General features: G+C 42.7%; 9 protein-coding genes across 15 annotated transcripts; 5 read left to right on the top strand and 4 right to left on the bottom strand.

Moving 5' to 3' along the window:
- Positions 1–5,713: 5,713 nt before the first annotated feature.
- Positions 5,714–101,061, bottom strand: LOC148833679 (uncharacterized). 5 transcript variants are annotated; one of them, XM_088917353.1, is made up of 25 exons: positions 100,975–101,061; positions 99,677–99,781; positions 98,856–98,966; positions 96,851–96,976; positions 96,602–96,727; positions 95,881–96,006; positions 94,756–94,881; positions 94,483–94,608; positions 94,043–94,168; positions 92,122–92,247; positions 91,454–91,579; positions 91,181–91,306; positions 90,741–90,866; positions 89,761–89,886; positions 34,979–35,104; positions 34,709–34,834; positions 34,270–34,395; positions 33,295–33,420; positions 32,635–32,760; positions 30,512–30,637; positions 29,804–29,926; positions 29,176–29,202; positions 7,395–7,421; positions 6,602–6,628; positions 5,714–6,420 (listed from the first exon to the last, which is right to left on the bottom strand). In XM_088917353.1, exons 1-25 carry the CDS (start codon positions 101,054–101,056, stop codon positions 5,879–5,881), a joined length of 3,186 nt encoding a protein of 1,061 aa, XP_088773479.1. In that variant the 5' UTR covers positions 101,057–101,061; the 3' UTR covers positions 5,714–5,878. The 5 variants fall into 5 exon arrangements, with proteins under 5 accessions (XP_088773479.1, XP_088773480.1, XP_088773483.1 ...); XM_088917354.1 differs by lacking the exons at positions 33,295–33,420; positions 34,270–34,395; XM_088917357.1 differs by lacking the exons at positions 5,714–6,420; positions 6,602–6,628; positions 7,395–7,421; ... (6 more) ...; positions 34,709–34,834; positions 34,979–35,104 and adding exons at positions 26,415–27,637; positions 27,809–27,835; positions 48,445–48,471; ... (2 more) ...; positions 89,099–89,224; positions 89,379–89,504.
- On the bottom strand, positions 23,692–25,360 carry LOC148833680 (zinc-binding protein A33-like). The gene is made up of 2 exons (XM_088917772.1): positions 25,285–25,360; positions 23,692–24,215 (listed from the first exon to the last, which is right to left on the bottom strand). Exons 1-2 carry the CDS (start codon positions 25,358–25,360, stop codon positions 23,692–23,694), a joined length of 600 nt encoding a protein of 199 aa, XP_088773898.1.
- Positions 64,311–75,750, bottom strand: LOC148833681 (erythroid membrane-associated protein-like). Its single transcript, XM_088917358.1, has 9 exons — positions 75,649–75,750; positions 74,584–74,688; positions 73,819–73,908; positions 72,249–72,374; positions 70,704–70,826; positions 70,380–70,406; positions 68,931–68,957; positions 68,213–68,239; positions 64,311–65,282 (listed from the first exon to the last, which is right to left on the bottom strand). Exons 1-9 carry the CDS (start codon positions 75,743–75,745, stop codon positions 64,741–64,743), a joined length of 1,164 nt encoding a protein of 387 aa, XP_088773484.1. The 5' UTR covers positions 75,746–75,750; the 3' UTR covers positions 64,311–64,740.
- Positions 101,062–109,176: 8,115 nt separating the features above from the next.
- Positions 109,177–121,755, top strand: pex19 (peroxisomal biogenesis factor 19). Its single transcript, XM_088917562.1, has 8 exons — positions 109,177–109,276; positions 111,730–111,833; positions 113,226–113,391; positions 114,711–114,796; positions 115,362–115,535; positions 116,558–116,713; positions 117,754–117,798; positions 119,353–121,755. Exons 1-8 carry the CDS (start codon positions 109,225–109,227, stop codon positions 119,431–119,433), a joined length of 864 nt encoding a protein of 287 aa, XP_088773688.1. The 5' UTR covers positions 109,177–109,224; the 3' UTR covers positions 119,434–121,755.
- Positions 121,756–122,364: 609 nt separating this feature from the next.
- Positions 122,365–144,970, bottom strand: copa (coat protein complex I subunit alpha). The gene is made up of 31 exons (XM_088917563.1): positions 144,890–144,970; positions 144,706–144,795; positions 143,940–144,053; positions 143,429–143,502; positions 143,016–143,096; positions 142,589–142,665; positions 141,930–142,039; positions 139,614–139,723; positions 139,384–139,483; positions 138,554–138,772; positions 137,735–137,885; positions 137,352–137,418; positions 137,085–137,160; positions 136,741–136,823; positions 136,078–136,303; positions 135,381–135,519; positions 134,313–134,475; positions 133,678–133,824; positions 132,797–132,986; positions 131,970–132,065; positions 131,263–131,351; positions 130,487–130,610; positions 129,867–129,956; positions 128,942–129,045; positions 128,657–128,803; positions 127,502–127,638; positions 126,682–126,868; positions 125,967–126,077; positions 124,031–124,192; positions 123,003–123,197; positions 122,365–122,675 (listed from the first exon to the last, which is right to left on the bottom strand). The coding sequence occupies exons 2-31, from the start codon at positions 144,743–144,745 to the stop codon at positions 122,616–122,618; spliced, it is 3,669 nt and encodes a 1,222-aa protein (XP_088773689.1). The 5' UTR covers positions 144,746–144,795; positions 144,890–144,970; the 3' UTR covers positions 122,365–122,615.
- Positions 144,971–148,442: 3,472 nt separating this feature from the next.
- Positions 148,443–167,874, top strand: ncstn (nicastrin). 2 transcript variants are annotated; one of them, XM_088915634.1, is made up of 17 exons: positions 148,443–148,584; positions 150,709–150,813; positions 152,138–152,261; positions 153,121–153,239; positions 153,346–153,491; positions 153,933–154,083; positions 156,461–156,570; positions 157,363–157,521; positions 157,933–158,037; positions 159,262–159,339; positions 159,957–160,126; positions 160,928–161,030; positions 161,715–161,813; positions 162,564–162,654; positions 163,695–163,849; positions 165,126–165,338; positions 165,719–167,874. In XM_088915634.1, exons 1-17 carry the CDS (start codon positions 148,491–148,493, stop codon positions 165,839–165,841), a joined length of 2,145 nt encoding a protein of 714 aa, XP_088771760.1. In that variant the 5' UTR covers positions 148,443–148,490; the 3' UTR covers positions 165,842–167,874. The 2 variants fall into 2 exon arrangements, with proteins under 2 accessions (XP_088771760.1, XP_088771761.1); XM_088915635.1 differs by lacking the exon at positions 150,709–150,813 and having other exon boundaries at positions 148,479–148,584.
- A 31,834-nt stretch (positions 167,875–199,708) lies between these two features.
- On the top strand, positions 199,709–212,935 carry vangl2 (VANGL planar cell polarity protein 2). The gene is made up of 7 exons (XM_088915636.1): positions 199,709–200,084; positions 201,917–202,037; positions 203,082–203,689; positions 204,988–205,124; positions 205,953–206,088; positions 207,504–207,735; positions 208,490–212,935. Exons 1-7 carry the CDS (start codon positions 200,014–200,016, stop codon positions 208,748–208,750), a joined length of 1,566 nt encoding a protein of 521 aa, XP_088771762.1. The 5' UTR covers positions 199,709–200,013; the 3' UTR covers positions 208,751–212,935.
- Positions 212,936–213,056: 121 nt separating this feature from the next.
- LOC148833686 (SLAM family member 5-like) lies at positions 213,057–222,209 on the top strand. 2 transcript variants are annotated; one of them, XM_088915637.1, is made up of 6 exons: positions 213,060–213,165; positions 217,813–218,130; positions 218,363–218,629; positions 218,969–219,100; positions 220,164–220,213; positions 220,838–222,209. In XM_088915637.1, exons 1-6 carry the CDS (start codon positions 213,126–213,128, stop codon positions 221,030–221,032), a joined length of 1,002 nt encoding a protein of 333 aa, XP_088771763.1. In that variant the 5' UTR covers positions 213,060–213,125; the 3' UTR covers positions 221,033–222,209. The 2 variants fall into 2 exon arrangements, with proteins under 2 accessions (XP_088771764.1, XP_088771763.1); XM_088915638.1 differs by lacking the exon at positions 218,969–219,100 and having other exon boundaries at positions 213,057–213,165.
- Positions 222,210–279,446: 57,237 nt separating this feature from the next.
- Positions 279,447–286,091, top strand: LOC148833687 (CD48 antigen-like). Its single transcript, XM_088916490.1, has 5 exons — positions 279,447–279,807; positions 280,619–280,957; positions 283,292–283,558; positions 284,182–284,296; positions 284,908–286,091. The coding sequence occupies exons 1-5, from the start codon at positions 279,744–279,746 to the stop codon at positions 284,972–284,974; spliced, it is 852 nt and encodes a 283-aa protein (XP_088772616.1). The 5' UTR covers positions 279,447–279,743; the 3' UTR covers positions 284,975–286,091.
- The last annotated feature ends 2,267 nt before the right edge of the window (positions 286,092–288,358 follow it).

Here is a 288,358-nt window from a genome sequence, read left to right on the forward strand (position 1 = left end):
CCTTTTTAATCAGAATTTCCAATGCTAAATATCCCAGTGCAATTGTTCAACAGGAAATATGTATACCTAAAGGAGAGTGTAAATTGGTTAATTTGCAGCTGATTTTAAAGACAGCTAATTGAGGCTGATGAGCTGCTACACCACATGTCTGTGTTGGTCAAATACTTACAAATTATCTCTGCAATTAGTTGTGATCCGTAAAAGGCCGAAGATAAAGCTCTGTTCAGATTTTCAATAACCACAGTTACTTCCTTGATTTTTCTTTGCAAAACCATTTCTTTTCGATGTCTTTGTGATATTTGTTTTTATCATCAACACCTTACCATTGTCTATATTTATTTGTACAAACTGCCACACATTTACGCAGAACCTCCCTGGCACAGTCCATTGTCCCCACCTGCTTCACTCCCCAAAAAGGCAAAAGTGACGTGCCTGAACGATTACCGCCCACTAGCGTTAACATCTGTGGTGATGAAATACCTGGAGAAGCTGGTGTTGTCACACATCAACTCCTCCATTACAGACTCCCTGGACCGTTTGCAGTTCGCCTATCAACAGATCAGTGGATGATGCTGTCTCCCTGGCTCTGCATACAGCCTTGGAACACCTGGATACTAAGAACTCATATGTGAGAATGCTGTTTGTGGAATACAGTTCAGCATTCAATTCCATCATACCAAGTCAACTGGTGACAAAGCTCAGGGGACTAGGACTGTGGAACTCTGTCTGCAACTGGCTGCTGGATTTCCTAAACAAGAAACCACAGGTGGTGAGGATAGGTAATAACACATCAACACCACTCACCCTGAGCACTGGCACCCCACAAGGCTGCTGTCTGAGGATATGTCTAGGATATAGCTATTTGTCTTCATGTAATATCCCCTCTGGCCAATTTGAAAATCTAGTACTAAACCCTACAGAAAGGCTTCTTGGGTTAAATGGAGAGTTACCGAAGGTAAAAACTGCACCTTAACTTTGCTCCATAATTAATGCCCTCCATAATTTTATTCAACTATTATTTATTATCTACACAGAGAAAAAAGATGTATAATGGTTATAGAATAAAGATTATTCTATTCAACAATAGTTGCTGGAATTTGCTATCGATACAGAAAGAGCACAGATGAGACATACATACAACATATACCGTACAAATTTAAATAGGACAGAAGACAGACAAACATCGTCACAAACATATGTAAACAACTTTCCGTGTAGCAGCATAAATTATACAATGGAATTCAGAGTTCAGCGTGAATTCAGAGTTCATATGGCAGTGGGAAATAAGCTGAGGTTGGGCAGTCCTTTGACTTGAAACATATTCCAGAAGGGAGAAGCTGGAGGAGATTATGAGCTGGGCGAGAGGGGTCTGAGATGATTTTCTTGGCACGACTGGAGGTGCAGCTTGAGTAGAGAGATGAGATAGAATAGAGTTCAAAGCCAACAATTTTTGCAGCTTTGGACACAATCTTCTCCAGTTTGCCTTTGGAGTAGTTCTCGAACCTCCCAGACCAGACTATGTTAGAAGCTGTCAGGACACTTTGGATTATGGCTGTGTAGAATTGAAGGAGGAGTTGCTGGTTCACTCTGTGTTTTTTGTGTTGCCTTAGAAAAAACATCCTCTGCTGTTCTTTCTTGACTATGTGGTCAGTGTTGGTACCCCATTTAAGGTCACTGTTTATATACTGTATGTACCCAGATATTTAAAGGAGTTTGTGGTCTCTATAGGAAGGTCATTAATGAAGACTGGAAGTTTTGTGTTCTGGAAGCGTTGGAAGTCAATGATGATTTCCCTGGTTTTAGAAGCATTGGGTAGAAGGTCGTTGTCCAAACACCAGGCTGTTCCCAAGTCAGTCTGCTTTCTCTAAAAAGTCTCATCATTATTCGAGATGAGGCCAACAATGGTAGCATTGTCTGCATATTTGAAAATCTTGACAGAGTTATCCCGAGAGGTGAGGTTGCTTGTGAAAAAGGAAAAGAGCCATGGAGATAGGACACAGCCTTAGGGAGAACCTGTGCTGAGAGTCAGAGGGCAAGATGTCCTGTTATTCACCCTGACAGTCTGTTGGCAATGTGTTAAAAGATCCTGAATCCAAAGACACATAGCAAGGTTGATGTTCAAGTCCATCTGTTTACTGAATAATTCATGTGGATTAATGGTATTGAATGCTGAGCTGCAATCCAAAAAAAGGATGTGGGCATAGGAATTTGGCTTCTCCAAATGCTGGAGTATACAATGGAGAGCCTGGTTAACAGCGTCTTCAACTGACCTGTTGGCCTTGTAGGCAAACTGGTGAGGATCCAGCAGGGAAGATGTACAGTGCTGGAGGTGCTTAAGCACTAGACACTCAAAGGCTTTCATAGTCACCGATGTCAGAGCAACTGGACTATAGTCGTTGAGGCAGGATATTTTTGAAGATTTAGGAACAGGTATTATAGTGGATATTTTAAAACTGTGAGAGACTTTCTGCTGAAGAAGTGGTGTTATAAATGTTGGTAAACACAGGAGCCAGTTGATCAGCACAATAGCTGAGGGCTGCAGCTGATAAACTGTCTGGGCCTGTGAATTTCTTCAGAATTTACAAATTTTTGTCATGTCTTTCATTCTCTCAGGAAACGGTCTTCCAAATGCAGCTACAAAAATCACTGTGTGAAGGTTCTGTAATTAATTGAGAACATCTGGCCAATCACCCTTTATCTAATACAGGGTGAAAGGGGATGCTGGAGCCTAACTTGTGGTACCCATGTGGTCTGCCATTGAACTTTTTTAATACTAACTGATGAAGCCCAGTCCAGCAATCAGAGTGATGATCCACACACAAGCAAACGCCACTGAAGTCCTCTTGTAGAAAGACACTGTTTTTCAGCACTGCTTTCCTCAGATGCTGGAAATAAACACGGGTTGTGGGTCGTCAGAAATTCCCACCAGTTGGGTTTCTCTGTGTGTGGCAGACTGGATTTCTCATTCCTCAACTGGGAAAAGCAGTATGTGAGAGAATTTCATTTTTATTAATTAAATGGTAAAGAGATTAGCACTTTAAATTATGGATACAGTATTTACAAAATAGACTTTGTTTATTGCATGGTAGTATCTGTTCCGCATTCTGCACGCACTGTCACACATTCCACACGCTCTCACAAACGCCGTCACATTCCCACGCGCACTCTCTTAAACAGACGCTCACGCCGCAAGTAATCTTCCTATCGCCTTTCAGTCCCGTCACTACTTTAACCCTCCTCTTTTCCCATACTTTCGCTCACTATTTCGGATTCTCCCTGGAGCTCCCTAGTGCTCCCCTTCTATAGCTTGTTCTAGTCTTTACTTCCTGACTCTCGCTAGATTCTGACCACGTTTCTGCCTTTGCGGTTTTTGGATTGGCTGCCTCCCTGTATTGTATTGTTTTGACTGTCGCCTGCCCTTTGGATTTCAGGAACTAGGACTTGTTTCTTTTTTGGCAGCCTTTTCTATTTGGATTTCCTATTACTCCTCGGGAAATAAGCCTACTTGAGACCTGCACAGGGTCCTTATTTTCAGCATTCAAAATGGCTAACAGTATCATAAGGAACATTGCTTACAGCTATACATTAGGAAATGTATCCGCTACAATGTAGAGGTAGAATTTGGCAGTACACTTTCTTAAATTGAAATGTTCAACAGATGTTAACTTTGTGAGTTTGTCTTGATGTAGTTTTAAAGCTGTGAATTGAGGAGGTCAGGCCAGATATCTATAGACGTAGAATCAACTCAAGACAACAGGAAATTTGAAAACCACTGAACAGTGAATAATGTTGTATTTTTAGTGGTCAAAAAAAGGAACTAACTCTACATGTGCCTGGTAGCCCAAAATACTAGCATTTTGTTCTTAAGACAGATAAATCATGTTTACAAATAAAAATAATAAACAGTGGACAAATAATACAAAAACAAAACCTTTAAAAGCCTTACATATAACATGAGACTTAATTCATCCAGGAAATTAAACAGAGTCACTTAGAATGAAGTATGTACAACATATGAGACACCTAAGGTATTACAAGTCAATAAAAATATTTTGAGGAACAAACTCGACAGTTTTCGCTCTCATTTACGTTGTGTTTCACATTGTGACACCATTAATGTTCAAACAGAATTTCTAAGTCAGTATTTTTCAATTTTTTTTTAAGTTTTAACTAGGCTTAGAGCAATTTTTACTTTTGTTCATTAATCACATGTCATAGATGAAACAGATTTAAGAAGAGTCTACGGCCTCAAAGATGTGTTGTATCGGCACAGCTCTAGACTGTCCCTGCTGAATTCCTTTGACTTTGTATGGCACCTGTAGGCTGAGGGCATGATGACAAATCCACAGCTGATTTCATTATCACATTCTCATAAATGTTGTCCATCTTCATGGTGATTAAACTCCCCTGATCTAGAAAGTGCTAAAAAGGACCTTTTCTTCTTTATTTCCAAGTAGATTTACAGTGGAGTCTTATGATGTTTATAAGGTACTGTTGTTGATAGAAGACTCGAATGTAAAATAGAATAAAAAAACTCATGCACACTGAAATTTGCACAACTATTGTCTTACTGTAATAATCTACAAAGCACATTTTATAATATTTTTCTATATTTAATTTATATTCATATTTTTGAAGACCAGAAGGAGAAACAGAGAAATGGCCATAGCGTGACTATAAACAGTTCTAAAGAAGGGAAACAAGTGCTTCCTGACAACATATTAACATTTAAAAACTCGAATATATAAGAGAAAGAACAGAGCCCTCATGCACTGTAAATTCTGTATTACCTTAAAGAAACTCTAAACCATCCAAAATAACTTCTTCTGTTGCATTTTGTTATTTACAGTATACCAGTTCATTGGAATGAACAACAACCACAAACTAAGTGTGCTGAATTTGTTTATTGTTTTAGTCAGTTTCAGTCAATTTGGGTTAACCTGCTTTACAGAGGTTCAGCCCCCAGTCATGGGAGGAGGAGGCTGGGACCTCCTGCAGAGTGAGGAGTGACCAAGGGGCAGCTGGAGATGGGCTGGAGGAAGGCAGCAGAAGATAGTCACACGTTAAGGAGAAAGAAAAACTTCTGAGTAATATTTATAGATTTTTTAAACTGAGGAAAATACTATCAGAAATGATCCCAATTTAGGATAGCTGAGGCTGATTGAAATTGGCAGTCATCCCTCCTGAACTTTCCTTGTAAATTCTATAGGAGTAAGAATGCTTGATAAATACAGTGAACACAAACTTAAAAGAGGTTTATTGCAAAGTTGTTACATATGTTTTATGTACATTTCACACTGACACTTTTAAAGGCTTCAGAACATTCAGAAATGAAAGTACAGAGGTGCTTGGATTCTCATGCCAGAATCATCCACAGGAACAAGCACCATATTCACATCAATGGGCAAAGACAGCTTGGATTTTTATATAGAAGAAATATATATATATACACATTCAATGTGTGGGACTCTCAGAAAGAGGTGATCAGTTGGGTGGAGATTGGTCCTTATTGAGACCAGGACAAAAGAATGGATGTAGTTTCTCAGCGAAGGTATCAGCGACAGTGTGGAAGTGATTCCTGATCTCACATTGTGAAAGGAGATCTGTCACTCTTCATAATCCACAGACACCCCCACCTTCTGAGGCTTTGAGCTGTGTGAAAGTAGGACAGATCAAAGGGCTTGTACACCTCATCCCTCAGCCACACACCACAAACCACATCTGGGGCTTCGTTTATCATCTTTCCTACAAAGCAGTCTAATAATTATAAATGATTCCACATTACAATTCCAAATTACAGCAGTGAAGCATTCATTTCATAAAAGCAGTTAATTCGTATTAATGCAAATATCATTCTTTTAAGATACCAATTTCATACTTATTCTGCGTGACTGACAGGAGAGATGATCAGTGGATCTGTGTTTTTACCACCATCCGTGAGACCAGGGCAAAATAATGGGTAGAGTTTCTCAGTGAAGGTGTCAGTGAAAGTGTAGATGTGATTCCGGGTCTCCACATTGTAAAAGGAGACCTGTCCCTCCTCATAATCCACATAGATCCCCACCTTTTGGGGCTTCAGGCTCAGGGGGAGGAGGACAGTATTGTCCTCAAGTGCCTTGTACGCATCATCCCTCATCCACACTGTCCAGTAGCCATTCTTAGGGGAGAGCATAATCTTCCCCTTCCTGTTGATGGACTCTTTGGCAACACCTATATCCCAGGCAATCTTCTTTCCCACCTTCACCTCCCAGTAGTGTCTCCCAGAGGAGAATCCCTCTCTTCCCAGGACATTGATAACTGGATCAAATCTCTGTGGAGAATCAGGCAGAGTCTGTCTTCGATCACCCAGCCTCACTTGTTTCCCATCCTCAGACAGGATGAGACTGGGATGCGCTGAATTGGGATCCAGCGACACATCAACTGTTTAGGAAAGAAACAACAATGACCAATGAGAACTGTACATATACTGTACTGTATGATTTGACATATATTTATGACTCTATTTTTACTTCTTCTATAAAGCTTCTGTTCAGAGTTGAGTGTGACCTGGTGTGGTGGTGCCAGGAAACACTATTAAAGAGAGATGATGGGAAAACAGTACCTGAGGCCTCACGAATCCACTTCCACACTGGGGAAAAAAGAAGAGTTTAGTTATTTGTGTGCTGCGAAGTCAGGTCCATTAACACAATCCACACTGCTGCGTTCCTAAAGCATTTTCTGACAAGTAAAGTTTATGACAAATTTGTTTTTGTTATCAGAAAAACAAACTTTATTTTTCTTTAAAGGTTTGCAGTAGTTCCAAAGTCTATCAGCTTGAGAGATAATGAAGTGCCCTACAGGTTGAATACTGTACTTTGCTAAGGCTGATAGAAAAAGAAAATAGTTTAATGACAAATGTTCTAAGTAATACTACTATAAACAAAACAGCAAATGAGAGTTTAGCCCTTGTCTTCTAAATTTCATATTAAAATATGTATTTTTTATATTATTTTTCTAGTCAAATCCATCTTGTATAACTGTTCATATATTTGCAGTCATTTCATTTATAATATTTATATATTCTGTTCATTTATAGTCATTCAATCATACTCTATGATTTGTATTTCAGAATCATAACTAGACCTTCCTAGAACAGTAAATGTAAGTAGGGAAGGTTGATTGTAAATTTTAATCATATTTATATATATAACTAAATTATACTATATATATATTCGTATATATATATATCATTAAATATATTTAAAATATTAATACAAACTGTCTTTATGAAATGCAGTTATTTAATCAATCAATTATCAATGTATTTAAATCCATTCAATCACATGCTATGATCTTTATTCAAAATAATATATTTACTAGACCGTTCAAGAGAAAATGAAAAGACAAATTGTTACCTGGTATGGGGGTAACTCCTTCCTTTCCTGTTGTGAAGAAAATCGGCACTTATTGAATATATTAATAATACTTTTTCATTATTTTACTATCTGTGTTTGTACTTACGGGTCACTGTAAGGAAACACCGACAAAGTATCTTAATAGGGTGTTGGGCCAACAACGAGCAGCTACACAACTTGACATAGATTCTGCAAGTGAATAGAACTGTACTGGACACCATTTTTTCAAGAGAAAACCATCATTTGTGTTCACATGAAAGAATGAGATTAATGTTTTTGTTGATGGTGGTGGAAAACGCTGTCTCACTCCAGATTCTCCCATAAGCGTTCAATGGGGTTGAGATCAGGTGACTGGGGTGGCCGTGGCATCATTTTCATGCTCATCCAACCATTCAGTGTCCACCCATGCCCTGTGGATAGGGGCATTGTCTTCTTGGAAGATTCCTCTCCTATCAGAGATGCTTCACCCAGGAAGAAGCTGATCACTCAGAATCGTTTGTTGGCATTCACTGTGCCTTCTTAAGGGCTGAGTGGGCCCAAACCATGCCAGGAAAATGTACCACACACCATCTCAGTTGATCATTGCCTGTGTTCTTTGCACCATTACACTGGTGTATATGGGGTTTATGCATCACAATATGACCATCGTATCCCTCTCTGTGAAGTTCTTGATGGACTGTACTTGTTGAAACTCCCTGCTCATGCCTCATTGCCATTTACAGTCTAATGATTCAGAGTTATTCACCCATACTTCCTCTCATCTCAAACCCATGAATAGACATCACTGTTGAGGATTATGCACATTTGTCCACAGTTGCCCCAGAGTGATCATGTCAGCATCACCTTAGGCACTGTTCCTCATGAAACATCAACAAGTTGATTAGCCTTCATCACTAAATCTCTTGCCAAAAGAGCCTCAACAATCACCCCTCTCTTTCCCAATTCACTGAGAACACATTTAATCCTAATACTACTCATTCAATATTTAAAGCACCATGTTTTTTCTCTCCCCAGATAGTATGTACAATGTTTCTATTGGGAGGTTACTAACATTTTCCACATGGCTGTGATCTGGAAAAATGTCCTAACCCTATTTTTACTGTTTCTGTTTTATGATGTGCTTTTGGTTAAGACCTCATACTAATATAAAAGCTGTGTTACAACTACAACTGAAATTAAAATAAGTATTTCAAATAAAACCTACTTACTTGAATATTCAGAAAACACACGTCTGACTGAAATAAAAGAACATTGACAGTAAGTGAGCATAAAGTCTGCCTTTTCAGAATTCCAAAAATACAATAAAATCACTTCAGTTTTTGTGGTGTTGACTGTTCATTCTGTGGTTTTTCAGGAGACACACATATTTGTCCCACAAAGGTGTCGCATTTGAATTAATCACACAAAGCTTTAAAGCTTTACTATGCTTGGTTGTGAGGAACAATAGCCTGGCCATACTGACCACCCAGTCAGAATCCTCCTAAAATAGACTATGGGTAAACCTACTTACCCATTGGTGGTAAAAATGGGATTGATCAGAAGGGTGCTTGATTAAAGATTGGAGCAATGAGAAATCTAAATTCTTTAGATGCTTTATGACACTTGTCTTGAGAGATGGCTAATGAGCTGGTGAATTGGTGTCTTGTTTTACTCCTATGCATTCATTATGAGCTCTAGAAACGCAAATCATCCAATACAGTAGTGATTTACCAGTCTTGTTGGTGTCATTGGGGAAGCACATCTCTATGGGGAGATAACTGGCCTTCATGCTGCTGTAGAGACGCTGCAGTCTGGAGTTCTCAGCCTCCTCATCCTCCACTTTCTTCTGCAGCTCTGGGTGACACCGAGCACATTTGTGTTCAGGGTAAGGCATGTTTTGTCTCATTAAATAGTGCTGAAAAGTGCTTGTTTAAGGCTTATTTGTGTAACGATAGGAAAACTATTTCTTCATATGGAAATAAAGTTGACAGTGTGTAAATGAAATCTGGATTAATGGAGATCAGAAGCACATCCTTATTGTAAAAGGAGGACAAAATAAGATAGTAAGAAAAACAATTATATTTTTTCATATTTTAGCAAGATTACAGTATAATAACTTATATCATGAACAAAGAAAGGTAGATTAATTAAAACACCACTGTAGAGTGTGATGATATGGGGTAAAGTTACAGAGCTATGATACTGTTTCAAATGGTTGATTATGAAAATGGAAAAAAATCAGAAATAAGATGAGTGGATTAATCGGAAAGTAAAATAAATCTTCATAACCCCCAACTTGTAAAGATTGTGCAAGAATATACCTGAGTGGTTCATATCAAGGCCCATGAATTCTTTATTCTCTGGCCCATCTTTGGTGAAAAGAGTAATAACTCAGGCGCTTTGTGTTAAACATTGTTACACAATGTAGAAATTTACAAATAAGGCATCCCAGAGATGTACGTTCTAACCTCACAGGAAAAAAAACCCTACAAAAGAAGCTGATGGGTTTGCCATAATGATGGTAAAATGCTCTTAGCAGGAGCTGGCATGATCAAATAACTCTTGGACAGGAAGAGTGAAGACTTGTCTTCTGATTGGTAGAAGTTGCTATATTGTTTTCCCCCTGTGCTTTCATGATGAACTCCAAAAAATAATTTCAAATCTCTTGGAAAATGAATTACAATTCAAATACATACAGTAGTTGTTTTCCAGTCATTTGGAAAACACATCTCTTTGGGGAGAAGGTTGACAGACTGGAGTTCTCAGCCTCCTCTTTCTCCAATTTCTTCTGCAGTTCAGGGTGACTCCGAACACACATGCAACATGAATATGGAGACACTGTTACTCACCAGCCTTGGAGCTCTGTGTAAGCTGACAGCTTCTGCTCATGTTTCTGTAGTTTGTCTGTAGATCTGAATGGTCTCTCTGAAGGTCTGAGTGTTCTCTTTGCAGTGTCTCCAGATTATTCTGTAGCTCTGGATAATCAACAGATGAAACATAGGAATATACAGTATGTTAGATGAACATGGAAGTGAACATCAGACAACTCAAATTTGTCAATAAAAATATAAAGGATGAACTGTGAAGCTCAGTGTGATGTAAAGATCATTTTTAAAGAAGCAACACATAGACATAAATGTGTATGGATAAACATGGCAACCCAGGGCTCTATGTTTTAACCAGTGAAGTGGAAATCTAATAAGTAAATTGATTCTTAAAAATGTAGAGAGCTTTGAAAAAAAATATATTGGTGCTTTTAGATAATATATTTCAAGGATGCAACTGCTGTGCTACAGTACGTGCAGAATTTTAGAAAACAGTTCGTCAACAAAGTACACTGTTTAGGTTAGTTTAGAAGACAATGTACCAAAACAATATATGCTGTCTGGGTCATTAGAATTAGCTGAAAGTAACTGATAAGCTTTGAATAACAAATCTAGTTTTTCTTCTCTCGCTCTATGATGTAATCTGTTTTCTCTTAGAGAAAGGGGAAGTTTTAGAAGGGACCAAGTCCTGAACTTTTTTACAGCGCAACGTCTTATAAAAACCCTGTACTGCTTGTAAGAAATTGAGTCTCTGGTTGCACTTTGCGAAGTGGCAGCAGGGCTCCCAATATTGCAATATTGAAATAAAGACCTTACTCAGGTGAGAACTCTCTCTTGTGGCTTCCTTGATAGTTATATTTCCATGACACCACCCAGAATAAAAAACGCAGACTGTTACTTAGTATTTCACTCTTAAATAGCACAAAGGCCAAGAAGAGATAGGTTGCATTCTAAAACAAATAGAATACAACCTACAGTTAAATCTCCCACCAGATGAATGGGAACGTATCTCCTTATCCTAAAAATGCAGTCGCCAACCAGAAGAGGTTTTTAACCAAGGGAATTTTACACAGGAAATCAGAGCTCCCTAACAACTACAGGGAGCTACACGTATAGCAGCTTCTCTTAACAAGGTTCAAATACGTAACCCCAATCTGGTCTTTCCAGATGATCTGAAACAAGTAGCTCTCACCTTCAACACCTCTTCCTATTCCTTTCTCTCTGCTTCACCATCCTTTTAAATGGTGTCTTTCTGGAGTGGGGATTGACACTTAATCATTTACCCAGAACATAATTAACTAAGATAAACTAAGATGGACCTTATGGTTGGTTTGATCAATGAATCTGAACCTCCTACATCTCAGCCAAACATCCCTTTGCTTTGAAGCTGGAAATGTTAACAATAGCCAGGTGTTACCCTTTGTATCTAGATTTTAGAGACACTTCAACAGTCACCTATAGGTGTAACAATATATAAAGGATATAGATATTTTTCTTCATGTAATCCTCACTATCCTCTGGCCAATAAGGAAATCTAGTACTGGATCTTGAGTTATATGAAAATGGTGTGTTACAGAAGGTAAAAACTGCATCTTACCTTTGCTCCATAATTATAATATGATTTTATTTAACTATTATTTATTAACTTTATCCAGCAAAAAGACATACAGTTCAATGATAAACCCAGAAAAGTACTTGCCAGTGATGTGTGAGGAGCTGTTCATCTTCAAGTCCAACAAATCATTCTGAAGCTCAGAGACACATCTGTTTTCCATTGAACTGCGGTAAACTGAAAAGATGCAATTGAAGCTCAACCTCTTGAAAACTTACAACTTTTTGTCATGCCTTTCATGGAGAAAGTCTTCCAAAATGCAGCTTCACAAATCACTGTGTGAAGGTTCTGTAATTAACTGAGGACTTCTGGCCAACCACCCATGCATTTCCTAACCCCTTCATCTAATTCAGGGTCACAGGGGATGCTGGAGCCCAAGGTGGCGAGATAAGAACACATGGTGGGATACACCCTGGATAGGACACCAATTCTTCGAAGGGCACAGACACAAACACACACATACACCAGCGCCAATTTTCCCTGAAGCCAATTAACCTGCCAGCATGTCTTTGGACTGTCAGAGGAAATCCATGCAAATATGGGGAGCACACAGCAGTGTGTGCATCCCAGAGCTGCAAGTCAGCAGTGCTAATGACTGCACAACCATGACGCGCAACTGAAAACACAAGCTGCCCGAAATGTTTGTGTTGTGAAATCTCTGTATAGCTCACTGACTAACAGTTCCTTGATTGAAAAGGTACACACAGCACTCTGACCAGAACACAAGGCACTTGTGTTCCATCCATTTTCTAAATACTTTATCCAAATCAGGGTCACAGGGGAGCTGGAGCCTATCCCAGCAAGCAGTGGGCACAAGGCGGGGTACATCCTGGACAGGATGCCACTCCATTGCAGGAAACACACAAGTATGTGTGTTTCACATACTTTGCACATGTCTTCGGACTGTGGAGGAAACCCACGTAGACACAGGGAGAACATACTGTAACAATGTGTTGGTCAGGACCCTGTGCAGACGGTATAATCCGGAAGTAAGTGGAAACAGACACGGGGAGGAGACGACGAGGAACTGGGCAGGTTGACAAACGGGGGCATGACGACTGTGCACTGGTGCTCGGGGAGGGGGAGAGCGTGGCCATGGCGAACAAGTCCAGAGGAGTCCAGGGGGTAATCCAGGGAGAAGTCCAAAAGCCCAGAACCGGGTGATCCATCCAAGACAAAACAAGACGAGGTTAAAAACCGGAACGGGATCCGGTGCAGGGAGAGGGAATAAAAATGGGATGACGAGGCCAGGAACTCTGAGCCCCAGACTCAGCTGGGTCAGGAACCCTATAGGAGGCCTATGCCCTCAAGCCGCGGACATAAGGCGACTTGATGGTAGGCGGGCCTGCGGGCATTCGTCTTCCAATGCTGAGCCTGGAGTAGCGAGAGCACCCGGCTTAAACAAGGAGGGGCAGGATTGGCAGCATGTGCACATGATCAACTAAAATGTGAAAGAGCTGGAGCGCGCTTAAGAGGAGGGATTACGATCGTGACACATACAAACAGCACACAGATAGCACCCTAGATCCAGAATTGAACCCAGGGCCCTGGAGCTGAATTCTAACTGCTGCTCCACCATGCCACCCAACTGAAAATATGAGCTGTCTTAAATGTTTGCGTTGTAAAGTCTCTTGTAGGTCACTGACAGTTCCTTGATTGAAAAGATGCTCAAATCAGTCTAACCAAAACACAAGGCACTGGTGAAATGCTGTATGTGTATTGACAAATTATTGTAGACAGAAATGACATCAGCCACTGTGTGAAAAAACTAAAAATAAACTAAAATTTAATCCAGTAATTAAGATTTTATACATGCGGCCTAACACTTTTTTAATACTCACTGATAAAGCCCAGCCCAGCAATCAGAGTGAAGATCCACACACAAGCAAAGGCCACTGTAATCCTCTTGTAGAAAGATACTTTTCCAGCACGTCTTTCCTCAGATGCTGCAAATAAACATACAGTAGGTTGTGTACTCTCAGAAACCAGCAGCAACAGTAGGCTATACTGTGTTTGGCTGACTGCATTACTATAGCAGTTTAAGGACATTCCTCATTTCCCAGCTGGGAAAAGCAGAAAGTTGGTGGCATTTATTTCAATTTAGAAGATTTGCACTTTAAATTGAGGACATTGTATTTACAGAATAAGCTTTGTGCACTGCATGTTATCACAACCAGTTGTGCTAATAGTTTTACACTAGGAAACTCATTTGGCATAATGTAATTAAAAAACTTCTCTTAGACTAGAAATGTGAAGTACACTCAATTCAGGGGTGTGAAAGACAACAGCTAATTTAAAAAGCACACAACAGTGAATATTGAATGATGTGCTGTTAGTGGTTGAAATGAGGAACTAACTGCGCATCTGCCTAAAACATGAAAAACTAGCATTTTCTCTTTAGAAAAGAGAAACCAAATTTGCAAATAAAACGTTAAATAATTGACAAAGATCACTACAAAAAAAGAACCTTTGAAAACCTTCTACATACAGTATATAGTGGAACCCAAATTCTCTTAAATTCAGTCATCAAAATAAAGATAGGTAAAATAAATAAAGTCATAAATAAATCACTCTAAAAGTATGTACATAATATGAAAAAGTGGATTTTTATTTATGACACAGATATGAAACAACAAAAACTATTTGTTGTGTAATAAGAAAAATGAATGGAACTTGAAATTGTTTTCTCATTGATTTCTGTGTGTGTCTTACTTTAACGTCGTACAAGGTTCGCTTTTGCAAGAAGATCAGAACATCACTGAGGATTATGCACAGTATGCGACACCATTAATGATCAATCAGATTTTCAAAGTCAGTATTTTTCAAACACAATTGCCTTTAAAGCACTTTAAAACACTTTTTGCTTTAATCTTTAATCTCAATTTGTACATGAAACAGGTATTAGCAGAGTCTACAGCCTCACAGATGTTTTAAATTGGCATGGCCCTGGACAGTACCTGCTGAACTCCCTTGACTCCGTACAGCAGCTGTAGGTTGAGAGCATGATGAATAATCCAGAGCCGATTTCATCTCCACGTTCTCATAAATGTTCTCCATCTTCATGGCATCCCAACCACAGTGATATAGAAAGTGCAACAGAAAGAGGAACTTTTCTTTATTTATAAGTTTACAGTAAAGCCTTATGATGCAGATAAGATATTTTCATTAAAGAAGAGATTCATTAAAGAAGATTCTTATGTAAAATATGATGTTTTGCATCTCCCTTGTATGGACAGGACAACTTCTTCAGCACTTTCATTGGTTAAATCCTAGAACTGTTGAATCAAACCTTTTAATCAGAGCTACCAGTGCTGAGACGGTTAAACATCCCAGTGCAATTTTACAACAGGAAATATGTATTCCTAAAGGAGAGTATAAATAGGTTAGTTTGCAGATCTGAGGCAGATGAGTTACTACACCACGTCTGTGTTAGTCAGATACTTACAAGTTATCTCTGCATTTAGTTGTGAACTGTAAAAGGCCGATGATAAAGCTCAATTTATTAATTTAAATGACAAATTAACCTATAGAAATATAATTTTAAAAACCTTATATATAGTATGAAGTGAAATAGTCTTAACTTCAGCCATCAAAATAGACAACAAATAATTCACTCTAAATAAAATATGTCCATGAAATGAAAAAGTAATTCTGTATATTTTGTTCCAAATACAGATATAAAAGACCAATAGTGAAACAGGAAAATTGAATTGGACTTGACTATTTCTTTGTTTTGCTTACTTACTGACCAAGTACAGGGTTCACTTTTGCAAGAATATATCTAAATCAGAACATATCTGAATTTTGCACAGTATACATGACACCATTAATGATCAAGAGTAAATAATGATTAAAACATTTTCTAAGTCAATATTTTTTAAACATATTTGTTTTAGATGCAACGTTAAAATATATATTTTTAGATGATCTCATAGCAGCCATATCACCCTGCAGCTCCCAGCTGGCAGCCCCACTGGAGCTCAGCAGGTGTGAGTCTGGTCAGTACCTGGATGGGAGACTCCTGGTAAAGCTAAGGTTGTTGCTGGAAGAGGTGTTAGAGGGGCCAGTAGGGGGCGCTCACACTGAGGTCTGTGTGGGTCCTAATGCCCCAGTATAGTGATGGGACACTATACTGTCACAATGATCCGTGGAAAGAGAAGGGCATGACAAGACACAGAAAGGCGTCATGGCCATCCACTGCAACCAAGGAAGTCTCCAGTCGGGAGGACTACTCGTACCACTGGACCCAGGCTTCTGAGGGCAAGAGAGTGGGACTGCCCCAGTGCAACGGCTTTCCCACTTCAAAAACCTCTCCTGCACAGGTTTCTTCGTGCAGCTCGTCTTCCAAACAGGTGAGCTGCACAAAGTACAGCCATCATCATCGGGACACGACCGACAACCATCAGATTATCTCATGAAATGCACATTTCTCAATGGAAATAGGTGAAGGCTCGGGGGAAGAAGCTAGGGGGCGCTCCTCCCCTTCCTATAATTCAATGTTCTGATTAAGCCCTAACCACACCAACACTCACGTCTAAAGTTCTGAGTTCCCTCCACCTTCCTCCCCCTCCTCTTTCTTTCATGTTGCCTTTGCATCCAGGTTCCCTCTGGGGGTCAGTGAAACTAACTTCCCTGACCTCAGGTGGGCAGCACCACCTTGACCCCTCCTGTGGAGGTCCTCACAGCATGAGTCTGGACCCCTGGCCACACTGTTCTCAAGCAGCTCTAACCTACGGATTCTCCTCCTCTCAGTCACGAGACAGCGCCTCCAAAACAACTCTCAGTGAGTCAGGGGGTTTATTTCCTCTTTTCTATCCCCTGAGGGCCTAGCCCAGTCGTGAGGCAGCGACTGTGAAAGCCACATTCAGCGAGTCAGGGGGCTTCTTTCACTTCCTTCTCAAGCAACACCTCTCAAAGTGATTCCTCCAGTCAAGGGGTTCTTTCTCTTTCTCTTTGAGGGATTTGTTTCCTGTCAAGTGGCAGTGCCTCAGAGTGACTCTCAGTGAGTCAAGGGGTCTATCTCCTCCTTTCTATCCACTGAGGGTCTAGCCCAGTTGTGAGGCAGCGCCTCAGAGTGACTCTCAGTGAGTCAAGGGGTCTATCTCCTCCTTTCTATCCCCCGAGGGTCTAGCCCAGTCGTGAGGCAGTGCCTCAAAGTGACTCCCAGTAAGTCAAGGGGTCTATCTCCTCCTTTCTAACCCCTGAGGGTCTAGCCCAGTCGTGAGGTTGCCCCTTCCAATTTGACTCTCAGGGAGTCAGGGAAATCTTTCTCTTTCTTCTCCATTCCTGAGGGCTCAATTTTCTGCCGTGGCTCTCAAAGCGACTCACAGCGAGTCAGAGGGGTCTGTCTTTCTTCCTTCCCTACTTCTGAGGGATTCTCTCCCAGTCGTGAGGCAGCGCCTCTCAAAGTGATTCTCAGCAGGTCAGGGGTGTTTATGTTTTCAGGCCCCGGAGGCTGCTGAACCAGTCAACCCATTAGGACCAGATGACCTTCAAGAAAGCTATTTCAGGCTATCCATATCTGGATAAGTAGCCCACTATTCTATATGGCTGTCTCGAGAATTCAATTGTGATCTCAACACAGGTTGATATCAATTAAATTCGTATGAGTAACGCATTTACTTATGAGTATCTAATGTAGAATTTGTATTCGTGAGACACGATTTGGTATAGCAAATGGTATACAGAATGCATATTCTTTGTTTTGTATCTCTTCGTGTTTTGTATTTTTTGTAATATATTCTATATCTTGGTAACCCTCACAGTAAGATCTGCCATATGTATCCAGGCAGACTGTTATATGTTTTTATATGCACAATTTGATGTTTAAATAAATGTATCTCAATTGAGTGGAGTTTGGTCCTTTTTGAGATGAGGAGATCTGTCTCTCTTCATAATCCACACACACACCCCACCTTCTGAGGCTTTGGGCTGTGTGAAAGTAAGACAGATCAAAGGCCTTGTACACTTCATCCCTCAGCTACAAATACCACAAACCGCATCTGGGGCTTTTTTTACCCACTCCTTTCTTCAAAGCAGCAGAATAATTCTAAATGAATGCACATTACAATTCCAAATTACAGCAGTGAATCATTCATTTCAAAAAAGCAGTTAATTCGTATTTATGCAAATATAATTCTCTTAAAATACCAATTTCATGTTCACTCTGTGTGACTGACAAGAGAGATGATGTTTTTAACACCATCCGTGAGACCAGGGCAAAAGAATGGGTGGAGTTTCTCAGTGAAGATGTCAGTGACATAATCCACATTGATCCCCACCTTCTGTGGTTTTGGGTTTTGAAAGGAGGACACAGACACCACCGAATGCCTTGTACGCATTACCTATCAGCCACACACACCACAAACCACACTTGGGGCTTCTTTTAACCTCCCCCTTAATATAATATAATTTAATTAATACAATAATTAAACCTTTTACTTGGTTAACATTTCCACACAGAGCACAATAGCGAATTAGGTAGTATCCTAGTAGGTTTTTTTGTATTAATGCAAAAATAATTAAATTAAAACAGAAATGTTATATTCAGTCTATCTGGCTGACAGGAGAGATGATCTGTAATCCCTATTTTCTCCACCATGTGTGAGACCAGGGCAATAAAATGATTTTTCAGTGAAGGTGTCATGAAAGTGTAGATGTGATTTCTGGTCTCCACTTATAAAAGGAGACCTGTCCCTCCTCATAATCTGCATATATCTCCCTCAGAGGGAGGTGGAGAGAGGGGACAGCCAGAGCTTTAATCTCATTCCCATTTCACAGCCATATAGTCTAGTAGCCATTCTTAAGGGTCAGTATAACCTTCTCATTTCTGTTGGTCTCTTTGGCAACACCTAAATCCCAGTCAATCTTCCCCCCCACCTCCACTTCCCCAGTGTCTCCCAGAGGAGAATCCCTCTCTTCCCAGGACACAAACGAAAGGATCAAGTCTCTGTGGATTGCTGGGGAGATTCTGCCTTTTGTGGCCAATGTCACTTGTTTTCACATCATTGAACAGGATGAAATGGGATCCAGAGTCATATTAAGTATTTCGGAACAAATATGTTACACTTGACAAGTGAGAACTGAACCAATTTTTATTAACATAAATTTATTGGTCCATTTTAATTTCCTACTGCGATGCTTCTGCTCAGAGTTGAGGGTGACTTGGAGTGGTGGTGATGGCAAAAAATACAAAAGAAAGATAACTTTAGCAATTTTCTAGTCCATACTGTAGATATCATCCCTAACTTCAGTAGCTGTTCAAAGGGGTTTGTCAACAGCCTGGAAATCATGTCTTCCGTTTCCTTCAATGTAACTGATAGAAGACCATCATTGTACCTTAACTGTTTCTTGTATTGGTAAAGTTTGGTGCTGATCTTTCCCTTGGTAAACACCTGAGTGAAATATACATTGAATGAATCACATATTGTCAAGATGTTTTTCATTATAAACATTCTACAAAAACATTCCCAAAAACATTCTACCTTATCCTTCACCAAGTGAGATAAAAAAAACACAATAATCACCTGCTGAAGACCGGGTCAGGGTTGTAGCTTGTGAATTTCCTTTGTGTGGGGCATCAGGTCCAAGCTGAGAGAGTGTTGAATAGACATCAGTTGAATTCAACTCTGAATGCTCATAAATGCTGTCCATCTTCAGAAGCGATGTTCTACAGACAGTCACAGTTTCTCTGGGGTATAAGTCATGCTCTTATACAAATTTGGATTTCACTGAACTGTAGTGTGGTCTGTGGTCTGTTTTCGTGTAGCTTTCTTGTTAGTGGCAACACGTAAGGTTCTATGAATGTGGTTTTCATTCAGCTGTGTTTATTTATAGAGATCTCTACAAGTAGTCCATCTAATTGTGCCCTGTTTCTACAGTAAAAGAATATCAATTTAGTTAATACTTTATGTAGAATAAAATAGACATTTTTCCAAATTGCTTATTTAATGATGACTTATAAGACATGGTGAATCCTACCAAACCAGGCAACCAGTCTTCCCCGTTCTGCAGATAGATAGACATGATTGTATTGACATTATTTCCTTTGGAGTCATTTAATCTATAAAGTGTGAGCATTATGTGCTTTGATAGCAATTAAGTCATGTGCTATGAATTTAATTTGAAATAATTAACTAGACATTTTTAGAAAAAAGGACTGCAAAATAGTTGAGTAGGTCATTTTAATTGCGGTCATGTAGGTAGCTGTGTCAGCATGCGTAGGCTGTGAAAGAATAAGTAAAGGTTTATTCCCTGTTGAAAGAAGAAAAGAAAAGACACAGCATTTAAGCCTTCTTCAGGTTTGATTATTTTTATGTTAGTCAGAAACGTATAAGTTATCTGTGCATTTATTTGTAAGATAACGATAAAGCTCAATTCAAATTCTCGTTAACCAGTCACAGTTTCTTCCTCGATGTTGATTAACAAAATAAACTTTTTAAATCCAGTGTGATTAGTTTATACCATAAAAGCCTTACCAGATTCATATACTCCAATCAGTTTTTCTTCCAGAGGATCATGAAGTAGGGACTCACAAAGGATTCAAGTTCAATCTGTTGCTGTCTCCTTTCTGTCGTGTGGTCTGATCTTCTTTTTCCCTTTCTTTCTCCTTCTCCTGATCTGATCTTATATGGTGTGTTTCTGGACTGTTGATTGACATGTAATCTTAACCCAGAACTTAATTAACCAAGGTAAACTTTGTGACTGCTTTGATCACAGACTCACATCTCAGCAAACAACCCCTCTGCTTTGAAGCTGGAAATATTTACACTGCCAGATGTTACACGTTTTATTTAGTTTTAGTTTTCTCCATTGTCACCTACCTCAGCCTGTAACAATATCTTTAACAGATCATCCCATTAGATGCAAATTTGTAACTGGTTTTAGAGCAATTTCATTCTCTAATTGCATTCTGTAGATGAAAGTCTACAATCTCAAAGATCTTTTATATTGGCGTGGCTCTGGACTGTACCTGCTAAATTCCCTTGACTTTGCACATCTGTAGGCCGAGAACATGATGACAAAACCAGAACTGATTTCAACTCCACGTTCTCATACATGTTGTCCATCTTTATGACATTTAAACCGCACTGATATAGAAAGTGCAACAGAAAGAGGAAATGTTCTTTTTTCTTTACAAGCCGGATGCAAATAAGCTACTGTTGCTGACAGGACAAGAAGAGTCTGATATAAAATTTGGTCTGTTTTACACTTGCCTTTTGTGAACAGGACTATTTCTCTTGCACTTTCATTGTTGGATCCCTGGATCCCTAAATGTCACGTTCGTAACACCTCCTCTTAAGGATGCTCCAACCCTTCCTTGTTTTTTATTCATCTCCTGCACCTGCTCCCTTTTCCAGCCCCCTTTTCAGTTCACCTTAAAAGCCAGACGCTCACTCTGTTCCAGGCTCTGCATTGGTTCCCGTACCAGGCGAGTCCGGGACCTGTAAGCGCCTGGTCCCGTCAAGTTTTTAGTTCCTGTTCCCGACCCGGATCCTGTTTTTAATCCCGTTTGTCTTGGATGGATCGCCTGGCTTTGGAATTTTGCCTTCTCTCGGATTCCCCTTTGGACTCACTTCTGGACAGTTTGCCTCGGCCACACCTCCCCCGAACACCAGTGCACCATGGACACGCCCCCTGTTTTCACTCCCGACTCCTGCATGCTTTTTCCCCCGTGTTTTCCTCACTCTACCCCGGATTGTGTCATCTGCATAGGGTTCTGAAAGAACACTTTCATTACACTGAACCTTTTGTAATACTTTTTAATTAGAATTACCAATGTGTGATACTTAAATACCTCAGTGCAATTTTATGAAGGGAGATACAGTGTGTACCTAAAGGAGAATGAAAATTGCTTTATTTTCAGATCTAAAGATAGTCGTTGAGACTGATGATACTTAAAATTACCTCTGCATGTAGGTGTGAGCTTGAAAAGGCTCACAATAAAGTTCAATTCAAATTCTCAATAACCAGTCACAGATTCTTCCTTGTCTTTCATTAACAAAACAACACCAACTTTTAACTTCCCTGTGAATTTTATTTGATTTTGCCATAAATACCTTACCAGTGACTAAATGTAGATTATTACGTTATACACAAACTGACACACATTTATGTATAAACTCTAAATATTTTAAATGTAATAGTGTGTAATTTTGCACAAAAGACAAGCTTAAAGGGTGATGCAACTATAGGCTGTACACATATTAAGGAACAAGTAATAGGTTTATTCCATGCTAAAAAGAGAAGAGAGAAAACACAACGTTTCTACACCATACAAAATAATTTATTCTGTTGCTTTTTTGGTATGTGTAACAGTTCATGGTGTAGCAGAGCTAGATTGGACACGGTGACCTCATCGCCCTCCCTGTGCATAGCAGGGACCTCAGCCGCCTGGGCTGGGGGAGGTCTCCTTTAGCTCACTCGGCTGGTTCCCTATTGCGTTACGCTGGAAACCCAGGTTCGTGCCCCAGGTGCTGCGGGATGAACCAGTGGGGTGCAGCAGTGGAGGGCAAGAGCCCGCGCGGAACTGCGGTGGTCATTCCAATTGGGAACCCCAAAACTAACTTGTTTATTGAAAGTTTCAGTCATAGTAAATTTGGATTAACTTGATTAACTGAGGTTCCGACCGTCCAGTCATGGGAGGCGGAGGCTGGGACCTCCTGCAGAATGAGGAGTGACCAAGGGGCAGCTGGACAGCTGGAGATGGGCTGGAGGAAGGCAGCAGAAGACAGTCACATGCAAAGCAGAAAAAAAACTGCTGAATAATATTTTTTAAACTGAGGAAATACTGTCAGAAATGATCCCAGTTTAGGATAGCTGAGGCCGTTTGAACTTGGCTGCTGTCATCCCTCCCAAACTTTCATATGACACTCAGCGAAACTTATAGCAGTTATATTTTGAGTACAATTTCATACTGATACTTTCAAAGGCTGGTAGAGTACATTCTATGGTAGGATACATTCTGAACTGAAATCACCGAGGTTATTGGTTTCTCATGCCAGATTCATGTATGGGAGCAAAGCACAATATTCACATCATGGGCAAACACAGCTTTTTATTTTCATAAAAGAAAAAATATATTCAATGTGTGGGACTCTCAAAAGGAGATGGTCATTTGGGTGGAGTTTGGTCCTTATTGAGATCAGGACAATAGAACGGAAGGAGCTTCTCAATAAAGAAGTTATAAAACATGATTATGATATGATATGATTCCTGGTCTCCACATTGTAAAAGGAGACCTCTCCCTCTTCGTAATCCACATCCACCTACTGGATCTTCAGGCTCAGGGGGAGGAGGACAGGTCAAAGGTCTTGTATAGTAAATCTCATCCCTCAGCCACACATACCACAAACCACATTTGTGTCAGCAATACTGAAAGGGATGAGTAGTTGGACCGCTGTGTGAAGCCGTGAGGAAGAGAAATCGAGTAAAAGTAAATCCAAGATTCTAAATCCAAGTCGTTAGGCAAGACAGAAGTCAAATGTAGAAGAACCAGGTTGAGTAATCAAGGAGTCAGGTCGAGAATAGTAGCACGCACAAGAGAAAGCTGTGGAAGACTTCTCAATAGTGGACGTACTGTAGGTAAGCCGGTGAAGAGTGTTTAAATATTGGAGAGAGAGAGACGTGGTTGGATAATTTGTTCCTGGATGAGGGTGTGTGGAGTTTAGTACGCATGGGAACGCCAGGGCGCTTACGGGAGAAGGTACGCATCATGACAATTTGGGGCTTCATTTAACCTCTACTTTTGTACAAAGCAGTCAAATAATTATAAATGATTCCACATTACAATTCCAAATTACAGCAGTGAAGCATTAATTTGATGAAAGCAGTTAATTTGTATTCATGCAGATATAATTATTCTAAAATCCCAATTTCATGTTCAGTCCGTGTGACTGACAGGAGAGATGATCAGTGGATCTTTGTTTTTACCACCATCCATGACACCAGGGTAATAGAATGGGTAGAGTTTCTCAGTGAAGGTGTCAGTGAAAGTGTAGATGTGATTCCTGGACTCCACATTGTAAAAGGAGACCTGTCCCTCCTCATAATCCAAGTATATCCCCACCTTCTGGGGCTTCAGGCTCAGAGGGAGGACAGAAGGGTCAGCAAGAGTTTTTAACTCATTCCCATTTCTCAGCCATATTGTCCAGTAACCATTTTTGGGACTCAGTATAATTTCCCCCTTCCTCTTGATGGACTCTTTTGCAATTCCTAAAGTCCATTCGGTTTTCTCCCCCACCTCCACCTCCCAGTAGTGTCTCCCAGAGGAGAATCCCTCTCTGCCCAGGACAGAAACAACAGGATCAAATCTCTGTGGAGTGTCAGGGACGTTCTGATTTTTGTCTCCATCTTTCACTTGTTTCCCATCCACAGACAGACTTGTTTCTTTTTTGGCAGCCTTTTCTATTTGGATTATCTTATTACTCCTCGGGAAATAAGCCTACTTGAGACCTGCACAGGGTCCTTATTTTCAGCATTCAAAATGGCTAACAGTATCATAAGGAACATTGCTTACAGCTATACATTAGGAAATGTATCTGCTACAATGTAGAGGTAGAATTTGGCAGTTCACTTTCTTAAATTGAAATGTTCAACAGATGTTAACTTTGTGAGTTTGTCTTGATGTAATTTTAAAGCTGTGAATTGAGGAGGTCAGGCCAGATATCTATAGATGTAGAATCAACTCAAGACAACAGGAAATTTTAAAGGAACAAGTAATAGGTTTATTCCATGCTGAAAAAAAGAAGAAAGAGAACACAACGTTTCGGCTGTGGAGCCTTCTTCAGGTGTTCACCTGAAGAAGGCTCCACGGCCGAAACGTTGTGTTCTCTTTCTTCTTTTTTTCAGCATGGAATAAACCTATTACTTGTTCCTTTGCAGCCTACGCATGCTGACGCAGCTACCCACAGGAAATTTTGAAACCACTGAACAGTGAATAATGTTGTATTTTTAGTGGTCAAAAAAGGAACTAACTCTACCTGTGCCTGATAGCCCAAAATACTAGCATTTTGTTCTTAAGACAGATAAATCATGTTTACAAATAAAAATAATAAACAGTGGACAAATACCAATAGAAAAATAGAACCTTTAAAAGCCTTACATATAACATGAGACTTAATTCATCCAGGAAATTAAACAGTCACTTAGAATGAAGTATGTACAACATATGAGACACCTAAGGTATTACAAATCAATAAAAATATTTTGAGGAACAAACTTGACAGTTTTCTCTCTCATTTATATTGTGTTTCACATTATGTGACACCATTAATGTTCAAACAGAATTTCTAAGTCAGTATTTTTCAAACTTTTTTTTGAAGTTTTAACTAGGTTTAGAGCAATTTTTACTTTTGTTCATTAACCACATGTCATAGATGAAACAGATTTAAGAAGAGTCTACGGCCTCAAAGATGTGTTGTATCGGCACAGCTCTGGACTGTCCCTGCTGAGTTCCCTTGACTTTACACGGCACCTGTAGGCTGAGGGCATGATGACAAATCCACAGCTGATTTCATTATCACATTCTCATAAATGTTGTCCATCTTCATGGTGATTAAACTGCCCTGATCTAGAAAGTGCTAAAGAGGACCTTTTCTTCTTTATTTCCAAATAAATGTACAGTAAAGTCTTGTGATGTCAATAAGGTACTGTTGTTGATAGAAGACTCGAATGTAAAATAAAATAAAAAAATGAACTCAGACACACTGAAATTTGCAAAACTATTTTGTCTTACTATGATAATCTACAAAGCACATTTTATAATATTTTTCTATGTTTAATTTATATTCATATTTTTAAAGACCAGAAGGAGAAACATAGAAATTGTCATAGCGTGACTATAAACAGTTCTAAAGAAGGGAAACAACTGCTTCCTGACAACATATTAAGATTTAAAAACTCGAATATATAAGAGAAAGAACAGAGCCCTCATGCACTGTAAATTCTGTATTACCTTAAAGAAACTCTAAACCATTCAAAATAACTTCTTCTGTTGCATTTTGTTATTTACAGTATACCAGTTCATTGGAATGAACAACAACCACAAACTAAGTGTGCTGAATTTGTTTATTGTTTCAGTCAGTTTCAGTCAATTTGGATTAACCTCCTTTACTGAGGCTCAGCCCCCCCCCCCCCCCCCCCAGTCATGGGAGGAGGAGGCTGGGACCTCCTGCAGAGTGAGGAGTGACCAAGGGGCAGCTGGAGATGGGCTGGAGGAAGGCAGCAGAAGATAGTCACACGTTACGGAGAAAAAAAAACTTCTGAGTAATATTTATAGATTTTTTAAACTGAGGAAAATACTATCAGAAATGATCCCAATTTAGGATAGCTGAGGCCGTTTGAACTTGGCTGCTGTCATCCCTCCCAAACTTTCATATGACACTCAGCGAAACTTATAGCAGTTATATTTTGAGTACAATTTCATACTGATACTTTCAAAGGCTGGTAGAGTACATTCTATGGTAGGATACATTCTGAACTGAAATCACCGAGGTTATTGGTTTCTCATGCCAGATTCATGTATGGGAGCAAAGCACAATATTCACATCATGGGCAAACACAGCTTTTTATTTTCATAAAAGAAAAAAATACTATCAGAAATGATCCCAATTTAGGATAGCTGAGGCTGATTGAAATTGGCAGTCATCCCTCCTGAACTTTCCTTGTAAATTCTGTTACATATGTTTTATGTACATTTCATACTGACACTTTTAAAGGCTTCAGAAACTTCAGAACTGAAAGTACAGAGGTGCTTGGATTCTCATGCCAGAATCATCCACAGGAACAAGCACCATATTCACATCAATGGGCAAAGACAGCTTGGATTTTTATATAGAAGAAATATATATATATACACATTCAATGTGTGGGACTCTCAGAAAGAGGTGATCAGTTGGGTGGAGATTGGTCCTTATTGAGACCAGGACAAAAGAATGGATGTAGTTTCTCAGCGAAGGTATCAGCGACAGTGTGGATGTGATTCCTGATCTCACATTGTGAAAGGAGATCTGTCACTCTTCATAATCCACAGACACCCCCACCTTCTAAGGCTTTGAGCTGTGTGAAAGTAGGACAGATCAAAGGGCTTGTACACCTCATCCCTCAGCCACACACACCACAAACCACATCTGGGGCTTCGTTTATCATCTTTCCTACAAAGCAGTCTAATAATTATAAATGATTCCACATTACAATTCCAAATTACAGCAGTGAAGCATTCATTTCATAAAAGCAGTTAATTCGTATTAATGCAAATATAATTATTTTAAAATACCAATTTCATACTTATTCTGCGTGACTGACAGGAGAGATGATCAGTGGATCTGTGTTTTTACCACCATCTATGAGACCAGGGCTAAAGTAGGGGTAGAGTTTCTCAGTGAAGGTGTCAGTGAAAGTGTAGATGTGATTCCTGGTCTCCACATTGTAAAAGGAGACCTGTCCCTCCTCATAATCCACATAGATCCCCACCTTCTGGGGCTTCAGGCTCAGGGGCAGGAGGACAGTAGTGTCAGCAAGTGCCTTGTACGCATCATCCCTCAGCCACACTGTCCAGTAGCCATTCTTAGGGGAGAGCACAATCTTCCCCTTCCTGTTGATGGACTCTTTGGCGACACCTAAATCCCAGGCAATCTTCTCTCCCACTTCAACCTCCCAGTAGTGTCTCCCAGAGGAGAATCCCTCCCTGCCCAGAACACAAATTACAGGATCAAATCTCTGTGGAAAATCAGGTAGAGTCTGTCTTCGATCACCCATCCTCACTTGTTTCCCATCCTTAGACAGGATGAGACTGGATTGCGCTGAATTGGGATCCAGTGACACATCAACTGTTTAGGAAAGAAACAACAATGACCAATGAGAACTGTACATATACTGTATGATTTGACATAAATGTATGACTATTTTTACTTTTAAAATGTTTCTGTTCAGAGCTGAGTGTGACCTGGTGTGGTGGTGACAGGAAACACTATTGAAGAAAGATGATGGGAAAACCGTACCTGAGGCCTCACGAATCCACTTCCACACTGGGGAAAAAAGGAGTTTAGTTATTTGTGTGCTGCGAAGTCAGGTCCATTAACACAATCCACACTTCTGTGTTTCTAAAGCATTTTCTGGCATGTAAGGTTTTTGACAATTTTGTTTTTGTTTTCAGAAACAAAACTCTCTTTTTCTTTAAAGGTGTGCAGTAGTTCCAAAGTCTAGCAATTTGACAGATAATGAAATGCCATACAACTTGAATACTGTACTGTGCTAAGGCTGTTAGAAAATGAAATATAGTTTAATGACAAGTGTTCTAAGTAATACTACTATAAACAAAACAGCAAATGAGAGTTTAGCCCTTGACATCTAAATTTTTTTCTATTTAAATCCATCTTGTATGAATGTTCTTATGTTTGCAGTTATTTAACTGATAATATTTATATATTATGGTCATTTATAGCCACTCAATCATATTCTATGATAATTATTATTAATTTGACCTTCCTAGAACAGGAAATGTAAGTAGGTAAGGTTGATTGTAAATTTTAATCACATTTATATATAATTAAATGATATATATATATTTGTATATTGTATTACATATATTTAAAATATTAATACAAACTGTATCTTCATGATTTTGCAGGTATTTAATCAATCAATTCTATATAATGGATTTAAATCGATTCAAAATAATTATTCAAAATAATATATTACTAGACCTTTCAAGAGAAAATGAAAAGACAAATTGTTACCTGTTATGGGGGTAACTCCTTCCTTTCCTGTTGTGAAGAAAATCGGCACTTACTGAATATATTAATAATACTTCTTCATTATTTTATTGTCTGTGTTTTTACTTACAGGTCACTGTCGAAATAAAGGAAACACCGACAAAGTGTCTTAATAGGGTGTTGGGCCAACAATGAGCAGCTACGCAACTTGACATAGATTCTACAAGTGAATGGAACTGTACTGGACACCATTTTTTCAAGAGAAAACCATCGTGTTCTCATGAAAGAATGAGATGAATGTTTTTGTTGATGGTGGTGGAAAACGCTGTCTCACTCCAGAATCTCCCATAAGTGTTTAATGGGGTTGAGGTCAGGTGACTGGGGTGGCCTTGGCATCGTTTTCATGCTCATCCAACCATTTCCTTTCCCTTTCCCTCAGACCTTCATGCCAATATCATATGCACAATGTTTCTATTGAGAGATTACTAACATTTTCCACATGGCTGTGATCTGGAAAAATGTCCTAACCCTAACCCTAGTTTTACTGTTTCTGTTTTATTATGTGCTTTTGGTTATGGCCTAATATTAATATAAAAGTTGTGTTAAAACTATAACTGAAATTAAAATAAGTATTTCGAATAAAACCAACTTACTTGAATACTCAGAAAACACACGTCTGACTGAAATAAAAGAACATTGACAGTAAGTGGGCATAAAGTCTGTCTTTTCAGAATTACAAAAATACAAAAAAAATCACTTCAGTTTTTGTGGTGTTGACTGTTCATCCTGTGGTTTTTCAGGAAAAGGTGTAACATTTGAATTATTCACACAAAGCTTTAAGGCTTTACTATGCTTGGCTTGAGGAACAATAGCTTAGCCATGTTACTTATCCAGTCAGAACTCTCCTACAAATTAACAATGGGACAGACACATCGGTGGTCTAGTGGGATTGGTAGAAGGATGCTTGGCTGAAGACTGGTGTCAAGAAAGGTCTGATTTCTCCGTGTATATACCCAATTGGCTTTAACCCACTTGTCTTGAAAGATTGCAACTTGGCCATGTGGAGCAAGTGCTCATAACTCTCCTATAAAATGAACTGATTAGTTTTTCATATTGGTGGAGGGATGTTATTGCTGGAAGGGTTCCTGTGCAAAGAATTTTGGGAAGAGAAGACTGAAGCCTAGTATTGATACTTTAGTGAGCTGGTGGGAGTTGGGGTATTCTCTTTCTCACAAAAATACACGGAGTAGTACAGATCAAATTAATAACGTAGTGATTTACCGGTCTTGTTGGTGTCACTGGGGAAGCACATCTCTATGGGGAGATAGTTGGCCTTCATGCTGCTGTAGAGACGCTGCAGTTTGGAGTTCTCAGCCTCTTCATCCTCCAATTTCTTCTGTAGCTCTGGGTGACACAAACCACATTTTAGTGCAAGATAAGACATATTTTCAATTTAATCCTTTATTCAAGCAGAGAGCATGATTGAAACTTTGGAAAGAGTAAAGTAGCACCTAAATGCTTGTTAGGGTGTGTTCATGAAAAGTAAATTATTTCTCCATATGGAAATAAATTTAATGTGTATGTACTGTATGAGGCATATTAATCGCTGCTAAAATATACAAGGTGAATATTGAGAAACTGTTACTCACCAGGGGCAGCCCAGTGGCAAATGGTGACCAATGCTGTCTCGCAGCACTGAGGTCCTGAATTCAAATGTGCATTTTGTGTGTTCTCCCCATGTTCGCGTGGGTATCCTCCGGGTGCTCCAGATTCCTCCCACAGTCCAAAGACATAGGGGTAGGTTAACTGACTTCTGGGAAGATTGGCCTAGGTGTGAAATGTGTTTGTATTTGTATCTGTCTTCCCTGTGATGGGCTGGTGTCCCTTACAGAGTGTATCCTGGGGCCTATTGCTTGCTGAAATAGGATCCAGCTTCCCTGCAATCCGGAATTGGATGAGGTGGTTAGAAAAAGGATGGATGTGGCTCACCCGCCTTGGAGCTCTGTGTAAGTCGACAGCTTCTGGTTACATTGCTATAGTTTTTCTGCAGGTCTGAATGGTCTCTCTGAAGGTCAGAGTGTCCTCTTTGTAGTGTCTCCAGTTTCTTCTGTAGCTCTGGATAATCAACAGATGAAACGCAGGAATATATTTTAGATAAACATTGAAGTGACCATCAGGCATTTCAAAGTTGTCAATAAAAAACATAAAAGATTGAAGTGTGAAGCTCAGTGGGATGTGAAGTTCATTATTGAAGAAGCAACATTTAGTCATAAATGTTTACCAGTCTTGGTTTTCTGAATAAGCTGACAACTTCCAGTCACATTGCCATAGTTTCTCTGCAGGTCTGTGTAGTGTTTCATAGCCGTTCAGGGACGCCAAATATGTAATCATAGTGGCTCTCTGAAGGCACCAGTTCTGTAGGGTTTGGGCATTTACTGAGACAATTATTAATTGTAGCAGTAAATCACAAAATTGATTCTTTTGATGGCTTTAGAATCCAACCATGCGACATAACTCAAACAACGCACACACACAGGTACTAATACACGAGGATACATTTATTAATACATAGAATATGCATGTAAACCTAACAGATCTTATCGAGAGGGTTATCAGAATACAAAAGGTATATATTCAATCAGTTACGAAGTGTTACACATCAAGAGGACATACGTTCAGTATATCATTCATTAAGACCGTTTCGTAAAGTGAACTTGGTTACAACTTCTACATTAGATACTCAAAACAAGTACATAACTCTTAGGAATTAAATTGATATCAACTGGTTGGGATAACAATTGAATTCTCGAGCTGTAATGCATTGAAGTTGAATACTCATCCAATTTCTGGGGATTCAGATCTCCTGCAGGCACAAACAATCAGCTGCAGGCTTGTTGCTGTCCAATCCGCGCTCTCTGGCTCCGTGCCAGGCTGTGCTGTGCGGCTTGCGACGGTGCGCTGCTGATGCTCACTGACCGGCTAGTTAGTGTTGGCTTTAACTAGCAAAGTTTGTGCACAGGAGAAAAGATGACTGTGGATCCCAGCAAGTCAGGAAGAGGACCGGTTCGTTCCTGATGAAGAGCTAGTTCTGAATAGTGATTCAGCTGTCCACAGTTCTGACCTGTCCACGAGGCCTGCTGCTGGTTACTCTCTGGCAACCTCCACTCTAGACTCTTAGAACAAAGGAAAGTTCTGGCACTCGGACACACTGGCCGTTCCGTGGTTGTCCGGGCTGAGTCTCGGGATGGTCAGGAGGCGCGCTGCGAGAATGTCCTGCCCTTGGGAGCCTTCTGCTCCTGGGCCGTCCTGCCCTGGAATTCTCCTTTGAATTCCCTTTAGAACAGTCCACAGAATCCTCTCCAGAATCTTACTGAATCTCCCGAATCTGAATCTTGTTGAATCTGGAGTCTTGTTGAATCTCTGAATCTCCAGGCCTGTGTTGCCTGTTTTTACCTGGAGGAACTTCAGCTCGTTGATTGGCTGAAAGTTCCATGGGCATCAGAGTCCCACGTGGGTTACTCAGCCCTACCAGTCCCTGATTGGTTGATCAAGGTGAGATATGAGTCACTTAGTCCTGACACTTAAGAATGCAGTCCAGATGTCCATCCGGCACTCCCTAGACTGATAGGCGCCAGTGGATGACCATTGATCATGATAGCCAGACTTAGCTAAGTGCATCCCCCTTTGGGAGCTGTCCTAGGAAACCTTAAATCACCCTGCACTAATGGTCTCTCTGTGGCTGCACCACAGAGATGAACAGAGAAATGGGGCCTCATTTGGGAAGCTCAGAAACACTTAATTCTGCCTTATTATTAAGCCTCGCCGCTACATCTGAATGGTCTCTCTGAAGGTCTTAGTGCTCTCTTCGAAGAGTCTGCAGCTTCTTCTGTAGCTCTGCCCAATGGAGAGAAGGTAAATGACTTTTTCTTACCAGGTCAACTTTGTCATGAGGAGAGGGTAATGAGGTATATTTTAAAAGTTAGAAAAGTTAGCAAGGAAGAAACTCAGCCATTGTTAGAGTAGAACTTTTAGTTGATGATCAACAGAAGTTAAGAGAGGAACATTAAAAAAATCTCCTTGTATTGTTTTGTAGAGCACAAAAAGTGACTCACCAGTCTTTGTCTGCTGTGTGAGCTGACAGTTTCTTGTCACATTGGTACAGTTTCTCTGTAGATCCAAACAGTCTCTCTGGAGGTCACTGTGGTCTGTTTGAAGGGTTTGCACTTTCTTCTCCAGCTCTGGATGTTCCAGAAAAGACATATTTGAATTTGTTTTAGCTAAACATTACGATGTAATCCAGTCCTTAAAAAATCAGTAATAAAAAGCCATAAGATATAAAGAGTATAGCTCAGCGTGACGTAAAAGTCATTATTAATGAAGCAACTGATAATTAAACATTTGCCTGTCTTGGATTTGTGCACAAGCTCACAAGTGCCAGAGACATTGTGGTAATTCCTCTCTAGACCCGAAAGGTCTCTTTGAAGGTCAGAGTGAACTCTTCGCAGAGTCTGCAGATTATTCTGCAGCTCTGCCCAATGGAGAGAAGGTAAATGACTTTGTCTTACCAGGTCAACTTTGTCATGAGGGATATTTTAAAAGTTATAAAATATGATTACTATATTTTCTTGCCAGTTCAGGTACAAAAAAGAAATTGTGAGAATTGGATTCCTGCAACCTGTCATGGGCTGTGACCAGAAATTGGTCAATGAACTGTTGGAGAGAAGGTTTGTTGATCACTAGAGAGGTAGGAATATCAAAACATGATGTTTTACCAGTGTTGGATCTCTGCATGAGAAGATGGCTCTCTGTCACATTCCTGTAGTTTCTCTGTAGATCTGAAAGTTCTCTCTGAAGACTAGAATGTTGTCTTTGAAGAGACTCCAGAGTCTTCTGCAGTTCTGGACAAAGAACACAAGTGAGTTATTTCTCCTAATCTTGGAGTCGTTGTTAGAGTAAAACTTTAAATTGATGATCAACTGAAGTAAAGAAAGGAGGAACTATAAAAAAAAACTCATTGTATTGTCATATTTCATCATATTGGTCCTATTTGAATTTGTTTTAGCTAAACATTATTATATATTAGCCCACAGCTATATAACCCTGCAATTCATAGCTGGCAGCCCCACTGAAGCTCAGTAGGTGTGAGTCTGGTCAGTACCTGGATGAGAGACCTCTTGTTAAAGCTAAGGTTGCTGCTGGAAGAGCTGTTAGTGGAACCAGTCGTGGGGGCTCACCCTGCGATCTGCGTGGGTCCTGATATCTCAGTATAGTGACGAGGACACTATATTGTAAGATAAGCATTGTCCTTTAAATGAGACATAAAACTGAGGTCTTGACTCTATGTGGTCATTAAAAAACCCAGAGCATTTCTCGAGAAGTGTGGGGATGTTAATCCCAATGTCCTGGCCAAATTTTCCCCTGGCCTTTACCAATCATGGCCTCTTAATAACACTCATTTATTAAATGGCTTGATCACTCTGTTCTCCTCCGTACTGAGAGCTGATGTGTGGTAAGAGCACTGGAGCATCATCCAGGTGGGGCTGCACACTGGTGGTGGAGAGGATCCCTATTACCTGTAAAACGCTTTGAGTGAAGTGTCCAGAAAAGCACTATTTAACAGTAAGGAATTATGATATAATACAATATTTAAGATAATTATCTATGAAAAGCTATAAAGTGTCACGAATAAAGGCCAATTTGATGTGAGGTCTTTAGAAAGGAAGCAACATTTAATTCTAAAAGTTTACCAGTCTTGGATTTGTGCAGCACCTCACAAGTGCCAGTGACATTGCTGTATCTTCTCTGCAGGTTTGAATGGTCTCTCTGAAGGTCAGAGTTCTCTCTTTGCAGAGCCTGCAGCTTCTTCTGTTGCTCTGCACAATGGAGAGACATTAAATGCCATGTTTCACCAAGAGAAATCTGTCTTGAGGAAATGGTGAATCTGTCAAAGCCTTGAAAGAGTATGACACTGTGAAGTCATTTGACAATGGATATTTAACAGTTGTCAGGATAATAATACAGTAAATGCATTTTCCTTCCAATGTAACTACAAACAAGACATATTTTGTTGAGGTTATAACCATAAACATCTGGCATGGGCTGTGACCAGAAATTGGTCAATGAACTGTTGGAGAGAAGGTTTGTTGATCACTAGAGAGGTAGGAATATCAAAACATGATGTTTCACCAGTGTTGGTTCTCTGTGTGAGAAGATGGCTTTCTGACACATTTCTGTAGCTTCTCTGTAGATCTGAAAGGCTTCTCTGAAGGTTAGAATGTTGCTTTTGAAGGGTCTCCAGGCTCTTCTGCAGTTCTGGATATAGAACACAAGGAACGTATTTCACCTAATCTTGGAGCCATTGTTAGAGTAGAACTTTTAGTTGATGATCAACAGAAGTAAAGAGAGGAACATTAAAATCTCCTTGTATTGTTTTGTAGAGCACAAAAAGTAACTCACCAGTCTTTGTCTGCTGTGTGAGCTGACAGTTTCTTGTCACATTGGTACAGTTTCTCTGTAGATCCAAACAGTCTCTCTGGAGGTCACTGTGGTCTGTTTGAAGGGCTTGCAGTTTCTTCTCCAGCTCTGGATGTTCCAGAAAAGACATATTTGAATTTGTTTTAGCTAAACATTATGATGTTATCCAGTCCTTAAAGAATCAGCAATAAAAAGCCATAAGATATAAAATAGATCATCGTGACGTAAAAGTCATCATTAAAGAAGCAACTGATAATAAAACATTTGCCAGTCTTGGATTTGTGCACAAGCTCACAAGTGTCAGAAACATTATGGTAATTTCTCTGTAGACCCGAAAGGTCTCTCTGAAGGTTAGAATGTTCCTTTTGAAGAGTCTCCGGTTTCTTCTGCAGTCCTGAAGAAATGAATATGCAGTGCTTATTTAAACTGATTTTGGAGTCTCTGTAAGTCAAAATCTTTTAGTCAATAACAATTTCTCAGTAGATAAAGAGGATGAGATGTGATCTAGACCATCACAAAGGTCTACACCTGTCTTGGCTTGTTGTGTAAGCTGACTGTGTTCCGTCACATTGCTGTAGTCTCTCTGTAGGTCGGAAAGACGTCCCTGAAGGTCAAAGTTGTCTCTTTGAAGGTTCTTCAGTGAATTCTGTAGTTCTGGAGGCCAAACACAAGAACTTTCATGTACTTCTGTAAACTGTGTTGGCGTACATCTTCAGGATGATCATTAAAAAGCCATGGTGGAAAAAGTTCAGAACCTATTACGTTGTAGGTCATCACTGAATGATCTTGGTGAAAATCAACATTTTACCTTTGATGGGTCTGAAGATTTTTGCAAAATTTGGATATACAGAAATGGAAATAATAATTGTCACATTTGGCTTCATCCTTATTCGCTTCTGAAGTTAAGGAGAATGAAAGCCAGCAGTGCTGCTAACATCTCCTTTTGTCCACAAATGAAGAACTAAAACATCTGCAAGATGTCTGATGTCATAATCTGATCATTCATATCACTATTTACAGATACAAGTAAACAATCATAATGTCTATTTATATAAGACTCTATTGCTAGAGTCCCAGAATGCTCTATATACTTCAGTATTATACAAACACATATTATGCTCAGTGCAATGCACTCCTGCTCCTATTCCACTTTTAGCTGAGAAATTATTTGATTAATAGATTTTTGTTTACATTATTTCATTAGTTAATAGAAACTCTAGAGAATAAATTATAATTTACCAGTGCTGTATCTCTGGGTAAGCAATTGGCCGTTTGACACATTCCTGTAACTTTCCTGTAGATCGGAGTGGTCTTTCTGAAGGGTAGAGTGCTCTTTTTGAAGGCTCTCCAGAGACATCAGAAGTTCTGGGTGAAGCACATAAGGGATATTTTCACTTGGTCTTGAAACCTGGGGTTATGTACAGTAATTCCTCAAAATGATTGTTTAAAAAGCCACACAAGAAAGAGGTTTGTAACTGTAAACTTCACCTGTCTTGGAGTTCAGTGTAATCTGACAAGTTTCAGTCACATTTCTGAAGTTTCTCTCTGCATCGGCATGGTCTTTTTGAAGGTCAGAATATTCTTGCTGAAGGATTTGAAGCTTGTTCTGTAGTTCTGCAGAATTATCAAAAGAATAGTTTTTTTCATTGATCTTGTTACTACTGGGTAGGTAAAGCTGATCAGTCAAAATGTCAAATGATGTTTAATGTTTTAAAAACATGAAACCTGGTGATATGAACCAGTCAATTGTACAGCAGTGTAATACACTTTATTGCGTTAGGTAGCATGGTAGGAAAATCTGAACATGTGTTATTCCTTAGTAGGTGTCGAGTTAAGATTGAGAACATGCCAAAAGAGATGCCAATCTCCCCAGTAAATTGCCAGTCCCAAAGAAGACTCGATCCTACATGAACCCACTAATAAGAGTGGAAAGACTCTCACCTAGTTGAACCTATTTGGCCTGACTATCTTCTTCTAGTTACTAGCAGCAGACACAGCTATGACCGAGGCTATTACTCAGAATACAATTTGTTTCTTTTTACGCACTTATAATTCTCAACCTGAGATTCTCTGAATTGACTCTTCTAAGGAATCATATGGGTTTATTCAGACATCCTCTTGAGCCTCTGCATAGCTTTTGAAGGAGAGGCTGTGCATAGGTGCAGCTAATTTAGAGAAGCGTGACTCTCTGATATCCTTGGAGATATAGTTCCAGAGCTTTGGGGCATAATAGGAGAAGGCCCTGTCACCCATAGTGTACATGGGCTTGGGGGACTGATAGGAGACCAGATTTAGAAGAGTGAAGGTTGCGAGGTGGGGAGTAGGACGATAGTAGCTCAGACAGGTACTGAGGTGTCAAGCCATGCAGAGCCTTGTAGGTGAGCATGAAGTCATCACAAAACTTGACAGGAAGCCAGTGCAAGGACTCCAGGACAGGAGTAATGAGATCACTTGCACTAGACCTGGTCAGGATTCAGGATTTGGATATTCTGGAGTTTGTTCAATGTGAATTTAGAAAGCCCAGCAAGTAGACTGTTACAGTAGTCAATTCGGGAGAAGACACATGTGTTGATCAGCTTTTCAGCCACAGTTAGTGATAACATAGGACATAGTCTTGTAATAGGTAGACTGGTTTCTGATCAGACTGAGGTGAAAGAAAGATTTTCTGACAATATGTTGCACATCTGGATCGAATGTCATGCCTGAATCAAATATCACCCCCAAGTTTTTCAATTTAGTCTGAAGTTCAAGTACAGTGCCATCTGCAGATAGGGTTACAGCACAGGCTTTACAAAGTTGATGGGGGGTGCCAATAAGCTTGCATATATGTATTTTGGGAATATTACTTACTCATACCACAACATTGACAGAGGTAGAACCATCAGAAGAGAATTCTACTTCTGACTTTTTAGTAAATAAAGTCAGTATTATCAGCAACGGATAGCTGTTTTGCCCATCAGTGTGGTAGATCTGATTTTGATCAGAGAAACGACTGACATGGAGTCACTGTGTAATGTATATTAATTCTAGGTTTAGTTCCAGATTTAGAAGAGTGAAAGTTCTTCACTTCTAAAATAAGTAGGTTTCTGATGAGGAACTGAGGTTTTTCGCCTTTTCAAACCAACTACTGAATTCTACCGTTCGCGATTCAAGTTTTTGAACCAGTCAGCTACGTCGACATTGACCCTCGATAAAAAAAAAAAGAATACAAGTCTCAATTTTAAATGCAAAGCTTTTAAAAATGCAACCCTTACCAGTTATGAGGTTAGACGTGTTCATTCGGAAATCCTCCAGTTGGTTCTGCAGTGTTAGTGGATGTTCAGAAAGGCCACTTGCTTCAGAATGTTCCATTGACCTGTGGTAAACTGAATGGGCAAAAACAGGCAGGAGAAAACCAGCAACTCACTGACAACTCAGCAGAACTTCTCCTTGAATTGGTGAGTATTTGTTTTTTGCAAAAGCATCTTAGAACTGATAAGTAGTTCAGGTGGGGAGCTGCGTCAGCATGCATAGGCTGCAAAGGAACAAGTAATAGGTTTATTCAATACTGAAAAAATAAAGAAAGGAAACACAACGTTTCGGCAGTGGAGCCTTCTTCAGGTGTGAGTGTCAGCACTGAACTGCTCCCTGCTGGTACTCACAGTAGAGACCCACTCCAGCACTGAGAGTGCTGATCCACAGAATGGCAAAGACCAGCGCAAGGCTCCTGTAGGATGACACTCTCCTCTCTGAGCTCGGTTGAGTCCCTGGGAATGAGAATAAGTGGCTTGGTGATCTTTGATGACTTCAGTGCCAGTATAGTACTTGAAAACACCAGAGCTGTCCTTTTGCCATTGTTATCTTTTTATAACAGGTCATCAACTTAAAGATTACTTTCAGAATTAAACAAAGGAACAGCACTGCGCTCATTCAGCAAATTGGGTTCTGTATTCTGTGCAACTGGGGCTGACAGGTAAGTAGAAAGTGCTCATATCTGATATTGTGAAATATAAAAAAAACTCCTGCACGCTGCAATGTGCCAATCTCTATTAAGTATGGATTTTCTGAGATGTGGATTGTTTTTTCAAATGATGATTCACATTATTTTTATGTACCAGTAATGGAATCAAAGGTTTTGCACGTGTGTAGTTCCTCTGTGTATAATATGACAATATAAAATCACAGTTCTCTTCACTTCATTTGCAATGTTTCCAGTTTTCAAGCACTTTACTTGAGATGACTGAATCACACTTTAGCCTTTTCTTTTTGTTATAATATTTGTGTTTCTATACAGCAGCAAAAAATAATGCTTCACAAAATACATTAATCCAGTTGTTCTCTTGTTAATACTAAGGCAAACATTTGCCTCAGAATTTTGACCTGTGGTAAACTGAATGGATAGATACAGGCATGAGAACTCACCGAAACTGAAACTGAATACGGTATATTCAGAAGAGTATATTTCATAGCTAGGAGCTTTATTGTTGATGGAAAAGAGACTTTGTTAATCCAAAAATTCAACTGTATTCAGTCTATGAAATATTGTAATCAATGAGATACAGCTAACAGAAATTCTGCCCTGGCTGAACCTAATCATATATTTCCAATCAAGGACTGTTGGACACTAAACTGTTGGCATTTCTATGTGAGATGAACAATTTTATTACTATTAATATATAGAAAATAAAGAGCATTTACAACTCTCATGAGGAAAATGGACTGAAAACAGATGAATGATAGTTTATTAACATGGGAAACATAGGCATTGGGTAACTGAAAGTAAAAGCCCCCCCTGCCTTTGTTGAAAAAAAAAATTCTTGTGAAGTGAATAATATTGTAAGAATTATTTTTTAACATAAGTGTTGAATCAGTTAAAAACAAAAGGAGGCAATTTGGCCCATGAAAGGTGCTATATAAAATGCAGGTTATGAACAGTGTTACTTGTCCTCAGAGATTAGTTCATGAATTCAGAAATTAAGGCTATTTTTCAGATTGATGTCTGGACTGTACCTTCAAGTTTCCCAGCGTGTGACGGCCCTTCTGTCAGCTTCCTCATGGTTTTAAGCTCCACGTCTTTCTCAGGATTCCCCATCTCTGATGATCGCCAGCTCTGCGGGCTGTCTCAAGAGGGACTTCTCTTTTATCCCTGAAGGGCTGGGTCAGGGGGAGGGGAGGACTGTTGTGTGGAAATGTACCCGATTCCTTGGCCTGCTATTGCATCATGTCTGCCTGTGTGCTCAGTATTGCACAGACCTTCTCAGCCCTGCTGAGCTCTGCCATGCTCAGCTCTGCTCAGCTTAGCTCAGTTTAGTTCAGTTTAGCTCAACTCTGGTCAGCTTAGCCCTGCTCAGCCCTGCCCTGCTCAGCTCAGCTCAGCCCAGCTCAGCCCTTCTCAGCCCTTCTCAGCGCTGCTCTGCTCAGCTCAGTCCTGTGTCACAAATCGCACACAAGCATGGAGGCAGCACCACGTACCCACGCACACTCTGCTCCGCTCATGCACTATTTGACACCACGTTCCTTTCTATTTAAACCCTCTCTCCTCAATCCATCCTCACTCACCTTTGAGACTTTCTCAGCAAGAGCTACCCTCCTCTTAGATCTCGACTTCTACAGTAGTTCTCTCTCGACCTTCTGATAACCACCTTTTGTTTCACGACCTAGACTCCTCTCTGGGTTAACGATTCGGATCCCGTCGCCTTCTTCGGATCCCTATTTTCAATCAGCCATCCGCCCACGCACAGGATCCACCTAATTAATCTTAGTTTAGGCTTTCCTGAAAACCTACTCAGCTCAGCTCTGCTAAGCTGTTTCCTAATTCCCTGCAGCTCCCCTGCTTCATCTGGTCCATCGCTCATCTTAAGCAGCAGATTATTACACCTTTCCCACTTTTTGGGCATATGGTTGGCAGGGAACCATTTTGAAAATGGGCGACTGCCCCCCTAGATGAGTACCCAGTGAATTGTAACCAATCCTTGCAATATTTATGAGGCACCATAAGAGTACCTGGTACTCTTAGTAGATGTGACAACAGCCAGTAAACAAGAGCTGATCTGATGCAATACATTGCTTAATTATAGAATTAATAAGATCCATTTATTTATTTCAAATGTTTTTAACTTCCTTTGAGGGTTTATATTAGGAGCACTCAGAGGTCATTAAACAAAAATGACTCGTTAAAAGAAGGCCGCTTCTTAAGAGGATTCCATATAATAATAATTCCTTACTATTTAGCACTTTTCTGGACACTCCACTCAAAGTGTTTTACAGGTAATGGGGATCCCCTCCACCACTACCTGTGTGCAGCCCCACCTGGATGATGCTCCAGTTCTCTCACCACACACCAGCTCTCAGTGGGGAGGAGAACAGAGTGGTGAAGACAGTTCAGAGACGGGGATTATTAGGAGGCTATGATTGGTAAGGGTCAATGGGAAATTTGGCCAGCACAATAGGGTAACACCACTACACTTTTCGAGAAACAACCTGGGATTTTAATAACCACAGAGAGTCAGGACCTCAGTTTAATGTCTCATCCAAAAGAGCTGCCTTTTTACAGTATAGTGTCCCATCACTATACTGGGGCATTAGGACCCACACAGACCGCAGGATGAGCGCCCCCCTACTGGCCCCACTAACACCTCTTCCAGCAGCAACCTTAGCTTTCCCAAGATCTCCCATCAAGGTACTGACCAGACTCACACCTGTTTAGCTGCAGTGGGTTGCCATTTGTGAGCTGCAGGGTGATACGGCTGGCAAGTACAAACTAACGTTATATCAATTGGGCTTCAAAATGAAATGATGGGGTTTACTATAGGATTTATTTCCAATAGGATTCATTTCACAGGATGGAGGTGCAGAGATTACAGTCAGGCAGTCAGGCAGGAAGGTCGTCGTTGTCGCACTGCCAGAGGTGAGGAATCAAGGACTCTGGCTCGTTGATAAGCTCATTACTACAGTAAGCCTCAGTATGGCACTTTGTGTTAGCGCAGTGCATGCTGGGTATCAGTTCTGCCCATTTTTCCAGAGACGCTCATCTCCAAGAAAAACAGCAGGGCAGGGATGCGTGGCTGTTTGGACCTAGAAAGATGCCAACCTTACTCAGTCTGCTTTGTGAGAGTTTCTCAGAGAGTCCAGGCGCCTACCTGGTTTGTGTCTGCTGAAGACCAGTGCTGGCTAGAGCACAGGGAAATATGGACGAGGAGGATGAATTGAACTTCTGTCCTATTTCGCTTTTATCCTAACTTTCGGAATTTGGTCACAAAGGTCCTACTGGTCCAAGGGTCCTTCCGTGTGGCTCAAAGGGTAAAGACATTTCTCCTCCTGCGATCAAGCGTTTGAGCCTGGATTACTTCACTAGCCACTTATAGGTCAGGATTCTAGTGACAAGTTCCAAAATAATTTAAAAGAGAATCCAAGTTTGCAGGGAAAAATTTAAACAATTGACAAAGACCTCTTCAACAATTTAACCTTACAAACCTTATACAGTAATATATATAGTGTGCAACCAAATAGTCTTAACTTCAGCCATCAAAGTAAACACAGACTCACTCTAAATGAATGATGTACCTAATGTAAAAAGGTGATTTTGTATCTTTTGTTCATGACACAGATATAAAAGAAGAATCATAAAATATTTTGAGTGTAACAGGAATCTTATTTCTTTTTTTCTCTTTCTTTGACCAAGTACTGGGTTCTCTTTGCAAGAACACCAGAACGTAATTGAGGTTTGCACAGTTTGTTTGTTTTCAAAACAAAGTCAACATCTTTATTAGATTATCCCTTTAGATACAATTTGTAATTTGTTTTAGAGCAATTTTTACTTTCATCCTCTAATTGCATCCTGTAGATAAAGTAAAGTCTACAGCCTCAAAGATGTGTTGTATCGGCACAGCTCTGGACTTTCCCTGCTGAATTCCCTTGACTTTGCACGGCAGCTGTGCTCTGAGGAAAAGATGACAAATCCAGAGCTGATCCCATTTTCACATTCTCATAAATGTTGTATATCTTTAAACTGCACTGATATAGAATGTGCAACCGAAAGAGGAACCTGCCTTCATTTACAAGTCTGATTCAAATAAGCTGCTATCATTGACAGGACAAGAATACTCTCATATAAAATTTGGTGTGTTTTACGCCTGCCTTTTGTGGGCTGGACAATTTCTTTAGCACTTTCATAGTTAGAAACTGCTAAAACTACTATATCGTATTTTTTAATTCGATATACCAATGCTGAGACACTCCAATAAGTTCTAATTCAATGATGTATTATTAAATTATTGTTAAAAATTATTGATAGATTTGTTAATAAATTATTGGATAATAATATTTCATACAGTTAATAATTAAATAAGTAATAATGTTTTTTTGTTGTTAATTATTTGCACACAGGCCATGCTGTGTCATTTCCATCAGAAGAAATGAAACTGAAAATTTTGAGGATTGACGGTAAGTTTCCATTTCCTAAGGCTGACATCAGCAGTACCTGAGGGTTTATATCGGCTGCAGTCCCTCGCAAGTCGCACAGCCTCACGGCCTGGAGAAAGAGCAGAAGCAGCAAGAAAGAGCAGTGGCTCACCTTGACGAACTCTGAGGGATTCGCTACTGACTTCATAAAATCTCCTCATGAAGATCAAGATCTTGCCGCTATTCAGCCATTTGGTTAAGATCAAATATGTGTGGCCTGACCACAGTTCTTGGCCTTCCTGAGGTCTAGACGGAGATCGAAGGCTCCTGAAGTGTGCCTGAGCCAGTGTCACCTTGGGTTGAGCCCATCAGTTTAAGGCTAGGCAGCAGCTGAGCTGTGTGGGAACCAGTATTTTCTCCCCTTCTTTTCTCCTCACCTTTCCTTTTAGCTCTGCCTCCTTGACCTCCTGGCTAGGGTTGAGTGTGCGTGGCCTAACCACAATGCTCTCTCCCCCCCTTGAGACCTGGAAGCTTCTCTTCCTCTCTCTTCCTGCTCTTTCTCTCTACCTCCTTTGCCTCTAGGCTGAAAGTGTGCGTGGCCTGCGGACGCACTCTTCTTTCTCACTTTCTCTGTGTCCTCTGGCAGAATGGCAGAAACAAGGATGACTGGAAGAAGGTGGAAGAAGAAACGCCATGGCATCCTTCCTCGAGGGACTGCTGCGCCTTGCGGTGGAGGAAATCTTTTGCCTCCAGACAAGTCAGTCCGGTGCTTACATAGAGATTTGGGGGGTGGGAACTAAACCCCCCTCTCTCTAATTTTCCGGTGGAACCGATGAGGAAAGGAAACCAGAGGACCATCACAATGCACATGGTTAACCCCAACCTGCCAACGGAGCTGGTAACCACTTTCTTGGAGAGACACAAGTGAACATGATATCCCAGCCCCGGGACTTGAGGGACTGGAGTTCGCTGTCCGGACTGGCCAGCGCCAGTATCAAGTCCTCCTGAGGAAAGACCTAGACACCAGGGACTGGGGGAAGCAGAGTAAGACCTCAACATCATCATCCCTACACTCTACCCTACTCTACCCTACTCTAGTGGACTCAGAGACAAACAGGTTGGGGGGCGGGTGGGGACATCTGGGACAATTTTATTCAGGAAGCCAAGGCAGCAGAGGATAGAACTACAGGACTCCATTATTTTGGGACATTTGTTGGGTAATGGGGGCACACTGGGGTATGTGGCATTACGCGGGGGCATGTTCAGTGTGGAGGCGGAGACCTGGATTAAGTGTGATGTGTTGCCTTAGCAACCACAGGTGACCAGGCTAATTTAGGACAAGCCGTAGCTGTGGAGGCCCCTTAAGAGCTCACTGAGCACCTCCCCGGAGGGACAGACAAGCAGGATTCCAGTCCCGATACCCCACAAGGGGATAACATTCCAGTGACAGTCCCAGACGGGATTGAGTGAGAGAGTGTTGAGGCCTCATTTTTGCTTCCGTTGATCTTTTTTTTATTTTCTTCTGCTGTGAGGATTCAGCGGGGCACATTGATTTCTCTTTTGTTTTTGGCCCTGCTCTTTTTCTTTCAGTCTGGACCCCGATAAATAGGGATAGTCCAGACTAGAAACGACTGTTCCAAGTGGTCTTTCTGTGCTCCCTGGACTGGACCCAATAAATAGGGACAGTCCAGTGTGGCTGTCGCTGTGCCAAACAGTGAGCTTTTTCCTTTTTTTTAATGGTTTTTGCTAACCACACTCCGGTGCCTCCACCCCCTCAAATGGGGCATCGACTTTTACCGGTGTACTCTGGGTGTTGAGTGGACGCCAAGGAATGTTGTTAACCACTGGGAAATAAAAGGGCACTTTAGCCATATTAGTATTTGTTGCTGGTCTCTGCATGCACTGCTGATTCTGGGAGATGAAAACAACCTGAGGACAAGGACAAGGACGTAAGGATATTAGCTAGGTGCTTAGCCAAGTACAAGGCAGGAATAATTCCTGTTTAAGGGGTCACCTCTCCCCTTTTTCTTTAGGCACAGTAAAAACAAAATTAGGTGTGACTTCAACAGCTGTTGGAAGAGCTTTGTTAAAAGCCTGGAAATATCTCTGTTTTCCTTCAGTAATTGATAGGATATCATCATACCCATGAAATTAATCTTGAGTGCTTCTAGAATCTGTAACATGTCTTGCCTCTTCTATACAAATGCTATTTCATTTGGAACATTGTCTTTCCTAAGCCTCAGGCATGTTGCTGAATTCTTCCCTGATAAACATCTGAGTGAAATATCCACTGAATTTGTCAGACATTTTTGTCTCATTGTTGAGACATTTCCTGTTGTTATCCCAGAGATATTCTATTTCATCCTCCACCGAGTAAGATAAAAACACACAATAATCACCTGGTGAAGACCGGGTCAAGGTTGTAGCTTGTGAATTTTTCTTTGTGTGGGACACCAGGTCCAAGTTGGGAGCTGATGTTGAATAGACTCTGATTAATGTTGTTCATTTTCAGAAGTGGTGCTCTATGGACAGCTTGAGTCTTACCTGGGGTATCTGGGTATACAGAGGCCTTTATCTGACTAAATTGGATTCCAGTATACCATGGAATACTACTCTCATCAAGCCTGCTTTTCAGTTCTGTTCAATTCAGCTGTATCTGTTTATTATAGAGGTCTTTACATCTAATAGACCCTCTTATTGTATGCTGTTTCTAAAATGTTAGCATTAAATATAATGTTAATTTAGCTCTCATTGTATTTAGAATAAAATGGACACCTTTCATTTATGGTACAGACTGAAAATTACCAGTCTTACAAGGAAATTTATTTGCCACTGTAATTTAATTTTGGCAGTATGGTTGTTGTTTTTTGTCCTTATTAGAATTACTGTAAGGCAGGGATTGGTCATCCTAGGAGTTGGATCAGGTTTCACAGATCACTCTTAAAATCAGCAATTTCTAAACACTCTGAACAATTTCAGTTTGAGCATTAAAGCTTTTAATTTGATCATTGAATTGAAAGATCATAAGGAATGAAAATGCAAGCAGCTTGTAGTTCTAAGATACTGCATTTGGCTTGGTTGACTTAATTGAACCTAAGAGCCAACTAAAGTATTAAATGTGTTGTGTTCCAGTCTTTCCAAATTGCCTATTTAATGGTAACTTATAAGAACTTCTAGATTCAAGCAGGCAACCCATCCTGATACTGTAGTTATGCCTTTGAAAGGAATTGTTATTATTTACAGTATATGCCTAGCAGGAACACTTCTGGGGGTGAATACCTAATATACAATATTAGCTAAAGAAATCACAACAAAGTCATTCAAAAACAGTTAAAAATATGAAATGTGAAAAACCTAAACTGTGAGTTTCAGATTAGATTAGCATGAATGAGTATGAACTATAAAATATGTTCTTTAGGTTTAAACATTATATATATATCCCATTTGTAACCTTTCTTTCAGCACGAACATTTCATTGTGTCCATTTTTATTTACCTATATTATTTTAACTCAAACTAAAAACAAAATCTGCAAATGTTACAATGAATCATCAAAATGAAGAATAAAACTAAGCAGTCTATATGTAGTACTACAAGAAACCTGAACTTGATGTTTAGTCTGTTATCTTAGTGGGAGAGATGATCAGTGGGGCAGAGTTTTTGCCATCATCATTGATGTTGGGATTGAAGTATGGATACAGTTTCTCAGTGAAGGTGTCAGTGAAAGTGTAGATGTGATTCCCGGTCTCCACATTGTAAAAGGAGACCTGTCCCTCCTCATAATCCAAGTATATCCCCACTTTCTTGAGTTTTGTACTCAGTGATAGGAGAACAGAGGTGTCTTCAAGTGCCCTATATTCATTATTCCTTAACCACATAGTCCAGTAGCCATTCTTGGGACTCAGTGTAATATCCCCCTTCCTTTTGATGGACTCTCTCGCAATTCCTAAACTCCATTTAGTCTTCTCCCCCACCTCCACCTCCCAGTAGTGTCTCCCAGAGGAGAATTCCTCCCTGCAAAGCACAGAAACAACAGGATCAAATCTCTGTGGAGAATCAGGCAGAGTCTGTCTTCGATCACCCAGCCTCACTTGTTTCCCATCCGCGGACAGGATGAGACTGGGATGCGCTGAATTGGGATCCAGTGTCACATCAACTGTTTAGGAAAGAAACAACAATGACCAATGAGAACTGTACATATACTGTATGATTTAACATAAATGTATGACTCTATTTTTACTTTTACAATGTTTCTGTTCAGAGTTGAGTGTGACCTGGTGTGGTGATGACAGGAAACACTATTGAAGAGAGATGATGGGAAAACCGTACCTGAGGCCTCACGAATCCACTTCCACACTGGGGAAAAAAGGAGTTTAGTTATTTGTGTGCTGCGAAGTCAGGTCCATTGACACAATCCACACTGGTGTATTCGTAAAGCATTTTCTGGCATGTAAGGTTTTTGACAATTTTGTTTTTGTTATCAGAAAAAAAACTCTCTTTGTGTGTGCAGTAGTTCCAAAGTCTAGCAATTTGACAGATAATGAAATGCCATACAACTTGAATACTGTACTGTACTAAGGCTGTTAGAAAATGAAATATAGTTTAATGACAAATGTTCTAAGTAATACTACTATAAACAAAATAGCAAATGAGAGTTTAGCCCTTGACATCTAAATTTTTTTCTATTTAAATCCATCTTGTATGAATGTTCTTATGTTTGCAGTTATTTAACTGATAATATTTATATATTATGGTCATTTATAGCCACTCAATCATATTCTATGATAATTATTATTAATTTGACCTTCCTAGAACAGGAAATGTAAGTAGGTAAGGTTGATTGTAAATTTTAATCACATTTATATATAATTAAATGATATATATATATTTGTATACAGTATTAAATATATTTAAAATATGAATACAAACTGTATCTTCATGATTTTGCAGGTATTTAATCAATCAATTCTATATAATGGATTTAAATCGATTCAATCATGTGCTAGGATTTTTATTCAAAATTATATATTACTAGACCTTTCAAGAGAAAATGAAAAGACAAATTGTTACCTGGTATGGGGGTAACTCCTTCCTTTCCTGTTGTGAAGAAAATCGGCACTTACTGAATATATTAATAATACTACTTCATTATTTAACTGTCTGTGTTTTTACTTACAGGTCACTGTCGAAATAAAGGAAACACCGACAAAGTGTCTTAATAGGGTGTTGGGCCAACAACGAGCAGCTACGCAACTTGACATAGATTCTACAAGTGAATGGAACTGTACTGGACACCATTTTTCAAGAGAAAACCATCGTGTTCTCATGAAAGAATGAGATGAATGTTTTTGTTGATGGTGGTGGAAAACACTGTCTCACTCCAGAATCTCCCATAAGCGTTCAATGGGGTTGAGATCGGGTGACTGGGATGGCAGTGGCATGCTCATCCAACCATTTCCTTTCCCTTTCCCTCAGACCTTCATGCAAATATCATATGTACAATGTTTCTATTGAGAGATTACTAACATTTTCCACATGGCTGTGATCTGGAAAAATGTCCTAACCCTAACCCTAGTTTTTCTGTTTCTGTTTTATAATGTGCTTTTGGTTATGACCTAATATTAATATAAAAGCTGTGTTAAAACTATAACTGAAATTAAAATAAGTATTTCAAATAAAACCAACTTACTTGAATACTCAGAAAACACACGTCTGACTGAAATAAAAGAACATTGACAGTGAGTGGGCATAAAGTCTGTCTTTTCAGAATTACAAAAATACAAATAAAATCACTTCAGTTTTTGTGGTGTTGACTGTGCATCCTGTGGTTTTTCAGGAAAAGGTGTCACATTTGAATTATTCACACAAAGCTTTAAGGCTTTACTATGCTTGGCTTGAGGAACAATAGCTTAGCCATGTTACTTATCCAGTCAGAACTCTCCTACAAATTAACAATGGAACAGACACATCGGAGGTCTAGTGGGATTGGTAGAAGGATGCTTGGCTGAAGACTGGTGTCAAGAAAGGTCTGATTTCTCCGTGTATATACCCAATTGGCTTTAACCCACTTGTCTTGAAAGATTGCAACTTGGCCATGTGGAGCAAGTGCTCATAACTCTCCTATAAAATGAACTGATTGGTGAGATGTTATTGCTGGAAGGGTTCCTGTGCAAAGAATTTTGGGAAGAGAAGACTGAAGCCTAGTATTGATACTTTAGTGAGCTGGTGGGAGTTGGGGTATTCTCTTTCTCACAAAAATACACGGAGTAGTACAGATCAAATTAATAACGTAGTGATTTACCGGTCTTGTTGGTGTCACTGAGGAAGCACATCTCTATGGGGAGATAGTTGGCCTTCATGCTGCTGTAGAGATGCTGTAGTCTGGAGTTCTCAGCCTCTTCATCCTCCAATTTCTTCTGTAGCTCTGGGTGACAAAAAACACATTTTAGTGCAAGATAAGACATATTTTCAATGTAATCCTTTATTCAAGCAGAGAGCATGATTGTAACTTTGGCAACAGTGAAATAGCACCTAAATGCTTGTTTAGGGTGTGTTCATGAAAAGTAAATTATTTCTCCATATGGAAATAAATTTAATGTGTATGTACCGTATGAGGCATATTAATCACTGCCGAAATATACTAGGTGAATATTGAGAAACTGTTACTCACCAGGGGCAGCCCAGTGGCAAATGGTGACCAATGCTGTCTCGCAGCGCTGAGGTCCTGAATTCAAATGTGCAGTTTGTGTGTTCTCCCCATGTTCTCGTGGGTATCCTCCGGGTGCTCCAGATTCCTCCCACAGTCCAAAGACATAGGGGTAGGTTAACTGAATTCTGGGAAGATTGGCCTAGGTGTGAAATGTGTTTTGTATTTGTATCTGTCTTCCCTGTGATGGGCTGGTGTCCCTTACAGAGTGTATCCTGGGGTCTATTGCTTGCTGAAATAGGATCCAGCTTCCCTGCAATCCGGAATTGGATGAGGTGGTTAGAAAAAGGATGGATGTGGCTCACCCGCCTTGGAGCTCTGTGTAAGTCGACAGCTTCTGGTTACATTGCTGTAGTTTTTCTGTAGGTCTGAATGGTCTCTCTGAAGGTCAGAATGTCCTCTTTGTAGTGTCTCCAGTTTCTTCTGTAGCTCTGGATAATCAACAGATGAAACGCAGGAATATATTTTAGATAAACATTGAAGTGACCATCAGGCATTTCAAAGTTGTCAATAAAAAACATACAGTAAAAGATTGAAGTGTGAAGCTCAGTGGGATGTGAAGTTCATTATTGAAGAAGCAACATTTAGTCATAAATGTTTACCAGTCTTGGTTTTCTGAATAAGCTGACAACTTCCAGTCACATTGCCATAGTTTCTCTGCAGGTCTGAATGGTCTCTCTGAAGGTCAGAGTGCTCTCTTCGAAGAGTCTGCAGCTTCTTCTGTAGCTCTGCCCAATGGAGAGAAGGTAAATTACTTTTTCTTACCAGGTCAACTTTGTCATGAAGAGAGGGTAATGAGATATATTTTAAAAGTTACAAAATATGATTACTATATTTTCTTGCCAGTTCAGGTACAAAGAAGAAATTGTGTGAATTGGGTTCCTGCAACCAGTCATGGGCTGAGACCTGAAATTGGTCAATAAACAGTTGGAAGAAGGTTTGTTGGTCACCAGTGAGATATGAATGGATAAACATAAAGCTCACCAGTGTTGGATCCCTGCGTGAGGAGACGGCTCTCTGTCACATTCCTGTAGTTTCTCTGTAGATCTGAAAGTTCTCTCTGAAGACTAGAATGTTGTCTTTGAAGAGACTCCAGAGTCTTCTGCAGTTCTGGACAAAGAACACAAGGGACTTATTTCTCCTAATCTTGGAGTCATTGTTAGAGTAAAACTTTAAATTGATGATCAACTGAAGTAAAGAAAACAGGAACCGTAAAAAAAACTCATTGTATTGTCATATTTCATCATATTGGTCCTATTTGAATTTGTTTTAGCTTAACAATATTATATTTTAGCCCACAGCTATATCACCCTGCAATTCACAGCTGGCAGCCCCACTGAAGCTCAGTAGGTGTGAGTCTGGTCAGTACCCGGATGAGAGACCACTTGTTAAAGCTAAGGTTGCTGCTGGAAGAGCTGTTAGTGGAACCAGTAGAGGGGGCTCACCCTGCGTTCTGCATGGGTCCTAATATCTCAGTATAGTGATGAGAACACTATATTGTAAGATAAGCATTGTCCTTTAAATGAGACATAAAACTGAGGTTCTGACTCTATGTGGTCATTAAAAAACCCAGAGCATATCTTGAGAACTGTGGGGATGTTAATCCCAATGCCCTGGCCAAATTCTCCCCTGGCCTTTACCAATCATGGCCTCTAAATAACACTCATTTATTAAATGGCTTGATTACTCTGCTCTCCTCACCACTGAGAGCTGGTGTGTGGGGAGAGTACTGGAGCATCATCCAGGTGGGGCTGCACACAGGTGGTGCTGGAAGGGGTCCCCATTACCTGTAAAATGCTTTGAGTGGAGTGTCCAACAAAGCACTATTTAACAGTAAGGAATTATTATATAATCCAATCTTCAAGATAATTATCTATGAAAAGCTATAAAGTGTCACGAATAAAGGCCAATTTGATGTGAGGTCTTTAGCAAGGAAGCAACATATAATTACAAAAGTTTACCAGTCTTGGATTTGTTCAGCTGTTCACAAGTGCCATTGACATTGCTGTATCTTCTCTGCAGGTTAGAATGGTCTCTCTGAAGGTCAGAGTGCTCTCTTTGCAGAGCCTGCAGCTTCTTCTGTTGCTCTGCACAATGGAGAGACATTAAATGCCATGTTTCACCAAGAGAAATCTGTCTTGAGGAAATGGTGAATCTGTCAAAGCCTTGAAAGAGGATGACACTGTGAAGTCATTTGACAATGGATATTTAACAGTTGTCAGGATAATAATACAGTAAATGCATTTTCCTTCCAATGTAACTACAAACAAGACATATTTTGCTGAGGATATAACCATAAACATCTGGCATGGGCTGTGACCAGAAATTGGTCAATGAACTGTTGGAGAGAAGGTTTGTTGATCACTAGAGAGGTAGGAATATCAAAACATGATGTTTTACCAGTGTTGGTTCTCTGTGTGATAAGATGGCTCTTTGACACATTTCTGTAGCTTCTCTGTAGATCTGAAAGGCTTCTCTGAAGGTTAGAATGTTGCTTTTGAAGGGTCTCCAGGCTCTTCTGCAGTTCTGGATATAGAACACAAGGAACGTATTTCACCTAATCTTGGAGCCATTGTTAGAGTAGAACTTTTAGTTGATGATCAACAGAAGTAAAGAGAGGAACATTAAAAAAATCTCCTTGTATTGTTTTGTAGAGCACAAAAAGTAATTCACCAGTCTTTGACTGCTGTGTGAGCCGACAGTTTCTTGTCACATTGGTACAGTTTCTCTGTAGATCCTAACAGTTTCTCTGGAGGTCACTGTGGTCTGTTTGAAGGGTTTGCACTTTCTTCTCCAGCTCTGGATGTTCCAGAAAAGACATATTTGAATTTGTTTTAGCTAAACATTACGATGTAATCCAGTCCTTAAAAAATCAGCAATAAAAAGCCATAAGATATGAAGAGTATAGCTCAGCGTGATAAGTCATTATTAATGAAGCAACTGATAATTAAACATTTGCCTGTCTTGGATTTGTGCACAAGCTCACAAGTGCCAGAGACATTGTGGTAATTTCTCTGTAGACCCGAAAGGTCTCTTTGAAGGTCAGAGTGAACTCTTCACAGAGTCTGCAGATTATTCTGTAGCTCTGCCCAATGGAGAGAAGGTAAATGACTTTGTCTTACCAGGTCAACTTTGTCATGAGGGATATTTTAAAAGTTATAAAATATATTTTATATTTATACTATACTATATATAAATATACTATATTTTCTTGCCAGTTCAGGTACAAAGAAGAAATTGTGTGAATTGGGTTCCTGTAATCTGTCATGGGCTGAGACCTGAAATTGGTCAATAAACAGTTGGAAGAAAGTTTGTTGGTCACCAGTGAGATATGAATGGATAAACATAAAGCTCACCAGTGTTGGATCTCTGCGTGAGAAGATGGCTGTCTGTCACATTCCTGTAGTTTCTCTGTAGATCTGAAAGTTCTCTCTGAAGACTAGAATGTTGTCTTTGAAGAGACTCCAGAGTCTTCTGCAGTTCTGGACAAAGAACACAAGGGACTTATTTCTCCTAATCTTGGAGTCATTGTTAGAGTAAAACTTTAAATTGATGATCAACTGAAGTAAAGAAAGCAGGAACCGTAAAAAAAAAACTCATTGTATTGTCATATTTCATCATATTTGTCCTATTTGAATTTGTTTTAGCTAAACATTATTATATATTAGCCCACAGCTATATCACCCTGCAATTCACAGCTGGCAGCCCCACTGAAGCTCAGTAGGTGTGAGTCTGGTCAGTACCTGGATGAGACACCTCTTGTTAAAGCTAAGGTTGCTGCAGCTCTGGATGTTCCAGAAAAGACATATTTGAATTTGTTTTAGCTAAACATTATGATGTTATCCAGTCCTTAAAGAATCAGCAATAAAAAGCCATAAGATATAAAATAGCTCATCGTGACATAAAAGTCATCATTAAAGAAGCAACTGATAATCAAACATTTGCCAGTCTTGGATTTGTGCACAAGCTCACAAGTGTCAGAAACATTATGGTAATTTCTCTGTAGACCCAAAAGGTCTCTCTGAAGGTTAGAATGTTCCTTTTGAAGAGTCTCCGGTTTCTTCTGCAGTCATGAAGAAATGAACATGCAGTGCTTATTTAAACTGATTTTGGAGTCTCTGTAAGTCAAGATCTTTTAGTCAATAACAATTTCTCAGTAGATAAAGAGGATGAGATGTGATCTAGACCATCACAAAGGTCTACACCTGTCTTGGCTTGTTGTGTAAGTTGACTGTGTTCCGTGACATTGCTGTAGTCTCTCTGTAGGTCGGAAAGGCGTCCCTGAAGGTCAAAGTTGTCTCTTTGAAGGGTCTTCAGTGAATTCAGTAGTTCTGGAGGCCAAACACAAGAAATTTCATGTACTTTTGTAAACTGTGTTGGCGTACATCTTCAGGATGATCATTGAAAAGCCATGGTGGAAAACGTTCAGAACCTATTAAGTTGTAGGTCATCACTGAATGATCTCAGTGAAAATCAACATTTTACCTTTGATGGGTCTCAAGAATTTTGAAAAATTTGGATATACAGTAATGGAAACAATAATTGTCACATTTGGCTTCATCCTTATTCGCTTCTGAAGTTATGGAGAATGAAAGCCAGCAGAACTGCTCACTTCTCCTTTTGTCCACAAATGAAGAACTAAAACATCTGCAAGATGTCTGATGTCATAATCTGATCATTCATATCACTATTTACAGATACAAGTAAACAATCATAATGTCCATTTATATTAGACTCTATTGCTAGAGTCCCAGAATGCTCTGTATACTTCAGTATTATACAAACACAAAATATTCTCAGTGCAATGCACTCCTGCTCCTATTCCACTTTTAGCTGAGAAATTATTTGATTAATACATTTTTGTTTATATTATTTCATTAGTTAATAGAACCTCTAGAGAATAAATGATAATTTACCAGTGCTGTATCTCTGTGAAAGCAATTGGCCGTTTGACACATTCCTGTAACTTTCCTGTAGATCGGAGTGGTCTTTCTGAAGGGTAGAGTGCTCTTTTTGAAGGCTCTCCAGAGACATCAGAAGTTCTGGGTGAAGCACATAAGAGATATTTTCAGTTGATCTTGAAACCTGGGATTATGAACAGTAAGTCCTCAAAATAGCCAGCAGCCATATCACCCTGCAACTCACAACTGGCAGCCCCACTGAAGCTCAGCAGGTGTGAGCCTGGTCAGTACCTGGATGGGAGACCTCCTGGGAAAAACTAAGGTTGCTGCTGGAAGAGGTGTTAGTGGGGCCAGCAGGGGGTGCTCACCCTGCAGTTGATGTGGGTCCTAATGCCCCAGTATAGTGATGAGGTCACTATACTGTAAACAGGCACCGTCCTTCGGATGAGACTTAAAACCAAGGTCCTGACTCTCTGTGATCATTAAAAATCCCTGGGTGTTTCTTGAAAAGAGTAGGGGTGTTACCCTGGTGTCTTAGGAATTTAGCATAGTAGGTACAGGTTTGTGTCCTGGACAAATTTCCCATTGGCCCTTACCAATCATGGACTCCTAATAATCCCCCTCTATGAATTGGCTTCATTACTCTGCTTTCCTCCCCACTGATTGCTGATGTGTGGTGAGCGTTCTGGTGCACTATGGCTGCCGTCACATCATCCAGGTGGATGCTGCACATTGGAGGTGGTGGAGGGGAGTCCCCATTACCTGTAAAGCGCTTTGAGTGGAGTGTCCAGAAAAGCGCTATGTAAGTGTAAGCAAGTATTATTATTATTATTATATGATTGTTTAAAGAGCCACACAAGAAAGAGGCTTATAACTGTAAACATCACCTGTCTTGGAGTTCAGTGTAAGTTGTGTAAGATGTTTAATGTTTTAAAAACATGAAACCTGGTGATATGAACCAGTCAATGGTACAGCAGAATAATACACTTTATTGCCTTAGCATGGTAGGAAAATCTGTACCTACTATGCTAAATTCCGAAGTAGGTGTCGAGTTAAGATTGAGAACATGCCAATAGAGATGCCTATCTCCCCAGTAAAATGCCAGTCCCAAAGAAGACTTGACTTGGATCCTACATGAATCCCACTAATGAGCGTGGAAAGACTCTCACCTAGTTGAACCTATTTGGCCTGACTATATTCTTCTAGTTACTAGCAGCAGACACAGCTATGACCGAGGCTATTACTCAGAATACAATTTGTTTCTTTTTACACACTTATAAATCTGAACATGAGATTCTCTGAATTGACTCTTCTAAGGAATCATATGGGTTTATTCTGACATCCTCCTGCGACTCTGCATAGCTTTTTAAGGAGAGGCTGTGTATAGGTGCAGCTAAGTTCCCTGATTGCCTTACACGGATGTAGTGTAAAACGTATATTTTCCATGCCCTGGTGGCTCTGCCCTCTTTGAAATTCTTAAACCTGGCTGACCTCTTACATTAGCTAAACATTATTTTAGACATTAGACAAATAGTTTATATGCTCAAAATACTGTATGTCTTACACTACATCTAGATATTTTTCAGGTTTTTAATAAACTTTATTTTATTTAGCACCTTTAAAGGTGCCTTTACAGAAAAAAATACAAGATATGCACAATTAGAATACACAATGAGAGGAGACAGTAGATGGGGATGCTGAATACAGTAGGAACAGAGGGGTAAAGAACAGAACCAGTTAAGTAAAGGCTCTTCTAAAGAAGAAGGAGTTTTTTTATTTTAGGAGTTTAGAGAAGTGTGACTCTCTGATATCCTTGGAGATATAGGTCCAGAGCTTTGGGGCATAATAGGAGAAGGCCCTGTCACCTACAGAGTGTAAAAGGGGGGACTGTTAGGAGACCAGATTTAAATGAGCAAAGGTTGCGAGGTGGGGAGTAGGACAATAGTAGCTCAGGCAGGTACTGAGGTGCCAAGCCATGCAGAGCCTTATAGGTGAGTCAGCACAAAACTTGACAGGAAGCCAGTGCAAGGACTCCAGGACAGGAGTAATGAGATCACTTGCACTAGACCTGGTCAGGATTCAGGATTTGGATATTCTGTAGTTTGTTCAATGTGAATTTAGAAAGCCCAGAAAGTAGACTGTTACAGTAGATCAGCTTTTCAGCCACAGTTAGTGATAACATACGACATAGTCTGATAATTGGTAGACTGGTTTTTGACCAGACCGAGGTGATAGAAAGATTTTCTGACAATATGTTGCACATCTGGGTCGAATATCACGCCTGAATCAAATATCTCCCCCACGTTTTTCAATTTAGTCTGAAGTTCAAGTACAGTGCCATCCACAGATAGGGTTACAGCACAGGCTTTACAAAGTTGATGGGGGGTGCCAATAAGCTTGCATACCACAACATTGACAGAGATAGAACAATCTGAAGAGAATTCTACTTCTGACTTTTTAGTAAATAAAGTCAGTCTTATCAGCAATGGATAGCTGTTTTGCCCATCAGTGTGGTAGATCTGATTTTGATCAGAGAAACGACTGACATGGAGTCACTGTGTAATGTATGTTAATTCCTGGTAATCTCAATTTTAAATGCAAAGCTTTTAAAAATGCAATCTTTACCAGTTATGAGGTTAGACGTGTTCATTCGGAAATGCTCCTGTTGGTTCTGCAGTGTTAGTGGATGTTCAGGAAGGCCACTTGCTTCAGAATGTTCCATTGACCTGTGGAAAACTGAATGGGCAAAAACAGGCAGGAGAAAACCAGCAACTCACTGACAACTCAGCAGAACTTCTCCTTGAATTGGTGAGTATTTGTTTTTTGCAAAAGCATCTTAGAACTGATAAGCAAACTTCAGTCTGCTCTACCAAATAAGCCATTTAGATAGAACAACATGTAATAAGACAAACATTGAAAGATTTACTTAGTAAATCTGTAAATCAGTATTTTTCTGTAATGTGATGTTATCACAGCAAATCCGTTTTCCATTATTGGTCATTTCTGTTTTCAACTCCAGGCAGTGTCACCAGTGTCCTGTTGGTCTCAGGTCTGGATTCAGGTGGTTAGAGAATTTGCTCTGCCTGTGTCTGTGACGGTTTCCACAACACGCTTTTGTTTCCTCCCCCCTCCCAGACATAAAGGTCAGGTTAGATTAGATTCAGTTAGCTACTAAGTACCAACAGGACTAGATGGCCCAAGGACCTCCTCTCCTTTGTAATCTGTCTCATGTTCTTATCTGTCTCATGTTCTTGTTCTGTCTCATGTTCTTATCTGTCTCATATTCTTATGTTTGATTGGCAGTCCTTGTCATGCCCTCTACAGCTAGAGGGCACTCCTACTCTGTCCTGTCCCTAGTTTCCTGTGCTTTGCTTGCCCTTCCAGTGTGTCTCTGTCTGGGGCTATATATTTCTGGGTCACGCTTTCCTCCTCGCTCAGCATTGATGTTCGGATGTCCTGAGACCCACCTAGCACTAGGTCGCCCCACATCCATGGCCTGAGGGCATAGGTTTCTATACGGCATTTCCTGACCAGCTGAGCCCGGGCTAACCCCCGTCTCATCGCTACGCATAGGGTCTATTTTGCTCTCCTGCCATTCTACGGTTCTTCCCTTCCGACATCCATGACAGTCCTAGATTGCTCTCTGGGGCTTGCTCTCTGGTCCATGTTGGCTGAACAAATGTCCCATCCCCTGTTGATTCATGATACATTCTTAAAAACTATAGGTTTCTCTAGATTTATGGTACAAGACTTAGCCCACACTGCCAGACCCTCCAGCACTACATTGGTGTTTAGATTGGGATTGGGAAGCCTGTGGTTGGATCAGTTGTGTACATGCAGCCCATCAAAAGGCGTAACCTTTGGAAGCTGGTGAGGTAGTGCCTCACACAGTTTCATATTTACACAAAGAAACTGCTCCCCACCCCACTACAGAGTCCAGGCCTGTTGGAGATGCATAGAAAAGCTTGCCTGCAGCAATAGGAACCTGGGTTCAATCCCTACACAGTCTTCAGTACTGTTCCTGATATGAGGAGTTCAATGACTATACCAGAGACTAGATTATCAACATCATTCAGATGGAGCATCATCATAATTCTATAGCTCTCCCATATTATATTGTACCCATCAAAAACAGCATTTGCCACACGTCTGATTTTACATTTTGTATAGCAATATCAAATTAAATGTACATATGTAGTTCAGTAGTTCAAGTGGGTAGCTGCGTCAGCATGCATAGGCTGCAAAGGAGCAAGTAAGGTTTATTCCACGCTGAGAAGAGAAGAAAAGAAGCACAACGTTTTGGCTGTGACACCCCTGTGACCCGAAGAAGGCTCCACAACCGAAACATTTGGTGTGACACACTCTTTTCAGCATGGAATAAACCTTTACATGTTGCTTTGCAGCCTAGGCATGCTGACACAGCTACTGTACCCACCTGAACTGCTTCAGTCTGCTTCTGCTGCGACCCACTATGCCTTCCACGAAATCTTTTTCTAGATCTCTCCGTCGGTCCTCCTCCTCCTCCCTGAGCTACTTGCCCCCTTTTCTCACCAAACCAGCATTCCGTCTCTTCACAGGGACTGATCTGTTCCAAGACCAGGCTTTCTTACCAGCTCCTATTCCTTTACAGGATACCCGAAGAAGGCTCCATAGCCGAAACATTGTGTTTCTTTTCTCCTCTTTTCAGCATGGAATAAACCTTTACTTGCTCCTTAAATGTACATATACATTGCTCTATACATCCACCAATATACAGCAGAGTACATTCAATACAAAACTTTCCACTGTCAGCACTGAACTGCTCCCTGCTGGTACTCACAGTAGAGACCCACTCCAGCACTGAGTGTGCTGATCCACAGAATGGCAAAGACCAGTGCAAGGCTCCTGTAGGATGACACTCTCCTCTCTGAGCTCGGCTGAGTCCCTGGGAATGGGAATAAGAGACTTGGTGATGTTTGATGACTTCAGTGCCAGTACAGTACTTGAAACCACCAGAGCTGTCCTTTTGCCATTGTTATCTTTTTATAACAGGTCATCAACTTAAAGATTACTTTCAGAATTAAACAAAGGAACAGCACTGCGCTCATTCAGCAAATTGGGTTCTGTATTCTGTGCAACTGGGGCTGACAAAAAGGGAAGTAGAAAGTGCTCATATCTGATATTGTCTAATATAAAAGAAACTCCTGCACGCTGCAATGTGCCAATCTCTATTACTGTAAGTATGGATTTTCTGAGATGTGGATTGTTTTTTCAAATGATGATTCACATTATTTTTATGTACCAGTAATGGAATCAAAGGTTTTGCACGTGTGTAGTTCCTCTGTGTATAATATGACAATATAAAATCACAGTTCTCTTCACTTCATTTGCAATGTTTCCAGTTTTCAAGCACTTTACTTGAGATGACTGAATCACACTTTAGCCTTTTCTTTTTGTTATAATATTTGTGTTTCTATACAGCAACAAAAAATAATGCTTCACAAAATACATGAATCCAGTTGTTCTCTTGTTAATACTAAGGCAAACATTTGCCTCAGAATTTTGACCTGTGGTAAACTGAATGGATAGATACAGGCATGAGAACTCACCGAATCTGAAACTGAATACGGTATATTCAGAAGAGTATATTTCAGAGCTAGGAGCTTTATTGTTGATGGAAAAGAGACTTTCTCAATCCAAAAATTCAACTTTATTCAGTCTTTGAAATATTGTAATCAATGAGATACACCTAACAGAAATTCTGCCCTGGCTGAACCTAATCATATATTTCCAATCAAGGACTGTTGGACACTAAACTGTTGGCATTTCTATGTGAGATGAACAATTTTATTACTATTAATATATAGAAAATAAAGAGCATTTACAACTCTCATGAGGAAAATGGACTGAAAATGGATGAATGATAGTTTATTAATATGGGAAACATAGGCATTGGGTAACTGTAAGTAAAAGCCCCCCCTGCCTTTGCTGAAAAAAAAAATTCTTGTGAAGTGAATAATATTGTAAGAATTATTCTTTAACATAAGTGTTGAATCAGTTAAAAACAAAAGGAGGCAATTTGGCCCATGAAAGGTGCTATATAAAATGCAGGTTATGAACAGTGTTACTTGTCCTCAGAGATTAGTTCATGAATTCAGAAATTAAGGCTATTTTTCAGATTGACGTCTGGACTGTACCTTCAAGTTTCCCAGTGTGTGACGGCCCTTCTGTCAGCTTCCTCATGGTTTTAAGCTCCACGTCTTTCTCAGGATTCCCCATCTCTGATGATCGCCAGCTCTGCGGGCTGTCTCAAGAGGGACTTCTCTTTTATCCCTGAAGGGCTGGGTCAGGGGGAGGGGAGGACTGTTGTGTGGAAATGCACCCGATTCCTTGGCCTGCTATCGCATCATGTCTGCCTGTGTGCTCAGTACTGCGCAGACCTTCTCAGCTCTGCTCAGCTTAGCTCAGTTTAGTTCAGTTTAGCTCAACTCTGGTCAGCTTAGCCCTGCTCAGCCCTGCCCTGCTCAGCTCAGCTCAGCCCTGCTCAGCCCTTCTCAGTGCTGCTCTGCTCAGCTCAGCCCTGTGTCACAAATCGCACACAAGCATGCAGGCAGCACCACGTACCCACGCACACTCTGCTCCGCTCATGCACTAATTGACACCTCGTTCCTTTCTATTTAAACCCTCTCTCCTCAATCCATCCTCACTCACCTTTGAGACTTTTTCAGCAAGAGCTACCCTCCTCTTAGATCTCGACTTCTACAGTAGTTCTCTCTCGACCTTCTGATAACGACCTTTTGTTTCACGACCTAGACTCCTCTCTGGGTTAACGATTCGGATCCCGTCGCCTTCTTCGGATCCCTATTTTCAATCAGCCCACGCACAGGATCCACCTAATTAATCTTAGTTTAGGCTTTCCTGAAAACCTACTCAGCTCAGCTCTGCTAAGCTGTTTCCTAATTGCCTGCAGCTCCCCTGCTTCATCTGGTCCATCGCTCATCTTAAGCAGCAGATTATTACACCTTTCCCACTTTTTGGGCATATGGTTGGCAGGGAACCATTTTGAAAATGGGCGACTGCCCCCCTAGATGAGTACCCAGTGAATTGTAACCAATACTTGCAATATTTATGAGGCACCATAAGAGTACCTGGTGCTCTTAGTAGATGTGACAACAGCCAGTAAACAAGAGCTGATCTGATGCAATACATTGCTTAATTATAGAATTAATAAGATCCATTCATTTATTTCAAATGTTTTTAACTTCCTTTGAGGGTTTATATTAGGAGCACTCAGAGGTCATTAAACAAAAATGACTCGTTAAAAGAAGGCCGCTTCTTAAGAGGATTCCATATAATAATAATTCCTTACTATTTAGCACTTTTCTGGACACTCCACTCAAAGTGTTTTACAGGTAATGGGGATCCCCTCCACCACTACCTGTGTGCAGCCCCACCTGGATGATGCTCCAGTTCTCTCACCACACACCAGCTCTCAGTGGGGAGGAGAACAGAGTGGTGAAGACAGTTCAGAGACGGGGATTATTAGGAGGCTATGATTGGTAAGGGTCAATGGGAAATTTGGCCAGGACAATAGGGTAACACCACTACACTTTTCGAGAAACAACCTGGGATTTTAATAACCACAGAGAGTCGGGACCTCAGTTTAATGTGTCATCCAAAAGACGCTGCCTTTTTACAGCATACGGACACTTACCACCAGATTCCTCAATAGCTTCTATCCACAAGCAGTGCGATTGGCGAACACATTTAGCCATGCCCCTCGGACCACACCTACACCATCTACCTCATTATGATTTCTTATTGATTGCACATCTGCAGTCATTGTTTACACGTCTGCATTGTTTACATTCAAACTGTTTACTTGTTTACTTGTACATTGTCTACTGTTTGTTTGTATATTGTCTTGATGCACTGTCTGCACTTTGTGTTTTTATACTTGTTTTAACAATCGAGAGACTTTCTGTAAGTAAGAATTCCATTGGACCAGTACATGTACCGGTTACGTATGGCAATAAAGTTCAAGTTCATTAGTATCTGTTGCTGGTCTGTGCATGCACTGCTGATTCTGGGAGATGAAAACAACCTGAGGACAAGGACAAGGACGTAAGGATATTAGCTAGGTGCTTAGCCACGTACAAGGCAGGAATAATTCCTGTTTAAGGGGTCACCTCTCCCCTTTTTCTTTAGGCACTGTAAAAACGAAATTAGGTGTGACTTCAACAAGCTGTTGGAAGAGGTTTGTTAAAAGCCTGGGAATATCATCATACCCAGGAAATTAATCTTGAGTGCTTCTAGAATCTGTAACATGTCTGCCTCTTCTATACAAATGCTATTTCATTTGGAACATTGTCTTTCCTAAGCCTCAGGCATGTTGCTGATTTCTTCCCTGATAAACATCTGAGTGAAATATCCACTGAATTTGTCAGACATTTTCGTCTCATTGTTGAGACATTTCCTGTTGTTATCCCAGAGATATTCTATTTCATCCTCCACTGAGAAAGATAAAAACACACAATAATCACCTGGTGAAGACCGGGTCAGGGTTGAAGCTTGTGAATTTTTATTTGTGTGGGACACCAGGTCCAAGTTGGGAGTTGATGTTGAATAGACTCTGATTAATGTTGTTCATTTTCAGAAGTGGTGCTCTATGGACAGCTTGAATCTTATCTGGGGTATCTGGGTATACAGAGGCCTTTATCTGACTAAATTGGATTCCAGTATACCATGGAATACTACTCTCATCAAGCCTGCTTTTCAGTTCTGTTCAATTCAGCTGTATCTGTTTATTATAGAGGTCTTTACATCTAATAGACCCTCTTATTGTATGCTGTTTCTAAAATGTTAGCATTAAAGATAATGTTAATTTAGCTCTCATTGTATTTAGAATAAAATGGACACTTTTCATTTATGGTACAGACTGAAAGTACCAGTCTTACAAGGAAATTTATTTGCCATTGTACCCATTAATTTTGGCAGTATGGTTGTTTTTTTTTTGTCCTTATTAGAATTACTGTAAGGCAGGGATTGGTCATCCTAGGAGTTGGATCAGGTTTCACAGATCACTCTTAAAATCGGCAATTTCTAAACACTCTGAACAATTTCAGTTTGAGCATTAAAGCTTTTAATTTGATCATTGAATTGAAAGATCATAAGGAATGAAAATGCAAGCAGCTTGTAGTTCCAAGATACTGCATTTGGCTTGGTTGACTTAATTGAACCTAAGAACCAACTAAAGTATTAAATGTGTTGTGTTCCAGTCTTTTCAAATTGCCTATTTAATGGTAACTTATAAGAACTTCTAGATTCAAGCAGGCAACCCATCCTGATACTGTAGTTATGCCTTTGAAAGGAATTGTTATTATTTACAGTATATGCCTAGCAGGAACACTTCTGGGGGTGAATACCTAATATACAATATTAGCTAAAGAAATCACAACAAAGTCATTCAAAAACAGTTAAAAATATGAAATGTGAAAAACCTAAACTGTGAGTTTGGTACAGAGGTACAATGCCTTTTCAGATTAGATTAGCAGGAATGAGTATGAACTATAACATATGTCCTTTAAGTTCATACATTATATATATATCCCATTTTTAACATTTCTTTCAGCAAGAACATTTCATTGTGTCCATTTTTATTTACCTATATTATTTTACCAAACTAAAAACAAAATCTGCAAATGTTACAATGAATCATCAAAATGAAGAATAAAACGAAGCAGTCTATATGTAGTACTACAAGAAACCTGAACTTGATGTTTAGTCTGTTATCTTAGTGGGAGAGATGATCAGTGGGGCAGAGTTTTTGCCATCATCATTGATGTTGGGATTGAAGTATGGATACAGTTTCTCAGTGAAGGTGTCAGTGAAAGTGTAGATGTGATTCCTGGTCTCCACATTGTAAAAGGAGACCTGTCCCTCCTCATAATTCAAGTATATCCCCACTTTCTTGAGTTTTGTACTCAGTGATAGGAGAACAGAGGTGTCTTCAAGTGCCCTATATTTATTATTCCTGAACCACATAGTCCAGTAGCCATTCTCAGGACCGAGGTTAATATCCCCCTTCCTGTTGATGGACTCTCTCGCAATTCCTAAAGTCCAACTAGTCTTCTCCCCCACCTCCACCTCCCAGTAGAGTCTCCCAGAGGAGAATCCCTCCCTGCCCAGCACAGAAACAACAGGATCAAATCTCTGTGGAGAATCAGGTAGAGTCTGTCTTCGATCACCCAGCCTCACTTGTTTCCCATCCGCGGACAGGATGAGACTGGGATGCGCTGAATTGGGATCCAGTGTCACATCAACTGTTTAGGGAAGAAACAACAATGACTTAACAGGAACTGAATATACATGACTTAAATGTTTTCTACTTACTAGTTTTCTATTTTTTATCCGTATATGTGTATTTTTTCTTTTTTTCACCACTACCACTAAATGTTTACTTTCATCGCCGAATTAATTAATCGCTTATCTTTGCAATCGATCTACAACCGCTCATCTAAATTTCAACTGCTGACAGCCCACCTGCTGTGCTTCTGCTTCAACTTGATCTTTAAACCTAGCTGCAATCTCCGGTGTCGTACCAAATTCAGTATGCTGTGGAAATCTGTATCCCATTTCAAAGTGTGCAAGTGCACTGGAAATCAGAGGTATGATTTGTCTGACTGCTCGTGCACACATTTCATATTGTCTGTAGGAAATGCGCAATTCTGAATTTCAGGTTTACATAAGTATTACAATTATTTGCATGTGCCGAACAAAAACAAAACACTCACACAAGCATTGTTTGCGCGTAGTAAAAGCGCAATTCTGAATTTCAGGTTTACTTAAGTATTACAGTTATGAGAACTGAGGTGTTAATCAGCAATTACATCTTCCTATGAATTTTGTCTTGTTTCGCATTACACAAACTAACTCTTTGCCCGAAATATTTTATCAGGAGGCAGAAAAATTCACCTTAGCCATGTTATCTGCACACAATAGTATCCCCTTACATACTGTACGTCTGTCTCCCCAGAAGCCATACTCACTCTTGTGATACCCCAGGGATACCCTTCTCCACAGTGTGAGAGTGTGGAATGTGGTATCCCCTGCAAATTTCGTGGCTGCTGCCCCCCAAAAAAACGCAGCTCACACAGCCAGCAGACCTCTGCTTCCCACACCCTCACAGCACCTCTGGGCCAGATCGGGCCAGCTGGTCCCGAGACACACAGGGATACCGTTCTCTGTAGTGTGCGCATGTGGAATCTGATATCCCCTGCAAATTTCACCATCTTCAGTACTATTGAAACGTATTGTTACAGCTTTAGGTGACTTAGAAGTGTCTTTTAGATTTTAGATCAAGTTTGTGACGCTGGGAAGAGTCAACACTTCTAACTTCTAACTTCAAAGCAGAGAGGATGTTTGCTGAAGTCATGGTAGTAAGGTTTATCTTAGTAAGATAAGATCACTCACACGATTCACGTGCCTCTACTTATACCAGCCGCTTAAGAATATAGTTAGAAATCCCATACAAGTTGGGGGTCATGAATAATTATTTCACTTATTGACTAAACCGCTTGGTCAATTCCTGATTTTCACCAGTTTCGTAACCCCCCATTAAGATAAATAGATTCTTTATTAATCCCGTGAGGGAAATTGCAGTGCAACAGTAGCCAGGCACAGTCAACACAGTACAGTGTAATGTACTAATACAATAATACAACAATACAATACAGTAAGCACAGCCAGTGAGAAGTGCAATAAAAATGGATTATAGAGAATTGCTCACAGTACAGAATATACAAAAACAAACCAGAACGTACAGTACTCAAGAACATGTATTGCACAGTATAACTATATTGCACATTATCTACAAGCATATATTGCACACCAGTTGTAAACAGAAAAGCAGCTGTAAACAGAATTCATGTTTAGTCCCAAAACAGGTCAATGTTGCCCCTGCCCAGACACACAGTGGATGAGTTGTAAAGTCTTATGGCAGAAGGCAAGAATGACCTCCTGTAGCGCTCCCTGTCGCACCGTGGTTGGATCACTCTATTGCTGAACGTGCTCTTCATTCTCACAAGCATGTCATAGAGGGGATGGGAGACGTTGTCCATGATGGGCATTAATTTGGACACAATTCTCCTCTCAACCACTACCTCCAGGTGGTCCAGGCCAGACCCAATGACAGAACTTGCTGTTTTGATGAGCTTGTTCAGCCTGTTAGCATCCCCAATTGTAATATATTTGTATATATTTGCAAAATATATTTGCATTCGTAACAATATATAATGATTAATTTACTAGAAATTTGCCATTTTGTACGGTCAATTTAGATAAAGTTGGGGGTTTTGATAAAAGTGTGAGTTGGGAGGCAGCAGCCACGGAATTTGCAGGGGATACCAGATTCCACACATGCACACTACAGAGAAGGGTATCCCTGTGTGTCTCGGGACCCGCTGGCCCAATCCGGCCCAGAGGTGCTGTGAGGGTGTGGGAAGCAGAGGTCTGCTGGCTGTGTGAGTTGTGTTTTTTTGGGAGGCAGGAGCCAGAAAATTTGCAGGGGATACCAGATTCCACACTCGAGTGTGTATTCTGTGGGAGACAGACATATGGAAGGGGATACTATTGTGTGCAGACAACATGGCATAATTGCTGATGTAACACCTAATTTCTCATAATTGTAATACTTAAGTAAACCTGAAATTCAGAATTGTGCGTCATACCTCCGATTTCCAGTGCACATGCACACTTTGAAAGGGGATACAGATTTCCACGGCATACTGAATTCGGAACGACACCGGTCTCTCATGCTTTACCAGAATGCTTGTAAGTTACATCTCGTCACAATTACTGCATCTGAAATGGAATGACTTCCTGGAAAAAATGACCTTCGTCTACTGCTTGTGTCATATAGAATTCGGTATACCGTGGAAATCTGTATCCCCTTTCAAAGTGGGCAGTGTTAGGGTGTTTTTCGGTACCTCTGCATTGTACTCCTTCTTTGGAGTGCCTCGTTTTTAATATCTCACTCTACGATCTTAAAGTTTACATAACCCCAAGCATAACGATGCATTTTTAGGTAACTTTGAGGATTTCCTTTCACTGTTATGCTTCAGAATTAATTCTCAAATAATGACTGAAAAATTTCCTTCTTCACTCTGAAGGCTTCTGTAGAGAGTTCGGTGTAATTTATTGTGGTGGTGACAGGAAACTATCAAAGCAAAGAAAGATAACAGGAAAACAGTACCTGAGGCTTCAAGAATCCAGTTCCACACTAGGAAAGAAAGAGTTTAGTTAATTGTCTTCTATGAAGTCAGATAAAACAATCCACAATGCTGTATTCCTAAAACATTTTCTGGCATGCAAGGTTTATGTTTTTGTTATCGGAAAAACAAACTTTCTATTTCATTAAAGGTTTGCAGTAGTTCCAAAGTCTAGAAACATGAAATATAAGGAAATGGCCTACAGGTTTAATACTTTGCCAAGGCTGCTGGAAAAAGAAATATAGTTTAATGACAAAAGTTCAAAGTTATGCATCTATAAAAAAAACAGCAAATGAGAGTTCAGCCCTTGACTTCTTAATTCCACATTCTTGAAATGTATATTTTTAATACATTTTTCTAGTCGAATCCGTCTTCTATAAGTGATATTATCTTTGCATATTGCAATATTTATATATTATGGTCATTTATAGCAATTCAATCATATTCTACGATTTTTATTTCAAAATAATATTTGACATGACCTTCTTAGAACAGTAAATGAAAGTAGGGAAAGCTGATTTTAATCACATTTATATATAATTATAGATTTTATTAAATATATTAATACATATTGTATATTTCTGATTTAGCAGTTATTTAATAATTCAATTCTATGTAATATATTTAAATCCATTCAATCATGTGCTATGATTTTTATTAAAAATAATATATTACTAGACCTTTCAAGAAAAAAACAATTACCTGATATGGGGGCAACTCCTTCCTTTCCTGTTGTGAAGAAAATGTGCACTTACTGTATTGAACGATATATTAAAAATGCCTTTGCATTATTTTACTGTGTTTTTAGTTAGAGGTCACTATGGAAATAAAGGAAACACCAACATAAAGCAACTTGACATAGTGTAGATTCTACAAGTGTATGGAACTGTACTGGACACCATTTTTTCAAGAGAGCACCATGTGTTTTTGTTGATGGTGGTGGAAAACGCTGTCTCACTCCAGAATCTCCCATAAGCGTTCAATGGGGTTGAGATCGGGTGACTGGGGTGGCCTTGGCATCATTTTCATGCTCATCCAACCATTCCGTGACCACCTGTGCCCTGTGGATAGGGGCATTGTCTTCATGGAAGATTCCTCTCCTATCAGAGATGCTTCACCCAGGAAGAACCTGATCACTCAGAATGACTTACATTTGTTGCCTTCTAAAGGTTGAGTGGACCTATACCATGCCAGGAAAATATACCACAAACCATCTCAGTTGACCATTGCCTGTGTTCTTTGCACCATTACACTGGTGTAATAAGGGGTTTATACATCACAATCTGACCACCGTATCCCTCTCTGTGAAGTTCTTGATGGACTGTACTTGATGAAACTGCCTGCTCATGCCTCATTGCCATTTACAGTCTAATGATTCAGAATTATTCTCCCATATTGCCTCACATCTCAAACCAATGAATGGACATCACTGTTGAGGATTATGCACGTTTGTCCACAGTTGCCCCAGAGTGATGATGTCTTTCCCTCGGACCTTCATGCCAACATCACCTTAGGCACTGATCCTCATGAAACATCAACAAGCTGAGCAGCCTTCATCACTAAATCTCTTGCCTAAAGAGCCTAAAGAGCCCCAACAATCACCCCTCTCTGATCTCTTTCTCAAGACCTGGCAGCCAAAACAATGGACAACCAGGTCAGCCTTACACTTTTATACATGATCCTGCATGATCCTAATCCTGATGGGCTGTTACTGGCTTGATTAACTCAGGGATCCACACTTTCCATGTACTTTGTCTAATCTCTCATGTACTCAAGTGTTTCCTTTATTTTGGCAGTTACATGCAGCTTTACTTTATTTCAATTTAAGTATGAATACATGAGAATTGAAAATGCGTTTTTGCCTAATTCCGAGTATTAAATCTCACAATCTTCCCTAATTCACTGAGGACATAATACTACTCATTCAACATGTAAAGCAGCACCTTTTTTTCTCCCAGATAGTATGTACAATGTTTCTATTGAGAGGTTACTAACATTTTCCACATGGCTGTGATCGGAAAAATGTCCTAACCCTAGTTTTACTGTTTCTGTTTTATGATGTGCTTTTGGTTAAGACCTCATACAAATATAAAAGCTGTGTTACAACTATAACTGAAATTAAAATAAGAATTTCAAATAAAACCAACTTACTTGAATACTCAGAAAACACACGTCTGACTGAAATAAAAGAACATTGACAGTAAGTGAGCATAAAATCTCTTTTAAGACTTACAAAAATAGAAATAAAATCACTTCAGTATTTTTGGTGTTGACTGTTCATCCTGTGCTTTTTCAGGAGACACACATATTTCTCCCGAAAAGGTGTCGAAAAGGTGTTTCTGTGCAAAGAATTTTGGGAAGAGAAGACTGAAGCCTAGTGTTGATACTTTAGTGAGCTGGTGGGAGTTGGGGTATTCTCTTTCTCACAAAAATACATGGAGTAGTATAGATCAAATTAATAACATAGTGATTTACCGGTCTTGTTGGTGTCATTGGGGAAGCACATCTCTATGGGGAGATAACTGGCCTTCATGCTGCTGTAGAGACGCTGTAGTCTGGAGTTCTCAGCCTCCACAGCCTTCACTTTCTTCTGCAGATCTGGGTGACACGGAGCACATTTGTGTTCAGGGTCTGGCATGTTTTGTCTCATCAAATAGTGCTGAAAAGTGCTTGTTTAAGGCTTATTTGTGTAAAGATGGGAAAACCTATTTCTTCATATGGAAATAAAGTTGACAGTGTGTAAAAGAATTCTGGATTAATGGAGATCAGAAGCACACCCTTATTGTAAAATGAGGACAAAAATAAGTATGAGTACAATTATATTTTTTTCCATATTTTAGCAGGATTGCAGTGTAATAACTTATATCATGTACAAAGAAAGGTAGATTAATTAAAACACCACTGCATAGTGTGATATATGGGGTAAAGTTACAGAGCTATGATACTGTTACAAATGGTTGATTATGAAAATGGAAAAAGATCAGAAATAAGATGAGTGGATTAATCGGAAAGTAAAATAAATCTTCATAACCCCCAACTTGTAAAGATAGTGCAAGAATATACCCGAGTGGTAGATATAAAGGCACATTAATTCTTTGTTCTCTGCCACAACCTTGGTGAAAAGAGTAATAACTCAGGCGGTTTGTGTTAAACAAATATTTACTAACAGTTACAATACACATTTGTCACGGATGTCAGAAAGGGCAAGCCGTGGAATGGCAGGAGAGCAAAAAAGACCCTATGCATAGCGGCAAAACGGGTGTTAGCCCGGGCTCAGGAGGTCACACGATGTCGGGTAGAAACCTATGCCCTCAGGCCGCGGAGCAGACAACCTGGTGCTCGAGGGGTCTCAAGACATCCAATCCCTCAATGCTGAGCGAGGAGGAAAGGGTGACCTGGAAATATAAAGCCCAAAACAAAGACACACCGGAAGGACAAGCAAAGCACAGGGAAACTAGGAACAGGACAGAGTAGGAGCGCCCTCTAGCTGTAGAGGGCGTGACAACATTAAACAACACACAACATAGGTTGTTACACTATGTAGAAATTTACAAATAAGGCATCCCAGAGGTCTATGTTCTAACCTCCCAGAAATAAAACCCTACAAAAGAAGCTGATGGGTTTGCCATAATGATGGTAAAATGCTCTTAGCAGGAGCTTGCATGATCAAATAACTCTTGCATAGGAAGAGTGAAGTCTTGTCTTCTGACTGGTAGAAGTTGCTACAGTATATTGTTTTCCTCCTGTGCTTTCATGATGAACTCCAGAAAACAATTCCAAATCTCTCCAGACAGGAAATTTAGGAAAATGAATTACAATTCAAATCAATACAGTAGTCATTTGCCAGTCATTTCGGTGCCATTTGGAAAACACATCTCTTTGGGGAGAAGGTTGGCTTTCATGCTCCTGTAGATACACTGCAGACTGGAGTTCTCAGCCTCCTCTTTCTCCAATTTCTTCTGCAGTTCAGGGTGACGCCGAACACACATGCAACATGAATATGGAGACACTGTTACTCACCAGCCTTGAAGCTCTGTTTAAGCTGGCAGCTTCTGCTTATGTATCTGTAGTCTGTCTGTAGATCTGAATGGTCTTTCTGAAGGTCAGAGTGTTCTCTTTGCAGTGTCTCCAGATTATTCTGTAGCTCTGGAAAATCAACAGATAAAACATAGGAATATACAGTATGTTAGATGAACATGGAAGTGTTGTAACAAACAAATAAGTTCTGGACCCCGAGATGAAGCTGAGCAAGTGAGTTTTATTGCATACAAGAAACAATATAATCAAAGAATTGTTCAAAATTATAGGTGCAGAGCTTCGGTTTATATAGCAAACTTCAGCCGTTTCTGACGCAAATTCTTACCATGGTAATGGAGGAAGGTCACCTGTATTTGGACATTCTTGAGACCTTGAACACTTTGAATGGCCGGTCTCATCTTCCCATAGTTGGGGAGTCTCCAGCTTGCACTTGGAATCTCTAATCAGTTAACTCCTGTCCCTGCCATAACTCAAAAGTGCTTAAGGAATGTTTTGTACCAAAAGAGGTCTTTGTGCAGAAAGAAATCAGTTAACCCTTTTTCACATCTCATATCTTTCTTCAGAACTGACCATCAGACAACTCATACTGTATTTGACAATAAAAATATAAAGGATGAAGTGTGAAGCTCAGTGTGATGTAAAGATCATTCAAGATCATTAAAGAAGCAACAAATAGACATAAATGTTTCTTGACAAACACGGTATCCCAGAGGTCGATGTTCTAACCAGCCAGAAAAAAACCCAGACTGCTGCTTAGTATTTCACTCTTAAATAGCACTTACAAAGGCCAAGAAGAAATAGGTTGCATCCTAAAATAAAGAGAATACAACCTACAGTTAAATCTCCCACCAGATGAATGGGAACATATCTCCTTATTCTAAAAATGCAGTCACCAACCAGAAGAGGTTTTTAACCAAGGGAATTTTACACAGGAAATCAGAGCTCTCTAAAAACTACAGGGAGCTACATGTATAGCAGGGTCTCTTAACAAGGTTCAAATACGTAACCCCAATCTGGTCTTTCCAGGTGATCTGAAACAAGTAGCTCTCACCTTATATACTTTCCTTTTCCTCTTCCTGTCCCTCTGCTTCACCATCCTTTTAAATGGTGTCTTTCTGGAGTGGGGATTGACACTTAATCATTTACCCAGAACATAATTAACTAAGATGGACCTTATGGTTGGTTTGATCAATGAATCTGAACCTCCTACATCTCAGCCAAACATCCCTTTGCTTTGAAGCTGGAAATGTTAACAATAGCCAGGTGTTACCCTTTGTATCTAGATTTTAGAGACACTTCAACAGTCACCTATAGGTGTAACAATATATAAAGGATATAGATATTTTTCTTCATGTTATCCTCACTATCCTCTGGCCAATAAGGAAATCTAGTAGTGGATCTTGAGTTATATGAAAATGGGGCATTACAGAAGGTAAAAACTGCATCTTAACTTTGCTCCATAATTATAATATGATTTTATTTAACTATTATTTATTAACTTTATCCAGCAAAAAGACATACAGTTCAATGATAAACCCAGAAAAGTACTTGCCAGTGATGTGTGAGGAGCTGTTCATCTTCAAGTCCAACAAATCATTCTGAAGCTCAGAGACATGTCTATTTTCCATTGAACTGCGATAAACTGAAAAGATGCAATTGAAGCTCAACCTCTTGAAAACTTACAACTTTTTGTCATGCCTTTCATGGAGAAAGTCTTCCAAAATGCAGCTTCACAAATCACTGTGTGAAGGTTCTGTAATTAACTGAGGACTTCTGGCCAACCACCCATGCATTTCCTAACCCCTTCATCTAATTCGGGGTCACAGGGGATGCTGGAGCCCAAGGTGGCGAGATAAGAACACATGGCGGGATACACCCTGGATAGGACACCGATCCTTCGAAGGGCACAGACACAAACACACACATACACCAGTGACAATTTTCCCTGAAGCCAATTAACCTGCCAGCATGTCTTTGGACTGTCAGAGGAAATCCATGCAAATATGGGGAACACACAGCAGTGTGTGCATCCCAGAGCTGCAAGTCAGCAGTGCTAATGACTGCACAACCATGACGCGCAACTGAAAACACAAGCTGCCCGAAATGTTTGTGTTGTGAAATCTCTGTATAGCTCACTGACTAACAGTTCCTTGATTGAAACGGCACACACAGCACTCTGACCAGAACACAAGGCACTGGTGAAATGCTGTATGTGTATGTGACATCAGCCACTGTGTGAAAAACCAAAAAATAAACTAAAATTTAATCCAGTAATTAAGATTTTACACATGCGGTCTTACACTTTTTTAATACTCACTGATAAAGCCCAGCCCAGCAATCAGAGTGAAGATCCACACACAAGCAAAGGCCACTGAAGTCCTCTTGTAGAAAGATACTTTTCCAGCACGTCTTTCCTCAGATGCTGCAAATAAACATACAGTAGGTTGTGTACTCTCACAAACCAGCAGCTACAGTAGGCTTCACTGTGTTTGGCTGACTGCATTACTATAGCAGTTTAAGGACATTCCTCATTTCCCAGCTGGGAAAAGCAGAAAGTTGGTGGCATTTATTTCAATTTAGAAGATTTGCACTTTAAATTGAGGACATTGTATTTACAGAATAAGCTTTGTGCACTGCATGTTATCACAAACAGTTGTGCTAATAGTTTTACACTAGAAAACTCATCTGGCATAATGTAATTAAAAAACCTCTCTTAGACTAGAAATGTGAAGTACACTCAATTCAGGGGCGTGAAAGACAGCTAATTTAAAAATGAGGAACTAACTGCGCATCTGCCTAAAACATGAAAGACTAGCATTTTCTCTTTAGAAAAGAGAAACCAAATTTGCAAATAAAACGTTAAATAATTGACAAAGATCACTACAAAAAAAGAACCTTTGAAAACCTTCTACATACAGTATATAGTGGAACCCAAATACTCTTAAATTCAGTCATCAAAATAAAGATAGGTAAAATAAATAAAGTCATAAATAAATCACTCTAAAAGTATGTACATAATATGAAAAAGTGGATTTTTATTTATGACAGATATGAAAAAACAAAAACTATTTGTTGTGTAATAAGAAAAATGAATGGAACTTGAAATTGTTTTCTCATTGATCTCTGTGTGTCTTACTTTAACGTCATACAAGGTTCGCTTTTGCAAGAAGATCAGAACATAACTGAGGATTACGCACAGTATGCAACACCATTAATGATCAATCAGATTTTCAAAGTCAGTATTTTTCAAACACAATTGCCTTTAAAGCACTTTAAAACACTTTTTGCTTTTGTCCTTTAATCTCAATTTGTACATGAAACAGGTATTAGCAGAGTCTACAGCCTCACAGATGTTTTAAATTGGCATGGCCCTGGACAGTACCTGCTGAACTCCCTTGACTCCGTACGGCAGCAGAGCATGATGAATAATCCAGAGCCGATTTCATCTCCACGTTCTCATAAATGTTCTCCATCTTCATGGCATCGCAACACAGTGATAAAGAAAGTGCAACAGAAAGAGGAACTTTTCTTTATTTATAAGTTTACAGTAAAGCCTTATGATGCAGATAAGATACTTTCATTAATAGGATAAGAAGATTCTTATGTAAAATATGATGTTTTGCATCTCCCTTGTATGGACAGGACAACTTCTTCAGCACTTTCATTGTTTGAATCCTAGAGCTGTTGAATCAAACCTTTTAATCAGAGTTACCAGTGCTGAGACGGTTAAACATCCCAGTGCAATTTTACAACAGGAAATATGTATTCCTAAAGGAGAGTATAAATAGGTTAATTTGCAGATTTGAGGCAGATGAGTTACTACACCACGTCTGTGTTAGTCAGATACTTACAAGTTATCTCTGCATTTAGTTGTGAACTGTAAAAGGCTGATGATAAAGCTCAATTTATTAATTTAAATGACAAATTGCCCTATAGAAATAGAATTTTAAAAACCTTATATATAGTATGAAGTGAAATAGTCTTAACTTCAGCCATCAAAATAGACAACAAATAATTCACTCTAAATAAAATTTGTCCATGAAATGAAAAAGTAATTCTGTATATTTTGTTCCAAATACAGATATAAAAGACCAATAGTGAAACAGGAAAATTGAATTGGACTTGACTATTTCTTTGTTTTGCTTACTTACTGACCAAGTACAGGGTTCACTTTTGCAAGAATATATCTAAATCAGAACATATCTGAGTTTTGCACAGCATACATGACACCATTAATGATCAAGAGTAAATAATGATTAAAACATTTTCTAAGTCAATATTTTTTAAACGTATTTGTTTTAGATGCAACGTTAAAATATATATTTTTAGATGATCTCATAGCAGCCATATCACCCTGCAGCTCACAAATGACAGCCCCACTGGAGCTAAGCAGGTGTGAGTCTGGTCAGAACCTGGATGGGAGACTCCTGGTAAAGCTAAGGTTGTTGCTGGAAGAGGTGTTAGTGGGGCCAGTAGGGGGCGCTCACACTGAGGTCTGTGTGGGTCCAAATGCCCCAGTATAGTGATGGGACACTATACTGTCACAATGCTCCGTGGAAAGAGAAGGGCATGACAAGACACAGAAAGGCGTCATGGCCATCCACTGCAACCAAGGAAGTCTCCAGTCGGGAGGACTACTCGTACCACTGGACCCAGGCTTCTGAGGGCGAGAGAGTGGGACTGCCCCAGTGCAACGGCTTTCCCACTTCAAAAACCTCTCCTGCACAGGTTTCTTCGTGCAGCTCGTCTTACAAACAGGTGAGCTGCACAAAGTACACCCATCATCGTCGGGACACAACGGACAACCATCAGATTATCTCATGAAATGCACATTTCTCAATGGAAATAGGTGAAGGCTCGGGGGAAGAAGCTAGGGGGCGCTCCTCCCCTTCCTATCATTCAATTTTCTGTTTAAACCCTAACCACACCAACACTCACGTCTAAAGTTCTGAGTTCCCTCCACCTTCCTCCCCCTCCTCTTTCTTTCATGTTGCCTTTGCATCCAGGTTCCCTCTGGGGGTCAGTGAAACTAACTTCCCTGACCTCAGGTGGGCAGCACCACCTTGAGCCCTCCTGTGGAGGTCCTCACAGCGTGAGTCTGGACCCCTGGCCACACTGTTCTCAAGCAGCTCTAACCTACTGATTCTCCTCCTCTCGGTCACGAGACAGTGCCTCCAAAACAACTCTCAGTGAGTCAGGGGGTTTATTTCCTCTTTTCTATCCCCTGAGGGCCTAGCCCAGTCGTGAGGCAGCGCCTGTGAAAGCCACATTCAGCGAGTCAGGGGGCTTCTTTCACTTCCTTCTCAAGCAACACCTCTCAAAGTGATTCCTCCAGTCAAGGGTTCTTTCTCTTTCTCTTTGAGGGATTTGTTTCCTGTCAAGTGGCAGTGCCTCAGAGTGACTCTCAGTGAGTCAAGGGGTCTATCTCCTCCTTTCTATCCCCTGAAGGTCTAGCCCAGGCATGAGGCAGTGCCTCAAAGTGACTCCCAGTGAGTCAAGGGGTCTATCTCCTCCTTTCTAACCCCTAAGGGGCTAGCCCAGTCGTGAGGTAGCCCCTCCCAATGTGACTCTCAGGGAGTCAGGGAAATCTTTCTCTTTCTTCTCCATTCCTGAGGGCTCAATTTTCTGCCGTGGCTCTCAAAGCGACTCACAGCGAGTCAGAGGGGTCTGTCTTTCTTCCTTCCCTACTTCTGAGGGATTCTCTCCCAGTCGTGAGGCAGCGCCTCTCAAAGTGACTCTCAGCAGGTTAGGGGTGTTTATGTTTTCAGGCCCCGGAGGCTGCTGAACCAGTCAACCCATTAGGACCAGATGACCTTCAAGAAAGCTATTTCAGGCTATCCATATCTGGATAAGTAGCCCACTATTCTATATGGCTGTCTCGAGAATTCAATTGTGATCTCAACACAGGTTGATATCAATTCAATTCGTATGAGTAACGCATTTACTTATGAGTATCTAATGTAGAATTTGTATTCGTGAGACACGATTTGGTATAGCAAATGGTATACAGAATGCATATTCTTTGTTTTGTATCTCTTCGTGTTTTGTATTTTTTGTAATATATTCTATATCTTGGTAACCCTCACAGTAAGATCTGCCATATGTATCCAGGCAGACTGTTATATGTTTTTATATGCACAATTTTATGTTTAAATAAATGTATCTCAATTGAGTGGAGTTTGGTGCTTTTTGAGACGAGGAGATCTGTCTCTCTTCATAATCCACACACACACCCCACCTTCTGAGGTTTTGGGCTGTGTGAAAGTAAGACAGATCAAAGGCCTTGTACACTTCATCCCTCAGCTACAAATACCACAAACCGCATCTGGGGCTTTTTTTACCCCCTCCTTTCTTCAAAGCAGCAGAATAATTCTAAATGACTGCACATTACAATTCCAAATTACAGCAGTGAATCATTCATTTAAAAAAAGCAGTTAATTTGTATTTATGCAAATATAATTCTCTTAAAATACCAATTTCATGTTCACTCTGTGTGACTGACAAGAGAGATGATGTTTTTAACACCATCCGTGAGACCAGGGCAAAAGAATGGGTGGAGTTTCTCAGTGAAGATGTCAGTGACATAATCCACATTGATCCCCACCTTCTGTGGTTTTGGGTTTTGAAAGGAGGACACAGACGCCACCGAATGCCTTGTACGCATTACCTCTCAGCCACACACACCACAAACCACACTTGGGGCTTATTTTAACCTCTCCCTTCCTACTAAAAAATTACAATAATTAAACCTTTTACTTGGTTAACATTTCCACACAGAGCACAATAGCAAATTAGGTAGTATCCTAGTAGTTTTTTTTGTATTAATGCAAAAATAATTAAATTAAAACAGAAATGTTATATTCAGTCTATCTGGCTGACAGGAGAGATGATCTGTAATCCCTATTTTCTCCACCATGTGTGAGACCAGGGCAATAAAATGATTTTTCAGTGAAGGTGTCAGTGAAAGTGTAGATGTGATTTCTGGTCTCCACTTATAAAAGGAGACCTGTCGCTCCTCATAATCTGCATATATCTCCCTCAGAGGGAGGTGGAGAGAGGGGACAGCCAGAGCTTTAATCTCATTCCCATTTCACAGCCATATAGTCTAGTAGCCATTCTTAAGGGTCAGTATAACCTTCTCATTTCTGTTGGTCTCTTTGGCAACACCTAAATCCCAGTCAATCTTCCCCCCCACCTCCACTTCCCCAGTGTCTCCCAGAGGAGAATCCCTCTCTTCCCAGGACACAAACGAAAGGATCAAGTCTCTGTGGATTGCTGGGGAGATTCTGCCTTTTGTGGCCAATGTCACTTGTTTTCACATCCTTGAACAGGATGAAATGGGATCCAGAGTCATATTAAGTATTTCGGAACAAATATGTTACACTTGACAAGTGAGAACTGAACCAATTTTTATTAACATAAATTTATTGGTCCATTTTAATTTCCTACTGCGATGCTTCTGCTCAGAGTTGAGGGTGACTTGGAGTGGTGGTGATGGCAAAAAATACAAAAGAAAGATAACTTAAGCAATTTTCTAGTCCATACTGTAGATATCATCCCTAACTTCAGTAGCTGTTCAAAGGGGTTTGTCAACAGCCTGGAAATCATGTCTTCCGTTTCCTTCAATGTAATTGATAGAAGACCATCATTGTACCTTAACTGTTTCTTGTATTGGTAAAATTTGGTGCTGATCTTTTTCTTGGTAAACACCTGAGTGAAATATACATTGAATGAATCACATATTGTCAAGATGTTTTTCATTATAAACATTCTACAAAAACATTCCCAAAAACATTCTACCTTATCCTTCACCAAGTGAGATAAAAAAACACAATAATCACCTGCTGAAGACCGGGTCAGGGTTGTAGCTTGTGAATTTCCTTTGTGTGGGGCATCAGGTCCAAGCTGGGAGAGTGTTGAATAGACATCAGTTGATTTCAACTCTGAATGCTCATAAATGCTGTCCATCTTCAGAAGTGATGTTCTGCAGACAGTCACAGTTTCTCTGGGGTATAAATAGTCATGCTCTTATACAAATTTGGATTTCACTGAATTGTAGTGTGGTCTGTGGTCTGTGGTCTGTTCTCGTGTAGCTTTCTTGTTAGTGGCAACACATAAGGTTCTATGAATGTGGTTTTCGTTCAGCTGTGTTTATTTATAGAGATCTCTACAGGTAGTCCATCTAATTGTGCCCTGTTTCTACAGTAAAAGAATATGAATTTAGCTACTACTTTATATAGAATAAAATAGACGTTTTTCCAAATTGCTTATTCAATGATGACTTATAAGACATGGTAAATCCTACCAAACCAAGTAACCAGTCTTTCCCATTCTAAATAGACATTATTGTATCGACATTTCCTTTGGAGTCCTTTAATCTATAAAGTGTGTGCATCATGTGCTTTGATAGCAATTAAGTCATGTGCTATGAATTTAATTTGAAATAATTAACTAGACATTTTTAGAAAAAAGGACTGCAAAATAGTAGAGTAGGTCATTTTAATTGCGGTCATGTAGGTAGCTGTGTCAGCATGCGTAGGCTGCGAAAGAACAAGTAAAGGTTTATTCCCTGTTGAAAGAAGAAAAGAAGAGACACAGCATTTCAGCTGTGGAGCCTTCTTCAGGTTTAATTATTTTTGTACAGGGACAGCTTCTCCCTTTCCTGTTGATAAGAAAATCTGCACTCAATAAACAATATTTTTATAAAACATTTTCATTGTTTTTCTAGATTTTTGGCTTGCTTTACTGGTAGAAATGTTCTACTTCTACTGTTTCTGTGAATGTATCATAATTTGCTTTGGATCAAAACTAATACTTATGTAAAAGCTGTGTCAAGACTTCAAGAAACTTATGGGAGCATTCAGCAAACACTGGATTAACTGAAATAAAAGAACATTAAGAGAAAGTGAGCATAAAGTCTGTCTGCTCAGAGGTACAAAATTCAGCAAATCATGTTCTGTACTCTGTGCAACGAACAAAGAGCGATGTAGAAAGTGCTTATTTTTATATTTTATAGTATAAAAATTAAACATCTGCACACTGCTGTTTACAAAACTCTATTTTGTCTTACTATATTAATCTGCAAAACCAAATTTTCTTAGATTTTTATATGTTTAATTTATTTTATTTATTTTTGACCAGAAGGAAAAACACAGAAATTGCCACAATGTAACTGTAAATTATGTGTATGAAATTTCACATTGTACTGTAATAATGGATTTTAGAGATGTGGTTTGTTTTTCTAATTTTGTTTTTCATTATTTTATGTATTGGCAAATGAACCTAAGGTTTTCAGTATGTGTAGTTATACTTTGTATAATACTACAGTAAAAAAACACACTTTTCTTCACATCATTTCTAATGCTCGCATTTTTCAAAATCTTTATGTGGGGTGTCTGAATAAAACACTATATTTTTCTTTTGTTATGATTTACAGCAGCAAAAATGAATGCTTTGCAAAGTACCTGAATTTAGTAGCTCTTGTTCATACTGCTAGAAATTAAATATGGTACAGTATATGCAGAAGAGTATATTTCAGAGCTAAATGCTTAAATTCTTCTTGTTTTGAAGTAAAAGAGACTTTTAGAAAAGTAGAAAGTCTGTGCCTCTCTCCTGCTTAGCTCAAATACATTTTTGTAAGTAAGCTTTTAAGTTGAGTAAATGTTAATATTACATTAAAATGTTTACTAAATATGTAAGCTCTCTCCCCCATCACTCTAAGAATTTGATATCAGCTCTCTTAAACAACAACACAATTTTTCCACTTTTACAGTTTAGTTTAAAGAAACACACATAGAACAAACCTTATTATTTTACTGATTCTTATTAGTATTATCCTACAATCATCCAACCTTATTGTTGAATCTCGAATCTCACATTTTCTAGAAGAAAAATCTACTTTTTCTGCAAGTTTTCTTTTCCGAGAGACATTGGTTCTTGAGTACATTCAAAACTCTTTGAAATATTGTTATATAAATGAGATACAGCTAACATAAATCAGAAATGATCCCATTTTAGGGTCATTTAAAGCCTGATTGAAATTGGCTTTCCTCATGAACTTTCCTTGTAAACTCCATTAAATTCTGTAGGAGTAAGAATGCTTAATAAATACAGTGAACACAAACTTAAAAGAGGTTTATTGCAAAGCTGTTACATGTGTTGTATGTAAATTTCATACTGACACTTTTAAAGGCTTCAGAACACTCAGAACTGAAAGTACAGAGGTGCTTGGATTCTCATGCCAGAATCATCCACAGGAACAAGCATCATATTCACATCAATGGGCAAAGACAGCTTGGATTTTTATATAGAAGAAATAAATAAATATATATACATACATTCAATGTGTGGGACTCTCAGAAAGAGGTGATCAGTTGGGTGGAGATTGGTCCTTATTGAGACCAGGACAAAAGAATGGATGTAGTTTCTCAGTGAAGGTATCAGCGACAGTGTGGATGTGATTCCTGATCTCACATTGTGAAAGGAGATCTGTCCCTCTTCATAATCCACATACACACCCACCTTCTGAGGCTTTGGGCTGTGTGAAAGTAGGACAGATCAAAGGGCTTGTACACCTCATCCCTCAGCCACACACACCACAAACCACATCTGGGGCTTCGTTTATCATCTTTCCTACAAAGCAGTCAAATAATTATAAATGATTCCATATTACAATGCCAAATTACAGCAGTGAAGCATTCATTTCATAAAAGCAGTTAATTCGTATTAATGCAAATATAATTATTTTAAAATACCAATTTCATGTTCAGTCCGTGTGACTGACAGGAGAGATGATCAGTGGATCTTTGTTTTTACCACCATCCATGACACCAGGGTAATAGAATGGGTAGAGTTTCTCAGTGAAGGTGTCAGTGAAAGTGTAGATGTGATTCCTGGACTCCACATTGTAAAAGGAGACCTGTCCCTCCTCATAATCCAAGTATATCCCCACCTTCTGGGGCTTCAGGCTCAGGGGCAGGAGGACAGGAGGGTTAGCTACAGCTTTAAACTCATTTGCATTTGTCAGCCATATTGTCCAGTAACCGTTACTGGGACTCAGTATAATCTTCCCCTTCCTGTTGATGGACTCTTTGGCAACACCTAAATCCCAGGCAGTCTTCTCTCCCACCTCCACCTCCCAGTAGTGTCTCCCAGAGGAGAATCCCTCTCTTCCCAGGACACAAGAAACAGGATCAAATCTCTTTGGAAAATCAGGCAGAGTCTGTCTTCGATCACCCTTCCTCACTTGTTTCCCATCCTCAGACAGGATGAGACTAGGATGCGCTGAATTGGGATCCAGTGTCACATCAACTGTTTAGGAAAGAAACAACAATGACCAATGAGAACTGTACATATACTGTACTGTATGATTTGACATATTTATGACTCTATTTTTACTTCTTCTATAAAGCTTCTGTTCAGGTGTGACCTGGTGTGGTGGTGACAGGAAACACTATTAAAGAGAGATGATGGGAAAACAGTACCTGAGGCCTCACGAATCCACTTCCACACTGGGGAAGAAAAGAAGGGTTTAGTTATTTGTGTGCTGCAAAGTCAGGTCCATTAACACAATCCACACTGCTGTATTCCTAAAGCATTTTCTGGCATGTAAGGTTTTTGACAATTTTGTTTTTGTTATCAGAAAAACAAACTTTCTTTTTCTTTAAAGGTGTGCAGTAGTTCCAAAGTCTAGCAACTTGACAGATAATGAAATGCCATACAACTTGAATACTGTACTTTGCTAAGGCTGTTAGAAAATGAAATATAGTTTAATAACAAATGTTCTAAGTAATACTACTATAAACAAAACAGCAAATGAGAGTTTAGCCCCTGACTTCTAAATTTCATATTAAAATATGTATTTTTACATTCTTTTTCTAGTCAAATCCATCTTGTATAAGTGTTCATATGTTTGCAGTCATTTCATTTGTAATACTTATATATTAGATAGATAATACTTTATTAATCCCGTAGGGAAATTGATGTAAACAATGGATATACAGGAGTCCTTGAGTCTGGCACCTTAGACCACTCGGCCATCCTGACGAGCTACAAATTATTATGTTCATTTATAGTCATTCAATCATATTCTATGATTTGTATTTCAGAATCATAACTAGACCTTCCTAGAACAGTAAATGTTAGTAGGGAAGGTTGATTGTAAATTTTAATCATATTTATATATATAACTAAATTATACTGTATATACTGTATATATATTCGTATATATATCATTAAATATATTTAAAATATTAATACAAACTATCTTTATGAAATGCAGTTATTTAATCAATCAATTATTATCAATGTATTTAAATCCATTCAATCACATGCTATGATTTTTATTCACAATAATATATTTACTAAACCTTTCAAGAGGAAATGAAAAGACAAATATTTACCTGGTATGTGGGTAACTCCTTCCTTTCCTGTTGTAAAGACAATCGGCACTTACTGTCTGTGTTTTTACTTACAGGTCACTTTTGAAATAAAGGAAACACTGACAAAGTATCTTAATAGGGTGTTGGGCCAACAATGAGCAGCTACGCAACTTGACATAGATTCTACAAGTGAATGGAACTGTACTGGACACCATATTTTCAAGAGAAAACCATCGTGTTCTCATGAAAGAATGAGATGAATGTTTTTGTTGATGGTGGTGGAAAACGCTGTCTCATTCCAGAATCTCCCATAAGCGTTCAATGGGGTTGAGGTCAGGTGACTGGGGTGGCCTTGGCATCGTTTTCATGCTCATCCAACCATTCAGTGACCACCCGAGCCCTGTAGATTCCTCTCCCATCAAGACAGAAATGCTTCACCCTGGATGAACCTGATCACTCAGGATGGTTTGTTGGCTTTCACTGTGCCTTCTAAAGGGCTGAGTGGGCCTAAACCATGCCAGGAAAATGTACCACAAACCATCTCAGTTGATCATGCCTGTGTTCTTTGCGTCATTACACTTGTGTAATAAGGGGTTTATGCATCACAATCTGACCACCGTATCCCTCTCTGTGAAGTTCTTGATGGACTGTACTTGATGAAACTGCCTGCTCATGCCTCATTGCCATTTACAGTCTAATGATTCAGAATTATTCTCCCATATTGCCTCACATCTCAAACCAATGAATGGACATCACTGTTGAGGATTATGCACGTTTGTCCACAGTTGCCCCAGAGTAATGATGTCTTTCCCTCAGACCTTCATGCCAACATCACCTTAGGCACTGTTCCTCATGAAACATCAACAAGCTGAGCAGCCTTCATCACCCCTCTCTCATAGAGACTGAGATCTCTTTCTCAAGACCTGGCAGCCAAAACAATGGACAACCAGGTCAGCCTTACATTTTTATACATGACCCTGATCCCGATGGGCTGTTACTGGCTTGATTAACTCAGGGATCCACACCCATGTGGAAACACTTGCTTTCCATGTACTTTGTCTAATCTCTCACTTACTCAAGTGTTTCCTTTATTTTGGCAGTTACATGCAGCTTTACTTTATTTCAATTTAAGTATGAATACATGAGAATTGAAGATGTGTTTTTTCCTAATTCTGAGTATTAAATCTCACAATCTTTCCTAATTCACTGAGAACAAATTTAATCCTAATACTACTCATTCATCATTTAAAGCACCATGTTTTTTTTCTCCCCAGTCAGTATGTACAGTATGTAACGCAACGGGGGCTCAGGCGGGCGCCCTTGCCGCATCTGGTCGGCCCCATCCCGACTGAGGCTCGAACCCGGGACTTCCGCGTCTCTCTGCAGCGACCTAGCCCCGTGAGCTAAAGAGAGATCTCTCCACAGCCCAGAAGCTGTAGTCCTGCTATCACAGGGAAGCGCGGTGACGTCACCTGCTCTGGTACGCCGGCTCTTACACAGTACCTGTCGGCCGTAAGCGTTACAAGTACAATGTTTCTATTGAGAGGTTACTAATGTAGCGGCAATGCTTGTTAATAAGACAGAATTAGGTGTTGGTATGCTGTCCTAAAGGAGGCCCCATCTCACCCTCCATCTCTGTTGTGCAGCCACAGAGAAAGTATTCATGCAGGCTGATTTAAGATGTTTTCTTGTGATAAGGAACAAGCTCCCAGACGGGGATGCACTTAGCTAAGCCTGGCTATCATGATCAATGGTCATCCATTGGTGCCTATCAGTCTAGGGAGTGCCGAATGGACATCTGGACTGCATTCCTAAGTGTCAAGAGTAAGTGACTTATATCTCATCTTGACCAACCAATCAGGGACTGGCAGGGCGTGGTAATACCACGTGGGTCTCCAATGCCCGCCAAACTCTCAACCAATCAGCACACATCTGTGTCTTGGTCAAAAAGGGAGCGCAAGCTCAGATCGGGGCTCTCCTTGGCCATTTTCGCGCATCCTCAGAGACAATCACGTGACAACTGCTGTTGTCTGCACTGGGACTTGGACTTTGTTCTAAGCGCGAGGCCGAGGATCCCGTACGTACTCTACCAATTCTACCAACGTGAATGCTCCGCTTGATCAACGGCAGCCTACAGTTGGACCCTCGTCGACAACCTGAATAGCTTATTCAGAAGCAGCGCTGGACCGGGAACGAACCAGCTTCTTCCCAGGCAAAAGAGTGACTTGTGAGGACTCGCGGTCACACTCTGTGCATAGAGACTTTCTACTAGCCAGCCGGACTGCTGGTAGATCCCCTCGGAGCAACGACTGCCCTGCGCGCCGCAGTCAGATTCCTCCGCCCGTCCTACTCCGAGCTGCACCTCGACTGGTTGGCCGGTAGCCAGAGGACGCCGACACAACGCCCATTGGACAACCGCTGGAACAGAGGCTGTAACAGAGCCTGTCAGCTGGCTTGGTGTTCGTGCCGGGAGATTCCAAATCCATACACAGTGGATAAGTAAACCCCATGTTCTACATTGCATCTCGAGAATTCAATTGTACCTCAACACAAGTTGTTATCAATTTAATTCATGAGTAATGTATTTACTTCCGAGTTTAGAGTAACAGTGGGTAATAACACTGATTAGTGATTTGGTAACCGAACGACATATATTGACATATATTCTCTGTTGTGTATCTCATTGTGTTTGCATCTCTTCGAGATTATATACCTTGTATATTGATAACCCTCACAGTAAGGTCTGCCGCTCGTATCCAGGCAGACTAGTATCTTTGGTGCACAATTTATATTAATAAATGTATCCCGTGTATTGAACCCATGTGTGTGCGTTGTTAGTTGTTCTGACGATTGATTTTCTAAAAGCTACAACGAACAACCTCGTGATTACTGTTACAATTAATAATTGTCTCAGTAAATTCATCAAACCACTACACTAACATATTCCACATGGCTGTGATCTGGAAAAATGTCCTAACCCTAGTTTCACTGAATTTGTTTTATTATGTGCTTTTGGTAAAGACCTAATACTAATATAAAAGCTGTATTACAACAATAATTGAAATTAAAATAAGTATTTCAAATAAAACCAACTTACTTGAATACTCAGAAAACACACGTCTGACTGAAATAAAAGAACATTAACAATAAGTGAGCATAAAGTCTGTCTTTTCAGAATTACAAAAATACAAATAAAATCACTTCAGTTTTTGTGGTGTTGACTGTTCATCCTGTGTTTTTTCAGGAGACACACATATTTGTCCCGCAAAGGTCTTGCATTTGAATTAATCACACAAAGCTTTAAGGCTTTACTACAGTATGTTTGGCTTGAGGAACAATAGCTTGGCCATGATACTTATACAGTCAGAACTCTCCTACAAATTAACAATGGGACAGACACATTGGTGGTCTAGTGGGATAGGCAGAAGGATGCCTGGCTGAAGACTGGTGTCAAGAAAGGTCTGATTTCTCCGATTTATACCCAATTGGCTTTAACCCACTTGTCTTGAAAGATTGCAACTTGGCCACGTGGAGCAAGTGCTCATAACTCTCCTATTAAATGAACTGATTAGTTTTTCATATTGGTGGAGGGATGTTATTGCTGGAAGGGTTCCTGTGCAAAGAATTTTGGGAAGAGAAGACTGAAGCCTAGTATTTAAACTTTAGTGAGCTGGTGGGAGTTGGGGTATTCTCTTTCTCACAAAAATACATGGAGTAGTACAGATCAAATCAATAACATAGTGATTTACCGGTCTTGTTGGTGTCACTGGGGAAGCACATCTCTATGGGGAGATAACTGGCCTTCATGCTGCTGTAGAGACGCTGCAGTCTTGAGTTTTCAGCCTCCTCATTCTTCACTTTTTTCTGTAGCTCTGGGTGACACAAACCACATTTTAGTGAAGATAAGACATATTTTCAGTTTAATCCTTTATTCAAGCAGAGAGTATGATTGTAACTTTGGCAAGAGTGAAGTAGCACCTAAATGCTTGTTTAGGGTGTGTTCATGAAAAGTATTTCTTCATATGGAAATAGATGTAATGTGTATGTACCGTATGAAGCATATTAATCACTGCCGAAATATACAAGGTGAATATTGAGAAACTGTTACTCACCAGGGGCAGCCCAGTGGCAAATGGTGACCAATGCTGTCTCGCAGCACTGAGGTCCTGAATTCAAATGTGCAGTTTGTGTGTTCTCCCCATGTTCGCGTGGGTATCCTCCGGGTGCTCCAGATTCCTCCCACAGTCCAAAGACATAGGGGTAGGTTAACTGACTTCTGGGAAGATTGGCCTAGGTGTGAAATGTGTTTGTATTTGTATCTGTCTTCCCTGTGATGGACTGGTGTCCCTTAAAGAGTGTATCCTGGGGTCTATTGCTTGCTGAAATAGGATCCGGCGTCCCTGCAATCCGGAATTGGATGAGGTGGTTAGAAAAAAGATGAATGTGGCTCACCCGCCTTGGAGCTCTGTGTAAGTCGACAGCTTCTGGTTACATTGCTGTAGTTTTTCTTTAGGAGTGAATGGTCTCTCTGAAGGTCAGAGTGTCCTCTTTGTAGTGTCTCCAGTTTCTTCTGTAGCTCTGGATAATCAACATATGGAACACAGGAATATACTGTATTTTAGATAAATATTGAAGTGACCATCAGGCATCTCAAAGTTGTCAATAAAAACATAAAGGATTGAAATGTGAAGCTCAGTGGGATGTGAACTAACATTTAGTCATAAATGTTTACCAGTCTTGGTTTTCTGCATAAGCTGACAACTTCCAGTCACATTGCCATAGTTTCTCTGCAGGTCTGAATGGTCTCTCTGAAGGTCAGAGTGCTCTCTTTGAAGAGTCTGCAGCTTCTTCTGTTGCTCTGCCCAATGGAGAGAAGGTAAATTACTTTTTCTTACCAGGTCAACTTTGTCATGAGGAGAGGGTAATGAGGGATATTTTAAAAATTACAAAATATGATTACTATATTTTCTTGCTAGTTCAGGTACAAAGGAGAAATTGTGTGAATTGGGTTCCTGCAACCAGTCTTAAGCTGAGACCTGAAAATGGTCAATAAACAGTTGGAAGAAGGATTGTCGGACACCAGTGAGATATGAATGGATAAACATGAAGCTCACCAGTGTTGGATCTCTGCATGAGAAGATGTCTGTCTGTCACATTCCTGTAGTTTCTCTGTAGATCTAAAAGTTCTCTCTGAAGACTAGAATGTTGTCTTTGAAGAGACTCCAGAGTCTTCTGCAGTTCTGGACAAAGAACACAAGGGACTTATTTCTCCTAATCTTGGAGTCATTGTTAGAGTAAAATTTAAATTGATGATCAACTGAAGTAAAGAATGGAGGAACCGTAAAAAACTCGTTGTATTGTCATATTTTATCATATTTGTCCTAATTGAGTTTGTTTAAGCTAAACATTATTATATATTAGCCCACAAGTATATCACCCTGCAATTCACAGCTGGCAGCCCCACTGAAGCTCAGTAGGTGTGAGTCTGGTCAGTACCTGGATGAGAGACCTCTTGTTAAAGCTAAGGTTGCTGCTGGAAGAGCTGTTAGTGGAACCAGCAGAGGGGGCTCACCCTGCGGTCTGCGTGGGTCCTAATATCTCAGTATAGTTACTGTATGAGGACACTATATTGTAATATAAGCATTGTCCTTTAAATGAGACATAAAACTGAGGTCTTGACTCTATGTGGTCATTAAAAAACTCAGAGCATTTCTCGAGAAGTGTGGGAATGTTAACCCCAGTGTCCTGGCCAAATTTTCCCCTGGCCTTTACCAATCATGGCCTCTAAATAACACTCATTTATTAAATGGCTTGATCACTCTGTTCTCCTCCCCACTGAGAGCTGGTGTGTGGTAAGAGCACTGGAGCATCATCCAGGTGTGGCTGCACACAGGTGGTGGTGGAGGAGAGTCCCCATTATCTGTAAAACGCTTTGAGTGGAGTGTCCAGAAAAGCACTATTTAACAGTAAGGAATTATAATATAATCCGATATTTAAGATAATTATCTATGAAAAGCCATAAAGTGTCACGAATAAATGCCAATTTGATGTGAGGTTTTTAGAAAGGAAGCAACATTTAATAATAAAAGTTTACCAGTCTTGGATTTGTGCAGCAGCTCACAAGTGCCGGTGACATTGCTGTATCTTCTCTGCAGGTTAGAATGGTCTCTCTGAAGGTCAGAGTGTTCTCTTTGCAGAGCCCGCAGCTTCTTCTGTAGATCTGCACAATGCAGAGACATTAAATGCCATGTTTCACCAAGAGAAATCTGTCTTGAGGAAATGGTGAAATCTGTCAAAGCCTTGAAAGAGGATGACACTGTAAAGTCGTTTGACAATGGATATTTAACAGTTGTCAGGATAATAATACAGTAAATGCATTTTCCTTCCAATGTAACTACAAACAAGACATATTTTGCTGAGATTATAACTATAAACATCTGGCATGGGCTGAGACCAGAAATTGGTCAATAAACTGTTGGAGAGAAGGATTGTTGACCATTATAGAGGTAAGAATTTCAAAACATGATGTTTCACCAGTGTTGGTTCTCTGTGTTTGAAGTCGACTCTCTGACACATTTCTGTAGTTTCTCTTTAGATCTGAAAGGCTTCTCTGAAGGTTAGAATGTTGCTTTTGAATGGTCTCCAGGCTCTTCTGCAGTTCTGGATATAGAACACAAGGAACAAATTTCACCTAATCTTGGAGTCATTGGTAGAGTAGAACTTTTAGTTGATGATCAACAGAAGTAAAGAGAGGAACATTAAAAAAATCTCCTTGTATTGTTTTGTAGAGCACAAAAAGTAACTCACCAGTCTTTGACTGCTGTGTGAGCTGACAGTTTCTTGTCACAGTGGTACAGTTTCTCTGTAGATCCAAGCAGTCTCTCTGGAGGTCACTGTGGTCTGTTTGAAGGGTTTGCAGTTTCTTCTCCAGCTCTGGATGTTCCAGAAAAGACATATTTGAATTTGTTTTAGCTAAACATTATGATGTAATCCAGTCCTTAAAAAATCAGCAATAAAAAGCCATAAGATATAAAATAGCTCAATGTGACGTTAAAGTCATTATTAAAGTAACAACTGATAATCAAACATTTGCCAGTCTTGGATTTGTGCACAAGCTCACAAGTGCCAGAGACATTGTGGTAATTTCTCTCTAGACCCGAATGGTCTATCTGAAGGTCAGAGTTTTCTCTTCGAAGAGTCTTCAGCTACTTCTGTAGCTCTGCCCAATGGAGAGAAGGTGAATGACTTTTTCTTACCAGGTCAACTTTGTCATGAGGAGAGGGTAACGAGGGATATTTTAAAAGCTACAAAATATGATTACTTTATTTGCTTGGCAGTTCAGGTACAAAGAAGAAATTGTGTGAATTGGGTTCCTGCAACCAGTCATGGGCTGAGACTTGAAATTGGTCAATGAACAGTTGAAAGAAGGTTTGTTGGTCACCAGTGAGATATGAATGGATAAACATGAAGCTCACCAGTGTTGGATCTCTGTGTGAGAAGACGGCTCTCTGTCACATTCCTGTAGTTTCTCTGTAGATCTGAAAGTTCTCTCTGAAGACTTGAATGTTTTGTTTGAAGAGACTCCAGAGTCTTCTGCAGTTCTGGACAAAGAACACAAGGGACTTATTTCTCCTACGACTTGGGGTTATAACATTATTGGGGGCTCGTCTGGGATATGAACCCAGGACTTCTCACACCCCAAGCGAGAATCATACCCCTAGACTAGTCTAGGGGATCAGAAGTCAACTCAGATATTGAGGGATACTGGAGATAATGTTACTACCCCAAGTGTGTAGGGGTAAAGGGGTGTAACATTTAGGATAATTTTTGAAAGCATGTGGGTTCTGGTGAGGGACTAGGAAGCGTGATAACAAGGGTAAGGAACTAGAGTGGTGCCAAAGAAAAGAAAATACACAAAAATGGAGCTGGCTAAGTGAGGGGAAGCTAACCTAACTGCAAAAGAAAACCTGAAACACACGGTCTTCGGCGTCTTCAACACCCTAGCTAACCTCCACTGACTACCAAAAACCATACAAGACAAACGGCACTCACCCGTACTAAACTAGTGTGACTAATAAAAAATCAACTAAGTGTGTAATGTGTACCCAACAACCTAAACTAACCTTATACACAAAAGTTCACACAAAAACACAAGTGAACTAGGAATACAAATAAGGGAAAATGAGAGTAATTAACAGGACCAGGGTACAAAAAGAACACAAAGGTTGAACATATAACACGTTAGGGTAAGGTAATGGCAAAACAAGGATAAACACACAAACAAATGAAAGTACAAAGAAACGAAAAGAAACCAACAAAGCCGTAGCTAAATCAGAAGCGAAGCGAAGCGAAGCGATAACCAAAGCCAAGCAGGACCAAAGTCAAACAAAAGGCATCTTCCTTCTGAAAGCCCCCATGTTTTATACTGAACAAGATGAGTTCTGATTGGCTGAGAGCTGATTGATGATGATGTCATATGGAAACAGTGGTTTAATGGTGGGCCAATGGGGAAGGGAGAACAATCAAGGTCAACAGTGTGGAAAATAACAAAACACACATAGATCACACACTGGGACGTAACAATGATCAACTGAAGTAAAGAAAGGAGGAACTGTAAAAAACTTGTTGTATTGTCATATTTCATCATATTTTTCCTATTTGAATTTGCTTTAGCTAAACATTATTATATATTAGCCCACAGCTATATCACCCTGCAATTCACAGCTGGCAGCCCCACTGAAGCTCAATAGGTGTGAGTCTGGTCAGTACCTGGATGAGAGACCTCTTGTTAAAGCTAAGGTTGCTGCTGGAAGAGCTGTTAGTGGAACCAGCAGAGGGGGCTCACCCTGCGGTCTGCGTGGGTCCTAATATCTCAGTATAGTTACTGTACGAGGACACTATATTGTAAGATAAGCATTGTCCTTTAAATGAGACATAAAACTGAGGTCTTGACTCTATGTGGTCATTAAAAAACTCAGAGCATTTCTCGAAAAGTATGGAGATGTTAACCCCAATGTCCTGGCCAAATTTTCCCCTGGCCTTTACCAATCATGGCCTCTTAATAACTCATTTATGAAATGGCTTGATCACTCTGTTCTCATCCCCACTGAGAGCTGATGTGTGGTGAAAGTACTTGAGCATTATCCAGCTGGGGCTGCACACAGGTGGTGGTGGAGGAGAGTCTCCATTATCTGTAAAATGCTTTGAGTGGAGTGTCCAGGAAAGCACTATTTAACAGTAAGGAATTATGATATAGTGCTATAGTGATATAGTGATATATAATTATGATATATCTTCAAGATAATTATCTATGAAAAGCCATAAAGTGTCAAGAATAAATGCCAATTTGATGTGAGGTTTTTAGAAAGGAAGCAACATTTAATAATAAAAGTTTACCAGTCTTGGATTTGTGCAGCAGCTCACAAGTGCCGGTGACATTGCTGTATCTTCTCTGCAGGTCTGAATGGTCTCTCTGAAGGTCAGAGTGCTCTCTTTGCTGAGCCTGCAGCTTCTTCTGTAGATCTGCACAATGCAGAGACATTAAATGCCATGTTTCACCAAGAGAAATCTGTCTTGAGGAAATGGTGAAATCTGTCAAAGCCTTGAAAGAGGATGACACTGTGAAGTCATTTGACAATGGATATTTAACAGTTGTCAGGATAATAATACAGTAAATGCATTTTCCTTCCAATGTAACTACAAACAAGACATATTTTGCTGAGATTATAACTATAAACATCTGGCATGGGCTGAGACCAGAAATTGGTCAATAAACTGTTGGAGAGAAGGTTTGTTGACAACTATAGAGGTAAGAATTTCAAAACATGATATTTCACCAGTGTTGGTTCTCTGTGTGAGAAGACAGCTCTCTGACACATTTCTGTAGCTTCTCTGTAGATCTGAAAGGCTTCTCTGAAGGTTAGAATGTTGCTTTTGAAGGGTCTCCAGGCTCTTCTGCAGTTCTGGATATAGAACACAAGGAATGAATTTCACCTAATCTTGGAGTCATTGATAGAGTAGAACTTTTAGTTGATGATCAACAGAAGAAAAGAGAGGAACATTAAAAAAATCTCCTTGTATTGTTTTGTAGAGCACAAAAAGTGACTCACCAGTCTTTGACTGCTGTGTGAGCTGACAGTTTCTTGTCACAGTGGTACAGTTTCTCTGTAGATCCAAGCAGTCTCTCTGGAGGTCACTGTGGTCTGTTTGAAGGGTTTGCAGTTTCTTCTCTAGCTCTGGATGTTCCAGAAAAGACATATTTGAATTTGTTTTAGCTAAACATTATGATGTAATGCAGTCCTTAAAAGATCAGCAATAAAAAGCCATAAGACATAAAATAGCTCAATGTGACGTAAAAGTCATTATTAAAGAAGCAACTGATAATCAAACATTTGCCAGTCTTGGATTTGTGCACAAGCTCACAAGTGCCAGAGACATTGTGGTAATTCCTCTCTAGACCCGAAAGGTCTCCCTAAAGGTCAGAGTGCTCTCTTTGCAGAGTCTGCAGCCTTTTCTGTAGTTCTGCACAAGCGTGTGACATTACATGTCAATTTTCACTAAGAGAACTTTGTCTTGTGGAGAGTGCCATATCTGGCAAAGCCTGTAAAAATGTATGGCAGTGTGAAGTCATTTGATATGGGATATTTCACGGTTACCAGAAAAATAGTATTCATCCCTCTAGTGTCACTACAAAGAAGATATCTTTTTTTGAGGTTATAATCATAAATATCTGCTAAAAATATACCAAGGCATAGATTTTCCCCACTTTGTTGAAGAGGAATTTTCTATTACATTTGATGTTTTAAATGTGATATCTTCAATGTAGCTGCAGTTCCATTTCTGTATTGGTTTCCCTTTAACCAGTCAACCAGTCAACCAGTTAACCTGGGCTGAGATGTGAAATTGTCAATAGACTGCTGGAAAGCAGGTTTCGTGACCACTAGAGAGGTATGAATATCAAAACTTGACGTTTCACCAGTGTTGGATTTCTGTGTGAGAAGATGGCTCTCGGTCACATTCCTGTAGTTTCTCTGTAGATCTGAATGGTCTTTCTGAAGGCTAGAATGTTCCCTTTGAAGAGTCTCCAGTTTCTTCTGCAGTCATGAAGAAATGAACATGCAGTGCTTATTTAAACTGATTTTGGAGTCTCTGTAAGTCAAAATGTTTTAGTCAATAACAATTTCTCAGAGATAAAGAGGATGAGATGTGATCTAGACCATCACAAAGGTCTACACCTGTCTTGGCTTGTTGTGTAAGCTGACTGTGTTCCGTCACATTGCTGTAGTCTCTCTGTAGGTCAGAAAGGCGTCCTTGAAGGTCAAAGTTGTCTCTTTGAAGGTTCTTCAATGAATTCTGTAGTTCTGGAGGCCAAATACAAGAACTTTCATGTACTTTTGTAAACTGTGTTGGCGTACATCTTCAGGATGATCATTGATAAAGCCATGGTGGAAAAAGTTCAGAACCTATTACGTTGTAGGTCATCACTGAATGATCTTGGTGAAAATCAACATTTTACCTTTGATGGGTCTGAAGATTTTTGCAAAATTTGGATATACAGTAATGGAAACAATAATTGTCACATTTGGCTTCATCCTTATTCGCTTCTGAAGTTAAGGAGAATGAAAGCCAGCAGAACTACTAACATCTCCTTTTGTCCACAAATGAAGAACTAAAACATCTGAAAGATGTCTGATGTCGTAATCTGATCATTCATATCACTATTTACAGATACAAGTAAACAATGATAATGTCTATTTATATAAGACTCTATTGCTAGAGTCCCAGAAGGCTCTGTATACTTCAGTATTATACAAACACATAATATTCTCAGTGCAATGCACTCATGCTCCTCTTCCACTCTCAGTATTTGTAGCTGAGAAATGTTTTGATTAATAGATTTTTGTTTACATTATTTCATTAGTTAATAGAAACTCTAGAGAATATATTATAATTTACCAGTGCTGTATCTCTGGGAAAGCAATTGGCCGTTTGACACATTCCTGTAACTTTCCTGTAGATCGGAGTGGTCTTTCTGAAGGGTAGAGTGCTCTTTTTGAAGGCTCTCCACAGACATCAGAAGTTCTGGGTGAAGCACATAAGAGATATTTTCAGTTGATCTTGAAACCTGGGGTTATGTACAGTAATTCCTCAAAATGATTGTTTAAAAAGCCACACAAGAAAGAGGCTTATAACTGTAAACCTCACCTGTCTTGGAGTTCAGTGTAATCTGACAAGTTTCAGTCACATTTCTGAAGTTTCTCTCTGCATCGGCATGGTCTTTTTGAAGGTCAGAATATTCTTGCTGAAGGATTTGAAGCTTGTTCTGTAGTTCTGCAGAATTATCAAAAGAATAGTTTTTTTCATTGATCTTGTTACTACTGGGTAGGTAAAGCTGATCAGTCAAAATGTCAAATGATGTTTAATGTTTTAAAAACATGAAACCTGGTGATATGAACCAGTCAATTGTACAGCAGTGTAATACACTTTATTGCGTTAGGTAGCATGGTAGGAAAATCTGAACATGTGTTATTCCTTAGTAGGTGTCGAGTTAAGATTGAGAACATGCCAAAAGAGATGCCAATCTCCCCAGTAAATTGCCAGTCCCAAAGAAGACTCGATCCTACATGAATCCCACTAATAAGAGTGGAAAGACTCTCACCTAGTTGAACCTATTTGGCCTGACTATCTTCTTCTAGTTACTAGCAGCAGACACAGCTATGACCGAGGCTATTACTCAGAATACAATTTGTTTCTTTTTACGCAATTATAATTCTCAACCTGAGATTCTCTGAATTGACTCTTCTAAGGAATCATATGGGTTTATTCAGACATCCTCCTGTGACTCTGCATAGCTTTTTAAGGAGAGGCTGTGTATAGGTGCAGCTAAGTTCCCCGATAAACGTATATTTTCCATGTCCTGGTGGCTCCTCCCTCTTTAAAATTCTTAAACCTGGCTGACCTCTTACATTAGCTAAACATTATTTTAGACATTAGACAAATACTTTATATGCTGAAAATATTGTATGTCTTACACTACATCTAGATGTTTCTAGGGTTTATAATACATTTTATTTTATATAGCACCTTTAAAGGTGGCTTTACAGAATGACAACAAAAACAATAAAGAAATACACAAGATATGCATAATGAGAATACACAATGAGAGGAGACAGTAGATGGGGATGCTGAATACAGTAGGAGCAGAGGGGTAAAGAACAGAACCAGTTAAGTAAAGGCTCTTCTAAAGAAGAAGGTTTTGAGTCAAGATTTGAGGAGTTTAGAGAAGCGTGACTCTCTGATATCCTTGGAGATATAGTTCCAGAGCTTTGGAGCATAACAGGAGAAGGCCCTGTCACCCACAGTGTACATGGGCTTGGGGGACTGATAGGAGACCAGATTTAGAAGAGTGAAGGTTGCGAGGTGGGGAGTAGGACGATAGTAGCTCAGACAGGTACTGAGGTGTCAAGCCATGCAGAGCCTTATAGGCGAGCATGAAGTCATCACAAAACTTGACAGGAAGCCAGTGCAAGGACTCCAGGACAGGAGTAATGAGATCACTTGTACTAGACCTGGTCAGGATTCAGGATTTGGATATTCTGGAGGTTGTTCAATGTGAATTTAGAAAGCCCAGCAAGTAGACCGTTACAGTAGTAAATTTGGGAGAAGACAAATGTGTTGATCAGATTTTCAGCCACAGTTAGTGTTAACATAGGACATAGTCTGGTAATTGGAAGACTGGTTTCTGATCAGACTGAGGTGAAAGAAAGATTTTCTGACAATATGTTGCACATCTGGGTCGAATATCACGCCTGAATCAAATATCTCCCCCAAGTTTTTCAATTTAGTCTGAAGTTCAAGTACTGTGCCATCCGCAGATAGGGTTACAGCACAGGCTTTACAAAGTTGATGGGGGGTGCCAATAAGCCTGCATATTGGCACTGTGTATTTTGGGAATATTACTTACTCACACCACAACATTGACAGAGTGGTATAGCTGATTTTGATCAGAGAAACGACTGACATGGAGTCACTGTGTAATGTATGTTAATTCTAGGTTTAGTTCCAGATTTAGAAGCTTCTAAAATAAAACTCTGCGGGTTTCTGAAGAGGAACTGAGGTTTTTCGCCTTTTCAAGCCGACTACTGAATTCTATCGTTCGCGAATCAAGTCTCAATTTTAAATGCAAAGCTTTTAAAAATGTAATCTTTACCAGTTATGAGGTTAGACGTGTTCATTCGGAAATCCTCCAGTTGGTTCTGCAGTGTTAGTGGATGTTCAGGAAGGCCACTTGCCTCAGAATGTTCCATTGACCTGTGGAAAACTGAATGGGCAAAAACAGGCAGGAGAAAACCAGCAACTCACTGACAACTCAGCAGAACTTCTCCTTGGCTTGGTGAGTATTTGTTTTTTGCAAAAGCATCTTAGAACTGATAAGCAGTTCAGGTGGGTTGCTGCGTCAGAATGCGTAGGCTGTAAAGGAACAAGTAATAGGTTTATTCAATACTGAAAAAAAGAAGAAAGAAAACACAACGTTTCGGCCGTGGAGCCTTCTTCAGATGTGAGCTGAAGAAGGCTCCACGGCTGAAACATTGTGTTTTCTTTCTTTTTTTTTCTTTGCAGCCTTGGCATGCTGAAACAGCTACCCACCTGAACTGCTTCAGCCTACTTCTGCTGCGACCCACTATGCCTTCCGCTAAATCTTTTTCTAGATCCCTTCGTCAGTCCTTCTCCTCCTCCCTGAGCTACTTGCCCCCTTTTCTCACCAAACCATCATTCTGTCTCCTCACAGTGACTGATCTGCTCCAAGACCAGGCTTTCTTACCAGCTCCTATTCCTTTACAGGATACCCGAAGAAGGCTCCATAGCCGAAACATTGTGTTTCTTTTCTCCTCTTTTCAGCATGGAATAAACCTTTACTTGCTCCTTAAAAGTACATATACATTGCTCTATACATCCACCAATATACAGCAGAGTACATTCAATACAAAACTTTCCACTGTCAGCACTGAACTGCTCCCTGCTGGTACTCACAGTAGAGACCCACTCCAGCACTGAGTGTGCTGATCCACAGAATGGCAAAGACCAGTGCAAGGCTCCTGTAGGATGACACTCTCCTCTCTGAGCTCGGCTGAGTCCCTGGGAATGAGAATGAGCTGTCCTTTTGCCATTGCTATCTTTTTATAACAGGTCATCAACTTAAAGATTACTTTCAGAATTAAACAAAGGAACAGCACTGCGCTCATTCAGCAAATTGGGTTCTGTATTCTGTGCAACTGGGGCTGACAAAAAGGGAAGTAGAAAGTGCTCATATCTGATATTGTCAAATATAAAAAAAACTCCTGCACGCTGCAATGTGCCAATCTCTATTAAGTATGGATTTTTTTGAGATGTGGCTTGTTTTTTCAAATGATGATTCACATTATTTTTATGTACCAGTAATGGAATCAAAGGTTTTGCACGTGTGTAGTTCCTCTGTGTATAATATGACAATATAAAATCACAGTTCTCTTTACTTCATTTGCAATGTTTCCAGTTTTCAAGCACTTTACGTGAGTTGACTGAATCACACTTTAGCCTTTTCTTTTTGTTATAACATTTGTGTTTCTATACAGCAGCAAAAAATAATGCTTCACAAAATAGATGAATCCAGTTGTTCTCTTGTTAATACTAAGGCAAACATTTGCCTCAGAATTTTGGCCTGTGGTAAACTGAATGGATAGATACAGGCATGAGAACTCACCGAAACTGAAACTGAATACGGTATATTCAGAAGAGTTTATTTCAGAGCTAGGAGCTTTATTGTTGATGGAAAAGAGACTTTGTCAATCCAAAAATTCAACTGTATTCAGTCTATGAAATATTGTAATCAATGAGATACAGCTAACAGAAATTCTGCCCTGGCTGAACCTAATCATATATTTCCAATCAAGGACTGTTGGACACTAAACTGTTGGCATTTCTATGTGAGATGAACAATTTTATTACTATTAATATATAGAAAATAAAGAGCATTTACAACTCTCATGAGGAAAATGGACTGAAAACGAATGAATGATAGTTTATTAACATGGAAAACATAGGCATTGGGTAACTGTAAGTAAAAGCCCCCCCTGCCTTTGTTGAAAAAAAAAAATTCTTGTGAAGTGAATAATATTGTAAGAATTATTTTTTAACATAAGTGTTGAATCAGTTAAAAACAAAAGGAGGCAATTTGGCCCATGAAAGGTGCTATATAAAATGCAGGTTATGAACAGTGTTACTTATCCTCAGAGATTAGTTCATGAATTCAGAAATTAAGGCTATTTTTCAGATTGACGTCTGGACTGTACCTTCAAGTTTCCCAGCGTGTGACGGCCCTTCTGTCAGCTTCCTCGTGGTTTTAAGCTCCACGTCTTTCTTAGGATTCCCCATCTCTGATGACCGCCAGCTCTGCGGGCTGTCTCCAGAGGGACTTCTCTTTTATCCCTGAAGGGCTGGGTCAGGGGGAGGGGAGGACTGTTGTGTGGAAATGTACCCGGTTCCTTGGCCTGCTATTGCATCATGTCTGCCTGTGTGCTCAGTACTGCACAGACCTTCTCAGCTCTGCTCAGCTTAGCTCAGTTTAGTTCAGTTTATCTCAGCTCTGCTCAGCCCTGCCCTGCCCTGCCCTGCTCAGCCCTTTCCTGAGAACCTACTCAGCTCAGCTCTGCTAAGCTGTTTCCTAATTGCCTGCAGCTCCCCTGCTTCATCTGGTCCATCGCTCATCTTAAGCAGCAGATTATTACACCTTTCCCACTTTTTGGGCATATGGTTGGCAGGGAACCATTTTGAAAATGGATGACTGCCCCCCTAGATGAGTACCCAGTGAATTGTAACCAATACGTGCAATATTTATGAGGCACCATAAAAGTACCTGGTGCTCTTAGTAGATGTGACAACAGCCAGTAAACAAGAGCTGATCTGATGCAATACATTGCTTAATTATAGAATTAATAAGATCCATTCATTTATTTCAAATGTTTTTAACTTCCTTTGAGGGTTTATATTAGGAGCACTCAGAGGTTATTAAACAAAAATGACTCGTTAAAAGAAGGCCGCTTCTTAAGAGAATTCCATATAATAATAATTTCTTACACTTATATAACACTTTTCTGGACACTCAAAGTGCTTTACAAGTAATGGGGACTGTCCTCCACCACCAGTGTGCAGCCCCACCAGGATGATGCTCCAGTACTCTCCCCACACACCAGCTCTCAGTGGGGAGGAGAACAGAGTGATGAAGCCAGTTCAGAGATGGGGATTATTAGGAGGTCATGATTGGATGCCGGGGTAATACCACTTCACTTTTCGAGAAGCACCCTGGGATTTTAATAACCACAGAGAGTCAGGACCTCAGTTTAATGTGTCATCCAAAAGACACTGCCTTTTTACAGCATATGGACACTTACCACCAGATTCCTCAATAGCTTCTATCCACAAGCAGTGAGACTGGCGAACACATTTAGCCATGCCCCTCGGACCACACCTACACCATCTACCTCATTATGATTTCTTATTGATTGCACATCTGCAGTCATTGTTTACACGTCTGCATTGTTTACATTCAAACTGTTTACTTGTTTACTTGTACATTGTCTACTGTTTGTTTGTATATTGTCTTGATGCACTGTCTGCACTTTGTGTTTTTACACTTGTTTTAACAATCGAGAGACTTTCTGTCAGTAAGAATTCCATTGGACCAGTACATGTACCGGTTACATATGGCAATAAAGTTCAAGTTCAAGTTCATTAGTATCTGTTGCTGGTCTGTGCATGCACTGCTGATTCTGGGAGATGAAAACAACCTGAGGACAAGGACAAGGACGTAAGGATATTAGCTAGGTGCTTAGCCACGTACAAGGCAGGAATAATTCCTGTTTAAGGGGTCATCTCTCCCCTTTTTCTTTAGGCACTGTAAAAACGAAATTAGGTGTGACTTCAACAAGCTGTTGGAAGAGCTTTGTTAACAGCCTGGGAATATCTCTGTTTTCCTTCAGTAATTGATAGGATATCATCATACCCAGGAAATTAATCTTGAGTGCTTCTAGAATCTGTAACATGTCTGCCTCTTCTATACAAATGCTATTTCATTTGGAACATTGTCTTTCCTAAGCCTCAGGCATGTTGCTGATTTCCTCCCTGATAAACATCTGAGTGAAATATCCACTGAATTTGTCAGACATTTTCGTCTCATTGCTGAGACATTTCCTGTTGTTATCCCAGAGATATTCTATTTCATCCTCCACCGAGTAAACTAAAAAAACACAATAATCATCTGCTGAAGACCGGGTCAAGGTTGTAGCTTGTGAATTTTTCTTTGTGTGGGACACCAGGTCCAAGTTGGGAGCTGATGTTGAATAGACTCTGATTAATGTTGTTCATTTTCAGAAGTGGTGCTCTATGGACAGCTTGAATCTTATCTGGGGTATCTGGGTATACAGAGGCCTTTATCTGACTAAATTGGATTCCAGTATACCGTGGAATACTACTCTCATCCAGCCTGCTTTTCAGTTCTGTTCAATTCAGCTGTATCTGTTTATTATAGAGGTCTTTACATCTAATAGACCCTCTTATTGTATGCTGTTTCTAAAATGTTAGCATTAAAGAGAATGTTAATTTAGCTCTCATTGTATTTAGAATAAAATGGACACTTCATTTATGGTACAGACTGAAATTACCCGTCTTACAAGGAAATTTATTTGCCACTGTACCCATTAATTTTGGCAGTATGGCTGTTTTTTGTCCTTATTAGAATTACTTTAAGGCAGGGATTGGTCATCCTAGGAGTTGGATCAGGTTTCACAGATCACTCTTAAAATCAGCAATTTCTAAACACTCTGAACAATTTCAGTTTGAGCATTAAAGCTTTTAATTTGATCATTGAATTGAAAGATCATAAGGAATGAAAATGCAAGCAGCTTGTAATTCTAAGATACTGCATTTGGCTTGGTTGACGTAATTGAACCTAAGAACCAACTAAAGTATTAAATGTGTTGTGTTCCAGTCTTTCCAAATTGCCCATTTAATGGTAACTTATACTCAAGTATATCCCCAATATCTTGAGTTTTGTACTCAGTGATAGGAGAACAGAGGTGTCTTCAAGTGCCCTATATTCATTATTCCTGAACCACATAGTCCAGTAGCCATTCTTGGGACTGAGGTTAATATCCCCCTTCCTGTTGATGGACTCTCTCGCAATTCCTAAAGTCCATTTAGTCTTCTCCTCCACCTCCACCTCCCAGTAGTGTCTCCCAGAGGAGAATCCCTCTCTGCCCAGCACATAAACAACAGGATCGAATCTCTGTGGAGAATCAGGCAGAGTCTGTCTTCGATCACCCAGCCTCACTTGTTTCCCATCCTCGGACAGGATGAGACTGCGATGTGTATTAGGGTCCAGAGTCACATCAACTATATAGAAAAGAAAGAACAATGACAAATGAGAAATAAAGTTTGAGTTAACATGGACTCTTTTATGATGCTTTTTTTATTTCTCAAGACCCTGAAAGATTTTCACATGCTCATATTTTAGCCCTTTACTTCACAAACACATTTTTTCCTCCAAATTCTAAAGGACGCGGGTGAGGTGAGGTGAGGCTGGCCACATGACCAGCCATGTTCCTGTTCACTAAAAGAAGACACTAGATCTCTCGCATCTTCACAAGCCTGAAGTCACATGAGGCCCAACCCTCAGTATCTTATTGCTGATTTTAGATCATAGGTGTGCAACGCCAAACCTGCACAATCCAGTAGATTTTCTACATTGTTAAAAATAATTCTCCTGGTTACAGGAAAAAAAAGTTGTATCAATTTTTAGAAATCCCTCATTAATAAGATGAGGTGTTACCTGACTATAGTCAACCCCAGATTAACAACATTGTATCTTCTCTGGTGTAATATAGGTATGAGTGATATTAATATATGTATCAGAAACACTTTGGAGGAAAGAATATGTAACAGAATAAAAACTAGAAACTACATTTTCAATGTTACAAGTGCAGAGTGAATATCGGCCTGGGACTTTGGCCATCAAAGATTCAAGAATGAACTCATGCTACAATCCCCATGAAAATGGAACAGATACGCTATGATTTCATCCAGGCTCATTGCAAACAGGTGAGCCGTTTCACTAACCAAGAGAGATAATCAGAAAACTGTACCTGAAGCCATACGAAGCCACTTCCACACTGGGGAAAAGAGGAAGATCAATCATTTGTCTTCTGTGGAATCATATGATCTATTAAGGCAATCTAGAATGTTTTACAGTATTCCAAACACTTTTTCTATAAAAGTCTATAATAATTTTGTACTATAGGAAAAGCAAACTGATAAAAACATTGCAGTAGCTACTAGGTCTGTAAGTTTGAAATCTAATTGAAATGCCCTATAGCTTTGCTATTATTGAACATAGTAAACAATTAATTTTAACTGTCATTTTCACATTCTTTTACATAGATTTTTAACACATTAATCCTGTCCAATCCCTTTTATATTATTAGTATTTCCAGTTTATTTTCATTAATGTATTATCTGCATTAGTACCCATTGAATTGTGTGCTTAAATTTTATTCCAAACAATAATTAAGTAGACTTTTGAGAAAAACAAATGTCAGTAGGAAATAGTCAATTTAAATTACCTGGTGTCAGGACAACTCCTTCTTTTCCTGTTGGCAAGAACATCAGCACTTATTGAACAGTATATTATTAAAGGCTTTTCTTTCTTTTTTCTATATTTTTGGTTTACTTTTTTAAATTGAAGTATTCAGATAGAGCAGTCATGGATGCCGGAAAGGCCAGCCGTGGAATGAACAGAAGAGCAGTAGGGACCCTATGCGTAGCGGCAAAAAGCGGGACAAACACAGCTCCCGGCTCAGGGGTCAGGCGGTGTCGGGGATGAGGCCTATGCCCTCAGGACATGGATGTGGGGTGACCTGGTGCTAGGCGGGCCTCGCGACATTTGTACCCTAATGCTGAGCCAGGAACACTGGAGACACAGGGACTAAATAGGAAATGGAAACCAGACACACCGGAAGAACATGAATAATCACACAAAACTAGGAACAGGAATGAAGTAGAGCGCCCTCTAGGGGTAGGATGACAACCAAGATAGTACCACACGTAGAATAAGCTGCACAGCACAGGGGGGAGGAAAAACCTCATTTAACTGTCAGGAAACCTCCGGGAGTCCACAGCTGAGAGCTACCCCCTCCTCCAGGGTTATACAATAAACTTTATTAACATGTGGTAGAGGGAGCCGAAAGTCTCTCGTGAACTGTGACAGAGAAGTGCTTTTCATCATACTTCTATGCTTGTCCTATACTATATTGCATACATCATACATCATGATTGCATACATCATACATTGCATTTTGCAACACTTCTGACTTTACTCTTCGTATAAGAAAGTTCAACCAAACGTACATATGCATTGTTTTATACATTTACCAATATGCCATAGAGATCATTCTTCCCAGTGTCAGCACTGAACTGCTCCCTGCTGGTACTCACAGTAGAGACCCACTCCAGCACTGAGTGTGCTGATCCACAGAATGGCAAAGACCAGTGCAAGGCTCCTGTAGGATGACACTCTCCTCTCTGAGCTCGGCTGAGTCCCTGGGAATGAGAATAAGAGGCTTGGTGATCTTTGATGACTTCAGTGCCAGTACAGTACTTGAAAACACCAGAGCTGTCCTTTTGCCATTGCTATCTTTTTATAACAGGTCATCAACTTAAAGATAACTATCAGAATTAAGCAAAGGAACAGCACTGCGCTCATTCAGCAAATTGGGTTCTGTATTCTGTGCAACTGGGGCTGACAAAGAGGGAAGTAGAAAGTGATATTTTTGTATATTTTATAGTATCACCACAATTTTATATTGGTACATTTTATTGTATTGTTGAATGTTTCATTTATATTCATATTAGTGCAGACTAGAAGGCAAAAAAGAAAGTACCACACTGTAACTGTAAATTATGTGCAAGAAATTACACATCATACTGTGGCAGTGGATTTTGAGAAATATGGTTTGTTTTTCAAATTATGTTTTTTTGTTTTTTTATGGATGTGTTTATGTAATTTGTTGTTTGAATTATGTTTTTTTATCCCCGGGTGGGTCAAGGGGAGGGGAGAGCTGTTGTGGGGAAATGTGTAGAAGTCTCCCCTTCCTTTCGTTTTCTCTTTTCTTTAGGAAAACAATCTGACAGCCTGGAAGTGTCTCCTGAGCTGGGGAAGGAACGTTACATGTCTCTCCCTCGGCTCAGACCCGCCAGGAGCATTAACCTCCGACTGTCTTTAACATCTCCATTCCATTTGCCTAATATCTTCGCTCATCCGTCATTTCCACACGAATCCTGTGACACTGCCACCCCTTGGCAGGAGTTTAGCTCTGGATTCTTTCTGGATCCATTCTGTCGATTATAAGATAAGATATGAATTTGCATTAGGAATTTGTCTTTTCACATATTCCAGCTTGCTCTCCATGAGACACACAGACAGGGAGAGAAGCTGGGGGTCAGAGCACAGGGTCAGCCATTGTACAGCACCCCTGGAGCAGCTGGGGTGAAGGGCCTCGCTCAGGGGCCCCACGGAGTAGGATTCCTCTGCCGGCTGCAGGATTTGAACCGGCAACCTTCCAGCCACAGGCGCAGATCCTGAGCCACAGAGCACAGAGTTTAGCTCTGGATTCTTTCTGGATCCATTCTGTGGATGTGGTTGGCAGGTAACCACTTTGAAAATGGACGATTGTCCCCTAGGCTGAGTGTCCAGTGAATCGCCCATCCATTTTCGAACCACTTTATCCACTCCACGATCGCGGGGCAGCTGGAGCCAATCCCAGAGAGCAACTGGTGCAAAGTGGTTTACAACCTGAATGGGACGCCAGTCTGTCACAGGGCACTCACAGACACAGACGTGCACACTCACAACAGCGTCGGCTTTCCTAGAAGCCCATTAACACACCAGTATTTCCTTGGACTGTGAGAGGAGACCAGAGCAAACCCCTGTGAACACAGGGAGAGCCTACAAACTCCACACAGAAGGCACCCTATGTCTCTAAAAAAGTACCTGGTACTCTAATTAGCTGGGAGTAAGAAGGAGTTACTCTGATGCAAAATGTTGCTTGATCACAGAATTAGTTACGATTAATTCATTTACTTCAAATGTCTTTAATTTTATTTGAGGGTTTAAATAAGGAGAACACAAAGGTCATTAACCCTAAGTAACTCGCTAAGAGAAAGGTGTTTTGAAAATTCCATATGTTGTCTGTTCCAATGAGAATTTGTAAAGGAGATAAACAAGATACCTTTCACACGTTTGTCCTGTTTTTGTATTGAATACACCACTACAGTATTTTCATTATTGCAAATAATAATCTGTATACTGAATTAGCTGCACAGGTCCTCTCAAGGTACTCCAGTGTGAAATCTCAGGAGAAGCACAGGTATTTATAGGTACAGAATGTGTACATTTATGCCGTTAAAGCCCTCAGACTATGAGGCAGAGCAGAGACAGTAAAATGAAGCCCGCGCAGTTTCTCTATCTGTAACTTATTTAAGACAAACTGTTGAAGAATAAATTAATGAAGCCAGAATACTTCAATACTTTATTGATAAGACAAACCGTTAGAACACAAATGTTGTTTCCAGACACGCAACAACGGTTAAACGGTACGCTTTATTTCATGAAAGCAGATGATTTGTATTCATACACGGCTAATGTCTTTAAAATATTAATCTCGTATGTGATCATACGACCAGGGGTGCTGTGTTTGTACCGTCCTTATTCAGAGCGAGACAGATCGCAGCTCGTCCAATACAATTTCATCCGGGGGAATTGTCGCCGGCTATGAGCCATCGCGTTCACGGAAACGAATAGTAGGAAACAGAACTTGAAGCCTCACAAAAGCCACATTCACACAGGGGAAAGGTCTTCGGTGAAGTCAGGCATCTCTTAAGTCGCCTTATCCGTAAAGCATTTTCTCTTTTTTTCGACAGGAAAACCAAACTCCTAATTAGGTGCAAAGCGGACAATGAGAACTTTGCCGACCGCTACATCCTCGAAAAACGAAGGGGTGAGGGACAGGTTGTTATTGGTTTTTTTTCCAACTAGCCTGTTCCCAGGTAATTTTTTGGGCGGGGGGATTTTAAAGAGTGGAGCTCCTCATAACTTTAATTATTAAAAATAATAACTTAGTACTGGTATTGCATATTCTTCCTTTAAGGGCTCATGACACTGCTGGAATCTCCACTTATTTTTAAGTCTGTGAAAACTTTTTGTTTTTGCCTCGAACGAATTTTAATGCTGCGGATTGCAATTTTGTAATCCTGATCTCTTACAATTTTTAGATTTTTTTATTGTCTCTTTGTACTGTATGATTGTATTGAATACTTTGTTTTATTCATGCAGATTTTATATTATGCATTATTGCACTGTTAATAGTTCATTATATGCCCAGTTGGAATAAAACCCGTTTAAAATAGATCGGAAAAAAACTACAGCACCCAGAATTCAAAGGGCCGGCATCGGACTTCCGCGCTGACATCACCTAACCAGGGCACCTTTCAAGATGGCGGCGGCAGCAGAGGCGCAGGATAATGAACTGGACGAGTTGTTAGACAGTAAGGACGGTACTTCTTCTGTAAATGTCGGATGTTCAAGGGAGTAGCTGGCGTCCATCGGTGAAGGAGAGGGCGTCCCAGTGTGAAAATTTTGGCTGCTGAACAGATTACACGGTGTAACCTGTCACCCAAGACAGCTGAAACGCAGAATGATTAAACGAGTGGTTTTGCGAAAGAGAGAAAAAAAGAAGGTTTTTTTTCTATTTTTTAAAGCTGGTTCTATCAGCATTGCCGCAGTTATTGTTATCTCTGTTGGGCAGTCGAAGCTGTAGTAGCAGTTTATTGTTATACTTGCCATTGCTTTGAGAAGAAAAGGACACTTAAAGAAGTGTCTGATGTTTTGAAGTCGGATGTTGATGCCAGAATTTCAACATTTTAACACTTAAACCACCTTTAACGATATCAGCTCAGTAGATTGCGAATACTTTTGCTGTATATAGCAGTAAGTGAGGCATGCATGTCAGGTAAAACTACACTCGTGTGCCAGCTGTCCCGGTTTGGAATCGGGAGCACCAGCATGTACAATGCACCCGAGTTGATGCACCCGATTGTTAACTCTGACGACTGGGAATCGATATTTGCTGGTGGTTATGATGGCTGTTGTTAATGTTGAACAGTCAACACCCTATACGTCCTTCGACTCGCAGCCCTGTTCTGTGTCTAGCACTACCGCAGCGTTTAAAAACGTGTCGCTCCTCCCCATCACAGATCCGACCTCAAAACTTGAGTGCTCTTCGGAAACCCCCCCCCCCCGGCACAACCCACTGCTGTGTGTAGTTTAAATGCAGAGTGATAGGGCCTGGGGTAAGACGTATATTCTTCCCCAAAATAACAAATCGATCCCTAGAATTCGGCTGGAATCCGAACCAGTTCTGAACCTACTGGGGGAGGAAACTCAATAGAGCTGCAGCCATGTGTGGGATCTCCTGTCACAGCCTGAGGAACAGTGAGGCTGTCTCTCAATAATAGTAATACAGTGTGTGATCTCCTGTCACAGCCTGTGGAACAGTGAGGCTGTCTCTCAATAATAGTAATACAGTGTGTGATCTCCTGTCACAGCCTGAGGAACAGTGAGCCTGTCTCTCAATAATAGTAATACAGTGTGTGATCTCCTGTCACAGCCTGAGGAACAGACAGTGAGCCTGTCTCTCAATAATAGTAATACAGTGTGTGATCTCCTGTCACAGCCTGAGGAACAGTGAGCCTGTCTCTCAATAATAGTAATACAGTGTGTGATCTCCTGTCCCAGCCTGAGGAACAGACAGTGAGCCTGTCTCTCAATAATAATAATACAGTGTGTGATCTCCTGTCCCAGCCTGAGGAACAGACAGTGAGCCTGTCTCTCAATAATAATAATACACTGTGTGATCTCCTGTCCCAGCCTGAGGAACAGACAGAGAGTCTGTCTCTCAATAATAATAATACAGTGTGTGATCTCCTGTCACAGCTTGAGGAACAGTGAGGCTGTCTCTCAATAATAGTAATACAGTGTTTGATCTCCTCTCACAGCCTGAGGAACAGAAAGTGAGCCTGTCTCTCAATAATAATAATACACTGTGTGATCTCTTGTCCCAGTCTGAGGAACAGAGAGTCTGTCTCTCAATAATAATAATACAGTGTGTGATCTCCTGTCCCAGCCTGAGGAACAGACAGTGAGCCTGTCTCTCAATAATAATAATACAGTGTGTGATCTCCTGTCCCAGCCTGAGGAACAGAGAGCCTGTCTCTCAATAATAATTCCGTGTGTCATCTCCTGTCCCAGCCTGAGGAACACTGAGCCTGTCTCTCAGTAATAATAATAATAATAATACGGAATGTGTTCTCATATCCCAGCCTGAGGAACAGATAGTAAGCCAGTCTCTCAATACTAAAACAGTGTGTGATCTCCTGTCACAGCGCGAGGATCAGACAGTGACCATCTCCAATAACAATAAAAATAAAAGATCTGTAGCCCAGTATGTGATCTCCTGTCACAGTCTGGAGCAGAGACTCAACGTCTGTCTTAAAAGTTAGCTTTAAGAGATGTCTGTTTATGTCCCATTGTAGTTTTCTTGTAGATGTTGGGTAAATTGTTTCTGCTTTGACAGCACTTCAGTTCATCCATGATGCCAATAAAGCCGTTTCAAATTGAATTCGGGTCTCAAGCTGAATTCCTGCGGGACCCAAGCAGAGAGGTCCATCCCTGGTGCAGGAGGAGAGGTGTGTCCGCTGGTTCCCATCCCAGCTCTCAACAGAACCGGCTGGTTACTGGTTTGGCTGGACCACTGGAAGAGTTACCCTCGGCTCGGGCGCTGCAGCTGTACAGTGACCTCGCAAACCTGCTTCTCTCCTGCCAGCTGTGTGCCAGCGTCTGCGTTTGAATAATCCCAGTAGCCGCCGGCGAGACGATCCGAGTCGGGACCGGAGGAGATTCTGTTCCTAATCGACGGTTTTCAATTTTCGTATTTGATCAGGTGCCCTGGACGACTTCGAGAAGACCAAGCCCTGCGCTGCGGCCCCCAGCTCTGAGGGAGAGCCGGCTGTGGCGCCCCCTGCTGCTGCCAGTGACAAGGAGACAGTGAGTCGGTCTTCACTGGCTTAAGTGACCTTGATCTGGTCCTGTAAAAGTTACTCCTGTGCCCCCGTTTTGTTTTGCGTCAAGCGGCAACCATTTTTCCAGTGGATGAGAGTATCCCAAATTAAATAGACTAACTAGTACATAAATTTGCCGTGATCCATGTTAAGATTTGAAATGATGCACTCCTGCTCATGCAGTCCGTCTCAGGCCTACATTTCCGTGATGCCGAGATGCAAGAAGTCGGATCGCAGCTCAGTGAGGCCAGTTTAGCTCAGGCCACTTCCAGAGAATATCAAAGACGACGCACATAAGGTGTCTCGCCCATGGTGCTCTGAATCCAGGCAGTTTTGCAGGAATTTTCTGTCACCTCCCTAATTATGAATGGGTGTTTAGTGACCAAGGCAGACGGATTAGAACTAGACAAAATACTTACACACTTGGCACAGTGGCTATTTGTGATAAGGTGATCACCGCCTATGGGTTATTTCTGAGTCCAGTATTTTTCAGACCATTGGCAGGAGTGAACCCAGGTCAGGTCCGATTCTATTGTATGATCCTTCAAGCACAGATAGTGCTGATCTTCCACTGTAGAGCCCTCTTACTTATAGATAGATAAGATAGATACATAAGACTTTATTGATCCCGAAGGGAAATTGATGTGTTACAGCAGCCCAGCCCAAGACAAGCATAGTCATAGTCATAGATCATAGTCACTGTAAAAACAATAAAATATGTGCAAAATGTGCATAGGTATATATAGATTGAGTGTCCAAAAAAGTACAATATAGCAACATGCTTTCCATAGACGAGCAAATGAAGGGCTAACAGTCCTAGCCTAGGGCAGTGTTATACACCCTGACAGCCGCCGGGAGGAAAGACCTGCGAATACGTTCCCTTGAACACTGTAGCTGGAGCAGTCTGTTGCTAAAAGTGCTCCGCTGCCCAATAACAGTCCCATGAAGCGGATGAGAGGTGTTGTTCACGATCGCTGTGAGCTTGGTCAGCATTCTCCTCTCAGCCACCACCTCCAGGGGCTCAAGGCTCAACCCCAACACAGAGCCCGCCTTCTTGATCAGTTTATTGAGCAGAATGCAGGATGTGGCTGTAGACATCCAACCCCGCCTCTCAGCCCTCAGCTGGAAAGGAAATATTAATGACAGGGCAACACCCTGAGTGAATAAATAGATTCCAGTGACGTACACTTGAATATACGCTGTTGGAGCTGGAATTATCATGGCTGCCGGCGCCCCTGGCTCCTGGATAAAGGATGCACGCTCGTTCCGATCCCAGGGCCTCCCATTGTTCCCGTTTCCCGTTGCCGCATGCAAATGTGCGCCGGGAGCTGTCGAACCCAACCTGTCCCGTCTCCCCGCCCCTCCCCGGCTGCTCTAGTGCCCCCCGCTGCTGGAGGACAACCAGTTCTTCGAGGCGCTGTTCGAGGGGGAGCTGGCCAGCCAGGCCCGGGAGGAGTTCGACAGGGCCATGAGGGAGCTGGCCCAGGAGGAGCCGCACCTGGTGGAGCAGTTCCAGAAGCTCTCGGAGGCGGCCGGCAAAGTGGGTACGTCTACCACCCCCACCCACCTGTCCTCCTGGCCGGGATCGCCCACCCCCACCAGGAGTGGGGGATCTGGGAATCAGTAATTTAATAATAATAATAATAAACTTTATTTTATATAGCGCCTTTAAAGGTGCCTTCTCACAGCGCTTTACAGAACATCAACAACAAAAAAGTACACAAGATAGACACAATGAGACAAAAGACTGAATACGGTAGGAGCAAAAGGGTAAATAAGAACCAGTTAAGTAAAGGCCCTTCTATAAAGAAGGTTTTGAGTCTAGATTTGAAGGAGTTTAGGGAAGGTGACTCTATGATATCCTTAGGGATAGAGTTCCAGAAGTCTGGAGCACAGCAGGAGAAGGTCCTGTCACCCAGAGAGTGTAGACAGGACTGGGGGACAGACAGGAGACCAGTATTAGAAGAGCGAAGGTTGAGAGGTGGGGAGTAGGACGATAGTAGCTCAGACAGGTACTGAGGTGCCAAGCCATGCAGAGCCTTATAGGTGAGCATGAGGATTTTGAAGTCGACACAAAACCCATCCATCCATCAGTTTTCTAACCAATTCATCCAGTTCAGGCTGGGGGTGGAGCCAGAGCCTGTATCGGCAAGTAGGGCAGACACAGACGCACACACTCGCACCAGGGCCGATTTTCCCACAAGCCAGTTAACCTGCCAGTATGTCTTAGGACCATGGGAAGGAACTGGAGCATCTGTAGGAAACCCATTGGAAATACAGACTCCCTGCAGATAGCACACCAAGTCTGGGATTGAACCCAGGGCCTCAGCACTGTGGGGCGGCAATGCTCACCACTGCTCAGTGCCTCCCATCAGGAACAGACCAGATGAGCGAAGGTCCCTCACAGTCTTGTCTGGTACTGTTGTATGTGATCCAGGTTAATACAGAAGCCAGGCGCGAGATGGTTCAAGCCTCTTCTTTATTCAACCAACTGTGCACAGGATGAGGGGTGATGCCACAATAATAGGAACTGTTTTCTTTTTGGGGTTCTGCTTATCTTCTACAAAGACATAATTGCAGCCTGCCTTAAAACATTGCTATCTCACTATAAGAGCACAAAAACAGATTTTAGGCTGGAAAACGTCTGTAGCGGACTACAGAGGAATGAGCTTTTGCGATGCTGTATGTCTAATGAGGATAATATGTAGGATACCAGCTCCCTTTTCGAATGATCTAAATGAACATTTCACCCACAAAGGTGAAAGGTGGGAGGTTTCAGTATTTAGAGATGCCCTTTAGAGGCTTGTGTTGATGCTGTTTGTGATTTGCGGATTTGCATCCCTCACTAAATCTCTTTTCATAGGAACGGATGCTGCGTCACAGCAGGAGTTCACTTCCTGTCTGAAGGATACCCTCAGTGGATTGGCCAAAAATGCAGATGATTTACAGGTAGGCACACAGGGTTCTACACAGAAACAGCAAAGGTCGGGCTTAAAAGAGGCAATTTCAGCTCATGGAAATTCGCTAAGGCATCCTTTTCACCACTGGGAGACGCTTGGTACTCCAGTAAGAAAATTAACATGATGCATTATGAAGAGCTCTCGGTTTTCAAATTGCCCATCAAAATAACTATCTTAGTCCCTCCTCATTTTATTGTACTGCAATATGTCGTATCCATAATAGTGGAATTATATTTCCATGGATCCTTATCCTTTGGTTGCACAAGAAGTCGGAAAGTTATTAATAAAGAGATTTGTGTGTTGGTACCTTCTTATCGTGTTTTATTGTTGTGTGCAATTTGACAAAGCTTCAGTTTTGGTGCTGTTTTATTGTCATCATTTTAGCGTTGCTAAAGAGTATTGATTTGTTGATTTTTCCCAACCTCCAGGGACAATGTCTTTAGACCAACTTGCTTGACAGCCTTAATTGATCTTTTAATTAACTTTTTTTTTCGGAATGCGTGAATAGAAGAAGAAATACTGAGATTAATGATTTCTATGCACTCTGTCTTCAGAGCTCCGGATTGGCTGGGGAGGACCTGGCCAAAGCTCTAGAAGGACTGGGATTGGAGGAAGGCAACGAAGGAGGCGGGGAGGATGCCAACATCCTCCCCATCATGCAGTCCATCATGCAGAACCTGCTGTCAAAGGAAGTGCTATACCCCTCCCTCAAAGAGATCACAGAGAAGGTAAAGCAGCTGTCACACTGCCCCCTAGCTGTGGGGAGGACTGACCTAACACAGGCAGGCCCTCTTTCTAAAGGGGAAATGGTTTAGAGTGCCCTCTTATTATAATAAATATTCCATACACTTATATAGCGCTTTTCTAGACACTTCACTCAAAGCGCTTTACAGGTAATGGGGACTTTCCTCCACCACCACTAATGTGTGACGGCAGCCTTAGTGTGCCAGTGCACTCAACACACAGCGCTCTCAGTGGGGAGCAGAACAGAGTGATGAAGCCAGTTCAGAGATGGGGATTATTAGGAGGCCGTGACTGGAAAAGGCCAGGAGGACATTTTGGCTAGGACACCAGGTTGAGACCCCTACTTTTTTAGAGAAACACCCTGGGATTTATAATGACCACGGAGAGTCAGGACCCCAATTTTATATCTCATACAAAGGATGGCGCCTGTTTACAGTACAGTGTCCTCATCACTATACTTGGGTATTAGGACCCACACAGACCGCAGGGTGAGCACCCCCTACTGGCCCCACTAACACTTCTTCCAGCAGCAACCTTAGCTTTCCCAGGAGCCTCCCATCCAGGTACTGACCAGGCTCAACCCTGCTGAGCTCCAGTGGGGCTGCCAGCTGTGAGCTGCAAGGGGATATAGCTGCTGGCTTTTGTTAAGGAGTCCTTAACTGAAGCACAAAATCATATCAACAGCTATATTGAATAATAGTAGAATTCAAAACATAAGATGAGCAGATCCCCTCCGAGATCAGAGCAGATAGATGTTGTGAGTGTGCTGATTTGACATGAGAAGTGCCCTGCTTTTTGGTAAGAAATCCTTTGTTGAAAACCTTTGAACCTAAGACATGAACATTTCTTGTCCTGCATGTTCTGGGCAGTTCTCAAAACCGCATGGCAAAAACACCTGATGTCAACAGAGAATGGCTCCTGTCCGTTTTCTCTCCTCCTTTTTCTGGGCTTCTGCCTTTCTGACCTTTCTCCCGCTCTGTCGCCTCCACCCCTCCTCTCTTTGCAGTACCCTGATTGGCTGAACTGCCACCGGGACTCCCTCCCTCCTGACCAATACCAGCGCTACGAGCAGCAGCACAGACTCATGGGAGAAATCTGCCGGCAGTTTGAAGTCGAGGGTGAGCAGGGCTGCTTCGAGACCGTGCTGGAACTTATGCAGCAGGTGAGACGTGTGGTGCCTTTTCCTGGCCCTGCAGTGTCTAAAGGGTTAATATGTGTCTGGGCCCTGGTGCCTTAATGTCTAGCAGGAGCAGTGCTTGTATAATGAGCTTCACTCCATAGCTAATACTTTGGATCAAGCTGTAAGTCCAGTGTCATAAAGATTGCAGGAAAGTAAGTCCGGTTAATGAGTTAAAACGAAAGTTTTCCTTTTGTAAGGCAATGTGCTGACTCCATATTGTAAAACCTCATTGCTCACTAGTGGGATCACTGTGTGGTACAGCAATACTACCATGCATGACACTACAAAGGTTTGTGGCAACGGCACAGATGATTGTAGGATGTGATTTACCATCAATCGGCGAGATTCACACCATCCTCTGTCGCAATAAAGCCCTGATCCATCATTCAGGATCCCAACCATCTTGGCCACAAACTGTTCTCCCCCCTGTGCTCTGGCAAGTGGTACCGCACTGTTAAAGCACAGACCACTAGGCTGAAGAACAGTTTGTAATCTACTGCAGCTCACATCCTTATGCCTCAGAACTCTTCACTGTGCACTTTGGACTTGGAATACCATGTATTTATTGTTCCCTACCATGTATTTATTGTTCTCTACCACGTACTTATTGTTCTGGTTGTTTATTGACCATACATACTGTACATTATAAATAATGATCATTTTGTAATGTACTGTCTAGATTGTGTGGTGGTGTCTGTCGTACTGTATCGTCTGCTGTTCTGTGTATGTCCCGAGAGAATGGCGCATGTACATACGGCAGTAAACACCTCTTTTCTGCTCTACACTGTACGCAGCGTGATTGTGAGCGTGGTGATCGTATTTATTGATTAGCAGAAAGAGGAAAGGCCCAGAAGACAGGTAAGATAGGATTTTAAATAAGGCTTTCTTTTTTTATATTAACACAAGACGGTGGAAAATAGTTTGCCAATTCTATCCTAGGTTTCTTTAAGCTTCTAGTTGCTTCCCCTGTTTATCAACACATTGCTGAGTGTAGTAGTTGAAATCTCTGCTTTCTCTTTCAGCTGCAGGATCTTGGTCACCCTCCCAAAGAGTTAGCAGGAGAGACGGTGAGTCAGTCACTTCATATAGCTCTGCTTATGTACCAGGGTGTTCAACTGAGCCCCTGTAGGCCTTGTTCTTCAGTTGTCTGATATGAAGATAAAAGCATGATTATGGATTCTTGTCTAATGACTGAACTGGGCTTAACTACAGCTTCATTGCTGTAAAGACTGGGAATATTTTGAAAATCCATCTTCTTAAGAGCTAAAATGATATGCTTCTTGTGTTTTGCCCATGTGACATTGTAAATTCCCATTTTTCATTAGTTTTTTTCCCCCACTTTGGATCAGTTGCATTGTTAGTCTGATTATTTAAGTAACTGTAACACTAAACCAGGCTCTGAGGTGTTTTATAGCTAACAGTACCTTTAACAATGTCAGTGTTAAAGCTTTTGCGTAATCGACTGTATAGGACCTTAAGTTAAATCCTGTATATGTCTAACAATGTTACTAATTAGGTAAATTGTTTAATTGGAGGTTGGAACAAAAACCAGAAGAACTAGGACTTTTGTGAGTTAAATAAAATGATGACAATAGGAAAATCAGGATGATTCCTGTTCTGAGTTTGAGACTCCTGGTCTTCATACAGATGTAAAGAACTTAAGCACCCAAAGGTTACAAGCAAGAGGAGGCTATTTTGCCCACCTGATCCCTTTGGTAGTTAGTTGATAATGGACCTAAGGATCTCATCCAGCTGTTTCTTGAAAGAAACCAAGATACAGTCCCGCTCTTCTCTGGTAAGAGAGAGGCTATTCTCTCTCTAGATCATTGAACATTTTTAGTTTCTTAGTTAACCCTCCACCTGGATCATCAGCCACTAATCGGCAAAGCTGTGTATCTTAAATTTTGTTCTGGTCTTACTGTGTTAGCGTGTCCTGGACCAAGAGCCCCAGTACTCGACAGACTCCTTATTCTGTGCATTGTGCCCATGTCAGTAGTTGCACGAGATCTAGATTTAAGTGGATTTAATCAGAACAGGCCATTTGTTACTTGGGAACTGGAGGACCCTCTGACGTCTGATGAGTAGGTGGCACCCATGCAACATAGGACAGACTGCACGAACGTGCCTGTTTCTGCGCTAGCGATATTCCAGCCAGGAGCTGTGCGAGTGTGCGGGCTGGAAAGATGAAGGTTAATCTCATGCCGAAAAACACACAAGCCTCTTGAGCCTTTTTGGGGTGTGAAGGAGATGGAGAGGTAAGGTAGTAGGATATAAAGCACAGGAGAAGAAAGTACGTGAGATTGTGTATCCCAGTGAATGGAGATCTGGGGAGAGAGGCATGAAAGTTGAGGTCTGTAAAAGTATAGAGAGATCTTCTACAAAGAAATCCAGGTCAGAACGTTTGCGCCTTCAGTGGTAGACTGATTTATGTCACTATGTCACTCAAGACTTCTCATGCCCCCCAGTTCCAGGGGAATATGTCTTTCGGTGCGTCAGGTTTTACCCGCAGGTTGGTCATAGTGATCCAAACCTGGGTTTCAGCCTTGCCCGCTGCCCTGCTGCTCGAGAGAAATCCAGATATCTCGAGGATGATAACTCCCATCTCCCGTTTCCCTTCACAGCCCCCGGGCATGAACTTTGACCTGGACTCGCTCCATCTCCCAGGAGCCACTGCGGGTGGCGAGCAGTGCGCCATCATGTGACCTCCCGGACGGGCGATAAGATGGGGAAAGAGGGAAGAAAGGGTGACGCCTACTCTTTTCCACAAGCTCGTTCGCCCTCTCTCTCTCGGCCAGCTGGAGATTAAACGGTTTAAAACAGACTGCCGCCCTTGTGGTGAACTTTCACAGCCACCTTCTTTTCCCATGTCAAGTGCAGTGTTCCTCTGTTGACCACTGCTGAATACCTCTCGAGCGAATCCAGCCCCTGATTTATAGTTAGGTGGGGACATCACTGTCTTGCAGTGCACAGCATTGGGAAGCCATGGCGTGTTCATGGGAAATGGAGTTTCCGGTTCCTATCTGTGTAGTAGGTTTCAACTAAACTACAATTCCCTCCATGCTGTGGTGTGTAAGGATGCTTCCCTTGTAGTCGGAGTCAATTTACGATCTTCCTGTATAGGTAGAAGTGTTGAGTTTACAATTCTACTGCAGTTGGCACGTAAGAAAGGACACAAATGAGACGATGGTCCTTGTAGTTGGTTATTAATTGATCCAAGGATCTCATCCAGCTGTTTCTTAAATGAAACAAATTAAATTAGACTTTTTGTGTTCAGTGCTGTCTGAGGTGTAATACAAGGCGAGAAGGAAAGACTCAGAGGCATTTGAAAAAATCAGATACAGAAGTTAACTGAAAGGCCACTGGTACAGTGAGACAGAGACAGCAGGGATTCCAATTTTAAATGATGCTACAGTACATGGGTACACTTGCACTTAGAATCCTGGGGGTTTGGGGGTTCCTGTATTCAAGGACACTTGAGTACAGCTGGTTGCCACAGCCATAATACATCAAGGTTTCTATAGATGGATAATTTGATTTAATACAATCTTTTTCCACATCCTACTGCTATAACAAAATTATCTCCCTTGTCTTCCCACAGAAACTATTATTTTTAATTAATCCTTCGGGGGCTGTGAGAATATTCTCGCTTGATCTCTGCCAGGATAATCCTGTTTGTATTTTAGAACAGAAATGACAAATTAAGTAATTCTTCAGAAATTAGTGGTAGGGGAATTGTAAGAAACGTTGCCTTCATTAAATCAAAGGCCTAAAATATGAAGTAATAAAGCCTGAAAGAGACACTATTTCAGTAAAAGAAGTTTTAAAAAGCATTTTTCAATTGCATTTTTAATCTGATCTGGTAATGTGTTCCAGATATTTTAGAATCGAAACAGGGCATCATGTAGCCATTTGAGACAGCAGTCATAAATCTTCAGCTCTAGTTTGAAATGTGATGTTTCAGTGTAGGTCATCATTTCTCAGAGATATAGTGATATATTCTGAGAGGAATTAGCCGGCAATAACAATTGTACTAAATTTCTTAGTCAGTCAGATTCAATGCATAGTGGATACATAGAAACATTCACCTAGTGTTTGAGAGAAATGAAAATAATATACTGTAACACTAAAAGCTGCTTACATTCTACAGTATCTTTGAGGTCAAGTATTTTTTTTACTAGAAAGTTTCAAGTTTAAAGCTGCTTATTAAAATTGCCTTATTTGAAGCAAAACCTGGATCAATTTACTTTTTTTTTAAGCAAGTTTTTAACTTGGTGGAAATGGTTATCCAAGTGCTTGGACTGGGGAGCTGTGATAATTGCACACTGCAGAGGAACAAGTAGAAGTCTCTGCCACGTTGAAAAGTAAAATGAAGAGGCTCGACAGGAATAAGAATCAGTGGTCAGTGTGGAATTGACCTCTACTTGTTCCCTTATGTAAAATGACCACATTTAAGTCACTAAAGTGTCCAGAAGGACTCGTGCCTTCCTTCTGAACAAACTACACACAATTTCTGTCAGATATTCAAGTCCACGCTCTCAAGAATGTGTGCTCTCAAGCAATGCCTGGTGTACTGTTGATTTCAGGGCTTTGAGAAAGAGAAATACTAGTTAAAGCACTTATTAAAGGAAATGTTAGGACTGATTGACTGCAGGAACTTGACTGAAATGTGCACAGCAGAAAAAAAAAACATTGGGACCTTTCTTTGGTTGATACATCTTAAACTGTGCCTCATCAGAAATCCCCCCCAAGCTGTAGAGCACTTCATCAAAGGCTTAATGCTAAGGTTACAGTCATTTAAATGCACATGAAATGGTTTTAAACCTTAAAATAATCCTGCTAGATAGCAAATATGTCAGCGGCTTGCAAGGGTGTCTTAAAAATGGCTCCAAGAAATATCTGTAAATAACTTTTTTTTTCCCTGTACTGGATATAAAATGTAGGACCCAGAGTAGATTCAAGTTCCAATTGGTGATCCTTGGTGAGCTGTATCAAAACTACAATAAAATTTACGGTGGAATGTTTAAGTGTTGTGAGCTCCTTTTTCCATCATCCTTCTGAAATGGGCAATAAATCTTTGGGAGATAATCTTGCAATAAAGACGTTTAGTGAAGTCTATGACAGAGTGTAGACGCTCTCATCAAGCCAGAGCTTTCCCTAACTGCGACACTAGTCCATCACAGCAATGCTGGTATGCATGTACGGATGGATGGTCAGACAAGAGCCTTAACAAAAAAGCAGGAAGAGTTAAACCATTCACCCTCCATCAATGCTTAACAGCCAACACAGAGAGCACTTGGCTTCAGCTACAAGCACCACTGTCCTCCTCTTCCATCAATCACTGCTTTTCAGTAGTCCAATTTTTTTTCCCTTCATAGATCACAGGGCAATCAATCACTAAGTTAAGGATAGGATTGCAATTTGAAGAGCAGCGATCACACAAATTTCAGGGGTGACCCAAAGGAACCTTAAGGACCACCGGATGATCTATATTTGGCGTTCAGCTAAGGACACAGTTTAAAATAAATGTAACTGTTTCAAATAGAATGAGCTGCCTTACACATCATGGTGGCTGGTAACACAAAAACTTTCATTTCAGGTCTACATCTTGACACAAACCAGCTGAAAGGCAGCCGTTGTTCAAAGACAACTTTATTGAATTCACTGTGCATTACAGCAAGAAGATAAATGCGGAAAATAGGCTTCTACAACAACTTGAATATGTTGAGTACATCCGATACGGTTACAATATATCACGACAGGTTATCGACATGCTACTGTGGCGGCAGAAGTCGAGTGAGATTTCTTCAGGAGAAGGCGGTGTTCCAATGGAGAAAGCAGTCCGGAATCTGAAGATCAGATCAGCTGGGATCGGTGGTATAGCTCCCTAGCGGAACTGAAGAGGGCTGATGCGAAGCCCGATTGCGTCTTTGCCAATTTCCGTGGCCTGAAAAACAGAACATTTCAAGCATCCAACCAACCGCTGCTATAAAACTGCCCTAAACCCACTGTTTCTTTTGAAATTCTTTCCAAACAAGCTCGTGATCTTACATCTTTGGAAAATGTGCATTTAATAGGATAACATAGGACTAGCCGAGACTTTCTGACATGCCCCTATTTATTGATACATCCATTCGAAAAATGATTGAATGTTGTTTCTGTATGTGGCAATAAAAAAAGAAAGAAATGCCGGGAAGCACAACCTGGGGCTTGTAAAACCTAAAATGAGTTCAAATGCAGCACCAACGGAAAGGAAAAACTTGCCCTTCCTTACCTGCGTGATTCGGCACACCTGGCCCTTGTACTCTGGGCAGTAGCAGGCTCCGGAGAGGGGGCACTTCTCCACAGCCTTGCCCCGGTACAGGGGGACGTAGGAGGCGGCGCAGATGTCGAAGGGGTTGTGGCTGTCGTAGTTCAGCTGGTGAGCGTCAGTCGGGCTCTTCTCGCAGGCGGCCAGGATCTTCCGGGTCTGGAAAAGGGACACATCCCCGCGCGTGACATCGCAGCAGAGCCTTGGTCACAGCTCGCGGAGCCCACCCGGGCCGAGATCCGGTTGTCTGTGCTACACAGCCATCGGTAATCTTATAACGCTCAGTTATATCTGCCAGGTTTAAGAGTTTAGCTCCAGCTGTGTGTGAGCCAGCTGGTCTAACAGAAGCATGATGGGCTGCGACTTTTCCGAAGGTCAGATACAGTGGCTCTAAAAAGTATTCAACCCCTTTGGCATGTTTGGGCATTTTATTTTCTTACATCATGGCATCAAAACGGATTTATTCAGGAATTCTTACCACTGATCAACACAAAATACTCTGTAATGTAAAAAAAACCCTCTAAAGCTTTTTAATAACAAATAATTACAATATGTGTTCAGCTCTTTTGCCAAGATACACCTAAATAAACCCTGGAGCAGTTAGTTGTCTTCGGAGGTCACTATTATTTGATTGTGGTGTACACTTTTTTGATTTGATTCCATGATGTAAGAAAATAAAATGTGATGCATGTCAAAGGGGGCGAATACATTTTATAGCCACCTTAAAATAAATGAGACCCTCATGGACCCAGCCCAGGCTGAGATCTGGTTATTACAGCCACACAGCTTCAGTAATCTATCCAGGTCAAACTGCGCAACGTTGAAGATGTCTGTGAACCGGATGTTGAAAATACGGGGCCGAACGTTCACGTGACCTTTCCGAGGGTCTGATCAAACGAGAATAAGACCCATGTCACCCCGTGGCCCCGTCCATTCAACAGCTGCTGCCTGCGGGTGCTAACCCAAGGCCCTCTGGAGACATGGAGGTATACCTGCTGTGCCACTTCCGGCTTGGGTCCCAGTTCCAGGAGCCTCCTGGCGAAGCCGGCGGCAGTTTTGAAGTTCTTGAGCTTGAAGAACAGGTTGACCGCCGTCCTCAGCACCAAGATCATGTGCACGGGCTGCAGGCTGCAGTGAGTGAAGTAGGCCGCCATCTGCGCGCGGGAAGAGGCAAAGGTCGGGGATTTTCAGCTTTTGAAAAACGTGTGAGGTTATTGTTGCCCCCCCCCCATCGTTGCTGCCCCACCTGATTTTTGAAATGCAGTTTCTCCAAAAAGTAAAAAGGGTAAGAGTCCAGCCCAGAGCTGTAGCGGCTCAGTGGGCCAGAGCTTCTGAAGAGTTAAGCAGACTAGAGAGCACAAACACCCTCCCCCCGAATGGGACACTGGTCCATCGCAGGGGTCACCCTCCTAGTACTGCCGGTTCCCAATTATACAGCTGGGTGGACTGGAGTCAGTTTTGAGTCCAGAGACATAACCCTTAGCCAGCTATGCTGCTCCCACATTTTTCCTGACACCTTTAAGAATGAAATGCTACGGAGTTCAATAGTATACACCCCGGTATCCAAACCTAATTCGTTCCTGAAAATCTGTTCGGAAAGGCGGGAGATCGTAAATCAAAAATAAAAATTCCATTATTTCTTCTGGGGAAAATGCCACCCCGTTCTGGACCGAAGACAAGTTCACTCAAAAACCACTCTAAACATATAGTACTATACAGACCATTATAGCAAGCTTAGTGAACAACACAGCTCTACTCAAATAAACTAACTATAGCTGTAAAATAATTAATAATATTGTAGCGCCTTCGCCTGGCGCTGTGGCCGAAGAGCGCCGGCTGGGGTACGCGGCGAGGGGCAGGACGGGAGTAGTAGTGGTCAGGGCGAGGACTAGGAAGGCCGCTGACCAGTGCGGCTGACCCACTGTGAAACGGGTGGACAGAGTGGTGAGATCGCCCGGATTTGTGTAAATAGTTCCCTGGTTTCGCACCCCTCTTATAGTTGTACCCAACTGCCACCCTATCCCTCTGTAACTATACCCGAATAGACCCCAGTATGTTGTGCTCTCTATTTTTCTGTCTCTCTCTCTTGCTCTCTCTTTTCTGCTGGATGCCCGTCCGAACAATAAAAGCGCCTTTTCTCTTTTTAACGAGAGTCTGAATTACTGTCAATCCTCGCCGAACCATTACAATATCGTTAACGTTACAATATCATATTTAAGCCCCATAATGAACAGCAACTACAAAACAAACACAAAAAACTATTTGAAAATGAGAGCACAAGCTCTGCTGTGATCGTAAACAAAGCACTTCTGCCTCACGGCGTCCTTAACCATAATGTCTAGCACCTGTGCAGAAACAAGCAGCTATTTGGCGGCTCTGAATTAAAAAATTTGCAGAAGGTTCTCGGCCAAAGTCGCTTTCGAACTTCAAAATTCACATTACCGAAATTTCGTTATGATATCGAATTACAAGGTACAAATTCTTCATGTTCAGATTATATACCGATCATTCTTATACCGGGGTATGAGTGCAGATTTCTTATTTGGAAAATCACTGGCAGAGAGCAGCTTGTCTGCGTAGCTTGGAAACGCAAGTATGGGAATATTGTGAATGTTGATGGGGTTAGAACACATACACAGCTTGATCTGGACTACTCGTACTCGATTGTCATGGTTGTGTGTGACACCTCTGAGAATTGTGTTGGGAAAACATTAGTCGTTAATGGTGTCCATGTAGTGTTATAAAAAAAGACTGAAGAGCATCTTTCATGCCAAGAAGAAGTCACGTTAACAGGCTATCTGGCAGGTAAAGACAACCAGAAAAGAACGCAAATGCAAAAAAGGGAAAGAATCTATTGAAATAGGAGACGGATGCAAGTTTGAGACACTCTTGCTCGTAGTCTCAGTCTCTCCTGGGCCCATTCCTCACCTCGCAGAGCCTCTTCTGTTGCTCCAGTGTCTCTTTGGGAAGCTTTTTCCTCTCGGCCTCCATGGACAGCCCGACGATGTACTCCCGGCAGATCGTGATCAGCTGCTGGGCCTGCACAAGAAACGGCTCGGTTAAAACTGCAGTCTGTCCGTGAGTGAAGCCAAGCCCGACAATCCAACAGCTCACCCCATCAAAACCGTTTACAACGTTCCTCCCCTAAAATGCGAGTGGGCAGCCCCCCCAGTTCTCTTCTGCTGAACCACCCTCGTTAACCTGATCTCTGGAACAAGCTGCCCAGCCATGCTTTCAAAGTCGATACCTTGGATTTCTTTCAAGACATGGCTGGGAGAGGTCCCCGGATGAATTAACCACTACCAAACAGGCTAGATGGGCCCCCCGTTCGAAACTTTTCTCTACTCCGAGTTTGCAAGAAGGTTGAAATTTGACGGCGAGATTATCGCACAGGTAAGAAAAATATTAAAAGTACAGCACGCCGATGCCCGGATCTCGTCTCTACAGTTCTCAATAGGATTGACTTGAAGTGTGGCGCCCCCTGGTGGTGAGACTTTAGGAAACGCCACTGTAGAAACGGCACAACAGAGAAAAACGCCTGACGAAGCAGAGGCTGATGTTTGGGGGGGGGGGGGGGAGGGCAAGGGGTGGCAACGGGAATGACTCTGCACAACTGACGCTAGCCCCCGGACGGCGGGCGCACCTCCGCGATCTCTTGCTTGTTGTCAACGACCAGCAGGGGCACGCTGAGCAGGATGGCGCGGAACTTCTCCACCGCCTCCTCGAACTTGCCGCCGGTGGTGAGCTGGTAACAGGTCTGGAGGCGCGAGATGAGGTCGGAGAGCCGCAGGCCGATGGCGGGGAGCGAAGCCTTGGGGGAGGTCTCCTTCCTACACAGAGATAAGAAGAATCGCAAACGCTTGACCAGTGCCGATGACCGAAGCCATTCTACCACCATGATGGCCGACCACAGGGGCTGCCAATCCTGACCCTCAGGGCCAACATACCTGCTGGTGTGTGCTCCGGCCGAGCTCTCAGTAACACAACTGAACCTCCAGCTGACTTCATAATAGGATAAGTTTAAACTGATTGACTGTTTTCAGCACTAAAACATACTAGCGTTTCGGAAGTAACAAAACTCCAAACTTTGGTGTAGTAATTAAGCTGAGACGGAATGAGAATCAGCAGGTGTTAGGACCCCCAGGACTGGGAACTCCCATCCTACCATGTGATCAGCTGGTAATAAACGCTGTTTCCGGACTGAACAAAGGCCCCAAGCAAATCATTTTCTTGTGGGGAAAACCTGTCCTACTGACACAGAGCCATCTTTTTTTTGCTCTTGGAATATTTCCAAACCACGCTCCCCATAAAGTTTTCACTCTGCATTAAACACCTTCAAGATGAAGCTTCAGATTACTGGCAAAGTACACCAATCACGCGATCGTTCCGTCAACGGTGACCGACAAAGACCCCCAGCTCGAGAACAGCCTCTGGAAGTCCCTGGGGCAGGGAAGAGGACTCACCAGTTGCGCTGGGGGTACCCATGCAGCGACGGCAGGCTGGGCAAGCCCTGGTAGCAGGTTCGCCCGCGGGCGTAGGTCTGCATGAAGAGCTGCTTGTAGCAGGAGAAATCCACCACGCCGACCTGGTCGTGGAGGAGCTGTGGGGGACAGAGTCAACCATCAGGAGCCAGAGATACATGATCAAGAGTGAAAGGGCCACGGTTGGGTTCCAGCAAGGGCTAGACCACTACAGTAACACCGCATGGCTTATCTGTACCACGGCGACATTTGGAATGCATCACCGAGATGTTTCAGAGTACAAATTCATGATTTCCAGGGCACAGGTTAACCACCTGAAGTGATGCTTGGTTGAGTTTCAGAAAAGAATTGGTAAAACCTAACATGGTATGTGAACTGTAATGCCTTGGCTGTAGTCTTCGACCTTATGGAGACAATTTCATCCTAGCGCCGAGTCAGACACCTCCTCAACGTGAGCTGCGACACTATTTTCATATTTCGACGTTAGAAAGAATCAGTGTTGATAAGTTCATTTCAAACCACCAGAAAAGTAAAATGTGCACAGTAACTCATAAAGCCTCCAATTCACACCACAAGATAAATGAAATTTCCAGGTATGCACAGAGATTCAGAACGAGGTAACAAAACGTCCAGTGAGGTGAAGCGGCTCTATTACATTGTAAACAAGCAGGTTTGTGAATGCATCTCTTTTAATCCAACAGAAATATTTCTCTTGACTTTGAGATATTTTTGCTGACAAGTATAACTTACTCGTTAAGTCTGCATACAGACCACATTGGAGCATTTCTGCGGTGAAATGTCTGCTGTACAACCTGTACTTATTCGCTCGTACATCGCATTACTTTAGTCATTATGGTGACTAGTGAGCAGGAAGGGCTGCTTTGCGTCACAACTCGTGGGAACTTGAATGCGAGTCTCCGACAACATGGGGACTTACAGTACTTTCACAAAGCTCACGATTTTGTGCTTCACTGAAAATTTGTACATTTTCTCTCTATCGTCAACGCATTTATTTTGTTACCGGGATTTAATAACCAGTATTAATTGGGATTTAATAACCGAGAAATTGGGACTGCAGTTCCCCTTTAAGGCAGGAACTGCTTCTGAAGGGCATCGACACTGCTCGTCTGGTCTTACCCTCATGGCTGTCTCGAAGGACCCTGCCAGGATGTGGTCGACAGGAAGTTGCGAGTTGTTGCACCACACCTGGGCGGGGCCGACGCCCTTGGTGGGCGGGACAAAGAAGCCATCCTCAACCCCGCCCCCTGAGCCAGCTGGGAGCTCCTATTGGACACAAAGAAAGACCCAGTGAAACACGTCGCCTTGCAAAGGAACCGCAACTGCGTTATTTTGTTATTTTGTTCTAGGATCGAAAATCTCTGATTTTCGATCCTAGCTGCTACCCTTCCCCTTCAATCTCACCAGCTCTGGGGGCAGCTCCAAGTCTTCCTCCACCTCCCAGCCTCCTCCTTCCTCTTTCCCAGCTCCTTCCTCCCCGAAACCCTCCTGGGTATCCAAGAAACCATCTGTCGGGAGAAGGAGTGCAAAAGGAGCGGGACAGCATGAGAACAAGGCATGAGGCATCTCCCCACGCAGGCAGGGCCAATAAAAATCTGACCGCGTCTTCGGCGGCCCCAAAATCAGCACGCCTGTGGCAAATCCAAATTTCCCCAAATGCATGCTGGCACATACACACAACAAATTTCCAAATGCCAGCACAGACTACATCCCCCAAGCATCGATGACACAGACGTAACTGGTGCATTCGCCCAGCCGCTACGACGGACTGTCAGGACCTCTACCCGTCTTTGCATGGGTTCACATTCACTGCACTGGGGTACAGGCAAAGACCCGTATGAATCGTTCTCCTCAGACTCGCACCCACAGCCAGCGACTGCAATCTTTTCGCCATTTAAGCCACATCCACAAAGGGGACAGCACGCAGGAAAACAGGCAGTCAGACTGGGGCCTTACATCACAAATATTCTTTATTTTGTGAAAGGTATTAGTGTAACTGCTGGAATATGTTAACTTAGCCTGGTCCAATTACCATACCCTTAACATACGTTAAAATAAGAGCTGATATACAAAAACAGCGGCTGCAGATAATTTTCTCCTGCAATAAGGTGTTAAGAAAAGAAGCAACTAACCATCCAAAGAACAGGATGAAACCCACCTAAAGTGTGACATCTCTGTCATGTGCCACGTGGGACTGTACTGTATAAAAGAGTAGGGAAACCCTAGCAGTCACTCTGTTTGTCGGGAACGGAGCTCAACACAGGCCGAAACCGCGCAGGCCTGTTTCTCCTGCGACTCCGCCGAAGGACTTGCCAGAACCCACACGTACCCTCGTCCAACTGCAGCTCCGCGTCCTCTCCCCAGCCTTCCCCGCCGGCCACGTCCATGTCCAGGTCGGCCGCCATCTGCCCCGCTTTGCCTGAGAGGAAGAACCAGAAGATGCGGTTCGTGCCTGGACAGACCCCATAGCCGCCGCTGGAGCCCCTTCAGGTGACTGAACTTGACTTTTGACTCTTGACTTTGTTTTCCCCATCTCCGAAGGCCTGGCCTCAGGAGTTGCTGAGGTCTTACCGCCGTGCCAGAGAGGGGACCCTATATCAGGAAGCTATGGGGAAACCTCTTTCTTTCCACTGCATAAAACTTACTTTATAAAATGATATGATTGCGCACGACAAGCCTACACCAGTTTTTGCCCCTCGACTTAAATTCAAAGGTCTTCAACAATTCACACCTTTTTAAAGCCTAAGGGAGGCAACGCAAATGAAACCCGTGCCACTGGACTCTCAGCAGCAGAGTGATAAGTAAGAGAAAAACACAGACTGATGATCCTCACAGCTTTACAGCTTTCAAGAGAGCCAAGAAAATTCAGCATTTACAATCGAAACGATCACAACTAAGAGTCCAGTCAGTAGTTTTAGGCCTGGTCGCAGTCCCCTGAAGACCTCCTACCCTTGGTGGCGATGGCTCCCTCGAAGAAGCCCTTGGTGACGGTCAGCAGGGGCCAGTTGGTGTCCAGGGGCATGATGGGAGGGGGCGGCTGCAGCAGTTTGGCATCAGGGTCAATCTCCGGAACCTGATTGGTTACAATGCACAAATACCGGTCACAATTCCACACAGTGCATTTCTTTCCTGTGCCCCTAAGGCCCTCAGTGTTGAGAACCCAGAAACACTACAAAGGCCACTCTGCATGATTTCCTGGCTTGGTTGTTTGCTCACACAACCTCATTCAAGTCTTTTCTTGGAGAATTTAGGAACACTGCCTGGGATAGTTAGTTTCAGACACACACAACCCTCCCAATCTCAGCCTCAAATGCATTATTTCTTGGTGTCTGCTTGGGTCTTCTGAGAAGATCACCAGTCGAGTTAGAAAGTGCTGTTCACTCAAAGGGAACTACAAACTTTCAACCTCAGACAGATTCCAGAGCACGGGAGGGCTACTCCAGCCCTTAGAGGCCAAAGTCCTGCAGGATTCACAGGTATTCTTCAATGAGCAACAGGTAAAGACCTCATTAAAAAGAAATAGACTCGTTCAAATAATTAGCTCAATTAAGTAATTCAATGGTGGAATGAAAACCTGTGGCCACTGGAGGACTGGAGTTATTGTTCTAAAGGAAAGATCTGCTTTGCCCAGTCTGTGGTCAGACCTGTGGTCAGCACCTTGACCAGGAGATGGTCAAAATGACCCAACTGGCCTCTCTCTTTGTCCAACTACAGGAGGGACTTACGGTCTCCTTCTCTGGGTCGAAGGTGGCCTTCAGAGCTTCTGCTTCTTCATCCAGGCCATGGGTGGCAGCAGTCAGGTAGGCCAGAGACTCTGGGAGGTGAACGAAGAAAAGAAAGAAAGTGAAGGACTGGACGAGAATGCATGGAGTCCAGCTCGAGTGACCACTGGCGCACCTAGCTGCAGGTGTGAGACCTGAGGACCCTGAAAAACAATACTCTTTTCTGTCAGGACAGCGCATGAAATGCGGAGTAGTACGGCCAATCGTATTCTTCTAAACATTCCCAAACGACAGTGTAAGATCCGACTGGTTGAAAAGCAGGAATGGATGCGTGTCTCCAACAGAAAACAAAACTGAATGGTGGTCATGGAAAAAAAACATCAATAAGCTCATTAACAATCAAAGGGCTTCATCAATATCTGTGGGTACTGATTAAGCACTTGATGGATAATTAAACACCCGTGTACAACATCTATCCCTGCGCAAAAACCACTTATTGAAAAAGGTTTGTTGGGTACTGGCTGTGGTCCACCAATGCCAAAATCGGACAACGTGAACAAGATAGGGCAAACCCAAGATGGGGTGCAGGTCGCTCACAGGACTCAATTTAGAGACTCCAATCAACGCAGCCAGCATGCATTTGGACCTGGGGTCCCCACCTCTGGTCCTGGAGAGACAACCTGACATGTTCTTCAAGGTCCGAGACTTACTCTGGCCGCAGTTCTTCAGGATGCGCACCCTCTCACTCACATCTCCCAGGTACAGGGCGCCCTGGTAGTGCCCGCTCATGTCCTTCCGGATCTCAGCTGGAAAACAGGGATCTCTGTGTCAGATGATTGAAAAAATTAAAAAAAAAATCAACGAAAGGAGTGCATTATGGGAAAACTGGGAAGACGAGGGGCAAAACTCCCGGCCGCTTTAGGGAACTCTCCGGCTAACCAGGGACAGAAACCTAAGTTATACACCATGTGATCTGCCTACCTAATACCTAATGTCGGCTTCCTGGCACGTCTTGAAACAATCAAAGCCACTTAGGCGAGACAGACTGGGGCTGTACTGGCAGCAAGCTATTTCTGGTGTCTATTGCTCTAGAGACGTGTGTAAATAAATTCTTCTATCTATACTGCAAAAAAAACATCGGTGATCGCAAAAGGAACAAAGGTTAATGAAATCCTAAAACCACGCCTCATGCAGTGCACTTCAAACGCCAATGGTGAACAAGTGCTGCTTCTGTTTTTGCTGCTAGCGTACTGGCGTGGCTGTACGGACGAGACAGCGTTTGTTCCTGTGGGATCTGCCTGATGGCCTGCAGGCGCTTGGAGAACAGCCCCAGGCAGAAACCGAAGCAGTATTTACTGCTTTCCGAGGCAGCCACGCAGCTCGAGAAAAAAAATGGTTGGGCATTTCGCAAAAGTGACCGACTTCAGCCTCCACCAACGTTTGTAACCGACACATGCTCAGGAACTGAACTTTAAGGACGATCACTTAAAGAGCTCCTGCAGGCTGCGTCACACAGGAACCCGCCAGAGCTTCTCACCGATCTTCATCATCTTGCGCAGCTTGTCAAGGTTGCCGGTGATGAGGTAGAGGAAGGTGAGCTTGTCGAAGTTCTTGGTGCGCTGGTAACACATCTCCACGATCTGGTGGTGGCCCTGCAGCAGGGCCACGGTGCCCAGCTTCTCCCAGCACGACTTGTCGTCCAGGGCCTTGGCCGCCTCCAGAGCCACCTGACGGCGGTGGGAGAGCAACAGAGTTTAGGAAACCCAATGCCACTGGGGTCATCATGACAATGGGCCAAAATACAGAGAAGCCATCCTGAACTGTCATTCCCACAATGCACTGTTTCTGACAAGGAGGCGTGCCCTCGTGAACCCACGTTCACGGGCAAGTAATCGGTATTTACTTTCCAGTCATTGACTTATTTCCAGATAACTCAGACAGATCATTTTACAGGTAAATGGACTCTTTTACATCTGTGAGGTAAAGACAGTGGTTATTACCTCCTAGGTTAAGAAGCTATAGAAGCAAAACTCTAGAATTAAAAATGAGAACCCACCACAGCACAGGGACAACGACAGATTAGGAAACTGATGCCACTGTAGCTATACTGTCAAGAATCCAGCAAATTCATCAGAACAGAAGCTGAAATGATGGTACGCAGATGACCGATAAGATTTTGCAGCGCTACTTTTAAAACATAAAAACCGTCATAGTAAGTTCATTGGTCTTTTATTTTTTGGGGGGGGGGGGAGGGGAACTCAATTTTAAAGAGTTGCATAGCTTTGTGGACATAAAAATGTAAAAAGTCCAAATGCTTCTTTTTGGTTTGTGTCCTCAGAAATGACGGGAGCTGGGACAGAAGCGGGAGTTCCACGTCCGTACCCGAGCGTCCGGGGGGCGGGATGGAGAAAGGCTCACCTCGATGTTGCCGCACTCCAACGCCAGGCTGAAGCGAGTCTTCTCGTCCTTGACGAAGTGCAGGGCCACCTCGGGGTACCCCTTCTTCTGCAGGTAGGCTATGATGGACTGGCCCACCAGCTTGGCGTTGCGCACCATGTGGAGAACCTTGGGAAACCAACACGACAGGCTTGGCTTACGCTTACGCGCCCCACCACAAGGGGGAGCTGTGCAAGCCGCCCAGGGAGTGTAGTGCCCTCAATGGGGGGTAAGAACTGAAAAGCTGAAGGGACAAAGATGCATCTGTCTACAAAAACAGGTGCACAGAAAGTGAGGAGGGTCTAAAATATGAGCTGATGGAGACCTACGTCATGTAACTCCCCTGTGGAAAAAAAAAAATTAAAAGCACCTGTTCAACTATTTCTAGGTGGATGCTGCACATTAGTGGTGGTGGAAGGGATCCCCATTACCTGTAAAGCGCTTTGAGTGGAGTGTCCAGAAAAGCGCTATATAAGTGTAAGCAATTATTATTATTTTTATTATTTCTGTCCACCACTGTGCTGTATTTGTCTTGGTCACACCACATAGCAGTGGGACCATTAATCAGCATGTTTCCTAAAAAAAACCCCACCGCTGCCACCACGAGGCGGGCTCACCTCCTCATACTTGCGGTTGACCAGGGCCAGCTTGAAGCGGTACTCCGTCGGGTCGATGGTCAGCACCCTGGGGCGACACTCGCGGTCCAGGCAGTAGACACTGTTGCCACGAACGCGTGTGACGTAGATGGGCAGGTCCAGAGTGCGGATTATGCCATGGTCTCTGGGGGGGGAAATCATCAGTGTCAATTAAAGTCAGCTACCTCCTCAAGGCATCGGTTTCTCAAACTAAACTACAGCTGCCAATACACTCTAATAATAAATAACCTGTCTCTGGTTTAAGATTTTGCACTATTTCTGCACAGTACGGTGTGAAGATGCATGTATCATACTTATGATGTACTAAACCCAAGGGTCCCCAAATTCCAGTTGTGGGGGTACAGATCCAGCACACTTTTCATTTACTCTTTTAACCTTTAGCTGATGAAGACCAGGAAAAGAAAGCAATCATCACACAGTATAACTTCCAGTATTAAAAAAAGAACCATTTCTGCTCACAGGAGGGGATTTTGAATAAATCTAATTTTAGACGGGCAGAGTTAAAGCATTATCCATTCTTTTTCTAATTCAATTCAACTTTTCTATTACAATTCAAATTGAGTGCAATGTTTTCTACTGGAAAGCAATTCTTCTGTGCGGTTTTTAGAAATGTTTATAGGCAGCTGTAACCTAAATAGCTCTCGCAAACAATATTATAGATTTATAAGCACATTTTTCCAAATGTTAAGCTGGAGGATAAGGATTTTTAATTCAATCCGGGAGACTAAGAAATAATATATCCCTAAAATTTAAGATGTAATCTCATTTTATTTTAGGCTCTCCAGAAGAATTCTTACTTTCTTGGAAACCTATAAAGCTTCCTATAAGAATCCTGAAGTATGTAACTGGAACAAAGCAGAGATAGGGCGCCAATAGGTAAAGATGCAAGGCAGACATCGAGGTCTGTAATGCGTCCAGCCTCCTCGCCTGCACTGCCGTAGGGCTGCTGTCCGGACGCGAGTACGCTTGTGCGCACACGCACGGGTGCGGCACTCCGTACGTGTGTCTGCGGACGGGCGGGGGTCTCACCCGGAGGTCAGGGCGTATTTGATGTGGTTGCTGGTGGTGTAGATGAAGACCCCGCTCTCGTCCCAGGCGCCACTCTTCACGCGGATGTTCTCGTGGATGTTGCACAGGGACTCCAGCTTCCTGTTGCAGATCATGATGGCTGAGCGGACGGGAGCATGGGAAAAAAAATTAGGCGAGAGCATGAATCCCCATAATGCACCCTTTCTGAGGGGGAGCTGGCACATATGAACGCATGTAATCGGCATCTGTTTGCACTCGTTTGCAGGTGAAACATCTCTCAACTTTAGATTTAGAAAATAAAGACCCTTCTTGACGCTACTGTTGAGATTTTAATTAAAGAATCTATAAAAGCAGAAAAGTAAATAAAAAAATGCATAAAAAGCTGATGCTCTAGAGTAACTCTAGAAATCGTGCGCTATTGTTTTGACGTTTCAACAAAAGGATTTTCCATTTCTGTACAGTCGTTCCAATTTTTGAATCTAATGTAACAGTAACCAGCATTAAGTGACACACACCCTCTTATTTTGACAGATTCCTGTCATTTCTCCACCCTTACAAAGAAACATTTTCCACCGAGTATCAAACAACCTCCATTTCGGCTCGCTCACAGAACCATGCAATCACCCCGCACCAAGTCGAGGCAAGGGACAGCGGAGCCAAGATGGCTGCCCGCGAAGAACGCAGTTTCCACACTCACTGTGCTTGGCCAGCAGCGCGACGTGGCTCATGTCGGTGGACCACACCACGTACTTGACCTTGGCGATCTTGACGGAGGCCAGCGCCCGCTTCTGCTGCACGTCGAAGAGGGTGATGGAGTCGGCGTCGCGCAGCAGCAGGTTGCCCGTGCCCGCGTAGAAGATCTCCTCGCAGTTGGGCACCTGCACCTTCTTGGCGATCTCGTTCTTCAGGTTCTTGATCAGCAGCTGAAACGAGGCATAGGGCCAACTTTTACACGGGCAGGGGGATCATTGATTACCAGTGGCTCTTGCTGGCCTAAGTGGAGGATGACGTGAAATGGGAAGGAAAACACACCGGAAATCACAGAAAATAAAATTCGGGAGGTTCAAGTGGTGTACCTTGGTTGCCAAGGACCAAGTGCACATAACACTCCAGCTGTTGAGCTTCCTTCGGGTGTCACCTAAAGAAGGCTCAACAGCCAAACCGTTTACCTCCCTACTTCTCACGGTGGAAATATATTCATGTTAGACAAAGCAATAAAGCTCAAAGTTAGCATTTCTCAATAAAGGGGTCTTACGAGTACAGTGTGCAGAGCCACAGTCTCAAACACTTCTATCACGTGTCACTTCCTTCATGACCAGCGCCGTCGAACCCGGAGCCGACGGGGACGTTCCACACTTACCGAATGCATGCGGTCCAGGACAGCGAAACGGTTACGGGCCACCCAAACTGCTGTAAGGCCCGACGAGCGCTTGCCCTCTGGAGCTGAAACGAGATCCGGAGACCGGAATGATTGAAGAAACGGCCCGTGTTTCGGCTCCCACGAGGGGGCAGCCTGCAGCAGCAGCTGACGGTGTACGAACGTGCGTTTCCGGTACGAGCCGTGCAGCTGAAACCCTGCTTCCACTTGCTAATGGGGAGGGCTCTCAGGCATTTAAAACTTCCCCTCTCGGTGAAGAACATCAATACGAGGGTCTCAAAGTGATTTCAGCAGAGAGACATCAGAAAGAGGACCCCAATACCTACCATCGGGATTCTGGGAGTCCGAGTCTCTGGGGATGGAGTAGAGATCATAGGTGCTGTTTTCCAGATTGGTGGCCCTCTGTACACAAAGGAATAATACAGAAATTACAAAAAAAAAATAGCAAAAGCAATGAACAGAAAACATCCTGTGCTACATTATACAGCGGTCATTAAACACTCGACAGAATTTCAATTTCATCGTTGCTGCTGAAATAACAAATCGGAAGGAATGTGGTACTTGAGATCCTGCATCTCTACAAAGGGGCTCACCGTGCAGAGAAGGACAGCGTTTTCAGCTGGGTTGTAAGACATGCTGAAGACTGGAAACTTGGAACCACTGAAAGAAAGAAACTCGATTACTACTGGAAAAACTTAACTGGAAAACCGGAGAGACACGGTCAAGAGGCACAACAAAACTGCTGGCACTAAGATGGGTGCTAGGGACGCAGTCGTGTCGTCGGTCGAGTCGTCTGCCTCGGGCTTGATGATTTCACCGATCAGCCACACACTAAGATGGAGGCCTAGCGACCAAGCACCATAGCAACCAAGCTCCCACGCGGCTCTGTCAGCCAATCCGCCGGCGCAACAGAGGGAACCCCCCCCCCGGTCGGCTGCCCCGTCCCCGCGCCCCGCGCGGCTGTGCGGCGACGCACCTGCGCAGCTGCATGACGGCGGTGTCCTTGCTGCTGTTGAAGTCCAGCTGCCGCAGGAAGCGGTCCTTCACGTAGTACAGCATGTTCCCGTACACCGCGTAGGCCGGCCTCTCCCGCTCCAGCTTGAACACCAGCATCCCGCTGTCGTGGCCTACGGACAGGAGAGAGAGAGACGCGACGCCGGTCAATTCCAGGTCACCACCACGGAGCACAGACACTCAGAATAATCCCACCTGGCAGCCCGAGCTCGTTAGCGCCACTCAGACTTGCCAAGGAGACAAAAACGGTTCCCTTTCCAGTCCAGACAGAGACGTGCAAAAAAGATCAGATCACTTTATTGGCCATATATGGTTTCTAGCATTAGGAATTTGTCTTTTCACATACCCCAGCTTGCTCTCCATGAGACACACAGACAGGGGGAGAGAAGCTTGGGGTCAGAGCGCAGGGTCAGCCACAGTCTATCCCAGCAAGCAACAGGCGCAAAGCAGGGTACACCCTGGACAGGACGCCGGACACATACACTCACACCAGGGCCAATTTTCCCAGAATCTAATTAACCTACCAGTATGTTTTTGGACTGTGGAAGGAAACCCATTGTGAAGGAGGGAGAATATATAAACTCACAGAAAGTACCCCAGGTCTGGAACTGAACCCACTGTTTAACGTGCCGCCCCCACGGGGACACGTAATATTTACAATTGAATTATACGGTTAGAAATGCCAATACCCATGTGAGCTCAACAGATGTCCACTCCAAGAACAGGGCGGGCAGTGAACGGGAACAGCGTGCACTGTCAAGGGCAAAGGGGGCGCTCTCACCTGCGGCAAAGAGGTTGAGGTTGGGGTGAGCCCCCAGAACCCAGAAGCGGTCGTGGTCCCGGCGGAAGGTCTGCACCCCGGTCCTCTTGGACATGTCCCACACGCGGATGCTCTTGTCCTCGGAGTTGGAGAGGATGAGCTCCTGCCGGGGGTGGAAGACGGCGCAGGAGACGTTGTTGTAGTGCCCGCGGCACGTGTCCAGCTCCCAGGCCTTGGACTCTGCGGCGGCCGGGAGAGAAGAATGGTTACAGATGGGATGCGACCCATCACAGCCCGCCTGCTAGTCAGCAGCTAACCGATCCCAGGATGCCACTCATCCGGCCGCTCCCTGGAAGAAACCAGGCCCTGTATGTAGAGAAATGCCTCCTGTCCCGACTGGAGGACCACAATCAGCAGTTTCGTGAAGAAAGCCAGGGGAATCGGCTGCAAGAACATGGCTGGGCAGCTTGTTCCACACTCCCACCACCCTTTGTGTAAAGACAAGCTGTGTTCCGCATTCTCAGTTTTAAATGCTCTTTAATAGTTTCCTCCTCTTCTATTCTGAAGATGTCTGCTGGGTTGACTTTATCAGTACCTTTGGGGATTCTGAATACTCGTATCCCCTTGGAGGCCTAGGATGTATCTGGTTACACATTTCTGAACTGATCCCAGACCGGTAACATCTTTGCTATAATCCAATACAGCACATTCTAAATGAGGCCTTGCTATAGATTTCTACACGACGTGTTAATGACACGCCGCACACGGAGCTTTTGACCAGATGACAATTCTACCTTTCCCCACACCCTCGGCTGAAACGCGTGGCTATAGAGGCTGCCCAGCCCGCTCACCGTTCATCCTCCAGATCTTCACCTGACGATCGTCTGCACCCGACACGATCAGGGGCATTGTGGGGTGGAAAGCGGCCCAGTTGACCCCGCGGTCGTGGCCCTAGACGCACGGAGGGTAAAGGTCAGAGGGCATAACCGTCCATCTCCCCGTGGAACAAGGAGAAGGAGGGACAAAGCTGCAGCATTATTTATGCTGTATTTCTAAAGACGTGGAAACAACCCTAGCTTACCTCCAGCACGTGTTTGACAACAGCATCGGACGCTCCAAAGAGGTCGACCCCGGAAATCCCGCGGACTTCCGTCTCCACGGCGCCGGGGGACAGATTCTTCTTACGGAGGCCTGGAACCAAGATCCACGGCAGGCGGGAAGGGTACCAAAATACACGTTACACACGCAGGCAACCGCACGTGGAGAAGGGGACCGAAGACAAACCGGGACACGGAGCCAAGCGCAAGGCGAGCGAGGACGCACACGGATCTCCCCCCCCCGGCTTTCGAGACGGCTGGTGCATGCAAATCGCCGAATCGGGTAAAAGACACTTCGGAATGCGCCAAGCATGTGCGAAGAAAATCGAGTGAGCTTTGATGAGAATCTCTGGAACGAGCCCACCATACCTTCTGCACATGCAGAGCTTTAAAAAAAAAAACTCTGGATGATGGGGGAAAAAAAAAACACATTCCAAATGCATATAACAAAAAAAATTCAGGACATCAAGTGCTCAGCTTTACTCCTGTTGGAAACCTGTTTATACAGATAAGCTGTAGGAACCTTGATATTCTTCCTTTTACAAAACAAAAAACTGTACTGGGGAAAGTTAATCCTGAACATCTATGTACTACACTTACTACACTTACAGGGTCCTTATGTAAGGGATTGATATTTAAATGAATACAAAGCTGGGAAACACTGCTTTAAGGATGTATTACTTACCACTAACTGTACACAATAGATTACTGCACCTGACTCCTTTTAACGCAAGTACCTTCTAGCCCAAAAAGGAAAGGAAGAGCACCAGGCCTATAGTTCATCCAACGTGATTTATAAACAGAATTCCAACAGGAGCAAAAAAAAAAAAAAGGACGAACGGGAACCAAAAGCGCAACTGTAGATGTTTCCGGTGGGGTGTGGGTGTAAAAGGAAGGAAGAAGGGCAAGGGGGAAGAGTTTCAATGCCGGACCGTCGGCTGGTGGGGATGTGGATAGTGGTGGGGGGGGGAGGGAGTAGGGCTAAGATCAGGACAGACTTCGGTTTGTGTGACGGCCTTGTCAGTACAGGAGTTATAGGTTTTGGATTTCATGCAGTTAGCGATCAGGCACAGGCTGAAACTGTTTAACTCTCGCAAAAACAAAACAAGAAAGAACGAGGTCAGCCTTCAGAGCACTTGTGGGGTACCTGCAATGTTCACATATTGCTATCGAGACTTTCTGCTGGTTAAGACAAATCCAAACTCAAGACACTGTATTAGACACACAGCAACTAAAACTGGGGGGAAGAATTCCCCCTTTTTCTGCATGCCAACTAATTTACATCACTGGGGGAAATGTTAGAAGAGAAAAGGTCATGTGATCAGTCATGCCTCCAATCACAAAGTTTCTAAAGCACAGGTCATGCGTTAGGATTCTGGTTAAAGGAACATTTTAACTTTGGTTATTCGCCCTGCTGAAACGCATTAGATAGCACTCTCCGAAATAATCCTTTTTCTCCAGAGCAAATCCGGCTCACTGAAGCATATTTTCTTACTGGTCATTCCTTTGAAGGAAAATTTGAGAAACCAGTTTTGTCAGTAAGACAACCGGAGGGGAAGAATCTCATGACCGCAAGGATGGCAGTAACAGGGAACAGTATTTAGGGATCCAGACGTGTTCCCAGAGGGTCAGTTTGGATCCTGCAGGTTCCTTGATTAACCCTGATCGCCATTGCTACTGTATGAATAAGTATCAGAATTTTGTTGGGGGAAGGAGACGACCTGCAAAGTACTGCAGTGTCCCAACCAAGGGGTGCAAATTTACTGGTAGTGTGCATAGCAAACCAGGATAAGCCTTCTCCTGTAGTCACTAGGGCTCCTGAAGAGGCTGTGGTAGCCCTTGCTGGTCATTTCCGGGAAAACTGGTACAAAGCATTGCTCTGTGTGAAGGCAGCAGAATGCCATTTCCACTGGCTGTTAAGAGCAGTTAAGCAGGCAGGCAAATAAAGAAGGCGCGAGCTACGATGACATCACACAGTCGTTTCCCAGCATCCTCCACACAGCAAGCAGGGGAGAAGGTTACATCACAACGCATGCAGCGACACAAAACCTCACCCCCCGACTCCGCCCCCCTTCCCGCGGGACTGTGAGAGTGGACCCTTTGCCCCAGTCTTCTGGAAGACTGGGGTTCGGGGTGCCCATCACCTCACCCGCGGAGGAGGCGTTACGGGGGATGTCCGTACCTTCTTGTCCGTACCCTAATACCCCCCCCCCAAGCCCCAACTTATCCCAAACCCAGCCCGGTCTCCCCTTTACCTCCCCCTCGGCCTTCTGCCCTCTCTGCCCCACCCACACGCTCACCCGAAATATCCCACACTCGCACGGTCTGGTCCAGACTGGCCGACACCACCAGGTCTTCGGAAGGGTGGAACTGGGCGCACATCACGTAGTGGTTGTGCCCAGTCAGAACGCTGGAGGGAGAGAGAGAGTTGCGGGTTAGGAAAGGGCACACTCTGACCGCCGCCCCCTGTCTGTATCAAAGGAAATGTCATCAGGAAGCAGAGCGAGGCAAAACCACTCACCCTCACACATAAAAATCACATTACACACTAAAACACCTTCTCAGCTGTGCACAGAGTACTATATAACGCACACATGAAATAGAACAATGACTGTAGCATATAAGGACACAGATGACCAAGCTCTGTAGTGCCCTCTGCTCTTTACAATCTCTGATTTACAGCCCACTTCAATGGCCAAAACCTGTGGACGGATAAAAGAGCTATATAGACTCCTGGTCTGTACTGACATAGAGCTTGGATTCTTTTAGAAAGCTGTACAGGCCACAGATGTGCCTGAACATGATGCTTATATTCTTTATGAGCTGTACAGAGCACAGATCGCCACCAACATGATGCTTATATTCTTTAAGAGAGCTGTACAGACCACTGATCCACATCAACATGCTGCTGATATTCTTTTAAGAGCACAGGCCACTGATCTCATGGTCTTGCACTTACCAAACACAGGTCCTGGACTGCCAGTTCCAAATGCGAATGGTCTGGTCATCAGAGGCACTCAGAATCCAGGGGTATTCCTGCAAGGCAAAGAGGCATCCGTCAGAGAAACTCTCACCCTGCGCGCAGCCCGTTCAAAACTCAAGCAAACCCCTCTTTCAGAAAAAGGGCTGGTCAGCTCCAGTTAGATATACATTACAGATCGGGTGCAGATGATTAAGGCTTTTCTAAAACAGAGGAATGAGACAACCGAACAGAGGTTCGCCCGTTGGTAGTTAGCAGTTTATCGATCTGAGGATCTCATCCAGATGTTCCTTGAGAGAAGACAGGGTATTGGCTTCGACAGCGTGGCTGGACAGCCTGTTCCACACTCCCACCACCCTTTGCGTACATACATGCCTCCGGTTCTCAGTTTCTCAGAGACACTCACATGGTGGAAGAAAGTAGTCCGGATGTAATCCAAATGGCCCAACAGAGTGAAGAGGCAGCGTCGCAGTTTGTAATTCCAAACCTACGGACAGGGAAGAGAAATTGGAAACGGAACGACATTGGAGTGCGCAATGAGCAGTCACACCGTTCAGACAGAGACATCGGTTTGGGGCAGCGTTTTTCCAACCTTTGAGAACTTTATAGTTTAAATATTCCAACAACTCCATTTCGTTTATTGCCACACAATTATGCCTATGCCAGTACATTAACAGTATGTGGACTTGGTCTACAGAGTGCGTCTACACTGTGGGGAGGTGGTGTGACTGTGGATAAAGGTTTGCGACAGGGCGTGTCTGCAGGTGCACCGCGCATGGTGCATATATGGACAGGACAGTGTGGCAGCAACACAATTACCTTGATCTTGTAGTCATCGCCGCCAGACACGAAGAGAGGCTGCTGCTTGTGGAAATCAATCCCTCGGACCGGGCCTGCACAAAGACAGAAGCTGACACCTGAAGAAGGCTCCACAGCCAAAACATTGTGTTTTCTTTCTTCTCTTTTCAGCAGGGAATAAACCCGTTACTTGTTCATGTGAAATAACTCTCCTGCCCCCTGAAACACAGCTCAACTGTATTCTTTGTATTGTAGTGTAGGACTCTGCATTAAAAGAAATATCCCCCAGGGGATAATAATGATAAATAAACCCTTTATTGCACCGTTTTTTTTTGTTTCTTTGACCTCCCAGGGGATCAAAACACTGTACATTGTGCAACAGAGACTTATCATGAGTGTGAAATATTTTCTTAGAGTGACGGTTGTAAAGGTTCCTCATCTGTTTCATGCACTTGCTTCTTCTTTACTGCAGTATTGCTGAGGAATTATTCAAAGATGGGGCTGCTCCTTTATGAGGGAGCGCCTTCCTCACCGTCGTGCTCGTCGAACTTGTCGATGAGGGTGCACATGCGATAGTCCCACAGCTGGATCACGCCGTTGTGGAGGCTGGCCAGGATCCACGGGCGCTTCGGATGGAAACTCAGCCCTGTGGGGAAGAGGAGCGGACAGAGCACACACTGGCTCAGTCAACAGGAAAACGAGATCCAGAACATGACGTCTCCGACCGGCTTTGCCTTTTTTTTTTATTAATCGGGAATGTTTCATCTTCTGACGCTACAACTAACCCCGAATGAAGAAAAAAAAAACGAGTTCGTTTTTATTTAAAGAAATACATGTGGGATGCGGGGAAAAAAAGAAGTCCGCCGAAAACTACCTGTTGCGTTCTAGGAAAGATTGCAGAAGGATCGGTAACTAAAAACACCAACATCAAATCGGGTCAATCAAAAACATGATAAATGATTTTTTTTCTGTAAACGGGATGGCTATGTGGGTTTTCTGTGGTTTTCACTCGACTGATCTGCGTAAAAGCATTAGCAACTGAAAGATTACATTATAAATGCTGAATCTTCTACACTGCGGTCAAGCTGTACAGCTGAATCAGTCGTCACACACCCAGTCCGGCCGCTGGATTGCAGACAACAGCAGCAGCAGCAGCACGTCATCACGCCACGGAAAACACTGCTCTTTTGGTGTTTTTCTTTTATTAATATTATTTTATGAGGTCTGAGGTTTATGTGCGCGGACAAGAAAGACAAACGCAACGTCGCAAAAATAAAAAAAAATAATCGCCGCCGTACCTTTGACTCGGGCCGATTTCGTTTCAAATTTGGTCAGCATCTTCGCACCTGCCGCGGATCTCTCGTCTTCAAGCCCAACAAAGGTCTATCCTATTGCAAAAAAAGAAGACTAGAACACTACTAATATTCTGTTATATATATATTTTTTTACTTCAATCTCCTCTCCTGTTCCTCTGACACCCACCTAGGACCGCATCAGTGGATTCGGACTCCTTGACACGTCACCTCGCCACACACTTCCTCTTTCCTGTGAACAATAAAGCTGATTCAAACAACACGGAAAACGCTCCACGTTGGCGCTCGGCGTTCAACGACCTCCGCTGTCGGCCATCTTGAGAAGGTCGATGTTATCACACAAAGAATAACTGTTTTGCTTTTTTTTAACCTATTGGATGTGGTGATAGTTGTTGTGGGTATTATTTAGCTACGTTAACACATAGTTAAGCGGTTATATAGTTAATATAGTAACATTTATGACCAGCAGCTAAATCCTCCTGCATTGCACAACTGGCAACCCACTAAAGCTCAGCAGGTGTGAGTCTGGCCAGTACCCTGATGGGAGACTCCTGGGAAAGCTAAGGTTGCTGCTGGAAGAAGTGTTAGTGGGGCCAGCAGGGGGCGCTCACCCTGTGGTCTGTGTGGTTCCTAATGCCCCAGTATAGTGTCAGGGACGCTATGCTGTATAAAGGTGCTGTCCTTCATATGAGATATAAAACTGAGGTCGCTACTCTCTGTGATCATTAAAAACCCAAGAGTAGGGGTGTTACACTGGTGTCCTGGCCAAATTTCCCTCTGGCCTTTACCAGGCATGGCCTCCTAATAATCCCCATCTCTGAACTGGCTTCATCACTCTGCTCTCCTCCCCACTGAGAGTTGGTGTGTGGTGAGAGTACTGGAGCATCATCCAGGTGGGGCTTCACACTGGTGGTGGTGGAGGGGATCCCCATTACCTGTAAAGCGCTTTGAGTGGGGTGTCCAGAAAAGTGCTATATTAGTGTAAGGATAAGTTCATATTTTGCACACCATGAACATCTTACACAAGCAAGGAAATACCTTTCAAAATTTTAGTGTCTTTCTTACGGGTTACAAATACAAAGATACTACTCACCAAACATTGCAAATTCTTCCATGGCATTCATTTAATTTATTTCTTTTTTTCTTGAGTTTTATTGAACATTAAATAATATGAGTAAAGGAGAAAACGTATCTAAGCAAGAAAAATCAACAAAACTCTTAACAAAAACTCTTAAACTGTGGTTCCTGAGATATTTAAAACTCTGAACAAGATAAGATGGCTTTTTATTTTTCATGTTTTTCATGGAGTGTACAGTAAGTAATATCACATTCCCATCTAATAAACATTTAAAGAGGGAGTAGTATGGGACCATAAAGGTAACAAGTAAAAGGTTTACTTCTGCTGAAAAGAGAAGAAAGGAAACACAACGTTTCGGCTGTGGAGCCTTCTTTGGGTGTGAGCACTGTGTTTTGTGGAGGTAATTGCAACCCATTATTAATAACTATTAATTACCCATTATTAATTAATTATGAACACTGTAGGGAGAATCTTTGTGTTTTGTCAACATTTGATTGAACATCAAATAATACCAACAAAAGCGAAAAGGTGTGCCCAAAACACAAATGATCAATAAAACCACAGACTAATATACTGCCAGTGTTAATTACAAATCTGAACACCGTGTTATATATTTACTTACATCACTTGTATTTTTTGCCTTGTTGTTTTTTTAATTTTTAATGGTATTGAAGTAATACTGCATGTCTTCCTTATAAACATTAAAGAGGAAATGGCTTTAGACCATTTTGTTTTGTAAATGTGATATTTACCCAGCAGTACTAACAGATTACTTCTAAATAAAAGGTTCATTTTCCATATTGCATCTTGCAAAGTATAACATAATATCAAACTCCTTGATTCTAAGATTCATATTTAAAAGCTTACATATAACGTTTTACAAGTCTATCCAAAACAAAATTGTTTATATATATATTTATTTGACAATTTTTTCCGTTTCTTTTCTAGCCTATAAGAACCCACTTAATCACCGAGGACCTCACATGGTCTCTCAACGCCACCTGTCTGATCAAGAAAGCGCAACAGCGCCTGTACTTCCTCAGACGGTTGAAGAAGGCTAAGATATGTCCCCAGATCCTCACTAACTTTTACAGATGCACTACAGAAAGCACACTGACAGGCTGCATCACAGTGTGGTATGGCAACTGCAGTGCTGCCGACCGCAAAGCCCTACAGCGGGTGGTAAGAACTGCCCAGTCCATCACTGGGGTTACCCTCCCATCTATCCAGGACATTTATGACAGACGGTGCTTGAGGAAAGCTCTAAGCATCATCAAAGACCCCACACACCCAAAGCTACAGACTGTATGATCCGCTACCATCTGGAAAACGGTACCGGAGCATTCGGGCCCAGACTACCAGACTCAGAGACAGTTTTTGCCCCTGCACACTCTCTCCTCACCTCTCACCTATGATCTGAACCTCACAGTGCCTTCTTTCTTACCAAAAACTCACACATTGAAATCTACCTCTACCTTACATGTCAAAAAGCTCACTCCCCATAATTTCTATCCCTTTATTTCATTCTGTTGATGTATGATTTTGCACATAACCTGTTACCTTTTTGTTGTTTTACACACTGCCTGTTGTCTCTGTCTTTCTTTTGTTATACAATTGTATTGTTGTTGTTGTTTTTTCTTTGTACTACTTATGTCCGAGAACTAGCTAAATAGCATTTCGTTATACCATATACCTGTATATGAGTATAATGACAATAAACTTGAACTTGAACTTGAACTTAAATAATCTTATCCATGTCTGAATCTATTTAAGTGTTAGTTCAACCTCAGAAAAAGTGTCAAATTGTATTTCTTTAATCTTGTTAGGAAGGAAGTATCTATCAGCTGTTGTCCAAACTAATTTTCCAGGTCATATTTTCAAACACTGCCTTCCAGAAGGATGGGTAAAGGTTTATTCCATGCTGAACACATGTATCTTTTCTTTTTCAGCATGGAATAAACCTTCACATATTCTTCTCCAGCTGACACGGCTCCCTACTTGAATTCCAGGGAGAGGAGTGAAGCAGGGTTTAAATGGATTCCTTAAGGAGTTATTATTGCATTTTTTAATCTTTTATCTCCACACCTTCCAAGAACAGATTCACTGTAAAAGCCAGAAGGTCAATATTGACAGTTACAGTTACCTTTGAACAAACTCACCACTTTCTCAGGAATAACATATTCCCGGGTGTAACTGGAATCTATCCAAAAATGAAGCATAAGTCAAAAAGGAATACTGTCTTTGTTTAATAATTAATCAACAGTTAATTATTTAACCATTAACAATTGATAATAAAATTATAATAATACATATAATTATCTCATTAATACTAATTATTTAACTATAATCTGACTAATCTAACCAAATCTTATTATTATACCATGTTTGCAAGAATATAATTTTTATAATGTCTTTGTTATTCCATATATAGTATGTAGTGAAAATTATGTTTATATATTAAATTCCATTATTGTAAGACCTACCTAAATACCTCCAAATATCAAATACAATCAGTGTTTCGGACACACAGTGTCAGCCAGTTGACATATTGGTAAGGTCGAGTTCTGCGGGTACAGATGTCTCGCGAGTGCCGCCATTTTACTGAGGTCTGGAAAGCACCTCCGTCGCGTTCCTATGACAAGAAAAGGCGATCGCCCATCCTCCTCTGTTGGAGGTTTGGTGTTTCCTGTGAATGTATTGTTTGATGGTCCGAAAAATCAGGAAGATGGCTTCTTCCTTACGACAGTGGATTTTATTTCTGATCGCAGTCTGCGTTTTAAATTCAGGTAAGCTGCATCAACGGCGGTCTGCAGTGTCGACCAAAGACTGGAAAGCGAAATGAAGTAGGAAGCTTTGAGTCAGATTTTGTTTTTTCCCCAAAGAAATTGTGCATTTGTCTCTGTACAGGTGAATCAAGATAGTTTAAACAAAAGTATACTTTAATACATCGGCAAATAAGCGATACCGAATTTACCGGTTTAGTGCGAAGCTGGACAACTGTTGTTACAGAAATAAAGTTACTGCTACTAATTACCCCTGATTGTAACCGTAGAGTCCATTCCCCCGGTCACCAGGAAATCAGACTGGTTTAAAATCCTTGCTGCATGCCCGTGTTAACCCGGAGAGAGTTCACATAGGCAGGGCGGTCAGTGTCGGTTTCTCGGTCACCCGGTACTTCAGTTCGGACAGATGCCTGGTCGTATCCGCGTTTATTTTATTTGCTCGTTTCTTTCAATTAAACGCTTTTTTGTGTGTGTGTCTTAGCAGAGGCGATGTCTCCGGCTCACTCGCTGCCGGTGGTCATATGATTTAGTCATACTCAAACCTCGGGGTCTGTGTGTAAAACCCGAACTCTGAGCCTCCGGAGCCTCATGAGAACCTGTTCCAGAATTTCAGTAACAGTACCGGGCGAATTCTCGCGGTGTTCTGCTAATCCAAACATTACAAAAACAAACAAACAAACCAGTCATTATTTCCGAGGTGGTTGTATACTTAAATAAAAGACGTCGCATTGAAGTAAGGCGCTCCCGGTGTCCTCTTTTTCAGCGACGAGTTTAATTTATGTACTTTGCCTCAATCTGTGTGAAATGCTTTGTTTTAAAAGCGTTGTGCAAATGTAGGATGATTCTGGCTATCATTACATGGCAAGCATCGTAGTTGGAGCGGTTGCGAGAATCTCTCTCGTTACGTTCATCTTTTATTTATAAAGAGCTCACCGTCCCTCTTGTAAATCAGTATACGAGAATGGTCCTATGGTTTCATGATGACACTGGGAAGATGGGTTGTGTTGGGAATAAATAGTCAACAACCAGTACAATTCAAGACCTGCGGTGCTGTCTGTTCACATGGGTTTCCTCCCATTGTCCAAACACATGCTGGTAGGTTAATGGGCTTCTGGGAAGACTGGCCCAGGTGTGAGTGTGTGTGTATTTGTGTGTACCCTGTGATGGACTAACATCCTGTCCAGGGTGAGCTCTGTCTTGCAACCAGTGCTTGCTGGGAGAGGCTCCAGCTCTGCTGTAACCTTGTATTGGATGAAGATGTTAGAATATGGATGGATGAATAATAACAATAAACTTTGTTATATAGCGCTATTAGAAGTGATTTCTCAAAGCGGAACGCTATGAAAAAAGCACACAACGAGAGGATACAGCAGGATTTTAACAATTACAATAAGGGTTTGGAATACAGTGGGAAAGTAAAGGTGCAGACATAGAACCAGTTCAATAAAAGTCCTTCTAAAGAAAGAAGGTTTTGAGTCTATATTTGAGGAGTTTAGACAAGGTGGCTCTCTGATATCCTTAGGAATAGAGTTCCAGAGCTTTGGGGCATAACAGGAGAAGGCCCTGTCACCCCCAGAGTGTAGACAAGCTTGGGGGACAGACAGGAGACCAGTATTAGAGGAGCGAAGGTTGAGAGGTGGGGAGTAGGACGACAGTAGCTCAGACAGGTACTGAGGTGCCTAGCCATGCAAAGCCTTATAGGTGAGCCTGAGGATTTTGAAGTCGACATGAAAACTGACGGGAAGCCAGTGCAAGGACACCAGGACAGGAGTGATGTGATCGCTTGCACAGGACCTGGTCAGGATTCTGGCTGCCCAATTCAATACATACTGAAGTTGATTCAATGTGGGTTTAGGCACCCCAGCAAGCAGGGCGTTAGAGTAATCAGTTCGGGTTCGGGAGAAGAAGAAACCCTGAACTAGCTTTCCCACAACTGTTGCAGAAGGTAGTCTGGAGATGGAAAGGTGGTATTTGGTCGTGTCCCCCTTATGTGCAGCAATCGCTCAAAGTCGGCGGTGTTGGGATCTGTATTGGTTCCTCTAGCACAGCCGCTTGGGCCCCTAGTGGCGGAGCTGCTGATTATGATGATGATGATGAAGATGATAACGGCGGCTCTCTCTTCCTCAGCGGGGAACCTGGCCAACTCGGTGGAGCAGAAGATCTACGTGCTCCTGAACAACACGGCCCCCTGCGTGCGCCTGCTCAACTCCACCCACCAGATCGGCTGCCAGTGTGAGTAGCGGCTGGCGGGTGGGCGAGGGTGGTGGGAGGAAGATGGCGGGGGCTGGCACCTCCGGTAGCAAGTCGGGGGTGGGGGGGGTCAGGGTGTGCCACGGTTTGCGCTGTATAAACTCCGGGTCGCTGTATAAAATGTGGTCTCTGGCCCTTCCGCTTGACTTAAAATGGCCTGGAATTCAATCCAAACTCATTCCAGCTTGTGGACAATTTTTCTGGATATGGATGTCGGAACTGATGTATTTAAACTAAAAAACGTCCGCTACCTAATCCTGGGGTTTTTCTTTTTATTGCTGCAGGTTCTTGTTTAATCCATGAATGATGTCTGTCTTCTCACTTGCCTGCTGGATGCAAGTGCGTTCAATATATTGCTCAATGCGCTCCTAGGAGTGTAGAGGACCTGCTACCGTCGCAGAGTAAAACTGAGTGAAAGCGTGAACGTGCAAGGCTCACGGGGGGGGGGGGGGGATCGGACTTGCGCAAGAGCATTATCCGGGAAGCCGTTGTGCAAGTCGAATTTCGTGCAAGTCAGCCGAGCCGATCTGCCGGTAGGAGTCTGTCAAGCGGAGTGGGGTGATCTGACTCTGGGCAGGTTCGGGCTTGAGGTGGGTCGGTCCACACGGCGTGTGTTTCAAGGGGAGCTGCGACGCTGCTTTCCTGTTTCGGGGTTGGAAAGAATCGGCGTTGATGAGTGCCTGTAAAACCTCCAATTGACATCACAAAATAGACATCATTTCCACGTGTGAGCAGCGTGATATTCTGCAATTCAGAACGAGGCAACAAAATGTCTGGTGAGGTGACGCAGCCTTATTACACTGTAAACAAGCAGGCTTGTGAATCCATCTCTTTTAATCCAGTGGAAATATTGCTCCCGAGTTTGAGACAGTTTTCCTGACAAATAATACTTAACTCTGCCTGCAGATCACATTGGAACATTTCTGCGGTGAAATGTCTGCTGCGCAACCTGTACTTATTCACTCGTACATCACATTACAATAGTTATTACGGTGACTAGTGAGCAGGAAGGGCTGCTTCACGTCACAATTCTAGTGAATTCTCGCTCTCGCCCGGCGACTTACAGTACTTTCACGATTTTATTTTTCATTTGGAACCTGTACATCTTTTTCTGTATTGTCAAGGAATTTATTTCCTTACCCAGATTTAATAACCGGTTCGAGAAACTGGGATCGCAGTCCCTCTTTAACACAAGTTGCCCAGTTGTGCGTCAGGTGGCTGCCTGTATGGTTCGCCTTGCATTCGACACCGATGACAAGGTTGGATAAGACTAGTTCTGAGACTTCTCTCCTTCCCCGTCCCTCAGCCTCCATCTCGGGCGACACCGGTGTGATCCATGTGGTGGAGGCTGAATCGGATCTGAACTGGGTCCTGGCCAGTGGGCCCAACCCGCCTTACATGGTCCTGCTGGAGGCGCACCTGTTCACCAGGTACGAGTCCACCCTCGCCACACTCCGGCTCCATCTCTTCCTTCTCTCCCAGCGGTGCTCCTCTCCTGCTTCAGGCAGAGAGAGAGACAGACTGTCAGGCCTCTTGTGTTTTTTTTCTTAAATTTATAACTATTTAACTGAAATGCCTCCAGTTTATTATTTCATCAGGTTGAAAGGGTCAGTCCCTTCCTAGATCTGGTCCCACCGATCAGTTTGTTGGGCATGGCTAGTAATCGCAAAAAATGCAAAGCAACAGAGATTTGAACCATTGGGTTGATCATAATAATAAAATATGAATAATTCCTTATACTTATGCAGTGCTTTTCTGGACACTCCACTCAAAGCGCTTTACAGGTAATGGGGATCCCCTCCACCACCACCAGTGTGTCCCCCCACCTGGATGATGCTCCAGTACACTCACCACACACCAGCTCTCAGTGGGGAGGAGAGCAGAGAGATGAAGCCAGTTCAGAGATGGGGATTATTAGGAGGCCATGACTGGTAAAGGCCAAAACTTGTACAAGAAACAAGGAGCCTCAGGCAAAATATAAGACTGTTTTTTTTATCTCTTGCAGCCGTCTAGATGTTTAGTTTAAATCTGTCCCTCTGTGATTATTAATGGTTTTGGTGCCAAGGGGATCACAATCCTGGATGCAGGCCTTTGGGTCTGCGATCCCTGGGATGTTGTAAGATTTAGGGTTTTTCCCCTCCTGGCAGAGTGAGTGCTGCTGGGGAACATCCCTGGGATGTCTCGTGTCGCATCCTTGCAACTCTAGCACAGTCGAGTGAAAGAGCTGAACGGGTCCCCTCCCTCCTCCTCCTCCTCCTCTCCCTGCCCCCCTGCCTGTTTCTCCCGTAGGGACGTCATGATGAAGATGAAGGGCTCCTCCCGCGTGGCGGGCGTCGCCGTGGTTACCCCGAAAACCGGCCCCGCGGAAGGGTTCTCCCCTCACCACAAGTGCCCCAACGAGGCCACCGGTAGGAGCCGCCGTGCCCCTTCCCTTCCGTCGGTCCTTCGCCCCGGAGCAGGCGCGGTTCGGACGGTACTAACGCGGGGTTCTGTCTCTGGTGGCCTGCCGTTCAGGGGTGTACTCAGAGAAATACGGGCCGGAGTTGGCGCACTGCAATAAGACCGTCTGGAACCCCCTGGGCAACGGCCTGTCGTACGAGGACTTCCCGTTCCCCGTCTTCATGCTGCACGATGACAACGAGACGGCCGTCGTCAAGAAGGTGAGCCTGCTGCTCGGTTCAGAGGGGAGGGGGGCGGGAGCTTCCCAGAATCCTCGGCAGAAGATGGGATTGAACGCTCCACCTCCTGTTAGCTCGAGAGTAGGAGCTGAAGTTTCTTTGGATGTCATTTTTATTTCTGCTCAAATCAAAACCATCCTGGATTCCCATTTTAGTTATGTGATAAAGAGGCATTGCAGAAGATGGGTTCAGAACACCATTACTACCGTATATTGCCTTCTCTCGCGCTCTCTGGTCTCCGGTATTGTAATCTTTCTCGATCTTGAAACGTAACCGCATCGCCTACTCTCAGGTGCCTGGCCCCGTAGAATCTTAAGTCGGCCTGGGCAGATGGGAGATGTGAGTCCTGCCCTTTTTTTTTGAGCAATCCCAGCATGCTCGGCTCCCCGGCCGTTGATGTCTCTCTTGACGTTGGCATTGCAGTGTTTCCGGGACCACAACGTGGCAGCGAACGGCACGGCGCCCCAGTTCCCCCTGTGCGCCATGCAGCTCTACTCCCACATGCACGCCGTCACCGACACCGTCACCTGCATGAGGCGCAACAACCTCCAGACCAGCTTCAGCATGAACCCAGGTGCTTCGCGGGGGTCGGGGGCGGGGCCTAGAGCTTGACTCTCTGGTGGAGAACTCTTGAGTGAAGAACTCAAGAACTCTTCTTGATGGGTGCACCAGCTGTTCTGGGGAGAATCCAAGGGAAAGAGCCCAGATTCTCCTGCGGCTGGCGTATGAGGTCCGATTCGTAGAAGAAGGGCCTGCGATTCAGCGGCCAATGGCATACAAAACTATTTGATATTAAACAGCAGGTATGGGTACCTCTTGGGTGGTAAATCTCTGGTGGCACAGCGCTGAGCGTTGCTGCTTTGCAGTGCTAGGGGCTCTTGGTTCAGTTTCCTGGGTGCTATCTGTGTGGGCTTCCTCCGGGTGCTCCAGTCCTTCCTACAGTCCAAAAACAGACTGGTAAGTTCATTGGCTTCTGGGAAGACTGGCCCTGGTGGGAGTGTGTCTGTTGCTGTGTCTGTGTACCCTGTGATGGCCTGGCGTCCCATCCAGTGTGTAACCTGCCTTGCGCCCCCATTGCTTGCCGGGATAGACTCTGGCTCCTCTGCGCCCCTGAAGTGGGTTAGAAAATGGATGGATGGGTGTGTTTTCCCTGATCTACGGGATGCACAGGTTTCCTGTAGCGTCCTTGAACTTGAACTTTATTGCCATATGTAACCGGTGCATGTACTGGTACAATGGAGTTCTTACTTACAGAAAGTCTCTCGATTGTAAACTTAAAAGTGCAGACAGTGCATTTAGACAATATACAAGCAAACAGTAGACAATATACAAGTCAACATGTAAACCATGACTGCCTCTGCAGTTAGTATTCATTAGACTTAAAGATGCTACACAGATGAATATGCAGAAAACCTAGTCATCCAATAATTGTGGGAAGAGGTATCCGTATCTGTATCCATTGTTTCATTTTCAATACGTTTTTACGTCACTGGCCACTGCATTGCTGACAGGAACTCGAGAGGAAAGGTAACTTAAGCTGTTTGTTCAGGGAGAGTGCAAATCAAGGGTTCCTTGATTTTAGGGGTGCTGCACAAAGATTTTGACCATTTTGGAAAGCTAAACAGGGGATTTGTTTGTAACCAGGCCCTGTGGTGCCCAACCCCAGTGTTAAGACTAGTGCTTACTAGTGGTGCGGTGGCTCTGTGGCTCAGGATCTGCGCCTGTGGCTGGAAGGTTGCCGGTTCGTATCCCACGGCCGGCAGAGGAATCCTACTCCCTTGGGCCCCTGAGCAAGGCCCTTAACCCCAACTGCTTCAGGGGTGCCATATAAATGGCTGACCCTGCACTCTGACCCCAAGCTTCTCATTCCCTGTCTGTGTGTCTCATGGAGAGCAAGCTGGGGTATGTGAAAAGACAAATTCCTGATAGAGAAATTGTATATGCCCAATACAGTAATCTTACAGCTGTAGGCCCGAAGATCTTGGGACCTGGTACACTGAGGAAACATCCACAAGGGGGAGCAATTGGCTACAGGTTTATAAGTACAAGATATAGGACTTACCAGATAAAGCACCTGCTAGCGGTGACTTCTTTTGCTTCCACTTTTCTTGGGGCACCTGCAGTAATTTTGTTTTTTTAAGACCCGAAAGTGTTAAAAGAAGCAGTTCAGACACTTTTGGGTATTTGCTGTCTGTTCCACAGCAGAAAATGTTCCCTTGTCGTTTTCCCCCACAACAGAGTTTTTTTTTTTAGATTTTTAGGCCCCTGTGGAAAACTTTTTTTTTTTAATGAGAAGTTTCTGGAGTATGAAAAAATGGGGAAAAGCAGGCCAAAGTTTTGCATATTGTGGCGAGCTCGGGTGTTTCCTAGGGATGGTATTGTGAAAAGACAACCTGTTTCCTGTAGTTTTCAAATGTTGCTGAATGACAAATGATACCCACGCTTCTTTTTCCTACCAGTGTTTTTACTGCAAACTCACAGGCTGAAACAGAAGGTTTTTAATTTTCAAATTTGAATTTGAATTTTAATCCGGAGCACGGGGGTCGGAGTACTTGTATATTTCAGTTTTTGGCTCTCTTTCAGATATGTGCTGGCAAATAATTTTGTTTAAAAAAAAAATCATTTTGAGCATGTGAGTTTTTGCAATACAAATATGGTAGATAGTAGATAGTATGGTAGATGGACATGAGCACCGAGAGATAGAATACAGGCTTTCCCTCCATTTTGTAGGAGAGGAAGAGGAAATGGTGAGCTTGCTCATGGGAAAGGGCAGAGGTCACGGGCCAGTCCAATGCTGGGGGGGGGGGGGGGTTGAAACAATCCCTGAAAGAGCCACAGCGGGCAGTTTGGCTGCTCGGTGCCCAGGAAGCTTTGGTCGAATCCGTAACCGCGATGGAGTGGAATACCGGCGGGGGCCGGGAGTGTGACCCTTGTCACTCGTGCCGTTGCAGATATGGTGTGCGACCCCCTGAGTGACTACAACGTCTGGAGCTCCGTCAGGCCCATCAACGCTTCCGGGCGGGCGGAGCCAGGAGACCGGGTCATCGTGGCAGCCGCCAGGGTGAGCGGGCACGGCTGAAGGGGACTGGTGGTGAAGGGGGGGGGGTGTATCCCCATGCACCACGACACACGTATGACCAGGCTCATGGTCTTAATTTCAATTCTAAATTCAAGATCGAAGGACATGAGAAAGGTTACACACAGAGGACGCCAGACTCGAACCCAAGTCCCATGAGTTGGGAGGCAGTACTAGCACCACAGTGCCAATCATAACATAAAATGGGAATAATAATATCCTGTGCAACAAATACATCAGTTTAAACATGATGCATAGCAAGGACAATTTTGGACGGTGTCTGCCTAAGGCCCTGTATTTGTTTTGTTTTTTTGCCTTCAGGCTGTATTTCCTAATTATATGTTTATAATTATAAGCAGGATGCTTAAAAGTTAGGGGGAAAAATCGCTTCTCGGATGGGATCTTTGATGTAACCATGTGCAGTCTGGCAATCTCGAGCCTCTTGGGGTAATTCTAGGTTGCCTTATCTGGCTGTATCTCTAAGTAAACACATATGGTGACAATTAAGGTGTCTTTGCTGGATGACGATGAAGTTGTATCCTTCATCATAGATCCCCAGCTATAACAGCTGTCTCTCCTAGCACAGGATGGGGGAGGGGGTATTGAGCTCAATAGAGCTGTCAGCCCAGTATGAGAAACAGGGAGTGAGTCTCTATACCAACAGTAATTCATTGTCGGAAACGTGTGTCAATGAATTGCTCGTTGTTAGGGCTAAGGCACTCCTAATCCATCAGTCGTGCACAGAAATCTCGTTTAATTGGAATGATCTTGATGCAGCTGGACAGCCGGTCGTTCTTCTGGGAGGTGGCCCCTGGTGGGGAGAGCACCGTGTCGGGGTTCGTCACCCTCCTGGCTGTGGCCCAGGCCTTGGCCAACATCAACAAGACGTCCGCCACCCTGCTGCCCAAGAACATCCTCTTCGCCTTCTTTCAGGGGGTGAGTCGGCCGTCCGCCTCTTGGCCTGCCTGGCCCATCCACATGTAGCAGAGCTAGTTCGGGCACGGCGACGTCATCACCCTCCCTGCACGTAGCAGGGACCTCAGCCGCCTGGGCTGGGGGAGGTCTCCTTTAGCTCACTCGGCTGGTTCGCCAGGGAGACCAGGGTTCGCACCCAGGTGTTGCGGGGTGGAGCGGCGAAGGCACGAGCCTGCGCGGAACTGCAACCGTCACACGCGGGGGTCCGCTGGGCGAGTTTGCGGCCGCGGTCTCTCCGAACGCTCTTCGGGATGTCGGCACCCGCTCGGGGGCAAAAAAGAACGGGATCGTCAACAGTGGCGTTTTCACGGCATCAGACTCCCGACTGGCAGCTCCTCATTGGCGTATCCTCGCTGGTCTCTTCTCTTCCAGGAGACGTTTGATTACATCGGCAGCTCTCGGATGGTGTACGACATGCAGAACGGGAAGTTCCCTGTCGGCCTGGACAACGTTGACTCCGTGGTGGAGATCGGACAGGTACGGTGTTAACGCGTGGCACGGCATGTGCAGAAGCTTGAAGCCTAACATTTAACCTGAACGTACAAACACTTGGCCTAAATATTATGAGATTTGTCTGTTCCCGAGATATCCTTTCGCAGTGTAATAATTTAATTAATAATTCCTTACGCTTATATAGCGCTTTTCTGGACACTCCACTCAAAGCTCTTTACAGGTAATGGGGATCCCCTCCACCACCACCAGTGTGCAGCCCCACCTGGATGATGCTCCAGTACTCTCCCCACACACCAGCTCTCTGTGGGGGGGAGAGCAGAGTTCAGAGATGGGGATTATTAGGAGACCGTGATGGGTAAAGGCCAGAGGGACATTTGGCCAGAATACTGGGGTAACATTAAAGGTCAAGAAACGCCCTGGGATTTTTAATGACCACAGAGAGTCAGGACCTCGGTTTTACGTCTCATCCGAAGGACGGCGCCTGTTTACAGTATAGTGTCCCTGTCACTATACTGAGGCATTAGGACCCACACAGACCACAGGGTGAACGTCCTACTGGTCCCACTAACACCTGTTCCAGCAGCAACCTTAGCTCCCCCAGGAGTCTCCCATCCAGGTACTGACCAGGCTCACACTGCTGAGCTCCAGTGGGGCTGCCAGCGCTGAGTTGCAGGGTGGTAGGGCTGCTGGTGTATTTCTCATCTTGTTTGAATGCTTTTAGCAGATGCCATGATGGGAATATGGAGCTCTGTATTGATCATGTGTACAATATGTTGCCCATTAAGAATGCTAGAACTGCAGCAGACGGATATGTTTTTTCTCTGCTTTTGAAGATATTTTAGGGTAACGTCTGGTGAGCTCCAGACTGTGGCTCATACTCTTACCGTGGGAAGTGAAATAATGAATTGTTAAATAAATATTGTGTTTTGTGGACCTTTTGGTTTCCTGAGGCCTGTCCATTGGTCCAGGATCAGAGAATAAAAAAAATCGCTGGGCCCTGGGCTGAATTTAATACAGCTTGAATGGCAGTGATGAGCAGTGGTAAGGGTTGTGTAACCGGAAGGTTGTGGGTTCAAATCGTGGGTGAGACCCTGCTGTTGTACACCTTGAGCGAGGTCCTCTGCCTGAATCGTTAGTCAAGTACCCCGCTGTATAAACGCGAGTCGCTCAGGATGGCGCTGTTTGCTGTTTTGTTGTCTTGTGCCTCATGCCTCCAGCGTCTCAGCGCCTGTGTTCTCTCTCGGCCAGGTGGGGCTCCGGAGCGGGTCGGAGCTCTGGGTTCACAGCGACCCCGTCTCCCAGAAGAACAGCAGCATCAGTGAAGAGGTAGGACCCCCTCAGGAGATGAAGACTGTGGTCAGGCTGTGAATGGGACCCTGATGCAGCATGACACAAAGATTGGGGTTCCTAATCCTGGTTCTCTGTTTCACACGGGCACCCCATTAAATAACCCTTATCACACCTAATAATAGGTATCGCCCTTCGGTTGTTTTCACCTCCTAAACGTGAAGGAGGTCTGGCTCCTAACTGTCGCCTTTCTGAAGTAATGTAAAATCTCCAACCTTTCAGTAGAAGAACAAAACTTTTGCCCAGAGAGACTCGATCATTCAGTTAAGGAATGATTCATGTCAAAACCTCCGCTGGAGTGTGAAGATTGAAAACCAGGATGGTTTATTTTTTTAAATTGAAACATGTCAGATATGTACCACCTGTTTCTTTCCATTGCAAGCCTTTGTCCTAGCTGATCCCTTAAATCCTGAAGTGGTCTCAGGATCTAGGGTCAATTAAGCAATTAAGTATAGGCAATTGTTACCTTCTGCCACTTTGGACCACTTGGTTGTGATTAGGGACCTTCCTCGCACTGTGTCAGCTTGACCTTTGTCTGGGCAGACAGACATTCTGGGATATTGAGCCTCTCTGAAGTCATTCCATGTCCTATCCAGGTTAAGAAGCTGATGTCGTCTCTGAGCAGCTCCAGCACGGGCCTCAACGTCACCCTGATGCAGACCGACGTCTCGCAGCCCCTCCCTCCTTCTTCCTTCCAAAGGTTCCTCATGGTTCGCCCAATCCCAGGGGTCGTCCTCACCGACTACCAATCCGCTTTCAGGAACAAGTGAGTGGGCAGGGCCTCGGCTGCGATAAGCAGCCCGATTGGGTGTGGGTCACTTTCCTCGCGCGGAGGCATGCACCCGCTTTCCAAAGAAGGTGGACGTTCATACACTACCCACCGTCATGAGAGGTGGAGTACCAGTTAGCATTTTACAGAGCTCGGCTTTATTTGATCCACCATTGCAGATCATCTGCAATGATCTGTTGGGGGGCTCGCTCTCTGGATTCTTATATTTTCCATAATCTGGGCTGTTCTCGTCACCCATCGAAAACCAAAGCGAACAGAAACAGAAGGGATTACACGTCAACCACAGGGCAGTTCATTTCTGTACAAGGCAACCGGGTCCAGTAACAAAAGCTCTGGAATTACTGGTCCTTCCAAGGGCACAGTTTGTGCAGAGTTTTCAGCCTACGCACACCTTAGCCTTAAGGCTGGGGTTCCCAGTATTCGGGCAATGGGAGTGATTCTGTGGCCCATTGTGGTCTTCAGCTAAATGTCCACCATTAAGAGTCACAGACGGAGTCGCCGAGCCTTTCGGCAGCTTATGCTCCCAAATTGTAACCAATGAAAACTCTTAAGCGAGAGATGTACAGGTATCAAAATATTTGATTGGCAAGAAAACACAGCCGCGACGGAACTGCGATCCCTTGATCCCCTCCGGTCCGTCCCCTAGATTCTCACCCTGAGAATCTGAGAGCTGAAACCCTGAGAGCTCCTCCCTGTCCCCTCTCCACGAAATTCCCCGTGCCCGTGTGACGTGCAACGTGCAGGATTGAACCCCCCTGTTCCCCCCCCCCCCCGCAGGTACCATGAGAGCTCGTACGACACGGCGGACAACCTGCACCTGAAATACCCCAGTGGGATGACGCCAGAGCAGCAGCTGGAATTTGTCACCGACACAGCCCAGGTAATGACCCTGACCCCCATAGGATCCCTGCTCTGTTCCGCCAGGACAGATTCCTGATGTGCGCGCCAGTATTCTTCTCCGAGGACCCTTAAAGTAGATTACTGGGGCGCACATCGGGAATCTGGATCTGCTTCTCCGAGGACCCTTAAAGAAGCAGATCCAGATTCCTGATGTGCGCCCCAACAATCTTCTTTAAGGGTCCTCGGAGAAGCAGATCCAGATTCTTGATGTGTGCCCCAGTAGTTTTCTTGAAGGGCCCTTGAAGGGCTTTCTCCCTCAGAGAAGTAGAGCAGATCCAGATTTCCTGATGTGCGCTCTAATAATCATCTTTAAGGGCACTTGAGGCAGTTTCAGTGTCCTGCATTGTGCCACAACAATGTGCGCATTGCCCGTTGCCGAGCAGGGGCTCTCGAACCTCAGTGTGAGAAAGTACAGGGGAACAGATAGACGTCTGCCTCTTCGTGGGGGCAGCGGGTTGGGGAAGGACTTGACCGCTGGCATCTTCTTGCTCTGTCTCGTGTTTGCATCTTGTATCAAGCCGAATTCTTAAGTTTAACGATTCCTCAGCCCGTCGGCCTCGCGGGAGAGCGTCGTGGCGGGAGGCAGGCCCCACGAAACGGGCTGGAAGCACCCCGTCCAGGTGTCCGCCCTTGGAAGACGCTAACCTTGTCTCTGTCTTGCCAGGCCTTGTCCGAGGTGGCCACCGTTGTTGCCCGGGCTCTCTACAAGCATGCTGGCGGCTCGGACGCGGACCTGTCCAACATCCAGGCTGATCCCAAAACCGTGAGTTGGGGCAGAACCCGAGGAGACGGATTTCCTTAAATATGTCCAGTCTTGGAGCTTAATTCTTAAACCTATATTTGTTTTTGTTCAGGGCCAATCTGTTTTTCTGTAAGAATCTTAGCTCTTTACGTAGCTTCATGCAAAATCCCTCAAATATGCAAACGGTGGGTTCTTTGTCCTTTAAAGCTTCGGCCATGCAAGTACGATACTGTAATACTGAGGAAACAACCTCAAGAGGCCTGGCTTTGGGAGACTTTTATTGCCAACATCTTTCTTGTAGTAAAATGTCATTGTGTTGTCTCAACTTAGGATTTAAGGAGTTTTTCTTTACAGAAGACATGGCCTAAAATTAAAGGGCAGGATATGGATTTAGCTTCATTGATGTGTTCCACCAGCAGCCTCTCCATTGCTCTCAAGTGGAGTATCGCAGGAGCCGATTACCTTTCACGGTTTCCCCCTGTAGGAATGCATCTGACAATGGTGCCAGAAACACATTGGCTGGAAGTGGGGGTAACCATCAGGCCTGGGACCCCCCGAGCTTTCTCTTCTCCCATAGGGGGATTTTCCTCTCCTCTATGTCCACATGCTCAACAGCTGCTGTTTATTCTGTAAAGCACTCTGTGGCATGCTGTTGCAAGGGGCTCTATAGCTGGCTGATAGAGCTGTCGAGTTCAACTTCAATTATATTAAGAAATCAAGCAGATAAAAGCAGGCAGCGGACTGGATGTATCTTGTTTTTTGTTGTCACAGGTCACCCAGATGCTCTACGGCTTCCTCATTCAGTCAAACAACTCATGGTTCCGGTCTCTGGTCAGCCCTGACAGACCCTCTGACATACTGGGTAAGAGAGTTTATTTCACTGCTCCAGCAGGGTTCCCAGTCTGTATCCAAGAGCTTTTCAAGCTCTTGATTATTAAACCCCAGATTTAACTTCATTTTCAAATTGGAGCTTTGTGCAGAGTTTTCAGTTCCAGAGGTGCCACGTGTTGTGGGTATATTACCTTTTCATAAATGACCTGAAACCTTAAGAGGGGAAAAATAAGAAAGGTATGATTTAATCAAACTGTTAATTCAATTAATGGTTCAATTAAATATAGCGGCTGAAAGGAGACGCCACATTTATCAGGTCCTGAACTGGGCCGCCATTAGAAAGGTGTTTAGAAGCTGAGGAGCTTGAATCAGAGGGTTGTGGGACCGGGGCATCAGTGCAGGGCTTGCTGTGATCTCCTTATTTCGTATCTGGGGTAACGTGCAAGAAAAAATAAGGAAAGAAAAACTGAAATGAGAACATCTTTCAGTTTTGTTTTGGGGATGTTGAAGAAGCCTTTGGAAGAGGCTGAAAGTCAGCCCCTAAAAACACTGTTCCTCTAAACGGCTCTTAAACCTTCCCTTTTTCAGCTGTGCCTGGCTGGTGATGTTCCTCATCTGCTGGACGCAGTTATGCCTCACTGCTGGGAATGTTACTGATAGAAGCTCCTTCTCTAGATGGAGTCGGAGAATAATGATAATAATAATGTAATGTTGCTTTATTAGCCCTGTACAATTTCTTGCAGGAGGAATTCGTCTTTTCTCATACCCCAGCTTGCTCTCCATGAGACACAGACACACAGGCAGGGAGAGAGAAGCTGGGGTCGGAGCTCAGGGTCAGCCATTGTACAGCACCCCTGGGCAGTTGGGGTGAAGGGCCTTGCTCAGGGGCCCAGCAGAGTAGGATTCTTCTGCCAGCTGCGGGATTTGAACCGGCAAACCCTTCCAGCCACAGGCGCAAATCCTGAGCCAGAGAGCCACCGCTCCGCCCAAGAGCGGTGGAGAACGAGGCTTGCTCAAGTTTAATCCTTTTTTTTACCCCTCTTTTCTTCCCAAACCGAAATGGCGTTCCAGAGGACCGAGCTCCCCAGTACTATGTGGCAGTGAACACACCGGTGAGGTCCACGCAGCTGGTGAAGTACGTGCTGGCCAACCTCACCGGCACCGTGACCAACCTCACCAAGGAGCAGTGCCAGAGCCCGGAGCAGGGGACCGGAGAGAGCAAAGAGGTCAGGGGATCGCAGTGCCGCTCTCTTCTCCGTCTTGACTTGGCGACTCTGCGTGCTTGTTGGCTTTCACAGCAAAGGATGCTGTTGAAAAATAAAATCCTTTTTTTTTTCTTTTCCCAGTAAGCGAAACATGGCGTTAGGATCTAATGCTTTGATTGTCGATGGAGCTATGTGTGATGTGTTTATACTGTGCCGGCTTATTTTGGAAAGAGTAAGATAGAAGGGATGTTTTATTGGATAACCAATTATAAACTCTACACTTGGCTTGGAAAACGCAGAGGCCTCTCACTTCAGCAGCTTTGCAGTGTCAGTCAGAAGGAGTTACAACTTTCTGTTGTCTGAATGCATACAAAATGTTACAAATGAGAGGAGACCTATTTGGCCCGTCTAGGCAGATAGATTGATGCGAAGTTCTCATCCAGGCGTTTCTTGAGATGAGATGAGCCAGTGTATCCGCTTCAACGACATGGCTGGTGAGCTTGTCCCATACTCCCCACTGCCATATGGCTAATTAAGTGACTCCTGTTCTTGATTTTATTAGTAAATAATCACTACACTTATGTAGAGCTTTTCTGGACACTCCACTTCAAGTGCCTTATTGGTAATGGGAACTCCCCTCCACCGCCAATGCGTAGCCCCCACCTGGATGATGAGCTGAGCAGCCGAAGTGCACACAGTACACTCGCCACACACAAGCTATCGGTGTGGAGCAGAGCAGAGTGATGAAGCCAGTTCAGAGATGGGGGTTATTAGGTGGCCATGATTGGTAAATGCCAGGGGGAGATTTGTCCAGGACACAGGAGTAACACCCCCTGCTCTTTTCGAGAAATACCCTGGGATATTTAAAGACCACAGAGAGTCAGGACTTCTGCCTCTGTTTTATATCTCATCTGAAGGACAGCACCTTTTTTACAGTATAGTGTCCCTGTCACTATACTGGGGGCATTGGGACCCACAGAGACCACAGGATGAGCACCTCCTACTGGCCCCACTAACACCTCTTCCAGCAGCAACCTTAGTTTTTCCCAGGAGGTCTCCCATCCAGGTACTGGCCAGCTGCAGTGCGGCAGCCAGCTGTGAGCTGCAGGGTGATAGAGCTGCTGAAAAAAAATGGTTTTTGGCATATATCCACATCGGGTCCACTTGAATGCTCCGGTTCTCCCATTCATTCTGAGGACATATACTGCCTGGACTTAGTACAGTATATAGACTGAAGATTTGAGTAGCCCTCCCACTTTTCATTCCAGTAAGGATTTTTTGTTTTTTTGCTCCCCAGCTGTACGAATACCTTTGGGTCCAGGGCTCGGTGCCTCCCAACGCCACTGATGCGGTGCCGTATTGCGTGCGGGCCGCGGTCCGCCTCTCGAAAGCGGTCTCCCCGGCCTTCGAGCTGAAGGATTACGGCTCGCGGACCTACTCCACCTGGACGGAGTCGAGGTGGAAGCTCATCAAAGCGCGCATCTTCCTCGTGGCCAGCCGGGAGCTGGAGGTAAGGATGGCGAGACCTTCACTTCTCTCCGGGCTGGGGAACCTTCCGGCAATCCGTTTCAGAGCGGACGTTTTGCGGGCGACGTTTTGCCACGTTTAAAGGAGAATTTGGTGGGTCTCTGGGATTGTCTGTCTTTTGGCATAGGATATTTTGACCAAGAGGGGGGAATGAGGTTTGCTTCTGGTAGGGGTTTAGGGGTTGATATTTAGGGGTAGTTGTTTTGATGTTCATTTTTTCCCCCATGCGTTTAGTGTCCAAACTAAAAAATAGTCGATCACAAGCCAAACAAGAAAAGGAGTTGCGGATCGCCGTCTTGGGCTTGGGCACGTGAGGCCCTCCCGCGGTAACGCCGAATCCTTCCTCTGTCCGCTGTTTTGCAGATGACGACGCTGTCCGTGGGGATCGTCATCCTCGTCCTGTCGCTGCTGGTGACGTACTTCGTGAGCTCCAAGGCTGATGTCATCTTCACCACCTCCAGAGAGCCGGCCAGCGCAGCCTACTGAAGGGCCCCTGGGAAAGGCGCTCTTTTCCAGCAAAGGCCCAGACCTAGAGTTTACATTCCCTATCGGAGACCGGGCAAGAGGGCACATCCCTCTGGACTCTTGACAAGAAAACACATTTTACATCCTGTTCCCGGGCGCGGATGGACTGTCTGCTGCCAGGAGAGGTAACCACTGGAAGAGTTACCGGCTTGTTTTTGGAAATCTTGGCTGGGAATGGGAATTGGCATCTTCTTCCCACCCACCTCCCCCCAGTCCCCTCTTCCGTCGGCCAGCGATTCTCCAGGTGACCCAAAAACGAGCGAGAGGGGGGGAAAAAGTTTGATTCGACTGCGACGAATTGGTGAAATTGAAGAAAATGTAAAACAAACGACAAAGAGCTGTGCCTCTCTCATGTCCCCGCCCACTCCTCCTACACTGACCCCGCCTCTTCCCCATTGGCTCCTCCCCCACCCGTCGTGACTGTCTTTGCCTCTATGCCAGAAGTCTCTCCTGCTCTGCAGCTCACATTGATCTAATTTAATGGGGGGTGGAAGGGATTGGCAAAAAAGAAATCTCTTGTTAAAGGAAAATAAAGTCTGTCAGGCCTGGATCAGGTATGTCCGAACCTGTAAAGCAGTGTCCATTTTACTCTGGACAGCAACGGAACAGTTTTTGTATCAATAACAGTAAGAGTTTTTGGATCATGTGTGGCGCTCAAGAGTGGGCCTTTCACCCACCTGCTACACTCCTAGCGTCCGTGACTAGGAGACGGGAGCCTCCGAGAAATGCTGTGTGCAGGATTTATTCATCTATACGTCCCTCACTTGCCCTGGCAGAGAACTGTCACCAGAGTTGAGTCTTTTTGTTTTTGCAGCAGGGGGGGAGCTGGTTAGAACAGACACCCTGCAGCAGTTGCGTCCCCAGATCTAATCTGTGCGAAGCGTTCCTCAACACTGTGGCTGAACGTAGCCTGAAGAAATCCTACTGAGCAGCAGGTTGGACTACTGCCGCGTTCCAGCCTGGGGCTAGATCACGTCTTGGGGTTTTTTTGTTTTATCCTCTCTCTGAACTGAATAATCAAGTTGAGCGAGATCGAGGGGGGAAAATAAGAGGTTTTAGATTTCTGTATACAGTAAAGGACTTTGTAGGGTGATCAGACACTTTCATTTTTTTTTCTTTGATGGAGCTGGCAATGTTTGTGTTGAAAAAAAATTGTTTTGTTGTTGTAAGAGGGTGCGTTTTGGGGAAAGAGAGGTGGCGGCACTTAACTATCCCAGCAATCCTCACTCACCGTGCAAGAAACTGTTGGTGCAATACTTGAACGTCATTTTCTTTCCTTGAGTGGGCCGTTTCTCAACGACTTCTATTGTTTTTTTTTCAGAGGAAGTAAAGCACTAATGTTTGAAAATGTTTTTCAACTACCAGAATCAACCTTTTTTTTTCCTCCTCCTCATTTTGGCGCTAGCACTGTGCTGATTATTCTGTATTCTCCGCGCTGTTAATCTGAAAGTAGAATCCAGCTGGATGCCAAAAAAAAATATGGAACTACTTAGGAAAATGCACTACTTGATCAGAACTGCTGCCTTCATATTTGTGTGATTTAAACTAGCCTCTCTGATGGTATGCCATCGATAGGCAGGAAAGATATAGCTTTCTGGGACAAATATTCCCCTTGGAGAACATATGATTCAGCACTCCTGAAGTACACACACCTTTCCAGATTGGAGTCATATAAAGCTGTCAGTTTAAAATATCTGTACTATAGGGGTCTTGCCCCCAAGGCCTGGAGAACCCCAATCCAGTTCATCTCACAGGTCACTCTAAATCGGGGGTCTCCAACCCTGGTCCTGGAGAGCTCAAATCCAGTTAATCTTGTAGGTCACATTTTCAAATACTGGCAACTAACATTAACCTGTTAGTTATTGATGGATCGACCGCAGTAATCTGTTCAATTAAAAAAAAAAGCTTCAGTTCTTTGGGAGCTGGATTGCTTAGATTTTAGTCTCAAATGATGTCAGGAATTAATTAAATTAATAAATCATGTCTTGAATTAAGCTGTCTTGATTTGTTTACTGTCTTTAGTAATTGGGGATTTCCTGGTGGGCCCCAACAGCAAGCTGGCTGTGGGCTCTTTGGAATCAGAGTGCTAGATTCCCTCTTTACTTACTAGTCTGGATCCTTCCACCCAAAATGATTGTATCGGCTTTGCTCGTTTTCCGAAATTGGTGTTCAAGGTGGAAGTTTCAAGCGCAATTTATGAACACGAACATGGCGCTTGGCCACATTAAAAAAAAAAAGCCTTGCGGATTCCGAAAGGCCAAGCAGCGTCTTAAGACGTGATTTTAGAAGTTATAGTTTATGGAACTTGGTGTTTCTAGAGCCCTGTGGAAAATGATGAAGGCGGAATCAAAGCACACCACAGACGAAAACTTGAGTTTTGAGCTGCGCCCGCAGCTAGATGGGTTGTGATTGAGCGCGTTTCCAGTTATTTCTCCTGTTCGCTCCAACGCTGAATGGACGTCGCGGGTCTTCACAGAAAGTTCAACCTGTGTGAAACCTCCAGAAAGGCAACGGGGGAAAAAAAAACTCGAGAAATGACAGTCGGCGCGGTTTACGTCGAAAAAGGGGTTGAGATTCGCCGGCAGAACGCCAGCAGTTGGAAAACGATCGAATTATAGTGATTTGGTTAGGGCATGTGGACAAGGAGAGGAGTAAAACATTACACTGACAGGTGTGTATGAACAATTCAAGTCTCGGTGCTTCTAAACCGGGAAGTACGACGGCGAGCGCTTGTAGGAGCGTTTGGAAAGCGCCTCGCCTCGGCCTTCATAGCCCTCCCGTCACGCCGACTGCCGGTAGTGTTCACACAGCTCACAGCTTCGAGATCGGAGCTGCTACTATCTTTAGAAAAAGGCTCTGTTAACTGATAACTGGTCGGATATGTCTTTTTGATTGGAAAAATAACATTTAAGAGCCGAATGGGTATTTTTAAGTGTCATTATTATTATTATTATTATTATTATTATTATTAAGCAATCCGAGTTCCTGCGCTTGAAGAGGCTGCCCAAGCGCAATCAAACCCCAGCTGGTAGACATGAGGCGAGTGGCGAACGATAATATTACTGTACTTTTTTTTTCTTTACACTTGTTTAATGGCAGATGAGTGTACATATTTGTGAGGATGGCAACCTTTCTTTTTTGACGAGAATAAAAATGTGAAGACTGGTAGCATTTCGTTTTTCGTTATTGGTTCGCGGTCGGTCATCTGACATTTTCATCTTTAAAGTGGTTTGTCCCCTCTGAATTTTCTCTGTGAGACCATTTCAAAATAAACTATAGATGCACATGGAGGTTTGTATAGAAATGACCCCAATAAACTGGGAATATGGAACGTCTCTATTAAAGCCTCTACATAATTTTTAACGAGTAAACTGATTGTCACCTATTTACGTTCGGAAAAACAACCCTGTTCATTTGTTCTTTCATCTTAAATACATTTTATCCAAAGCTACGTGGATTTCGTTCGCATTTATAAAGCTGGGTGAATACCTTGCTCAAAGGTACAACAGAGGTGTCACCCGGAATTTGAACCGGCAATCTTCTGGTTAGGAGTTTAGCGCCCAAACCCCTGCTCGGCACGGAAAATGTTATACAGCACTTAAAATTGCTTCATAATTACTGTATAGGTCTGCATTAATGACAATTCATCTTGTTTTAACCTGTTAACGGCTCCTGCCCGGTGGCATATTTTACAATAACTATTAGGTTCATAAACGCTCTGCCGCAATTAAACCGAGACTTCAAAAGCAATGTGGCGTAATAGTAATAGTGTAATGTTCGCGTTACTATACCCAAAAACGCGAATTTCGAGCTGGGGCATGATCCTGTACAAGAATTGTATTGATCCAAGTTTGTAAATAAAAAACACTTGATCCCATGTAACTGGTTTCAAGTAGCAGCAGAATGCAAGGCTAATTTGTTCGCTGGAAAAAAAACCCAATTTAAAGCCTGCGGTTAGGGTGGATAAAGAAATCCAAAGTTCTTTAACAGGTGGCCTAGTGGTTTTTACAAACAGAAGTGAAATTAATCCCCGTGGAAACGTCGTTTACTATAAAAAAATAAATGATTTCCAACGATTTCCCTATAAAAACATCGGAGAGATTTATTTTTATGGGGGAAAGAAATCGATTAAAATATTTGATCGTGTCTTTTCCTAGTTCTGTTATCACCCGATCTCGTCCAAGCGCCGCGGCTCTCTCAACTGGGAGGGGATCTGGGTGGACAGAGCTCGCCTGTGGTTTTCCTGCTGGACTCCCCTCCGGCGGCGCAATCTCGCAGGGCGATCAGTTCGACCCTCAGAGCAAGCAGTGTTGCGGATGATCGGCGCAGACACCGATTAGTCTCAACTTTCACTCTTTTTAAGTGCCGGACGTCGGCCTTTTTCCTTGTCTGCGGGCAGGCCGGGTGGGAGTACGTGGGTTCAGAGGCGCCATTGATGCATGAAAGTGTGATCGACTGGAAAGAAAACTTGATCCCTTCTGCAAACTGCTACACCCATTCGTCGCCTGCCCGGTGTTACACACCGCAGTCGAGGAGCGATGCTGTAAGTCCAAACACACGCACGTCTTGCAACAGATTGAATGTCCCTGTATCAGCACCGGTAGCGGTAACTAGTCGCTCCCTGTAGTAACTTTTTACGAAACACTGCAAACAGATAAGGATGCGATAAGTTAAAAAGAAAACTGTAATTTGGACACGGAGTCGCCGTGCAGTAGTTCTAGTTTATGTGTGCTGGGAGTTCTTTAATGATCATTTTTTTTCAGTTCACACACGATATAATTGTAGATTGTAATTGCTGGATGGAAACCAGTGCTTACTACGTAGTCTGTTCCTTTAGTGCAGCTGTATTGTTTGCTGAAGAACATGAACGGGTTTTTTTTTTTTTTTAGAAAACGCAGTGGCTTTGAGCTTTTGGAAAGTTTTTTTTTTATTATTCCAAAGAGGCAAGGATACGTTTCCCTCCTGACGCGCGAAGCCACTTGGTGTTTAAATACTTTATTCGACGCTGGGTAATGAAGGCCTTTTGAATGGTGTTAAGTGGAAGAGATGAATTGGCCCGGCGTTTTGAACACAATGTGAATTGCCGAGCTTTTGCTTACAGACGCGGGGAGGGAGGGGGAAAAAAAACGACAAGTGGTTTATACGGTACTCGGTGGCGATACGCGCTTTTAAAGAGCCGCGCTGTGAAGTTTTGCGCCGCGGTGCAAATGAAGGGGGGAGGCCGGGGCCCAAACAAACTAAAATTCAAAGCCGGAGTCAAACGACGTTGCTCCTTAATGAAGCAAGACGTGGGCCCGAGGAAGGAGAATCGAGGGAGCGAGTAAGGGGGAAGAACGCGTGGAAAAAAAGGAGAGAGAGAGAGAGCGGGGGGAGGGAGAGCGTGTGAATGTAAAAGCGAAGGAGGGGCGGGAGGGAGTGAGGGATTAAACGCTGGAACAGTCCGGCTTCGCTTTTGAATGGGGGGAAAGAGAGGCAGGAGGAGGAGGAAGAAGAAGGGTCACTGTTGTTTAAAGAGAGGAAAAAAGATCGGGAGGTGAGAAACGGATATTCGGCAGGCAAAACCAACCAAGGGGAATTACACGTGTGTGTGTGTGTTTCGGATCGGATTGGGTGTAACGAGCTTTTTTTTGTTTTGGTTGAATATAAAAAAGACTTTCTTGTCAAATGCTTATTGTGTGACACCCCCCCCCCCCTCCACACACACACACAGTTAAACACATGCAACATTAACGGCAGCAAAGGAGGAAGAAGCCACGGCGTTTTGAATGTGAGACCAAAGGAATCCATTTGGATCTGAGGAAGAAGAGATCGGGCTGGGATATATGATCACTAGCCGGACGGGGGAAAAAAGGAGGGGGGCCGGATCGATCCATTGTTTTCTGTATGGCGTCTTGACTAAGGCGTACAAGGAAGATCGTGGCCGAATGTTGCCTTTTTTACCTCTCGGAGACAAACGTCAAAGATCTGTCGCCTTTGGATTTCTCTGGGCGCTCTGAGGTTACGGTGAGTCTCTTTCCCCCCCTCATTGTTAAGGGTCTCCGTTTGCATTGAATGCGGGGCGCTTTCGTTGATTTGTACCCAATATAAACGCCCAGCCAGAAAACAAGCTGTTCGATTTCTATCCCTTATTCTTGTTCCTGTTACTGTGCGCAAAAATGTTTAAATGTTCGTGCTTTAAACGTAGTAATATATAGAAGAGCACACACCCTTATCTTGTTAACCTAGTATGCATCGATGCGGCTCTGTAACTGGAGACAAGGAATTACATCCTGTTGAAATTCAAGTATTCATCTTTACTCTCTCCCCGTCAAAGAAACCTTTTCACGTTGCGATCGCCGTTTCGGGAGACTTTTGTTTTTCGGTGTATGCCGGACGCCGGTGTCGAATCCGGTTCTGTACCGTTTTCGTGTTTCTGTGTTTTTTTTTTAAAAGATTTTTTCTTTTCGACCGTGAGAAAACACGTCCTGCACGAAATAAAAGTTCATCAAACCAAAGGCAGCGCACGTTCGTCTTGTTTAACCGGGAGATGGGGAAAACTGCGCAAAGAATTGTAACTAATTCATAATTGTTTGAAAAGCGGTGCTCAGCGCTACAAAGTAAATCTGACGTCTCTGGTCGTTAAGACAATGTCAGCACCTGGCTTGTATGAAAAAGCGTGTGTGTAGGATCTCATTAGAAAACGTTCTCTTATTTCTTGTAGGGTTTTTTTTTTACTCCCCTTTATTTATTTATTTTTTTTGGTGGGGGGGACGGAGTTACGTTTGATCTGATTTGATTTCCTTTCGAATTAACGGGTTCGGGACGGGCTTTTGTTTCCTTTTCAGTTTCCAAGATAAACAAAAGGCCACAAAAGCCTGGGGCTCGCCTGGCGGACGAGCTGGGGGTGGCCGCCGTGGATGATGCAGGGATGGGGGGTAGCCGTCCTCCAGGAGGCTTGGCTCTCCCCTGTTTGGGGAGGAGAAGGAGGGGGTGAATGAAAGCCGTGAAAAGAGAATCGCCGGAGGGGGTCTAGCTATAAAACCGAACGATTTTTTTTTTAAAGGGATTTTTGTTTCTGAAGTTAAAGAAATGTCCCTTAACCCCCACCGCTCCCCCTCGACGTGCAGAAAGATAAGTCATGTACAAAACCGTTTGATTCGTGTGCCCTTTTGTGTCATTTGTAACTTCGGAGTGATAGTTTATGCATGTTCAAACAGAGGCAGTAGCAGATTCAAATGAACTTTAAATCGGCAGGCCGTAAGGGTAAGATCGATAACATTTCAAATTAAATACAACTCGTTTTTTTTTTAACTTGTATCTTTTCCTCCATGCAAGGTGTAGCCTTTAAATGAGAATTAACCAGTTTGCACAAACTGCTTCTTACTTCTGAGTATTCTTACGTGCTACGAGGGAAGCGTCGCGTTTTTTGTTATTTTTGGCCTCGATTTTGAAAATTTCTAAAGACGTTGAAAATGCAAGACATTCCAGTCGAGAGCTGAAAACTAGAAACCGTTTTAGCTATTAAATCTGATGCAGGAGACGATTGGTCAGGGTTGTTGATGACACTGTGGTTAATGAAAATGCTTGTGGTTTGCTGGTGTAAACCAGGCTCTCAGTCACTGGGTCTGGAGCCCAACCGGATCTAGAAATGAGATACGTCTAGATCCAGGCTTAGCTACTCTTGTCGATGCAAGGTTTTTGGGAAAGACAAAGTAGAAGCTGTCTTCTGTGTGCATGGAGAGGAATGAATGGTGTACCAGGTTCCCGAAGAGACCGAAACTGAACGAAGATCCTTGTATTTTTTTTCAAATAAAAAAACTGATCAATTTGGGCACACTCCTGTCCTGCTGGGCCCTTCAAGTGGGATATTCTTAAATGTCGAGCTCTAGCATCTCTTGGCCTGGTGCTTAATCATTGTCGCCAAGCGTCTTGTATCCGGCCTCATCTGCTTCGGGCTCCTTCTTATTAACAATGCAGCTTGCCCGGATTTCAAGATTAACTTTCGTACCCCGTCATTAACCACTGTCGTTGCCCCATTTATCACTGGGCGCCGCTCTCCCATTGTCTCGCCTTCTGCAATAAAAACCTTTATTTGCGTTTCCCCTAGCGCGAGCGTCGGAGAGATGGACTGGTATCCTAAATGTCTAAACTTCGGTCTGGCCTGTTTGTGTCCCGTTCATACCAGTCTCCGTTGCAGCGGAACAGCCCCATGCTGTAAACCTAGCATTCATTATCGAAAAATAAGGCAAAAGCTGTCCTAATTCAAAGTATAACGCAGTTATTTCTGAGCCTTTGCGCTGAATACTACACATAATGTGGATTCCATGAATGATTGTATCTCGGAGGTACAGACTGGATTGGCTGACGTGCGACAACTCCTCGAGCCCTTGAATTGAGATTTCAAACAGGAGGGGGGGGGGGGGGGGAAACCGGTTCATTCCTAGTTTCATCTGAGGTTTGCGGTTTTGTTTTTAACCAATCTTGTGCCTTTGGGGCTAATCTTCCTTAGCCCTGGAGAATGTTCTACTGGTAACCTTGGTCAGACTCGACCGGGCAGTCAGTGGCCGAGCTGTTGCACCTGCATTCTTGTGGGGTTTGTAGTTGATCCAGGCCGCCCTGGCCTGAATCAGCTCAGCGTGGTTAACGACCGGAGTAGATCTTATCCTTGTCACCCTGAGTGCCTGCAGCTCTCCCCTGTTCTGATAAGCCGCCGAATCTCGTGTTTGCCTTATGTTTATTCTGGGCTGGATTGTATTAGTGTCCAGTGACAAAAATACGTTCTCTTGCTTGTCACCTCCCCCGCCTTGGTGGCAAGTCTCCCATAGCGAGGAGTTCATAACTCGGAGCGTGGAAGAGAAATGGAGTGTTCTCATTCCCATAGTTCCAGCTTCTCTTAAATATTTCAAGTAGGGAGCTGCGTCAGCAGGAGTAGGCTGCAGAGGAACATGTAAAGGTTTATTCCTGTGCTGAAAGGAGAAGAAAGGAAACAACATATGCCGAAAGGTGGCCTTTTCTTAAATGGGCTTGGTTAAAGTCCTCATAGAGAGGGGGTAACGTTGGTGGTGGCTGTGTTGTGTGACTCTGAAGAGTCATACTCTTCAGGTTGGGTGCAGCGTAAGTGGAAATTGTGGAAGGAGATTGCAGCTTCAGACAGGAAACGTTGTTTAATAGATACAGAGGTGGCAGTGTACTGCAGACCATGTCAGCAGTTCTGTTTCATCCACGTGGACTTTTGTGCTCAGCAAGACTTGGGCAGGCAGTGTACTTAGTTAGGTAAGTTAATGTCTTACTTAGTTTATAATGTAAAACCCAGTGTAAAATCTGCAGATTTTCGTCTTGACTTCTGCACCATAGCCTAAGCTGCCAGACAAGCATGCTGGCTTGCATTGCTGTAAATGTTTGAAATTTTTCAACAGGTTTCGTCTGCAGTGTTTTCTTATTGCTCCTTCTGTACAGTAATGTGCCCCTCCCATGTGCTTTTGAGAATGAAACGAGGTGGTTCAACCTGAGCTCAGCCTGTGACGGGATCATTCATTTCTCGAAAGCTGGAGGTTTTCTGGGCACGTCCCACCCACCCATCTTGTGTGTCTACACGGCTGCAGTCAGGGCTGCCAATGACAGTGTTGAATCTGGTCGCATAAGGTCTAAAGACCCGTGAAAGTAGTGGATTTTATCGGAGGGCTAATTTACAAACAGGGAGCACTCCTATCCTGGAGTCCTTGCACTGGCTTCCAGTCAAATTCCATGTGGACTTTAAAATCCTCATGCTCGCCTATAAGGCTCTGCATGGCTTGGCACCTCAGTACCTGTCTGAACTATTATCGCCCTACTCCCCACCTCGCAACCTTCTCTCTTCTAATTCTGCTCTCCTTACTGTCCCCCAAGCCCGTCTACATTGTATGGGTGACAGGGCCTTCTCCTGTTATGCCCCCAGGCTCTGGAACTCTCTCCCCAAGGATATTGGGGAGTCACCTTCTCTAAACTCCTTCAAATCCAGACTCAAAACCCTCTTCTTCAGAAGAGTCTTTACTTAACTGGTTCCATTCTTCACCCCTCTGCTTTTCTTAGTACCACCATCCACGGTCTCCTCTATATATTGTAATTGTGTTTTATCTTGTGTATTTTTCTCATTTATTGTTGTTGTCATCCTGTAAAGCACATTGAGAAGCCACCTTTAAAGGTGCTATATAAAATAAAGTGTATTATTATTATAGTTGTCTGCAGGGTAGTTCCATTCCGTTGCTAGTCAGGATATCCGCTGACACTGATTATATACTCGGATTTCGTAGCTCTCCTACATGTAATCATGCGTATGAATGAGGGCACTCGGGCTAAAGCACTGCCTCAAGGTAGGTTGTCTGTCTAGGACTCCCAGTGCCTTTAGCTTAAGCCTCCACCTCCTACCTCCCTTCCTTGCTTCTAAAAACACATTCATGACCCAGCGACCTCTGTCAGCCCCCACCTGCTCTCCAGTGTACAGCAGATGGGCCCTGCAGAGGTCAAAGGTCAACCTTTGTCCTCTGCTTGGGTGGTGGAGTACGGAGGGGGGTAAGTTCTCAGTTTAAATGGGTAAGGTAGACAATAGCCTGGCTACTGTTTGAATAGGCCATTGGATGGTCTGTGACACTTTCTTTATGATTCCCGGGAGTGTTTTGGCCCATTCCAGTCAGCTGGGCCTTGCCACCCCCAGGTCGATGGAATAATTTGTGTGCAGTCTGGAGCCTTAACCCACGGCTGCCAGGTGTAAGCCTTCCTCAAAAAGAAGTGCGAATGTTGTCCCTGTGTGCTGCAGAATGATCTCAAAGACTTGCAGGTCTCAGGACCACCTCTCTCTGTTGCTATGATGAGCCATGTCCATCTGGCCAGTTGCAATGTTCAGTTGGCAAGGCTGGGCTTTACAGCAGAAGAAGGTGGAAAAGGCACGTGGGCTTGGCTTGCCTGCCAGAGAAGGCTCTGAGTCTGTTGCAGTGACCCTGTGTCGTGACTGCACGGTCCAGTACATTGACCACAGTTTGTACGAGGCTGGGTGTGACCTGGGTGATGTACAGAGTGAAACGGATGAAACCCTGCTCGCAGCCTCCTTTCCTCTATCTGGGCTAATGCGTCGGCACACCCACGGGCGTCGTTTAAGGTTAATATCCAGACTCAAGACCCTCTTCTTCAGAAAAGCCTTTACTTCACTGGTTCCATTCTTCACCCCTCTGCTTTTCTTAGTACCACCATCCACGGTCTCCTCTATATATTGTAATTGTGTTTTATCTTGTGTATTTTTCTCATTTATTGTTATTTTCTTATTTATTGTTATTGTCATCCTGTAAAGTGCTTTGAGAGGCCACCTTTAGATAGATAGATAATACTTTATTAATCCTGTAGGGAAATTGATGAAAAGGCGCTATATAAAATAAAATAAAGTTTATTATTATTATAATATATCGAAGGGCTTGCGATTCAGATTGTGGTTCTATCGTTTGCCCTCCATCTTTGCAGGTGAGTGATATAATTGATTGGGGATTGGGTGAGAGGGAATTAAATCTTTGTTTGTTTTTTTTAATTACGGCCTGGGCTTCTGCTCTTGTCAAGTGCCGACCGTAAACGTGCTCCAATTGGTTTCTGAAACGCATTGCCCTGTGGTTTTCGGCTCCCGGTGGCGTACGAGCTATCAAGACGTGCCTTCGAAAGGGAAGCTCGGCAGCACCGATGTAAGCACAACCTTTTTTTGGGGGGGAAAATGGAGGTGGCAGTTCTTCACTCGCCATCGCAGCACAGGCTGACCGCTGGTCCCATCAAGAAAGCCTGTAATTTCTGAAAACGCTCAGTTAACGCTAGCGCTTCATGAAGGGCAGCCGGCTGCTGCTGACTCAGTGGGGGCAAGTAGATGGCATTGGGGTGCCCAAATGAATACCCGCAGCTCTTATGGGGGCGGAGTGGTGGCTCTGTGGCTCAGGATCTGGGCCTGTGCCTGGGAGGTTGCCGGTTCAAATCCTGCAGCCGGCAGAGGAATCCTACTCCAGTGGGCCCCTGAGCAAGGCCCTTAACCCCAGCTGCTCCAGGGGTGCTGTACAATGGCTGACCCTGTGCTCTGACCCCAAGCTTCTCTCTCCCTGTCTGTGTGTCTCATGGAGAGCAAGCTGGGGTATGCGAAGAGAGAATTCCTAATGCAAGAAATTGTATAGGGCTAATAACGTAATCTTATTTTCATCACATGACTTGCCTTATTCCTGGGCTGCCTACCTTCTGTTTCGGAGAGGCGTTGGCTGTCTGTCGACAGGAAGGAGCCGTTGAGCAGGGTCTCCTTTTTTTTCCGCTTTTAAATGTAGTCAAAGTAATAAGAGGCAGCAGTTACGGTTAAGGTTAAGGTCCTTCCGAAATAAAAAGGTGAAATTACTCCGTTTTATGCCAAATGACAAACTGGTTCTGAGACTATATTCTCTACGAGACACTCAGTGGTTCAAGCAGGGAGTTAGAGGTGTGTGAATTTAATGAAAAGGTTTTATGCCGAACCGTCTCTAATGTTGAGGCGAAAGATATGACCGTCCAAACACGTCATATTCAGTAGTCTTCAATGATGATCAGTGTATGAATGTACGTTTAATTAGTTGTATCTGGGAACTCCTCAGATTCCTTTAAACATCTTTGTAAACTCACAGGAACTTTAAATTATCTCTGTCAGTTGATACATACCAAAGAAGGTGAAGACTTTTTTTCTCCCCTGGCAGCTGTATAATCACATGGAGGGCAGTGTTTCCAGTGCCCTGGGCATACGGTTTATCCCCCTTCCCACAGTCTCTGAAAGAGAAAACAGTAGGCTATCGCAGAGACCTTGGGCCTGTTTCTACTGCTGTTCAGTTTGCCATAAGCACGAGTGCAATTAAATGCTTTTTTTCAGTGGAAAAAGAGGATCACAAAGCATAAGACATGTGACAGGTGAGAGATCTAGCTTGTTTACCTATCACAGGGCTAAAACGGACTTTGCAATCCAGTCAGACCTCTAAGTGAGTCAAGTTATGTGCTCTATGTTCCTGTAAGTTGGAATCTGTCATTTATGAGTCGGTGTGCGTTGGTCCTGCGTTGTGCCATTGAGAGAAACACAGACGAAAGACGGCGCACAACCGGGGCGGTGGGGTGTTTATCGGTTGTGGCGGTGACCTGGAACGCGCACGCTCTTCAGTGTTTGTGCTTCCTTGAGGTTTGTGATGTGGTGCTTAGCCACGTTTTTCTGGGGGGGGTGTCGTGTTGTGAAATGGCGATGGTGGATCTGTCTCGCGTCTCGCCGGCGCAGCTCCGAAGAGTCGGCGTCTGGCCTGCTCCTTGACCGTCAGGCTCCGGTCCTCAATGTAGACGGCGCTTTTTTTCCCCGGAACTTTCTGGAACGTTCCAGAAGGACGCAGTTAAAGCCAAGGTGAAAGAGGGTGGATGAATAACTTGTGTACTACTGCTTCCTCTTCACTGCCGGCACTTACGTTCCAGTGCACAAAGAGTAAGCAACGAAATCACAGGAAACATTTTCGCTGTGCTGCTTTTCAATGCCTTTGGGGTGAGGTTTTCGGGAATTTGCGCAGTAGTCGGAGATGAGGAGAAGTTTTTCCTTCATTTCCATCCCCTGTTCCTTAGCTTTTAGCTCAGTAGTTCCCGGTCCTGCTTGACCCACACGCCTGTGGATTTTTTTGTTCCGGCTGAGCCCTCAGTTATACAGCCAGGCCTTTCACTGTTCATTTAGTTATAAGAAGATGCATTTGACCTGTGTGTTCCCAGCTCTTAAGCACGATGGGGCTTTATCCGTTGTATTTTGTAAGTCAAATAAAATCCCAAACCTGTGACGAGAAACCAAATGCAAATATTCCACTGAAGCAACGTCTTGGATCAGGTGATGCTTCAGTTATCTAATGAAGGTGGATTGGAATGAAAACCAGCAGGTGTCGGCAGGACCAGGCTTGGGAATGGCTGTTTTAGGTCTTCCCCTCTAGTTAACAGCGGATTAATGAACAGTCTCGCATGCTCCGTTAATCCAGAAAGCCTTAATTAAGTGGAGATCTGGCCTAAGTCATTTACCACTTGAGTTTTTTGGAGAGAAAGTACACAGGCTTGCCTTGAGTGCAGATCTAGGCCTTCATCCTAGGAGGATCAATTCCCTGAGTGTGCAGAGACAGTGTCCCCCCCGTAATCAGCCCCCTTGTCTCTCACAACTGTACTGCAGTTTAAACCAGTGACCAGTTGCAAAAGGCTCACCCCTCCTCCCACAAAGGGCCAGTTTAATGACAAGCAGTGACTCCCATGAAAGCAACAATGTTGCCTTTATGCTCAGTGCTTTAATTAACAAGCCATCTACAGCCACCCAGAGTGAGGAGATTGCAAGGCCTTCAGTTCACAGCGATCCACTCCCCAGTGGAGCGATTTAATTTTCTCCAGCTTTGGGGCGCTTTCCGATCAGTGAAAAGGGTGGTTTACTTCATTGAGAGCCGGTGCACCTTCCAGCAGTCAAGGATTGAGGTCTGCTTAGTTGATGAACGTGGAGGGATAAACGAGGGAGGGAGGCAGAGTGGTGAGCATTGGTGCTGGGGTCCCAGGTTCAGTTCCTGATCTGGGGTGCTGTCTGTGTGGAGTTTGTATGTTCTCCCTGAGTGTGTGTGTGTGTATGGGTTTCCTCATGATGCTCTGGTTTGGTCTGGCATGCTGGCAGGTTAATGGACTTCAGGGTGAACTGGCCCTGGTGGGGAGTGTGTGCACTGGGGTGGACTGCCTTGCACCCATTGCATGCTAGCATGGACTCTGGCTCCCCTGCGACCCTGTATTGGAAAAGCAGTTAGAAACTGGAGGGCTGGAAGAATGAATGGGTGGAATATGTAATGGACTGGGGCTCTCCAGGACCTAGCAGGGAGACCCCAGCTTTAGATGACCACAGATAGGAGGTTCTCAACAGTGCCACGATAAACCCGAATGCTGCCTATTCCAGAAACGGTGGGTTTTATTTATACCTTTCCACATCAGGGATATGTAGCAAGATCCAAATGTATCACCGTATATAAGCACGTCGTGACGAATCGTACAGCTCCAGTGTCCTCCAGCTTCCTGGCCTCTCGCAAATCCCAAATTTTTAGAAGCTTTGGCCCATTACAACTTGCCACCTCTTTTTTTTAAAAGAATTTTAAGTGCACCCCCCTTTAAATGCACAGTAGGTTCCACTCGTGTCCTCCAGTGAGTTGATTCTGAAGGCTTCTGGGCTGACCTGACATAGAGCAGGTACCTGAAAGGGTTCAGTTTCCTTAACCTGCCAGACGTTGAGTCCGGGAATGTATCCTTGATGGGTTCTAGGGAGCAAATAGCTGCTTCTGAAAGGCAGTGACTCTGCGTTTTTAGAGTACTCTAAAGGAGGTCTTACCAGCACATTGTATGGCTTTAACAACCTCTGTTGATGAAAATTCTTCCCTTTGACTAACTTGTCTTTTGGATGTCCTTTCGCCCTGGAAGACGACGGGGTCTTCATAGGCCCGGGGTCCGTTTCAGGGAGGCAGACTGGTAGATGGAGCATAAAGACCGTTAGTATCTCTGTGCGATTAGTTTCTTTGTGGGGCTCCAAGGAGTAGCCAAATTTACATAAAAGCATCCGGCTTGTCAAATTAAACACAGCCGTGCCCAATCATCGGCTCCTTAATTGGAGCTCCTCTGCAATGGGAAGGATTTAACTCGCGCCCGGGGGTGTAAATATTTTGATTTGTCTCCCCGTTCCGGCTACCGTCGTGGAAATCGGCTAAGCCCCTTTAAGGTGGCAGCACAGCTGATCATTTAATTATCCGACTGTCATGCCCGCTGGTGCTGGGGATGACGGCACTGCGGTGGCACAGTGGCTCGCTCTCTAAAAGAGGGGTTTACCGGCGTGTCAGCTCTGCGATTTCTTTTGTTTGTGGATTAGCTCGTCGGGAGGCAGGAGATGTTGTTGTTGTTGTTGTTTTGTTTTAATGCGTCGTCTAGTCGCTGTGTCGAGGGGGGAAAAAAAGCTCCGGTAAATACCGTTTGCAGGTCTCGTCGTGCGATAATTGCACGCGCGGGGGGGGGGGGGGGGAGACGCGGGTGTGAGAGCTGACAGCCTCTTTGCCACAGAGCTGCCGAGCAGTTTGCTGTAAACCGCGGCTGCAAACCCCTCATTATTGGGATTAAAGTCGCTGGGGAGGGGCGTGTGGGGGTGCAGTCAAGATCACTGGGAAGCAGAGGGGTCTCCCTTTAAGTAGCAGATGACGTGCTAGTTTGCAGGTGGCTGTGATCGGAGTCGCAACCCTCCTTCGCCAAGTTGGCTCCATGTGCAGGTTTGCTTGTTGTGCTGCAAAACCACTCCACGTCTGGCTCCCGCAAACAAGCCGATCGATGTCACAACAGCTCACGTCGTGCGGTCTGCGCAGCGGCTCTCTTTTCCAGCCCGTCTTTACAGGGGAGCTGCAGTGCTATTTTTGTATTTTGGGGTTGGAAAGAGCCGGCACTGGTGAGTGCACTTCAAACCACACTGAAACTAAAATGTACACAGGAACTGAAGCTCACAACTGGCATTCCACTGGAGCACAGCAGGTGTGAGCCTGGCCAGTATACCTGGATGGGAGACCTCCTGGGAAAGCTGAAGTTGCTGCTGGAAGAGGTATTAGAGGGGCCAGTATGGGGTGCTCACCCTGCAGTGATGGGGACACTATACTGTAAAAAATCCCAGGGTTTTTCTCGGGGGGGAAATAGGAGTGTTACCCCAGTGTCCTGGCCTAATTTCCCCCTGGCCTTTACCAATCAGGGCCTCCTTATAATCCCCCTCTCTGAACTGGCTTCATCACTCTGCTCTCCTCCCCACTGAGAGCTGGTGTGTGGTGAGAGTACTGGAGCATCATCCAGGTGGGGCTGCACACTGGTGGTGGTGGAGGGGAGCCCCCACTACCTGTAAAGCTCTTTGGGTGGAGTGTCCAGAAAAGCGCTATATAAGATTGAGGAATTATTATTAACATGTAAAACCTCCAATTTGCATCACAAAATAGATAGTTTATAAATATGAGAGGTGCCATATTCTGTGATTCAAAACAAGCCAACTTCTGGTGATGTTGCAGCCCTATTACATTGTAAACAGGCAGGCTTGTGAATCCATCTCTTTTAATTCAGTAGAAATATTGCTCTCAACTTTGACTGCAGCTCCCCTCTAGCCCAAGAAAGATGAGGCCTAGTAGCATCCCTGATCTCGTCGTTCCCGTGACGGATGGGATACAGGCAGTCTGAGGTCCAGCGAGGGTGGAAGGAGCTGGCTGTGGCTCTAGATTCGGTGTCCCCGAATCCCGAGTCGAAAATCCACCTGCCCAGGCTCGTCCTCTGCAGTTTTATTTTCCAGTACCCTAGAGCCTAAATTTAGGGTAGTGGGGGAGACGGAGCCTGAATTAGAAGAAGACTGCATTGTCCCGGCAAACAACAGGCACAGGCAGGTACACTAGTCTATCACAGGCACACAGACACTCACACCACGGCCAGTGTTCCCCAGAAGCCAATTAACCCACCTGTATGTCTTTGGCCTGTGGGAGGAAACCCACACAGACATGGGTTGGGAAAGCATGGAGAGCATGCAGACTCCACACAGACGGCACCCCGGATCCAGAAGAGAACCCAGGGCCTCAGCGCTGTGAGGGAGCACTGCTCACCACTGCGCCACCATGTTGCCCTTGTCTGGCTATATTAAGCGTTATTGTAAATACATGCCTAATATGCTCATGTGAGTTATTACCAAATTGACTAAAGAACTGAGATAAGATGGATGAGACTTTATTGATCGCGAAGGGAAATTGAGGTAAATTGAGATAAAAACACCTTGTACTATTATGCCAGGCCACTCCTATCCAGGAGTCTCTGTGCCCTTGGCAGCTGTTCATCTCAATTACACTCCCAAATAAGTGCATTACGTGGGCTGGGAGTGCAGTTTTATTGCTTATATGAAGTGTTTAAGCCTGGTGCACTGGAGAAACTAAGCTGATTGATTATCACTTCAAACTTTGCATTAAATATTTAATCCATTCTATTGTCTGTCCGACCACATAGGGTTCTGTGGGTTAGATTTCCAGAAAAAACGGCGTAGGCTTGATTTTTTTCTAATTCTAGTGAAAGGAGAGAGAGCATGATCTGGGATTAATCTCCCAGGTGCACTGATGTTGTCCCGGTCTTACCCTTAGTTTTTTTTTATTTAATTTAAATGCCGGTTTCAGGGTGATTGGAAAAGTCATTAAATCCCACACTGTTGTCTGCTTCATAGACTTTTTAGTTTTTGCCTGCGGACGATCAACATTTCCTTTGGTAGTAAGCAAGCCAAAGACAGAGTAGAATTAAAATATGAAAGCTTAGACGTCCCACAAGTTGTGCAGTGTTGCCCATGTCTTTTTGCAGTGCTTTTTAAAGGCCAGTGGGTGATGTTTAGGTGCCTCTCTGGCTGCATATAAGCTACACGTTACCAAGGTGAAACAAGGTCATTGTAGGATTGAACAAAACTGCCTAGTTCAAATGCCTATTCCATGTGGAATGATGACAAGGGCTCAGGACCAGTGACAACAGGGCCAAACGTTCATGTCACCAGTGTGAACTAGCTGTATCACCCATTTGCTCCTGGCCAACCAGCTGTATGAAGATGGGTGCCGTTTTTGGCAAAGAATTATAATCCCAATCCCGATGGGGTCTCTCACTTTGGTGAATGCCTCAGGACTTAGGATGTACACTCCTCTGGTTAGCCCAAATGGTAGGAATGGTTTTAGAACCTTACAAACTAAGACCACAGCCGAAGGTAGCCTGACCGCTTTCTTCCATCTTGTGTAAAGGTCACTGCTGGCGTGGCAACGCTGCAAAGCATGCTGGTTCCTGCTGTGCCATGGGTCAGGCCTGCCAGTTCCTGGAGAGTTGTAGTCTACAGGTCAAATACTAGAATACAAAACAATAGAATGGGTCATACATCCAATAACAAGTAACATGTTGCTGAAATGGCTTCTGTCTCCTTGTAAACAGAATTCAGGGACAGCACTATGCCAATGTTTAGCATTGCTGCCTCACAGCCCAGGGGCCCTGGGTTCAATTCTGAACCTGCGGTGCTGTCTGTGTGGAGTTTCTATGTTCTCCCCATGTTTTTGTGTAGGTTTCTTCCCACAGACCAAAGACATACTGGTAGCTTCTGAAAAACATTGGCCCTGGTGAGAGTGTGTGGTGTCGTGTGTGTGTGTGCCCAGTGATTGACTGGCGTCCCATCCAGGGTGTACCCAGCCTTGTGCCCATTGCTTGACAGGATTGGCTGTGGCTCCCCGTTGACCATGAATTGGCTGAAGCAGTTAGAAGTGGTGCAAAATGGAAATGCACTATGAAAAAACGTCAGTTCCATTTAGTTGGAACGGTTTCATTGTTCGTCAAACCCGCTTGTGTTGGCTGTCACTTAGAAAACAGTCTACCAAGGCGCACATCTTTTGCAGTGAATGATGGGATTGATTGCCCACCTCGGGTCAAGGTAAATAGGCAGGCTTTTTTGCCGCAAGATGATTTGCGGTAGCCTCAGTTTGAGGTGATCGGGTGTCCCTTGATTAGTGCGAGCTGATGCAGGGGCAAAACTGAGGGACGCAATATCATTTAATCCTCCCTGTTATGGGAAATTAACTCGACCTGCGTTAACCTATGATATTAACCGCTTCTACACGCTTTATCTGAGAGACGCATATAGCCATCACAGATGGTTGGGAGCTTCTTTGACAGCCTGATAAAAAGATGGGAATCTCAGGACACCTCATCTCGCAGTTATGGGTGTTGTGATTGGATTCTGTCCACTTGAGTGTCATACCTGTCAAGATTGTCATGCTGAAGAGGATTATGGTGTTCAGACCGACACTGACAGCTCCGAGAGACGCTATACAAAACTGTCGTGGATGAAGGAGCTTCCTGTATTTTAGCCTCAGGGAGCTCGTACAGTAAATTTCTTATCTCGGTGTGAAACATTGGGAACGGAGGACCAAAATGTAGAAGAGCGGTCGTTTCTGTGCGTGACGTTAGACTCTCCATCGCGCAGTCTTCCTTCCTTTCTTTGCTGCTGTCTCCTTTATTAGATGTACAAGGGCCTTTTCAGAGTTTGGACATTTTAAATTGAACATTTTTAAGCTGCGCATCTGGCTAGGGAAGGCACAGATGCAAGAAAACGATCTCTGGTTTTCAGCTCTCCCCTCTTCTCGAGGTCTGGAGCCGTGCGGGGATGTCAGTGACGTCAAAACATTTGTTGTTCAAAAGTTGATTCGTTTTAACAATGCTCTTGTTTGAGGTTTCGTAGGTTATGATCTCCATATCTGCCAGGCAGCTAAAGAGGCTGACTTTGTGGTCAAAACTTTAAGAACATCAGATGTAAGGCTTCAGGTAATGATCTTTTTTTTCATGCTTAAAAGTTTGAAGTTTATTTTCTGCTTATAAGCAGCATTTCTGGTTAGAAGCGGCAGCCAGGATCAGTCTGATCCTTCAGATAGGAGAGTTGTTCCCCTTTTAAGCTGAGCACAAACCAGCGATGGAGCCAACTCCCTCTTGTTTTAGGATGGGCAGGGGGAGGTCCTCATCTCAGATCCTTCCTAGGGATCACTGATCCTAAGGGCTTGTTTTTCTCCTCAAAAGCCTTAAGCTTCCACAAAGAGCCCAGTTTTGTGGGTGCTCAAAGGGAAACTGCAGCACTATTTTTATATTTTGGAATTAGAAAGAATCTAGAAATAGGTTTTGTGCTTCATTCGAAATGTCTTTTTTTTTCTATAACGTCGATTAATTCATTTTGTGACCGAGATTTAATAACTGGTCTGAGAAACTGGAACTGCAGTACCCCTTTAAGGGGGTGCTTCTTGACCACACACATTTCTGTGGAGTTAGACAAATCTTATTGGGAACAATAAAGGTTAAAGATGCGCTATAACACAATATGATATGTAGAACACCATCTGCTTGTTAGCCGTTTGCATATTACCTGCAAAACTCCCTACAGTGCGTGAGCTTGCAGCCACTCAAACGGCAGACCAATCAGGGCACAGTTCAGCGGGTTAATGAATTGTGCTTAATTTCCTTTGTTTCCTGTTGAGGAAACGTTTTGAAAAGATGCGGTTTCCAAGCCTTCTGCTTTCAATGAATGCCATCAATGATTACTTCTAGTATAATCGGCGACTGGAACGTTTAGTCTGGTTCGATCAGTTGTGATTCAAGCTCTTAAGTCTCGCTGTGCTGTGATCACCCATTGTTTTAAGTTTAAAGGGTGCAAGTGGATGACATTCAGAATGTCCCTGTTGGGGTATGGAAGCCGTCATTAAGCTCCCACGCTTCGAATGGAATCCATAAAATTAGCTAAATTAGCAATCAGATGTAATGACTGATAATAACTGGTGGCAATCAGCCGTAATGACTGATAATTGCGTTTTAAAGAGAGATGTTTAGTTATAAGCACTGAACACTAGAAATAACACTATAATGGTTAAGCCTAATATTTCAGTAGATGATGGCACGTGTCCCACTTGAAGTCCATTTAAATCACGTGGCCCCCCCAAACAAATATTGGACACCTCTTAATCCCCCCCAGTAAACACACACACACACCTTCCAGAACAGTGGGAACACCACTGGGTCATTTTAGGGAATCATGTTGCCAAAAGAAACCATGAACCAGGCAATACTAAAATTAAAAAACACAGGTGTTTGATGGGCTTAATGGCCTTCTGTGTTTATAAGCTTTTTTATGTTCCTGAGGAAGAAAGTGCTTCTGATTGTTTGCTGGAGAAACGGATGGGATGGAGGTGAGGCAGTCGGACACTGGCCCTACTCCTGGAAGGGCCTTTCCAGTGCCTTGTCCTTCACTCATCCTTGGAAGCGTATCCGTTATGTCAGACAGAACTAGACAAGCGGCAGTCGTTCTCGACAGTGCCCTCCGGATATGGCCCTAGCCCAGCCTGTGAGCGGCCGTACCTGTTCCCTCCTCTCTTTTGTCTTTTAGAGTGTGGACCGGCTGAGCGTTTCATCACTGCCTCTTGCCTCAAGGGGAGACGCGACGCACGTTTTCACATTTCGGGGGTTAGAAAGAATCTGCATTGCTGAGTGCGTTTCAAGCTGCAATCGTAGTAAAATGTCCACAGTAATGTGTAAAACCTCCAATTTACACCACAAAATAGACCAAGGTATGCACAGCATCATATCCTGCAATTCAGAACAAGGCAACAAAACTTCCGCTGATGTGTTGTGACCCCATGACAATGTAAACAGGCAGGCTTGTGAATCCATCTCTTTTATTCCATTAGAAATATTGCTCTCGACTCCGAGACGGTTCTGCCAACAAATACTGCTCGTTAACTCTGCAGATCACACGTTGGAACATTTCTGTGGCGAAATGTCCGCTGCGCAACCTGGACTTATTCGTTTCTACATCACATTAGTCATTCCAGTGACTAGTGAGCTGGAAGGGCCACTTCACAGCGCAGTTTGTGGGAACTCGCCTGCGATAGTTGTAGTGACAACATGGCCACTTGCAGTACTTTCACGAGCGATCGCGAGTTTGTGCTTCCTTCGAAGTCTGTACATTTTTTTTCTAAACTATCAGTGAATTTATTTTGCTACTGAGGTTTAATAACTGATCTGACCAACTAGGACAGCAGCTCCCCTTTAAAGTGACGGCCGCCGCTGGAAAGCAAATGAGGGAGACCTCAGGAGCCTGGGGTCTGTGACCCAGGTTGGGGGCAGGCTGAGGCACAGCAGTGGAGTGACTAGGAACCAAAGTCCCCCCCCCCCCCCCTTTTCCCCCAACACCACGGATTTGCCAATCCTCCTTCAGGACGAAAGGGTTACCCGAGCTCTCGAAAATGGGATTGAGACCCATGACGGGCTTTGACAGCCACGCTTTCCGGAAGAGTCTTGAACCACCGATGTGGAGAGATGGGGGGGGGGGGATGTCGGCAGTTTCTGCAGTTCCCATCCTAAAACGTTCAGGAAGATAGGAACTGCAGTGGGTTGGGCTCTTGTAAACGCTAAGCAGGGCCGTGCTGAACTGCTGGTAGACCTTGCTTTTAATGGAGCTGGTCCTGAAGTGATTGGGGTCCTGGCTGGCTGGCTCCTTACACTCCGGGCCCTAGACGGCAGGAAGAGGAATGCTGGGGAAAGAAACGTCAAAAGAAACTCGGGCCTTTGTTTGCGATGGGTGTAGCCTGGCTAGCCCATTGTGTGCGAGGCTGCTGTCGTCCGGAGAGCAGGTTATTATAGTATAGCCTTACAGCAGGGCAGTGCTGCTCTTTCCTCGCCGCTCTCAGGAGCGGGGGGGGGCACCATCGTGCTAACAGGATATTCCAGGAAGAAGAATAGGAAACTTTATAGGCCTGCTTGAAAAGCGACACCCGTTTGCTCCATTCTGGCAGAAAGCTTCACAATAAGGTTATTCACTTGGGGTATGAAACTGTATTGGGCCCCCTCCTCCTTGTAGTATTCTTCTCCTCTTGGAGCACAAGAGTTCGTACCACAACCACCGAGCTCCCGTTTCAGTTTGTATCTTTTGGCCTAAATATTCGGGCTACAGGTGTCACGTTATGGACTCGTGTAAAAAAACTGAAAGCTGTTATTTCCATAACCTGGTCTGGATGCTTTTGGGTTCCCTTTCATTCACCTGGATTCCGAAGTCCAGTTTATGCATGTTTCCTATTATTTGTGTCTTTCATTTTAAAACGGTGCTTGTAGCTCCAGCTGAATAAATACTGTGCGTTAGTCTGAACTGTTGATCGATGCTCGGCGTGGGTTTTCCGATGATTCCTGCTCTGTTAGCAGGATTCAGATGGGGGCTGTCAAAATGTATTTCTGCAGCTCCACTGAGATGAGCTATAGTTATAATAATATTATTAATAATACATAATAATTCCTTATACTTATGCAGCACTTTTCTGGACACTCCCCTCAAAGCGCTTTACAGATAATGGGACTCTCCTTCACCACCACCAGTGAGCAGCCCCACCTGGATGATGCTCCAGTACTCTCACCACACCCCAGCTCTCAGTGGGGAGGAGGGATTATTAGGAGGCCATAACTGGTGAAGTCATCAGAGTAACACCCCTACTCTTTTCAAGAAACGCCCTGGGATTTTTAATGACCACAGGGAGTCAGGACCTTAGTTTTACGTCTCATCCGAAGGACAGCGCCTTTTTACAGTATAGTGTCCCCTTTGCAATACTGGGACATTAGGACCCACACAGACCACAGGGTGAGTGACCCCTGCTGGCCTCAGTGTCACCAATAAACCCACTAATACTAATTGTGCAATTATATTGAATAAATATTTAAATCGTATTTGATTTCGGCTGAAGGTTTCCGTTGCACTCTTATACAAGATGGGAGCTCAGCTCTGGTCCTCAAGTGCAGGTGTCCAGCAGGTTGTATAGGATTTTCTTTTGGAACTCTCTAACTTCTCCAAAACGAGGAAAGGCTTCAACTCGTCCAATTATAAGCAATTACTGAGTTCAATTGAGTAACTTTCCTCTCCACACCCAGAGGGTTGGTACATTCCTTGCTCACAGCCTGCCTATACTCGGCAAAAGACAATTGAAAGTTTGAATATGCTGAATATGCTGGGCGATGTTAAAGCTCACAAACTTCTAAGTACACAGTCATTTTCCTGAGGGCTTCTGGTGCATTAGCAGGATTCGGATATGGGAACTTGCACATATTTCTGCAGCTCCAACTGGGAGCTTATTGGTTATGGTATGAGCACAGTGCAAGGTACTGGGAGTCCAGCACACTGTCCTTGACGTTTCAGCACTCGTCCAATCCTATCACGTGTGATGCCAGCCTACTGTGTCTTTTTCCCCAAGAAAGACCAGTCCTGGAGCTTCGCGATCTGCAGTGCAGCAGGTGTAAAGCCTAGTTACAGTTCACCCCTAAAACATCCCGTTCATTGCCTAAGCTCTCTTTTACAATGCAAACATGAACATTATTATCGTGTGGAATGTATCGCCAGCCTGTGTTCCTCTGGGTGGTCTGATTTCCTCCCACAGTTATTTGGCTGCTGTGAAAAGTGGCCCTAGTGTGAGTGTTTGTGTTTGTGTCGGCCTGCCCTGCGATGGACTGGCGTCCCACCCAGGCTGTACCCTGCCTCGTGCCCGTTACTCGCTGGAGCTGGAGCCTAGCCCCCTGTGACCCTGCACTGGATAAAGCAGTTCGAAAATGGCTGCATGCGTCACCAGAGCACTTAGTAAGGAGATGTTGGCAGCGTGCGAGGCTAGGCTCGATGCAGTGATCGATTTAGTCAGTGAATTGGAAAATGACAGTTTGAACGGGTGTTAGTACAAGCCTGTGAGCACTCTAGCTGAAGCCCTGCAGGAACCAAAAGGGGGGGGCAATTTGCAATATGGCTGAGCAAATTTCCTGTTCAGCAACAAACTGACCTTTATGCCGATCAAAGCTTAGAAATTGGTAATGAAGAATATCCTGTGAAAACCCGTAGCACTTCGGTCATCTAGTACAGCAGGGGAACCAGAGAGTGTCTTAGTAACTTACATTGATTTCTGTTACTTGGATTTTTGTGAAACTGGCGTCTGTGCTGTAGCACAATCTACTGTGTGTACCTCCAGGTGCTATCCCATAATCCTCGTCAAACACGTTCTAATACAGCCCCATAATCTGATTATTCACTTAGTGGGATTGAACTGTCTGGGAGATGGGTAGATTATTCCTGACCGGGGTGGTGTTTTAGCTCCTCGAATAGAAACTGGTATCAAATTATGCCCCTAGGCCTTGTTCTGTAGCATGGCCCTCTTTCGGTCCACAAGCGGACTTTTTCTCTGCCAAACGCTCATGGGAAGAGAGGGCAATTTTAATTAAGATGTCGCAAAGATTTTTCAATAATGCGAAGAAGCAGAAACGAGGGGGGTGGGGGTTTCTGGCAGCGATAAAGATCGAGAAAGGAGGAACAAATCCCGCAGTGGACTTGTCCTACAAATCTAGCATGTTTTAATTTTTTTCTCTGTTGAGTCAGTTGATGTGCCAGAGTCCACTTTGTAATGAGCCGTGTTGTGCTGATATGTGGTGATGTTTCTGTGTAGTACATGTTTGGCAATGGGTTATTTCTGGAAGTGTACAAACGCTAAAGAGAAACTGCAGTGACTTCTCTTTAGGATCCTCTCCATCACTGTCGAACAGCTGGGCTATCTGATACACAGAGCTGTGATACAGGTGAGGCACAGACACCTGACCTGATAGGACCAGTGACCATGCTTAGGCCTGAGCTAAAACGGTGTGGCTAATTCTGGTCACCTTGTGACAGAAATAGACCTAAGTCTTCTGTGACACCTGTAATAATGAAGACACACGCCATCTGGCCTTTTTAGCTCAAGCAAGAAACTGCTGTAAAAACCTTTGACCCCCAGGTATTTGTAAACTAAACAGTTGCGCAAAGCATTTTTAAACTCTGTAAGGCCTCAGGCTTGACTTTATTTACCGGAGCAGATGAATGACTCGGCAGTTTATGCTTAATGGGGTCTGTGTGAGGCGCACGCTGATGGCTGCGTTCGGTGTCGAGCAGATTCTCCGATCGGCTCGTTTCCTCCACGCTGTCTGCAGAGAGGCAGGTCACACACACCTGCTGGGTTTCTCTGCGCAGAGCATCAGGATGTGCTGGTAAACGTTCCTCTGGGCTTTTTTTTTTGTTTTTGTTTTGCTGGTTCATTTCACACAGTTCCCCAGGACGTTTTCGTGTCCTTCACCAAAACACAGAATATTTCTGAATTTAAACAGCGTTATGACTGAAACCTCGCCCCCGTCTTTCTGACGTGGAGCCGGTCGAGCAGTCGCAGAGATCGATGTCCTGGTTTGATTAAGGCAGTCATCCATTTTTTTTTTCTTTCAGCAAGCGGAGTTTCAAGGGATTCGGATTTTGGATGTTGAGCTGTGAAAAAGAGAGGCAGGACTCTTCCACAGCAAAGAGAGTTCAAACCACAAGGTAATGGCAGCTTATGGATTTTTTTTTGGGTGGGGTGAGGATAGAGGATATTCGTCTGTTCATTTGCTGAGCTCTTTGTTTTTCTGGTACAGGCGTGTCCCTCCCCATATTTTTTAGGATTTCATTAATTATTAAAAGCGTTCCTCCCAGCGACTTGTCTGCCATGCTTTTGATGCAAGAGGACATTTTTTTGGTCTAGTCCATCCATCCATTTTCTAACTGCTTCTTCCAGTTCTGGGTCACGGGGGAGTCGGAGCCTATCCCAGCAAGCAATGGGCCACAAGGCAGGGTACACCCTGGGCGGGACGCCAGTCCATCACAGGGCACACACAGATCACACCTAGGCCAATGGCCCCAGAAAGGAATTAACCTAACCAGCATGCCTTGGGACTGTGGGAGGACACCAGAGCAGCTGAAGGAAACCCACAAGAACGTGGGAAGCACACACAAAATCCACACAGACCACACACTCAGGAACTGAACCCAAGGGCCAAGCACTGAGTGACATTCAATGCTACCCAGCGTGCTGCCCGGTTGCTATAGTGATTTTCCTAACTATTGCTGAAACACTTCATAATGTGAATTCTATTTATTGATACACCACTTTTCATCCCAGAAAATACCAAAGATCCATCCTTTGGGACAAATCTGCTCATATGGTCCTGCTCTAATCATTTTTGCTTGATTAAATTATCTCCAAGGGTAGCAGCAACATGTTTTGTTCAACACGTGATTAAATGCCCGTTAGTCTTTCTACTGCAAGACGCAACCAGCAGGATAAATTCTAGGTCAAAAAGTATATGCCGATTGTTGTCGCTTTGCTCTTCACCGTCAAGTCTTCCTCTCTGCAAGCTCTGCTGTCAAGTTCTTGTACTCAGGTTTGATGAGATCTCTTTCTCAGTGCACAATGTGTCTGGACCACATGACCCTTTTTGAGACCACAGTGGACCTGCCCTGGAAGGTCTTGCTTTATAGGAATGAATCTGTTTTAAGTTTCAATGACCAATCTTCACCAGCTCTTAAGTCTTTTATGGTCAATCGTAATACTGTTCGTTTGCACTTGTCCTGTAGGTGTGTGTGAGTAGAGGACGGTGTGTTGCTGTCTGTTGAGGTCGGGTTTTAGGTGGAGCGAATGCAGATTCTGACATAAGGAATCTGTTGGCTTTTATAGAGCAAACAGCCCTGGATGAAACCGGATGAGGTTATAAATGTGAGGGGGCTTTCAGCCCATCAAGCCCCTGTGGTAGCTAGGAGTTAATTGCTCTGAGGATCTCATCCAGCTGTTTCTTGAAAGAAGCCATGGTACCGGCTTCAACAATGTGGCTGGGCAACGTGTTCCACACACCCACCTCTCTTTGTGTAAAGAACTGCTTCTTGTTCTTGCTTTTCGATGCACTTCCACCTAGTCTCCTGAGTTTGAATAACCCTCCTTCCCCCAGATCAGCATCGCACTTTTCCCTGTGTTCCTGTGCCTTCCCCTCTGGGAGATGTTTAAAATTTTAGGTTTGGTTTTGGAGCCTTTATCATGGCAAATGGCCAAACCTGACTGGATCGACAGCCGTGTTCCCCAGCAGGCATGTGTAATGGATTGCAAAGCGCACCAGGGAAAAGAAATGTGTTTGACGCAACCCGAGAGAAAAAAGCTCCTCTTGGACGTACGTCAACACCGAAAGCGCCGTGTTTTGATGCCTGTGCCGTTTAGTCAGCTGAGACTGCTGGCCGGCCCCTCCCCCCGAGCAGAGAGGCCAGCACGCTTTAATCTTTGAGCGAGATCGTGCGAGGCGGTTCTCTCGGAGAATGCCACCCGATCTCGTGGTCTTCGGGCCGGGCTCTGAAAGAAGGCCGCCGCCATCTTTGGCGGCTGGGGTGGCGTTTTCCACCTCGTCTGGGCCAGGGACTTTCGCTCGTGCTCTTCAAGAGACGCTGGCGTTGGGCTTCCAGCTGAATCTAAGTTTTTAAAATGCAAAGTTCGGGGAGGGGTTCCCTGTTGCCTCTTTAGGTAACAAAGCACTAAGAGAGTTGCCTCTGGATCGCTCAGCTAAATTAATTTCCTTGTCCGATTGCTCCATTTCTTCAGCCGCAGTGCTTCTGTCTTGACTCGGGTGTTTTACAGGTGAGCGTGTTTTTAATACAGTGAATGTTTTGAGTGATCAACTGTTAAAAACCCTCAGAAAAGACCTATAGGCCTCATGTATGTGTATAGTTAAACAATATCAGATTAATTGGCGGTTAAGTTGACCGCTCGGACAGCATCGAAAGACAGGAGAGATTTGACCCTTGGGGAGTTGGCGTTTACACCAGGAGTCACATTCCCTGGTCCCCTTTAATGTTTCTCTCTAAGCAAACCACTTTTTTTTTAACAAGTTGGCATTATTTCAGCCAATTGCTAAGCGCCTGTCGGTTTCCCTGCAAAAGGGGAGGGAGAATTGAGTCGGGGGTTAATTTCCAGATTGCTTTCGGTCTGGGTTTGAGCTAACCAGAGCAAATATTGCTTTTATAAAAAAAAAGAGGACTGAAAGTAGTTTCGTGTGCGGCTGTCCTTTCCCCTTTCCTGCGGGGAGAATTCCAGATCCGTTTTCCCGAAGTCGGTTTTTGCCGCCCCTGCAAAAGAAAAGGGAAAGGAAACTGGGTGAGAAAGGGACACCTGACCCAAGGGCCTGAACTTTGTTGTCGGCTACCTGCACTGGTTTTTTGAATCGGGTGCAAAAAACCGGGGGAGGTGGTCGCTAAACTGGCCTGCTGTTTGATCGTCGTTTCTGAGCAGGATCCTCGCCATCGGGAGAGAGCCTGAAGGAGTTTCGTGGCAGGCCGAATCGCACGTCTCCCTTCCCTTGCCCCCCTCCTCTTCATCTCTTCGCATTGCTCCACTGTCTGATCTCGTCTCCTGGGTGACGGGGCCTCCTGGTTGCCATGGCAATGAAAGGCCTGGTTTTTTTTGGGGGGGTGGGGGGGGACAGGGGAGGGTTTGTGCGGTTGCCGGGCCGACGTGACCTTGCAGCCACCCTCCCAGCTTTGTGCGGCCCTGTTTAACGATGGGGGCGCCTTGTGGAAAAGAAAAACCTCTTCGCCTTTATTTTGTTCACCTTTCGGGGGGGGGGGGGGGCGCGTTTCTGAAAAGTTAAAAACGGGGCCTTTTGTGAGGCGATGTCCCGGCGTAACTGACCAGCCAAGAAAAAAACAGCACAAAAACATGTTTCCAACAAGCCTAATCAGGTTGTAGGCCTCTTTAAACAACAACTGAGATTTTTGCCATACATTGACGCTTCTAAAATACTGTTCAAAACACGTTTGTTCAGCTGTTCCCACTCTTTTCTGGATTTATAGAAATATTCTCCTACAGTTAAATATGCCACTGTCTGATTTTCTTTTAATATAACTTTGAATATGCGCAACATCTTCCAGTCAATTAACCCACAGTCTTAAGTTCATAAGACAGGTATCGGATGAGAGGAGCCCATCTAGCTAGTTTGGTAATTAATATCTTATTGGTGCAAGGGTGTCGTGTCGTCCAGTCGTTCCTTAAAAATGTCTGCAAGAAGGCAGATGATTTGTTGCAGCCTCCCGCCACTCTTGGCGTAAGAAAGCGCCTTCCGTTCTAGGCTTTGAGAAAAAAACATCCCAACGCAGTAAGCTGTGAAGGCCCGGATTGACTCATCCAGCACGACCACAGGAAGCTGATTAAGTTTACCCCTTGACCCTGAGGGGCGACAGCCCACCGGCACCTTTTGATCGCAGCAAGCTGGGCCCACTCAACACCTCAGCAGGGGGATGCACAGAGACGCTGCAGAGCGCTGATGTTCCAGTAGGTGGCAAGTTGTCTGTTTCTTGTGGTCAGGCCCAAGCAGCGCTGGAGAGCATTGACGCTTTCTAAAAGCGGTTTGATGATGTGTGTGTAGGCAAGGTTTAGTTCCACCAGCAGGGCTTGGAAACATAGGGGGGAAATAAGTGTGGAAGGTGAGACAATTAGCAGCTTAGTTTCTACACGTAGCAGCAGGCCGTTTTTTTCTGTTTCCGATAACATGTCTCTTTTTTTTCCATGACTGTCTCTTTAAACCACCTCTAAAAGGATTCTTTCTGGGGTCTGGGTGAAAGCCAGTACTGGCATCTCAATTCCCCCCTACAATGGATGTGCACCTCATTTTTCCCCACAAGTTCTTGTGGGGCCAAAGCAACAATTATGGTTATTTAGAGTCCCCCGGTGTGTGAATATCGCTTAATATTTACAGAACGTGTGGTGCATGTGAGCTTGAACGCACGTCTTTGCGTGCATCTGCATACATGTGTAGTGTGCTTTCAAGACCTCTTATGAATACTGGTGGCGAAATGCTAGTTCATGAGGTCACTGATCTCTGTTGCACACGTCTCCTTCGGATTCATTTTTACTAGTTTCCGATAGTTATTTTTTAGTCTCTCCTCGTGCTGCGGTCAGTGGATGACCCCTTTTCGCAGCCTCCGAGCAGCTGTAAGATCGAAAGCCCCAGGTGCAGACAAGTTTCAGCACCAGAAGTCAGCTGACTTAACCGTCGCCCTGATTGGCGTTCGTAGGACTGAGGTGTCTTGATCTAACAGGTGGATGCCCTGTTGTGCCACTGTTGGGCTCCGTCTCCCTCTGCAGATGTTGGTATCTCCCCCTCTGGGCTGAAAGCACCCAGATATATACGGCTCATGTGATAAGCCTGGCACAAGATCGGGGAATTCTTAACCGCCTGTCCCTACGGATTTATTTTGTTTCTTGTTTTGAGTGAACAACTGTAATTCTGTCAGAAATGGACCGCTAGACTTGTCCGTCCCGGCTGTTAGATAGGCTTGTTATATTTTCCCTCCTCTGCCAGCAGTAGGATTTCTCCCTCCACTGTTAGCTGTTTTTCTAGTCCTTGATATTTTCTATCCAGTCCTTCGACGTTTGTCCTTTGACCAGCTGACCTTTGCCATTGGATTACACAGGAGAGGAAGCAGCAGCAGCAGCACTGAGTGAGCCAGGTTTCCAATCACATTGACACGATCTGCTGAGCCATGCAGGTGGAAGCTCTGTGCTCCTCTCCTGTTGGGTTTGATGGGCAGCACAGTCTTCTTGCAGTGTGAGCTTTTGTTCAGTCTTCTTTCCAGATGAAAAGGGTTCCAGTAAATAGGGCTGCATGATGGCTCCTGGGATGCTGTCTGTGTGGAGTTCATATGTTCTCCCCGTGTTTGCGTGAGTTTTTTCCCCCCCCAGAGTGCTCCTTTTTCCTCCTGCAGTCCAAAAACATACTAGGCTTCTGAAATTGGGCCTTGTGTGTGTGTCTGGGCATCCTGTACAGGGTGTACCCTGCTTATCATCTGTTGCTTGCTGGGATTGGCTCTTACTCCCCAGCAGCCCTGAATTGGAAGAAACAGTTTAGAAGGTGGACGCATAGATGGTTCCAATAAATACTGAAACATTGCTGCTCAATAATTCTTGTTTTCCTTCCAAAAGCCTTTTAGAATCCTTTCAAACCTTTTTTTGCGCTTGTTTCAAAGCTATCATGCATGCGGGGCATAATATTGACCTATAATACTGGACTTGGCTCCACGTGGAGGGGGAGGACTGCACCACACAAGGGATGTTAAGTCCCTCTCTCTGAAAGCTATTGCCGTTTGCGGTTTCATAACGGCTCAGACTCTTCACTAGTGAAGGGCCTAGAAGTGGTGGTTAATTAGGCCAGTTAAGTCATTGAAGAGGTTCGAGAGGGGGGAGCTCAAGGTTAAAGGTTCCACGCTGTAAAACAGAAAGCAAAAAATGTCCCAGCTGTTGGACTTCTTCACACACTTCACCTTTGCTGTGATTCAGTCAGAAGTCGGCTGCTTGTCTGTCCTCGACATTAGAAATGCTTCTTGTTGGACGAGGCTTTTTTTTCCTTCCCACTCCCACCTCGGTGCCAAAAGCACAATTTTGACTTCTTTTGTTAGGTGTTTTTTTTTTCTATCTGCTGCTTTCTCGACTCGGCCCCAGAGGTGGTCAGTCGAAGGCTCCCAGCTGGTCTTGTCCACTTATTTCAGCAGCAGAGGAAGCAGTGCTGAGTGAGCCCGCTTCCAACCACACTGGGTGAAAGTGACATAGACAGTGTCCTCGATAGTGGCATCACTGTATGGTCCAGCATTACTGCCATTCATAACAAAGACGCACTACAAAGGCTTGTGGCAACGGCGCAGAGGATTATAGGGTGCGATTTACCATCGATCAGTGAGATTCACACGATCCGCTGCCTCAGTAAAGCCCTGATCCATCATTCAGGATCCCAACCATCTCGGCCACAAACTGTTCTCCCCCCTGTGCTCTGGCAAGCGGTACCGCACTGTTAAAGCACAGACCACTAGGCTGAAGAACAGCTCCTACCTACTGCAGCTCACATCCTTAACAGCTAACTGTAAAGCCTCCGAATTCAATGCACCTCTGCTCCTTTTGCGTGGACTGCCATGTTTTTTTTCCCACTACCACATTTATTGTTCTCTCCAATGGATTTATTCTGTTGTTACTAGTTATTATGCACCATTTTGTAATGTACTGTCTTCATTGTGTTGTTGTCTGTCATACTGCCATCCTATGTACTGTGTATGTGCTGAGAGGTTGGCGCAAACAAGAATTCCAGGGTACACATACAAACTCCAAAACGCTCCTTTCAGCTCTCTCTCCTCTCTACAGATGCTACCCGCTCGATAGTTCTCGTACACCTTTTCTGGAATGACCTGTTACTTGTTCCGTTAACTTGTTGATTGATTCAGAAATCTCAAGTAGAGGCGGCAGCTCAAGATCAAGGATCGAGATTGAGGGGTGCTGATCGAGACGGAGGTCATACAACACAGGACCTTGTTGAGTCGCACCTAAATCCCACCTGGCTTAATGACCATCCCCCACCCCCTTCTGTCTGTTTTCCAGGCTCGTCCCCCGCTCCTGGGATTCTCCGGCCCCAGTGTTCGCCCGGGCTTCAAAATAGATTCTCTCAGGAGCAAAGTCGACCTCCTGAAGCTGCCCCTGTCCCTCTCTGCCAAGGCGGTCGGCACTCGGAAGCTGAAGGAGGGGGGTCCGCCGGGGCGCAGTGGGAACGGCCAGAGGGAGGAGGGAGGCAGAGGAGGAGGAGGCGGCGGCGGCGGCGGCGGAGGAGGGGGAGGAGGAGGAGGAGGCGGGGGGACCGGCCACCGCCCCCGCAAGCCCACCTTGAGCGAGGAGAAGTCTCGGAGCAGCACCATGGACACGGAGTCGCAGTACTCGGGCTACTCCTACAAGTCCAGCCACTCGCGCAGTTCGCGGAAACACAGGTAAACGCGGGCGAAGCCCCAAAACCGCGGGTTGACCCCCTACGTCATAGAGCCATCCTGTGACGCCGCTGTGGCTGTACAGCAGCTGGAGGTAAAACAGGATCTCGCATACGGGGACCAAATGGCGGACTTCACTTCGTTCCGCTGGTTCTGGGCTTCTCAGCATTTTAAGGACTTTGTGACGACGTTGTGCGTTAGTGGAGCTTTTCAGCGGCAACCTCTCGTCTGCGGAATATTGTTTCATTAAAAACCCTCCTGCTGCTGATGTTTCAAAGTTTCACCTCAAGACGTGCTAGTTTCTGATGGCCTTCAATTTACATTCGGTTCCTCTATTGTCATTTCATGTGTATACATGGTTTCACTTCCTTTTCGTTTTTTTGTTTACTGTACTCGACTTGCAGCTGTAAAGTACCAGTATAAGAGTGCAGTTGATTGGATGGAGATGCTTTGCAATACAAGTGTGTTGCAATTGCTGTTTAAATACTTTATCACCTGACTGGTGGAATTCATCTAATAACCAATTTCTACTGTAAAATAATTGTTTTATAGAAACGTGGTGTAAGAAAACCCTGATTGTCACCATGTGACACTTCTATGCATTTCCCACTGTTTATCTATCCATCCACTTTCTAACTGCTTTATTCAGTACAGGGTCATGGGGAAATCTGGACCCTATCCCAGCAAGCAACTGGCGCAACTGGTGCTATTGCAGGGCACACACAAAAACACAGACATACACAGGACCTAGAAACCAGTTAACCTACCAGTATGTCTCTGGACTGTGGACAAGAAACCCAAGTGAGCACAGGGAGAACATACAACCTCTGTGCAGATAGCGCACCAAGAATTGATCCCAGGGTCCCAACTCTGGCGCCACTGTGCTGCCCACACACTTGTTTCTAGCATCATTAAAATGCAAGTAGTTTAACGAGGTTAAACTTAAATAGGTGAACCTGCTGCTAAATAGTCCTTCACAAGACTAAAAGTGCACCCAAACCCTGGGTTATGCTGTTCCCGAGCTGCTCCCCACAGCCAAGGGTGCTAATAAATTGCAGTGCTGGATTGGCGACAACAGCCTGATGTGTGCATTGTCAAGTAAAGGTTCTGAAGAAATAAGAGGGGAGTGCAAGCTTTAAGCCCATACGTTGAAGGCTCCCAATCTTGTAGGACATGTGTCAGATGTTTTTGACATGCCTTGTCTGGATTGGCGGACCACTAAAAGAGCCCGGAGTCTTAGTAATGAGCTGACGTGATCAATCACTTAGGCATCTCTCGGTGCTCCTAATTGGTTTGCGGATGAACTCTGGAGACATCCCTGGGAATGACCCTAATTAGGTTTTCTCCTGTTTCTGTTGGATGCCACAAGGCGTTGTAGCAGCACCACCAGCTCAGCACTAGGGAACCTTCCAAATTCTTTCATCTCTGGTATTTTGCAGACCACCCCCCCCCCCCCCCCCCCACCAGTGTGAGCACCGTGCAACATCTGTCCGGCCCGAGATTAATTTTAGGCGGATTAGGGCATTGCGTCATCTGGGGAGATCTGATCGTTTCATCCATCATGCATAGGAAAAAAAGTGTCTGATTCTGTAAAAAAAAAAGCCCTTTTTAGACTTATTTTTGTCAACTGAGACAGCACAGTGGGATTGCAGTATATATACAGGATAAAGCCAGGCTAAGGTGCAGTGGGGATTGGCGTCTCATCATTTGTCTTGTAGATTGTGACAAATCTATGAGTTTAAGCTTAATTAAGCCCTTAGTCGAGAGGAGGAAGCTACAGCGAATAGCCGGGGATACGTTTTGAACCAGAGTTTCTCTTTTCTCCCCCCCCTCAGAGAACGGCGGGACAGACATCGTTCGAAGAGCCGAGATGGTAGTAGAGGCGATAAATCTGTGACCATCCAAGCCCCTGGAGAGCCACTGCTGGACAATGAGTCTACCAGGGGGGACGACCGGGTGAGTGCTTCTTTGGGTCTGCTCTCCTCTCTCTCTGTGCGGCCCATGAGACTTGGGTTTGGCTGAACAGAAGTCAAAAATGTCCCCAAAAGGAGGGCATCGGTCTTTCACAAGGCGAAGATAAAGCAGATGCCTGCAATCAATTTTTTTTCTTAGATGTAGGTCCTTTCCTTGGCCTCTGTGTTTCTCATTCCTCTTACCTTTGTCCCTCTCTCCTCCTATCCTCTGCTTCCTTCTCGCTCATCACTGATTCTGCTCTCTTTACCTTTTGTGCTCATCGGTTTCTCTCTGCCTCTAAAAATAAAAAGCCGGAGAGATGAACTGTGGGATCCCAGCATTGTGAGGCAGCCTTTTTATCCCTTGGTTTTGTCCCACGGTGTCCGCGCACAATGCACGCCGGAGATGAGACAGCGGGGCGAAGCTCTCTCTGAGGGAGCGAGCGCTGATTAATGATCAGCCGCGGGCCCGGCGACAGCATCGGTCTGGCTCTCTTTGTCCGGCGTCTGGGCGGCCAGGAGCTGCCAGGCTTTTCCCGGACGACGGGGATCAGCCGGGGATACTGCCGGGATTCTCCGCCAGCTGCGAGCGCAGAGGAGCGATGATGTCGCCATTGTAGGGTCTGCAAACCTGGTGATGCTGCATGAACCTGTGGTCCCCAAGCACGTCCCAGGAGGCGCCTGCGCACGCAGGAGTGAAGAGGCTGAACTGCATTGTTCTCGCAACAGACGTGTGTCCTCTATTGCAGCCCGAGAGAGAGAGTGCTCGAAACCAGCACCTGCGATTGTGTTCATGGTATTGTTAGAACTGGTTAGCTGGAAGGATAAGTGTTCTGCCAAAGACCTCGAACGGCACTAATGGATTAAATCGGGATGAATGTTCATCTGAATGAACTTTGGTCCAGTATATATGGACCGTTCCCACGTTAAGACCTACTTCCTGTCTTACTCCGGAAAACGCTCTTCCTCCTTCCCTCACTGCTCTCCGTCTCCTTCCTCTTTCCTCTGCTGTCTCTTACGGTCTTGTCTTCTCTCTCCTCCACGCTAGGATGACAACTGGGGCGAGACGACGACCGTGGTAACGGGCACCTCGGAGCACAGCGTCTCTCACGAGGATCTGACCCGCATCGCCAAGGACGTGGAGGAGTCGGCCGCCCCCGACTGCCGCCGCTTCCTGGGGCCGGCCCTCTCGGGGGCCCTGGGCCTCTTCGCCTTCCTCACCCCGCTGGCCTTTCTGCTGCTGCCCCAGCTCCTGTGGCGGGACCAGCTGGAGCCCTGCGGGACGCCCTGCGAGGGCCTCTACGTCTCGCTGGCCTTCAAGCTCCTGGTCCTGCTCATCGCCTCGTGGGCCCTCTTCCTGCGGCCCCCCAGGGCCACCCTGCCGCGGATCTTCGTCTTCCGCTCGCTGCTCATGGTGCTGGTGTTCCTCTTCGTCGCCTCCTACTGGCTCTTCTACGGGGTGCGGGTGCTGGAGCCCCGCGAGCGGGACTACCGCGGCATCGTGGAGTACGCCGCCTCGCTGGTGGACGCGCTGCTCTTCATCCAGTACCTGGCCATCGTCCTGCTGGAGATCCGACAAATCCAGCCGGCTTTTTGCCTCAAGGTGGTGCGGTCCACAGATGGGGCCAGCAAGTTCTACAACATCGGACATCTCAGGTATTTACTGTGCTTGCAACCCCCTGTTCCTCCGGTGTAGACAAGAAGGGATCATCCGCCTCAAGCAAGTTGGGGCAGAAGCACAGCTAAAGCGATCTTCCAGATTTCCATTTTGCTTAGGGGTGCACAGGAGAGTGTGATGCTTCCCAGCATGGCCAACCAGCTGGAAATAACACGCCAACTCTTACCAGCCCGCTAGATTGTGGGTACCATTGATCATCACTGGGTGAAACGGAGAGCTTCCCATGAATATTTCCTCAGTCTTCCACCTGTCAGGGGTTGGTCAGGGCACTGTGGCCAAAAAGCCATCACTGAGGGGGTAACAAGTTTGTCAGAGCTTTAGAACAGCACAGCTCGTGGTTGCAGAGAAAAAGGCAGACAGCTCCTTGTATTCCACAGGAGTGGGTGCCCACAGAACTAGTGACCCATAAAGGAAATAAGTAACAGAGCTCATCCAGAATGACCAGAATTCTCTGGAAAGGAAAGCGTGGTTCCAAATCCGCTTAAAAACACAGCTCTTTCTCTAGATTTTTTTCCACTTCAGTGCGTTTAGACTTAAAGAGGAACTGCAGGTCCAATTTCTCAGACTGCTTATTAAATTTCAGTAACAAAATAAATTAATTGGGAGAGAAAAAAAAGACCAATTTTGAATTAAGCACAAATCGCGAATCTTGTTGAAAGTACAGTGAATTGCTATGTTGTTGCAAACTGGGACGAGATTGGGCCCTTCTTGCTCATTAGTCACTGAAATGCGATGTATGAACGAAAAAGTCAAGGTTGAGCAGCAGGCATTTCACCACAGAAATATTCCAAATTGATCTGCAGGCAAAGTTAATGAGTACTTTTTGTCAAAAGCAATATCTCTGTTGGATTAAAAGAGATGTATTCACAAGCCTGCTTGTTTACAATGTAATAAGGTCGCTTAAGATCACTTCACAGATGTTTTGTTGCGTCGTTCTGAATGGCAAATTTGTAAATTGGATTATGAGTTACTGTGTACCTTTTTTGTTTTACTGTGGTTTGAAACGCAATGATCGATACCGAGTCTTTCGGTGTTGCAGTGTTGCTAAAAATAGTGTTGCAGTTCCTCTTCAAGGGGAAGTCTAAGAGGGGATTTTAGCTTAAAAGAGTTTCACATCGAGGCCATGAGGGCATGGCTTTTAGGCTTGAAATCCAGTTTTAGGGCAGTCAAGTGCTCAACCCCACCAAGCTGTTTTTGTGCTTGTTGCTTTAACATTTGAACATTTCAGAGCCCAAAAGGCATTGAAATGTGTTGCTTCTCTCTGTCCCGGTTGCAGTATCCAGCGAGCGGCAGTTTGGGTTCTGGAGCGCTACTACAGCGACTTCCCGGTCTACAACCCCGCCCTTCTCAACCTGCCCAAGTCCATCCTGTCCAAGAAGATGTCTGGCTTCAAGGTGTATTCTCTAGGAGAAGGTAATGGCTAAAATCGAGCAAGTTCCCGAGCAGGTAATCACAACTGTTCTCGAGATTTGGGCTCGTAATGCGACTGGACGATGTTGGGTCCTGTTGCTCTTGCGGTATACTTTCTGTAAGGTATAGATGCATGATTTTCACAGTATGCGATCCATCCATCTGCAAACTGCTTCCTTCAGTTCAGGGTTGTGGGGGGAGACAGAGCCTATCAAGTTCAAGTTCACATTTATTTGTCACTCCAGTCATATACAAGTATACAGTGGAACGAGATATTGTTCCTCCTGGTCCATGGTGCAAATACAGACAGGACACTGACATAGACATTGTAGACAGGATACACATAGTGCAAATTGCGGATAGTGCAAATTACAAGGCAATACATAGTACAATAAATGCAACACACTGGGGGGATTTAAACCCTGTTTCTGGAATTGGAGTGGGTGCAGGTAGATAGCCTGACAGCCTGTGGGAAGAAGCTGTTCCAGAGTCTGGTGGAGCTAGCCCGTAAACTGCGATATCCTTTCCCAGATGGTAGGAGGGCAAAGAGTTTATGGGAGGGGTCATCTACTATAGTGGAGGCCCTGTGTATCCCAGCAAGCAAGGGGCACACGTCCATTACGTATATTAACCCAGTTAACCCCCAGTTAGGATATTTTGCTGCTTAATGCGTTTTAAGAAAGGATCCTGGGCATCGCTCCAAATGGGTCCGTCTGTCAACTGCTTGGGGGAAAGCATTTACGGCCGCGTGCTTTCGGTTTTCCCGCGGAAATCTGCAAGGACGTCGCACTTCCTGCTCATTGTGTGCGTGTGCATTTCTTGCGCTTCCAGAGAACAGCACCAATAACTCGACCGGCCAGTCCCGCGCCATGATCGCGGCGGCCGCGCGCCGGAGGGACAACAGCCACAACGAGTACTACTACGAGGAGGCGGAAATGGAGCGGCGCGTCAGGAAGCGCAAAGCCAGGTAGCGTGCGCTGGTGGGCTCGAGCGCCGACTAGCTGAAGGTCCGTCAGTATCAGGACTGGAACCGGTTCCCTCCTGAAACTTAATCGGGACAGAATGCTTGGTACCCAGTCGATACAGCATTCAAGCACACCTGAATATGGGCACGGTACAGCTAGGCCACCATATGAAAGTGGAGCTGCAGTCCTAATTTCTCAGAGTTGTTATGAAATCTCAGTTAGAAGAATTAATTCATGTTCTAGAAGAAACTTAACAGATTTCACATTATGCACAGAATTGTGAACTTTACAAAAGCACTGCAAGTTGCCATGTTGCTGCAAACTCGCATTCAAGTTCCTATGAACATGAAGCAGCCCTTCCTGCACAATAGTCACCTTAATGACTGATGTAATGTGATTTTTATGAATCCACTATTTCTGTTCGATTTAAAAGATGTAGAAAGAAAATAAAAAAGATGACATTGCAGTTCCCCTTTAAATAGTGCAACAGATTCAAATGACATTTTCCCTTTCACCTTTCAAAAATCTGATTGATCTTTTACCACTTTGTATCTAGTGATGTGTTTTATGGGTACACACGTGCAAATGAACTGAGGCTGGATACAATGCTGTGTAAAAGTATAATGTGTGTTCAATTAACAGATACTTCCACAGCAAACTAACGGTCTCTGCACCAAAATCCAACATTTTCCTGGTTAAGGCCCCAGAGAAGCAAGTCATCTGGACTAAGCTGTCCATTTCTGCACAGAAAGCGTTTTCACAGGAAGGCGTGGTATAGAACAAAGTCTTCTCTCTTGCAATAAGGTCAGATCAGTTTGGAGCTGAGTGTGGGAGGCCACAGAATGCGTTATATACTCGACTCTCCATTGAGGGTATTTTTTCCTTATTATATCTTGTATTAACAGTGCTTAATATGGACTTTACCACCTGGTGTTTTTTTTTTACATATTTGGCTTCAGAGAGTTGAAATCCTTAACACCCCATTGTGTTCAAGGGTTATTTTTACCTTGATGGAGTGATGGTCACTCAAGCTTTCGTTCTGCGTTGTCACCAACCATGCTACCAACACCTCTGGTGACTATGCTGCTTAAAATGCTTTATTTAGATTTTCGAAAAGGAAATGTGAGGGGGGCCTCTTAAGTGTTTTAACCTATAAAGTTGCCCAGAGCTCGGTGACCCAGATCTCTCTCATCTGAGCTGGTAGCCGATTGTGATCAGATTTCCAGGAAAAGAGGTAATTGGCAGGCTGATTTTTACTTTGTAATTAACTTTTTTTTAAAAAAGAAAACCACCATTCATTTCGCTTTATTTTCCAGAGGGTGCTTTGTGCTCATGAGACAATCTCAGAAGCAGATGTGACAAACCTGCCGGCTTCTGTCTTTTATTCACAACCAGTTGTTGTTGTTGCTCCTCCAAGGCTGGTGGTGGCAGTAGAGGAGGCATTCACCCACATCAAGCGCCTGCAGGACGAGGACCAGAAGAACCCTCGGGAGATTATGGACCCGCGCGAGGCGGCCCAGGCTATCTTTGCCTCCATGGCGCGGGCCATGCAAAAGTACCTGCGCACCACTCGCCAGCAGCCCTACCACAGCATGGAGAGCATCCTGCAGCACCTGCAGTTCTGCATCACGCACGACATGACACCCAAGGTACGGCGCTCGACCCTGCAACCGAGGCCCTGAACCTTGGACAGAGGGGCCGAGAGGTTGACAGAACCGCGTAGAGACGGGCTCGGAGAGAGACCGGCTCGTGGGTGGTTAACGTAGACCTGCTGACAGACAGGCTAGGTGTTATCATATGCAAGGCAGCAATCTGTCTGAACGAGAGCATGTTGGGAGTTCTAATGCGGTTAGGTTCGGTGACTGACCAGATCCTCCAGGACTAACCGTACCGCTCAGGCGACAGAGATAGGTGGTGAAGTAAAACTCATAGATGGCCGTATAGAAGTCTCTTTGACGTGGCTCTGCGGTTTTCTTGTTGACGCAGGTCATAAACGAGAGGAAAGGACGATATTGTAGCCCCATGCTCGGTGGCATCATCTTTCCCACAGACCGGTGTAGACCCATTAACAGATGGGCTGCCTGTTATCCTGTTCAAGGCAGCTATTAGTCTGAACAAGAGCATGTAGGGAGTTTTCATGAGCGACTCGCCAAAACCTCCTGCTTACCATACCTCTCTGAGGTTAGAGATAACCGGCAAAGTAAAACGCGTGTCCTGACGTCTCTTTAACATGCCTCTGCAGTTTCCTCGTTGGTACAGGTAATAAATGAGGGAAAGAAGGTATCCTAGGCCGTCTGCCTGGCTTGGTTGTATCCTCTGTCCCGCAGTTGGAGCTGAATGGACGGGTTCCGGCATCGGGAGGGGTTCGTAATACTTTTTCCTCCCCTTCCTTCCTAAATTCAGGCCTTCCTAGAGCGCTACCTAACCCCGGGCCCCACGGTGCAGTACCACCGCGAGAACACGGCGGGGCGCGAGTGGACCCTGGTGAGCGAGGAGCCCGTGACCTCCGCCCTCAAGGAGGGGGCGGTCTTCGCCCTGCGGCGCCTGGACTTCTCCCTGGTCGTGACGGTGCGGCGCATCCCCTTCCTGCAGCTCCGCGAGGAGTTCATCGACCCCAAGAGCCACAAGTTTGTCATGCGGCTGCAGTCGGAGACCTCCGTCTGAGACCTGGCGCCAGGAAGAGGCGGGAGGGGGTGGGGGGTGGGGGTCGGGGAGACGGGCACTGGAATGGGGGCGGAAGGTGAGCTCGGGGGGTTTGGGGGCGCAGAGGCGCAGAGGGGCGCCCCGCGTGCCCGCTGCCGTCCGCTTTTTAACGGAATCCGCCGCCTCGTCTGGCTCTGTGACTAACATGGCAGCCGCACAATGCCATGCGACTTTCCTGTGGCTGTAGCAGTGAGCGGGGAGGGAGGGGTGTACCACTTTTGGAGTGAATCGAGTGTGTGTGTGCGCGTGTGCCAGAGTGTATGCATGATTCAAAGAGCCTGCGGACTCAACCTAAACGCAAATGTACTTTTTCTGCAGTTTTAATTCCAATTGTGTGATGGGTTCCAGCAGATCTTTGAGTGTGAACCCCACGTTCCTAGACTCAAACACCAGCCACTCACACTTCAGATTTCTGCCTCCTCATATGAGGGGACAAAAAACCATAACAACTTAAGGACGTTTGTAAACCTGCATTCTGATTGTAATGCCATGTTTGAATAAGCCTAGCTACGTCCACTGAGAAGTTTTGAAACTGCATTGTTGCTCTGTATTTCTGTAAAACAAATCTTGAGCTACGTTCCACTGACACTTTGGGACTTTTAATTTCTTCCAGGGCTGTGAAGTCCAGATTTTTCTGAGAACTGGATGACAGTTCTCTATGGCAATTTTTAATAGGGACTGTATTGCACACTACAGCAGTTTTTTTTCCCCCCAAACTCACTCTAAACCTCAGACTAATTGTATTTAGTGCGCGTCTTACAACAACAGTTGGTTTAGTCAGAATAGGGAGGATGTGGAGAAATGCTTGCTCTTCACGCAGTTGATTTGAAGTTGTACGCCAATACATTGGCTTGCGGCGTGAGATCTTGTCCCTCTCTGCTTTGGCTAGCGTGCACACACAAAGGAACACTAAAACGTTCAGGTATATACTATTGTCCTGACACTGCCAAACACATGCTTTGTAGAAGTGTACAGTATGAATTCCAGTGCTGCACTTTATGTGGATTTTAAAGCATTCGTTTACAGAAAAGCTCTCTACAACCGTTATCACCTACAACGCTAATCAAAAGCACCCGTTACAGCGGTGTGCTGCATGAGCTCATGGGCTGCACCTTATGCCAGTCAATTTAAAACCCGAAATGACTGTTTCCTGGAGTCTTGATTTCACACGGAGGTTTGCAGGTTTGAATGAATGCAAGGCACAGTTGGGCGGGGGGGGATTTTAAGGACTGCACTATGGTTTTAAAGGGCAGCGGTCCACTCAATTGAAAATAGATGCATCTTTTTTTTTTCCCAAACTCCCTGAAAGAAGAAATTGGGAGAAGCTTCATATCGACTCTTTTGACTTGCGATTCTCCTAGAAAAATGCTGATCGAAGGTTCTAGTGAAAGTTTTGGGAAGTGTCTGATCTCTATTCTATAGGCTTGTTCGGTTTTTAAAGTATTGTTTTCCAATTGTTTTGACTAACCCCATAGGAAAATAAGCACAGGATTAAGTAAGGATGGGGAGGAGGTATACGGAGGGGGATTGGGTTTTAAGAAACAGTGTGCATCACGCCTGTGACTCAGCCCGTCGCCTGCAGGAAAACTAGCTGAATATCGTCGTTTTTAGTGAGGCAATGGTGGCGAATTTCCGTTTGGAAACCGACCTCGGGGAGAGTTTTTGAGAAAGCCCGAAGCGAGGAACATGAATCTGCTGTCATTTAAGCGAAGGGAGATAGAAATGCCTTACACAGCCGCTGCCGCCTCCTTCCTCCTCGTTGGTCAGTTTCCTTTGCCTAAGTCTTCCTTCGCCTAAGTTCGGTATCCGCTTGGGAAAACAGCCAACTGGTGTGGAGATGGAGCGGTCCTTCATATTGGTTTGGACAGCTGCCTGGGTCCAGCCGAATTCCCCCGCAGAGAGGAGGAGAACTGCCCCTGGTCTTGAGGAGCCAGCGGGAAGGACGAGTAGTATCAAGCAGGTGGAAGTGTAACCAAAGCCCGGACTCCTGTTTTAAAACTAAGTGGGGGTACGTTGGGGGAGGTAAAGGGAATACGGGATCGGATGTGAGGGTTTTGCGGGTGGGAGGGTTGTGGATTTTTGTGCTTGCGGTGATGGACATTTTGTGGGCTATTTTTATGTAAGCAAACCCGAAGAAGAAGAACGTTGATCCCCGGTGCATCGTCGTATCGCCTTGTGCAAGAAGTGCGTCATTTTCGCAGCCCTGGCCTTCCACCCGTTGTTTCGGGGAATGCCAATTGAAATTAGGCTGTTTTTTTTTGGGGGGGGGTGGGTGGTTGAAGAAGAAGGTCATTCTTTCGCCCTTACTGCTGCCACGGCGATGTCGCCATGGTGTTAATGGTGCCTCGGGCCCCATCTGTATCCCCCTGCTCCGTTTTTTTCTAAAACAATATCGCAAATATCAGCCGCTGTGGCTGGTGAACGTTTTTTTTTTTTTGCAAAAGCCTTTAAGGTGGCGAAAACTAAACCCTGGCTTTAACGTTGAGGTAAGTCATCAATGAAATAACGGCCTGGAGACCCTAATAAGAAGCCGACAACGGCCTGTCGTGCGGATCTGACGCTACGCGCTGAGCGGCGCAAAGGATTTTATTTTACTCGTCGTTTTTATTTCACTGTTCTTAGGAAGTTTACAGGTGTCCCTCTTAAGATTCGGTTCTACCAAAATAACATCCTTTTTGTTTTGCGACCTCCTTATCGAAGTAGGTTCTGCATTTAGGCTCTGCTTTCAGACAGTTGAGAACAAGAGTCATGGTAAAAAAAAACGGCAGCTTTTCTAGGTCTCCTTAAATTATCCTGTGTCCCCCCGTGAAAGGGTTACATGGATCCAAGTCAAGCTTAACTGGACCGATTTGTGGAGAAGGGATAAGTCTTCAGCCGTCCAATATCTAAATCTGAAGAGATCTGGGAAAAACCCACCGTGTTCTGGATTTGGGGAACCCTGCGTTGAGTATGACCAGCCGTCTTTTTGAAAGTTGACATTCGGTCTCACCCTCATTGGCGCCCTCATTGGTCTTCGCCCGTCTCTGTGAAATTGCCTCTGGCTCTCTCAGTCCAGTCAAGGAGTTTTTTTTTTTTAATCGCAAACGGCCTTTAAAAAGGCAAGGAATTCCAAATTAAACGGTTTTCAATAGAACCGTATCAAGATGAAAACTGGCCGAAAATCCCAAGCGCTCTGCGATTTCGAAAGGGGTTTCTTAGGGACGTCTGAGGCACCTGCCCATTATAAAACCCAACATTTTGACTGCCGTCCAGACTTAGTTTTCCTTTTTGTGAACTGATGATTAAATTGTGGGATCCTTTAGCGTTTTAAATCTCATTTTTTTTAATACCCCCCCCCCCCCCCATCTTGGGCGTCATAGGATACAGTCTGACCTCTTTGAGCGCTGGAAGAGTCTGGTGTCCCGCGTCGTGCCAAATAAATGCCTGACATTCCATTACTTTGTAACTTTCACAGCTATCGACCAGTAGCAAAAAAAACCATCGCTGATCTGAATGATGGAGCTCAATACCTACAGTGCTTACTCTGAATTCATGAATGTACCACGAGCTGTGTGTAGTGTTGAGACTTTTAGTCTCGTGGGCTATTTGCTATTCCCGTCCTCTCTCATGTATCTCAATGGCGTGTGTGGGCTCTTTCCAGAATGTTCCTCCTCCAAATGACGATTTGGGATGGGGGGAAAACCGCAAAAAGACTGGAAGGATCCAAATGTTTAAAAATGTAAAAGTCGCCACTTTGAGCCACTGTGTGTAACCGTCACGCATTGTGTATATAGTGTTTGTTTTTTTTTATGATGTCGCATTCTGTGAAGCATTTCAAAGGCGGAAACTTTTTTATAAATACTGTAGATTGTTTTAAATAACGGGAAAAAAAAGAAAACTTGCATTTTGTTCAAAAACGTTTTAATGCATGCAAGTAGTATAACGAGAAATGACACTAAGCTTTTCTTGTGTTTTCGTTTTCTATTTTTTTTAATTCTACAAATGTTTTTAAAATGTCGGGAAAAAACGTTTTTACATCCACCCAGCGGAAAGACGCTGGTTTTATGATATTTGTAGATTTTTTTTTGTGAGTGTGTATGTTTTTTTTCTTTTGATAATGATAGAACTAAAAGTGTTACCTTTTTTAAATAAACAGTTTCTCCCTAGAATTGTAATTTCCTTTTTTTTTAAATCTGGTCTCAGAAAAGTATAATATACTCAAAAAGTATAATTTCCACTCCCACTCCCACCCCCCCGCCCCCACACCCGGAACAGTCTGCAGCCCCTACAGAAGAAACGATAGTACTTTTTTATTGCTTGTAGTTGTCACTAAGCTGGGACGTCTGACTGGAACACAATGCGCTTTCTATCGCTGCTTATGATCCTTCGATTCACAGGTACCGTAAACCTTCTTTTCTGTGAATTGTTTTTTTACTAAAATCACATCTTTAGACGAAAAAAAAACACTTCTGTAAAATGTGCCAGACACGACAAGATGCCTACGTATATGTTGATGTAGCCGTGTTTGGCTTCGAACAGTGTCTCATTCGCTGACTTTATTAATTTAATGGTTTTGAGAGAGTCTGAGCTCTTGGTTGGTAAACCAGTCAGTCAAAATTCAGGAAGCTCAAAGGGAGATAAGTACACGCTATAATCAAGGACAGACAATGGCAAACTTGCATATTTCCCGAGACCTGACACTCCACTGTGGTGTAACTGCTGTATAAAAACTAATGTACTTAATTTTACTTATTTTACTGTCCAGATACAGTAAGAATCATGTTTAAAATCCAACGTTTTTTCACATAGGCAGAGTGACTATATACCCATATAAACTTCATTAGAAAAAAGAATCGGAAGACTCAAAAGTTATCAGACGATTAAAAGAGACCTGATGGTGTTGTGAGCACATAATTTTGTATTTGTAAAGTAAAAAAAAAACGTTTTAAATCCATTTATGTTTTGCATTGATTTATGTTTGCAGAATTGAGAGCGATTAGTATACAAATATCTACCTAAAAAGTAAGTTAAACTTAATACCACCATTTTTCCAATCTTTCTGGACAAAAAGCAATTCAAAATACTTTACCCCACTGGGGGTGAATAATTTAGTGCTGGAGGTTGCTGATTTCTGACTCAAGTTAACAATGGCAGCACAGTAATCCCAAAATTATTACAATCTCTTTTGAAATAGTGATCTACCCTATAGGAGTATGTTTAAATGAGTCATTTTGAAATGTCGACTGAAGAACTCACATCTCTAAAGAATTCACCTTTCTAAAACGTCGCTCTTTATAGGACGGCGAAGCTATGCAATGCACTGTTCCTCCTCTCCAGGTCTTGATTCTGTAATCAGGCAGCTGTTACAGGGCTCCTAGTTATCAACTACAGGCTTAGTCCTGCAAAAAGGGCTCAATTAACCCAATTGAATAATTAACTGGCTCGGCCACAATGAAAAACAAGGTGCTGTGGATCTTCAGAGTAGACTTTAGGGATGCTCAACTAGACAGAGTTTTTTGTGGAAAAAAAGACCTTAGTATCTTCGTTCTGTTTCTTGAACGTTTTGCAATGTGTGGCTTGACTCCATTTTAGACCTATTTTGATGTTTGGTCCAGTAAACCTAGATTCGAGATTTCGATTAAGATCTTGGGTAGGATGAAAACTCTGCAATCACGGGAGCTCTGAGGCTGGAGCTCTAGTGACAGGTGTCTCAAACTCAGTACCCTGAAAGTCACAAAGTCTCTGTGTTCTCTGTGTTCAAAGTCTACCAAGCGATTTAACCTCTTTTTGAAATTTCACGTGTGTTAGAGGTTTTGTCAGGTCCTTCCCAGCAGTGAAGACATGCATTCACTCGATTGAAGGTACATTATCTCCAAATAACGGAGAAGCTCCTTCTAACTTAAATAGTTAGAAGCCCTACAGAGAATGCAGTTAATGAAATGATTTGACCAGCTATGTAACTTAAGTGGCTCTGCGACCTGTCGATGAGCCTACCCCGCAAGTTTTACTGCAACAAAAATTAACACATAAATAAACGTAAGGGTGAAGAGCTTAATGTTTCAGTCATTCCAGATAGCAGCAAAGTCACCCACATGGTGCTGGCAGAGATGTGACTGACTAAATTATTTAAAGATCAATGGTATCTCTATTAATACATTTCTCAGAATTCTCTGACTAACGCAATCACGGGCAAGTTCTTCAGCTCTTAATTCATTTCCAGCTGTTAAATCTGTTGACTGTTGCCTTTCTGCTACGTTTCCTAAGTTATTTAAAAGTTCCAGCTCCCTGGTACAGAAGCTTAAGTGCTTGCCAGAGCTGTAGTGGGATTTACTGGGTGAACAGTCAGTTACATCCATCTGAGGTCCCCAGGACCAGGATCGTGGTCCCCTGCTCCAGAAAATAACATGAAAAGTAGGTGTCGAGGGGGAAGAATGATTTTTACAAAATAATTACTCTTCTCCTTTTATTTCTGCCTCACACATGCGAATTTGAATGCAGAAGTGTAACTGTGGGGCAGCCCTTGGTTTCAGCAGTTCTCCTGGGGTGACCAAAGGGAGTTTCTCTTCTGCTCGTTTGAATAAAAAAACCATTGCAGAACTATGAAGGCAGAACCGAAAGGCTTGTGCTGTGATTTCCCGCAAAAATGTATCATGTTACCCAATGTACATTGAATAGCATGCTTATCGGAAACCTGGGACATAATTTACTGAATGTCGGGGTTAGTAAATTCCCATCCTGGGGGGAGCTAGGCCCTTCTTTATCTTAATCCATTCCTCCACATTCTCACCAATTCATCCAATTCAGGGTTGCAGGGGAGCCGGAGTCTATCCCGGCACCAACAGGATACCCCCTGAACGGGACCCCTGTCCCTCGCAGGGCACACACAGACACAGACAGCTCACACTCACACTCGCACCAGGGTCCATGTTCCCAGAAGCTAGTTTACCCACCAGCATGTCTTCGTACTTCGAGAGGAAACCGCAGCACCCAGAGGAAAACTCAGGCAAACTGAGGGGGAACATGCAAACTCCACACAGACTGCACCCCAGCAATCGAACCCGGGGCCCCAGCACTGCAGGGCAGCAATGTTCCACTGTGCCAGCCTGTACCTTAATAAATCAATTAATTATGTTTTCACAGTTTCATGTGATGCTGCAGAACAGAATGTATACATAGAAAGTATATTATTATTATTATTATTATTATTAAATGTCCAACTGGAATTAAACATTTACTACTTCTGTGTTATGTCAAAACTGGTCCCATGATGGTTAAGTTTTTGGTCACCTTCTCACAGCATTCTCTGTGCTGTCTCAATGGAAAATGGACATCAAATAGTGGATTTTGTAGTGATGGTTGTAAAATACTGGTTTAAACAAACACAAATGCTAGATCTTGCCATGGCTAAGATATTCATTTCCTTGACTGGACAAGACTGCTCTTTGCTCCTACAGATATGGTTTACAGCGACCTGCATTTTGTATGTTAAGGTACGCGTGTCTTTTTTGTGAGCCATTGACAAAAAAGTAAATGTCAATAAACTACATGATACGAAATTTAAGGGTTTGCAATGGGGAAAATCTAGGTCTTCCCCAAACTTTTAATAAATACGATTCTTTGCTCAATATCACCGTGTAAAGCGTTTTCAGCTTCTAGGTTTCTTATTTAGACCATTTTGTGTTTTTTAGATTATTTAGACTCAGCCTGTTAGTGATCAAGGAAGAGAGCACAGCATGCAGCAATATCAGAAGACAAAGGGTCTTTCACACTTTTTGCAAAAATGAACTACAAAGGCTGCATAGCTGTCAACAGGAAGCTTGAGGGGAAAAATCGACATTTCCTATGTAGCTTGGTGGTCTTGCTGGGGCTGTTAATATGGTGCAATTAGTTCATTTCTAAAAGCAGACATCAAGTTATAACCTTGATAGCATGGGTGACCATCTACTCATCCACGGGAAGCTGTGTCTCATGAAGTTAAGGCTCCCTTTTCTTCCCGCGTTTTCACAACACATTTCTTGGTCCTTCTCAGAAGGCCGGGGGTCTGTCTGTGTTACCTCAAGATCTTGTCCGCAGAGGCACACGATGCCGAGTGGGACTGATCTTTAGAAAGAGTCTTGTTCAGAAGCCACTTCCCCACAGAAAATCTGCCGAAAATTGAAGGGACTTAAAAAAAGTGCGAAACACAGAAGGGCCAAATCTAAACTGTGCCAACATGCACCATGGAGGCCCTGAATAAAAAAAACCAAATGTAGAAGGTTGCTGTCTTCTAAGGTTGTCTGAATGAGGTTAAAACGAGATATTTAAGAAGCTTTACCTTCACTCAGCGCCTGGTGTTTGCATTTAGTTGGTTGATCTCTAAATGAAACTGAACTTTGACAGCTATCAAATTTTAGAACACAGGCGAGCTCTTTGGCGACTACACTTACTCACCAGCTTCCATAAAGCCGACTTTTTGTAAAAAGCTGTGTGCAGTCTCGGGCTTGTTCCACGTTCCCCTGTGTGCGTCTTCACTTGTCGGAATTAATTTCCACTGTGTTTTTCCACAGTGTCACCCTTTTTGTAGTGGCTGAACAAAATGCTGGTGTTGTGAATATTTGCCGACTACACTTGAAAAGTTCAGTTTTCTTATTAAATTACTGCATGGTGTACTGTAATAATAATAATAATATTGTAATATCTTCATTTTATTGCAATATTATCACTGTCCTCTTGTAATAATAATGACAACAGTGGTCAGTGTGAAGGTTTTAAGAGTAAGAGTGCCTTTTCGACGTATGGAAATTGTGTCCTATGTAAAGTTGTGTGGAAAGTGTACCTGAAGTAAGTAGGGAGTTTACTCCCCTTTGGTGTTAACAGCTAAAACTCTAAAAATGAGTTCTAAAACTAGCTAATAATGAATTGTGTATTAATTATGCTAAACCTTTGAGAGACACAATTCAGTGAATGCCTGTAAAAGACCTGAAACTGATACTGTGTTTATGACAAAGACAAAATAATCGAAAACGCCCCAAATTATTGGTTAATATGTTTCTTTCCATTTGCAGGTGTTGTTGCTATGGTTCCTCAAGAGCTCGTCAGATTGAAAGGGGAGTCAGTTCTTCTGACTGTTCCAGGACACAAGCAGCTAAAATTCATCAGAATATCATGGAAGTCTGGAAACAATAACATAGTGGAATACACAAACGACACAGACTCTGTTTTGTTTTACCCAAAATATAAAAATAGGGTGCAGTTTGACAAGAAGGATTACTCTTTACGCATTGGTCACCTGGAGGAGGGGAACAACGGGATTTTTAAAGCAGTAATGATTGATATAAATGGAATTGATACAACTGTGGCAGAGTACAGCATAGTTATACAAGGTACATGTCTTCAGCTTCTTATTTTGCTTGACTTTGGAACACTGATGCAGAAACCTTATTGGTCCTGTCCATACAGTACCCAAGGTTGCCTTATTTTGCCTAGTGCTAAGAAGGCACATTTTGTATCTAGATTGTAATTTCTGTCTGATTGTATTTACAGTCCCTTTATGTCTGCTTATTCATACAACGGTTACTTTTAAGTATGCTTGAGCTTTCAGTATTTCTGTTTCAGAGAAAGTGCGCACCCCAGAACTACTGGTGAATTCCATTTCTAACATAAGCCATTCCTGCAATGTATCAGTAACATGCTCCATTGGTAGAGAGGTCTGGGCAACCTACTCCTGCAATCAGTTTAGTTGTCATGCGGTTTTGGAGAATTACACCAAAGCTTCAGGCCTGCAAATCGATGTCTCTCTGGACGGCGGTGCCATTGTGTGTAATGCAAGCAACAAAGTCAGCTGGAATACCACATCTGTGGCACTAAAAGACTCCTGCACAAGTAAGTGTGACAGTACAAGCAAGCATGATAGCACACGTAGGTATGATAGCACAAGTAAGCATGATAGCACACGTAGGTATGATAGCACAAGCAAGCATGATAGCACACGTAGGTATGATAACATAAGTAAGTTTAACAGTACAATTAAGCACGATGGCACACGTAAGAGTGACAGCACAAGTGTGATAGCACTAGTAAGTGTCTGGTGGAAGACTTTTTATGTCTTCTAAAATTTTATGTCTTCTAAAATTCACGTTTTGCCTGACACATCATTTTGTTCTAATCAAGCCTGTTCCCTTCGTTTGTGCTGTCACTGATGAGATTAACCCGTCGTTCCAGGCGAGAAAAAGAATTTCATCTCTCAAATCATCATCATCAGCATAACCCTGGTCATCATCCTCCTCATCATCGTCATCTTAATGTGCATCTGCGCTACAGTAAAGTTCAAAAAGTTCAGCAAAACAAATACAGGTATTCATTCTATAGTCAAATTCAACAGGCAATAGAACTAGAGACAGACATGTTGCCAAATACTCCTTTGGGCTCCTGCACATCAGTATCAGAGATCTAGATGTTGCTATGGTCAATAAACCTGTTAGATCTGCTCCAGCACATGAAGAACAGAGGACTTGGACTTTCCAGAAGTGGGTGATATTTCGTGCATGATTCTGTAGGCTTTCAATTGGTTGGGATTACAACAGGAAAGTACAGAATGTACTATACACAGTCATGTCTCTTTAGGGAATGTAGTCATGCATGCACTGGTGATTTTTGTCTCTTAACTTTCCCTCGTAACCATGTGTATCACATGGGCTTTTCGAAAATACATATGACGGTAACATGATTTTCATTTCACGAACATTCTGGAAGCTAAATACAGTCTTGAGAATTTAACAGTGTTTGTAAAAAAAACCTGATTTAATCCAAGTGATCAAATGAGATCAAGATACTTTTCGAAAGAAAGCTTTTTCATTTTCCTTTGTTTTGTAATACAAGAAATACATATTTTCCTAAAACATTGCATATTTCAATAGCTGTAGTCTTGTTTGAAAAAAATCCCATTTTTAAGTGCTGTCTAATTGTGAAAGCGGTGACAAATACATATGACAGTATTTGATTTCACTTAATTACTGTATCGTTATTCCCTGTCATATGTCCCTAAGCTTTTTAAGAACCAAACTCTTTAATACAAACAAAAGTGATTACACTTTAAAAAAGGAGTCCTTGAGCACTAGATCTTGGGGTTTGGTCCTGTTTTATCTTAACTGTATCAGTTCAACATTTTTCTCAGGTGAAGAGCTGTTTATGACTTAAGGAAACAGAGAAAACCTGCTGGAGTCTGAACCCCAAAGACTAGAGTTGTGAAGTTCCCTACTTGGAAAGACTGTCTCCATTTTTGATGAAAAAAATAGAACCCTGATGTCAAAGCTGTTTGGGGTTATGGGGGGTATTTCTACAAAAAGTCCTTGTTTCTCACACAGAGTTTCTAATATTTAATACAAATTCAATGACCTCTCTCTTTTTGTGTGAATAGACCCAGAGCAAAGCAGCAGCATTTATGAAACAGTGAAGAACAATGGGCAGGTAATGTTGTTACTATCATCAGAACCTTCTCCCCAGACTAGATTTGAAAAACTTTTTATAAGAAAACCAAAATATATATATTATTAGAAGTATTGGGCAGCATGGTTGCTCAGTTGTTAGGTTCTAAAGGGCCAGTGTGTCTGCAAGTGCTTTATTCCAGCTCATCATGTTAATGGCTTTAATGGGACTTGCTTGATAACATCGGGTGCTGCCCTTTACAGCTAAAAACCAGCACTCCAGCATCAGGATCGGATACCCCTGCTTGGAAGAGTTATGTGACTCTTATTTACAGTGCTTATTTGTTCATGAGCGGGGCCAGCCACATGGGGGCGCTGTTGTACAGTAAATGAAGGACACACCAGCTGACAGGAGCCCACTCTGCCCTAGTGGCACGGTTGACAGCTGAGCTCCAAGCCGCTCTTTCTGAGCTCCTCTGCCTCTGTGCCTCAAACGAGTGCCATCCGTGACTCTCTCCCTGGATTCTTCTGGCTGTTCACATTTACCGCGCAGTTGGCTGGGTAAATCAGGACAGAAGACAGCAGATTTCTAGATTAGAAAGAATTTGAGTCACATTGTCCTCATTTTTTTGGCTAAAGGGTTTCTTTTGGGTTGTCTTTTTTGCAGGAAAGACCTGGGAACCTCCCCTCCTCTGGAATTCAGACTGTGTATGATGTGATGCAGGGGAACACATACATTGGAAAACCACAGAGCCCGGAATCAGATCTCAGAAGTATATACAGCACCGTGCAGAAATTTAATAAAAGAGACAGCCATGCAGTCCTCATCCAGAGTACTGAGTCAAGCAACGCTACTGAGTGACACAGCTGCTTAGTTCCTGGAGGTGACGATACTCTCTTGACCAGGTTGTGGTGCTGGGAAATTCCTAGTGCCTTAAGGAATATACCAAAACTGGGATGGCAGTATAATAGCATCAGGTATGTAGTCTGTCCAGACCAGACCTGCCAAGTTGTTTCACATCTGATGAAGAGGAGTATATCTGTGCTTTAATGTACAAGTGGGAACACTGCAGAATAGAGCATGTGATGAAGAAGGCCAGGGATGATCACTGTCACACATCATGGCACCATCTGCATTGTGAAGAGTAATTCTCTTCCATTAGTGAGAGATCAAACCAATAAGGGATCCACACACCCTCTGGCTGGTGGGACAGGTGTCACTGCGGGAGATAACTGCTTGTGCTCTGCAAAGTCCGATCATGGTGACCCCAACACTCTTCCTCCCTGATTCGTCCGCCATTTGGTTTGATCGAACAGCATATTCTCCCCGGAACTTCCATTGATCTTTAAATTTGCTTTGACTATATCCCCGGACGTTCCACTGATGTTGCAATTCTTTAAGATTGCTTTGACTATATCTGTGGGGTTCTCTGGGAGGACAGAACCCTATTTGGGAATACTTTTCATCTTGTCAAGAAAAGCATTTGTGCTGACTTCCCGTTAATAGTTGTGTTGGACAACATCCAAAAACATAGGGATAAATTTGATCTAGAAACTTTACCCCTTAAATTACTAATAACACAAATGCAGATGCCAGAATGTACAGTAAATGCTTTCACTGTGACTTTAACTGAATGATACATACTGCTATTTCTATGCAGTATTTCTTTAAACCGTGTTGTGGTTCACCAGAACTGCATCACTGTCACAATTTTTGCAGCTGCACTTTAATTACCCAGGGGACAGGGAAAAGCCACAGAGAACCGAAGACCTGAAAGCTGAAAAGTCCACTCAGAAGGGAGAAATCCACAGTCACAACGCGCCTTATGGACAGCGTGTCAGTAGTATCCTACATTAGGACATTCCCATACCGGTGGAACTAATAGAGTCTGTGCTACTGAATACAGCTATAGTACCAAAGCCTACAAAGTTAAGAAAAGATTTTATTTTTTTTGTCAAGAGACTTATATTTATTCCTCTTCCCCTGTTTATCACATATGTCTTTTTACTTTATAAAAATAAAATATTTTTCTAACAAACGTTAGCAATCCCTTGGGATGCCGGCTGATTATTAAAAGGTCTTTTTTGGTGTTAAACCCTAAGGTGGGGCCAGGCAGGGAGTAACGCAGCAAGCTGTAAGGATGACTGTGATTTCTGCTGTCTGTTTGTCGAGTTTGCTTCATCTTTTTTCCGGCTTTGCAAGCTCAACAGTTTTGATTCCCTGTTTTCTAAACAGAGATGTCTTCTGTGGTTTGGTCTGGAGAAGTGCAGTTCCCATCCGTACATTGACCCGAGCTGTTCCTCTTTCTTTTCCTACAGCTCGGGGATTGCCCAGCAGAAGTGCTCCTTACTGCTTCCCCCATTAAACCTTTAGTGAAACCCGATCAGGCAGCTGAGAACAAAGTTCCTTTTCACCACATCAGCCTGGCGGAACTGTAAGAGTCAAAATCAATTAGTAAAATAGACACTACAGCATATACACGAATACGGCACCAGCAAGCGCAGGTATCAGTCAGAATAGATTTAATCTCACAACTCAAACCACTCAAATACAAAAGCAGACAGTCTCAGCTCACTCTGCCAGTCACTGGAGCAAATTGTAGCATCATGCCGTACACATACTGTACATTCAAATTCTTCCCTACAGAATGTATATAATTATATATGCATATGCGAGCAAATGTTTATTCCATGCTGAAAAGAGAAGAAAAGAAACACACCGTTTCACTTTGTACAATGCCTTGCAAAACCTTTATGCTTGCAATACAAATGATTGGAGAAAAGACGTGCAAGTCATCATTTGTAATCCAGCAACATTTGAAAGCTTTTAGAGGGTCTGGATACTTTTGCAAGGCTCTGTATTTAATATACACACGTGTACTACCATATAGAACTATTTAATACTGAACTCTGACTCTTTTTGCATAATCTTACTGTGCTTTTGTGCACATTACCTTCCTTTGACTACAGTAAATGTGGATGAGAACCATGGCATTTTCCTTTAGCTCGTTGACACTACTTAATTGACTATTTTTGTTGCTTTTCTAAGGTATTTTAAATATTTATGACTAAATGAGAAATCCATAATTCTAAAAATGAAAAGGAATAATTATGAGAAAACAGACCTCACTTATTTCCCCTGAATTTTTCTTTTCATTTTGATTGAGAGAGATAAGCACTAGGTGGCAGCAGAGACATATGAAACTCTGGGTTAGCGCAGGGACCTCCAGCACCTGAAGTGTTTACAGGGCTGTGATGCCTGGGGGGATGCAGGCCTCTGAACCACCCCTCTCTCATACCCCAGCCGTATCACTGCACGGCCTGAAACCACCGCAGGAGCCATCATCCTGCTTCCCCGGCTGTGGAACGGCCAGTCATCGATTTCTTTCCCTGCCAGTCTCAGCGGTCTCTTTCTTTCCTTCTTTCCTTTCTTCCTTGCTGTCACTCTATCGGTCAGTCAGACAGTAACAGTCTGTGTCAGTCTGTCAGTCTGTGGGTCTGCCAGTCAGTATTTTGATTGACTTTGACCTTAATTTTTCCTCTTCCTACTGCCCTCTCCTGATTTTTGCCTCAGAACGTCACTCGGCCTCATGGCCGCTCTTTTCGGAAGACCAGCTGTTTGGGGTATATTGGCTTTGGCCTCTGCTTTTTTTGACAACGGTTTGGGACACCGCTGACTGTACATCCAAACCGCTGTGACCTTAACACGTGGATTTACATATCTTCTCCGGTCGCCACATCCTGATCGGTGAACACAGTGACATAACACGGGCACTATAAAGTCTATATGGAGGCAGTGTAGTGTGGTGGGGATGTTTCTGAACCCATGGGTTGTGGGTTCGAGTCCTCACTGCCAACACTGCTGAATGAGGGACTGTACCCGTTGCTCCCGTCTGCCCAGCTGTAAAAAGGGGGACCACCATGTGCAGAGTCTGATAGGTAGTTGGATAGGGGGCAACACGCTCTCTGATCGCTTTGCCAAAAAAACAGTGTAAGTTATACGGGTAATTCAATTTGACCCACCTATTGGATCATTATTATTTCTAAATACTTGGAACAATTTAGGGCAGCACAATGGCAACGTAGCTATCATTTTTGCATCACAGTGCTGGGGCGTTGGGTTCAATTTCTGGGGTGCTATCTGTGTCAGATTCACGTTCTCTCCGTGTTCGAGTGGGTTTCCTCTGGGTACTCCTGTTTCCTCCCACAGTCCAAAGCCATGCTGGTAGGTTACTTGGCTCCTGGGAAAATTGGCCCTGCAGTGAGTGCATGTGTCTGTGTGTGCCCTGTGATAGACTGGCGTCCCGTCCAGGCCGTATCCTGCCTTGCACCTGTTGCTTTCTGGGATAGGCTCTGGCTGGCCCTTGACCCTGTATTGTATAAACTGGTTAGAAAATGGATGGATGGAGCAAATTACCTGTGATTTGTTAAACAGATGATTTGTTATATTAAAGTCATCTAGAGATCATTAGGAACACAAATCAGACTTTTTTTTTGTAAAGTAAGAACACCATTTAGAGGTTAGATCCCATTAAGGGGTAGAGGTAGGGTCCCATTTCAGAGATCAGAGCACAGTTTGTGCTTGAAAAAGGAACTGTAGATGTTGAAATGTTCTCACTAAAGACTGGTTTACTGATTAACATGTTGGCATTCTCCATTCAGGTACAGTATGCAGAAACTTACAAGTCTCAACCAGATAGATTTCACTATATTAGCTGAAGACAGTTTTATAAGATAGTATCAGATCACATTGTTAGCCCTATACAATTTCTTGCATTAGGAATTTGTCTGTTGGCATACCCCAGCTTGCTCTACATGAGACACACAGGTAGGGAGAGAGAAGCCTGGGGTCAGATCGCAGGGTCAGCCATTTATACAGCACCCCTGGAGCAGTTAGGGTAAAGGGCCTTGCTCAGGGGCCCAACGGGGTAGGATTCCTCTGCCGGCCACAGGATTTGAATCGGCAACTCTCTGTAATGGACAGTTCTTTCCGGACCCTATGCGGATAACACGATCCAGGGAAAAGTGAAGAAACACGGGGGGAAAAGTCATGCAGAAAAAGGGGATGAAAACAGGGGGCGTGTTCTTGGTGCGCTGGTGTTCGGGGGAGGTGTGGCCGAGGCAAACAATCCAGGAGAAAATCCAAGGGGGAATCCAAACGAAGGCAAAAGTCCAAAACCGGGTGGTCCATCCGAGACGAAGACAAAAGGGGATTAAAAACAGGGAACCGGGCCGGAACCGGCAGGGGGGAACGGGAACAGAAACTTAAAACCTTAATGGGACCAGGCGCTTCCAGGTAACCAGAGCAGAGCACCAAACTGAGTGGGCGTCTGGCTTTTAAGGTGGACTGGGAACGGGCTGAAACAGGGGACAGGTGCACAAAATCAAGTCCGAAGTGAAAGGGCCGGAGCGCCCTTAAGGGGGAGGGACTACAGTCGTGACACTCTCTAGCCACAGGCGCAGATCCTTAGCCACAGAGCCACCGTTCCGCCCTGGAACAGTGGCCAGTTCTATTCCCTACGAGTCTGGTCACTTTGTTCGGTTGTGTCGGCTTCAGGGAGAACATTTTGGTCTCCAATCGCATCGAACAGCAGAACTCCAATTGAATCGAACATGTGAGCTGAAATCATCTTGGTGAGATAAATACTTCCATACTGTAAGCAATCTATCAAAATTAAAAGTGACAAAAACTACATTCCGAAGGATATTTTTTTCTGTATGCAACTAAAGAGATGATGAATGTCTTTAAGTGTCTACAGGAAATGTTAAAAGACAACAGCATCAATGACGACAGACTAAATTAAATGTTTCAGTTGAATGTAATTACATAATCGTGTGTTAGCATCAGTTTACAATCAATCAATTAGAAATGTTGTAGATTCCTTTTGATCTTTTAAAGCTCTTTGCAATTTAATAACTATTTTATTAATAACTATTTTTTTGTTGAGTATATGTTACAGATTTCTATATTGCTTACTGAATGTGTTGTAATGTGCAATATTTAACCTTATGTATTCTGATAATTTACAAAATAACACTGTAGAAAAAAGAACTGTCTACTGTCAAAAAGAAGCTGTGTATCTTTTTCAATGTCTGGCTGCTGGTAATTCTAAAATTCTAAAATAGCACGTCTGTCGATTTCCATTTTCAGGTTTTGTCTACAAAACTCTTTCCTAAATGATCACAAAAAGGCAGAATTGTTAGTAAATTAATTCATAATTTGATCATTTGATCTGTATTTTCCGAGAAAGAGGAAGAAGCATCATCTATATCACGCTGTGAAATTTGTTTCACAATCTTGTAAGCTGCTGTTTGAACTCACAAAGTACTCACGATGGAAAAATATTACAACAGTGTGTATACAAACTTGTTCCTGGATACAGTCATTAACAATTAACCTATGAGACACATTTCCAGGAGAAGTTAAGTCTAGTGTCCTGGCTGCCTTTGAAATAAAAAAAAAAGAACAGATGCCATTAAAAAAAGAAAAAATACAGAACTAGAACCTAAATACCAATTTCAAATTGAATGCAATAATTTAATATGGTAACCAAAATTTATTACAATTTTAAATTGTAAGACCCCTAGACCTGACTTCCCCTTTCCTTTTCTACCTCGTGCCCTTGATTCTAGTCTGTTTTCTACAGTACATCCTAGACAAATTTCTGTGTCAAGCAATAATTAAGATTTTTAGATACTTTTTTGTAAAATTGTAATAATTTATTACAATTTTAAATTGGGTGACTCTGGAAATGGCCTTTTTCATCAGTATTAAACTCATCTCAAACCTTCACTGGACAGTTCCTTGACTCCTTGCACCCCTACAGAGGGACAGACCGTTTAAGAACTTGAATGAAAACATACAACAGCTGTCAGGTAGCAGTTCTTTTCGGACCCTATGCGGGCGACAATCCGGAATAGTGAGAAAACACGGGGGGGGAGTCATGCAGGAGACGGGAATAAAGACAGGGGGGCGTGTCCATAGAGTGTTGGTGATCCAGGGAGGTGTGGCCGAGGCAAAACAATTAAAAAAAATCCAAAGGAGAATCCAAACGAAAGCGAAAGTCCATGGTTGAGTGATCCATCCAAAACAAGGGATTAAAACCAGGTGCCAGGTCGGGACCGGCAGGGGGGAACAGGAACAGAAGCAGGAGCAGGAGCAAAAAGTTAAAAGCATAACAGGGCCAGACGAATCCAGGTCCCGGACTCGCACGATGCGGGAATCGGATGCAGAGCCTCGATTGGCGACTGCGTCTGGCTTTTAAAGGGGGACAGGAAGGAGGCTGAAACAAGGGACAGGTGCGGGGAGTAAGGCAAACGAGGAAGAGCTGGAGCGCCCTTAAGAGGAGGAGTAGCCATCGTGACAACAGCCGGCATTCCTTGAGATGGGGTTGTTGGCTTCCAATTCAGGCCTTATTTTATGATGTCTGGGGCATCTACAGGTGTTTCTGCTTCTGTAAGCTGCTTGATTCATATGTACTCAGCTTGATCTAATGCTGACCCAGACGTGAACTCCAATAACAGCTGCCACCATGAAGACCAGCCCCACAGAGAGCACGATGATCTTCATGAGACACAGCGGAAAGCCAGTAAAGGTGTCTGAAAGGAAAGGGACAAAATTGTATACATTAGTTAATGGGAATCTTTGATCAAAATAGACGTCTGCACCACGACTGATACACTGTCATATTGAGATACACAGATCATTCTCTAATTATACAAGAGGGCCTCCTGTTACATGACAAAGCTTTGTGCATTTAATTCCCTTCATGCGCGAAAAATCGCACTCCTGTAATCACAGCAGTATAATCACATTTCAAATAAAGAAATAAAGCTCGACATAAAATGTGAAAATATGTAAATCAAGAATTTTTTAGTCTAATAATCTAGACTATAAATCTATACAATCCTTTTTTGTCCCTTAGGTGACTAGAGTAACTTTAGAGATTTGTGACTTTAAGAAGTACTAATGAGAAACCAGGTGATAGTCACGAAGAGGAATGAACAGGCAAATTCACTTCTGTGTGCACATAATATAAACGACAATGTATACAAAATAATGTTAATGTCACAAAACATTGACTGGACAAGTTCAAATTAGCGTAGCAGCTTAAGCCTCTGCAGCAGGGCATCTTTTTTTCACCTCTGAAATATCGCTAGACTACGCCCTATGTTATCACTAACTGTGCCTGAAAAGCTTATCAACACATTTGTGACTACTGTAATGCTCTACTCGCTGGGGTATCTAAGTCTACATTGAACAAACTGCAGTATGTCCAAAATTCGGCAGCTAGAATCCTGACCAGGTCTAGTGCAAGTGTTCACATTACTCCTGTCCTGGAGTCCTTGCACTGGCTTCCTGTCAAAATCCGTGTGGACTTTAAAAGCCTCATGCTCACCTATAAGGCTCTGTATGGCTTGGCACCTCAGTACCTGTCTGAACTATTATCGCCTTACTCCCCACCTCGCAACCTTCACTCTTCTAATTCTGGTCTCCTAACTGTCCCCCAAGCTTGTCTACATTGTATGGGTGACTGGGCCTTCTCCTGTTATGCCCCCAAGCTCTGGAACTCTCTCCCCAAGGATATCAGAGAGTCACCTTCTCTAAACTCCTTCAAATCCAGACTCAAAACCCTCTTCTTTAGAAGAATAACAACTGGTTCCATTCTGTACCCCTCTGCACCTACTATACCACCATCCACGATCTCCTCGGTGTATTGTAATTGTGTTTTATCTTGTGTATTCTTTTTATTTATTGTTGTTGTCATTCTGTAAAGCGCTTTGAGAAGCCATCTTTAAAGGCGCTATATAAAACAAAATGTATTATTATTATCCTGAGAATTCGCCCTTACCACTGGCGGTGAATGGACAGCTGTCGCTCACAGCCACTGAACTGATGCTCCAGCTGACCTGATTGCTGACGTTACACACCACAGATCTGCCATCCGTAGACACGTCGATGAGCAGAGCAGGGGACCTGCTGTAGTTCGCTGTGATCTCAGTGCAGTGAGATTGCCTGCAGGAGTAGGTAGAAGACTCGGCTCCATCAGTGGAGCACATGACTAAGAAGCTGCAGAATTCACTCTTGGGGGACTCAGAATTGACCAGAAGGGCTGGTGGGGACACCTTCTCTGTGAGGACAGAGAAACAAGCAGTGTAGTGCAGAAATTTGAAGGCTTCATACGAAGCAGATTTTTGTGCCTTGACATAACAGTTTCTTGTGGTCCATTTACAAATTTTATTGAAGTGAATGTCCTCTTTGAATCATTATATGGCATATGCACGATGTACAAGAAAGAAAATTGATCTTATAGATATTATTAATTACCCAGAATGAATGATTCACTGAGAAATAAAAGTTAAATGCACTTACCACGAACATATACAATATACTCTGCCACAGTTATCAGTTCCAAGTATATCAATCACCACTGTCTTAAAAAGACCATTGTCCCCCTCCTCCAGGTAATTGATAAGTAAAGAGAAATCCTTCTTGTTAAACTGCACCTTGTTTTTATACTTCGGATACAGCAAAACACGTTCTGAGTCTTTCGTGTATTCGACTATGTTACTGAATCCAAAAGTCCATGATATCCAAAAGAATTTCAGCTGCTCGTATCCTGGAACAGTCAGATGAGCTGAATCCCCTCTTACTCTGAAGAGCCCGACTGGAAGAATGTCAGTAATGACACCTAGAAATAGAAAGACATACAATTACTTATGAGAAAGAAAGTTAATAAAAGACCTTTTCGTTTTTACAGTTACTGAACTTAAAACTTAAGAGACTGATTCTGCACCTCAAAGAATTATTAATAACCATACGAAACCTCACGATTTTGTAGTGTTTATCTTAAATATGTGCATAAAAATGCTCAATTATGCTCAATTTAATAACTGTTCAAAACAAAGGACTATCTCTCATACACTGCTAAGAGTCTGCTAAACCATCATATTCTCAAATAGTCCTCATATTGAACGTTAATGCTTTAGTTGTAAAAATGGGACGCATCTTTAGAGAATCATCTCCATTAATATAGAGTGATGTCAAACATTTGTTTTGAATGGATGATCTCTCTTGTTTTTACATTTTATCGAGATTTGATTCTCATAATAAATGAGAGTTCTGGGAGCTGCGAATTAGTTTCACTAAGTATATTTAAAAAGAGTTCATTATCATTTCTCTCAGACTTTATACGGTAACATTTTGCTGTGGTCAAATGATTGTATGAAACAAATGTAGTTTTAAAAAGAGCAGACAGGAGAGTGTAAAATAAACTATGGCCAAGTAGCTTAAACATTGCCTTGTGCAGAGAAAAAACAGCATTTCAAGGTTTTTCCTGAAAGGAGCAGTTTTGTAGGTTATTGAGTCAAGTGCAAGAGGAGCAGGCAAAGATGATACAGATTCTTAAACGATTCAGCTATGTATAAAAAATAAATGAATATTAATTTATTAATTTTACAGAAACATTCAAATTCCTTTGTGGATCACAGATCTAGTCTGTTCCTTTACGCAATGCAGAAGAATGAGTCCTGGAATGCAAACACATTTTATGGTATCCGTTTTTAGTGTGTTTCCTTTGAGCAAGGAGCTGTGTCCACACGCAACTAATTATTCCAAACGTTGTGCATACGATGTTGCTCCTGAGTACAATGTCACTAATCATTAACCCACGAAACACATTTGCTGTAAGTTGCAATGGAAATAATAGAGATTAATTCCAGGTGGAAAAGTGGGAAGACCTAAAAACACTTTAGATGCGAAGCCTCTTCAGGCCACCTGATCACTGTTGTTACAAACGCGAGGAAATGAACATGGAGAAAGTTAGGAAATGACTGAGTGGGTTAGTCAATAAGTAAAATAATTAATCAGAACCTTGAACTTGGAAGGATTTCTCCAGGAATATACCCACCCCAGCGGTTGGTATTGTTAGAGGCGTTTGAATTCTTTGTTCTCTGGCACAACTTTGGTGAAAGGAGCAATAATTCAGGCACGCTTGGTTGAACAAAAATTTATTAACAATGAGAGTGACACACGCTACACTACACACATATAACACACAAGCTTTCCTATGTACAGTATGTAGAGACCTACATCTAGACCACCCAGAAATCCCCAGACAGCTACCAAGTATTTGACTCTTACATAATGCCTGCAAAGACCAAAGAAGAGATCATCTGCCTTCTAAACTAAATAGAATACAACCTATGAATGAATCTCTCTCTGCAAACCCAGATGCCACGGAAAAAATATGAATCCATCTCCCTATTTTGAAATACACGTACTAAAAAAGGAGTGGCTGGTTTAAATTGAGCGATTCTTCACTCAGGAACTCCAAGTCCCCCAAAAAACCCAGAATAGCAAGCTATTTTAGCAAGGCTCAAACAGTTAGCTCCAATCAGGTCCGTTCGGATGATCTCGAGCATAGACCTCTTGCCTGGCCCATGCTTTAAGTTCTGTCCTCCTGTCTGCCTCTTCTTGTGATCTGTTCTTTTTTTCTCTGCCTTGATCTGTCTTTCGGGACTGTTGATTGGCGCTTAATCATTTCTCCAGAAATCAACTAAGTTAAACCAAGGTAAACTTTACGATTGCTTTGATCGCAGAATCTAGACCCCCTAAATCTCAGCAAACATCCGTCCTACTTTGAAGCTGGAAATGTTTACACTGCCAGCTGTGACACACTTCATTGAAACTCTTAGGGACACTTCTTTGTCACTTTACCGGTTAGACTACTGATTACAGCTTTTTTTCCAGGTCATACTTGGAATGTATTTTTCCACAAAATACATTTAACAAGCACTAAGAAAACGTTGTGACAGTGAAAACTGTTTTAAAAAAATAGTAACATTACCTGAAGATGCCAAAACTATGCTGACAAGCAAAAGGAGAATCATAGTTCTGTATCTTAGCATTGGCAAACATCTCAGTGGTCAAATGGAAATGGGCCTGTGAACATTAATCTTTAATTTTTTATATGCTCACCACATCCTGTGTTCCACAGCTAAAAAGTTGCATTTCTTCCTTTTTCTTTTGAGGGTGATGTCAACCTTCACTTGTTTCTTTGCAGCCAAAACATGCTGACATAGCTCCCCTCTCAAACCACTTGTCAGCTCCGCTACAATCTCCGATACGATTGAGCGTGCAATCTCACACTTCCGCTTGCTGAAGGAGCTTCCCGCATGAAGGTACGTCTGCTCCTGGAGTAAGAAGTTTATATGTAAGGTGTAGGAACAGGAACACTTTACATTCTGAGCACAGTAATTCAAATGTGGTGACGCAGTCATCAGAGGACAGGAGAAAATTCAAAATGTCTGAAACTAGCATGTCACAAAACCCATATTCTTCGTAAGTTACACGTTACGTTAGAGTTTTCTCTACCATAGTTGAAAAGGGAACATGTAACCGTCTGTAGGAATATTAATGCACCCAATGCCAGTGCTTCATGGCGCACATTTTGTCATGATGCTATCCATGAGGGATAATAATAGCCAGCAGCCATATCACTCTGCAACTCACAACTGACAATCCACTGGAGCTCAGCAGGTGGGAGCCTGTTCAGTACCTGGATGGGAGACTCCTGGGAAAGCTAAGGTTGCTGCTGGAAGAGGTGTTAGTAGGGCCAGTAGGGGGCGCTCACCCTGCGGTCCATGTGGGTCCTAATGCCCCAGTATAGTGACGGGGACACTATACTGTAAACAGACACCATCCTTCTGAAACTGAGGTTCTGACTCTCTGTGGTCATTAAAAATCCAGGGTGTAACCTCAGTGTCCTGGCCAAATTTCCCATTGGCCCTTACCAATCATGGACTCCTAATTAATCCCCATCTCTGAACTGGCTTCATTACTCTGCTCTCCTCCCCACTGAGAGCTGATGTGTGGTGAGTGTTCTGGCGCACTATGGCTGCCGTCGCATCATCCAGGTGGGGCTGCACACTGGTGGTGGTAGTGGGATTCCCCATTACCTGTAAAGCACTTTGAGTGGAGTGTCCAGAATATATAGCACTATATAAGTGTAAGCAATATAGAAACTTAATATGGAAAACAATATGGAAGCTTCTGAATCCGCCTGTAAGATGAAAGATAAAGGCATGAGGCTTCCTCTGCCACCAACCCTTGTAGAAATGCAGCTCTAATAATACACCCACTTTGAAGAAAGCCCACAGGAAATACTATGGTCTTGCAAGGAGCTGATGCATTGTGGTAAAACAAGTGAAGATATGAGACTTGCAGTGTTTTTCAAAGCTGACAGAAGCAGCCAAAGAGGAACTAACAACTAAGAAACTGCGCTGGAAAATGTGTGGGGTTCATTATCTTGTTCTCATGATGGGACTCTCTGTAGTTTTGTATGGTGAGTCCCACAGTTTATTTTAATAATGCTGTTGGAATGCAGGTTTTTCATAACATGCAAAGCAATTCAGCTGCGGACGTCTGTGCTAAGATGTGATGATTGTTGACATATTTAATGATAATGATAATGGTAAAATAAGTTATTGTAAATATGTGAATTACAATATAATCAAATCTAATTTACCACATTTCCTGGAAAGCACTTGGAAAGAAACTATTGCTGTTAGAGTTTTCAGAATTTTTAGAATTTTCAGTGTGTCAAAACAAAGAAAATAAATTTGATAGTTATCTAGATGTGGGAACTTAAAAAAAGAAAATAAAACCAAAAACACATACAGTGCTGGGAAAATGTCCACGAACTTTATGGAGTTTTTATAATGAAAGTTCGGGAGGGATGACAACAACCACGCTCAATCATTCCCAGCCGTCAGCGATTAGCAATCAGTCCCTTCGTCCTTCCTCCACCGAACACTATAATTACCAACGTGATATCTCTCTCCCTCGCGTGCGACTTTTGCATCCCACCTCCACCCAACTCCACCTCTGCAGCTGCCCCTTGGTCACCCTGCGTGGGGGTCCTGGTCTCCTTGTCCTCTGGCCAGGAGGTCGGCCCTCAGCCAAGCGGGTTAAGCCGATATCCGCACCAGAACAGTTCATCACACTTTGATCTTGGGTGTTGCCATTCCTAGTGAAATACAGTAGCTTACCATGATACCCCTAGCTGAAACTGATCTCAGATAAATAACCAAAAGATAAACTAATATGCAATTGACTACCATGTGATTAAAAACAAAAGAAAATTCGCAGTCCCCTTAGACTTTATTTGGTTGTTAAAAAATAGGTCATTTATGGGTAAATTATATATCATTTTTGAATATATGCAAATAAGCTAATTAGATTGAAACTAACAGTTCTTAAAATCATATGAAATCTTTTTTTTTATTTGCTGTTGCTTGAGGTGTCAATCTGCCCTTGTCAGTGTCTGCTGAGGAGAATGTCACAGGCGCTGTGGGAGGATCAGTCACTCTGCCTTCAGGTGTGCAGAGTGTGTCTGTCCAAGACGTTGTCTTAATGGATTGGAAATTCAAAGAGAAAGCTATTGCACAGTTTACTGGTGGGAAAACAAACCCAGATCTGTCCCCTCAGTTCAGGGGGAGGATACAGATGAGTGATCAGAATGGAGATTTAACACTGACTCAGTTACGCCTGGATGACTCTGGAACGTACACGTTCACTGGGATCGGAGGAGAGAAAGGACCTCAGATCCCTAAAAAGATCATTAACCTGCAGGTGTACGGTAAGAAGTTACTTTATTTTCCTTTTTGATTTTATCTGTTCTTGCAGACATTTAGAATATAAAATGAATTGTTCATATTTTAAACCAGTTATAACTGATATTACACACACAGTGAACTTCATTTTACTAATGGGTTTTAAATGCATCATGACATACTGAGTCACATAAGTGACATAAGTGAGGAACAATGCTGGTATTTTTAAGCTTTAAGTTGTTTATGTTTGTCATTGTCACTTTTGTTGCTGCTAAATTAAAATGGTCACAATTGCCACAAACATTTTGCTTTGTGTTTTTGACTACTAATTGTAGTGGAAATGGATTTTGGAATAACTACATTCTGAATCTTTTTCTCACCATGTTCTGTTAAATTATATTGCTGGCAAACACTTCATCTAGTAAGTGTAAACCTACAAAAATGACACGTTTCACTAATGAATATTTCATCAGTGTATGTATCTCTTGCACAATCATGTATAGACCAGATATATGTCTGTATCTCATTTCCAGGAACAGCGGCATTTATCTTGCAATGATGTTGGAAGTTTTCTCTTTTAATTTCTCTTAATTTCATTAGGGAAATGACACAAGTCAGCACCTCCAGCCAGGAGAATCTAAATTTTATATTGTTCCAAGATTACAGAAGAAACATTTGAAGACAAACTTGATCATGGGCTGATTGTAATGGCTAACGGTAAATTTCTATTTAGATCTGATCCAAGCAGTGAGGATTCAGACAGAGGTGGTCTATAGGGATAATGGAAGATGTCTTCTGACTCTGACCTGTCAGGTGACAGGGGGCGGCCATGTTTCTTTTTGTTGGTTGAAAGGTGGGCGTGTCATTCCTGGGACAACCAGTGTTGCTGTTCTAGAGCACATAGCTCATCTTACAGACAGTGCTCTCAGCTACAACTGCACAGCCTTCAATCCTGTGAGCAGTCTGTCTGCTTTTGCACTTGCAGACTGCAACACACTAGGTAAGCATCTTAGCATATGGGACTGATGGTCATTTAAGCTAATGTTTATAAGAGCTGTAAAGAATGGATAATACTGTGTGGAAGTTTTAAATGTAGTTTTAACACCCTACAGTATTTAAGCAATATCGAAGATAGTGTGGTAATTGTATATAGTGTGGTATTAGGTATATAGTGTGCTTTGTACAATAAGGCGAATTACAGTTAGAACTCTTTGATTTTACTAACTACAACTAGACAGACATGTTAATATTCACTAGGAGCTTCTGCTCCTGATAAAATACATGTGCCGATGTATTTGTATATATACAGAAAAGTAACACATATAACCTGTTTATTTCATGTGGTTAATCAATCTTCACATATCTAAAATACATTTTATACACAAATTAGTTTTAGCTCCCTATGCTATTTAAGTAACATTGAAATGATAGGATATTTCATATTTTGTGATATTTGTGATATTTTCCCATATTTCTAAGTGCAGCTGGGAGGCAGTTTACCAAAATCTACACAGACATATTAAAATAAGTCATTTCAAAACTGGTTTTCTGCCCTTGTATAACGTAGATAGACTGTTGTTTTTCAATATATACAGAAAAGCAGCAAATGAAACCTATTCATTTCATGTCCTGTCGATAACCAATCTCCATTTCCAAAATACATTTTAGATACAAACTGATGTCAGATCAAAGTTCAAAGGCCGTCTAAAGTGTTTGTTCTCCTCAGTGTATTTGTATTTTATTTCAGACTTCAGACCCACAAAAATATTGCTGTGTGTGTGGAAGACAGTCCTGTTCTCTGTGGGTCTGGTCATGATGGTGTCTGCTGTCATTGGTGTCCACATCAGGGAGACCCTCAGGAACAGGTGAATGATACTGTGTCTGAAGTTCTGATCTAATAGGAGCTCATTAGTATTAATGTTCTATTAACCTTATACAGCACACTGAGATAAAAGGCAAGACATTGTTTCTTCTTGGGGAAACTTTTCATACTGTACATGAGACAGAAGTATTTTCATTTTTCATAAATATTGGTTTTGGAACTCAGAAAAATTAGTGTAGAGTTCCCTCTGTATGTTATTAAAGTTGTTAGATTGGAGTTTATAAAGCAAAATTTCCACTACCCTAATCAGACCTACAGATAGTACTTTGACAGATATCACTCCAGATACTGTACTTCACCTACCTAAGGAAGTCACAGAGCAAGAGTTCTTTCTAGTTTCCAAAACGTTATGTGCCCAGAGAACTCAGGAGCTCTGATTCTATGGGACAGCAGTCATGATGTTAACTCCAGGTAAAGACATCATGTATATGGTTGAATAGAGTGATCAGTTTACAGTATCTTCTGTTAACATAAGAGCAGTGACTGTTCAGAAAGTGTAGTACAGTCTGCATAATAAACAAAAACTGAAGAAAAACAGAGTAGGTACAGAGTAATCTTTTATAGAACAGAATGTGTTATGATCATTTTCTTCCTGGATATCTGTGTTTCAGACATGAAACTGACCACAAACAGGAAGTGAGGGGTGAGGAAACTTCTTTCTGACCACCAGACTCAAGCTGAAACAAACTGGACACTGTACTCCTAACCAAGGACTTCAAGAGTTTCAGGTTGTTTTGTAACTAGTTCATAACAGATTTATGGGACGAATTTTAGATCCTACTGTCAACTGCTTTCACTCTTCTACATATAATATACATTGCATTTATCTTGTATTCTGAACTTCCCTTTGGGCATTTCTCTTACGCCTCTACCACCACCCCAGTTTCACCCTTGCAGCAGCTCCCCAGCTCATTCCTTATGAATGTGGGGGGGGGGTTCAGTCAGACTCATCCTTCAGCCAAGCTGTAGTTCTCTCATCTCTCATCTCAAACAAACCCTAATACATTAATTAAAGGATCTAACTTACTTACTTTGCTGTATACCGAGTCCATTTCTTTGCAAGGCAAGGTAATTGAACCCCCTTGTAAAATAACTGTTGCTTTACATTTGTAATTTGTTATGGGATATACATTACATGCCAGTGTGTGAAGATGTACAGCAATTGGTGCTTTTTCTGTACTGTGTGTGATGGGATGGGAAGTGAGAGCTCAGATGACTATAGCAGTGGACCGCTGTGTCCTCTGAGGAGGGTGGTTGAAAGTATGAAGGTTACAATGGTCCTGCACTAGAACTCAGGAGCCTGTGACCAGGCTGTGTAAGGACTCTTCTCAAGACAGAATGCATGATGATGTGGTTTAAAGCAAGTTGTGGTTTGAATACAGAACACCAAGTACAAGAGTACTGGGTGTATAAACATCTTTATTGCACTAAACATTCTACATATGTTTCATATATATTTTTTCTATGAACGAAAAGATATATTGATTTGTAAACTAGTTACCAATTACTACTCCTCAAAAAAGAAGAATGAACCTATGTCCTTATTGTATACAGTCCTGAAAATAAACACTTTTTTTATTTCAATAAAGTTCATCTGTCTCTTGTCTCATTTGATCTCTGGCATCGACATCAGGGAATGTCTGAATACGGAGTTGTATCTAGAGTTGTCAATATACCAGTAAGGGAGTTGTAGAGTCTCCCTGTTAAGCAGGGAGTCTGAAATTATTTAGAAACTGTTCTTGTCAATTGTAAGGACATGCTTGTAGATAAGCAAACCACATAACAGACTGAGAGGAAGTGAGCAGGTCAGACACAAGCCAAGAGCCTCATATACCTTTTCTACCCCCCTCCTCTCCTTGCTGTAGAAGATGTGCTTGAAGAATGATTTTTAATTCTTCAACTTTAATTTGAAGTCACATTTAGGGCAATTACAGGAAATGCAATGAGCTGCAAGTCATCTTTTAAAACAGCCACTTTTAAAAGCAGTTTTTTCACTGGAGTAAAACAGAATTAAAGAGGAACCTTTCAGGCTCATTCTGCATTCCAAACATGAATATTCAGTTGAGGAGGAAGAAGGTGTGTCAGTCTTTGTTTGATCTGTTTGTACGTACAGAATGAGTGGAGTTGGAGGATTCCCATATCTCACACGTGCACTGTCAGTGTGTCTTCTTCTGCTGGGTAAGTGAGAGCCTGTACTCCTAATGCTGTGGGTTGGTGACATGGAGATGTGTACTTTTCTCGTGTTCTAGTGTAAAATCATAATGTATGAACCACCGTGCAAGAAACTAAGTCTGTTAAAATGATACGAATCTCAAATTAAAATATTTTCCCTCAATGTTTGCTATTTAGTGAATAAGTCCTTGCATTCTTAATGTCTGTCTTTCCACTTATGAATGAGAGTTTCCCTTCATATCAGCCGTCTTTTGAAAGACACTGCTTTGTGCATAAAAGCAGTTATTATTCAATGATGTCAGTTTTAATAGCGCATGTGTATACACAAAATATATATCAGATCTGTTTTGTTCAATTCCTTATACAGGGAGAAATGTAGTTTTAATGTGGTTATCTAGCTATGGAAAACTTAACAAGTTTCATTACATTTCTTTTTAAATTTAAATTAACTTCTTTAGAATCCTCAGCTGAAATATCCTCTGTGTGAAGGTACATATATTTGGCACAAGTCTCATATTAATTCTCATATTAAGCCTTTTCACGTGACCTCTTGCGATTTATAAGAGATATACTGTAACTTCTTGAAAAAAAAACAAAGAACTTGTTCTCCCATTTCTAATTAGTCCTAAATACTTTTAGCTTCAAGTTGCATTATGCTTTAAAAATTAAAAAAAAAAATTAAAATGTTTCTCTTGGAAAAAATATCACTAGCATGTTTTGTGATTTGAAAGGAATGTGACAGCAGAATAAAAATCATTTTTTACATGCAGGGAAATAGTTAACTTATGTATTTCCTTAAGAAACTCTCAAAATTTGTTTTAACTACAGGTTGTATTATTATAAACGTGCCCTCCATTTGGGAACAGAAAGCCTTTGGAATTTCTATTCAGCAGTAAAAATTAAAGTACACATTTTAGGATGACTATGAAAGTATTATTATTATTATTGCTCAACTTCTGTTACTAAAATTCTGATCAAAATCAAGAGAATATAACAGTTCTGTTAGTCTTGTTTTTGTTTAAAAACAGGAAAATCATTTTTTCTTATTTTTTAACCCACCTCCACCCCCCCAACTTTGGAGGACATTTTTAATTTTATTTATTTATTTTTTCACTCTTTCATTTTTGTTCTTCTTAGAAAATAACAAAAAAACATACATTCACAAAAAAAAATAAAAAACTTCCTACTAATATTCTTAACATCCAGTGCCATTCAAGTATATCTCTAATGGGCCCCAGACATTCCTATAGTCACTAAGGTTCCCCTGTAAATTAGATGAAATCTTTTCAGATTTAACTTGTGACACAGCCTCTTTAATCCATTCTTTGTACGACGGTCCTGTACTGTCCACCCATTTTCGCAATATTGTTTTTTTAGCAATAAGTCAAGTCAAAGTGTATTTATCAAATGCACAACAATACAGTGTGCAGCAGTAGTTGCTGGCAATGAAATGTCTTTTTCTGCGAGCTCACAAAAATCACAAAATTCACAAAATTCACAATAATCACAAAACTAAGGTTACATTTTTTAAATGGAATAAAACTCAATATGAGTAGAGCTGCTATGTGTCCATGGTGTATGCAATATATACAAGTAGTGCAGTTATGCTGAATAAAGTGAAAACTGTGTGTCCATGTAGGTGATTTGCTGAAGGAGCTGCAGGTTGGCTATTTAGCAGTCTTATTGCCTGGAGGTAGAAGCTGTTCCGTAGTCTGTTGGACTTGGACCAAATGCTTTGGTACCGTTTACCGGACGGTAGGAGGGAAAACAGTTTGTGACTGGGATGACTGGGGTCCTTGAGAATGGACCTGGCCTTCTTAAGACATCTAGCTGAGTAGATATCCTGGATGTTTGGTAGCTCACAGCCGGTGATGAGCTGCGCTGACTTCACCACCCTCTGCAGTACTTTGCAATCCCGTGCGGAGCAGCTCCCATACCAGGCAGTGATGCAGCCAGTCAGGATGCTCTCAATAGTGCACCTGTAGAAGTTGGCCTGGATATGTGACGGCATGCCGAACTTCTTTAGCCTGCGGAGAAAGAACAGGCACTGCCGTGCTGTCTTGACCACGGTGTTGGTGTGGTGGGTTCAGGTTAAGTCCTCTGAGATGCTAACTCCCTTAAAGGAACTTAAAACTGCTGACCCTCTCCACTGCAGTCCTATTGTAGGGATGTGGTCTCCTCCCTGATGTTTCCTATAGTCCACAATATCAATACAGAGAGTCAAAAAAGCATTTTTATATTGAATTGCTACTTTAACCTTTGATAAATCACCAAGGATACATGTAATGGGAGTAAGTGGAATTGAGATATTTTGGTGCCTGAGAGCTTTCATCACCGTGGAGGTCCAGAATGACAGTATGTGCTGACAATACCATAATAAGTGCAATAGTGATCCTTTATGTGTATTACATTTGGAACATGTTCCTGTATTGTGCCACTTCATCCTTTTCAATTTTTCTGGGGTATAATAGAGTCTGTTTAAATTTTTTTACTGAAGCAGTTTCTTATGTATAGCTCTAAATGGATAATTTACATTATGCCACACAGTATCCCAGTCTATGTCCTCTGACAGGAAAATAATCCAAATAACATCCTCTCCTGAGACTATCAAGGTGGGTAAAATGTACTGTAAGTTAAATGAGCTTTAAGTTCAAAATTGCTTTTAGAATTAAACAACATTTGTTTGTTGCTCCCTGAGGTGTCAATCTGCCCCTGCCAGTGTCTGCTCAACCGAATGCCACAGGCACTGTGGGAGGATCAGTCACCCTGCCTTCATGTCTGTTAAATGCTTCTGCTGAAGACGTGCTCATAATGGATTGGATGTACGAAGGAAAACTTATTGCAGAAAAAAAAACAAATACAGATTTCTCCCCTCAGTTCAGGGGGAGGACATAGATGAGTGATCTGAACGGGGATTTAACACTGACCCAGTTACTCCTGGATGACTCTGGAACATACATGTTTGGGGGGTTATTAAAAATAGGAAAGAAGATCCCTTCAAAGATCATTAACCTTCAAGTGAACTGTAAGAGCTTTCTTTATTTCTTTATTTGTACTGATTATATATCCAACATAGAAAGAAACAAAAGGTATTGAAATGAATGAAGGAATAAACTCTTGGTAGAAGTTGCAAAAGCGATCACATTACTCCTACTCTGGAGTCCTTGCACTGGCTTCCTATCCAGTTTGATGTCAGGGAAAGGTAAATTTTGGGGAATAAGCTCTTTGTAGGGGTTGCAGTAGACATGGAAATGCATCATTGTGCCATATTAAACTATCAATTAAGGTCCACAGCAAGGAAATAAACTGTAACACTCCAAGTTTGCAAAATTTCAGGCTGCCTCTTAATAAGGGAAACATATGTCCTTACAATTAAGGAATATAAATATCTTTAATGTTTTATGAAGGAATGAGTGAAGGTTTATTCCATGCTGAAAAGAGAAGATAGTGGATCCTTCTTCGGGAGTGTCAACATGGAATAAACCTTTTCTTGTTCCCTTGCAGCCTACGCATGCTGACGCAGCTCCCTACTTTAATATTTTATTTCAATTAAATCTGACCCTTCAATTATTTCCTAACCACAAGGTACACAAGTTGGGCATTCTCTGTTTTAAAACAGCTTTGTCTTTAGTGTTGTTGCATCTGCTTTTCACAGAGTTGCACCACCGGTTCCTCCTTTGGGATGGAAAGTACTGTACAAATACAATTATTATAAAAGTTGAAAATATGCTGTGCAGGAGAAAGTGGGAGAGATATAAGTAATTACTGACAAACTTAACCAAGGGTCTAGGCAACACTAGATTCCACTAACCAAAAGGCTTTTTCCACCAAATTTGTCTGATATACGTAATGTTGAGTTACTGTGTGTTCTGGATACTGTGAGAGGGACAATGTAAGATGAAGCGGGGTATCTTACATGCTTACTAAGGACAATCCTCTTCTCTACTAGAAATTACCAGCATGGATCAAATTGGGATTTCACTATGCCTGCTGAAAATGATCTTGTTCTCTGTGGGTGTGGTCATCATGCTGTCTGTTGTCATTACAATCCATATCCGAAAGACCAATTAGAAACAGGTAAATATTTGTCATATTATATATATATATAAATTAGGAAGCTGTTGGAGTTTTGGGGGTATTGATTTACCTTCTGTATTAATTAAAACTTATACGATCTCTTATATGTAACTCCTATAACAATTATATCTCGTGTTATTACAGAACAAATAGTTGTCCTACTTAAACAAAAAGAAATGGACTGCTACATTGTCAGTCAGTTTTTTTCTTAATTTTTTTCTCATTTCTTCTGAACTACAAGCTTTAACTGATTTAACACCCCTGTCTGACAGTATCTGCGTTGATGAGCAGATTTCATGAAGATGTCATGTATGATGGCGCCTTGTGTAAATGTTTCATTTTTTTAACAGGAAAACGTGTGAGGAAGAGGGAGAAAGTACACAGAACCTGAGGGCGAGTGAAACCATTACATGATCAACTGGTTACACAGAGACACAGCTCAACTCTATTGTCCTTTTGAATCAGAAAAACTGTCCGATTAATATTTTTTACACAGTTTTTAGAGTAGATTTTTAGATGTTTTATTTTGATATCTTGTTCACATGACTGCAGTTTAAAGGAAATGACTTTTTTGTATAGTGACATTGGATTTTTAGTTTCCCGTTTCATTTATCTTAAATGGAAATCTAAATAAAAATCAATCAATAGCCAATGTCTTTTCCATAAGATTTTCTAAATTTTGCTTTTTCTTTCCAAAATTTTTGAACGTGCTGTTGCAATTCAGTGAAGCAACCACCTTATTGCAAACAACATTTTTGAACCCTTCAAGTCTGGTTTCAGACAATTCCACAGCACAGAAACTGCCCTTTAACTGGTTAGTGTTAAAGTCATTAATCATTTTCTTATGTCCTCTGATACTGGTTCTCTATCCCTATCCTTCTTGAGGTCAGTGCTGCTTTTGACACTCTTAACCAAGACATCTTACTTTCTCGTCTTGCGACTGCGTTTGGAGTTTCTGACGTTGCCCTTAAATTGTTTAACTCTTGCCTTACTGATCATCGACACTTTGTTTCTCTTCAGAGTTTCTGTTCTAAAGCTGGGTTGTTTAAGTCTGTTAACTCAGGGCTCAATACTGGGCCCCCTACTATTCAACATTTACATGTTTCCACTTGGAACAGGTAACGGGTCTATTCCATTATTTTTACATCAGTTGTAGATATTCATTCATCTATCTCCTATTGCAACTTAGTCCAATAGAGAGCAGCAATGAGCAAGAGTCTTGTCTAAAGGACACTGGGTACAGGGCAGGATATACCCTGGCTAGGATGCCAGTACATTTCCGGGCTCATACACACTTTTTCGGAGGACAGATCTATGAGAGCTAGTCTTTGAACTGTGGGAGCATAACAGAGCAGCTAGAGAAAGCCCAGGGTAAGTCCAGGGAAGTCACAGGAAAAAGTGATACACAAACCTGTGCTTGTTTACTTAGGTGTTAAGTGCTCTTTGTGTTATGGAAAAAATCACAAAACAAAACATATAACAAAAGAAAAATACCCTTTCTTCAGGGATTTCACTGCTAGGAGTTTATAAGAATACCAGGCCTCTGTGTTACAACACACAGATAAGATAATTAGATTTAAACACAAAGAAACGACTAATTAACTGTCAATAAATTGAGTGCCATTTTAAATACCCTAAAGTCTGCTCCTGGCTCCACTTGATGGACTGGTGAGACTCCATTTTCAAACCATAGTCAGGGTCTGCAGACTGACAGAAAATGGCGGAAGAGACAGGAGACAAGGACAACACTGTGGATCCACAACAGGGACGACACAACTACAGAAACAGCCCCTACAGATATGAAACTACCAATACTTATTAATGATAACAATAGTGAAACAATAGAAAATGTCCTTTCTTTTCCTGTATTCCTGGGATGACGATACTGATGAATCAGGTAGGTGAAGAAGGATTCTGACACCAGGCCAAAATCGAACCCAGGAGCTATGAGGCAGCAGTGGTAACTGCTGTTGTAAATAACTGTAATTGGAAAAATGAGAAAAGCCCCAGCACACACCAGAGGGCACACAAACACACTCCCTACCAGCACAGCGTGCCTCTCTGAATTATTGTCTTCCTCTAGTACAGCTGCTCTCCGGTGTTTTCTTGGAACTTCAAGGTTATCAAGTTCGAGGCAGTTTGCACAACAGCTTCCCCTTGGTTTCACCACACCCTTACCGTGCAGTTAGTGTGCTTTTCCGTTGCTAACCACAGCCTTTCTTTTCTGTTCCCATTCACTGCTCATTTACTCTGCCTTTACAGAGCACTTTGCAAACATGGGGAGAACATACAAACTCCACACAGACAGCACTCCAGGAATTGAGCCCAGGGCCATAGAGTTTGTGTGAATACAGGGAGAACATGCAAACTCCACACACAGGGCTTTAGGGCCTCAGGGCCTCAGTGCCGCAGTGCTGCAAGGCTGCAAAGCTGACCTCAGCATCAGAGTGCCATCCTATTTATAATACATCAGTAACAGGGCTCATTACTTTTGAGAGTCCTTATATTTTTCCATTGTCACTCACATGCACATCAGAGGATGTTAGATTGATGTGTTTGCAGTTCAGCACCTATGGTGACTTTCACCAATGTTGTTATTTATCAAGAAACTGTGTTTCATGCTTTTTTTTCAGAGCACAGAGGACTCACAGGAATTTGACAAGATGACATCACAAGATCCAAAGCCCACCCTCTCCACCACGTTCTTTGGAAAAGATTTGTGAGACAGAAACAAGTCTCATAAAAAACCCGCCCGATCTATGTTTTGGTCGAATTGCATAAAACTCAGAAATGTCTGGGATTTAGGGAATTTTTTACTTGAACTATGTACTAGCTATTAGCACACTCTTACAGGGTAAGTGGCCAGCTTGCTTCTCTGATGGGCATGCATGAATTTACTGAATTATGCTGAATTTACAATGATGTTTTGTTAATTGTTAATGCAGAGCTATATGCATCATGAAATTTTAAGTAGTTAATTCTTTTTATAATCAGTTTGAAAAGAAACACATTTTTTACATTTTTTCAGCATATTAGACTGTAACTTTCCAAACCGATGAACTACATTATATAAAGTGCTCTATGAGTTTGTGTTCAGATGTTAGATTCTGTCTTTTTGGCTGAAACTAGAAACCTGCTGCAACATGGTTGAGACTTTTCCATTTTGCTTAACTGAAATTTATTTGATATCTTCTATATAAAAAGTTCAAAACAATAGTTTAGCAAGTCTTGATTGTAAACTTTGATAGATTCATAGTAGATCCTGCACACAGTTTTTACATCATATTGCTTTAAAGCTTGCAGTCACGACACTTTGAAGTAGAATAGAAAAGTCATGATTGCATAAGTATTTAAACCTTTTTCTGTGGCAAATCTAATATAATTTAGGTGCATAAAATATCATTAAGGAGTCATACAGCTAGCTGAGTGGCTTCTGTCTATATGCAATAATAGTGGTTTACATGATTACATAAATACACTTTTTATGTAAAGTTCTTCAACCGGGTAGGGAATTTAAAGCAAGGATTCAATGAAGAAGGACAGGGGGCTTTTAAAATAACTCAGATATAAAGCTATAGAAAACCACAGATCAGGATAAGCCTATAAAACAGTTAAAAATCCCTGAAAATACCTTTGAGCGCTTAATGAAGTTGATCATGAAAAAGTGGAAAGTCTATTGTACCGCCAAGATACAGCCTACACCTGGCTGTCCCTCCTAACTGAGCAGCCAGGGAAGGAGGAAAGTGGGTAGGTTTTAGGCTTTTCTGAAATTATATAATTGAAGAAAGATACAAGATGTTAACTTTAAGTCCTTTCTGCATGAAGATTAGACTTCTAAGCAACAGGAGTTTATGGCAGGAAAGGGTGTTAACTGATAAGGATTCCAGATGCGAGCTAGGAGAGCTAGAGAACCCCCTGGGGACTTAATCCCTGGCCATTTGGCCAAAAAGCTGTAAACTGGCCAAACACGTGACCTCCCCCCTTTACCATAATAACGAATGACGTCAGAAGCAGCAAGGAAGGACTATATAAACCTAAAGTTTGTACCAGCACTTTGAACAATATTTCGGTTTTGTTGTTTCTTGCGGGAAACAAGACTTCGGCTTTATTGTTCCTTGCATGCAATAAACTCATCTGTTTAACTTCATCTTGGGATCCAGAACCTTATTCTTTCTGTTACTACAATTTTGGCATTGTCGGCGGATGCTCCAGAAGGCGCAGAACTTCCCATCGGCAGGAGAGACACCTCTTTTAAGGACTCCTCTTTTATTTAAAAGTCCTGACTCTCTTGTCTGATCGATTGGGAAGTCTCTGCTCCCTGAGAGAATCGCCCGAGATGATGGAGTAAACGTGAGTTCCTGGATTCCTGTTACGATCCCTGCCTCTCGGCAACGAAAGAGGCAGAAGAAGGCGTAGCCTTAGTTCATCAGTCCACCTATCAGTGTACGCTTTCACCACCACACCTCCGTCTCATCTGGTATTTAAGCATTAGTCTTTCCCTACCCCCTCGCTCAGTATTGGTTTCCCTTTCGAGCTACTTAGTTGCGCTACGCCTTATACCTCCTAGTACTGTTCTGGTTCCGTGTTTGGTTTATCCCCTTTTACTACGTCTTTTGGATTACGGCTCGGCTTCAGTTGCTTTCTCCTAGTTTGGTTCTCTGGCTTCCCCTGGACTCTCGGCTCTCTCCTTCGTCTACGGTTTTGGATTACAGTCTGGCTTTGGCTACTCTCTCCCTGTTTGGATCACTGGCTTCCCCTGGACTCTCGGCTCTCTCCTTCGGCTACGGTATTTGGATCACGACTTGTCTCTATCGGCTCTCGCAAGTGGGTTCACTACTTGGTTTCGGTTTCACTGGCCGAATCCATAACAATTCCTCTGGCCCGGGGAAGACACCGGTGTATGTAATGGGTGGTTGGCTGTAAGTCCAGAATTTGGTCTGCCAGGCGCTGATCCACGGTATTGTGTACAGGAGTTCGAAACTAGTGTTGGGTGTATGCCTTAATTGCACGTGGAGTTTTTGAATGGGTTTGGACCTTTACCGTGAGGCTCAGGGCAGGTGTGGGCCTTAATTGTGCCCCGGGGTTCTGAGGCTTGAGTGGTGCTTTTAATGCACGTATAATCCAGGATTGGGTCCTGAGAGTAGCTATGCCTTGATCGTGCATGGATAGGCGTGGCGTGGTTTTGTTTTGTTTTAAAGGGAACAGGAAAGACGTAGATGATACATGTATGTTTTTTGTGTTTTCCTCCGTTTAAAGGGAGCAGCAGAGACGTAGATATACAGTAGATGTATGTTTCTGGTGTATTCCTTGTTTGTGAACATATACACACGCACAACACTAACATAAACACACTTCATAATAAAAGAGCAAAGCACTAAGTAGCAGGATTTAAAGGACGTTGAGATACGAGAATAGCCCTGATTGAGCTCAGTGCTTAAGTCCACCCCGGGGCAAAAGCAGCGATGCTGGCATTCTGGGGATGGTGAATTACTGATCAAGGAAGGGAGTTCTCGAGATCTCATTCCTTGCCAGTGAACAGTGCTGTGTAAGTCCTCTCTAAAGACTCTGAGAGGCATTTAGATCTGGAGGTAACAGACGCCCTTAGCTGAATAAGTGCAGTAATGCACAGTTTTTCCTGTGAAAACACCCCCGCTATGAAAACACCCCCGCTATGAGCTGTTACCTCACACATGACAAAGTAACTCCTAAAGAAACCGAACATGTGTGCTAACTGGTGGTTTGAGAAAGTAGTGGAAGGGTCCGATTATATATCGGAAAAGTGTAAGTTGACGGAAATGGAGGAAAAATATAGGAAGAAGCTGAGTTTGTCAGAGGGAGTTTGGGGAGAAGATGACTGTAAAGAAAGCATATGAGTATTGGCAAAAGCACAAGGATGTAGCTGCCACCCTGGTGCGCGGCCGGCACCAGTGGTGGCAGATACATGAGAGAAAAAAGAAAGAGAAATTGGAATGTGATTACTAAAAAGTGTGTTTACGGGAGGAAAAAAAAACCAAAAGAAATAAATGAAGAAACGATACTTTTACTCGCTACGAAAGAGTATGAACACAAGCGAAAAGAGGCTGTGCAGGAGAATCAGAAACTAAAGGAAGAATTAGTTCCTGGTCGCACTGCACTAGTTAATGTGTTACAACCGTCAACTAAATTATATCTTGCTCTCCCACAGAGGAACAGACAGGCAGAGAATGAAAATAATTGGGATCAATTCCCTCAGTGGCCATATGCAGATGGGGGATCTGATTGGGATGACACTTGGTATGAGTGGGATAAAGACGGATCAGGGACTCCCCTAATAAGGGAGGGTGCCCGCAGATCTGTGCTCTCACCCGAAGTGGGGAAGGACTTGATGTAGCAGGGGCTGGCTCTAACTCCGTCTCGCACCCCGACGAGGGGGTCCGCATTCGCACCTACCTTCCCTGATTCCCCCATACTATCAAATCCAAGACCGGAAGATATTGACCGGTGGGCTAAAGAAGTACCGCATCCGAAATTAGGAATGCAGCGAACCTGGAGTGCACTTCAGGAATTAAAAATACATGTAGAAGTGAAACCAAATACAGCGCATTGTAGTACGAAGAGAAAAATATATTCTTGATCTATATGTGTATTTTATGAATTTGTGTGCCGGCATGTACGTATGTGTGTGTGTGTAAAAGACCGCAGTGTGTAACTGGGGTTTGGTACTGTAAATGACGGTGCGAGTGTGTTTAGACTGGCTAGAGATGTAACTAGAGAGACTTGACGAAAATCAGCTTAAAAAAGAGATTGGAAAATATGAGAGTGTAAATAAGTACAGTACAGGTGGACTTAAAAAGGAGTTAGATAAACAGTTTTTGTATTTATATGAAGGAAGCAGGGACCTGCCCTGTGGTTCAGCTGACAGGGAAGAACAGTGAAAAATTTATCACCCTGCTAAGAGCTCTGTCTGGGGAGAATAAACAGTCTCATGAGAGATCTGTTTACCTAAAGATTAGATCCTGTAAATCCACTGTAACCTCCCCATGTCTGTCCCAGTCCAGTGCATAAAAGGAGTTAAACCTAAAATGTACTGTAAATGGGGTGTCGGTTTCTCTATTATGGGATACTGGAGCACTACTGTCATGCTTGTCTACTTCACAGTGTGCTATAGAATAATGTATATGGGGAGATGGCAGGAGGCCACAGGAGTATTGGGGCAGCAAGTTTTACTTGCAGAGTACCAGATTTTAACATTGATTTTAACATTCACGTGCTCTTATCACGCGAATGTGGGTGGTTTTATCCCAGATCTATTGGATTGGGATGTTATGCAGCATTACAAGGAATGACTATCCAGAACAGAGTATCACGTGGCTTCAACTGACTGTGATCACTCAGTTTGTTGATGGTATTCTGAGTTGCTTCAGGTTTAGAGTGTCTAATATTAAGCAGTTATGATAAGGCCCTTTTGTGTCTAGTATTGTGTAATTTTAACAGGGCCTGGGTGCAATGTTTTTATGGGGTGAGCACAACTCTTAACAGATCTGCTTAATGGGGGAGCAGTCCAAGGACAAGATTGCCTTGGTTCCAGCAGCAAAAGCCGCCTGTAATAATTTGAAACAAGCTCTCTTACAGGTGCTGAGACTGGGGTTTCTTCACATGGATCAACCATTGCTTTGTATGTAAGTGTGGAAAATGGGTTCTGGGCAGCTGTGCTGACGCAGGAGCATGGAGGTAGGCACCATCCGGTGGGATACTATTGTATCATTTTGCTGTAGCCAAAGGGTGGGGGACCGTGAAAATTTAAGAAAATGTAATACTGTTTACTGATGGGTCCTCTCTGATGCATGAGGGAGAACAGAGAACAGGCTGAGCTGTTACGACAGCATTCGAGGTGCTAACGACCGGAAAATGCCCCTCCACTGCCTCAGCACAGCAAGCCAGTATAGAGACCTGATGGAAGATTGTAAAAAGAAAGATGTTAAAGGGTTACTGTTTATTTATATAATGTATGTATTTGTTGCATGTAGGCCACAATTCTGGATGGCTATGGAGAAATTGGATTCTCTCACCACGGCAGGGACTCCAGTTAAGAATACTGGGTTTGTCTCTGAACTGATTTGTAGTTTTACAGCTGCCGACTGAAGTAGCTGTAGTAAGGTGTAAATAACACAATAAATAAATAAATAATTCCAGTAACTCAAGGGAACAACTGTGCAGATGCAGATGCCAGGCGAGCTGCACTGGGAGAGCAGGAGTCTGAGACCCCTGTGAAACCTCTATTGGGGAAAAGGGAGAATTCAGGTTGAGGCCTCTAATAGATGTGGGTAGAAAAAATGTGAAAAGAATGTGGGTTTGTATGATGATGGGGTGTGCGGCCTTCAGCACACCAGATGCCCTGCATGCTCTCACAGCCCAATGCCATTTTGTAGCCAGAAATTCATGCTGGCGGATACCCAGGTGTATGACAAAGATGATCCCGTGGTGCAGACTGCCCTGCCCCTTGGATACTGATCTAGGGGCATACTACACTGGGAAGGTATGCCAGGTTGTAATCGCCTCACTAGGGGTGAGGTGGAAGTCACATTGCCCCCATCACCCACAGTCTGAAAGACCAACTAAGGAAATATCAACCGAAGGAACACCATGGGCAGTTTGCGGGCTGGAGCAAACGGAACTGTGAGACTGAGCCCATTTGAGATCATCAAGGGCAGCCAAAGAAACTCCCCGGAGGGCCAAGTTTGGCTAAATGGACTGTTGAATTTACTAACTCTCTATTACAGTATTGTAGGTTTGTTAACTGAAGCGGTGCACAGGGCTCGTGAACAGGTGCTGGACGCTTGGGGACCTCCAGTAGAGGAAAGACATGACCGGATACCTGGAGAGTGGGTGTGGGGGAAGAAGAGATACCCTGCCAGACGTTGCAATCCTGCTTGGAAGGACCATATCAAGTGCCACTAACTACCGACTGTGCCATCTGAGTGACAGGATGAGATCGATGGATCCGCGCATCGCACTTTCACCGAGCCACTGCACCAGAGACTAAGTGAAAAGAAAGAAGGATGTTGTTACCGTTTCTGTGTCTGATGCTTCCTAAGGTGGACCAACAGTGTGCTTGTTATGCCTGAGGGGCATTACTGGGGATATTGTATCAATACATTCCAGGTGTTGGCATATGTCTCAGCCAAAAAATGATAATCAGAGTTGGGTCAATATTGCTATTCCAAGATCCTGACGATAGATCTCCACATGGCTGAGGTCTGCGTTTGGGTCCTGGGGTAGGACTTTATTTATTTGTAGGATTAGGATTGTTTTATATGTATAATTGTAACTATCACTTGTACAAAAACATCAATCACATCTTGTTGTAACCGTGGAACGCATAATGTCATGGTAATGCATGCCTGTTCACCTAGAAAGGAAAGATCTGCACTGACATTGTATGTGTAAAAAATAGGCAGTACTGACGTATGTCATATTTTATAAGGGGGGAATGAAGTAAAAGTAAAGATGGGGTTTAAATTAAGTCCTTTCTGCTTGAAGATTAGACTTCTAAGGAACAGGAGTTTATGGCAGGAAAGGGAGAACTGATAAGGATTCCAGATGAGAGCTAGGAGAGCTGGAGAACCCCCTGGGGACTTAATCCCTGACCATTTGGCCAAAAAGCTCTAAACTGGCCAAACATGTGACCTCCACCCTTTACCATAATAACGAATGACGTCAGAAGCAGCAAGGAAGGACTATATAAACCTAAAGTTTGTACCGGCACCTTGAACAATATTTCGGTTTTGTTGTTTCTTGCGGGAAACAAGACTTCGGCTTTATTGTTCCTTGCATGCAATAAACTCATCTGTTTTACTTCATCTCAGGATCCAGAACCTTATTCTTTCTGTTACAACATGTATTCTGATAATTTACAAAATAACACTGTAGAAAAAAGAACTGTCTACTGTCAAAAAGAAGCTGTGTATCTTTTTCAATGTCTGGCTGCTGGTAATTCTAAAATTCTAAAATAGCACGTCTGTCGATTTCCATTTATGGGTTTTGTCTACAAAACTCTTTCCTAAATGATCACAAAAAGGCAGAATTGTTAGTAAAGTAATTCATAATTTGATCATTTGATCTGTATTTTCCGAGAAAGAGGAAGAAGCATCATCTATATCACGCTGTGAAATTTGTTTCACAATCTTGTAAGCTGCTGTTTGAACTCACAAAGTACTCACAATGGGAAAAATATTACAACAGTGTGTATACAAACTTGTTCCTGGATACAGTCATTAACAATTAACCTATGGGACACATTTCCAGGAGAAGTTAAGTCTAGTGTCCTGGCTGCCTTTGAAATAAAAAAAAAGGACAGATGCCATTAAAAAAGAAAAAATACATTACTAGAACCAAAATACCAATTTAAAATTGAATACAATAATTTAATACGGTAACCAACATTTATTACAATTTTAAATTAGATTAGATTTTAATCTAATAAGAATTAATTCGAATTCGATTTTAAATTAACTGAGAAACACAGCAATGTCTTAACTTTATACCATATCAGCATAACTTAACCAATTTACACAAGTCAAAAATCATGTTGAGATACTCTTTGTCATTCTCACTTGCCAGCTTCATTTATTCAGTTGATAGTCGTAAGAAAAACTGACTCTGGTGTGAGTGTGTGCCAATCTGGCCTGCGATGGACTTCGGCTCCCCCCAGGGCTCTGAGCTGGAAGAAGAGGTTAGAAAATGGATGTGTAGAAAGCTGACTCTGGCCTGGGGTCATTAATCCTGATCTGGCTGCTGACTGCTGTTGTATGCGACATCCCAACAATGGCTGAAAGGATGGATAACATCACCAAGAATAGACACTAGGCCTTATGTAGAAGCATTTTGGCAATGGTCAATCAAACACCCATTCATGATAATAGCATTGGGTGACTGTGGCTGGACTCTGTTGCATTTCAGGACACTGTGGGAAATATTCCTTGTGTGTCTCTTTAGTATTCTCCAGAAATGACCTTTTTCATCAGTATTAAACTCATCTCAAACCTTCACTGGACAGTTCCTTGACTCCTTGCATCCCTTCAGAGGGACAGACAGTTTAAGAACTTGAATGAATGAAAACATACAACAGCCGGCATTCCTTGAGATGGGGTTGTTGGCTTCCAATTCAGGCCTTATTTTATGATGTCTGGGGCATCTACAGGTGTTTCTGTGTCTGTAAGATGGTTGATTCATATGTACTCAGCTTGATCTAATGCTGACCCAGACGTGAACTCCAATAACAGCTGCCACCATGAAGACCAGCCCCGCAGAGAGCACGATGATCTTCATGAGACACAGCGGAAAGCCAGTAAAGGTGTCTGAAAGGAAAGGGACAAAATTGTATACATTAGTTAATGGGAATCTTTGATCAAAATAGACGTCTGCACCACGACTGATACACTGTCATAATGAGATACACAGATCATTCTCTAATTATACAAGAGGGCCTCCTGTTACGTGACAAAGCTTTGTGCATTTAATTCCCTTCATGCGCAAAAAATCGCACTCCTGTAATCACAGCAGTATAATCACATTTCAAATAAAGAAATAAAGCTCGACATAAAATGTGAAAAATATGTAAATCAATAATTTTTTAGTCTAATAATCTAGACTATAAATCTATACAATCCTTCTTTGTCCCTTAAGTGAGTAGAGTAACTTTAGAAATTTGTGACTTTAAGAAGTACATTAGTAATTGGGAATCTTTGATCAAAATAGAAGTCTGCACCACAACCCATTTTTCTTATGCTTTTGTTATTGCAATACACAGATCATTCTCTAATTATACAGAAAGGCCTTCTGTTGAGTGACAGAGCATTGTGCATTTAATCCCTTTCATGTGGGGAAAAATGCACACGTGTCACAGACATATAATCACATTTCAAGTAAAGACATAGCTCCACAGAAAATGTGATAAATATGCAAATCAAGATTTTTTTTATTCTAATAAACTAGACTATAAACCTATGCAGTCCTTTTTTTAGGCTTGTCTTTACATCAGGGACTAGAGTGACATTAAGAAGTACTAAAACCATTAGTCCTGTCCTAAAATGATTTCATGAAAGCTTTACATGATAAACCTAATAAACGGAGAAACCAGGTGATAGTCATGAAGAAGAAAGAATGGGCACATTCAATTTTATATGCACACGTTGGACAAAATAAGGACAATGTCACAAAACATCGACTTGACAAGTTCAAATTAGCGTAGCAGCTTAAACCTCTGCAGCAGGGCATTCTGAGAACTCACCCTTACCACTGGCGGTGAATGGACAGCTGTCGCTCACACCCGCTGAACTGATGTTCCAGCTGACCTGATTGCTGATGTTACACACCACAGATCTGCCATCCGTAGACACGTCGATGAGCAGAGCAGGGGACCTGCTGTAGTTCGCTGTGATCTCAGTGCAGTGAGATTGCCTGCAGGAGTAGGTAGAAGACTCGGCTCCATCAGTGGAGCACATGACTAAGAAGCTGCAGAATTCACTCTTGGGGGACTCAGAATTGACCAGAAGGGCTGGTGGGGACACCTTCTCTGAAAAGACAGGGAAACAAGTAATGTCGAGCAGGACTTCATCCAGCCATCCATTTTCTAACTGTTTCTCCCAATTCATTGGGGGAGCTGGAGTCTATCCTGGCAAGTAAAAAATGGGCACAAGGCAGGGTTCACCCTGGATGGAAGGCCACTCCATTGTAGGGTACACATAGACACAAACACAGGAGCGCACTTGCTCACTGCAGGGCCGGTTTTCACAGAAGCCAACTGATCTACCAGTATGTCTTTGGACTGTGGGAGGAAACTAGAGCACCAGGAGGAAACCCATGCAATCTTGGGGAAACGTACAAATAATAATAATTGCTTACACTTATATAGCGCTTTTCTGGACACTCCACTCAAAGCGCTTTACAGGTAATGGGGGCTCCCCTCCACCAACACCAGTGTGCAGCCCCACCTGGATGATGCTCCAGTACTCTCACCACACACCAGCTCTCAGTGGGGAGGAGAGCAGAGTGATGAAGCCAGTTCAGAGATGGGGATTATTAGGAGGCCATGATTGGTAAAGGCCAGGAGGAAATTTGGCCAGGACGTCAGAGTAACTCCCCTACTCTTTTCAAGAATTTTTAATAAAATGGGATTTTTAATGACCACAGAGAGTCAGGACCTCAGTTTTATGTATCATCTAAAGGATGGCACCTTTTTACTGTATAGTGTTCCCATCACTATACTGGGGCATGAGGACCCACACAGACCACAGGGTGAGTGCCCCCTACTGGTCCCACTAACACCTCTTCCAGCAGCAACCTGAGCTTTCCCAGGAGTCTCCCATCCAGGTACTGACCAGGCTCACACCTGCTGAGCTCAGCTACTGCTGAGCTTCAGTGGATTGCCAATTGTGAGATGCAGGGTGACTGCTGATTAACTTTTACAGTACTTCCTGTTCTTTATGATTCAGTTTATGGGATATATACAATTTACAAATCAAGGAAATTTGTCTATTGCACATTTTATATTACCAATCAAAATTACCCTGATTACCCAAAATTATACAACGTACTCTGCCACAATTATATAAGTTCCATTTATATCAATCATTACTGCTTTAAAAAACCTGTTGTTCCCCTCCTCCAGGTGACCAATGTGTAAAGAGAAGTCCTTCTTGTCAAACTGCACCTTGACAGACATACTTAAAAATAACCATGGTATGAATAAACATGCCGGTAAAGGACTGTAAATACAATCTAGATAAAAACTGTCCCTTCTTAGCACTAGGCAAAATAAGGCAGCCTAGGGTACTGTAGGGCCAGGATCAATAAGGTTTCTGGATCAATGTTTTAAAGTCAAGCAAAATAAGAAACTGAAGACATGTACCTTGTAAAACTATGCTGTACTCTGCCACAGTTGTATCAATTCCATTTATATCAATCATTACTGCTTTAAAAATCCTGTTGTTCCCCTCCTCCAGATGACCAATGCGTAAAGAGTAATCCTTCTTGTCAAACTGCACCCTATTTTTATACGTTGGGTAAAATAAAACAGAGTCTGTGTTATTTGTGTATTCCACTATGTTATTGTTTCCAGACATCCATGATATTCTGATGAATTTTAGCTGCTTGTGTCCTGGAACAGTCAGAAGAACTGACTCCCCTTTCAATCTGACGAGCTCTTGAGGAACCATAGTAACAACACCTGCAAATGGAAAGAAACATATTAACCAATAATTCGGGGCCTTTTCGATTACTTTGTCTTTGTCGTAAACACAGTACCAGTCTCAGGTCTTTTACAGGCATTCACTGAATTGTGTCTCTCAAAGGTTTAGCATACAGTAGGTAATGCAGAACTCATTTGTAGTTTTTCATCTGTTTACACCGAAGGGGAGTAAACTCCCTATTTACTTCAGGTATACTTTCCACACAACTTTGTGGAAGTTGAAGAGCTGAAGAGCTTGACTGGAGGAACACCTAGAACTAGAAAGAAGTACAATAAATTACTTTTGAGAAAGGAAATAAAAAAAACTTTTTTTTTAACTCAAACAACGATTTTACCCCTTTAAAGACTTATTATAAATCACGTGGAACCTCATGCTTTTCTAATCTGTCTTAATTATCTGCATAAAAAAATAACTCTCACAAACTGCTAAAGACTACCAACCCACTAAGTTTACAAAGACTTCATTTACAGTGTTTCAGACTTTGTAAGGTAATATTTTGTTGTAGTCAAATGGTTTTATTAAACAACTGCAGCTTTTATAAGGACCAGACCGGAGAGTGTAAAAAAAAACTAAAGGCAAGTGGCTTTAACATTACATTGTGCAGAGAAAAAATAATTTCAAGGTTTTCTGTAAGGAGAAACTTTGTACGTTACTGAATCTAGTGCTATTTATATCAGGCAAGGATGATACAGATTTATGCTAACCTAAAAATAAATACACTCATACCCCGGTATCCAAACCTCATTTTTTCCTGAAAATCTGTTCGGAAGGCGGGAGATTTTAAATGGAAAATAAAAATTCCATTATTCTTCTGGGGAAAATGCCACCCCGTTCCGAATCGAAGACAACTTCACTCAAAAACCACTCTAAACATATAGTACCATACAGACCATTATAACAAGCTTATTGGAAAACGCAGTTCTACTCAAATAAGCTAACTATAGCTGTAAAATAATAATTATATCATACTGTATTTACATTTTTCATTCTTTCGTAAGCGATCGGCTAGAACAAGGTGCATACTGTTGTCGACTGTTACGCTAAAGAATCTTTTTCCCTTCCTCAAATCCCCAGAATGAACAGCAACTAAAAAACAAACACACACACAAACAAAACACTTTCAAAATGAGAGCACAAGCTTTCCCTGTAATCGTAGAGAAAGTACTGCTGCCTCACAACGTCATTCACTCCAAAGCCAAAGAAACGAACAGCTGTTTCGGTGACACCGAATTCAGATGTTCGCCGAAGGTTCTCGTAAAAAAATCGGTCCCTTTCGAACTTCAAAGTTCCGTTAAGCGAAATTTCGATTTTATAACGTACAAGTTCTTCATGTTTGGATTAGCTAAAATTCGTATACCGAGCTTTCTTATACCGGGGTATGAGTGTATTAATTTACATATGTTCAAACTCCTTTCTGGATCACAAATCTAGTTTACAGTGCCTATTTGTAGTATGTTTCGTTATTCCAGTTTATTCCAGTGGTGTGCATATGATGTTTCCGATTAACCTATGAAACACATTTCCCCTAAATTGCAAAGGAAATAATCGAAAATAATTCCAGGTTGAAAAGTAAAAATACATAAAAACACTTTTGCGCAGCCTCTTAAGGCCACCTGGTCACTATTGATGATCAGAAGCATGCATATTTTTTTAAAATAAACGTGCAGTTATAGAATGCGTACTTTTGTGTGATAAGAGTGTATTTTGAAAAAAATATGAATACATTTAATTTAATATTTTTAAATAGACTAAAATTTACATATATATATTGCATACAGTCTACTCGGCATTTGACAATAAATAATTTTCTATTTGTTCTGTTCATTTAATGTTGTAGCACTTCTGAAAATTTCCATTTGCTTGCTGTCCAAATATTTGAATGAAATACAACTTTTACTATTACTATTACTTTTACATTACTATTCATGTAATGTATATATTTTTCCAGGCCATACTTAGAATGTATTTTCCCACTCCTACATTAAATAAGCAGTAAGAAAACTTTGTGACAATGAAAACTGTTTCAAAAAAGAGTTACATTACCTGAAAACGCCGAAGTTGCACTGACAAGCAAAAGGAGTATCATAGTTCTGTATCTTAGCAGTGTGCAAATCTCTCACTGGTCAAACGGAAATGGGCAAGCAAACATTAATCATTAATTTTTTATATGCTCACCACATCCTGTCAAACTGCTCCCTTCTCAAACTGCTTGAGGGCTCCACAACAATCTCCGATACGATTGAGCGTGCAATCTCACACTACTGCTCGCTGAAGGAGCTTCCCGCATGAAGGTACGTCTGCTCCTGGAGTAAGAAGTTTGTATGTAAGGTGTAGGAACAGAAACACTCTACATTCTGAGCACAGTAATTCAAATGTGGTGACGCAGTCATCAGAAGACAGGAGAAAATTCAAAATGTCTGAAACTAGCATGTCGCAAAACCCATATTCTTCGTAAGTTACACGTTAGGTTAGAGGTGTTCTCTACCATAGTTGAAAAGGGAACACGTAACCGTCTGTAGGAATATTAATGTACCCAATGCCAGTGCTTCATGGTGCACATTTTTTCATTATGCTATCCACTAGGGATAATGATATAATAATAATAATTCCTTACACTTATATAGGGCTTTTCTGGACACTCCACCCGAAGTGCTGTACAGGTAATGGAGATCCCATCCACCACCACCACTGTGCAACCCCACCTGGATGATGCGATGCCAGCCATAGTGCGCCAGTACAGTCACCACACAAAAACTATCAGGGTAACACCTCTACTATCAGCTATCAGGGTAACACCTCTACTCTTTTCAAGAAACACCCTGGAATTTTTAATGAACACAGAGAGTCAGGACCTCGGTTTTTTACATCTCATCCAAAGGATGGCTTCTTTTTACAGTATAGTGTCTCCCTCACTATACTGGAGCATTAGGACCCACAAAAACTACAGGGTGAGCACCCCCTACTGGTCCCAGTAACACCTCTTCCAGCAGCAACCTTAGCTTTCCCAGGAGTCTCCCATCCAAGTACTGACCAGGCTCACACCTGCTGAGCTTCAGATATCTGGAAATTAGAGGCATTTGAGAAGGTTTACCGAGTTTTTAGCTAGAGTGAGATTTGAAATAATCTACTTGTCTGGGATCCAGCCCCCCCCCCCCGGCAGTGGGACAGGGAGGCTGGGACCCCCCTGCAGAGAGAGGGGTGACCAAGAGGCAGCTTCACAGGTGGAGAGAGGCTGGAGGAGAGATTGTGAGGCCAAAATGTGCAAAGAGACGCATTTGGGTATAAAATACTGTATATCCACAAACTAATGAACTGGCAAGACATGCTGTTGGTCAAATGATTAGGACTTCAGGAGGGAACAAGAGCATGCAAGAATCAGATTTGATCAGATTATTAGTGAATGCTTATTTTAGGGAGGATAGCTCTTGACTTAACCCCACTTGGTTAAGGGGCCGTAACCTGGCTATAGAATAATTCTATTCAGAGAGAAGAGTTAATGAAGGAGCAGCTGCACACTGGAGGAGGGATATGTGTGGCCAAATTGCTGCTGGAAGAGATGTTAGTGGGGTCTGACTCTCTGTGGTCATTAAAAATCCCAGGGCATTTCTCGAAAAGAGTAGGGGTGTAACCCCGGCGTCATGGCCAAATTTCCCATTGGCCCTTACCAGTCATGGCCTCCTAATAATCCCCATCTCTGAACTGGCTCCATTACTCTGCTCTCCTCCCCACTGATAGCTGATGTGTGGTGATGTTCTGGCGCACTATAGCTGCCGTCGCATCATCCAGGTGGGGCTGCACATTGGTGGTGGTGGAGGGGATCCCCATTACCTGTAAAGCGCTTTGAGTGGAGTGTCCAGAAAAGCGCTATATAAGTGTAAGCAATTATAATAATTATTATTATTAAATGTGAAGAGAGAGATTTTCTTATTATATATACAGCTTTGAGAAATGACGTTTGAATTGGGAGCTGAGTCAGCATCCATAGGGTGCTAAGGAACAAGTAATCTTCCGCGCTGAAAGGGAAAGAAAACCACAATGTTTTTGAACAAAGAAATCCAATGATGCAGCCTGAAGGCTCCACAGCCGAAACGTTGTGTTTCATTTCTTTTCTCTGCCTTTCACCTTTCACTTTTCTTGACCTTCCCGGGTGGAGTGAGCCTTTACTTGTTCCTTTGAGACACATCGTCGGGAGCGAGTATGACGTAGGGCAGCTGGAACGAAAGAGGCTTGGTTGTGGTCATCCCTCCCGAACGTCAGTGAAGAACTCTGTGGAATCCTTCTGGAAACTTCTGAATCCGCCTGTACATTTACATGTGAAAGATAAAGGCATGAGGCTTCCTCTGCCACCAACCCTTGTAGAAATGCAGCTCTAATAATACACCCACTTTGAAGAAAGCCCACAGGAAATACTATGGTCTTGCAAGGAGCTGATGCGCTGTGGTAAAACAAGTGAAGAAATGAGACTTGCAGTGTTTTTCAAAGCTGACAGAAGCAGCCAAAGAGGAACTAAAAACTAAGAAACCGCGCTGGAAAATGTGTGGGGTTCATTATCTTGTTCTCATGATGGGACTCTATGTAGTTTTGTATGGTGAGTCCCACAGTTTATTTTAATAACGCTCTTGGAATTCAGGTTTTTCATAACATGCAAAGCAATTCAGCTGCGGACGTCTGTGCTAAGATGTGATGATTGTTGACATATTTAATGATAACGAAAACGGTAAAATAAGTTATTGTAAATATGTGAATTACAATGTAATACAATCTAATTTACCACATTTCCTGGAAAGCACTTGGAAAGAAACTATTACTGTTAGAATTGGAATTTTCAGTGTGTCACTGAAATGGTGCTCCAAAAATGTCCATTAGCTTCAGTAGGTAAAGAAAATAAATTAGGTGGTTATCTAGATGTGAGAACTTTAAAAAAAGTTCATGGTACTGAGTTACAGTACCATGATACCCTTAGCTGAAACTTATCTCAAATAAATAACCAAAAGATAAACTAATATGCAATTGACTACCATGTGATTAAAAACAAAAGAAAATTCTCAGTCCCCTTAGTCTTAATTTGGTTGTTAAAAAATAGGTTATTTGTGGATAAATTGTATATCATTTTTGGATATATGCAAATAAGCTAATTAGATTGTAACTAACAGTTCTTAAAATCATATGAAATCATTTTTTTTATTTTCTTTTGCTTGAGGTGTCAATCTGCCCTTGTCAGTGTCTGCTGAGGAGAATGTCACAGGCGCTGTGGGAGGATCAGTCACTCTGCCTTCAGGTGTGCAGAGTGTTTCTGTCCAAGACGTTGTCTTAATGGATTGGAAATTCAAAGAGAAAGCTATTGCACAGTTTATTGGTGGGAAAACAAACCCAGATCTGTCCCCTCAGTTCAGGGGGAGGATACAGATGAGTGATCAGAGTGGAGATTTAACACTGACTCAGTTACGCCTGGATGACTCTGGAACGTACACGTTCACTGGGATCAGACAGGAAGGACCTCAGATCCCTACAAAGATCATTAACCTGCAGGTGTACGGTAAGAAGTTACTTTATTTTCCTTTTTGATTTTATCTGTTCTTGCAGACATTTAGAATATAAAATGATTCGTTCATATTTTAAACCAGTTATAACTGATATTACACACAGTGAACTTCGTGTTACTAATGGGTTTTAAATTTAAAAATGCCACAAGCATTTTGCTTTGTGTTTTTGACTACTAATTGTATATACGCTTTTCTGGACACTCCACTCAAAGTGCTTTGCAGATAACGGGGACTCCCCTCCACCTCCACCAGTGTGCAGCATCCACCTGGATGATGCAACGGCAGCCATAGTGGGCCAGAACGCTCACCACACATCAGCTATCAGTGGGGAGGAGAGCAGAGTAATGAAGCCAGTTCTGAAATGGGGATTATTAGGAGGCCATGATTGGAAAGGGCCAATGTGAAATTTGGCCAGGACACCAGGGTAACACCCCTACCCTTTTCGAGAAACACCCTGGGATTTTTAATGACCACAGAGAGTCAGGACCTTGGTTTTACATCTCATCCATGTATCTCATTTCCAAGAACAGCAGCATTTATCTTGCAATGACATTGGAAGTTTTCTCTTTTAATTTCTCTTAATTTCATTAGGGAAATGACACAGGTCAGCACCTCCAGCCAGGAGAATCTAAATTTTATATTATTCCAAGATAACAGAAGACAAAATTGAAGACAAACTTGATCATGGGCTGATTATAATTGCTAATTCTAAATTTATTTTTAGAGAACATCCAAGCAGTGAGGATTCAGACAGAGGTGGTCTATAAGGGTAATGGAAGCTGTGTTCTGACTCTGACCTGTCAGGTGACAGGGGGCGGCCATGTTTCCTTTCATTGGCTGAAGGATGGGCGTGACATTCCTGGGACTCCCAGTGGTGCTGTTCTAGAGCACATAGCTCATCCTACAGATGGTGCTTTCAGCTATAGCTGCGCAGCCTTCAATCCTGTGAGCAGTCAGTCTGCTTCTGCACTTGCAGAGTGCAACACACTAGGTAAGCATCTTAGCATATGGGACTGTTACGTCCCAGTGTGTGGTCTGTGTGTGTTTTTTTGTTATGTTCTACACTGCTGACTTTTTATTGTTCTCCCTTCCCCATTAGCCCACCATTACACCACTGTTCCGTATGACATCATCACTCAGCCTCTCAGCCAATCAGAGTGCATCTTATTCACTATATAACATGAAGGTTTTCAGGAAGGAAAGGCCTTTCGTTTGACTTTGGTCCCGCTTGGTTTTGCTTTGCTTTATTTCGCTTTGGTTATCGCTTCGTTTCGCTTTTGCTTCAGTTTTGTGTTGGTTTGTTGTTTTGTTTGTGTGTGTGTATTTTCATATATCTTTGGCTTTGTTGGTTTGTTGGTTTCTGTTAGTCTCTTTGTACTTTTGTTTGTTTGTGTGTTTATCCTTGTTTCGCCATTACCTTGCCCTACTGTGTTACATGTTCAACCTCTGTGTTCTTTTGTACCCTGTTCCTGTTGATTACTCTCGTTTTCCCTTATTTGTATTCCTGGTTCACTTGTGTTTTTGTGTGAACTTTTGTGTATAAGGTTAGTTTAGGTGGTTGGGTACACTTTACACACTTAGTTGATTTTGTATTAGTCACACTAGTTTAGTACGGGTGAGTGCCGTTTGTCTTGTATGGTTTTTGGTAGTCAGTGGAGGTTAGCTAGGGTGTTGAAGACCGTGTGTTTTGGGTTTTCTTTTGTTATCAGGTTAGCTTTCCCTCACTTTCCTAGCCAGCTCCATTTTTATTTCTTTTCTTTTCTTTGGCACCACTCTAGTTCCTTACCCCTGTGTGTTATCGTGTCTTACCAGTCACTTATTCAGCTTAAATTCATCACTTTTGCACCCACCCTTGTTATCACGCTTCCTAGTCCCTCACCAGAACCCACCTGCTTCCAAAAGAATTATCCTAAATGTTACACCCCTTTACCCCTAGACACTTGGGGTCGTAACAGGGACTGATGGTCATTTAAGCTAATGTTTATAAGAGCTGTAAAGAATGGATAATACTGTGTGGAAGTTTTAAATGTAGTTTTAACACTCTACAGTATTTAAGCAATATTGAAAAAAGTGTGGTAATTGTATATAGTGTGCTCTGTATAATAAGGCGAATTACAGTTAGAACTCTTTGATTTTACTAACAACAACTAGACAGACATGTTAATATTCACTAGGAGATTCTGATCCTGCTAATGTAGATGTGCCAATGTATTTTTATATATACAGAAAAGTAACACATACAGTATAATCTGTTTATTTCATGTGGATAATCAATCTTCACATATCTAAAATACATTTTACACACAAATTAGTTTTAACTCCCTATGCTATTTAAGTAACACTGAAATGATAAGTGTGATATTTTCCCATATTTCTAAGTGCAGTTGGGAGGTAGTTTACCAAAATCTACACAGACATATTAAAAAGTCATTTCAAAACTGGTTTTCTGCCCTCCTATAACGTAGATAGGCTGTTGTTTTTCAATATATACAGAACAGCAGCATATGAAACCTATTTGTTTCATGTCCTGTCGATAACCAATCTCCTTTTCCAAAATACATTTTAGACACAAACTGATGTCAGATCAAAGTTCACAGGCCGTCCCTCCTCTAAAGTGTGTGTTCTCCTTAGTGTATTTGTATTTTATTTCAGACTTCAGACCCACAAAATTATCACTGTGTGTGTGGAAGACAGTCCTGTTCTCTGTGGGTCTGGTCATGATGGTGTCTGCTGTCATTGGTGTCCACATCAGGGAGACCCTCAGGAACAGGTGAATGATACTGTGTCTGAAGTTCTGATCTAATAGGAGCTCATTAGTATTAATGTTCTATTAACCTTATACAGCACACTGAGATAGAAGGCAAGACATTGTTTCATCTTGGGAAACTGTTTTCATACTGTACATGAGAAGTATTTTCAGATGCCAAAAGTATTGGTTTTTGAACTCTGTACAGTATGTTATTAAAGTTGTTAGATTTGTGTTTATGAATCAAAGTTTCCACTACCCTAATCAGACCTACAGATAGTACTTTGACAGATATTACTCCAGATACTGTACTTCACCTACCTAAGGTGAAAACTTTCTAGTTTCCAAAACGTTATGTGCCCAGAGAACTCAGGAGCCCTGATTCTATGGGACAGCAGTCATGATGTTAACTCCAGGTAAAGACATCATGCACATGAATGGGTTGAATAGAGTGATCAGTTTACAGTATCTTCTGTTAACATAAGAGCTGTGACTGTTCAGAAAGTGTAGTACAGTCTGCATAATAAACAAAAACTGAAGAAAAACAGAGTAGGTACAGAGTAATCTTTTATAGAACAGAATGTGTTTTGATAATTTTCTTTCTGGATATCTGTGTTTCAGACATGAAACTGACCACAAACAGGAAGTGAGGGGTCAAGAACTCAGAAAGGCAGAAACTTCTTTCTGACCACCAGACTCAAGCTGAAACAACCTGGACACTGTGCTCTTAACCAAGGACTTGGGTTTCAGGTTATTTCATAACTGGTGTTCATAACAGACTTTTGGGACGAATTTTAGCTCTGATTGTCAACTGCTTTCACTCTTCTACATATAATATACATTGTATTTATCTTGTAAATATCTTGAACTTGTAAATACTGTATCTTGTATCTTGTACTTCCCTCTGGGCATTTCTCTCACACCTCTACCACCACCCCAGCTTCACCCTTACAGCAGCTCCCCAGCTCATTCCTTATGAATGTGAGGGAGGTTCAGTGCGCCTCATCCTTACAGCCAGGCTGGCGTTCTCTCAAACCCTAATACATTAATTAGAGGATCCAACCAAATTACTTTGCTGTGTACTGAGTCAGCAACTGGTGCTCTTTCTGCACTGTGTTATGGGATGGGGAGTGAGAGCTCAGATGACTATAGCAGTGGACCGCTGTGTCCTCTGAGGAGGGTGGCTGAAAGTATGAAGGTTACAATGGTCCTGCACTAGAACTCAGGAGCCAATGACCAGGCTGTGTAAGGACTCTTCTCAAGACAGAATGCATGATGATGTGGTTTAAAGCAAGTTGTGGTTTGAATACAGAACACCAAGTACAAGAGTACTGGGTGTATAAACATCTTTATAGCACTAAACATTCTACATATGTTTCATATATATTTTTTCTATGAAAGAAAAGATATATTGATTTGTAAACTAGTTACCAATTACTACTCCTCAAAAAAGAAGAATGAACCTATGTCCTTATTGTATACAGTCCTGAAAATAAACACATTTTTTTATTTCAATAAAGTTCATCTGTCTCTTGTCTCATTTGATCTCTGGGATCGACATCAGGGAATGTCTGAATACGGAGTTGTATCTAGAGTTGTCAATATACCAGTAAGGGAGTTGTAGAGTCAGGGAGTCTGAAATTATTTAGAAACTGTTCTTGTCAAATGTAAGGACAAGAATATTTGTTCTGCCTGTAGATAAGCAAACCGCATAAGAGACTGAGAGGAAGTGAGCAGGTCAGACACAGGCCAAGAGCCTCATATACCTTTTCTGTCCACCCCCCCCCCCCTCCCCATGCTGTAGAAGATGTGTTTGAACAATGATTTTTAATTCTTCAACTTTAATTTGAAGTCACATTTAGGGCAATTACAGGAAATGCAATGAGCTGCAAGTCATCTTTTAAAACAGCCACTTTTAAAAGCAGTTTTTTCACTGGAGTAAAACAGAACTAAAGAGGAACCTTTCAGGCTCATTCTGCATTCCAAACATGAATATTCAGTCGAAGAGGCTTTGTTTGATCTGTTTTTTTCGTACAGAATGTGTGGAGTTGGAGGATTCCCATATCTCACACGTGCGCTGTCAGTCTGTCTTCTTCTGCTGGGTAAGTGACCCACAACCTGTACTCCTAATGCACAGAGATTTGCTGTGTGTAATGACCTGGAGATGTGTACTTTTCTCGTGTTCTAGTGTAAAATCATAATGTATCAAGCACCGTGCAAGAAATTAAGTCTGTTAAAATGATATGAATCTCAAATTAATTTTTTTCCCTCAATATTTGCTATTTAGTGAATAAGTCCTTGCATTCTTGATGTCTGTCTTTGCAATTATGAATGAGATTTCCCCTTCATATCAGCCTTCTTTTGAAAGACACTGCTTTGTGCATAAAAGCAGTTATTATTCAATGATGTCAGTTTTAATAGCGCATATATATATACACAAAATATATCAGATCTATTTTATCATGTTTTGTTCAATTCCTTATACAGGGAGAAATGCAGTTTTAATGTGGTTATCTAGATATGGAAAACTTAACAGGTTAAGTTTCATTACATTTCTTTTTAAATTTATCAGTGTTCCACAGGGTTTGCTTCTTTAGAAGCTTCAGCTGAAATATCCTCTTTGTGAAGGTACATGTATTTGGCACAAGTCTCATATTAATTTTCATATTAAGGCTTTTCACATGACCTCGCGATTTATAAGAGATATACAGTAACTTCTTGAAAAAAAAACTAAGAACTTGTTCTCCCATTTCTAATTAGTCCTAAATACTTTTATCTTCAAGTTGCATTATGCTTTAAAAATTTGTAAAAGAAAATTAAAATGTTTCTCTTGGAAAAAATTTCACTAGCATGTTTTGTGATTTGAAAGGAATGTGACAGCAGAATGAAAATAATTTTTTACATGCAGGGAAATAGTTAACTTATGTATTTCCTTAAGAAACTCTCCAAATGTGTTTTAACTACAGGTTGTATTATTATAAACGTGCCCTCCATTTGGGAACAGAAAACCTTTGGAATTTCTATTCAGCAGTAAAAATTAAAGTACACATTTGAGGATCACCATGAAAGTATTATTATTATTATTGCTCAACTTCTGTTACTAGAATTCTGATCAAAATCAAGAGAATATAACAGTTCTGTTAGTCTTGTTTTTGTTTAAAAACAGGAAAATCATTTTTTCTTATTTTTTAACCCACCTCCACCCCCCCAACTTTGGAGGACATCTTTAATTTTATTTATTTATTTTTTCACTCTTTCATTTTTGTTCTTCTTAGAAAATAACAAAAAAACATACATTCACAAAAGAAAAATAAAAAACTTCCTACTAATATTCTTAACATCCAGTGCCATTCAAGTATATCTCTAATGGGCCCCAGACATTCCTATAGTCACTAAGGTTCCCCTGTAAATTAGATGAAATCTTTTCAGATTTAACTTGTGACACAGCCTCTTTAATCCATTCTTTGTACGACGGTCCTGTACTGTCCACCCATTTTCGCAATATTGTTTTTTTAGCAATAAGTCAAGTCAAAGTTTATTTATCAAATGCACAACAATACAGTGTGCAGGAGTAGTTGCTGGCAATGAAATGTCTTTTTCTGCGAGCTCACAAAAATCACAAAAATCACAAAACTAAGGTTACATTTTTGAAATTGAATAAAACTCAATGTGAGTAGAGCTGCTATATGTGCATGGTGTGTGCAATATATACATGTAGTGCAGTTATGCTGAATACAGTGAAAACTGTGTGTCCATGTAGGTGATTTGCTGAAGGAGCTGCAGGTTGGCTATTTAGCAGTCTTATTGCCTGGAGGTAGAAGCTGTTCCGTAGTCTGTTGGACTTGGACCAAATGCTTTGGTACCGTTTACCGGATGGTAGGAGGGAAAACAGTTTGTGACTGGGATGACTGGGGTCCTTGAGAATGGACCTGGCCTTCTTAAGACATCTAGCTGAGTAGATATCCTGGATGTTTGGTAGCTCACAGCTGGTGATAAGCTGCGCTGACTTCACCACCCTCTGCAGTACTTTGCAATCCCATGCGGAGCAGTTCCCATACCAGGCAGTGATGCAGCCAGTCAGGATGCTCTCAATAGTGCACCTGTAGAAGCTGGCCTGGATATGTGACGGCATGCCGAATTTCTTAAGCCTGCGGAGAAAGAACAGGCACTGCCGTGCTGTCTTGACCACGGTGTTGGTGTGGTGGGTTCAGGTTAAGTCCTCTGAGATGTTAACTCCCAGGAACTTAAAACTGCTGACCCTCTCCACTGCAGTCCTATTGTAAATAGGGATGTGGTCTCCTCCCTGATGTTTCCTATAGTCCACAATATCAATACAGAGAGTCAAAAAAGCATTTTTATATTGAATTGCTACTTTAACCTTTGATAAATCACCAAGGATACATGTAATGGGAGTAAGTGGAATTGAGATATTTTGGTGCCTGAGAGCTGTCCTCACCATGGAGGTCCAGAATGACAGTATGTGCTGACAATACCATAATAAGTGCAATAGTGACCCTTTATGTGTATTACATTTGGAACACACTCCTGTATTGTGACACTTCATCCTTTTCAATTTTTCTGGGGTATAATAGAGTCTGTTTAAAATTTTGTACTGAAGCAGTTTCTTATGTGTAGCTCTACATGGATAATTAACATTATGCCACATAGTATCCCAGTCTATATCCTCTGAGAGGAAAATATGATTATAATGATAATAATTGCTTACACTTATATAGCGCTTTTCTGGACACTCCACTCAAAGCGCTTTACAGGTAATGGGGACTCCCCTCTACCACCACCAATGTGCAGCCCCACCTGGATGATGTGACGGCAGCCATAGTGCGCCAGAACGCTCACCACACATCAGGTATCAGTGGGGAGGAGAGCAGAGTAATGAAGCCAGTTCTGAAATGGGGATTATTAGGAGGCCATGATTGGAAAGGGCCAATGGGAAATTTGGCCAGGACACCAAGGTAACACCCCTACTCTTTTCGAGAAACACCCTGGGATTTTTAATGACCACAGAGAGTCAGGACCTCGGTTTTACATCTCATCCGAAGGACGGCGCCTATTTACAGTATAGTGTCCCCTTCACTATACTGGGGCATTAAGACCCATATGGACCACAGGGTGAGCGCCCCCTGCTGGCCCCACTAACACCTCTTCCAGCAGCAACCTTAGTTTTTCCCAGGAGGTCTCCCATCCAGGTACTGACCAGGCTCACACCTGCTGAGCTCCAATGGGGCTGCCAGCTGGGAGTTGCAGAGTGATATGGCTGCTGGCTATGGCTATTATGAATAATAATCTAAATAACATCCTCTCCTGAGGCTATCAAGGTGGGTAGAATGTACTGGAAGTTAAATGAGCTTTAAGTTCAAAATTGCTTTTAGAATTAAACAACATTTGTTTGTTGCTCCCGGAGGTGTCAATCTGCCCCTGCCAGTGTCTGCTCAAGCGAATGCCACAGGCACTGTGGGAGGATCAGTCACCCTGCCTTCATGTCTGTTGAATGCTTCTGCTGAAGGCGTGCTCATAATGGATTGGATGTACGAAGGAAAACTTATTGCATTAAAGCCCGGACGAAGAAAAACAAATACAGATTTCCCCCCTCAGTTCAGGGGGAGGATACAGATGAGTGATCTGAACGGGGATTTAACACTGACTCAGTTACGCCTGGATGACTCTGGAACTTACATGTTTGGGGGGTTATTAAAAACAGGAAGGGAGATCACTTCAAAGATCATTATCCTTCAGGTGAACGGTAAGAGCTTTCTTTATTTCTTTATTTGTACTGATTATATATCCAACATAGAAAGAAACTAAAGGTTTTGAAATGAATGAAGGAATAAATAATAATAATTGCTTATACTTATATAGCGCTTTTCTGGACACACCACTCAAAGCCCTTTACAGGTAATTGGGACTCCCCTCCACAACCACCACCAATGTGCAGCATCCACCTGGATGATGCGATGGCAGCCATAGTGCACCAGAATGCTCACCACACATCAGCTATCAGTGGGGAGGAGAGCAGAGTAATGAAGCCAGTTAATAGATGGGGATTATTAGGAGGCCATGATTGGTAAGGGCCAATGGGAAATTTGGCCAGGACACGGGGTGACACCCCTACTCTTTTCAAGAAACACCCTGTGATTCTTAATGACCACAGAGAGTCAGGACCTCAGTTTTACGTCTCATACGAAGGACGGCGCTTGTTTACAGTTTAGTGTCCCCGTCACTATACTGGGGCATTAGGACCAACATGGACCACAGGGTGAGCTCCCCCTTCTGGCCCCACTAACACCTCTTCCAGCAGCAACCTTAGTTTTTCCCAGGAGGTCTCCCTTCCAGGTACTGACCAGGCTCACACCTGCTGAGCTCCAGTGGGGCTGCCAGTGGTGAGTTGCAGGGTGATATGGCTGCTGGCCTCTTGGTAGAAATTGCAAAAGTGATCACATTACTCCTACCCTGGAGTAAATATCTTTAATGTTTTATGAAGAAATTAGTAAAGGTTTATTCCATGCTGAAAAGAGAAGACAGTGGATCCTTATTCGAGAGTGTCAACATGGAATAAACCTTTTCTTGTTCCCTCGCAGCCTACACATGCTGACACAGCTCCCTACTTTAATATTTCATTACAATTAAATCTGACTCTTCAATTATTTCCTAACCACAAGGTACACAAGTTGGGCATTCTCTGTTAAAATACAGTTTTGTCTTCGGTGTTGTTGCATCCGCTTTTCACAGAGTTGCACCACCGGTTCCTCCTTTGGGATGGAAAGTACTGTACAAATACGATTATTATAAAAGTTGAAAATATGCTGTGCAGGAGAAAGTGGGAGGGATATAAGTAATTACTGACAGCAGCACTAGATTCCACTAACCAAAAGGCTGTTTCCATATCATTTGTCTGATATACGTAATGCTGAGTTACTGTGTGTTCTGGATAGTGTAACGAAAGCGTTCTTTCAGGACCCTATGCAGACGACACGATCTAGGGTAGAGTGAGGAAAACATGGGGGAAAAGCATGCGGGAGTCAGGAATGAAAACAGGGGGCCTGTCCATGGTGCGCTGGTGTTCGGGGGAGGTGTGGCCGAGGCAAACAATCCAGAAATAAGTCCAAGGGGGAATCCAAGAGCAGGCGAAAATCTGAAACCGGGCGATCTATCCAAGATGAACAGAATTAAAATAGGAACCAGGTTGGAACCGGCAGGAACAGGAACTTAAAAGCTTGATGGGACCAGGCGCTTCCAGGTCCCGGACTCACCTGGTACGGAAACCAATGCAGAGCCCAGAACAGAGTCTGGCTTTTAAGGGGAACTGAAAAGGGGGCTGAAACAGGGAGCAAGTGTGGGGAGATGAGTAAAGAACAAGGAAGGGCTGGAGCGTCCTTAAGAGGAGGGGTTTACGAACGTGACCGATACTGTGAGAGGGATAACGTAAGATGAAGCAAGGTATTTTACATGCTTACTAAGGACAATCCTCTTCTCTACTAGAAATTACCAGCATGGATCGAATTGGGATTTCACTATGCCTGCTGAAAATGATCTTGTTCTCTGTGGGTGTGGTCATCATGCTGTCTGTTGTCATTACAATCTATATCCGAAAGACCATCAAAAACAGGTAAATATTTGTCATATTATATATATATATAAATTAGGAAGCTGTTGGAGTTTTGGGGGTATTGATTTGCCTTCTGTATTAATTAAAACTTATACGATCTCTTATATATACTCCTATAACAATTATATCTTGTGTTATTACAGAACAAATAGTTGTCCTACTTAAACAAAAAGAAATGGACTGCTACATTGTCAGTCAGTTTTTTTCTTAATTTTTTTCTCATTTCTTCTGAACTACAAGCTTTAACTGATTTAACGCCCCTGTCTGACAGTTTCTGCATTGATAAACAGATTTCATGAAGATGTCATGTACGATGGCACCTTGTGTAAATGTTTCATTTTTTAACAGGAATATGTGTGAGGAAGAGGGAGAAACTACACAGAAACTGAGGGTGACTGAAACCATTACATGATCAACTGGTTACACAGACACAGCTCAACTCTATTGTTTCTTTGAATCAGAACAAAACTGTCCGATTAATATTTTTACACATTTTTTAGAGTAGATTTTTAGATTTTTAATTTTGATATATTGTTCACATGACTTCAGTTTAAAGAAAATGACTTTTTTGTAAAATGACATTGAAATTTTTGTTTCCTGTTTCATTTATCTTAAATGGAAATCTAAATAAAAATTAATCAATAGCTAATGTCTTTTCCATAAGATTTTCTAACGTGCTGTTGCAATTCAGTGAAGCAACCATCTTATTGCAAACAACATTTTTGAATCCTTCAAGTCTGGTTTCAGACAATTCCACAGCACAGAAACTGCCCTTTAACTGGTTAGTGTTAAAGTCACTAATCATTTTCTTCTGTCCTCTGATACTGGTTCTCTATCCCTATCCTTCTTGAGGTCAGTGCTGCTTTTGACACTGTTAACCAAGACATCATACTTTCTTGTCTTGTGACTGCATTTGGAGTTTCTGACGTTGCCCTTAAATTGTTTAACTCTTGCCTTACTGATCATCGACACTTTGTTTCTGTTCTAAAGCTGGGTTGTTTAAGTCTGGTGTTCCTCAGGGCTCGATACTGGGCCCCCTACTATTCAACATTTTTCCACTTGGAAAAGGTAACGGGTCTATTCCATTATTTTAACATCAGTTGTAGATATTCATTCAGCTATCTCCAATTGCAACTTAGTCCAATACCCTGGATATACCCTGGCTAGGATGCCAGTACATTGCCGGGCTCATACACACTTTTTCGGAGAACAGATCTATGAGAGCTAGTCTTTGAACTGTGGGAGGATTACAGAGCAGCCAGAGAAAGCCTATGTAAACACAACACAGGGAGTTCACTGACAGTAAGTCCAGGGAAGTCACAGAAAACAATGATACACAAACCTTAGGGAAAAATCACAAAACAAAACATATAACACAAGAAAAAAACCCTTTCTTCAGGGATTTCACTGCAAGGAGTTTATAAGGATACCATGCCTCTGTGTTACAGCACACAGATAAGATTATTAGATTTAAACACAAAGAAATGACTAATTAACTGTCAATAAATTGAGTGCCAGTTTAAATACCCTAAAGTCTGCTCCTGGCTCCACTTGACTGACTGGTGAGACTCCATTTTCAAACCATAGTCAGGGTCTGCAGACTAACAGAAAATGGTGGAAGAGACAGGAGACAAGGACAGCACTGTGGATCCACAACAGGGACGACACATCTACAGAAACAGCCTCTACAGATATGAAACTACCAATACTTATTAATGATAACAATAGTGAAACAATAGAAAACGTCCTTTCTTTTCCTGTATTCCTGGGATGACGATACTGATGAATCAGGTAGGTGAAGAAGGATTCTGACAGGTCACACCAGGCCAAAATCGAACCCAGGCAGGAGTGGTAACTGCTGTTATAAGTAACTGTACTTGGAAAAATGAGGGAAGACACAACACAACGCCAGAGGGCACACAAACACACTCCCTACCAGCACAGCGTGCCTCTCTGAATTATTGTCTTCCTCTAGTACAGCTGCTCTCCGTTGTTTTCTTGGAACTTCAAGGTTATTAAGCTCGAGGCAGTTTGCACAACAGCTTCCCCTTGGTTTCACCACGCCCTTACCGTGCAGTTAGTGTGCTTTTCCATTGCTAACCACAGCCTTTCTTTTCAGTTCCCATTCACCGCTCATTTACTCTGCCTTTACAGAGCACTTTGCAATCATGGGGAGAACATACAAACTCCACACAGACAGCACTCCAGGGATTGAGCCCAGGGCCACAGAGCTGCAACCACTGGGCCACCGGGCCACACTCTTTGTGATCTTTTTGTGTGAAATATTTCTCACCATTACATTGCTAATTTGAACATTTGAGACCTTAAAATGTATATGTAACATTCCTCAAATGATTCGCCTTTTCCAGACCCTTGTGAATCACCAGTTTTGTTATTCACCAGATGAGCACACATATACATAAAACTGCATTGCACTGAGACCAAGGAATCAATGGGGATTTTCAGGCATACCCAACCGGAGAGGAATATAACACCAATTCCAGTGATGGCACAGCTACGTTTTGCACAGATAATGCAATAGAATCACTGATCATAAAAGAGGAATCCCACATGGATTCCTACAGCACACAGAACCTGGTGTAATGTACATGTACTAATCATAGCACAGATATATTGATTCTATGCCAACCTGTAGGTAATTGCAAAGACATAAATTAGTAGTCTGTGAAGACATGACCTGTTATTGACGTAATGCTACAGTGTAAATAAGATAAGGTCACTTTATTAGCCACCTACAATTTCTTGCATGAGGAATTTGTCTTTTTGCAGACCCCAGCTTGCTCTCCATGAGACACACAGACAAGGAGAGAAGCTTGAGGTCAGAGCGCAGGGTCAGCCATTATACAGCACCCCTGGAGCAGTTGGGGTGAAGGGCCTTGCTCAGGGGCCCAACAGAGTAGGATTCCTCTGCTGGCTGTGGGATTTGAACCAGCAAACTTCCAGCCACAGGCAGAGATCCGTTGCCACAGATCCACCACTCTGTTAGTCTTTCATTTGAGCTAAATAATAGCTGTGCTCTTTGGCACTGTGTTCAATGATAAAACCACTGAACCAGAGTAAGGTATCTAGTGCTTTAACTAACATACCAGACCAAATTCACTGCAGATTTCACATTTTTGAGACAAAAACTCACGGAAGATCTGCCAGTCAGTGGTAGCAAAACAGTGATTTAATATAAAATCTGATTCATCCGACCAACGTTGAATGGTTCTTAATGCTCGCCTCTCCTGTTTAAGTTTCTGCTTGTAAAAGGGAAGTAGCAGAATGGAGGCGTGATCAGATTTGCCGAAAGAAGGTTGAAGGAGGACTTTGTAACCATCCTGGAAGAGAGTGTAAACATTGTCCAATGTGTTTTCTCCGCATGTTGGGCAGTCGATGTGTTAATGTAGATTAGGCATTGTTTTCTTCAAGTTTGCACCGTTGAAATCACCGCTATGATGAATGCCACCATTGTCCCTGTTCCTAAGATACCCAGAGCTGCCTGAATGACTACTGCCCTGTTGTACTCACATCAGTTATCATGAAGTGCTCCGAGCGGTTGGTCAAAGCATACATCACCTCCTCACTGCCTGAAACCCTAGACCCACTGCAATTTGCGTATCACCAGAACAGGTCAACAGAACATGCTATTGCAACTGCCCTCCATACTAACCTCTCACACCTGGATAAGAAAGGAACATATGTGAGAATACTGTTTGTTGATTACATCTCAGCATTCAATACCATAGTGCTCCCAAAACTTGTCATCAAGCTCCAGGACCTGGGACTGAACACCTCCCTCTGTAATTGGATCCTGGACTTGTTGATGGAACGTCAGCAGGTGGTGAGGGTGGGCACCAACATATCTTCTACCCTGACTCTAAACACTGGAGGCCCCCAAGGCTGTGTGCTTAGCCCTGTCCTCTACTCCTTATTTACCCATGTAGTGTAAATTGTAAGTTTATCGGCTTACCTTGCCTGGTTAAGGAATTTAATCTATCCTCCTAACGCAGCAGCATGGTGTGAAGGACCTACACACATAAACCCCCTGTTTATTAGAGAAATGCAGAATTGAGGCATAGGAACAACCCTGATGTTATCCTTCCTAAACCTAACTTGATTCATAAACTTCTGGCCTTTCACCAGAAAATACGACAGAAAATTAACCGGAATCTCCCTTTTTACCCAAAGTCCTAACCTACCCAGCTGATCCTGTTTGGCCAGGAACATATATCAAACAAGTATTATTAAGATCAAGGGCATCACAATATCATGCTTGCCTCATTGAGTCTGACTGGGCAGGAGACTAAACCTTTGGATATCATGATGAGGCAAGTGTAGAGAATAAGAAAAGTTTTTGAGATTTTGAGAGTACAGAGAAGGAGGTAGACTACAGTATATACTTGCTGATTTTGAAATTGAATTGGAACATTAATCCTATGCTAAACATAGTGAATACTAGAAGAACTTTTGTATGGCTTGTTTTTCGTGTGATAGATGACAATTATTTTCAATAATAAATGAAAGATCCTGGCCAGTAGTGATGTGGCACCCTGAAACTGTCACACAGTGTAAATCATACATGTGTAAACAGTGTAAAAACTAAGCCTGTTTTTATATTCACATATGTGCATGATTCACATCATGTCCACTGCACCTGCTGTCGAAACTACAAGCTGTTTGTTCTTCTCTCTATTTTCCTGAAACATAATAATACTTCATTAATTTCAGCAAATGATTATCTTGCATGTTGCAATGAGACATCATTTGTCTGCTCTCTACAAAATCCATCAGAAAGACTTCCCAGTTCCCATTCTCACAGAGCAGTATGAGAATTTTCCTCTTCTGGCAGCGTATAGGTTTCTACATGCAGAAAATTCTCCACTGGTTTAATAGTTCCCACTGTTCCTTCACCATTGTCCTTCTGAGATGCCACCACATTATTTCTTAATTTTCATCAAATCAAGACAAAAAAGAATAGGTGAAGAACAGATGAAAGGACAAAAACACACAACAAACAGTGAAGGTGCTCTCCTGCTTGTTTTTTCTTCCCTTTTTTGCTTTCTGCTTTTCCTTTCCTTATTTCTAGGTGATTTCTCCTTTGTCTGAGAAAGGAGGCATGTTCCCAATCTTCTATCCCCTGGGAACTTTCTCCTTTAGCAATTCTAAGAAAGTTGGAAAATCTTCCCTCTGACCACTGAGTGTTTCAACCTAGCCACTACAACCATTTGTATAGCTGCAATGGTTAATTTGCACAGGTAGTATGGCGAAAGCATAATACCTCACATCTCTATGGATAGCTGATTTCTAGTTTTGGGTTAGGCTTATGTTGTTTTCATTGTGCCACATTAGATGCAGTCACAAATCCAGAATATATGAAGGCCGGGACCATATATGCATTGGCTTTGGCACTAAATGTATCTCAAACCCAAACACGATCTTCCAGCCCTCTCCACCATCTATCATTCACGTGTTTTACAGAAAGCAAATCCATCTGTGACAATCCTTCACCCCTCTTGATTAATCATTTCCAGTTACTCCCATCAGAACACAGATACCGACTCCCCAACTCCAAAACCTGTTGCCATATCATTACTTAGCGCTTGACTTTCTATGCAAATGTGTATGTACATTGTTGTACTTTTCGTGTTTTTCTTTTCTGTCTGTACACCAACACTGCTGCTGTAAAACAAATTCCCCCCTCAGGGAAAATAAAGACTATTTCTCTCTAGTAAGATGTTTTAAATCCGCATCTGTAATTTGAGGATCTCTGGGATGCACTGATCTCTGACCACCACTTCTCTTTCTTGAGCCAGACAAGTTAAAAACCAATTATTGAGCATGCTTTTCCTTCATTTTCATCTACTCCTTTTGTCATTATTAGATTTTGACTGAAAACATGATAAAGTGCTTCTACAAAATATTGAGTCAGGAGAATTAATATTTCAGCAAACAAGATATGGGCTTTTTTCATTTCGTTTTCATAAAGAGTCGGCAGCACAGTGGTGTGGTGATTAGCATTGCTGATTCTCAGCACTAGGCCTTTGAGTTCAGATCTGGACCTGGGATGCTATCTGAGTGGAGTTTGTATGTTTTCACTGTGTGCGTGTAGGTTTCCTCCTGGTGCTCTGGTTTCCTCGTAGTCTAAAGACATACCAAGGTTGTGACTGGGAAAACTGGCCCTGGCATTCTCTAACAAACCAATCAGAGAAAGTCTGAATACAGTGTGGGAGCTGACATTTTATTGATTCAAGGAAAGTTAATGTACTGTTCAGCAGAGACTCTGATATTACTTAGAAAACTGTTATTTGTCAAGTGTAGGCACATGAAGTTTCATGCTTCCTGCAGAGACGCAAACCACAACAGACTCAGAGGAAGTGGACAACTCAGACACAAGCGCCCTGCTCAATATGCTTCTCCCCCCACCCCCTTGGTGGAGAACATATGCAGCATGAGCAATCTTTATCGAAGCAAAATGTAATTTGAAATCAGGTTTAGGACAATTCCAGGAAATGGAATAAGCTTGCAAGTCATTGCCACTTGCCACTTTTGAATTATTTCGTATTGAAGTAAAGCAGAATTGAATGAGGAACCTTTCAGTCTCCTTCTGCATTTCAAACGTGAATATTCAGCTGAAGAGGAAGAACAACTGCCAAGTGTTGTTTGATCTGTTTGTTTGTACAGAATGTGTGGAGGTGGAGGATTCCCATTTCTCAGACATGCACTGTCAGTCAGTCTTCTTCTACTGGGTGAGTGACAACCAGTACTCTTAATGCACTTATAGTTTCAGTTGTGGGGGAATGAAGTGGAGTGTGCTTTGGACCTGTCATACTGCAAAATTGTTTCAGCTCCAGCTGATTTCTAAGCACTTTCTCAAAGGCATTTTAGTATCACATCTACTTTCCAAAACTCTTACAGTTGCGATCAACTGGCTCATACTGTATGTCATGCAATATTCAGATTCTGTCTTAGCCTTTCCACTCAATTCATTAAGGCTCTCAAAGGTGAATAAAGAGTAAATAAGGAGTCATTATTGCATAGGTATGAAAATAGAAATAAGGAGGCCAAATCCCTGGAATGTCTCTAACTTTCAGGTGAAATGTAAGAAACGATTTTTCATTTTTTAGAACATAAAACTAAAATGCATATTTGTAAATCAATTGTAATTGACTTCCTCAACATTTAAGTACACACACAGAGAATTCTTTGCATTTCTCATGTATTTTATGAATTATGATAAGCCGAGTGTGAAAAGAGTGGCATGTCATATTCAAGCTTGACAAACCATTTTGCTGTGTGTTATTTTCCTTAATTGTTTGAGAAAGTACATTAATTTGACATGGGCCACAAGCGTAGAGATAAAAAATAATCCTGCCATAATCACAAACATTTTATGACTATTTTTATCAAAACTGTTTGAAAGAAGATTTTTTTTTTGATGAGAGACATTGAACTACTTGTAAAGTACTTGAAACGAATGTCCTAATACTTCTATTGTAACATCATCTTTGACCTGCATGTTTATCATGTTGGTAAAAAGCTTACTTCTTGCCCCTCCAGTGTGTCAGGTGTCTATCAGTGGCGCCTCTCCATTGGTGCTGAACGGCACTCTGGGACAGTCAGTTACTCTGCCCTCGGGGTTCGATGAGAAAACCTACAGCAGCAGTAATATAACACTACTGTTTTGGAAAATGAACACAACTGTTATCATGCAGTTCCTAAATAAAAACTGGTCTGCTCTTAAGAGTGATCACTTCAAAGACAGACTCACTGTAAACACAAGGGACGGCTCTTTAACGATCTCTCAGCTAAAAGGAGGAGACGAGGGAGAGTATGTGCTCAGTGGCTTCGGATCTGCAGGCAACCTGCCTCAACAAAGGATAACCCTTCATGTTTTTGGTAAGCAGCTTGTTCCTCAGAGATTTCATTGGATTTTAAACATTGTTTTTTATTTAATTGAAAAAGAGTATTTGTAAATACTGTACTTGTTAAAGTTTCCTCATTCCAAAATAAAACAGAGAAGAAAGATTTCAATTGTACTTGAGGATTTAAGGAAGTCAGGCTTTAGTCCTTATTGGAAAACTCTGCATAGTGTTTACTTATCCTTTTACATACTGTAGCTTAGCAAGCCTGCTCATGAATCACCCTTGTTGTTCTATTAAGTTTACAGTAATGACAATTGTATAGATCTCAGCTATACAAAGGTCTAAAACATAGGTCACAACTTCTGAATCAATTATTGACCTGACTGTTGGAGTTTTAGCTTTATAATATATTGTATTGGCTTTGTATTTCAGATTTGCTTTGTATTTAAGATTAAATGCATTCTGAAGGTTTTCCTTACTGTGTGAGCTATTCTTCAACATTTTAGTGGTGAAAAATAGGCCACCTGGTGAGGGTTAACAAGACAAATTACCAAGATACATGTAAGAAATGTAACTAGTTTTTCCTGTCTGTATCCATGGGAGTGGCGTGGAGATACTGTAGTTGATTCATACAAGTACCTGGGTGTTCACATTGACGATAGACTGGAATGGAGTAAGAGCACCGAGGCCATCTACATGAAGGGCCAAGGCCAACTTTATATCTTGAGGAGGCTCAGGTCCTTCAACAAGTGTAGAAAGATGCTTCATACGCTCTATCAGTCTGCTATAGCGAGTGCCATGTTCTACGTGGTGGTGTGCTGGGGCTCTGGGATTAGAGCAGGGGATGCCAACAGGTTGAACAAGCTCATCAAAAGAGCCAGTTCTATCTTTGGGTCTGATCTGGACCCTTTGGAGGTAGTGGCTGAGAGGAGAATGGTGTCCAAATTAATGCCCATCATGGACAACGTCTCCCATCCCCTCTATGACATGCTTGTGAGAATGAAGAGCACGTTCAGCAATAGAGTGATCCAACCACGGTGCGACTGGGAGCGCTACAGGAGGTCATTCTTGCCTTCTGCCATAACACTTTACAACTCATCCACTGTGTTGCAGGGACAACATTGACCTGTTTTGGGACTAAATATGAATTCTGTTTACAGCTGGTTTTCTGTTCACAACTGGTGTATAATATATGCTGAGGATTTGTGCAATATATTTATAATGTGTTATACATTTTCTTGTGTACTGTACATTCTGGTTTGTTTTTGTATATTCTGTACTGTGTGCAATTCTCTATAATCCATTTTTATTGCACTTCTCACTGGCTGTGCTTACTGTATTGTATTGTTGTATTATTGTATTATTACGTTACACTGTACTGTGTTGACTGTGCCTGGCTGCTGTTGCCCTGCAATTTCCCTCACGGGATTAATAAAGTATCAATCTAGTTTGTCTAGATCCTTCCCAAGTCATGCTTTTGATCATATACATTATATCCATCATACTGTATATACATTACATTTCCATGTTCAGTGACGACTGCGATCCATTTAAAGTGGAATTCCAGCGATATATTTCGCATTTCGGGGTTAGAAAGAATCAGCATTGATGAATGCATTTCAAACCTCAATGAAAGTCAAATGTACACAGTAACTATAAACCGATTGACATCACAAAATAGATTACATTTCAGGGTATGCACAGTGTCATGTTCTGCGATTCAGAATGAGCCAACCAAACTTCTGGTTGCGTGTGCGGCCCTATGGCATTGTAAACAAGCAGTATTGTGAATACATCTCTTTTAATCCAATAGAAATATTGCTTTCGATTTCAAGACGGTTTCCCCAACAAATACTACTTAGTTGTTAACTCTGCATGCAGATCATGTTAGAACATTTCTGTGGTGAAATGTCTGCTGCACAACCTGTACTTATTCCATCTTATTCTATCAAATTACATTAGTCATTACAGAGACTAGTGAGCAGGAAGGGCTGCATCTCATTGCAATTCATAGGAACTCAAATGCAAGTTCAACATGGTGACTTACAGTACTTTCACAAAGTTCACTATTTTGTGTTTAATTTGAAATGTATTTTTTCTATAATGTCACTGAATTTATTTTGTTACCGAGATTTAATAACGAGCCTGAGAAATTGGGACTGCGGTTCCCCTTTAAATGAAAAAACCTGGGAATTGTCTTTTAATGTATCTTAATTTTATTTGGGATTTGACAAGTCCGTACCTGCAGCCAGGAGAATCTAATTTTCATTTTATTCTAAGAGAAAAAAAGACACATTAGAAAACTAAACATTACCATGGCCAATTTGTAATGATAACGCTCTTCTGTTTTTATTGTCCACATATTTAGAGAAGATCCAAGCAGTGGAGATTCAGACAGAGGTGGTTTATAAGGATAATGGAAGCTGTGTTCTGACTCTGACCTGTCAGGTGACAGGGGGCGGCCATGTTTCTTTTCATTGGCTGAAGGATGGGCGTGACATTCCTGGGACTCCCAGTGGTGCTGTTCTAGAGCAGATAGCTCATCCTACAGATGGTGCTTTCAGCTTCAACTGCGCAGCCTTCAATCCTGTGAGCAGTCTGTCTGCTTCTGCACTTGCAGAGTGTTACTCACAAGGTGAGCTCAGCATCTTCTCATATGGAGACTAATGGGCATTCATGCTAATGTTTATAAGAGCTGTTATGAGTGGATAGTACTGTGTGAGAGTTTTAAATTAAATCTGAACACACAAGGTGAGCTCAGCATCTTAGCATATGGAGAACTATGTCCATTCAAGCTAAGTTTAATCATTGCAGTTAATAAGAGCTATTACTGTATTTATACTGTATGTAAGTTTTAACTGTAATTTGAATCCCTTACACCGTTGAAGTTAAATTGAAATGATGGGATTTGTTTCATATTCAGAGTGTGCTAATTTTCCTTTAATTCACCAAAAGGGTAGGAAGGCATCTTACAGTAAGAACTCTTTTAATTTAATTGATTATGACAAGACACAGATATCTGTTGCCAGAACACTTCAAAACTGGTATACAAGGCGTTTCTGCCTCCCTGATTAAGGTATCTCGACCATTGTATTTATTTGTAACACATACAGAAAAGTACCATATTGTGTGTAATCTATTTAGTTAATGTAGATAACCAATTTCCATTTCAAACCTTTATTTTAGACACATACTCTACAGGGCTTGTGAGACACCAGGTGACTTTAAAGTGTTTGTTCCTCTCGGTCTCGATTTCAGACTCCAGACCCATGTTTTCGCTGTGTGCGTTGAAGACAGTCCTGTTCTCTGTGGGTCTGGTCATCATGGTGTCTGCTGTCATTGGTGTCCACATCGGGGAGACCCTCAGGAACAGGTGAATGAAGCTCTGCCAGACTCCGAAAGCAGAGAAGGTCTGAGCTAAAAGGGGATCATTTGTATTCTAAAGTCTTCTAATAACCTTATACAGCACACTGAGATGAAAGATGAGACATTGTTTCTTCTTAGGAAACTGATACAAGGGAGAGAACTATTTTCAAATTCTAAAATTACTGCTTTTTCAATCTCACAAAAAATTAAAGTGGATTTTATTCTGTGGTTTATTAAAGGTGCTAGTCAAGGTTCCTGCAAGACCATTTCCATTAATCTGCTCAGACCTACAGACAGTTCAGTGACAGGTGTCTCTCCTGTTACATTCTTTCAGCAGCCTGAGTAGTTCAAGCCTGAGCTTTATCCCCCACACCATGTCAATTGCTCATACAGACTAGTTGATTTTTCTAGTTTCAAATGATATGTGCACAGAGAACTCAGGATATCCCTTCATGGGAGTACTGTACCTTGTGATAATATATGACCAGTGTGTTCAAAATGTGTAAGAAAATTGGCATGATGTACAATAACTGAAGAAATACAGAGTAGAAATAGAATAAACTTTGTAGTACAGAATCAATCATGTTAATTTTGTTCCTGGATTTTTTTTTGTTTCAGACATAAAACTGAGCACCCAGAGGGTGTGGAGGATCAACATCTCAGAAAGGCTGAAACCTCTTTCTGACCATCAGACTCGAGCCAAAACAACCTCAACACCGTACTCCTAACCAAGGACTTAGGGAGTTTTGGGATGTTTAGTAAATGGAGATTTATAAGAGAAGTGTTGGAGGAAGATTAGGTCCTAATGTTGCCTTCTTCCACTCTCCTACTCTCACACCTCTCCCATCTCCCCATCTTCACCCTTGTAGCAGCTCCGCAGATCATTCCTTGTGAAAGTGAGTGGAGGGGGTTCAGTAAGCCTCATCCTTACAGTCAGGCTGCTTCTCTTAGCTAGGGGAGTCTCTCCAAACAACCATTTTTACTGAAATATCATCTCTTATCCCCCACACCATTTCCATTGTTGGTAAAGACAAATAAGTGAAATCATATTTCAGTTAGTTGGTCAAGCTACAGTATATAAATAAAATAGAGCAGGCTACAAGATCTTCACTTGGTACAAAACTCATACGTATTAAATTTTAATATGAATCTACAAATTTGATAGGTTGTCTCCTTACATTGCACATAGTTTTTTTTCTGGTGTACAATACGACAAAAGCTCATTCCACCATTGACTTAAAGAAGGCAAAAAATGTGTTTTCCAGTCTTTCAATATACAGTATTTTAGCTGCAGTCATTGACAAAAGTATAATATGTTTACCTTTATTTTCAAAATTTGATATGTTTAAAAATATATATTTATATAACCCAAAACAGTTAAATGTGTGTCAAATGGTATTTTATTTTTCCGTTATTGATAATAATTCAAATGTACATCTCAATTTATAATTTTTTATAATTTCAAAACATATGCATAACATCAACCTTTTCTGATTTTGCAACATGGGCACTCAGATGATAACGTAGCTTTAAATTGATTTATTCTCAATGGCATATAATATATATGATGGAGTATATTAATACTGTATATATTAATTAAATAATCTATGTGTAATTCTAGTGAAAATGTTGTGTTCAATTCTCTAAGAACGTCTGCTGCTCTTCTACTAACTCCTCAGATTGAAAATCATTTTCACATTTTTCCTTTTTTGTATAAAACTACACTTCAATTCTGTATTCAGCACATCATGTGGTTTAAAGATAAAACCATTAAGGGAATAAATACCTTGAATGGCTTTCTCTATTGGTGTGTGAGTAGGAATTGAGAATTCTTTTTTAATGTTATCGTAACCAAGTTGTGTATCTCCAAACATTTAAAAAATGCTCATCAGGTATATTGTGCATTTCCTTTTGACTGATTCAAAGTGTAAAAAAGTATAATCATGACATAAATCACATATTTCCATAATACACTTCTCCTGCCATTTAAGTGTGATGCCATCTGAAACAAGTGGTGGAAGAAACAAGTTATCCCATTGTAACGTTGCCATAGCCAAAATGTAATGTAGTGGCTCTCTGAAGGCACCAGTTCTGTAGGGTTTGGGCATTTACTGGGACAATTATTAATTGTAGCAGTAAATCACAAAATTGATTCTTGCGATGGCTTTAGAATCCAACCATGCGACATAACTCAAACAACGCACACACACAGGTACTAATACACGAGGATACATTTATTAATACATAGAATATGCATATAAACCTAACAGATCTTATCGAGAGGGTTATCAGAATACAAAAGATATATATTCATTCAGTTACAAAGAGTTACATATATCAAGAGGACATACGTTCAGTATATCATTCATTTAGACCGTTTCATAAATGAACTTGGTTATAACTTCTACATTAGATACTTGAAACAAGTACATAACTCTTAGGAATTAAATTGATATCAACTGGTTGGGAAAACAATTGAATTCTCGAGCTGTAATGCATTGAAGTTGAATACTCATCCAATTTCTGGGGATTCATATGTCCTGCAGGCACAAACAATCAGCTGCAGGCTTGTTGCTGTCCAATCCGCGCTCTCTGGCTCCGTGCCAGGCTGTGCTGTGCGGCTTGCGACGGTGCGCTGCTGATGCTCACTGACCGGCTAGTTAGTGTTGGCTTTAACTAGCAAATTTTGTGCACAGGAGAAAAGATGACTGTGGGTCCCAGCAAGTCAGGAAGAGGACCGGTTCGTTCCTGATGAAGAGCTAGTTCTGAATAGTGATTCAGCAGTCCACAGTTCTGACCTGTTCACGAGGCCTGCTGCTGGTGCTAACCTCAGGTGGATCCTCTGGTTACTCTCTGGCAACCTCCGCTCTAGACTCTTAGAACAAAGGAAAGTTCTGGCACTCGGACACACTGGCCATTCCGTGGTTGTCCGGGCTGAGTCTCAGGATGGTCAGGAGGCGCGCTGCAAGAATGTCCTGCCCTTGGGCTCCTGGGCTGTCCTGCCCTGGAATTCTCCTTTAGAATTCCCTTCGAAAAAGTTCACAGAATTCTCCCCGAAGTCTCTTCTGAATCTCTCAGGCTCTCTGTGTTGCCTGTTTTTACCTGGAGGAACTTCAGCTCGTTGATTGACTGAAAGTTCCATGGGCATCAGAGTCCCACGTGGGTTACTTGGCCCTACCAGTCCCTGATTGGTTGATCAAGGTGAGATATGAGTCACTTACTCCTGACACTTAGGAATGCAGTCCAGATGTCCATCTGGCACTCCCTAGACAGATAGGCGCCAATGGATGACCATTGATCATGATACCCAGGCTTAGCTAAGTGCATCCCCCTTTGGGAGCTGTCCTAGGAAACCTTATCAAAGGAAACCTTAAATCAGCCTGCATGAATAGTTTCTCTGTGGCTGCACCACAGAGATGAACAGAGAGATGAGGCCTAATTTGGGAAAGCTCAGAAACACTTAATTCTGCCTTATTAATAAGCCTCGGCGCTACACCATAAAACAGGAAATGTAGTCAAAGTTTGACCTTTTTCCAAAAATGTATCGTGTTATTAAGTACGGCTCTCGAAGAAGTATTCACCATCTGTTGCTCCAATAATAACCGAGAAGGTATACAGTAACTGTGTTAGCTTTCAACCAACTGAAAACACTTCCAGTAGACCAGCCAGATAAAATAGATCAAATTTGTCAGATTTAATAAATGGCCTTCTTCATAAGGACCTTGCAACATTTAGATTTTTATCTGTACAATTTCTGAGCCCAAATACATTTAGAATTCTATTTATGAATATTTGTGGCAAACATTTTACCAGTAGTGATCTAAATACAGAAATTTAGGTAAAACAGACATTGTGATCACATTCACTATTTTGATCATTAACAATAGTAGATGAGCCCATGTCTCTAAATTAAATTTAATATTCTTAATTCAATTTATTGAATTGGTTCTGTTCTGCTGTTACATGAATACTTAAATATCTAAGCCAATGACGCAACCCTTTGAAGTGTGTCTTTGTCATGCATGGTAGTATTGCGGTACCACACAGTGATGCCACTAGTGAGGACACT

The sequence above is a fragment of the Atractosteus spatula genome, chromosome 5 (genome assembly GCF_055471065.1).
Source record: "Atractosteus spatula isolate fAtrSpa1 chromosome 5, fAtrSpa1.hap1, whole genome shotgun sequence".
Classification (NCBI taxonomy): Eukaryota; Metazoa; Chordata; class Actinopteri; order Semionotiformes; family Lepisosteidae; genus Atractosteus; species Atractosteus spatula.

Excerpts from the sequence above, each read along its gene's own strand:
- vangl2 (XM_088915636.1), top strand. The coding sequence starts at position 200,014 with ATGGACACGGAGTCGCAGTACTCGGGCTACTCCTACAAGTCCAGCCAC. Across the intron at positions 206,089-207,503 it reads GTCAGGAAGCGCAAAGCCAG|GCTGGTGGTGGCAGTAGAGG; the intron begins GTAGCGTGCGCT and ends TGCTCCTCCAAG. Across the intron at positions 207,736-208,489 it reads CGCACGACATGACACCCAAG|GCCTTCCTAGAGCGCTACCT; the intron begins GTACGGCGCTCG and ends TCCTAAATTCAG.
- LOC148833680 (XM_088917772.1), bottom strand. The coding sequence starts at position 25,360 with ATGAAGATGGACAACATTTATGAGAATGTGATAATGAAATCAGCTGTG. Across the intron at positions 24,216-25,284 it reads ATCATGCCCTCAGCCTACAG|AAAAGGCTGCCAAAAAAGAA; the intron begins GTGCCGTGTAAA and ends TAATCCAAATAG.
- LOC148833686 (XM_088915637.1), top strand. The coding sequence starts at position 213,126 with ATGCGCTTTCTATCGCTGCTTATGATCCTTCGATTCACAG. Across the intron at positions 218,131-218,362 it reads GTACAGCATAGTTATACAAG|AGAAAGTGCGCACCCCAGAA; the intron begins GTACATGTCTTC and ends TTTCTGTTTCAG. Across the intron at positions 219,101-220,163 it reads GTTCAGCAAAACAAATACAG|ACCCAGAGCAAAGCAGCAGC; the intron begins GTATTCATTCTA and ends TTGTGTGAATAG.
- LOC148833687 (XM_088916490.1), top strand. The coding sequence starts at position 279,744 with ATGTGTGGAGGTGGAGGATTCCCATTTCTCAGACATGCACTGTCAGTC. Across the intron at positions 279,808-280,618 it reads AGTCAGTCTTCTTCTACTGG|TGTGTCAGGTGTCTATCAGT; the intron begins GTGAGTGACAAC and ends TTGCCCCTCCAG. Across the intron at positions 280,958-283,291 it reads GATAACCCTTCATGTTTTTG|AGAAGATCCAAGCAGTGGAG; the intron begins GTAAGCAGCTTG and ends CCACATATTTAG.
- LOC148833681 (XM_088917358.1), bottom strand. The coding sequence starts at position 75,745 with ATGAAGATGGAGAACATTTATGAGAACGTGGAGATGAAATCGGCTCTG. Across the intron at positions 74,689-75,648 it reads GAGTCAAGGGAGTTCAGCAG|CATCTGAGGAAAGACGTGCT; the intron begins GTACTGTCCAGG and ends GTTTATTTGCAG. Across the intron at positions 68,240-68,930 it reads AGGAGTTGCCCCCATATCAG|TGTGGAACTGGATTCTTGAA; the intron begins GTAATTGTTTTT and ends TTTCTTTCCTAG.
- pex19 (XM_088917562.1), top strand. The coding sequence starts at position 109,225 with ATGGCGGCGGCAGCAGAGGCGCAGGATAATGAACTGGACGAGTTGTTA. Across the intron at positions 111,834-113,225 it reads CTGCCAGTGACAAGGAGACA|TGCCCCCCGCTGCTGGAGGA; the intron begins GTGAGTCGGTCT and ends CGGCTGCTCTAG. Across the intron at positions 114,797-115,361 it reads AAAATGCAGATGATTTACAG|AGCTCCGGATTGGCTGGGGA; the intron begins GTAGGCACACAG and ends CTCTGTCTTCAG.
- LOC148833679 (XM_088917353.1), bottom strand. The coding sequence starts at position 101,056 with ATGGGGAATCCTAAGAAAGACGTGGAGCTTAAAACCACGAGGAAGCTG. Across the intron at positions 98,967-99,676 it reads TGCTGGAGTGGGTCTCTACT|TTTTCCACAGGTCAATGGAA; the intron begins GTGAGTACCAGC and ends TTGCCCATTCAG. Across the intron at positions 34,835-34,978 it reads CACACAGCAGACAAAGACTG|AACTGCAGAAGAGCCTGGAG; the intron begins GTGAGTTACTTT and ends TTCTATATCCAG.
- ncstn (XM_088915634.1), top strand. The coding sequence starts at position 148,491 with ATGTATTGTTTGATGGTCCGAAAAATCAGGAAGATGGCTTCTTCCTTA. Across the intron at positions 161,031-161,714 it reads TTGTCACCGACACAGCCCAG|GCCTTGTCCGAGGTGGCCAC; the intron begins GTAATGACCCTG and ends CTGTCTTGCCAG. Across the intron at positions 162,655-163,694 it reads CAGACCCTCTGACATACTGG|AGGACCGAGCTCCCCAGTAC; the intron begins GTAAGAGAGTTT and ends ATGGCGTTCCAG.
- copa (XM_088917563.1), bottom strand. The coding sequence starts at position 144,745 with ATGCTGACCAAATTTGAAACGAAATCGGCCCGAGTCAAAG. Across the intron at positions 129,046-129,866 it reads GGAGCTGCAGTTGGACGAGG|ATGGTTTCTTGGATACCCAG; the intron begins GTACGTGTGGGT and ends TTCTCCCGACAG. Across the intron at positions 128,804-128,941 it reads TGGAGCTGCCCCCAGAGCTG|GAGCTCCCAGCTGGCTCAGG; the intron begins GTGAGATTGAAG and ends TGTGTCCAATAG.